This window comes from Colias croceus, chromosome 3 (assembly GCF_905220415.1).
Source record: "Colias croceus chromosome 3, ilColCroc2.1".
Lineage (NCBI taxonomy): Eukaryota > Metazoa > Arthropoda > Insecta > Lepidoptera > Pieridae > Colias > Colias croceus.
Window position 1 is genome coordinate 5637423 of NC_059539.1, and position 288358 is coordinate 5925780.

The 288358-nt window shown below is 33.0% G+C and overlaps 27 protein-coding genes and 1 long non-coding RNA gene across 51 annotated transcripts in view; 14 read left to right on the top strand and 14 right to left on the bottom strand.

Moving 5' to 3' along the window:
• Nucleotides 1–3730: 3730 nt before the first annotated feature.
• On the top strand, nucleotides 3731–17951 carry LOC123706384 (sodium/hydrogen exchanger 9B2-like). Of its 2 annotated transcripts, none has more exons than XM_045655636.1 (11): nucleotides 3731–4058; nucleotides 4688–4751; nucleotides 4837–4940; nucleotides 6291–6528; nucleotides 7011–7180; nucleotides 8067–8281; nucleotides 8966–9137; nucleotides 11976–12130; nucleotides 13668–13832; nucleotides 17173–17362; nucleotides 17822–17951. In XM_045655636.1, exons 1-11 carry the CDS (start codon nucleotides 4007–4009, stop codon nucleotides 17914–17916), a joined length of 1620 nt encoding a protein of 539 aa, XP_045511592.1. In that variant the 5' UTR covers nucleotides 3731–4006; the 3' UTR covers nucleotides 17917–17951. The 2 variants fall into 2 exon arrangements, with proteins under 2 accessions (XP_045511592.1, XP_045511593.1); XM_045655637.1 differs by having other exon boundaries at nucleotides 3732–4058; nucleotides 4688–4755.
• Nucleotides 17952–18760: 809 nt separating this feature from the next.
• On the top strand, nucleotides 18761–32975 carry LOC123706277 (sodium/hydrogen exchanger 9B1-like). 2 transcript variants are annotated; one of them, XM_045655464.1, is made up of 11 exons: nucleotides 18761–18912; nucleotides 21882–21945; nucleotides 22205–22332; nucleotides 22855–23083; nucleotides 23265–23434; nucleotides 26447–26661; nucleotides 28558–28729; nucleotides 29886–30040; nucleotides 30846–31004; nucleotides 32270–32462; nucleotides 32841–32975. In XM_045655464.1, the coding sequence occupies exons 1-11, from the start codon at nucleotides 18903–18905 to the stop codon at nucleotides 32891–32893; spliced, it is 1548 nt and encodes a 515-aa protein (XP_045511420.1). In that variant the 5' UTR covers nucleotides 18761–18902; the 3' UTR covers nucleotides 32894–32975. The 2 variants fall into 2 exon arrangements, with proteins under 2 accessions (XP_045511420.1, XP_045511421.1); XM_045655465.1 differs by lacking the exons at nucleotides 18761–18912; nucleotides 21882–21945 and adding an exon at nucleotides 22038–22126.
• A 3375-nt stretch (nucleotides 32976–36350) lies between these two features.
• Nucleotides 36351–69018, top strand: LOC123706022 (sodium/hydrogen exchanger 9B2-like). 6 transcript variants are annotated; one of them, XM_045655142.1, is made up of 13 exons: nucleotides 36351–36770; nucleotides 53258–53493; nucleotides 60730–60824; nucleotides 61071–61170; nucleotides 61267–61415; nucleotides 62647–62878; nucleotides 62972–63141; nucleotides 63224–63438; nucleotides 64401–64572; nucleotides 64978–65132; nucleotides 65361–65525; nucleotides 65769–65973; nucleotides 67920–69018. In XM_045655142.1, exons 1-13 carry the CDS (start codon nucleotides 36567–36569, stop codon nucleotides 68111–68113), a joined length of 2292 nt encoding a protein of 763 aa, XP_045511098.1. In that variant the 5' UTR covers nucleotides 36351–36566; the 3' UTR covers nucleotides 68114–69018. The 6 variants fall into 6 exon arrangements, with proteins under 6 accessions (XP_045511098.1, XP_045511099.1, XP_045511101.1 ...); XM_045655143.1 differs by having other exon boundaries at nucleotides 36375–36770; nucleotides 60733–60824; XM_045655145.1 differs by lacking the exon at nucleotides 36351–36770 and adding an exon at nucleotides 42836–42936.
• Nucleotides 69019–70589: 1571 nt separating this feature from the next.
• Nucleotides 70590–84573, bottom strand: LOC123706288 (probable G-protein coupled receptor Mth-like 6). Of its 2 annotated transcripts, XM_045655482.1 has the most exons (9): nucleotides 83318–84573; nucleotides 80874–81127; nucleotides 79036–79219; nucleotides 78266–78344; nucleotides 75229–75413; nucleotides 74413–74605; nucleotides 73408–73598; nucleotides 73061–73087; nucleotides 70590–72541 (listed from the first exon to the last, which is right to left on the bottom strand). In XM_045655482.1, exons 1-9 carry the CDS (start codon nucleotides 84273–84275, stop codon nucleotides 72408–72410), a joined length of 2205 nt encoding a protein of 734 aa, XP_045511438.1. In that variant the 5' UTR covers nucleotides 84276–84573; the 3' UTR covers nucleotides 70590–72407. The 2 variants fall into 2 exon arrangements, with proteins under 2 accessions (XP_045511438.1, XP_045511439.1); XM_045655483.1 differs by lacking the exon at nucleotides 73061–73087 and having other exon boundaries at nucleotides 83318–84572.
• Nucleotides 84574–85283: 710 nt separating this feature from the next.
• On the bottom strand, nucleotides 85284–95277 carry LOC123706290 (protein 60A-like). The gene is made up of 7 exons (XM_045655485.1): nucleotides 94769–95277; nucleotides 92191–92380; nucleotides 89128–89282; nucleotides 87727–87927; nucleotides 86612–86685; nucleotides 86203–86337; nucleotides 85284–85898 (listed from the first exon to the last, which is right to left on the bottom strand). The coding sequence occupies exons 1-7, from the start codon at nucleotides 95232–95234 to the stop codon at nucleotides 85773–85775; spliced, it is 1347 nt and encodes a 448-aa protein (XP_045511441.1). The 5' UTR covers nucleotides 95235–95277; the 3' UTR covers nucleotides 85284–85772.
• A 1741-nt stretch (nucleotides 95278–97018) lies between these two features.
• LOC123706382 (protein CWC15 homolog) lies at nucleotides 97019–101621 on the bottom strand. The gene is made up of 4 exons (XM_045655633.1): nucleotides 101211–101621; nucleotides 100829–101105; nucleotides 99846–99950; nucleotides 97019–97216 (listed from the first exon to the last, which is right to left on the bottom strand). Exons 1-4 carry the CDS (start codon nucleotides 101339–101341, stop codon nucleotides 97079–97081), a joined length of 651 nt encoding a protein of 216 aa, XP_045511589.1. The 5' UTR covers nucleotides 101342–101621; the 3' UTR covers nucleotides 97019–97078.
• Nucleotides 101622–102825: 1204 nt separating this feature from the next.
• LOC123706333 (RNA-binding protein 39) lies at nucleotides 102826–118915 on the top strand. Of its 4 annotated transcripts, none has more exons than XM_045655538.1 (9): nucleotides 102826–102945; nucleotides 103668–103722; nucleotides 104770–104846; nucleotides 104922–105483; nucleotides 105573–105839; nucleotides 106193–106408; nucleotides 117723–117746; nucleotides 118183–118304; nucleotides 118535–118915. In XM_045655538.1, the coding sequence occupies exons 2-9, from the start codon at nucleotides 103669–103671 to the stop codon at nucleotides 118821–118823; spliced, it is 1611 nt and encodes a 536-aa protein (XP_045511494.1). In that variant the 5' UTR covers nucleotides 102826–102945; nucleotide 103668; the 3' UTR covers nucleotides 118824–118915. The 4 variants fall into 4 exon arrangements, with proteins under 4 accessions (XP_045511494.1, XP_045511496.1, XP_045511497.1 ...); XM_045655539.1 differs by lacking the exon at nucleotides 102826–102945 and adding an exon at nucleotides 103073–103254; XM_045655540.1 differs by lacking the exon at nucleotides 117723–117746.
• Nucleotides 118916–119348: 433 nt separating this feature from the next.
• LOC123706336 lies at nucleotides 119349–127758 on the bottom strand. Its single transcript, XM_045655546.1, has 4 exons — nucleotides 127747–127758; nucleotides 127542–127620; nucleotides 123371–123725; nucleotides 119349–119574 (listed from the first exon to the last, which is right to left on the bottom strand). Exons 2-4 carry the CDS (start codon nucleotides 127601–127603, stop codon nucleotides 119371–119373), a joined length of 621 nt encoding a protein of 206 aa, XP_045511502.1. The 5' UTR covers nucleotides 127604–127620; nucleotides 127747–127758; the 3' UTR covers nucleotides 119349–119370.
• Nucleotides 127759–128604: 846 nt separating this feature from the next.
• LOC123706335 lies at nucleotides 128605–130406 on the bottom strand. Of its 3 annotated transcripts, none has more exons than XM_045655543.1 (5): nucleotides 130310–130406; nucleotides 129903–129991; nucleotides 129394–129819; nucleotides 129130–129289; nucleotides 128605–129047 (listed from the first exon to the last, which is right to left on the bottom strand). In XM_045655543.1, exons 2-5 carry the CDS (start codon nucleotides 129967–129969, stop codon nucleotides 128822–128824), a joined length of 879 nt encoding a protein of 292 aa, XP_045511499.1. In that variant the 5' UTR covers nucleotides 129970–129991; nucleotides 130310–130406; the 3' UTR covers nucleotides 128605–128821. The 3 variants fall into 3 exon arrangements, with proteins under 3 accessions (XP_045511499.1, XP_045511498.1, XP_045511500.1); XM_045655542.1 differs by lacking the exon at nucleotides 130310–130406 and adding an exon at nucleotides 130074–130292; XM_045655544.1 differs by lacking the exon at nucleotides 130310–130406 and adding an exon at nucleotides 130070–130292.
• A 4189-nt stretch (nucleotides 130407–134595) lies between these two features.
• Nucleotides 134596–138632, bottom strand: LOC123706320 (2',5'-phosphodiesterase 12). The gene is made up of 8 exons (XM_045655525.1): nucleotides 137864–138632; nucleotides 137302–137425; nucleotides 136953–137092; nucleotides 136510–136672; nucleotides 136151–136439; nucleotides 135239–135359; nucleotides 135006–135157; nucleotides 134596–134767 (listed from the first exon to the last, which is right to left on the bottom strand). Exons 1-8 carry the CDS (start codon nucleotides 138522–138524, stop codon nucleotides 134654–134656), a joined length of 1764 nt encoding a protein of 587 aa, XP_045511481.1. The 5' UTR covers nucleotides 138525–138632; the 3' UTR covers nucleotides 134596–134653.
• Nucleotides 138633–139102: 470 nt separating this feature from the next.
• On the top strand, nucleotides 139103–139893 carry LOC123706124 (protein transport protein Sec61 subunit beta). Its single transcript, XM_045655287.1, has 3 exons — nucleotides 139103–139259; nucleotides 139340–139542; nucleotides 139623–139893. The coding sequence occupies exons 1-3, from the start codon at nucleotides 139257–139259 to the stop codon at nucleotides 139708–139710; spliced, it is 294 nt and encodes a 97-aa protein (XP_045511243.1). The 5' UTR covers nucleotides 139103–139256; the 3' UTR covers nucleotides 139711–139893.
• A 688-nt stretch (nucleotides 139894–140581) lies between these two features.
• Nucleotides 140582–143153, bottom strand: LOC123706241 (frizzled-7-B). Its single transcript, XM_045655422.1, has 2 exons — nucleotides 141817–143153; nucleotides 140582–141632 (listed from the first exon to the last, which is right to left on the bottom strand). The coding sequence occupies exons 1-2, from the start codon at nucleotides 143000–143002 to the stop codon at nucleotides 141115–141117; spliced, it is 1704 nt and encodes a 567-aa protein (XP_045511378.1). The 5' UTR covers nucleotides 143003–143153; the 3' UTR covers nucleotides 140582–141114.
• A 1575-nt stretch (nucleotides 143154–144728) lies between these two features.
• On the top strand, nucleotides 144729–151485 carry LOC123706294 (anaphase-promoting complex subunit 5). Its single transcript, XM_045655491.1, has 14 exons — nucleotides 144729–144797; nucleotides 144960–145142; nucleotides 145221–145297; nucleotides 145376–145604; nucleotides 145945–146078; nucleotides 146164–146276; nucleotides 146431–146590; nucleotides 146674–146858; nucleotides 147297–147525; nucleotides 147828–147978; nucleotides 148578–148766; nucleotides 149663–150097; nucleotides 150197–150357; nucleotides 150514–151485. Exons 2-14 carry the CDS (start codon nucleotides 145013–145015, stop codon nucleotides 150631–150633), a joined length of 2313 nt encoding a protein of 770 aa, XP_045511447.1. The 5' UTR covers nucleotides 144729–144797; nucleotides 144960–145012; the 3' UTR covers nucleotides 150634–151485.
• Nucleotides 151486–151635: 150 nt separating this feature from the next.
• Nucleotides 151636–156088, bottom strand: LOC123705886 (integrator complex subunit 2). 2 transcript variants are annotated; one of them, XM_045654966.1, is made up of 8 exons: nucleotides 155927–156088; nucleotides 155444–155798; nucleotides 154982–155355; nucleotides 154663–154847; nucleotides 154221–154569; nucleotides 154077–154149; nucleotides 153674–153857; nucleotides 151636–153592 (listed from the first exon to the last, which is right to left on the bottom strand). In XM_045654966.1, exons 2-8 carry the CDS (start codon nucleotides 155731–155733, stop codon nucleotides 151676–151678), a joined length of 3372 nt encoding a protein of 1123 aa, XP_045510922.1. In that variant the 5' UTR covers nucleotides 155734–155798; nucleotides 155927–156088; the 3' UTR covers nucleotides 151636–151675. The 2 variants fall into 2 exon arrangements, with proteins under 2 accessions (XP_045510922.1, XP_045510921.1); XM_045654965.1 differs by having other exon boundaries at nucleotides 155908–156088.
• Nucleotides 154764–181942, top strand: LOC123705887 (adenylate cyclase type 3). 2 transcript variants are annotated; one of them, XM_045654968.1, is made up of 21 exons: nucleotides 154764–154877; nucleotides 161636–162305; nucleotides 162394–162543; nucleotides 163031–163146; nucleotides 163227–163338; nucleotides 163415–163542; nucleotides 163661–163819; nucleotides 166333–166459; nucleotides 166926–167021; nucleotides 167241–167332; nucleotides 167500–167755; nucleotides 167843–167926; nucleotides 169044–169151; nucleotides 170585–170790; nucleotides 171238–171313; nucleotides 173552–173774; nucleotides 175089–175171; nucleotides 176284–176385; nucleotides 177357–177605; nucleotides 178113–178262; nucleotides 180049–181942. In XM_045654968.1, exons 2-21 carry the CDS (start codon nucleotides 161769–161771, stop codon nucleotides 180160–180162), a joined length of 3168 nt encoding a protein of 1055 aa, XP_045510924.1. In that variant the 5' UTR covers nucleotides 154764–154877; nucleotides 161636–161768; the 3' UTR covers nucleotides 180163–181942. The 2 variants fall into 2 exon arrangements, with proteins under 2 accessions (XP_045510924.1, XP_045510923.1); XM_045654967.1 differs by lacking the exon at nucleotides 154764–154877 and adding an exon at nucleotides 160003–160255.
• A 9331-nt stretch (nucleotides 181943–191273) lies between these two features.
• LOC123706068 (chitin deacetylase 1) lies at nucleotides 191274–199564 on the top strand. The gene is made up of 5 exons (XM_045655204.1): nucleotides 191274–191402; nucleotides 196097–196260; nucleotides 196665–196914; nucleotides 197819–198140; nucleotides 198414–199564. The coding sequence occupies exons 1-5, from the start codon at nucleotides 191348–191350 to the stop codon at nucleotides 199240–199242; spliced, it is 1620 nt and encodes a 539-aa protein (XP_045511160.1). The 5' UTR covers nucleotides 191274–191347; the 3' UTR covers nucleotides 199243–199564.
• Nucleotides 199565–206416: 6852 nt separating this feature from the next.
• LOC123706016 (chitin deacetylase 1) lies at nucleotides 206417–211697 on the top strand. Of its 2 annotated transcripts, none has more exons than XM_045655136.1 (5): nucleotides 206417–206554; nucleotides 207338–207473; nucleotides 208262–208392; nucleotides 209700–209849; nucleotides 210230–211697. In XM_045655136.1, the coding sequence occupies exons 1-5, from the start codon at nucleotides 206503–206505 to the stop codon at nucleotides 211387–211389; spliced, it is 1629 nt and encodes a 542-aa protein (XP_045511092.1). In that variant the 5' UTR covers nucleotides 206417–206502; the 3' UTR covers nucleotides 211390–211697. The 2 variants fall into 2 exon arrangements, with proteins under 2 accessions (XP_045511092.1, XP_045511093.1); XM_045655137.1 differs by lacking the exon at nucleotides 208262–208392 and adding an exon at nucleotides 208554–208666.
• Nucleotides 211698–216241: 4544 nt separating this feature from the next.
• On the bottom strand, nucleotides 216242–233009 carry LOC123706107 (kinesin-associated protein 3). Of its 2 annotated transcripts, XM_045655261.1 has the most exons (13): nucleotides 232949–233009; nucleotides 232737–232861; nucleotides 231895–232062; nucleotides 231527–231765; nucleotides 223131–223695; nucleotides 222951–223051; nucleotides 222615–222857; nucleotides 222325–222499; nucleotides 221880–222107; nucleotides 221375–221493; nucleotides 220275–220419; nucleotides 216575–216644; nucleotides 216242–216357 (listed from the first exon to the last, which is right to left on the bottom strand). In XM_045655261.1, the coding sequence occupies exons 3-13, from the start codon at nucleotides 232049–232051 to the stop codon at nucleotides 216249–216251; spliced, it is 2151 nt and encodes a 716-aa protein (XP_045511217.1). In that variant the 5' UTR covers nucleotides 232052–232062; nucleotides 232737–232861; nucleotides 232949–233009; the 3' UTR covers nucleotides 216242–216248. The 2 variants fall into 2 exon arrangements, with proteins under 2 accessions (XP_045511217.1, XP_045511218.1); XM_045655262.1 differs by lacking the exon at nucleotides 232949–233009 and having other exon boundaries at nucleotides 232754–232946.
• Nucleotides 233010–236141: 3132 nt separating this feature from the next.
• LOC123706189 (E3 ubiquitin-protein ligase Su(dx)-like) lies at nucleotides 236142–252601 on the top strand. The gene is given in 15 exon segments (XM_045655356.1): nucleotides 236142–236395; nucleotides 236801–236931; nucleotides 237253–237540; nucleotides 237759–238000; nucleotides 238413–238627; nucleotides 240382–240668; nucleotides 242820–243037; nucleotides 243039–243176; nucleotides 244123–244236; nucleotides 245279–245458; nucleotides 245999–246499; nucleotides 246693–246788; nucleotides 247015–247167; nucleotides 250093–250224; nucleotides 252192–252601. Coding segments are annotated over 14 exon segments (2772 nt in total). The 5' UTR covers nucleotides 236142–236395; nucleotides 236801–236861; the 3' UTR covers nucleotides 252330–252601.
• A 372-nt stretch (nucleotides 252602–252973) lies between these two features.
• On the bottom strand, nucleotides 252974–257110 carry LOC123706187 (alanine--tRNA ligase, cytoplasmic). Of its 2 annotated transcripts, none has more exons than XM_045655355.1 (2): nucleotides 257006–257110; nucleotides 252974–256013 (listed from the first exon to the last, which is right to left on the bottom strand). In XM_045655355.1, exon 2 carries the CDS (start codon nucleotides 255998–256000, stop codon nucleotides 253091–253093), a length of 2910 nt encoding a protein of 969 aa, XP_045511311.1. In that variant the 5' UTR covers nucleotides 256001–256013; nucleotides 257006–257110; the 3' UTR covers nucleotides 252974–253090. The 2 variants fall into 2 exon arrangements, with proteins under 2 accessions (XP_045511311.1, XP_045511310.1); XM_045655354.1 differs by having other exon boundaries at nucleotides 256887–257052.
• Nucleotides 257111–260375: 3265 nt separating this feature from the next.
• Nucleotides 260376–261675, bottom strand: LOC123706193. 2 transcript variants are annotated; one of them, XR_006753380.1, is made up of 3 exons: nucleotides 261636–261675; nucleotides 260984–261178; nucleotides 260376–260536 (listed from the first exon to the last, which is right to left on the bottom strand). It is a non-coding gene; the product is annotated as an uncharacterized LOC123706193 (long non-coding RNA). The 2 variants fall into 2 exon arrangements; XR_006753379.1 differs by lacking the exon at nucleotides 261636–261675 and adding an exon at nucleotides 261280–261295.
• Nucleotides 261676–262130: 455 nt separating this feature from the next.
• On the top strand, nucleotides 262131–264070 carry LOC123706191 (transcription termination factor 3, mitochondrial). The gene is made up of 3 exons (XM_045655359.1): nucleotides 262131–262746; nucleotides 263291–263505; nucleotides 263594–264070. Exons 1-3 carry the CDS (start codon nucleotides 262241–262243, stop codon nucleotides 263869–263871), a joined length of 999 nt encoding a protein of 332 aa, XP_045511315.1. The 5' UTR covers nucleotides 262131–262240; the 3' UTR covers nucleotides 263872–264070.
• LOC123706190 (endoplasmic reticulum-Golgi intermediate compartment protein 3) lies at nucleotides 263832–271347 on the bottom strand. Its single transcript, XM_045655357.1, has 8 exons — nucleotides 270948–271347; nucleotides 270592–270750; nucleotides 270194–270333; nucleotides 269944–270017; nucleotides 269701–269866; nucleotides 269136–269325; nucleotides 264089–264290; nucleotides 263832–264008 (listed from the first exon to the last, which is right to left on the bottom strand). Exons 1-8 carry the CDS (start codon nucleotides 271039–271041, stop codon nucleotides 263873–263875), a joined length of 1161 nt encoding a protein of 386 aa, XP_045511313.1. The 5' UTR covers nucleotides 271042–271347; the 3' UTR covers nucleotides 263832–263872.
• LOC123706192 (reactive oxygen species modulator 1) lies at nucleotides 268450–269089 on the top strand. Its single transcript, XM_045655360.1, has 2 exons — nucleotides 268450–268672; nucleotides 268760–269089. Exons 1-2 carry the CDS (start codon nucleotides 268539–268541, stop codon nucleotides 268866–268868), a joined length of 243 nt encoding a protein of 80 aa, XP_045511316.1. The 5' UTR covers nucleotides 268450–268538; the 3' UTR covers nucleotides 268869–269089.
• A 462-nt stretch (nucleotides 271348–271809) lies between the features above and the next one.
• Nucleotides 271810–279852, top strand: LOC123705858 (carnitine O-acetyltransferase-like). Of its 4 annotated transcripts, none has more exons than XM_045654913.1 (14): nucleotides 271810–271932; nucleotides 271980–272332; nucleotides 272533–272562; nucleotides 272858–273097; nucleotides 273194–273405; nucleotides 273489–273639; nucleotides 274180–274354; nucleotides 275490–275677; nucleotides 276040–276140; nucleotides 276826–276945; nucleotides 277188–277310; nucleotides 277544–277742; nucleotides 278091–278228; nucleotides 278610–279852. In XM_045654913.1, exons 2-14 carry the CDS (start codon nucleotides 272297–272299, stop codon nucleotides 278823–278825), a joined length of 1929 nt encoding a protein of 642 aa, XP_045510869.1. In that variant the 5' UTR covers nucleotides 271810–271932; nucleotides 271980–272296; the 3' UTR covers nucleotides 278826–279852. The 4 variants fall into 4 exon arrangements, with proteins under 4 accessions (XP_045510869.1, XP_045510872.1, XP_045510873.1 ...); XM_045654916.1 differs by having other exon boundaries at nucleotides 271980–272212; XM_045654917.1 differs by having other exon boundaries at nucleotides 271980–272192.
• Nucleotides 279853–280246: 394 nt separating this feature from the next.
• On the bottom strand, nucleotides 280247–284383 carry LOC123705859 (ras-related protein Rab-14). Its single transcript, XM_045654918.1, has 5 exons — nucleotides 284206–284383; nucleotides 283578–283687; nucleotides 283177–283357; nucleotides 282558–282740; nucleotides 280247–282364 (listed from the first exon to the last, which is right to left on the bottom strand). Exons 2-5 carry the CDS (start codon nucleotides 283681–283683, stop codon nucleotides 282193–282195), a joined length of 642 nt encoding a protein of 213 aa, XP_045510874.1. The 5' UTR covers nucleotides 283684–283687; nucleotides 284206–284383; the 3' UTR covers nucleotides 280247–282192.
• A 1560-nt stretch (nucleotides 284384–285943) lies between these two features.
• LOC123706369 (UPF0184 protein AAEL002161) lies at nucleotides 285944–287503 on the top strand. 2 transcript variants are annotated; one of them, XM_045655618.1, is made up of 3 exons: nucleotides 285944–286077; nucleotides 286484–286588; nucleotides 286882–287503. In XM_045655618.1, exons 2-3 carry the CDS (start codon nucleotides 286492–286494, stop codon nucleotides 287037–287039), a joined length of 255 nt encoding a protein of 84 aa, XP_045511574.1. In that variant the 5' UTR covers nucleotides 285944–286077; nucleotides 286484–286491; the 3' UTR covers nucleotides 287040–287503. The 2 variants fall into 2 exon arrangements, with proteins under 2 accessions (XP_045511574.1, XP_045511573.1); XM_045655617.1 differs by lacking the exon at nucleotides 285944–286077 and having other exon boundaries at nucleotides 286450–286588.
• A 45-nt stretch (nucleotides 287504–287548) lies between these two features.
• LOC123706368 (NADH dehydrogenase [ubiquinone] iron-sulfur protein 6, mitochondrial) overlaps nucleotides 287549–288358 on the bottom strand; it is a 968-nt gene continuing 158 nt past the window's right edge. The window contains exons 1-3 of the mRNA XM_045655616.1: nucleotides 288273–288358; nucleotides 288021–288197; nucleotides 287549–287697 (exon numbers count right to left, since the gene is read on the bottom strand). The exon at nucleotides 288273–288358 is cut by the window's right edge and continues 158 nt beyond it. Of these exons, the coding sequence (XP_045511572.1) occupies nucleotides 287632–287697; nucleotides 288021–288197; nucleotides 288273–288358 (329 nt within the window). The 3' untranslated portion in view covers nucleotides 287549–287631. The remainder of the gene's footprint in view (nucleotides 287698–288020; nucleotides 288198–288272) is intronic.

Sequence of the window (288358 nt, forward strand, 5' to 3'; positions counted from 1 at the left end):
TTAAATTAACAAAGATTGAGTAACAAGTTAAACTCCTCTTTGTATTGCATATCAAAGTGCACAAACAATTCTGTATGCCTGCATAATATTATGTTATAGTTAGTAAGAACCAGATTATATTTAAAACCTATTATGTAATATATTTGTCATATTTATATTATGTACTTAAGATGCTTTGTTCATAAAATTTCGTTATAATTTCATACCTAATGGGCGCCAGGTGGATCAACACAAAATCTGAATAACAATAATTATGCCTTTTCAACATTTGGTAACTCTGACGAAAAGGGAAAAGGAAGAATCCTTGTTTTATGCTTAATTTGAACAACTCGGACCATTTCAGTAATTTTATTTAGGCCGCGAGGAATTTCCTTAAAATAATGCTAAAATATTCAAATAAGCAACTTTTCTTCTCTTTTTTTTCTTTAGTTAGAGTTAAAAAGTATAATGACAATAAAGAAAAATTTTAAATATAGCAAAGTGTAAGTAAGCATGTTATAATATTATGGTTCTGAGTCCTGAGGATATGAATTACAATGAAGGAGTAGTTTCTTAGTATACTTATAACAAAGTCTCATTGATTAAAATTAAACAAAGCTTTATTGTAGAGTTCGACTTCTACGTTATGACACTTTCTCACTTCTACATTTTTTCTTTCATAAGTGAAAATATTTAAGTATTAACTTGTCATATATATATATATATATATATATACAGGGTTACTTGTAAAACACCAGCAACCTCGCAGGACAAGATAGCTAACATCATAAGTAACAACATTTGTTCTACGACTTTTGATAATTTGTTAGATTTTATTTTCATACAAAAATAAATATTCATTTAATTTTCCGTTTGAATATTATAAACTCTACGCGCATTCCAAAAATTACGTAAACAAGAAGCGAACGGGAGGGGAAAGGGGGCGTCGCGTCGTCCTTTCGATATTGAATAGAACATAGACTTACAAATGTTAGGAGAGTACAATAAAATCTTAAAAAATCATTTAAAAATAATTTATTGCGTTATGCCAAAAGTCGTAGATCAAATGTTGTTACTTATGATGTTAGCTATCTTGTCCTGCGAGGTTGCCGGTGTTTTACATATAACCCTGTATATAATATTATTAGTTATTACTGTTTATTCCTACTTACTATCTATATATTGTGGAACAGCCTCATCGTTGTATTGACGTAATGTAACCCATGCATTCTATTTCGTATAAACAAAACACGGCTAACAATCTGTCAATGTAGAAGAGGGTCAGTTATTGACATCAATTACTGACTCAATGTAAGTTCACGAATATACATTATAAATGAAATGAAACCTTGAAATTATATAAGAATAGATTATAAGATTATAAGATAGAAGCAAAAATTAGTCAGAATTACTTTTATAACTTATTTGGTACATAATAATACAAAAGTACAACATTCGTGTAACAAGAAGCGACATAATGTTATAAAATATTTTCATAACTTGAAAGAAAGCAAATAATAGAGACACGTGATTTAAATGAAAAGCAATAAAGAAACAATTTCTTGGTGGAATAGGAAAATAAAATAAAATGATCAAGTTCTTGCGGGTGTGGGCTGGCGGCGGCTGACGGCGGCTTCAGGTCGGAAACAAGGCACCGCCACCGGATGCACCTATAATTGGAGGCTTCCAATTCCGTATCGACCTTTCAACGTATTTGCGCTACAAATTGCTTTACCTCGTGCGATAAAACCGAATAAACGGAATGCAAAATTGCATAAAATTTTTATAATCTTATCTCGTTTTCCATTGCAAATATTTGTGAGATAAAAAAGAGCTTAAAGTTTCAGCTCTTTCTTCAAGAGTGGAATAAAGCCGTTTTGTTTTTATTTATTCTCTATGAGATATAGAGCATTTTGACTTCTTTGGTCGTGTTGAGAGTAAAATTTCAAGTCCGCGTTATGGCAATACCGTCGATCCGATACCGATACCTTCGAATCGAAGAAATTTCACTTCTGACACGTGTGCTCGGCATACACCTTAGAGCATTTTACCATATTGCATTACTTTACACAAAGTAATATATTTAATTAAAATCATGCTTGCACGAATTTTACTTCGTTACTATAGATACACAGTTCCATAAAATAACTAAGAAGCCAACGCCTCCTAATCTTTAATCACAATCCCGCTAGCTCCCAAATCCCATTTTAGACAAGCAACATGTCAACAAACAATTGTTTGTACCTATTGATTCATTTTGTTCGACATTGAAAAGGGTGTAAACTGCTTTATATTATGTACAAACAAGGGACCAATAAAAAATAATTTATTAACTTGTTACTACTTATTAAATTATTAAGCTGGCTATTAATAAGTTACATAACATTGCAAACAAAAATAATAGTTCGTTACGATCCGAATAAACACAAGATACAAAATTTATTATGAAATGAATCAAGTAAACTTGAACGGTCTCTCTTGTGTGCACAAGTAACCAATTTATTGTATAGAGCTTTTGTTTCTTGCGAAGTATCATTTTGCAAGCTTACATAAGAGCAATATTATTTTTAATGATTAAATCAAACGCAGTAACTTGAATACATTTTTCTAATTCTTCTTTTGTTTTTACTCTTTTATTGTAGTTCGTAAAACCTTACTCATTGTTGATATACCCTTTATAAAATGCCAGCTTTAAATCCTAAATAAAGCTTCCTAAGTAACTTGGAAAACATCTAGTTTTAAAAATCTTTCAATTCATGGACCGTTTTATATTTACGTAGAAAATAGGAATTGCTAGGTAAAGAAACATTTTTCCAACAATAATGTTCTAGCTGAGTAAAAGTGCATCTTTTTATGCCCTTTCAAAGTCCCTGTGGATTTTAAAGTGGGATGCCTATAGCTTTCCTTTCAAAAGTTTAACTGCGACTTTCTTTTTATATCTCCGCTTCAATTTCGCAGCGCAATTTATATGCACTTTGTAGCGGTGGCTCTTCAAAAGCGCCCTACCAGGGCCGTTTATTCTTGAAGAGTGCTGCTCTTAAATGTCGTTTTTCTACCAGAGATGTGTCTTGATGACGGCGTTCATACTTAATGAGCATCCAGTATCCGGCGGGCGGTACAACACAAATTGCCAACTCTTTAAGAGGCCTGCCGTTTGCCAACAACGTGGCAGCCCAACTTGCATGAAAGAAGCTTCCGACCACGCGATATTGTTTGCTGCTGGAATGACTTCCTTTAACTTCTTGCAGTGTAAAGTTTCATACTAAAACAAACATGCAATCTACGTGTACTGATATTCAATGGGAACCTAAACCACCGCCTTAGAAAAGCTTTAGCTAAAACAACTATGTGTATAAATAGCTAGGAGGAAGGGCTGCCTCGGAAACAAAAACTGTCTATCGTCAAAAGTCATTTGGCGTGTTATAATTAATATGCATTGTGATGTAACGGTTTCCTCCTCAAGAAGAACGATAGAAACTATAACAAACCCAAGGTTTTGAAAACTAATTTTATGACTTGTATTGAATCAGAGCCAAATCTAAACATGGAAATAATATTTTTAATCGGTCAAATACATTTTAAACTGCACATAAAAATTGGAAGCAGACGTTAATGAATTAATAAATTATTATTATTCTGAGAATAAAATTCTACGACTCTCGGTGTAGCAATTAATGATACAAGGAACATGATTGACTTCAATAATCTTGGCACAATATCTCAGTCACAACATACGTTGGTGTAGTCAATGGCACGCATGTTCGTCGCCAAACGGCATTTGTTGAATAACTCACAATTGATTATTTTCAAACTGTTGTACGTATTGTACGCTGAACACTACGTCGTTAACTCTTGAACGTCGGTGATTAATATATTTTCTATTATGGCAATTGAAGTCAGCCAGTGCACAGGCTACGAAATGTATTAATAAAAAAAGACAACCGGTATAAACAAATTCGTATTGTTTCTGATAAGGAAATATTTCTCATGCATATAATATTTTAAAATTAAGTGATAATTTAACTTAATGTGCAATCCTTACTACTGTAAAAGTATGGAAACCAGACACCAACCCACAGGTAAGTTTGAAAAAAAAATTGTTTCTACTAACTAATATTACCAACTTTTAAAATAAGTTCATTACTTAATATCCTTGTTTAAAGCTTTGCATATTATTGATCCGTGCAACCTGCATCTTATATTCAAGATATTTAATTCAATAAAACGTAAATTTAATAATTTCTCTAAGTATTTTTGAGCAACTTTGTAGTATATAGACAAAGAGGTAAACATATTTTTTTCAAGTTGATAATTTGTATATTACTCTGATCGACACCATTTTCAGTTTTCATATAAGCATGTTTTTTTGCATTATTTCTTGCAATCGGTATCAACAATAGCAGGAAGTTACTTTTTTCAGATTTAAATTCAACATTATCAGTTCATTAACAGTTGAGCAATGAATACCATAGTATATTATGTCTCATTCTAGAATATAATAACTACCTAGAATCTAGATAGAGATATCATAGAATAGGTACATTTTTTGTATTGTTTTTTAATAATAAATAATATTGAGTAAATATTGAACACCACTGACGTTACATAATATAGAAATTGTTTCTAGATAAATCTAAAGTAGGTTTAAGAATCCTCCGAATTGTGTAAAAAATTATTACTTATAAAGTGTTCCAATTCTTTTTTCCAGACAATTGTCAAGTGAACCTTTCACCGCGAAAATCAATAAGATTTGATATTGGATGTCCCAAAACGTGAGTAAGTATAGAATAAAGAGTTATATAACCATATATTTAGTAAAAATACCAAAAATACTAAAAATATCCTATCATATTTCAGCATCCAGAGTGACGAAACGAAAGAGAAATGTAAACTAAGAGAATATTGCCCCACTTTACCTACAGCTTCAGAATTAAAACAATACCTCGCTATTGTCATTTGCGGTAAGCAATTAAATATTAATTATTAGTGTTATTTCAAACCAAATATTAATTAATTATTAGTGTTACTTTAAGACATTGAGTAGCTCTTAAATTTTATTAAACTCTTAACTCAAACCTTAATTTCAATTACATCGGTAGGCGAGAAACTTTGACAGGTTGGCCAATTGTAGAGGCTCTACTCGCTTGTAAGCCTACTTCGCCATATTTAAGGTACGAATCTTTAAGAAAAGAAAGTTTCTGTCTGTAAATATTCTCGTACAAAATTTAATTAGCTTATTTCAATGAAACTTATAACATTGAATATAAACGTTTTAGTTAATTAATCTGATAGGCACTATTACACAAATATTTTATTTGAATCATTTAGTGTTTTAAAGCCACAACACAACAAAGATCGTTATTGATTTTCATTTAGTAAAAAATGTAAAGCTTGAACAACAGCGAATATTAAAGACGCAAACGCAAACAAAGTCTTTAAATTAATAAACGTAGTCACGCCTTATGATTGATTACATTGGTACACATTCAATAATTTTTCAAGTCACACGAAACTAAAATAAGAAAAGAAGAATCGAAGTCCCGTCATATGTCCAGGATGAAAAAAATCACAATAAAGGCGTATACACGTGTAGAGAATGGCTTTGTAAGGTGTATAATTTTAGAATACTGCGAAGAAGGGCTGAAAACATGAGCCTCATTTGTAATGTATCTGACTTATTGGTATAAGGCAGGAAAACATTATCAAACCTTTATCTATATATATTCAAACTCGAAGAAAAATGTCACTTTTCGATACAAAATTTCATCATGTAAAACCAGTCCAATAAATAATTAATAATTAAGTTTGTAAAGATAAAATAACTGCCTTTTATTTACTTTTAAAATCATCGACAACGCAATGAAATCGTGGATTTCAACTTGCTATAAATAAAAATGTGTGAAATATGAAATGGCGAATCTGAGAATGAACAGTGAACACCACTATGTAGCCGCAGCTCTCGTTTCCGTTGTCGCCTCCAACAAATTTTGTTTCCTTATTTTATTGCACAGTTGATATGAGTGCATTTACCCATGTCCCTGTGAAAGATATGTTGAAAATTTAAAATTTTATTTGCATTTGCGTATGATCAAGTGTGATCAATCGTGACATATTGGCCTTATTGTTAGCAGTAAAAGTTTATTTAGCGTCGTTTAAGTTTTCTCAAACAGTACTCGTACAGCTACAAGATTTCTAATATTCATACAAAAAAAATAAGTGATATCCTTATCCACAAACCGAACTTACAAAATATTTTAAAATAGCTTCTATTTCCTGTGTATTTATTAATAGGTGAATATTTTGAATTTCAGGTCTATCGCTTTGGGCAACATCATGGTTTATTTTTGGCAAAGTGGTATTACCGGGAGGTTACATTTTCAACATGGCTGCATTAGTGCTTACGGGGTACATATTCGGCCACACTTTAGAGAGATATACAAAAGTGAACGCAGTTGTCGGTATGGTCCTTGTTGGGACACTGAGCAAGATTTTTCTACCCATCAATATTCTTGGAAATGATTCTGCAAATATTCTTGACTATCATTTAAGGTAGAGTAATAATGTATTAATTCAAAAAGGAATTAATATGGACATAAAAAGGAATTTACTGCCATTCTCACTTAAAATATTCAGACGCATTATGTCGAGTTGCTTTTCCGAATAATTATTATTATTAAAAGCGATACCGTTCTTGTAATCAGGAACATTGGCACATTTTAATTAATGTAATCTTTCACGTAGATACTGAGCACCGAAACCCAAGAAATTAACTTATTTTAAAAAATATTTCGTATGTATACTCTTGGATTAACTTCTTAATTTTTCTTCGATTTAACTAAACGGAAAGATACATTTAAGAGAGAGTACATTTGCGTGCCTATAACTTCAAACAATTTAATGCTCTTAACAATTTTATTACAACCTTAAACAAAGCAAGTAAAAGAAAAGAAAAATTCAGTTAATAATGTTACCGAACTTTACAGGAATGTAACTCACCTATAATCAAGTTAAAGTTTTGGAACATGTTTTAGGAGAATTTATCCAGTAATTATTTTAACCAAGGGCCCGTTGACGTGGAACTGGGACTACATAAAACACAATTCAGTGAAAGTTTTTACATTGGCCACGCTTCCTTGGATCATCGAGTGTTTGTCGACGGCCTTCTTTACTTTTATTTTTCTCGAGTTCCCTTGGTACTGGGGTAAGTGAAAATCGTTAACAAAATAACCTCGTTACTACTAAGCGGCCACTCGCCATCAGATTCATTAAGACTATGAACTTAAGTAAATTGAACGCCGTAAAATGTTAATTTCTTATACCAAAGAATATTAAAAAGATTAGCTAAGTTACAAAGTAGGGGAATATATTCTGAAGAAAGCGTCAATTTTGAGCAAGCACTATATTTCGATATAATTTTCACTGCAGCACTACAAATATAGATATAATCGCAAAAACCATTTCACACAAACTAACAATTAAAACTGAGTTAGATATATTTATATTGTACATATTATAATAAATCTGTAGAAGGGTCAATTCTGTACATTAAAATATTGAAAAAATAAATAGCAGGGGGTGTTACCGGATCGATACCAAACCCAAATATGTGATTGAACAAATTTTTGTCTGTCTGTCTGTCTGTATGTGAAGACATCCCATGAAAACTAACGGTTCGATTTCGATGAAACTTAGTATAATTATACCTTATTATCCTGGGCGTAAAATAGGATATTTTTTATCCTGAAAAAATACGCAGAAAGAAAATTAATCTTAATTTTTGAGTTTTATCCATACACGTTGTTCTGTAGAACCGCGAACACACCTTGCGTATTATTATAGGCCTAGCCGTATTTGGGTTCAATAGATTTTTATAAGATGTCATTGTCAGAGTTACTCAAAATGGGGAAATAAACCATCCACGCGAAGACCGACATCCGCGCGGACGGAGTCGCGGGCGGAAGCTAGTCTGAAATATAAATTAATACAGTTGAAATAAATACGAACCCAGCTCAACACTATCAGATTTCCTTTGTTTAAGTTGAATAGCATACAATATTATTTATACTGATATTTATCAATAAATTCAGGTTTACATCTCGGGGCGATATTAGCATCGGTGTCACCAGCAGTAGTGGTCCCAACTCTAATATCATTTGACGCCAGAGGCCTCGGAACAAAGAGTAACATAGCTTTATTAGTTGGCAATGCTGGCGGTCTCGATACAGCATTCACTGAAGGAATGTTTGGAGTAATCAACAGCGCTATATTTTACGAATCCGCCCCCGAATACAGGGTAGTGAAGGTAAAATTCAATAAAGCACTTACTTCTAATACGTTGAGCGTTTCAGATGGCGACCTTTCTGACATTTATGAGGAAAGTAGTTAATAGCACTTATCATTGATTTAGAGACAACGTGCCTATGTTACCGCTCGGTTTTTAGCACTAATAAGAGTAAGTATAGTGAGTAAAGACACTAATTTTTTTTACGCTTGTATGAAAAATATCTAATTAGGAACTATTTAACAATTTATTAAGTCACGCAAAATTGTTTTGATTAAGCAGCTATTTAAATTATATCAAATAAAATTCAGAAAGAAAAAGTTAATTACGTTTTGTGACATCTGACATTTTTAACATCGCCTATACATTAAAAAAATAATGAACGCTGTAAAAGCCCTCAAATTCATGTTTACGATATCCAACATTCAGCAAAATAAACATGCTTTTGTATTATAAAATATAAGGAGACGGATGAAAAAAGAGGATCAATTATAGAACAAGTATTTCTGTCAAGTCGCTTAGAAATATTAAAGAGCTTTTATATTGAATAGCTTTAAGTGATTATAAAAATTGCTTTATGAAATTATTGGTTCTTTTCCTATACATTGCTTGTTGAGTACGATTTTGAATTGTATATAAATAATTACATAAAAATATCAATGACAAAATTATTTTCTGTTGCACATTGTTTTAAAATATTATCAGGCTTTTCTAGCTATATTCGTCGGCATCGTTTTGGGCATAGTGTGGGGCGTGCTGGCAGATGTTTTGCCAGACCACGATGATGTATATGCAGCGACAATCCGCAGTTTACATATTTTCGCAGGAGGGCTCCTCATCTCATACGCTTGTGGATATTTTGGATGGGGTGGAACATGTAAGTATGACGAATGAATCGGTAATGCTCCAATTTAATCTGACCTGCTTTCTACTATATTTTTGGCAAAGGCATGGCGTTTAGTTCAATGATAACCAACGATAGATACGTGATCTCAATAACTAACTCAGGTAGACTGTTTGAATAGAAAAATTAAAGAGAAAGCATAGAATATGCACCATGTTATTATAAATCATTTTATAAGGCACATTACCTACATTTTAACTTAGTACATCAAGTACTTGTTACTTACAGCAATACACAGGCTGGGCCTACCAGAGAATCTTGTTCAGAGAAAACATTTCGGGTTCGCTATTAAATTTCCTTACAAAATTTATTGTGATAAAACTTAGGTAAAACCAAGTAAGTAAATAAAATTTTCTTAACTTTTATTACATGATACTATTTATTATTAATTAAATACATTGATTAATTTAAGAAATTTGATAAATCAATTGAATTATATTTTTATTGAAATTTCCTATAGAATATTTCCATCTAACCTTACTAGGTCGTTTACGAAGGTACATTGAGCCTTTCCTCGCATTATACATATATAAAAATGATAATCAGAGTTAGCAGACTATATCAAAAAGGCATCTGATAATTTCATAAGCTGAATATTAAAACTTAAATTTTTAACAACGAAGCTCATAAACAAAAAGAAACTCGTATAAACTTACTCTCCAGTATGAGGCAACTTTATCAATTTAATGTTTCATTATAAAGCGATGTCGATAGTTGCCGGGGGAAAAACTAATTTAGCCACAATGTAGCTCTGGAATGTCCAGGTGACGGTAAAAGGCATACCGTACGTGTTCAGCCTTTTAACTTGCGCTCCGACACATTGACACAGCTGCACTCAGTTAAACTTCATTGCGTTACCTTTATGCTTTTTGATTTCAACTCACTTCCAAAAGGAAGAGATTCTCAATTGAATTGTTTTTCGTGTTAGGGTTTCACCGATTTTGGATTCATTGACAAGTTCTTTTGCATTTCACAAAGATTTTTCAGATCTCTTTTATGTTTTACGGGTCTTTGTGTTTAGGTTATATCACTGGTTTTGATCTTCATTGTTTTTATTGGAGGTTGTATCGACTTTTATAATATTGCTGGCTTTCAATTTCGATTTCATTTTGCAGTTGAAATAAGGATTATTTCATTTTGTAATATTTGACTAGGTGTATAAAAAAATAATAGAATAAAAATTCTTTATTGACAAAAGATTTTACATTTTGAAATATTGAAGTCTCTGACTCCCATACTAGGTAAAAACCTGTATGTCAGAAGTCAATATCCGATTAGTTTAAATATTTATTCGGTTTTTATAGATAAAAAAATTCGATACGAGAGCTTTTTATTTCTCATATACCTAAAACCTTAAAGCTTTATTTGCAGTATTTACAGATTATTTCACCATTTATTTCACACAAGCTTAGACATCATATATTACATTTTTCTGTAATATGCTAAGTTTAGACATCATAAATTACATTTTTCTATCATATTCAAGAATAGTTCCAGTAGAGTAGATTCCACAGAAAGCTGACGTTAGACCGAGGTAGAGCTGACATGCAGCATCTACACTCTTGTAATGTTATGACGAAACTGACTCGAATTTTTACTATTTTTAAGTTTATTTTGACATTGCTTCGAAGCTTATATTATGTAGAAGATAATAACTATCTACTACTTTCTAGATAATAGAATATACAGATAGAGTTAATGTAGGTGGGGAATGGGTATATCGATAATTTTCTGTATATGAACCAATACATTATTTTGGTGTTTTGAATTCATTTTTTATTACTAATTACACTTTCTTAAAGTGAAGTCCCATGTCCCCTAGTGGGGTAAGGGGCAGATGCATTATACATCTGTTTCACTGATCGATTTTCTTTAGGGACAAGTAGGTGATTAGCCTTTTATGTCCTACCAGACCAAGACCACGTCAACCACTGTACCAAGGAGGCGGTCTTTTTATTACACTTTCTTAATTTTTAACAATTTAATCCATTAAAACGAGTAAAACGATTAACAATCTAAAAATATATCTATATTTATAGATTTAATCAAAGAACATAATTAATATAATATGTAATTTATCGCAAATTCAGATCGACTTCACTATTTGTTCTTTAATTTAATGAATACCCATGTTTAATATTTATCTTAATTCAATCTGCGTTCTTTATATATACCGTACCTATAAGTTTGCCTTAATTATTTATATATATTATTTGTAAATAAATGTATGTCAATAACAATCATGTATAAAATACGCATATTATTGAAGCCTGCATATTATATTCATTTAACAAACTGTTCTGAGTCCAACATGCGATTGTTTTAATGAGCTCAAGTGTTGAGAGCATTACATTTGTCTCTAATTGTCGAGGACATTAATTAACCTTCACTTCAATTACATTCAATCGACAAATTTATTATAAGTGAAACAGCATTATTGCTCTCTGTGTGGAGATGTCTTACGTGGTTTCATGTAATATAAGCTGAAAGTAGAATTAGTGCTTCAATTTGTGTTACTTTTAATGTATGATGTAATAATAAGCGATATTGCCCATAATGTTTTAAAATAAAATGATTTATGTTATTACTGTGAAGCATATATTTTTAGTTTTAAATTTTTGCATTTAATTCCACTGAACGTTATTCAAGGAATGGCAAATGGAAAACCGATATATTTTGTGTAATGAATGGCTTTGCTTCCGATTTCAGTATGAATGTGACATTTATGTACGTAGGCGTTAAATAATAAGGTCAGAGGTAGAGCATTTAGGTAAATAATGAGTCCATGTCATATTACGTAATTTGTTTCAGCTGGAGTAGCAATAATGGTATGTGCGGCGGCGGCCGCAACTCGTTGGGCCCGCCGCGGTTGGCCCCTAAACAATAACCCCGTCTCTGAAGTCTATAAATTACTGTGGAGGATATTTGAAGCTATGCTTTTCACGCTGAGCGGCTCTTTTTTTGAGGTAATTATAATGGTATAAATAATTCAAAGAAATATAAGGAATCACACAAATGTTATTCATATTATGTTTGAAACAGTGTAACAGGATTAACGTCAAATAAAGTATCAACTATACTAACACTCTGTCTGGAAAAGTGACATTATTCAACAAATTACGCGACGGAAAAGTCTCACTATTCCTTCTTCACGTTTAGGGTGTATAATATATATCAGTATGCAATGTAATTTTAAATTCTAACCTTACATTACATTTTACAAAAGTTTAATTTCCCTAAATAGGTACCTCTCTATACAACCAAATTTATATGTAGCTCACGTACGGTTGATATAAAGGTTCAGTTATCTTTCCTCAAATTTAGTTCCATTCAATACACATTGTATAAATAATTACGTACCTATACAATATCTACTAACAAGATAATTTGTGATTATTTGAGATAAATTATATATTTATATATTGTTGCGATAACATTTGTTAAATAAATATTCCTATTATAGTATATTCTATTAAAGATTTTTTGTTAATTTGTTAAAATAACAATTGTAGCATGTCTCAAATATAATAATATACCTATATCTTAGTAAGTTGGCATCAAATATACGAAACACTTTTAAAAGATCTAAGATAAAATACGTAAGACGATATTTTCAGGTAAAAAATACCAGTGTTTTGATTAAATTATGAGGCGTGTACATTGTACAATCTACATGTACATGAGACATACAAATAGCGCCCGGTACGAAACATCTGTCAGATACCTTCTCCAGCTTTGCAGGAGCACTTTTGCTTCAATATTTTCAATCATAGCAATTTTGCTCGTCGCTTCGAACCCTACCGATTTTGTGGGACACTTTTAAAATGTGTGAATCTGTACGATATTTTAATATTTTTGCGGAGATTTAATGTATGCTTTGTTTTATTTATGTTAGCAATTTCATTACGATAACATTTCCCGATTATACCTATACAGTATATAACAGTTCTGGATTAAGCCCATAATTGTAATTTGATATGGAGATCTTATGTTATTCTCTATGTACCTACGAATATATGAAAAAAATAACTCTACACGGAGTTATACAGTCCATAAATAAATAGTTGCCACAGGCTCGATCTCCTGCGGAAACTAAAAAGTTATACCTGACAGGACAAAGAAGGACGACTCACCAGCTAGTAATGAAAATCGATCAGTGAATCGGACGTGAAATATTTCTGCCCCATACCCCAAAATAAATCTTCATTTTATAAGTGCAGGGTCTCAATAAATTATATTTATTCAATATTATTAACAAAAAACTACTAGGTACCCCTTCTTCGTGTGCTTATTGTAACTGCAAGTGAAACTTCCTTGGGCGCGTTGAGAGTAAAATTCTGGTCATGGTCCTGTCATGGCAATATCGTTACGTCATGCAGTAAGGCGACGATTTTGGTACATATTTGAATCTTGTCAAAGAAGTTTCACTTCTGACACGTATGCTCGGCATACATGCTCTTTTTATTTTTATTAATCTTCTTGTAATGTTTCATCTTTGTTTAGATATCCGACTTAGATGCGCGGGAATTTGGTCTGATGGTGGTCTGCATTTTCTTGGCGTTAATTCTTCGATTGTTAACTGCATTTTTAATAGCTCTATCAAATGAATTGCCAGTGAAAGAGTGCATATTTATAGCTATTACTTGGATTCCAAAGGCTATAGTTGAGGTGAGAACATAATCTAATTATCATTTATTTGAATTGTGAAAATTTGCAGAATCCAGCGATAAAGTCTTTTTATCATAAGCTTCGACGCATAACTACACGATTCAACATTGTTTTCTATACATTCTTATTTATTATTTGCGAATTGTAGGCGAAAATATAAACAGAGATATTATTTATGTACCTAAAGACGCATTGTATTTCACGTTCATTGCATGTAATGTATAGAACACAATATCAAGACAATGCTACCTTATATCAATTTGCACTGAATTCCTGTCAATTTGTTCCATTGAAGAAGTTCACGTCGGCGTCACCAGCACTAATATTACTTTCAAGTGATTCTCCTTTATTAACGAGTAAGACCTAATAATATTGTCGGTTCGCCGGCGGTCTCTAGTTTAATTCACTTTGCGTCCACACGCTCGCTCTAGTAATCTGGCTAGGCATGCTCCAAAGCTCTAACAAATGTTATGTAATGTACACGTTAAGAGCTCCAGTTAACTGAACTTCGTTTAGTGGAATAATTTAATTATTATTGTTGAGCGTCGCCCACATTTACCTATAGCTAAAGTAAAAATACCTATGATTTTCTTAGTAAGTATGTATAACACCATAGAAAGTTACTCAATATTTAATGGAGAAATGGAAAATGTCAGTTAAAGTCACTTCCGAATTTGTAGGTCATTAATAATTCGATGCCTTCGCAAACTTTAGTGAACCTGGATTATGGCACCTACGCGTTGTGTTGGTCCGAAGAGGATGTAGATAGTGAAAATGATATTTAGTGGAAATATACAGTTCAGCATTTATCATAAAATTCAAATATTCAATATTTCAGCATTTATCATAAATTTCCATTTGTCACATCAACCTCGAACGAATTTTCAACTATAGAAAAATATGATCCAAACATAAAAAACATTTTAATAAAATAAATTCATTCGCAAATGGATTATATCAAAAGTTAAAAACGGAAGCAATATTTTGTGGTTAGTTATCCTCTGCTCAAATAGTTAAAAATTAAACAACTGAATTTAAAGCACGTTTTAGTCAGTCATAGTAGTTTGTTATATTGCGTCTATTTCTATATCACACATTTGAATATTTTATGATTCTTAAAGTATTTAAATCTATGTTATGCGTGCACAGAGAAGTATGGAACACTCATGGTTTATGTTTTATAAAAAAACAGTCATAACATTTGTATTTGTAAAAAAAATCATTAAAAAAACCAAACACTTCCCAAATGTATTGTAATATTACACAAAATAACACAACATTTGTGTTATGTTGTGTAATACCAAACACAAATATTACAACAACCGAAGGCATTAAATTGTAGCAAAAGTAATTTACTTAAATTTGCTAAGTTTAAGCAAATTTTTAATTTGCTAAAACAAATATTTGTGTAATGTTTGTTTTATTTATGTAATAACTACCATGCATTTGATCCACACACACATAATACGTAGGTACCTACAATGTTTATGGTTACCTATGGTTGAATTTCGACCACTGAGCGACTATAACAAGAATTTGTACTTTATGGCACTAATTACACTTGTAAATTAAGTAAAAGAGCTACAATGAAAGTGTATAAAGTTGACGAACTCTGTTACAAATGGAACGTATTAAACAGTGCTTTCAGTGCATTAGGGTTAGTGAGCGGTGCATCAACTTGTAAGAGATTGAGATTAGACTTAATGACGCGCCACTGCGGCGGCGAAGGATGGTGCTACTCAAGTAATTTGCTAAATTGCATACCCTTTATTTTACATTGTAATAGCGGGAACTCTTTGTAATATTTAAAACGTATTCGTAAGGAATATTGCTTTTGTAAAATATTTATGTACAGGAGACAAAGATGCGTGAATTGGGTCATACTTGCTTCTCGGTCCTTATTGCAATGTTGCTGTTGATCAACACCTTCAAAGAAGCATTTCTCTGGTCTTTAAATTATATGTTTGCTATTTTTTTTAAGCTATTGCATAGCTTCTGTCGCGGGCCTTGAGCGCGGGGACCGAATCGAGAAATTCCGTAGCCACATATTTTGACTAAGGTGTAGAGTTTGTGAAGTTAGGCCTTGTAGAGTTGGGGCGTGTAGTGTTAGAAGCTTGGCTCTACATGAGATCTGATAACTTTTTGACAGTGCGAGTCATATGGGCTCGTCTTGGCAACATTTTACATGAAAATGTTTTTGGTGGGATTATTTTATTCCGATTATATTGCGACATATTATGCAAAAGAAAATTTTGACGGACTTACCCAAATATATTGTGAAACTTGATAAAATAATAAAACATACTACTACAAACATCTCGATGCGTTTATCACTATCAATTAATTATCAACTATGCAAACACTGCGACACTACCTACATTAGCCAGATTTTAATCATGAGCACACCTTGACGTGGCCTTAAATAAACAGTACATTATGAACACGAGCGTATTTCTTTGTAAATAATGAATATTGAAGTTTGGCTTAAAAGCCATAAAGTAATTTCTCTCGCTACACATAAAACTATCTAGAAATTTAACAAGCACGGTAGCTGCGGAATTAAGATTATTTACATTGTTTTAAAAATTGTTGTGGTGCAAAGGTGTAAGGCGTAAGCGCTTTAAATGTTATATCGCTTTATTTAACTAAAGATATTATCCACATATATTTTATAGAGATATTTTCCTTTATATGTAATACTACTTATAAATTTAATTTATTTAAATTTTCATAAATAAATAAAATGTATACAATATATAATAAAATACAAATATTTGAAACGATGTTGACTGATAAAAATAAAACAGCAGATATAAATATTAAAGTTAATATTTTTAATATTTTAAGTGATTTCAACAATTTCATGAATCATGAAAATATATTAGAAACTAGTTTAAGGAATTATTAGGACACCTTTGCGATTAAAGAGATGATTGAAAAATTATCGGCTTGTTCCTATTATAAACTTTCCGTGTATTATAAGCATATAATGATAAGACAAACCTCTATCATGAAAATATAATGACCACAATAAAATACATCACATATATTTCAGTGAGATATATTTCCAATTTTATTCTTTGTGCATCGGTTGTCGATAATAATAATCTTATATTGAACTAATAAATGACTTAAATTGTGTGAAAAGATTATTTTTGACATTAATTTAATAAATACATCTCTGATAAAATTGATATCCTGTATGAATATTGTAAAATTTAATCTTGCATATTATTTATTGGATTTAATAACATTTGATATTAGTTGCCACAGCTGATTTGTATTTTATGTTATTGTTAAATAATTATTTGTGACAAATCTTTTAATGTTACATTTTCAGGCTGTATTAGTGCGCGTCGCTTCTGATTCTTTGTGGAAAGAGGGCACCACAGATCATGACAGAAAAATAGCAACACAACACTCAAATATGATTATTATAGCAATATTATTAACGACCACAATAGGATCAATTTTAACCACAGTTATGGGACCAATTTTATTATCACCCTATAGCGGAGTTGCTCCGGAAGGTACTGGACATCTAAAGATAAAAATAAGGCGTTTTGTTTGACTACAATAAATGTTTAATACTTAATCTACTGTTTAATAAAAAAAATACTGGTGTAGGTATACATTCTACTAAGTTAGATTTTTGTTGAAATAATGCATATTTTATGTACTGGCCAAAATTTATTTTCCAAAGTTTATCGACTTTTATATTTATTATTTACAAACATTTAAAATGTAAAAGTAATAGAATAGAAATGATAGAATAGATATTAGATAAAAATACCTAATAGAATAGATATTCATTGAGTGTTGTTTTTGTACAAGCATATCGACTGTCTCATAAAGTAACTGGTGGAAATAAAATGGCAACAGCAAAATTATAATGATCTGTTGTATTCTTAATGGAGAAATGTATCGTTGAATAATTAATATTATTTATGATTAATGATTATATCCATTAATTTATTTATCTTTTCCAGAACTCGTCAGTCGGCCTAGATCGCCGTCAACGGAGTCAACGCCTTCGAAGAGATCTCAACAATTAGATTCATTTCAATATATAGATATGCAATAAAATGTTGATATTATTAATAAACAATTTTATTATCTGTGACTTTTTTCTTTAATAATTGTCTTCGGTCATTTCGGTCAATGAACTTTTCTCTCAGACCCTAATTCAACCTAAGAATTCAACCATTACATACAGAATTTTATATAATAGTAAATATTATTTACTGTAGCTATCTACATTATCAGCAATTGAAGCCTTAATATACATATTGCTTTTATCTTTCAAATATTGATGAATAGCAATAAAACAATCATATATTATTTATGTTAATAGCAAATCTATTTATAGATATGACGTTGACAAATAATCATATTTGATTTTAAAGAGATTATTCCGTTTATCTAAATTAATACAGAAAATTGTTGTTCATCTGTTTGTTCAAACGAAAATATATTTATACGAATAATAATCCATATTTTATATTTGTTCTAGTATTTGTTTGAGTAATATACCAAACAGCAAGATTGAAGCTGGATTGCTAGAAGGCATGTAGAGTTGCATGTTTTATTTTATTACATTGTGTTTAATTTACATTTAGTATCTACTTACAGTTGAAGAAATTGACAATACAATTCTTCTTTTGTTCTTATACTTTAACAAGAAATTATTCCTGAACACAAAATAATAAAAAATGATTGAGTCAATAAACCAAAGTAAGTCATAAAAGTATTTCAATAGGTACAGTAACTGGGTCAGAACGTATTTGATCTATAGCTGCCTCCGAGAGGCTTAGATTTCGGGTACAAAAACTGGCTTAGTCAAGCGTCAACTGCTTAATCTTTCTTCAAGGCAGTTAATAACCTTAGCGGCGAAATGAAAATTACTTATTTATTGATTCGGCCTGTGACGTCGCCGTCGACACCATACGCCGGCCGATGTAAACGTAGTTGCGCGGGCGCAGGCTTTGGTCAGTCTGTCAATATATTATCAAAAAGTGATAGTGTCTATGCAAATAAAAATTCAGTTACTAAAACAATTTTAACGTGGGAATGAAGGAAAGTAAGTAAAATTGTTAATTACATTTTTTTAATTAGTCGTATGTTAATTTAAATACTCTATAATTATTGTGAATGAGAAATTCATTTTTCCAAGATTCTAGAACTTTTTCCATGCACATCCAAGCAATGTTCTTTTCCAATCATTCCAATATTGCATTTACTAAATTTTTCATTTATGTTTAACTAGCTGTTCTTCACGACTCCGCCCAGGTAGAGATTTTTTCTGATTTTTGTTAGCCCGCTATGGATTGATTATTTTAGAACATTTACTTTATATCCAACTTTATATTAATTAAAACATATTCAATGAAACAATTGCTTATAACTTTATAATATTAATAGGTCATAGGTATATTCAATTTAAAATATAATAAATATCAATACGTGAGAACTTAATATATTAGGTTAAGAATTTTGGGACCTTAAATGAATGCTAGAATTTTAATCTATATACATTCCTATTCTATTAATATCATTTCAAAATACGGCAAAAACTTAAATGTGTTAATTTATGTGGAGGATAATGCAACTAACGGCATTTGCTCGATTTCCAGTGCAGACACCGGAGTTGAGGCCTAGTTACCTTTAACCGGTTCTTAAGGTAATATGTAAACACGTATAAATTGATAAGTGTATTTTGGTGTAATTACAATTTTCTCGTAAATTCCCTCTAGGTCATTGTTAGTTGATTATCATTGTATTTTAATTTATTGAAGACAAGAGTTCTGTTAAAATTACATTTGACTGTTGCCAACCGCGTAACGGTCCAATGTTAATTTTGAAAAGGAAGAGAATTATGTATTAACCATAAGGTGAAGAACATGTAATATTATTATCAGAAAACATAGTTCTTTGATGTTGTATAACACTATGAATAGTATGTAATATTTTACATACCTACAATTGTGTCTGACTAATTTTAAAAAATTGAGATAGGAAGATTATTTATTATTTATTCATGTCACAAATGAATTAAATATTGTTCTTGTCGTAAATAAGGCTTACTCTTAAATCACAAGAGAATTTCAGCTTCACATGATCGCATTTTATATTCAAATATGTTTGTTTATTTTATACTAAAATTTGTATTCCTCGTAATAAGTCAGCTGACGAATAATGCGGATGTAATGACAATGTTTTAAAAATGGTTTTAGAGGTAATATTGAATAATTTATTACTATATTCCACTTGACCTATTTAACTTCACCTTGTTTTGCCAAATCTTTTTGTAAATAATGTTTGAGATTGAGAAGTATTTTTAACATTTAATTTTAAATTAAATAAACCTTAAGTTATGTTTGGAATTCTGAACTGAGATAGATTTTAATTAAACATAGTCACTGTATGAAGCTGATAATCTTATTTAAATATTTAAAAATACAAATGTTTTCATAAAACATGAAAAAATTTACTTTCCCAGAGAGCTAACGACATTTTTTATAAAGATAAGGTACCTCTACAATATTGTAGGTATTATACAGTTGATAATAATAGCTTTCACTTATTTTCGAATCACATGAGTTTCTTCGCATGCATTTGTTGTTCATGAATGCAGTGTACTAAAGATTGTACACTGCATTCATGAACAACAAATGCATGCGAAGAAACTTTTTTTTGTTCATTATTATATTATTTATCACCAATTCTATAAATATTCGTTTAGCAGAAACTATGGAACCGATAATACAGATTTTTTGTAAAGCGATAGTGAATGGTTTGTATTTAAAGTTGCACAGTATTATGTAGAGCACATAATATTATTATGCATCGAATTTTGAAAATGCTTCGAAAATTAGAATTAGAAATCTGCGTGCTAGTTAGTAAAAGCTAGTAAAAGATAAAAGATGACCCTCTCAAATGATTAGTACATTATCATTACACTTACTAGTAAAGAATGCGAATTGAATTGCAAATGCTCTGGTAACTATTATTATTATATGTAACTATATATACATATATATATATATATATATATAGACGGATTAAGAATACTGATTCAAATTTCGGCTAAATAATTAGGTAGAGTTTTGATAGAGTTTATAAATTAATAGTCCTTTTTTAATCCTATATCATGTTATGTGTCATAATTAATTTGATTGTATTAGATATAAAAGATATGTACTTAATTTCTTAACCAGGATTTTTATTAAATGTGCTCCATTTTACATGTAAATAATTTTGTATTAAAACATTTAAATTTATCCCAAAACTGGCAAAAAGATATATTTTTTAAATTAAACTTTATGCTTTGCCTTAAATGGAATGTAATTGACACACAAACGTATTTTATAGTCGCCGTAAGAAATAAAATTTTATACCTACAGTAAAATCTGTGCAATGTGAATCTTGTCAGACATACGGTTTTTGACCTATAAGGATAATAAATACATAAACTTATAAACATAATATGCAATATGTGCCTCGACATGCAATGAAATTTCAAAATTACGAAGTAGTAATTCAACTTCGTTGGTGCGTGACCATCCTGGATAGTCAAGGAGTCACTTCTATAAGGCAATAGACGTTCTTGTTCCACTTTACGACCATTTTTATGTTATTAGGTAAATTAAGGATAAATTTAATCCAAACATTTAAGTTTAAATTTTTATGAAACAAATATTTCAAAAATTTCTTCCTCCTTCTTTGCAATAGGTTACAGAAATTGCGAACAGCCGCAATATTTTCGATCTTATCGAAAATTGCTGATGCCCAGTTTTATTGCCATCATTTAATTATTATTATTATTAAAACATTCTTCAAATAAGTTCAATCTGCGTGCACGCAAGAGCACTTAACATTTAAACATTATTTTTAAATGAACAGATTGATTGTGCATTCGCTACGATCATGCAATATCTGTTCTCTTATCTACACATCAATAAACCGTTCTTTGTAACAAAATAGAATACATATTATTTGTGCATAAAATATCGCCTTGATAAATTAAGCAGTGAGGCTTACCTATTACAGATAGGCAGATGTTTACAGTCATCGACAGTGATGTATACTTTATAAGAGAGGAGGAAGTGAAAACGTGAGTAAGTACATCACTGTTTACCAACTAAATTTAGAATGATTCTACTCATATCTTTATAAGACCGTTAATTGTTGAAGTTTGTCTTATAATAATAAATCAAACTCATGAACGAACACGACAATCTATTAGCCAGAAACGCTAGTAGCGTTCAGGACGATAATATGATACGTGACACTCCGTGAGATATTAGTTTTCCTGCTGAATATAATAAATATTTGTAATTGAATAGTGTTATAATATTATAATAATATTGCAGGCCTTCGAACGTGATTCCTACGATCAATATCGACAATATTGATAAAGAGGAAGAACGTGTCAAGAAAAAAACATGGTTAAAAAGCGCGACGCCGGCTATTGTACATTATATTACTTTGTTCATAATAGGTAAGCTAAAAGGTTTCACAATACGTTTCCAATTCAAAACCTGACTCTCACTTTTTATTTTTATTAATTGTACTGTTTATAAACACGTACCATCAAATAACTTTTTTAAATTCAATTAATTTCCAACAATGTTAACGTCATATTATAGTTTAAATTGGACCCTGATAATAATATTTTATAACTATGAGGTAGCATAAAATGCAGAAATTACATTGAGACAATTCACTAAAATTAATCTAAAAATTGTCGCTAAAAAAACAAATCAAAAGTCCCCATTGCAATTGATGTAAAGCGCATCAATGGTCGATGAGTACACTTATAAAATATATCTAACCTTCAAGACTGCCAAAGTCGTATATATCCTATAGTTTGTATTAAGTATCTCAAACATTTGTGCAAAGTAAATTGAAGCAGAGATTCAAATTAATTTATAATTAACCACAACAAGATATCGAAGACGTAATGCTGTCACCTACGAATAGGTAATGTCACTCATGTTATAATGAATTTGATTGTTGTTAGGATTGTGTGCCTGGGGTACATTATGGTGCGTTTGGGGCGATGGTTGGGGTGTGAACGGCAACTGGTTTCGGATTGCTGTCGTTGGCGTCGTGGCCTGGGCTAGTGGTCAAGTGTTTCAAGAGATCACAACCTTACCTCCACTGCTTGCTGCTCTCTTTACGGGTATAATCGCGAGGCAGTTTGGTTTCCTGGACATGCGACACCATGCAGAAATCGATGTTTTCCTGAGGTAGTCAGAACCATTGAGTTTCGTGAAGAATTTAATTTTTTACTTAAACATTAGTTTAGCTTAATCGTTTATCGTTAGGTCATTTATTGCATATTAAAAAAGGGGAGAGGGGTACCATAGAGCCTTTATGATATCTTAAATTATCCTTAATAATATATGTTTTATTTTTTCTCTATACCAGGAAAATATATCCAGTAATAATATTAGGCAAAGGATCTCTAGCTTGGAATGTAAATTACATGAAAAGAAATTGGCGTCAAATTATACTTTTGGGAACTGTGCCTTGGACTACGGAGGTGGTGGTTCTTACTGTTTGTGTACATTACTTTCTTGGCTTCCCTTGGTTGTGGGGTTCGTATTATGTTGTACTATATAATATTATTACTCTCAAACAATACATGCATGCATGCAATTTTCCAAAATGTTCTATTAATATGTAAATGTTGTATGAAAATAACGCTTATCAGAGCTGAACTGAATAATAATTTCATATTCGAAATGAACTTTTCATTCAAAGACGGAACACAAAGCTTTATCACAGACCGATACGGATGCATATAATGACAATATACAATCGGCATTGTGCAGCTACGAGTATGTAACTAATATTTAGTAGATGTACAATTGCAAACAAAACTCATTTGAAACACAATCTATCGCAATGTTTTATACGCTTTATTGCGTGCACTCAAAGATAAATGTAGTGTGCTAACATTTTACAGATTTTCAATTATTTAGCGCACGTTAACACGTTAACTGCGAAACAGGGCTTGAAACACCCTGTCCGTGTCTCGTCGTTATAGCGGTAGGAAAAAACTTAAACTTCTCTGTCGTGCGGGAGGCATAACTTCCATCTGGTTCAGTGTAGGAAAATGATATCTATATATCTGAGATGTGCTATTGATTCCTAGTTCAATGGTATACCGACCTTAATACCGGGTTTCTTAGACCTCGTGCCGCACTGAACAAATAAAAATTCTAACACAGTGCGGAACAAGGTTGCGAACACCTCGTACCACCGCGCACCTCGTACCGCACCCTAAGCTAGCTTCACGCGGTTAGTGTTGTGCAACGCATTCGAGACTATTTGTGGAACAACTTATTGAAGCTTTTACAAAGAAGGACTTTAATGTGGATACAGGTAATTTTCAAACATCCTAACTACTCGTTATAATAAATATCGTTAATAGAAACGTGAATGTGACATGTTGAGTAACTTTCTTCAAATAGGTTGATAATCATGATTACTATTAGTGTGTTTGTTCATTGAATCAACTAGCGGCAAATCCAAAACACCCGGCAATCGGTGTATGGCTCATCAAAATTTAACTCTTGCCCAAGTCAACAAGCCAACAAACAAGGCACATCATCTCTTAAAGGAAACAAAGAAGAGTAGATGTGTAGGATGTTACGAAAAGCTCCGCACCTTCTTAACAAGTCGTGAGGCCGAAAAAGGTAAAGAAAATTCTCACAGAATGCACTGGTTGCAAACAATATTATTGTTTGGCCTGTTTTAATGAAAAACATCCATAAGTTTGATAAATAAATACAATTAAATAAAATCGATATTTCTTTTCCCATCACTAAATTATATGAAAAACTGCTATTGTTCAGTGCGGTATGGGGTACATCAGACCCCACATTTTATTTTACCCCTAGAATCTAAACTAACTAATCTAACCACGGGCGACGGTAGATTTAGGTTAATGAACTCATTGTTAATAATAATCACGACACAAGCCGCACACTTTGGCTTATTTGGCGCCAAAAAAACGATTTTGGTCGCCTACGGGCGGTGGGGTTTAATATGCCTCGTGCCGCCACAATCTCTGGTATAGGACAAGGTTTAAAACGACCCGTAACGCAGTAATGGAAAGTACAGATATATCTGTGCCGCAGTGAACGTGTTAAGGACCATTGCAGTCCACAATGAAATGTTCAAAATAAATAAAAAATTAAAAACGATTTGATCTACGGCCACTTGCTAGATTATTTTATTTAAATTTTGACACGCGGCGGTGCATAGCATCAAATCGGTTTTAACCTAGCTTCATCACTAAGTTTATTGTTTACATCTACTGATAGTTGTTTAACAATGTTTGTACACTGTACCTAACTACTTACTATATATTTTAGGTTTAACTTTTAAGTTAATCATTTACAAACACATTGTGACCCAGATCGGTTTTAAATTAAGACTTAACGAAAAATAATATGCTTTTAGCACATTTAACCAATATTTAAAAAAGAGTAAGTACCTACGTAATATGATTCGCTGAGAATTTAAAAAATTCTCAGCTCCAATTATAAGATCAAACGTTTTCATTAAAGTTATACGGAATAAAAACGAAATTCAAAAGCAAGCAAATTCGCGCCAAACTCGTAACTATGAATCGTAAATCCAAGAGTTTTCAAAATCACTTTATTCACACGTCGATATTGCGGGAAACGAATAATAAAAATTCTCACGCCTCTCTACAATAGAGTGTGATATACCTATGGTATCGGCCAATTCAATAAGCTGCGCTGTAGAATTTGTATTGCAAGCTCGTTGAATGCATTTTTATCGCATGAGGTAGTTTTACTAAAGCACGACGAAGTAGAGCGACGCGGACTCTTTCGTATTCACCTGAAATTCGCGGCTTGACGCATCCACGCTAAAGACCGCCTGCAAGCTGGCTCACCTTCGTCGAAGAATTCCAATAATCACATGCCGTGTATAAATTCAGCATCCACTTCACGTAAATGTGTCACAAACCCGTTATAATACTTATGATGCTTATTTAGTACAAAATTATGTATTATAAGATCATGTGATCACAAAATATATATAATTTTTGCATCAAATTCGTAAAATGGGATAGATAAAAAAACAAAAGGAAATTAAAAACCACACAAATTAGTGCAAAAGAATTTAGCATGGTTTTGGTATGTTAAAATATTCACAAATTACTTTTCGAAGAGGATAGTTAATATGGTTTAATTTTATATCCACTGTAAATTAAGAAAAAACAGAATATCTCAATTTTATATTAAATATCTCGGCATAACTTCGGAAAGGTTATTGAACTGTAATTATTAAGAGAAACAATTTAATTTCAAAGAGATTCCTGAATACTTCATGATTAATTCAAATTTAGTACCGAAGCAGTCTATTTAATAAGTTTGATTAATTTCTAATGAGATGTCATACTTTTATTGTGAAGGTCATGTAAAACATTGATTGAAGATCTTTAAAATTAGAGGTTTTTGTACTTAAACGTTGAAAAGGTACAATTTTATTTATTCCCTATATAATAATATAATATCACGCAAAAGCCGGACTGTATTTGTTCTTATAAACACGTAGCTTACTATTTTCAGGTATACTTCTAGGGTCAATGTATGCATCTGTGTCGTGTCCAGTGACAATGCCGTCTGTAATCAAACACGGGAAGCTCGCAAAAGGTGCTGTGGAATGGCCACAACTCATTTGTACCGCCGGAGGGCTCGATACCGCCCTCAGTGTTGGAGTGTATGGTATCACATATACGTATATGTTCACTAACGAGGAGAGTGACGTGTATAGATTAGTTAAGGTAAGTATTTTCAGCGCTTTTCTTAGTTTGCTTGATTAATTATAACAATATATAGGTAATGTAGAGGTACGACATGATTTTAAGATAGTGTTTAGATAGTTTATTATTTAAAAATGTCCTTACAGTATTGATCTTTCTATTCTTCTAAAATTTTTCGTTCATTCGATAGAGACTAACTAATAAAAAAGAAAAACATTTCGACTGTGCGATCCCAATATTTTTTTGACTGCACTGTTGCCTATTTATTAAATAAAATCCTTTTATTTTACGACACCATTTTTTTGTCAATGTTTGTCAGTGGATTTTTATTTTCACATCTCCGAAATAAAATAAATATGATAGTGCGATTATAAAAAAGGAGCACTAGAATGTTGTCTTTGTAAGACATCCGCTTTACTTTGAAAGCGTGTTTAAATCCTAAAAGGTTCTGACAATCCAACTTCGATTCATTTTACTTCAAGAAGAAGCTAAGAATACGTCAAGATGTTCTCGTAGAAAGTGCAACCTGCAAAGTTTGAATTTTTATCTAAAGCACTATAGATAAAAGCAATATATAACTAATGATAATAATTAGGAGTCAGGCAAAAGAGACTGTTAATAATAGTTATCTACATTTTAAATAATTGCAATAATATAAGATCTATAGGAATAAAATATTAACAAGCTGGCCGAGAATTTCATGTTCTGTAGTACTAATGAGTTTGTTGCGGAGTGATGAATTGGTATAATGTATATGCATTCCCGATGGCCGACCTTTTAAATTTTTTTTTTTTTATGCTATAGGATAGCAACCGAGCAGACGCGTCGCCTGGTGTTAAGCGATACACGCCGCCCATAAGCATCCACTCCACTAGGAAGTGGATGTGTTGCTATCCTCAAAGGAATTTGGAAGGATTTAGGGAGAAGGGGGCGAGGATGGGAGGGAATGAGGATAGGAAAGGAGAGGATGGGTAGGGATGGGAAGGGATGTGGGCCTCCGGACCCCTCACTCACCGTACGGAACGCGACAGTAAACTGTCACTATGGCGCCGATATTCTGTGAGGGTGTGGTACCTTCCCCGGTGCGAGCGTGGCCCAATTCGTGCCGAAGCATGCTCGACTCCCACTTTCAAAAAATAATTGAGAGTCAAATAAATTGCGTGCAATTCTTTAGAGAGAGTGAGCTAATTCTTTCAATAAGTAGAGATCCGATCTAAATACCATAAACCCTCCTATTTACATTCAGAATGCTATAGTTTAACAATTATAAGTTTCGGGATCTGATTTACATTGTAAACAAGCGATACATGTAAATCGGTGACCTCAATAACTTTAAATAAATTCAGTGAATCAATTAGTTTACCTAATTATGTAGGTACTGTACTGTACTGCTGAATCGGGTGCTGGCCTCTGATGCCACAATTGATATTTTTGCTGGCGGTGCAAGTTCTGTCCTGCACCTCTTTAGCAGGTGCTTGGATGTATTTAGCCGTTCATAGTGTGTTCGTTTTTATTTTAATTTTTGTTAACGTATTATAATTTATAACTATGTATATAATCATTCAATGTATGCTTTGATTTTTTAACTGTTAGTACAATGAATGTCTCAATAAATGAATAAATAAATAAATAAATAAATAAATAAGGTACGCCGTTATCCACATTTAACGAGGGAAAACACTTTTTAAAAGTAATACCACTAAATTATAACTAAATCCACGTAAAGAACTCAGTCCGAGTAGGTAATTAGGTTAGGTCGTGCTTTGCTCGATTTCATTTTATTAATAACAAAGTTTAACCCTTTTAGTAAATTCATTGCAGATGAAGTTCCTTGTTCGACGGGATTTAATTTCAATTTCACATTCGGAGGTGAAATTAAGAAAGTTTGTGAAGTAACGGCATGTTTTGTTCTTGCAGGCGGGTCTGACTTTGTTCGTCGGGGCAGCGCTGGGCATCGTGTGGGGCACGCTCGCCAAATTGGTGCCCGATTCCCGGGATTATTATGTTACCGAACTACGTGTTCTGTTCGTACTAATCGGGGGCTTTTTCGGGAACTATTTCACGGGGGCCATAGGATGGGGCGGCACTGGTAAATCCCTAATTAATAAACATGTTTTGTTCTATACTATACAGAAATTGGACATACACTGAGGGTTATAATAATAATTTATTGATGGCTTAATTGAATCGCGGCTGTGTAACAACGTAAACTAATTAACCAGTGTATCCATTCTTTGAATGAGTTGTGGTCGTTGGTTATAGTAATTGGCACCTGTCGCTGACCATTTAGTATTTTATATCAATATATTTAATTACATTTTAATTATTTTTGTGCAACAACATAAAAATAAATTAAGTTCATAGCTCATAAAAAGAACATTTTAATTTTTATTCTCACGTGCAATGTGAATAGTTAAATCTACTATTTCAAATTAAATATAAAAAATATATAAAAGAATTGTCATCGTTTGTATGGTATCTTAAATTTCATTTATTTCAACTCAATATAAAAATTTAAATAATGTAGTGCAGTGTAAAATCACAAAGGTCTTTATTATTTACCTCTTTTTTATGACATGGAGCCATTTTTCTGCGTATCAATTTCAGTCCCTACAAACTTTAATCCATGATTTTTGTATATTCCTGTGAAATTTAACTTAACAGTAACTATAAGAAACAATGCATTTATAACTAATAATTGATTATCTATCATTACCCATCGTTATTTGCGTTCAATAAATTCAAATAATATGGCAATGCAGTCTCGAATTAATTACTACAATAATAAAGTTAAATAAACATTCAGACACCCAAACCAAATAAATTGTGATATTTTATTGCCTACTCACATTTCAGATAATTTGAGATAAAAATTTATTGATTTTAAAGTGATATTTATCATTTATACATCAAACTTTATAGCAGTGAAATAATATTTTTTTTACTTATAGGTCCCTTAATAAATAATAAAGATTAAAAAGATATTTAGTATTTACTATTTAAGATATTTGTTTCTTTGGAATTAAAAGATATTTCAATTATTTGTATAAATCACAACTTGCACACAAATTTAATATCCAACAAAGTAATATTTAATCATGTAGGTAAGGCAAATCTAAGGTATTTATATAGAAATAGCAGTCCAATTTCCGAATGTCAAAAGAGTGTCCTAAGAAAAACGTATATTATAAAATGTTTGATTTACCATTTTCTCATATATCGTTCTTTTCCTTTCTTATAATAAGGTGGGGTAGCAGTGTTGGCGTGTAACGCTACGGCGGCTTCGCATTGGGTAAAAAAAGGATGGAAACTTAATCAAAACCCAGCTGCGACCGTCTATAGAATCTTGTGGTCAGGTTTGGAGCCTCTCGTCTTTGCGTATACAGGGACATTTTTCGTGGTAAGCAAAGTTATTTACAAATAGCTTTCCACCCGCGGCATCGCCCACGCAGTCAAAGAAAAACCCGCATAGGTTCCGTTCCCGTGAGATTTCCGGGATAAAACCTATCCTATGTCCTTTCTTGGTTATCAAAATATCTCTATACCAAATTTCATGCAAATTGGTTCAGTGGTTAAGGCGTGATTGAGTAACAGACAGACAGACAGAGTTACTTTCGCATTTATATAATATTAGTATGGATAGTATGGATAACACTATAAATAGAATATCCTTAGAAGTCGATACAATCCATATTACGGGCAAAAATGTAGAATATAGATTTCCGAATGTGTATTGAACCCTACACAGTAAAGGGTTCGCTAGTTTGGATTAATTCTAACCATTCAAATTGGGTGGTCAATGATTTAACCTTAAAGGACACGTTCATATAATATGTACTTAACCGATAAGCTTTTTATACTTAAAAATATCATCATTTTGATGTGTTAAGATCGAATAAAGCTGAATTTTATATATATGTTCTATATATTTAATATTCTCTATTTTTGAAAAACATAGTATCGCAGAGATGTTCATTGATCAGACGTTTTGCTGCGGTAGCCTCAAACGAAACCACCATTAACAATGATATAGCATGGAACAGAATGAAAAATTGCTGGTTACAATCTCATATAGAGCCTAGCCTTAAATTCTATTGTATAAATGTAATCCACTCTCTGAAAAATAGCATCGACGTCTTAAAAAGTTATTTTTATAATATAATATTGCTCTTAAGTTATATAAATATGTATATTTTTACTTTCAGATTCATCATAGTATTTCAAAAACGATGCTAGTGGGATTAGGAATCTTATTCTTATGTCTGACGATAAGACTGCTAATTGCTTACCTTATGTGTTGGAATTTAAAGTTAAAAGAAAAATTGTATGTTTGTTGCACCTGGATACCCAAATCTGTTGTTGAGGTAATTGTTTATTCTAATTTTTCGAGTTTATATCGATAGATTGGCTATATATGCATAATATAAGTTAACATTTTAAATTATTTACGAGCCGTACATTATCACTTTTCAAAATACATGTTTATTTTACAATACTAGAAAAAACTAAGTATTAATAAAAAAAATCTTAACGAAAATATTATTCTCTATCTATTTAAAAAATAGAATTATTATTACAATTCATATAACTAATATTATGTCTGAAATTCTAGATATTGTAGTCACGCATTTTCGTCAGGTAACGATTAAGCTATTTCCCTTCTTATAAATATTCAAACGTTTTCCGTGATCGCTTACCTTTAGACACATTGAACGACAGAGACACAGAAACTCATTATAATTATTAATGTAGGTTTACTTTGTAATTTGAATCTCTCAATTCTGTAGGTATCTAATTAGGAAAATGAATATAAAATAACTTGTATTAATTAGGCCTCAATTTAGAGACAATGTTGAAAAAACAATTCTTTATAACTTTAATTAATAAATCTCGCTATAAAAAGTGTCGTATAAAGTTTTACAATTAGAAGCACCTCGCCTAGCGACATCAAAATGAACACCAACTGCTTCCAGCCTTTTATAAGCCTCGAAACACTTATAAGATTTCTCTTTCATACATAAGTTATGATACTTTAATAATAGAAATATTTTCAGAATAGCCAGCAAATTAATTTGAAAACTTTTTTCTAAATGCAACAATATTAATATACTTATGTCGTATGTACTTAAACTTAAGCCTAATCCACCCTATTCTCTTACCACCTCTTACCAAAGATTGTATAAACTTGGTATAAACGAATAGAGGATTATCTATCAATGTCACTGGCAGTAGCTACTGAGAAAATACTTATGCATCGCTTCTTTTTTAATACTCTTCATTTCTCGCAATTCGCCTATGTCATATTTTACGGTAGCTGAGCAAGAGTTACAGAAGTTTAAATACAGATGTTATTATTGCTGGAAGAGTTGGCACAGAAATTAAAAATTTAAAACGTTCTGAAACTTGAGTAGGATTATATTGTACGTAAACATTTCTACGAAATCAAATTTACTTGATTGGTTTTGTAAGGTATCTTTATTTAGATTCGCATATTTTTGCGATTGTTCAAATAATAACAGGGAAACAGTCACAATTGGGCATAAATGGAAGCGTGCGCGTTAGAAAGCGTGTTTTAGTGATCTATTCCGTTGTAGTCCTTGTTCCTTTATAAATGTATTGTTATTTACAGGCTGTACTTTGCCCTCTCACGATAAGCACAATAAATATGTCTCAAGGATCTCATACTGATGAGCTGGTGTATGCTGAAGATCTCATGCGGCTTGTGGTACAGGCTATTATCATAACAACTCCAATTGGTTTTCTGTTGACTGATAAATTAGGACCCTTATTATTGACAGAGAGTGCAAAAAATGTTGAGCATGGCAAGTAATTGTAATTTCCTATCGGTTCATACATTCTTTCGTTGTGTTTTAAAAATTTGGTCAAATATATTTTGCAATTAAAGATACAATGCCTAATTAGGCAGGAGACATTATAAATTATTATAGCTATCAATTAGAATAATTATCCTTTATTCTTTTCGAGCAATTCTTATGCTAATTTTCATCCCACCTGTTTTGTCAAAAATTATTTCAGTAGCTAACAGAACATTTATTTAAAAATAGTGTTTCATTATATGATATTTTCTTATCAAAAAATAAACTTGTATTTTTTTTAATCGTTAAAATAAAGATAGGTCGTTAAAATGTTCTTCATATTATAAAATATACATGTGACATTTCTTTTTTCTTTTCTTTCAGATCCAAAGCACTACAGAAGAAAATCGAACCCGGAACCTGTGAAGGAAATATAGCTAAATATAGCGTGATCATGTAATATAGCTTTAATAGTGATAAAATATTATAAGTTAACTTGTAATAAAATTAATATAAAACTTCAACCGCGTTTCATTGGAATTTTCACAATTCCTTGAACCAAATTATGAATAAAGTAGGCATCTACTATTACTATTTCACAGGAATTCATTCCAAATATTTTTGTTTTAAAGAAAAGAAAATTTTTAACCAAAAAATATATGAATAATTTGTCAGTTTTTGTTATTGTAAAATAGATATCTCAAATAATACAATCAAAATAGTCAAAGTATTTTGATATTATATTGTATAAATTGAAGTACAAAAAACATATATTGTTTATCAGAAATACTATATTTCCGCCCGCTGCTTCCCCCGCGTTTTCAAAGGAAAACCCGCATAGTTCCCGTTCTCGAGGGATTTCCGGGATATAACCTATCCTATGTGTTAATCCAAGTTATCCTCTATATGTGTGCTAAATTTCATTGTAATCGGTTCAGTAGTATTTGCGTGAAGGAGTAACAAACACACACACACACATCCTCACAAACTTTCGCATTTATAATATTAGTAGGATTAAAGGACTGGTAGGATAATCTCTATAAAAAAATGTAGGCATGTGTAAAATATTCGCTTCTTCAGATAAGAGCTGACCAGGAGCCACATTATCATCACAACCTTTCATATCATTATGGTAACGATGGTGCTTTACTACACTTCCTAAATAGGTATATGCAAAAAATATTGTACTCAAATTTAGATTTTTTACACAAGGAAAACTGGTTTACAAATCTATCGCATATCGAGTATTGTAATTATTGTTTGTTCAGAATTTAATGTAAAATAGTGTTATCTTAACAAAATGGAAACTGTATTATATCTATTAATATAATAATAAGAATTACTATTCATTCATAAAAACCCGAATGCTGATCAATTGAGAAATAATCACGTAATTAAAAGTGCCTTCCTTGTGTATCTGCAGAATATTGGTATCTACATTTGATTGGTTTTATTAGCAATGGTAATACGGGCAATATCAATATGTACCAAATATGTACCTATGTGTGGGTTACTTTTAACACAGTTCAAATGTATAAAAATGCAAACGTTGTGTAATATATCTGGATGAACATTCTCGAAAAAGATCAAAAATTTGCTTGGCTCTACGTGGATTCTACGATGAAAATGATATGTCAGAAAAATACGTCACCTGTCTTAATTTTTATATTTCTTATTTACGAGCGATCCACCCCGGCTTTGCCTGTGGTACATGCCAACGTTTTTTATCCATAATAAATATTAAAAAGTACTCGTACTTCAAGGAATATTATTAAAAAAGAATTATCGAAATCGGTCCAGCCGTTAACACATGATTCCGTAACCAAAGGAAAGGGGTTCATTTTATTTATCGAGATAAAGTATCCGCTATTTTGTATACCAAGCACAATGTAATCGAGTGAGCAGGCGATTAATCCGTAACTATTAGAGATATAATAAAACTTTAAACTGATATCGATAGTACTAAAAGGAAAATAATTCGAATTCTAGAGAATTCATTAAACACTCCTTCCTCCATCAAACGCAGAACCGTAACATTCCACCTAAACTATAAGACATATCAAAATTGTGAGATAACATAAAATGTTCTATGCGAGGAGCATTTTCTTCTGAGACTATAAAATATTTCAAAATCTGGAACACCTGATGTGGAATTCTTAGAGCCCAGCGAGACAATGGCATAACATATAGAAATGACGATTTAGCTAAAGTTTTTCAGTCTGATGGGCATTTTCTGTTCGCTTACAAAAAAATAAGATCTGAAACATCTGATGTGTAACTCTAAGAGCCCAGCTACACTATATGTATAGAACAGACGTGTTTATAATTTTTATTCAATCTGATGTGCATTTTCTGTTGATTTATCCGAAACAAAAATCTATGTGTTGATACTTAGATTTTTGTTTCTATAAAAATTACACCTAATTTTATTGAAATTCTCCAGTTGTTCACGTCTAAAGTTCTAATAAAACTATTCTATCGATCCTACCTCACCAGTAGAGTCGTGATTCTAATATAGTCGAAATTTAGAATAAATCTTACTAAGTACATAGTAGAAAATGGCATTTGATAATTTGGTAATACAGGATCCTGTTTCATACAATTTGAATGTTCTTTTGTTTAAAGAAACAAATTTTTAAAACCAATACGAGTCAAAATATCGACAATATAGTGATGTAAGAGAAAATAGTAGAGTCTAAAAAGTAGGCGCAAAAATAACAAGAGTGAAATACTCAATTTAATACATTTTATACAAGAGACATCTACACCTATTTGCCAGTAATGAACATTTACAATTGGACCATTTACATCTTTTGTTACTTATCTAGGAACGTGCTCTATGTATTGGAGACATGTCTACTAAGCAGTGTTGTAACATAATTGTAGATGGCGCTGTTATAAATCCCACGAAAAATCCATACTATTATCACAGACTAATAATAATATACTACGTATACAACTATTATTAATTATTAATTTATTAATTATTAATTATTAATTATTAATAATATTATAAATGCGAAAGTAACTCTGTCTGTCTGTCTGTCTGTTACTCAATCACGCCTTAACTACTGAACCAATTTGCATGAAATTTGGTATAGAGATATTTTGATACCCGAGAAAGGACATAGGATAGGTTTTATCCCGGAAATCCCACGGGAACGGGAACTATGCGGGTTTTTCTTTGACTGCGCGGGCGATTCCGCGGGTGGAAAGCTAGTATTAAAATAAATATTATACTCATGTCCTGTTTTTACCAAATAAATTATACCAATTTTTTTAATACTTTTCATACATTAGAGGTATATTATCAAAGGTAGTATCAAAAATGCTAGAACCATTTTTCATTGATTAATATCACAATTATTATCTATATAAATATTTACTACTTGTGTATATTTTATATTATTTTTAAATTCAAGACATTTTCAGGACTATAATTTGTAAGAAAATACTAAGTCATGATACACGTCCCTTTATTAAAACAATAATACCTACACCAGAAACATCAATGAGCACGAAATTTTAAAATCATTTAAAAATTGAGTCATTAATGTGCATGATATTATGTATTCGTTTTATCTTTTCTGACACAAGATCCCTTTTAATTAATTAATAGTTATGTGGTGACATCGGCGGCAGCGTGTTCTTACAGAGTGCACGCGCGCGCCAGTTTTACCGTACTGTTGTCGCAAGCTTACATGTTGTCTACACAAATTAACACGGAAACAACTATACATCACATCATAATATAATAGTGTAAATTCAGTAATAAACAAAAACGGCAGACCGGGGTCCGCGTCACCTCCGCCTTTGCCGTGGTTCAAGGCTTTACGTGATCACAACTGTGCACATTATCTAATGACAAAGAGAAACTCAGTCGTCACGTATTTTAGGCACCTGAAACTCTAATTTTTTTTATCAGTGCTCTTTCCAACTCGACTTCAATAAATATCTTATCAATCCTTCGATGAAAGACAGCCCGATATATTTCCGTTTTGTTTTCGTCGATTCTTCCACTAAATTTAACCTGCCGAACGAGCCATGCTAGAAATGCATTTTGGCTTTATATAAGTATAATTCGTTAAGAAAAAAATTATTCACGTGAAAATGAAAAATCGAGATCGTAAAGCTAAGTCGAGTAATGTAAAGCCTGAGAAGAAAGGAAGTAAACAAGAGAAACAAGTAGGAAAACGTTCACCGGTATTGGGATCATCGGCCCGGCAGAAATCCAAGAGATCAGGAGTGGAGGCTGTCAAACTACACCTGGTTACCACCGGCGGAACCGGCAGGACTTCACGATCAGCCACTGCGGTAAGTACCTCCCAACTAGCACAACCTGTGTATTCTACTTACAATTATATACGTACCTACCAATATTACCTCAAGACATAAATTAACTACTCATTGTCTGTGTGATTAAGTGTAACAATTTTTCTAGATAATTTCTATAAATGCAATTATGACTTATACACCGATATTTAATTAACCCAAATACCCAATTAAAACAATAAGTATTAAAAAAAAGTAGAATACATTAATATGTGTTAATACGTTGTAATTAGCATACCAAAAGAATTGCTATAATATAAATACAAAAAATATAATGCTCTAAAATTAACAACGATTTTAAGTTATTTACACAGGTGTGACGAATTTTAAAAATGTTAAAAACCATGTGATTTGCTTCATAAGGCAATTTCTGCCCATGTAAGGAAGCCAAAATTTACGAGGTATGTTATATCCTTAAAACATGCTTAAAGTATTACAGAAACGAGTGTAGAAATCGGGTACGATCTTGAATATTAAATGACACCAACTCGTATACAAAATGCCTCCACTTTGACCGTGAGGCGACGCTGAAACCATGTGATCTGTTTATCACATTTACGAAGATTGTGACAAGTAAAGATTATGGACCAGTAAGAAATCTTATCACCTTGAACGACCTAATAAGCAAATCAATAACTCTAATGATAGATTAGATTTAGACTATCCAATAATGCGATAGATATTAACAAAAGATAGTCAATTATTAAGGAGAGGCATCCTAATAATAGCAGCCTATTAAGGTTAAATGCAGCAGTCTATTATTATAGTTCTGAGATGTCAATAATTGAATGAATAATATTTGCAAAGCATGCAAAATCCGTGTAAAATTTTGAAGTACTGTAGTACTTACAAAAACAATACCTATGTTATCATAGCTTAGCAGTATAAATACCAGCATTACATCTGTACCATAAATGGCTATAAAATTATTTATAGTAGATAAATATGTAAAATATCTACATTTGTATGTAAACATCACAAATATGAGTATTGAATATAGATGATATGAAGAAAATTATAGCGAGCTATTTATCTAGAAACAATGTAATTAAAAACGAAATAAGGGAAATATTCGCATATACTGTTTGAATGATACAAAGTACAACGATTTAGTATATAAATTGATTTAATTTTTTTTTTTTTGACTTTGTTAATAATAATTGTAGACTTTGAAATGTACCTAATGATAATGTAATAATTGAAATTTTGATTTAAAATTAAGTGACATAATTTGCACGCTGTTAATAACGGCTGAACATGCTGGAACTCAATTGTTACCTGACATCTATGTATACCATGTTCTTTGGCAAATAAATTAATTTGAATTTGAATTTGAATTTGAAATTTAATTAATAAATATATTCACTATTACAAACTAATTTAAATCTGTCGAGTCAGAAAATTCTTAAAAATAAGTTTTTAAAAAATAGTTATTAAAATAAAGTAAAAATTCATAATTAATAATTAATTTATATAATACTAGCTTTCCACCCGCAGCTTCGCCCGCGCAGTCAAAGAAAAACCCGCGTAGGTTCCATTCCCGTGGGATTTCCAGGATAAAACCTATCCTATTTCCCGGGGTAAAAAGTAGCCTATGTCCTTTCTCGGGTATCAAAATGTCTCTAAACCAAATTTCATGCAAATTGGTTCAGTAGTTAAGGCGTGATTGCGCGTGCGCGTTCACGTGAAATCTATTAAATTATTAGTAATAATACTACTTAAATATTTGTCTCGCACTTAGTTTAAAAGAGTAATAATTATTACAGCTTATTGATCAAAAATTGTAATGAAAATGCAACAAGCAACACACACATACACTTGATGTACCTTGTAATTGGCGTACTTATATAAAATGCTCTATTATTTTAATGTATGATTAGCTGTAAAGTCCTTGGTACAAAAAAAACGAATTATAAATAAATAAATAAGTACTAAAGCCATGTATCGTTAAGTACTTATAATATACCCTTACATAAATCCTCGTAAACTATTTCACACTTAGCACAGTAATTATCCAAATTGAAAGGCAAGCATTTATTGTTTTAAATAATTCCATTATATGAGATAACTTACAATAATTACAAATTATTGTCTAGAAATTATTTCAGTACTGTTTTATTTTCATTGTTATAAACCAATAGGTACGCTAACGTTAAATATGGTTAAAGTATTAGTTTACATACTGACTGGTTGTAGGTACATACATTTTTTTCAGATCACAGATGAGAATTTAAAGATGCACACCATTTAAAATGAAGTCTTTATTGGGTCTGATTATTATTGTAAGTAAGTTTGGTGTAGTGTAAATTGATACTGGAAAAATCACTTTCTAATATTTATTATAGTTATAACACCCCGTGGGTAAATCTTACATAGATACCTCGTATGTCCTCCGAGGATAGAGTCGCGGGTGGCCGAATTTTTACCGATTAAAACGCCATTGTGTTCCGCAGCACTGCTCTAGGCAGAACTGCAGGAAAGCTGTGTACTCTACCGAGTGTCCTGCCCAGCAGATACCCATTTACAGGCCATATTTGAGACCCAATAATAACAATATATTAAATAGATGCAAATCTATGATGAAAATCAGTATTTAGGTTTTTCTCCTCGTCGTGTTCCTTTCAAGTTTCATATTTTTATATCCGGAATACATAACCTAAGGCAATAAATTCACTGAATTACAAACATGTGCAACCTAACTAATGAAAAACATTTATATAAAATATTCTGTCCTATAATTTATCCATTCAGACATTTTAAATAAACAATTTATTAAGACAAAATTGATTTTGGTCATAATAATCACAGAAATGGCTTTATATTATATTTTCCAGGCAGCGCTTGGTCTTGACGTTGTATTATTGGGTTATGAAAATTTTAGGGATCATAAAAACTAGGTATTACATATTTTATGAGTTAACAAACGTACGATTCATTACATAATAAAATATTACTAAGTACGCATCATTTAAAATTTAATTGTTGCTATTTACAAAGGTAAAATATTATGAAATCTTTCCATTTAAATTATCAGTGTTTACGTTGAGAATTTTAATATTGAAGGCACAAAGCCACAATCATGTGACAGGCACTTCAATTTGTCTCGTACCTACCTACTTTATTTACAATTTTTGTGTCAGATAAATACTGTGAAATTCCGTATTATCACTTGAAAGAAGCATGCGGTAGTTTATCGTGGACAATAGCCGCTATGATCAGGTCTTTGTTTCATATGAAGATAACGCCTGAAGTGTCCCAACTAATCCATATATTAACTTAACAACGCATACCATATTGCGATTTCATTCAAGCATTTCCCGGTTTATAGGTAACCAAACATGATTGCATCAAGGCTGTTTTAAATGTTTACTTCTCATACACTTGATTTAGAATTACTTTTTTTTATTGCTTTTTTATTGTTCCATTCAAGGATTATTTACTGATGGCTGCAGTAGCCCATGAGCGCTTTGCCAAACATTAACTTTAACTTTTCTACTTTACAACCAAGTTTTAGAGTTTTTAATACTTTAATTATATTATATTGTAATACTATATTGTGTCTTTTATTCTCAGAATATAAGGAATTCTGAATAAATAATCCGGAGTCCGTGATTACTACTTAATATATCAAGCTTAGGTAAAATGCAAAACAAGCAAGCATAATATTAACGAATTACTACTCCATTGTTAGTTTGGGAAGTTATTTGAAAAATCTTTGTTTTTTCATTGAAAGTTCTTAGTAGTACGATATCGATTCTTCTGATAACAAGGCCTTGATCCCTTACGAGATAGCTCATCTAAATAAGATAAGAATAAAGATATATCCTACTTGTTAGGGACAATATTAACACATTTTGATTCATTTTACCTAAATTATTTATGATTCAGTGTCTAATGTCTATAAAAGAACTAGCATTTTTTTTTCATGACAATTTTTCACACACGAAACGATCTGCTCCCATACTAAGCTTTCGCTTGTGTTATGGAAACCAGATGGCTGATAAACATACATATATAATTTTAAATAAATACTTATATATATAGATATTCAACACCCAGACACAGAGCATCTATGTTCATCACACAAATATTTGCCCCGGGTGAGAATCGAACCCACGACCTCTGGCTTGAAAGGCAGGGCCACTATACCATCCAAGCCAATCGGTCACTAATTCACTATACAATAATTATTAATATATGTATATTTATTTACAATTGTTCAACAAACACATAGTATACTAGCTTCCGCCCACGACTTTGTACGTGCATCCCCGTTTTTGCCCGTTCCCGCAAGAATTTCGGGAAATCCTTTCTTAGCGGATGCCTACGTCCTAACATCTACCTGCATGCCAAATTTCAACCCGATACGTCCAGTGGTTTGGGCTGTGCGTTGATAGATCACTATATCAGTCACCTTTGAGTTTTATATATATAGATTTTGTTAATTTCTTTGTCATCTTTCATTCATAGATTCGTGTCTCTAACAGGTAAAATATTGTTTTCTATTATGTCCGAGATAATTACTTTAAAATAAGGAAAACTTTTAACTCCTTTCATCATTAATTGTTATAATTATACAAAATAATAAACGAGTAAAATAATAAAAGAAAAACATTGATATCTAGATGTACCAGATTTATGTGTTTTATTGTCACGAGTGCTCTCGAAATGATACCACCCTGATTGACAATTGATGATATTATTTCTCAGTATTGTATTGAGATTATGTCTAAATAAAAATAATAATTTGGTATTATAAACAGGTGTTCATTGTACGTAGATAGTAAATACTTTATTAATAATACACGATCATATTTAAATATTGTACCGATATATTAGGTTTGGTACTTATATATTAAACTAGTGGTCCGTCCCGGCTTCGCCCGTGGTACATATTTCGCAATAAAAGGTAGCCTATGTCCTTTCTCGGGGATCAAAATATCTCCATACCAAATTTCATGCAAATTGGTTCAGTAGTTTAGGCGTGATTGAGTAACAGACAGACAGACAGACAGAGTTACTTTCGCATTTATAATATTAGTATGTATTTTTTCCATACGCCATTGAAGTATAACTTTTAACGCGTGTACATAAGTACACCCACTTTTTTTTTTAAGCTTTGTGCTAAGCCAGATCATAATCTATCTAAGTGCCAAATCTCATCCAGATGCGATAAATTGTTTTTGCCTACAAAGACAACAAACATAAATCCTTTCCTCTTTAGAAATTTTCGCGATAGTTATGGTTAACTAGCTGTTCCCCGCGGTTTTAGTTTTCAATGGGTTATCTAACACTGAAATAATTTTTCAAGTAGTTCCTGAGAATAGCGCGTTCAAACAAACAAGCAAACAAACTCTTGAGCTTTACGTATAGAATATAATACATAGTTCTTTTATGTTATCTAGATATAAATAATTATTTACAATTTTTTTATTAAAAAAATTTGAAGTAGGCACCTTATTTATGACAAGGCTAAAAACATACAATTTACATAAAAAAATAATTTTCTCCAGGGAAATCATGAAAAGCAAAGCTCATTTCTAACTTGTAATATATTTAAGGTATATAGGTGAGTCTTGATTTCACAACCAGCTCCGAGCAGTTAATGTATTTTATTGTTTACACGTGACTTGTATTAAATCATACACATAATACATACATAATTGCGGACGTTTTGTATCTTCTAAGAATTACAAAGTGTCCATTGTTTTCACCTTCGTAATTAAATAGAGAAATGTAAAAAAGCAAAACAAAATACGTAATTGAATATTAACATAGAGCGAAGGACTTTCTAGATCTCGTTTTAAAACATTCGTGTTATAAAAACTGTGCAAACATAAGGTATTGTGTTTTGTCCGATGTCTGTGACTGGTCGGTCACGTAAACAGTGAATGGTAAGCGTCAATTCTCCGGCGACCACTGCCGCGTCACATTCTCATCTCGCCCTTATCCCTTATCAAGTTATCACCCACTCACACCTCGTGACTCGCATCTTGTGAATTGCCGATTCGATATAGGCGGCTTAGAACGGTAGTACTTGCACTGTAGTCGGATACTGCACCCTGTATCGGATGTGATATTAATATCTGTGTTCACGAATTCATTGGAATACATTAAGCCTTAAAGGCGTCATTTCACTGTCTGACAGGTGAGTTCTACGCCATACATTCTAAATAATATAAAACAAAAATAAAGTTTTACATAAATTGCTTTTTTAGTTTCTGACTGAACAGAAACAAACAAATAAGCATTCATTATAATATTTGTCATTACTTTTAATGTTCTGAAATTAAAGATATTATTAGATAACTTAATAAGAAAATAAATACGTAGTACAATAGCGAATTGTATATAATTTTATTCTGAATAATAATAACAATTAAATTTTAAAGCTCTACAACGGTTTTCTTCGGTCTCTATCTATCCGAAGACGTTATAATATTAATATATTTATCTATCATTATATTTCCTCGACGTATATTTATTACACATATAACCAAGTCTTTATTTTTATTCTTTTAATACATGTATACAATATGATAATAATTTATAACAGATCCCTCTACAATAAACTATTGTTTCAAGCGTGAATTATCAATTATGGCGAAAAAGATGCCGGTTTTCTAAGCCAAAACTTAATGTCTGATTATTATTATTAATTGTATATTATGGTCTACACTCTACATATACATTTAAAAATTTTTAGAATTTTATTGAGCCATAAAAATATTTATTTATGTTAAAATGTACACACAAGAGGAATAGGAACTACTAAATAATATTTCTCAAGAACTTTTCCTTGAGAAGACTGGGTCACGCAACAAATATAGGTGGATAACAATGAAAGAATATTAATTTTAAGGAAAATTGTATACAGAGTAACTGAGATTATTTATAAAAATATATTTAAATGATTTTGATTTATATTATATTTATTGTTATTGTTATTACTATATTGATGAACAGAACGCTAAAACTAATAGAAACATTTTGAATATTTTGGCTCTTATATTACGATACGAGATGATGATATTTTATATGAATAAACATTTTCTCTCTCTTCTTTATTTACTTTTTTTAAGTATCGAAAAAATATCTAAAAAAAACCACACGATTACTACCTATGTTGTAATTTTTTCGAGGACTAGGTCTACGTTTCGTGCGTGAGTATATATTATCCAAACACAATGAGATTTTTCAATGATTTTCAATAGAAAGATTTTTGTAATGTTTATGTTAACACTACACATGTGCCCAGTCATAATCGATTAGCTATTTAACACTATTAACGTGGCAATGTATCCCAATTGACACGACTGAAATTGTATAAGGCCACCACCTTACATTGAATCAGTTAGTGTGCAGGATATTGTGATAACTAATGCATGGATGTCCAACGAACCGGACTGACCGTTAAAAAAACTTATTTAAAATAATCCCCATAATCCCCATCTATTATATTTAAGAAACTGTGTTCAGTGATTGTGTTACAACGTCATAATGGTGAGTCTCTATATCAATATTTTTTTTACGTTATAGTTAAATGCTATTGACTTCTATTAACGCGACTAAAGTGGTAATTACTATTTATTCCTTGATTATATCCTAACAGACGTTAATATTACGAGCGTGACTTTAATGTTATCTGGCAACAACGTTAACTTTAGTACAAACACATTAAATTCATAACCTTTATTGACGTTTTCATGCCGTCTGTAAGATATTAACGTCCCCATGTTTAGTGTATGACAATTGAATACAGTCATTATTTATTAGCGGTATAAAATTTTCCTAATCCTTTTTTTATGTTTTATTAACATTTACATTTTGAACGTATTACACAATTAAATTCTTTGTTGAATTTCCTAAGCCACTGATATTAAAATTGTTTAATTTGACATAAAATTATTAACATAAAATTCATATCGTAAATTCATAACATAATAATAATATGCGAAAAAGATAACAATTTATTTTATTTACAAAATATGCTGCGAACTTTACAGGAAAATTAAGAAAATGCACGTAGGCACATTTTTTATCTTTTCCTTTTCGAAAAAAATAAAAAAACATATTCTCACAATTGAGTTAGGTATGCTAATTTGCACGCCTTCTTACATAAAATTAACTTTCATAAACAGTTTGGTATTTTAATTGTTCATAGCCTATTGAAGTGCGACAGTTTCATAAACTAGGACTAGAAATGATAAAAACACAGTGTTCATAATGTTTATATTAAATCTGAATACATACATACCAGGCTTAATACCGGAAAAATACCAGACTCTAATAACACCTTGTCTTCATATTGTTATCCTACTAATATTATTACTTTATTACTTTAACTATTTTACTTTTTACTAATATTATAAATGTTAGGATGTGTATGTGTTTGTTACTCTTTCACGCAAATACATTACAATGAAATTTAGCACACACATAGAGGGTAGCTTGGATTAACACATAGGATAGTTTTTATCCCGGAAATCCCACGGGAACGGGAACTATGCTGGTTTTCCTTTGAAAACGCGTTCGAAGCCGCGGGCGGAAATCTAGTTCATTCATAGGTTGTTTATAAATACAAATATTTGAAAGATACTAAAATTAAATATTTGTTAAAATGATTAGAAATATTGTTTAAATTAATTGTATTGATATTAATAATCTACACTGATATTATAAAGAGGAAAACTTTGTTTTTTTGTTTGATTGTAATGAATAGGCTCATAAACTACTGGACCGATTTTGATGAAATTTGGCACAGACAATCTTTAGACCCTGAGAAAGAATAGGTAAGGTAGCCTACCTTTTATTGCGAAATATGTACCTAAGGCGAAGCCGGGGCGGACCGCTAGTTAATAATACAAAGAAAAATATGTGAATTATATTCAATTGTTTCAGTAGTAGATAAGATAAGATCGGATTACATACAGGGTAGGTTAGATTCAAGATTATCGCTTATTTACTCAAACGAGACGAGTGGACCAACTTCGTCAAGTGCACCAATGTCAAATATTATTATAGTTCTCACAACCTACCACTACTACATGTAGCATGCTTAAAATCTTAAATACCTACATATTATATTCTTCTGTACTATACTTTTATTAAACTAAGTATAATATTAATATTATTAAATGAACAAATATCTTGCCAAGAAGTGGCAATTGTCTCATTATCGTGCAAGATCTAAAATATTTTAAAAGGTAATACATAATATGTTATTGTGACAGATACAAATAACAAAACTTACGAAAATATACAACCATCGTTGTGTTTATGTACATAGGTAACATGCGATGGCGTAGTGGTTAGTGACCTCGTCTGTTACGTCACAAATTGTGTAGGTATTTTGGCTGAAAATGGTATTTAAAATTTATCTAATCTATTCATCCTCTCCATTCATTTAAATAAGTTCATACTTTTACTATTTACTACTATTTCAACAGTCGAATTGCGTTTACGGGAATCATATCTAAGAATGATATTGTTTTTTATAAAAGTTACCCACTCGTTTCTGGGATTTTAGTTATCACCTTCAGAGATTAGTGCAAAGGGAAAAATGAAGATTGTATCTTTCTTACGTTGTTAAGATTCAAGTGCTAGCTTAAGATATGTTATCATCAAGAATGTAAGAAAGGATAATAATAAGAATACCAATGATATTGAAATATTAAGAATATTTTATTAGTCTGTATATAAATACAAGCAAAATGTTATGTTTATATGTTCGTTATGTTTATATTGTTTATCATAGTAAAATTTAAGATTAAAATAAACATTATATAGGTATACTAGCTTACCACCCGCGGCTTCGCCCGCTTTGTCTTAAACCTAATAAATTATATACTAAAACCTTCCTCTTGAATCACTCTATCTATTAAAAAAACCGCATCAAAATCCGTTGCGTAGTTTGAAAGATTTAAGCATACAAAGGTACAGAGAAAGCAAGCGACTTTGTTTTAATACTATGTAGTGATTTAAAACTAATATGAAATTGGTAGATCATTAGATAGCCTGCATTGCTTTCTATCAATAAATCAAATAAGTAACAGTAATATGATTACAATCACTGAAATAAGTCAAAGAAGTTGCAAAATATATACATTTATATTTATTATATATTTATAATATCTAGCAACATCTTAGGACTTGTCATTTAGCACCTACGGAAGAGACTACTTACTTAAACAACTTTGTCAATTGTTCCATATAATTTCACTAACCGCGATATTGAGAATAAGAGTGCTTTTCCACCGGAGATCTGCTATGCAGGCTGATGCTACGAAAATGTGATAGCTATGCTATAAAATTTTGTGACCATTTCCTCCAATGCTAAGTTTCGTAGCGGAGCGAGTAAAATGTGCTATGAAGATGCGCCACCGCAAAGTAGTTGTGCGAGGATGTTCGCAGCTCGAGCTTTGCGATGTAACGATAGTAAGCGCTATACCTAATATAAGAAACATATCTTAGCTGAGACCATCTCCACCAGTGCTACGCTATGTGCAACAATGAATATGATTGGTGGATATCAGACGCATTCACAGCAACGTAGCATAGCACATCTCTGGTGAAAAAGCACCCTGAAAGCTTCGTACGTAAACATTTGATAACATAGTAAAACGCATGCTATATTATAACGTAATTAAGACTTGTAGTATGATTATTATTATATATGATATTGAAGTATTAAGGTACAAGTCCGAGACGGGCCGCAGACCGCAAACTGCAACAGCAAACTGCAAGCGACGCCACTTGTTTCTATGAACATCTATGAATCGCTGCGCGTTGCGTCTGCAGGCAGCAGTGTCGCCGCGCTTAGAATCAATTTCATAGATGTTCATAGAAACAAGTGGTGTCGCTTGCAGTTTGCTGTTGCAGTTTGCGGACTGCGGCCCGTCTCGGACTTGTACCTTTAATTTCACTTTGAAAGGTTTGAGAGCTGTGATCGTTTTTTACCTTAGTTTTATTAGTTATAACTGCAGTAGATGTGCCAAGCCAGATCCAAGTTCTTCTGATATTTAACAGATATATATGCTATTTTAGAATTATACATACTAATACACAATTAATATCACGTATTTGGTTAAAACAAAACTCCCTGAATATGTATTGAACTTAAATGATGTCATTGAAAACACTCGCGAAAAATTAGCTCTCAATAGGATAAAGATGTGAATCAGTCTTTCACGATATAACTAAAGATGTGCTTGATATTATCTGTTTATTTAATTTTATGCGTAATTTTTGCATAAATGGTAAAACTATGTTATGACGAATCAGAGCTTCTGGAAGAATACTAATTGATTAAAATGAGTTTGAGCTCCCGGCTCATTGTCCTTTAAAATACAAGTATCCAAATTATTGTCTAATTATTATTTCCATTATAAAAAAAAAAATATTAGATTATGACGTTTTGGTTTAAATTTCGTGACAATGAAAACAATTATCATTTGCATTCTTTTATAATATGTTAACAATAATGGAAATTGAACGAAGGGAGCTGAAGGGAGTAGATATGTAAAAAAGTTCTATAAAGTATTTAATTAAAGTATTGCTCATGAATAAACGAAATGATTTCGACTAATAATTACTACTGATGCTTTATTTAAAAATTAAATTGAAAATTACATTACAATGGACACGAAATCCTTAATGGTGATAAACAAAAGGTACCTATGGAATTAAAAATAAAAACTGGCCTAGTGCGAGTAGATCTCACGTACGAAGGGTTCCGTACTATTGGGATCCCCCTAAATATTTTCCTTTTTTTAATTTTTAGTATTTATTGTTATAGCGGCAACGGAAATACATAATTTGTGAAATTTTCAGTTTTCTAGCTATCACGGTTTATGAGATACAGCCTGGAGACAGACAGACAGACAGTAATAGGGTCCCAATTTACCCTTTGGGTACGGACCCCTAAAACTGGCCAAGTGCGAATCAGACTAGCTCACAGGGGGCTCCGAAAAAACCTATTTTTTAGTTATATAAGACATTGCTTTACCAATTTTCAAAATAATGTCTACATTGGAAGTACCTTGTAGGTTTTGATTCCCTTGCGAATGTCAAAATTTGTGAAAAATTGCATCATAAACGGCTGTATCTTTTGATTACGTTGGTTTATAAGTTTGATTTTTTTCAGCATAAATTTCAGCCTTATACCTCCACGCGTTGCTGAGATAAAGGTTCTTAACAGACAGCCCGACAACAAAGTGATCCTATAAGAGTTCCGTTTTTGGCTTTTGAGGTTCGGAAACCTGAAAACAATAAGAAAACTCACTAATAATTTTATTTATGACCTGGATAAATATTCAAGATCGGTGTATTTCTACCATCTTACAGTCTTTTAAATGCCGCGCCGTAACGTAACTAAACACGTCAAAGACTGATTTCGAAACGATGCAATTAGTTCAGTTACTAAAATCAACAAAGGCCAATGTTCCATATGAGGCGGACACATTCACAACTAGCATGCATGAGCAATCCAATTAAAGAATTGTTGGGGGGCTAAGAGTGCGACAGTGTGACGACGAGAAGCGTAAACTACAAATAAACGTGTCATTATGATTGAAAACTCGTGGCCGGTTCCTCGTGAGAGATCATGTGATTGTGATGAGACCACTTAAGCAAATAAATACCGGCCCGGTACCCGCAAACCATTTCTGTCAACATTTGGCGTATCTACCTATTTAATATTGATTAACGTGTTGCATTGAACATGATAAACCAAATGATACAGCTATAACCGGCTATAAAAGCCATTGTTATATTTTATGTATGTGTTGATGGAACCAATAAAAGTAAAATATTATTGCAATCAATCTTCGTATAGAAGAGCACTTCGTACAAGTATTTAATATTTGCGAATGTATTTTGATCACTTGCATATATTTCTGTTACTGATTGAAGTGAAACTTTTTTATCGGGGTTGGAAAAAAATTTAGTGTAACATTTGTCGTTACGCGTGAAATTTTTCCGTTACGCGCCATCTTTTTCTTATCCCTACCACGCGTGATTGGACGTATTTCTGTAAAGTTGCACATATTAAATTATTTTTTGAAAAATAAAGAAGTTTCACTTCTTACGTGTGTACACAAGTACACGCACACATTTTTTCTATAAGAGATTAATAAAAAAGCATTAAAAATGTTATGTATGAAACAATAAAATAAGAAGGTAATTGAAACAAATGAAAAACAATAATAAACAAACTAGGATTGAAATATGTGAATCAAATCCATGTTTATATGCTCTATACTAAACAAAGATACATGAAAACAAACAACGGATTTGACAAAGATTACAGCACGCAAGCAAATTAGATTTTGTTCTTCGAATCTTAAATTGTGCAAATTGAATTTGCATCGCAACAATGTATCTTGAAAAAAAAAAGATTCACATTTATAAATTATACAACCACACCAAAAGTTGGTATTCCAAATGTTTATAGACCGGGAGATGGCGACAGAAATTATTAGGTCATTTATACTAGTACGGCGGTTCTTCAGAGGTCTTAGTACGCAATAACAAAATGAAAAATGATGGAGTCATAGCGCTGGTACCGGTGGCCCAATCGCGCGAGCATTAGTCAAACTCTTCGAATAAATTACGCGAATGCGTTAATTGAAAAACAATAACAATTCAATTAACGTATTCGCGTTGGTATGGTGGGCTGTAACACAGACTGGATAAGTATGGCATGACACTACCACCAACTTCTTTTTTATGGGCTATCAAAAAATCCTAAAATTTTTGTGAAACAAATCAGATGATACTCGTTATTTTTAGCCGCCAGTACCAACGCACTAACCATAATTTCCTTTTTGTCATCGCGTACTTAGACCTCTGAAAAATCTTCATACTGGTACAAAATATGACCTAATAATTCTTGTCCCTATCTCCCGGTCTATAACATATGAAAGCAGGTATTTTGATGCTGAGTGACAAAATATCCAAAAGTATTATATAAGGATAAGAAAGGTCCTCAAGCAATTATGCCTATATCATCCCGACGGAGTTTAATAATTTTTTTCCACTTTTTCACATGTATGTACATTATCCTGTAATTTTTTAAATAATAATATGGTGTTTCTGTAATTCAGTATATTATGGAAAATTAACTGCTAGACTAAATCTATGCAAATGTTCTTAGCGGATGGTCATCGCTTACCATCAGGCCAACCAGCTCGGATTTCCACTGTAACATAAAATAATAATTAATAAAAGAATAAATTAAAATTTAACTTCTCCCTTTTTTGTAACAGTATCTCTACAGCTCTATATAGATAATTATGAAAATAATAGAAGTAGGTAGTGAGGTATAACGTTATATCGCCGTCCCCGGAGAATAAAATTATAACTGCCATTACGATAGTTTATTGCTATGCCATATTTGAAACCTACGTAGGTAGTATTAGTATTCATCTATACAATTTTTTGTTGAATCAGTAGCTGTACATCGTCAAAAACATCCACACAAGGTAGGAAGGAAAAGGAATTTGCCCCCTTGTAGTTCCTAAAGTATTGACCGTACAAAAAAAATAGAGAAAATAATTGAAAGAAAATGTTAAGGGCCATTAGTAAGTGAAAACTTATTGATTTACGGATTGGACTGATTTTTATGAGCTATAATTGAAAATATTGATGTTGTTTCGCACTGAAATTTCTAATATGTATGTGTGATGGGATGACTGTTTCCAAAACACGATTAGAAAAATTTTGCTCGATAAAAATATCCTGTTGATTATGAAAATGAAGCCTCTAAAATATCATATAAATGTCATACAACCGTATTTTACGATAATAATTCATATAAAATCACAAATACATAGGTACCATACCTTCTCGATTTCGTGACTGTTTTAGATTTAGTAAATACTAAATAATTATTTTCATTCACTTTTTGATAAAAATGTGAATGGCGCTTACGATTTTTAAACACCCCACGCCTGAGAACTTTCGATATAATCATCTGGACATATCAAGGAATAACTGTAGCGATTTTCATAACTATTTCATTTTCGGCTTAATTTTCGTGGGTTATCAATGTGGCGTATTACCCGTGGTCCCCCCGCTATGACCTTACTGGTGGGTCTACAGGAAATATTTTTTCATCGTGGACCCACTGCTATAGAATGATATGACACAGTGGGTCTACGGGTACTTAAATTTAAAATAATTTTACCCGTGGTCCCCCACTACCTATCTATCTATTTTTATACTATCTGCACTTCCCAGTTTATGTCCTGCGTAATTATTTCGAATTAACACTTAGTTTCGAATAGTTCGAATAATCCTGCCTCGATAGTAGTAAAGCATGGCAATTGGCAGCGGGGGACCACGGGTAAAAATTACTTTAAATTCAAGTGCCCGTAGACCCACTGCCATATCATTCTATAGCAGTGGGTCCACGGGGAAAAAATATTACCCGCATATGACCAGTGGGTCATAGCGGGGGGACCACGGGTAAATACGTCATCAATGTAAGCACATCAACAAAGTCAAGCTAGGGATATTTTATATTGTACGAATATATAAAAATTTATGAAGAATTGTGACATATTGTTAATGGAACTTGGAAGAATTACAGATCATTTTCGGGTCAGATTTTTTTGGTAACTTGGATGATAAGGATCTTCATTTCTCGATAGAAAATTATAAATTTTGACTAGAATTTGGATTTTTTTTTCAAAAATTCACTTTTGCCACCTTTCATATTAATTTACTTTTTATGGGTTCAAAAAACTTACAATTGTTTGTTTATCGTGAATTGCTTTAAAATTTTCTGTAGGCGCCTTTAATTAATTAATAAAACATAGTAACTAATGAACAAATAAATAGATGTATTAAATCAGTAAATAGAAATAAACATACGTCTTAACCCTATCTGTTAAATGGAATGGGTGCACTATAAATAAAAAAAGAATTATTACAAAAATATTTTGTAATTTTCCGCATTTTTACTTGCCTGCTGGTTTTAATGCGTTACATAATTGTGTTAATAGAGAAAACATGAAATATAATATACTATAATCATGAGGACATTATTTACAAAATATATTATCTGAAATGGTATTGTAATCTGTCCGCCGTTGAGGATTTTCAGTTCCTTGTCAAACGTTGCGAGTTGCGCTTGAGTCGCCTCATGTTTATAACGAGCAAATACGAATTTGTGCATATTTAAAAAATATTGTTATTTAAAATATATTATAATGACATCAAATAAATAGGTATTTCATTTTTTAAAGTTAATGTATGATTTATATAACAAAGGTAATATATTGTATTAGGTACTGCAGTTTAAACCTGTGGTTTAAACTTTGTGTTGTTCTTAAAGTTAATCTTATTATTAATACTTTAATACAGCTTTTATAATTATTCATAAAATTAATCCGATAACGACCAATAGTATACGGTAATATAAAGTACTTAAATTTTTTTAATATATATACATTTTTTTTTTTCAGGTTCGAAAAACGAGCGTCCGAATGACAGCGATAAAGGAATATCCATTCGACCTGAGTGATTTGCAAAATCAACAAAAGGCGGAAAACTTGCCACCGCCTCAATATAGCGAAAAGCCTCTGACCACGAACATAGCACCGCAGACTACAGCAACTGCAGCAACTACAGACGGCAAAAGAAAAGTCTCTATAATGGCTGATGAAAATAGCAAGGACAGAGAGAAAATGCCATCTGAAAGGTGGGTGATATTTAAATTTAAAAAGTTGTTATGAAGTTAAACTATGTGTTAGACATAGGTTACACGCTCAGTCTGGCGTCAGTTCAGTCCATCAGTCTACTCAGAATGACGAGAGAATTATCGTCTAACCGGTTGACTGACGGACTGATGGTTCAGAATACCCGTGTAGCCGGCCAGACTGAGCGTGTAACCTATGAATTAAACTTTTAAATAATGAAAAGATGATTAAAGAGTTCAGTATCATGCGAGTGTTGGTAAACCAAGTAGATATGGAGAATTTTGTTTATTCGTTTTTCAAAAATTTTATGTGTTTTTCGGAGTTATATTTTATTTTATTATTCCAGTGATCATTAGTCATATTCAAAATCATCAGAAATTTATATTATATTATATTATAGTTGGTAATCTCATGAAATACATTATAATTTAACGGTTTTACAGTGACAGATACATAGTTTATAGTCACATAACAATTTTTCAATGTTCTAGAATCTAGAGCATTTATTGTTGAAATCCAGCAGGTGACTCTAATATAACAATATCCATACGATGATAATAATAAATCTATACTAATACTAGCTTACCGTCCGCGGCTTCGCCCGCTTTATCTAAAACCTAATAAATTTTATACTAAAATCTTCCTCTTGAATCACTCTTTCTATTTAAAAAACCGCATCAAAATCCGTTGCGTAGTTTTAAATATAAAAAGGGACATAGGGAGAGAGAAAGCGACTTTGTTTTATACTATGTACCTAGTGATTATAAAGAGGAAAGTCTACTGAACCGATTTCAAAAATTCTTTCACTATTAGAAAGCTGCATTTTCACTGAGCAACAATGGTTTTATCCCGGAAATCCCATGGCAACGGAAACTATGCGGGTTTTTCTTTGAAAACGCGGGCGAAGCCGCGGGTGGAAATCTAGTAATAATAATAAAAGCAAAGCACCACGCCTACAACTTTATATGAGCAATAACGGAGTCTAAACATAAAATTAGCGATTAATTATGCATTGCGTGCTAATGATAACATAAAACCTGTAAATTTCTCACTGAAAAAGTGGGTAATTAAATTGATTGAACAATTAATGTTCCTGAGAAATGCCGTTTAGTAGTTAATAAAAAATGATAGAGAAAATACAAAAAAAAATCTAAAATAACAACTTATAACAAAAGGTTTTAATTGTATTTTTAACAGTAGATAATTAATATTTAAACGTTATAAAAATGTATAACGATTCAACTCTCCAAAATATTTTATATTTTTATAGTTAACTAGTTTTCCACTAACAGCATAGCCCGCGCAGTCAAAGAAAAAACCTATCCTATGTCCTTTCTCGGGTATCAAAATATCTCTATACCAAATTTCATGCAAATTGGTTCAGTAGTTAAGGCGTGATTGAGTAACAGACAGACAGACAGAGTTACTTTCGCATTTATAATATTAATATAGTATGAATTTACTTTAATATACGTTATTAATTGTTATCCGCTATTTATATATCATAACTAGCTTACGGCCCGCGGCTTCGCCCGCTTTCTCTAAAACGATTTGAGATTTAAACTATCCTATCTCTCAAGTTGGATCGAACTGCACATGGTGTGCGAATTTTATTATAATCGGTTAAGTGGTTTAGGAGTCCATTGAGGACAAACATTGTGACACGAGATTTATATATATTAAAGAAAAGAATATCATGATCGAAATATATCTCTTCGCACGATTAATTTTTATTTAATTACATAAGGTGAGATCTTTTCATTTACCTATGCGCTTAGAAGAATTATACTTTTACTACTACCAAATTGTATATTTTCGTAATTCCAAATCGAGTTATTGAATATATTGAAGAGCATCTATACATATGAATAATAGTTAAAAAAAATTACTTTCATAAGGTAAGTAAATACATAAGTACATTATACATACATATTCGGTTTTCATTACAAATAATACATCCTACTCTACTGATATTACAAATGCGAAAGTTTGTATGGATGTATGGATGTATGGATGTTTGTTACTCTTTCACGTAAAAACTACTGAACCGATTACAATGAAATTTAGCACACATATAGAGGGTAACTTGGATTAACACATAGGATAGTTTTTATCCCGGAAATCCCACGGGAACGGGAACTATGCGGATTTTCCTTTGCAAACGCGGGCGAAGCCGCGGGCGGAAACCTAGTATTATATGAAGCGTTTAATTTTGAAGACACTTTAAATAATCATAATTTTAAGAACGTTAGTAATTAAAAGTAGAGGTACATCATTTAATAATAAGTGATATAACTTCCTAGATTTTACTCCAAAAGCCTTCTAAAGGCTGATCTGAACGATAATTTCCAAAGAATGTCGCTTTGTTCGACTTGCATATTTTCCAATGTCTGCCTTTACATTCAATTAATAATGTACCGTAATTAATGTTTGATAAACAAGAAAAAAATTTCTTCGTATTGATTATTTATATCCTTAAATCACCCTTTTAAATATAAAGACAATCTATGTGAAAGGCTACATAATAAATTAACAAATACTTCCACATGCACAGATTGCTGATGATGTTTTTTTATTCAAATACATACTCTTAAACTAGTACTACTAATCTTTATGCATAATAAAAATTTCCTCTAAAATGTGTTAATGTCCATACAGTTTTATTAACGGCTAGCAATTGGAGACCAGGCGGATATGGCTTGTGTAGTCGTACCTTTCACTTGTACACCGACAATTATTATTACAAATCTACATAACATAGAGCATTAACAACATTCATCTTTAGCGACCGTCACGTGACTATATTTTGTGAAAGGTACAGCGGTGGCTGATGAAGTAAGAGCTATGATGATGTATGCGCTACTGCCTGTCCGTAGCTCAACTTATTTGGCCATCCCAATATGCGTACTCGTATACTAACAACTTAAACGCTTCACCGGCCCAACTTGGCCCGATGAATCACTTGACAGTCACGTGCCTTTAGTATTGAAACCTACATTGTAATCGTTACGAATTTTATGTATGATTTAGGTACGCCCACATGACTACAATAGATGATCGTAAAATTTTAAAACAAAATATATTACTTATAATCATTCCTCACATTGACGTATACAAATATGAAATAACTTAAAACAAAATCAACGTTAGTCGTTAAATGACATGTGAGGAATCACATTTGAGTTGATGATGATTCTGTTTTTTTTTTTTATAAACTCTAGTTAACAAAATTTAAATTAGCAACAAAACTATTCGGTTCTAAATCCCGAAATTATTTAGTATTTTCACATACCTAGGTATTAAATTTCAAAAATGGAATATGACACTGAAGCTTATCTCCCCTTTATATAAACAGTTCGGTAGGTGCACACAAATATATCCAGCACATCAAAATTAAATCTGATCAGTAGTGTATTTTTTTTAGTTTTACATAGGTAAGTATATTTTTTTTGATCGGATAAATACAATGCCCTATTGGCTATTACCCACATCGGACCCATAATTCGACCCAAGAATATTGTTTCTATACATAGATAATAATCATAGATTTGATATTTGGACGGGAAGTAGCTGTATACACAAAAATCAATATAATTTTATAAATAGAAGTCAATATATCTTGGCAATAATAATTTGTCTTGAAAAAGTCGTTCATCACAATCATGGGTTTAATGCCTCATAGCTTATGCACGTCAAATTTACCTCTATACAAGCTTTGTTTCTGAATGACGTAGTCACAGTTTTTGAAACATTTGTTTAATTATTATTAAGTATTGTAGTGAGCATTGACTCGTCATTCAGTTGCTTGACACTTGCGCGCCGGCGCAGCCGCTACCCTTTTCGCGAATTTGCATGCTTGCGATCGGCAAAGCATTTATCGTCAGCCAATAAGAATTTAGCCGGCCGGCGAAACCCAGCATTGTTAGGCAGTCACGTGCCAGGGGTGAGAGGAAGCGGGCGGCTCGACTTGGCTGTACCGTCTCCTATAAGATGCACACACGGTATCGCATAGGTATGGAGTGTGCTGAATCGAACGGCATGCCCTCGCGCACATTTGAAACCCGCGCACCTTAACGTTCGATTGCGAGTGTACAAGACTCTTTGAGTGCCATGTAGGATGTCTCACAGTAGCCTCAGTCACTATGACACCTATCTCCCATCAGACTCGTCACTTGAGACCGACGCACTCAACAGACATTGGTAAGTCTAATTATATTGTACAATTAAATCAACCGTCAAACAACGGAATAAAAACCTTACACATGGTTTCTATCAACGTTAATTAGGCATTTTTACACAGTCTTTTTTCTTTAAAAATGTTAGTACCCTACTACATATATTAAAAAAAAAATTACAGATAATAGGTAATAGTTAATTTATAAATCAAATATAAATATTGTTAAAGAAGATTCAATTAATCATTAATTAATATTACTAGTTAAATACATCAATAAACATTATAGATGTTTATTCTAATGGTAATAACCTACCTATGTACGAAAGCTCACTCAACTCCGTTTCATCCGTTCATCATAATTCATAGCTTATGTTATTAAATAATAGTTTAATTCAAATTAAGTCGAACAACTGCAACGCCAACCTGATAATAATCAAACAAAATCATGAATTTACCTCTTCTGATTTACTTACATGCATTTCACCTTCTTTGTGCAAGTAATTAAAAAAATAATTTCGCAACGTTTAAATAACGGTCTGAAATTTTATCTGAAGCCGTATCTCTATGTGAAAGCTTAGACGTTTTTGATATATAAGTGCTTGTAATTTAATCAGTTCCGAATAGCTGGAATCATTAGTGTGGATGAAATTTAAGACACGAAGTTAATAATCTAGCACCCATAAGACTTAGAAACTATTAGTTTCATTAGGACATTACATTAGCTCTCATTACCATGAGAAAGTAATAATACAGATTTTCCTTAAATTCAATTTAAATTTTAATTGATTATTTAAAAATTTAATACAAAATGTAGGTGTTCATTAATTTATAAGAATTCCACTCGTCGCGTTTTTAAATGAAACTAGGTCATTATACCCAAGTATAAAAATATCCGTGGTAAACCGGTAAATATTAAATTGCAATCATCAAACTTGCTAAAGTAGGTACCTACCTATGATTCGTTCCAATAATAAGAAAAAAATATCGTTCACCATGGCCGATATGGCGAGGCTAGCCATGCGTCGCGGTACAATGACCATGCAACGCATTATGCATATTACGATATTTTATTAGCTCAGTTTTATTTACTTTTATATACTATAGTAAAAACAAATAACAAAAATCCGTCACTCAAAAATAACATAGCGTGTTATCTAATAAAGAAAACTTTTATCAATTGAACTTAATTGAAATGTCACTTTACTGCACCTTGCATTCACAAAAACCTTGGCAGTCACATGATTTACACTTTTATGGGCAAAGCAATTCAACCTTTTGCAAGTGCATGGCCCAAGCAATGCCAATATAAGTAGAACATTTCATGCCCTTGACAGTTTAACGGAATATTTAGGTTTAAAATTAATTAATTTTTTTAGTGACTAAGTACACCTCAAATTAATTGTATGAAAATATATTCATGATAAGTAAGTATCAATCTATAGCGATATTTGTAACAATACCTAGTATCTATACTATAATATTATAAAGCTGAAGAGTTTGTTTGTTTGTTTCTTTGAACGCGCTAATCTCGGGAACTAGCTGGTCCGATCAGTGCCGGATTAGCCACGTAGCAAGAGTAGCAAATGCTACGGGCCCCGCGACTCGGGGGGCCCCGCGGTCTAATACCTCTGACCGTAAAAAAATATTAATTTATAATACACGTACCGTAAAAAAAATACACGTACCTACCACGAGAAACGTTGGTATCAAAATCTACAACAATAATTTAAAATTTTACCACGTTTCTACAATTATTGAGCGCTGGCTACACCAAAAGTTGTGTTGTACTGCTTGCACTGCGCTACACGCAAGTTGGTAGCACGGCAAAACTAACAGGGGAATCCCCTGATATTGTCATCGAACGAGCTAGTCGTAACAACCCGATCAAATAAAATAGGATTCTATCGACTATCAAACCTTAGATTACAAAATAAAAGGCAGATGGAGCATGACAATCATCCATCGCCCTTGTCAAAGAAAATACGAAATCAAAAACGAATACGAACCTTTTTTTTTTTTATAGTGGGGAAATCTTCCAAAGATACCCACGGCCCCCGGGGAAGGAGCCGTGGGTTATGTCGGATTCTTACCGACTAAAACCCCACTGTGTTCCGTCGAACCGCTTTAATGAGGGGGCCGCGGGTATTTGTTAGAATTCTTCCACAACCCCCTCGGCGGAACGAATACGAACCTCCGCCAGTGCTATAGCGATTATAGTGTCATGCAATACGTCAAAAGGGGTTTGCTATTTTAGTAAAAAAATGCTGTCTTGTGATATTAAAACGCTGTAAAATTTGTTCCCGAAAACAAACAAAAAGATAAAACATCGTTTTACAGGTTCTCTGTAGATTATTTGGCTTATTTAATTTTGTATACAAATAATAATTTTACATATACGAATAACGAAGGAATACAAAAAAAACTTCAAAGTTCAACGTATGCTGCCAGTATTTTGAAAATGAATTTGCCATTTTTATGGGTAAAACGGTAAAATTAGATTGCAATGTCACCTCATAAATCAAAATCGGTTCATACTGCAGGGCGTGCCAAAGAAATATTATACATAGATACACTCGAAAAACAACCCTCTTTCTTCCGTCGTCGGGGAAAAATTTGGGAAAATTTTCAATATCTGGTAACATAACAGTTAACACCCACACAGAAGCACCGTGTACGTACAGTTTTATTTAATACCCTTTAACTTGAGAAACTATAGCAAACGAAGGGCCTCTTGACAGAATTTGCTACAGGCCCCGCGCTGGCTTAATCCGGCACTGGGTCCGATTTGAAAAATTTTTTCGGTGTTAGATAGCCCATTTATCGAGGAAGCTGGAAGGTTATAATAGGCTATATATCATCACGCTACGACCAACAGGAGTGGAGCCACGGGGAGCAGCTAGTTATTAATATAGAGAATTGAGAAATATTTATCTATTTGAATAAACAAAATTTCGATTTAAAGAAGAATGCAAAATGACTATTGTTGAATATTTACTTTCTGGTATTTATAGATATAAGGAGCACTATTATTTTTTTATTATATAAAATAAATTTTAATCAGCAGGAATGGCCGAGTATCTGGACAAGCGGAGGGGCCATCGCGCCGAAAAAGCAACCTGCACAATGCCATGGCGGCTGAAATGGATTCATCTTGGGGTATGCATTAAATAATTATTATATAGTATAAAGTAAATAATATAGTAAGGTACTATTACGTTTTACAACGCAAACAGTTTATTTTTATATAATTATTGGAGACATGCCTTATTCGTATATAGCCCTCAAGCAATAATTATGTTCACCTGTCCTTTCTCATCTTCAATAATAATTATATCGATTAACGAAAAACCTTCAGTAACACATCACCTTCTGTGGCGGTAATACAAGTTGTTTTATTTGCAGATCGGCCGGCGCATATAGAAGGTAGATATAAAAAATACTCAACGACATCATCAATTTATTCCAAGAAGGCTTTATCACATCACAGTGAACACATCGAGAGGTATGTGGATTTGTTTTGTTTCGAATGGAATTCTAAACTGGTTTTGTTTCGAATGTGCTTAAGCGATTTAACTGTATCTTAATCTGTTTTGTGTAGATCGTGGTGGTACGCTTGTTGCCAGAAGTGTCACAGCGAAGAGTCCGGAACTCCGTCGTGGGAGCCTCCGCACTGGCAAAAAATTTGCCCGTACCCGCTATGTCCTTCATACAGACACTTTGCTCAAAACGTTTCAGTATTATTAATTGGTGAGTAACTCTATGAATCTTATATAATGGTATTCAACCTTATAATAAATAATTATTATTTCATTCTAATAAATGAATAAATGATAAATGGAGCATGTGCATAACTAGATGTTTTTAATGAGCTAGAATATTTTATCCTTATTAAGTTCTACGTTCCGATATATCAAATTATTTGCACTAAAAATTACAACCTTAATTCATGCTAAAATGTTTACTATAAAATAGTTTTCTATTACAAATAATCTACTTGCTTAGCATTGACATCATCGGTGCGCAGTACTTTATGTAACTAATCGAATCAAAACCGTGACTATGTCACAAAAAATTTCCGATAATGGAACCACCAATTTGCTCTTTTTTAAATATCTATACAAAATACCTTACCTATCACCAAAGTGCCTCCATTTTTTGGTTTAAAAGTAGAAGTTTTAATAAAGTTTTATTTCAACGTAATTGTGATTCGATATTGCTTCACTAGGTATGTACATAGTATAAAACAAAGTCGCTTTCTATGTCCCTATATCCCTTTGTAGGCTTAAATCTTTAAAACTACGCAACGGATTTTGATGCGGTTTTTTTATATAGATAGAGTGATTTAAGAGGAAGGTATTTATTATATTAGGTTTTAGACCAAGCGGGCGAAGCCTATGTTGCGGTAAGCTAGTCGCCTATAAAACGCTATTTTCTGCTTGCGATACAAGCGTCATAGACGAATATAAAAAAAAATCGTACGTAATTTTCTTATAATGGGTTCCTTGTAGTTCCTAGTCATTCAATATTTTATGGAGTTTTAACTTCTGATGGATAAAGGCGTTTCATGTCTGAAAATTTGAAAAATATTAACCACCGTTTTCAGGAAACATATTCTAAGAATTCCTCGTCTGTCATTCCATGGTCATTCCACTGTTCACAAAATCTTGTCTATGCAGGAAATGTGTGCAGTGTGGACGTCTATTTCATGAACAAGAATAACGGCATATTATATTTTTATTCTATAAATTAATGTGATTAAACTCAGGGTCCTATCCTGTTCCATTCCAAATGTTTTAATAATGGAATAATGTTCGTCTTTTTATTCTAAATCTTATCCTACTATATTGTATAGTTATCTAATACAAAAGTTATCTTTAGCAAATCGCTCTTTGACAAATTGGAATGGATAAGTAGGATTAGTTTTATTCAGTTTTGAGTTTCATTAGATACACTTATCCATTCTTGTTTTATTTTACAGGTATTTTAGTTTGGGTGACAATATGGATAATATTAGGGGAAACAGCAGCACCCGGTGGGCAGCTGTTTACGCTCGCCGTGATGACTATAGCGGCGTACTTCGGCGGATGGCTTATGGTGAAACTTACCACACTGCCGGCGCTAATCGGGATGTTAATTGTGGGAATAATCCTAAAAAACATTGGTTTTGTTAATTTCAATTCCGATTACCAACACGTATGCTCTTATATAAGGTGAGCGCAAAACAAATTTGAAATTATAATTTGTGTTTGCGTGCAATATCTGAGTATATTATAATCTAACCCATACAATATTTTCTATTTCAGAAAAATAGCTTTAACGATTATTTTAACTAGGGCAGGATTAGACCTAGACCCAGTTGCAATGAAAAAGTATTTCTTTACTGTTATAAAACTAGCTCTAGTGCCATGGACATTCGAATGCTGTCTATGTGCTGTTATGGCCAACCTTTTGCTCGGATTACCGTGGGATTGGGGTAAGTTTGGAATTATGTCAAAATACGGCTAAATTATTCATAAAATTAAAATAAATTATAATTAAATATTTTCTCTTTATAGCATTTCTACTTGGCTCAATAATAGCAGCTGTGTCACCAGCTGTAATCGTGCCTTGTCTATTCCGCCTTAGAGGTAAAGGGTATGGAGTGTCCAAAGGGATCCCCACACTTGTGTTGGCTGTATCCGGCGTAGACGATGCTGCCAGCGTTGCCGTATTTGGAATTGTATCATCTATTATGTTTTCAAGTTCATCAATAACCATGAATATAATACAGGTAAAAAAACGAACTCATAAAATTTAATGTTATCTTTATAGCGCTTAGAAAATTTATAATTCAAATACACGATTTAACATGTCCACTGTGCACCGGATGTTCATAAGTTATTCACACGTATAAGGTTTAGTTGGATAAAATTTTCCAATAAATTTATAATGTGACCATGATCACGACCGCGACGGCGAACTCGAAAGCGTCTAAGGCATGGTCAAATACTGTGAACTAGATTTTATGCTATAATTTGCTTTTTTACAGCAATTATAAAAATTGGTATGAGCTATAATTATAATATCATAATAATTTATACATGAGTAATCACATTCAGCTCGTCGACTTTGTTTATATAAAGAAGATAAAACATTTTATTTGGATATTCTCGGAATTGAATGACAAGTAATTATTATAAAATCTATATATAATATAAAAATCAAAGGTGACTGATATAGTGATCTATCAACGCACAGCCCAAACCCCTGGACGTACCTAACGGGCTGAAATTTGGCATGCAGGTAGATGTTAGGACGTAGACATCCGCTAAGAAAGAATTTCCCGAAATTCTTGTGGGAACGGGGAAAAACGGGGATGCACGTACAAAGTCGTGGGCGGAAGCTAGTTACAAATAAACAACGTATATCTATATACTTAGTTACTTGCAGTTTTCCTATTTATTAAATTGATTTGTATTTAAATTAAATGTTCTTGTTAAAAATTATCTCATAATTATAGATCCGTCTTTTTTCAAGACCTCTTCGTATAAGTTGACAATTTTTTATTACTGTTTTCATTTGGATCTTTTAGTATGAAAATTATAATACGAAGACTCTTTACTAAGATAAAAATTATATAAATTTGTTTTCTAACAAAATTAACTTATTTAAACTCAGTCCAGAGAATTATGCAAATTTATTTTATTTTATGATTATGATGGTGTCTACTAAAGGGAACATTACAATTTACAGGGTCCGCTCAGTGTTATTGGGGGAATAGCTTTTGGTGTATTTTGTGGCTACCTCGTGAAGTATTTCCCGGAACGAAATGATGCCTTTTTAGTACCTCTAAGAGTACTCCTTTTACTTACTGGTGGTCTTATGTCAGTCTTGGGGTCAGAAGAAATCGGCTGGGGAGGCGGTGGTACGTAAATTTATTTTAATAATTGATAATTATAAATTTCCACATCTTTTTTAAATACAGTATTTATAATAAACACGTGATATTTCTTCACACAAAAGTATTGAAATCAGTTTCCTCTTTGCTTACTAAGTAGTCGTAAAAATTGTTTGGACTCAATACATACGCTGCGCTGATTGTTTTCCACGCTAAGCAGATTGGCTTTCACTCAAACAATACCTTGTTATAAGAATAGTAACAGAGCTGCAATAAAACAGAGAGAAAACAAGCGAAATAAAATAATCACATTATATATATTGAATGAATAAACAATGTTACTAAAATTTACTAAAATTATTTATTACGTAGAATTACCTAATAAATAAGTAGTACGCGTGAAAAAGCTAATTTGTCCATGTTTGTTTTCAGGACCTTTGGCTGTGATAGCGTTTGCCTATGTTGCTGGTAAAAATTGGGTAGAACAGGGCTGGGAACTAGAAGATAATCCTGTTGCTACCGCTTTTGAAATCTTCTGGATGTTCTTCGAACCCATGTTGTTCTCTGTGACTGGTGCACAGATTGTGGTAAGAGCATAAATGTATAAGATGTTACGTTAGGTACATATTAAAGGTGCATTTATTTCAATGAAATTTATTTCAAAGTACACAATTTCTATATTTATTTAAATTTAATATTTATAATAAAAATAATTATCAAATATCGATATCTAATTACCTATTCTATTTTTAAATTTCATTTCTTTTGCAAAAAATACCTTTCTTCCCATATTGAACATATTATTTCTTTTTCAGATTTCCGAATTGCCGCCACACCTGGTTATGGTGGGATGCGGAATTCTCATGACTTGTGTAGTTCTAAGAGCTATTGTCACTAGCGTCAGTGCGGTGAGGAGCAACCTCAACATGAAGGAGAAAATATTTGTCGGTTTGGCTTGGATGGCGAAGGCTACAGTTCAGGTAAGGATTAACATTAATTATCTATAACTCGTAACGAATTAAATAAGTTGTATCAAATTGTTGTATATGTATATGTGAAAATATAAAAAAAGGTTTATATAATCAATTATATAAAAAGTTACAAAAACATTAATTAATGATAACGTTTGTGTACGTTATATTTTTGTGGTTGACTTAATTTTAAGTCAAATGAAATATTTCCATATTCATACATTAATTAAAATGTTGTTAATTGTATTCCAGGCTGCTCTAGCGCCTGTAGCCTTAGATGAAGTTCGAAAAATGGCAGGAGAAGACGGACCTTCAGCAGAATTAATTAATTACGCTGAAACAGTGATCACGGTTTGCATCATGTCCATCGTTATAACAGCCCCACTCGGAGCTATTGTCATCACAATAACGGGACCGCGGCTCCTCTCTAAAACCACGAAGCCACCAGTTTTGGAAGGTAAGAAATATTTTCATAATTACTCAAATGATTCATATACATAAATGGCTAAAAAGCACGAGGATACCAAAATAAAACATTGTTTTATTGTTATGATACATTTATTTCAAATAGGTACATAAGTTTATCTAGTGTGAATAGGAAAACTGTGACGGAAGATTTTTTCTTGGATCATAGTATGAGGATGTATTATGCCTTGCATATTGATTAGCTGGGCCCGAACCAGTAGCAGTGTAAGATGGATACTGGTTATTATTATAAGAAGAAGGGTTAAGATACTGATTGTGATTATAATTGTTATTGTTAGTGTTAGTTTGGGGCGGATGATAACCATTTAGCACCAGACCTTCGATTGGATTATAATTCAGATTGGATGATTGAGGATACATGTTATTTCCATTTTGTTGTCCCGATGGATAGTTTTGATTATTGTTGTAATTATATCCATGTGGTGGGTTAGGATAGGTAGGTTGGAAATTTTGATTATTTTGGTTTGGGGGAATATTATTTATGCCATGCTGATACGAAGTATTAGAAACGTTGTTTAAGCGATACGTGGAGTTGGTAAATACATTGTTCCTATTTGTATTCGGTTGAACACCATTGAAATTTGATAATCCTTGATATGAATTATTACGCTGATTATTATTAAATGGATAACTTCTATAAGTAGTATTTTGTGGTGGTCTTATAGAATTATAATTATTATTGAACTGTGTACTCGGAGTTACAGTAGCAAAGCTGGAATAGTTTAAACTTGGGTTATATTGCGGTCTGTTTGTATTAAAATTATAACCAGAATTGAATGTAGAATTAGTTGTATGGATATTTGAGTAAGGATTGTTCACCTTAACTGGACCACCAGGACCAGGAGCATGAGGATGGTTATTACTGTAATTATATGGTACCTGATTATTAATAGGAGGAATTTGATACGGTGGTCTCGAGCTAACTGGGTTATATCCCGGATATGCGGGAGTTGGATTCCATTGCTGACTGTGAGCATTATTATAAGGCATATTATTTGACGATAAATTTGGATACAAGGGTTGGTACACACCATTTCTTGATGTATTATTAATGCCTAAATTGTATGAGGGCTGCGAATAATTTTGTTGGGCATAAAACGAACTGCTGTATCCATTGTACGGTGATCTGGTGTTCGATGCGTTCGTCGAAATATATGGATTAGACGAATAAGCCGTGTTGATTTGCCTCTTGCTTCTTGTTAAGTTTTCGTCGCCCGTCTCGATTCCAACTGTATATCCATTATTTATCCTTTTCTTATCTTTAGGTACAATATTAAAACTTGCATCATTGGCTAAAATAGTTTTAACTAACAATGAGGGGTGCTCATTTTCGTTCTCCAGGCCATTCTCCGTGAAACTCACTATACTTTTACTGTAAACATATTCTATACTCAGAAAAATGATTAAACAAATAGGAGTATAAAAATAATTCACTGATCTTATTGGTCGCATTTTGAAGACTGACTGTTTTTTGTAGTGCGATAATAGTAGGAATTCTTATCAAATACTCTTTGACCTTCAAGTATCTGGAAACATAATGAGAATGTATTTATTATTAATATGTTAACTTTGTTATTTTACCATATTACGAGTTATAAGAAAGGCACAGTAAACAGTCTATAAAAAAATGTCTAGGTTCGAATATTTTATTTTTCAGAAACTGTTGTCTCATTGTTACATTCCAGTAGATAGATATATTATGTAGTTCTATTTTTCACTTCAACAGCTAGACTAGATATCTACATAAAAGTATATACAGGACAGTACGAACTACTAGGTAATCATTTAAAATACCCTTTTGTAAATAAGCCAATATTCCAAATAGATCCCACTACTCATTTTCCGAAGCTGATCAAACAAAAATATTTTGCTTTTAAACTTCTTTGAACATCAATTTAAATAAATATTTGTTTACAGGCTGGCGGCGCTCACACAGGCCATCTATTCGCGATATATCGATCATCGATGAAGAGGAGATAGCGGAACGAGACGCAGAATTGAGTGCAGAAATACATAATTCACCTCCCAGTAGTCCAGACCCCACGACCAAGGCTCCCAACGCCTACAGCACGCCGAACCCCATTACTGTTCAACCCAACCACCGAACGTAATTCTAACATTCCTTGATATCCTTTTACCGTCCACCACTATATGTTTCAAAAAGCTCTTGGCATGTTCTTGAAATAATGCCCTGGTTGAGATTTTATTATATTTGCACAAGTAGTCTTAAGTATGTGTAAGATATTTTATTAACCAGACAATAAATCGAAGAAATCTTAAAGATTACACGTCCAACGAACGAAATTTAAACAATATACATATTCTTAAAGTAATTATGGAAAGGTACCTAAATATCACATTGAAATTTTATACTGTAAGAAATTGTTTCATGAATTTCCATTACACATAATATATATTCAATTATGTTATTACTATGGTTAATTAAATTAAATTTTTCGTAATATACAATATTAAACATTGTGATAAAATTTACTATAAGTGAATGGGAATGTCGCTTCGAAAAACTGTTATAAATATTTGTTCGCCTACAAGTTTAAGTTTAAGTAGCAGGAGGGAGGTTCTTGTTTAATAAATTATTTATACTTTTGTAGATATGTTTAGTGCTTAGTTTAAAATCAGTATTTTATGACCATTTACTCTTAAGTGAAACAAATTGTGTTATATTTAAACTTAAACTTACTTTGTTTTTAATTGTTGTCTAATATCTACTTAATTTAAAATTCCGCTCTTAAATTTATTTTCTCGAAAGTATTATAATATGTGGCGAAGGAAATGAATAATATGTTTTTTTCCTATCTACATAAAAATACTTCCTGTATGTTTTATATTATGTATAACTATAATGAACCTACAATTTCAAAATTAATATTTAATATCACGAGATGTGATTTTCAATATGTGACTTAATGAATTATGAAATATTATTTTACCTATATTGTTTTAAGTCAAATTCTTTTAATGATGAAAAAAATATAAAAGATTGAAACCTAAACTATTTTGGTTGTTTTATTTATGTACATAGTAGGATATAAATTAGCAATAAAACTGTAATAAATATTTTCATGGCATGCTATTAAAACATAGTGATTATTATATTTAAAAGACTTTCCAAGACTTTTTTTAATACTTTTTCATTCAAATATTCATTCGATCACCGAACATTGAGCACCATCAGCTTGCGATTTTCTCCACGTATATATAACTTTTATATTTATTGTATTCTGTTAATCCTCAATAAATAATAAAACTGGGCAAGTGAGAGTTGGCAGTAGGACTCGCTAGTAGGACTAGGACTCCAAATTCCGAACAAATGGCTGTTTTTTTATGATGTGAACTTTAAAATTATCAAGCTTACCTATCTGTGTTATAATATGACGTTGCTTTTTACAAAACTCTTTAATCCTTTATTATTATAATCCATTTAATTTAATTTTATTACTATCAATACGAATTCAATTCAGATAAGAGTAGAAGAAAAAAAATTCAATGGTTCACTATTCTCAGATCGCAGAAAAAAGGTCTAAATGGTCGAGACTTGGCCAGCGCAGTGCAAAATTTTCTTAAATTTATCTAGGTACTGTGATAATTATTGGAACTCTGAAAATTTCCTTCATAACATTTTTAACCGACTTCAAAAAAAGAAGGAGGTACACCGATTACTCTGAGGTTTCTGAACTGATTTACGTGATTCTTTTTTTGTTCGATGCGGGATGGTGTCGAATTGGTCCCATAAAAATTTTATTCGGATAGGCCCAGTAGTTATTATTTTATGAGCATTTTTGTCTGTATTTGTAATTGTTGCAAGTAACTTTGATTCACTTCCCGGTAACCGTTTGAGTTTTGGTCTAAATAATATGTACTAATTAATAATATCAAATCTATTTTATTTTTTACTTCTGCGTTTTTTGAAGTCGGTTGTTTTTAACGCAGTTATTTTTATCATTCTAATTTCTAACTATCACTGGTGCTAACTACCATATCTAATATTTTTTCCGTAGTGATATTATGTATAATAATTTTCGGAGCCCAGAGTGTTATGAACAACGTTAGTATAAGGTACCTACTATAAACTACATTGATTGAAAAACAATAGGTACAATAACTTTAATTCTACTCACAGAGTTAGTTTGTGTTCCTGAAAAATCAATCATGCAAACATTTATTCTTATTACTTTGATAGGCAACTTAATATTAATTAAGAGGTCTTGTAAATTATAAAGATATATTTTGTCGGTTTCAAACAGTCAATGACAGTAAATATAAACCTACCTCAAGCAAATGGTTCGTTTAATTGATCTCTCTTCGAATTGCCATGTTTTTACGAGTAATATAAAGCATTATGCCCTCAATCTTCGCCCATCATATTTTATATAAATTATTCTTTAAGAATATTACCAATGTTTACGTAATCCACTTAAAACAGACGGGAACTCGGCCCATATTGTAAACACATGCAATGTAAACAATTCTTGAATATTTGATTGTAGCAAAACTGATTACAATAATGAAACATAAAATAGATAATGCAAATATATACGTTATATAAAAAATTAAAAAACGAAAGAATTCCATTGATAATAAATTTATTTTAATGTTTATATCATAGTTTTACACTTTATATATAGGTAGCATATAGATACGCTTTACAATGTATTTAGAAAATTACATTTCATACACCGTAAATAGGTACTCTTCAATAATGGTGATTTGTTCCTGATATTTTGTATAGTTTAAATACTTCGGGAAAATAAAAAAATAGTACATTATTATCTGTTGAGCTTATCCTGAAAATGTGCAAATGACCAAGAACTATTTTGCGTACCTATTCATAAATTTTGTAGGTATGCCGCGTTGAATAGATACAGTACCGTAAATAATATTTATCTACAATCACAGTCAAATATCCTAATAGATAAAAAAACAAGCTCCAAATTAAGCTGCGCTAAAAAAGTAGTAAATACAACAGGCTAATTTTATCTACACATTTTTTTTTTTGCGAAATTTGTTAATTCGTCAACTCTTGATGTTTTTATAACATTATCTGAAAATGTACATACTAAAATGGAAATATTGTGCAAATCTTTAAATTTGCAACTTGTTAAGTTCTTTTCATAACCTATTTCTAGGGTTTTATAGCAAAAGAACACTTCTAAAACTATAGGTTCTCTTATGTAACTTAACTCTATGTGTCATTTTTTAAATATTTGACTTAAAATAAGTACGTATAAACGTTTAATATTTAGTTGATATTATATTAAACAAAATCATTTCATTAATATAAGGAGCGACAAAATAAAAACTACACATAACAACATATTCAAATCAAAGTACATCAAACTTATTTAATCCATCAAAAAATACAGTAAATTATTGATATCATACACACGATGTCGCAGTAAAATTATATCAATTACAAACATCTATCGTACGTGGAACTACATAACTAAAAATGACTAGAACCATAACCTAAATTGTATGGAACAACGCTTTATCCACAGTAAAATTGGTTATTAATTACATATGTTACTTGATCCGATTGAGATTAACAAATCGGATTTTTCTATATTTAAAGAGTCATTAGGCACTTTTTGTACACTTTTGTCTCGCTGAGTCATTGCCTGATCAAATAATAACATTACAAACATAAAGAATTCGGCATCATGGAGTCCGATCTATTCGTTAATTAACGAAACATAAATTGCAATTTCCTGCACATGAATTAAAATACCTGCTATATTTATAATAAATTCTATATTTGGATGGAGATTCATTTCAGAACCACAAGTATTATTCTAATCGGAAACTAACAAGTACTTTATTTTTATTTTTATGTGTCTTAATAACAAGGCTTTTATTTTTAAGCGAAAAATCCTCTCCATTTATAGATGACAAATGTCGGTCATAAAAATCTTATATAATGTGAAGCAAGATTTTAACGGTCAATGGTCATAATGCTAATAAAAATTTAATGAATGTGTTATATTATACTCAAGTATTTTTAGACATTTAAAACTTATTAAAAAAAGATTTTAAACGTGATTTATAAAATATATTATTAATCATGGCAAGCTGTCCCTTTGACCTCGCTACCTATAAGTGTCGAACACACAACGTCGGATTAAATACCGAAAATATTAAAAGCTTTTAATTTCTGAATTTGAATGGACTTTAATAACGTCATGAAAACGGTGGTAGATACAAAACTGACTAGTTTTTGGTTACACATGAGTTGTTATAAGCAATTACAAAAACTAAGTAAACTGTAACAATAATACCTAAGTAATAGCTTAATATGATGCGATTTTAATTTTAATTATTAAACATTCGTACATCTCATATTGTACATAAAATTTAATCGGTCCATAGCATAATATTTACTTTATTCTATTTAATACTCTGCGGTGCACTTATCCTAAGGTTAGCACGTTCGTCGGAACTTATTGTCCTTGAGAGGAAGGTGGATGATGTTCGTCCCGAAGATGAAGTGGCATTTTTCTGAGCGTCTGGTTTCTCCAATCCTGTTCATATTAGTTCAAGTTAGTCAACATTCAATAAAACCAATCGATGCCATTATGATAGTAAAATTTAATTTTATAAAAACTATTAATCACTCTGATATTTAGTATCTAGTATAATATGATTATTACGCACAAATGTACCTCTTATTGGTATAATCTATTGCGAAAGACCCTTTTCACACGGACGTTATTAGTAATTTGTTAAAATATAAATATATAAGCCATCAATCACACCGATAACGTTAGTATATAGATTAGCGCATTATCACAAAACATTGTTATGAAAAAATTGTAACCAATTATTGCTATCTTGAGTGCTTTAAGTGCTAATGGGCGTATAAAATTCGTTATATCTTGCAAATGCGTAGAGGAAAAGATCTAAAAATATCTAATAACATCAAAAGTCAGCAAATTAAAAACAAAGCTACGCCAAATGTAGCGTTAACAAAATGACTACGACAAATGTAGTGTTAAGGGTTAACTGAATTAAATACAACATCTAAAAACATCAACATGTACTTGTATTTATCGGAGTCCGTGAAAAACCTGTAAAAGATGAGGTAACACACTTTTATTGTGAAAAATTCGATTTGTTTGCAAACCAGTTAAAAATACTTTTGGTTTAAAAATATCAGTTTTAATTTATTTTTACGTATCAGCTTCAAGGACTAATGCACCGCTTGTTTTATTTGTAGATAGATGTCTAAATATTTACCTAGCACAAACAGATTTTTTTTTAAGATTTCCTTGTGAATACAAGGAAAATATAAAATAATTTTTTCTTTTACAGTTACATAATTCTTTAATTAATAGCGTTTTAATGTCTTAATGGTAACTCAATAATGAAAAAACGAAAAAGCTCTTACCTAATCGTTTTCTTATGACGTAGTACAGCTTCGGTTTAACCACAAGTATTAAGAAAATAAACACTCCTTGCAATTGGTTTATGAGATCTACGATGTTCCAAAGCCACTGGGGATCAGACACAATCGTGGAGAGCAACTCGGACACCCACCCCGCTCCCATTACAACCCACAGCTTTCCGGTCAAAATGTACCTAAAATTGTAACACATTTTTATTTCACTGGAACTCACTGAAAGTCATTCTTTATAACTGTAATGAATTTAAGGAGGAAGCATTTAATTAACTTTTCACAATTGAATTGACCTCGAATGCAATTTAATGCAATAATTATTGCACGACCTCTGTAAGCCACAACCTAATGTTTTAGTCCCATAAAGCTACATAATCTATAACAAACTATAAGTAATGCAGTTTATTTGATACTAGGTTTCCGCCCGCGGCTTCGCCCACGCAGTCAAAGAAAAACCCGCATAGTTCCCGTTCTCGTGGGATTTCCGGGATTGCGTCATTTTCCCGGGATAAAAAGTAGCCTATGTCCTTTCTCGGGTATCAAAATATATGTAAGTATACCAAATTTCATGAAAATTGGTTCAGTAGTTTAGGCGTGATTGAGTAACAGACAGACAGACAGGCAGATTTACTTTCGCATTTATAATATTAGTATGGATTAAGCATACCGAAATATGTGATTGATTTTCCATTAAAGCCAACGAAGGAGTAGTACTCTACATAAACAAATAAACGCCGTTTCCGAACCCGGAACTGGCATATATATAAAGTACTACATTGTATACAAAAGTGCGAAGATGCTCCACATTCATGTCGCAAAACACAAATACACACCAATACTTTAAGTACGCTCTAGTAAACAAACGCCCCAATACGAGGAAAACTCAAATCGTTACATGCTTCACTCCCACGACTGATGGGTATATTTAAAGACTCGCTGATAAATCTCTACGAAAAATAATCGCTGTTATAGTAGGCATGTGTGATGTGTACGTACTTAGCTCTGTCTATACGGAATCGTTTCTTTGCTCGTTCCCCAACTGATCCTGCTTGTAGGCGATGAACTTCCGACTTCACTTTGGCGCAGTATCGAGCCGTCAGCATCCAGAGGATGAAGTTTGTACATGTCACAATGCCCATAGGTACGACGAAGAAGATATAGTGAGGCCAGTCCGTCTCCGTATTTTGAACTATAAGAATTAATTCAATTTTTCATTGAAATAGGTACTCAATATTAAAATAGTACAGCAGTAGCACCCACATAACAAACATAACATAATTTACACAACTCTTCCTGAAAACGGGTAAGCTTTTCCGACCGGATGATTCACAATTCATTCAAAAAATTTAATCTCGTACATTGAAGATTCCGCGAGGAATGATTTACTGAACACTGAACAGTTTATTACTTTTACAGTTACTTTATTAATAGCCGACAAGAAAGCCGACAACTATATTTCAATTGTATTACCAATTTGCATAAACGATGGTATAACTTATTTTAATCAAAACCATTACGATACAATGATAACAAAGCTGAAAAAATAATAGATTAAATCAAAAATAATAAAGTTAAATGTAATATTAATGTATAATGAAAGCTTTTCTTTCATGAGTCTTGCTCAAAAGTTTTTCTATGAAATTTGTTGAGGTTTTATTGTTTTTTTTTATGAATTTGAAGAAATTTTTATTCTTTATATACTAGCTAGATAGATATAAAAGCGAATCATTATATCCTGCAAATGTATTGTTATTGTAATACATAGACATAGATATTACCTACGCAAGAAAAGTTGAGAGCTCAACTACTTACCAGCGCCAAACCAACAGGCCCCACTCCCAATATTAGCGTCCAGATAGATCGACACAGGATATCTGTCCAGCAGAAACATGGTCAATGTAAGAAGAACTGTGATTCCCCATGCATACAAAGAGTACCAGATAAACCGGCGTCGCTCTGACGCTGATTTGCGCAACGGTTTCACTGTTCGGACACTCCTGCAACAAACAAACGTTATATTTACTTACGCCTACGTAGTTTTCCTCATAAGCACATATTTCAAACTTTTGAAGCAATTGAATACAGCACTTATTAAGATATCAAGTTACGAGTATGTATTATCAAAATAGCCTGTATTTACAATGCTAAGTTACAGTTCATATATACACGATAATTTATTTAAAAAAAGAACTGCCAGTCACGCTTATAATTAACTTCACACCTATAATTATTGGTATTCTGCCGTCATTAGAATAGTTAGGTAAAATATTGTAATAGGTATTGTATGATAAACTCGGTACCTTTTCCAAAAAAAATAATTAATTCTCTGTATTTAAATTGTAATGTCACTGTGTTACGTACATGTTACGTATAGATATGTAGAGTCAAATACAATTTGCTTAAAGCACCTTAAAGCTTGTTCATATAGTAATATGGGTATATTATGTTTTGCTATAACGAATTCGCAGTAGGCGTACACTTCAATCTAATGTTACAAAGTTGAAATAATACCTACAGTAGTACCTTATAAGTTATACGATAATATGAAAAATTACCAGTAAATTCACTTACTACTAGTGTAAAATCTCGATCGATTCGATCTAAAAGCTCCTTCATTTTTTCAATGTCAGTTGATAAATTGCAAATATCCTGTTATGTTTATAAATTAGCGATTATCTTAGAATTTGTTAGAGATTCTTGAAATCATAACATTGTGTTATTAATGAATCATAATATCTATTTTGACAGCGCGTATGGTTCTCGCCTCACGTAGACTGTTTAACTTTGGTTTTGTTCTTTTTAGTTATAATAACTATTAACGATCTTTTTACACAAAAATCCTAGTCATTCGTTTATACAGACTTCCTGAAAATAGCAATATTTAGGTAAACAATAACAAAAGATCAGTTCACCTAAGAAAAGCTATAGATCATATAGAAATTCGTGTTCCCGGGTTTGTATCAAACGCGACCCCTTTACGCTGATGCTAATGGTGCAGCTGTTTCTAATTCGATAGACAATAAAGTATACTATTTGGATTTGCTGATTTACAATGTGTTCAGATGTAAATAAACTACATATATGCTCGTATATGAACACTCCGCGAAATGCGAATGTTGTTATATGCAACTTAATATGAATCACTCTACATTAAATACATTAGGTTAGGTTAGGTTAGGTTAGGTTAGGTTAGGTTGTCCGATTTGAAAAATTCTTTCGGTGTTAGATAGCTTATTTATCGAGGAAGGCTATAGGGTAAATATCATCACGCTACGACCAACAGGAGTGGAGCCACGGGGGTGAAACCGCGCGGAGCAACTAGTTAAGTATAAAATTATTTACGCTATTATATTCACATGTTTTAGGTTATATTAGTTTAATTAAAATAAAGACTTTGGTGCATGAATTAATTAATACTGATAGGATCGAAATATATTGGCATGAGTTGGCATGTCATGTATTTAATGCCACACAGCGGGCGATTAAACGCTAATAAACTTTTACTTAGCTGGCTGCGGTCACACTGATTGAGTCACCGATAACAAAAGCCCTAATAATATAATAGCAAATATAAGATACTAAATATCAGTATCTATAATTTTTGGTTTTAGGTAAACAATGTGCATTCTACTTGATTTAGGTCAACGTACATGTAATAATAATAATGGCCGGTCCTTATTAATAAAGCCCGGTTAATCAAGTTGACCGTTACATATACAATATACATACATGGAATATAAAACTAAAATTAATCGTATCAATTTATAGTGTGTTAATAAGTAATACAGGAATTATGATACTATTACAGAGTTTTATATATCCGATTCGTCGACTTTTCAGCCTACACAAAGTACCCACTATTAAGCTCCCCACAGACATTGAAGCTAGTTAATTACGGCCCCGCCTTTCATGACGCGTAATAAAAGAACATTTTGTGTCCTGTTAAATGTTATTAACATCAATCATGTATTGGGCTGTATTAAGTTATTGGCAGATCCTGTAACGATGGATAATAATTATTAATTATAGCTGCTTCTGATTGTTTGTAGTACCTAATAGACTTATATTTTAGGGTTTAAAACCTTTAAAAAATTATGTTCTAAGGTATGTATTTCCACTAACCCAAAATCTCCCTTATAGTTCGTGCACTTCATTTAGGATTTAAAAAGTCAAAACACAAATGCTTTCAAATCTATTTTTAATACCCAATATCCTTACAGTCTGTATATTCTTAAATTACATAAGTAGTACTCTCTATTCATAAATAAAATAACTCTAATACCTAAGGCAATAATAGGAGTACCTACCCTACGGCTTACATAATTAACATGTGTCATCCACACCCCTCAATATGGAAAATAAATGTTTATTAAATGGAACTGATTAGTTGGCATAGCCTAATTCTATCATAATTATTTTTGGTCACACAAATTAAATTTTAAATAGGATCATTATCTTAAGGATCGTTAATACAATTTTGATTACTTGAACACCACTTGTAAGTTAAAGTTAAACAATCATAAAATTCTTACCTATATTGATTTTTTTATTTTTCCGTTTGACATTATTCCTTCAAAATTAAGGTTGAATTTGAAATAATACCGAGCCTTATACTGAACGGTGTTTGATCTAAAAGTTTAACATTTTCTGCATTTGTGAAGAATCATACATAATTAGCAAAAGAAATGGTATGAAGAAAATAAGTAAATCGGATTTTCCGTTATCTCTAACGTTATATTAAGATATGTTTTGTATTTAAACAGTAGTTGATGTTAATTTTTAGATTCAATAAATCATCATTTATTGAATTTAAATCAGTATACCAGTTAGTTATCAGTTTTGATCTTACCCAAATGTCCACCAGATGTCGAAGCACATGACGTTAAGCCAAGCAAACGCTGCCACAAAGCCGAAGTAAATTCCATACCCTGAACAAACAATAAATATACTTTGACATACATCTTTTCTCATATTTTAACTCGCACTGATCGACACACGGTCAAACAATATACATTTGCTCTTAAATAATAATCTTTGTACCAAGTTAACATTGTTATCTTTTCCCATTTGCTCATAGCCATTTATATTCTTAAATAAATAAATATCTATCCGTTTTAATATGTTGATATATTTGAGCACATGCAAATCTTGAGGTATTACTCATATACCAAATACGTTTTTTGGAACATGTTTTTCCTATTTAATTTATTTACTGATAGTTATAGCATGTACACGTTACATGACGCAAGAGGATCAATTCTTCTTCTTCCTCATTTAAAATATTTCGAAGCGTAAATATTTGCTACGTATTTAAATTGTCTGGGAACGCTATTTAAAGATTAATTTTGAGCTTACTACAATTTATAAGAGTTGAAATGAAATCTCTAAACTTCGTAACTAAAGAAAATCCTGGGCCTTATTAATCGACTTGTCTTTATCAGATTACATTCTTAATACTTCTCTTCAATCTTCATGAACCAACAACAAATAGTTTCAATACTTAAGTATACAAAATAACAGGATACAAATTTTATAATCCTTCTATTTAACCTTCTATTTAATCCTTTTATTTAATGGTAAAAAATAAGCATTTTTCGGGAATGTTAAAAGTATACTCACCAAGGAAAGTGCAAAGGTGGAAGTTCGCAACCGCGCTGTGTTGTACCCGAGCGAGGCAAGAGAACGCTAACAGCATCATGCTAACATGGCAGATCAGGTTTCGGCCATTGAGGTTCCTCAGCTCGGGCAAAGCACAGTACACTATGAGAGTCAGTCCCAGGCACACGCTCGATATCGTAATAATCTGCACAATACATATTCTGTTGTATAAATTTAATACATGGTGTACACTATTTGAATAACCACTAATCGCCCCGGTCGCGGTGTGTCGCCATAGTGTAGAATACATTTCTAAATTACCATTTAATAGAAGCAAAAGTTTTTATGATGTCATAAAATAAGAATAAAATAAATAGATAACTCTTATCATACACGATTAAGTGTATTGAACAATGCAAAATAAATAGTCTGAGCGTGAAAGTATTAAGTTTATTATTAGACTAATCTTGTATTATTTTTATATAAATGTCATTGAATCCATAAAAGATTAAAAATATATTAATTTGATAAGTATCATATAAGTATCCATTCAAGTATGTAAAAATGTGAATTGAACAAAGAATTTAGTACTTGTGTATATCTACTTAGACACACAATGTCCACAGCCCGTCAGAAGGATTCTTTGACTGACTTATCATATTCTGTAAAACTAACTATTTATCATAATGCATCGGATTAAGAACATGACGGACAGTCTTCACTTCAGCTGATAACGTTTGACATTTTCGTTGCGAAACACGCTATCTTACGAACGCTGAACCTTGCTGAAAAACTTGGCTCTTGTTTTAGGAGCGTATAGTTATACTTTAAGAGACTTATCCATGTTGCCGGTGTTTTTATTTTCCCAAAAAAATATGACTCTCCATTAATAGCTAAATCCCTATCTCACATTCACTGTTGTCGGATGAAGGAAACATTGTGTTCTGCTGACTTATTGAAAAGCTCTTAGCATAAAAGCACAGTTGACAGTTGTGATAAAAGCTTTGAGCTGTGAGCATAAACCCAGGTCATACGGCTATGTACCATAACTTGAACTAATATAAAGTGCATCTATTTGTCTCCTATTTAATGTAATGCTGTCACAAGCTACAGCAATACATTATAGTTATAGTACCTGTTATAGAAGAATGACTGATTATAAATTCAATTGTAATATTTTTTTTTATTGTACTTAACCGAATTGTAACGGCACTAATGGCCAGACTAAATATATTATAATATTTATTGACACAAGAACATAGATTATTATCTGTGTATATCACTGACGTCAACAATAATTAATTGGTGAATATAAACAGATTTGCAATATTATTTACCTTATGCATTGACTGCAAAGTGCAAACCTATTCCTAAGTATATTTTGTATAAAATATAAATACTTAGATATCATTATTTTATACCCAATCATTATTTTCATTGAGTAATAAAATACCCGATACCGAGTCATCTTTTCTACGATAACAAAACTATGACACATAATTATTCTATCTAAAATCTTTAGAGGAATTAAATAAACGTTGTAATACAGATGTTATCGATGATCATATTTCTTTAAATTTATTTGCAATCCGGATCTAACGAAACTCTCTTAAGATTGGTAGTAAGATTACAACAGACCTATCGAATGATACATTGGTAGTAGATAGTACCTACATAGATACCCTTCGTCTGATCCATCGCAATAAGAAGATGAACTAACGAAATGTATTATTATTATTTGCACAAGATGTTAGGGGAAAAACCAATTACCTAAATCAAATTCGTTTTTATGGCATCATATTCTTATCCGATTTGTTTGTAATCACTTTTGTATGTAAATAAAAGATAAAAAATCTTACCACAGAGGAAATGCGATAATCTTTTCTTTGACTTTGGTCAGGCGCTGGTTGAAAACAAAGAACGGCAGTGATGGTGACGTCATTTGTCGGGCAATCCCGACGATCGAACATTTCAAGGCAATAAGTATTTGTTAGAATCCATCCAGATTCCAGGTGTGCGTCCGGCCGGAGTCGATGTTGATCTTGAGGTATAGACGTGTCCAGACCGAACCTTCCAGTAGGGCAAGTCAGGCCAATGCGGATACCCATGACATCTAAATCGTACATTAACAGTTGATACAAACTTTTATATAGAAGCATGCATTGTGTTATTATTATCTTATCTAAGCAAGTAGCCCACCTGAGTAACTATAAATTTACTCCTAGAGCTCTATTTTCAAAACTCGAAAATATTAAATACGTATAAAGTAAATATAAAATTGAGTAGGTACTCAGAGTGTTTATTTCATATGCACCATAACACTTGCAGTTAGCTGATCCGGCAATCATTATTCTGCCGTACACTTATCACTTAGGGATATAATAAACTGTTAAACATATCATATTTCATAAAAATCGGTCAAGTCATTTCCGAGGAGTGTCCTCATTTTCTTGATATAAAATCTTGTATCGTTATGTAGTATGTTAAGATATTATAAATACTAATAAAAATACAAATGATATATAGTTAAATCAGTAGAGACGTTGTTTGTCCGCTGTGGACTCCTAAACTAATGAGTCGATTTTAATAAAATTTAACACATTGTGCATAATTTTATCTAACTTGAAAGATGGGGTACCTAGTCTTATAGAAGGGTTATATTGTTGTGTCTGTATATGATCATTGTACCTATTCAAAAACATTGTTTTTATTTAAATTTCATTTAATATCAAGCGGAAGTATGTTATTATAATATCATAAATTTTAAATACATATAACATAAATAGGTAATGAATAAACGCATCAGGCCAGTGAAAAAAAAGACGGATAAAACACTTGTCGTTTTTAGATAGGAATTGACGGATTAATCTATACTAATACATATTATAAATGCGAAAGTAACTCTGTCTGTCTGTCTGTCTGTTACTCAATCACGCCTAAACTACTGAACCAATTTGCATGAAATTTGGTATAGAGATATTTTGATACCCGAGAAAGGACATAGGCTACTTTTTATTGCGAAATATGTACCACGGGCGAAGCCGGGGCGAACCGCTAGTATTTTATATATATAGTTTTATATAAATTATATACTTTTAGCGAAATTTCTCAGTTTAAATATATAGAAGAATGGTATTTCTTATGAAGACATTAGTAAGTACCTACCTATATTATTATAAATCTCCTAAATGAAACACAGATACATATACAAATGTGATCAAAACTGGTTTAAATTTTGAATGTAGTGATATTTGAAACACGGGAAATACCCATATGAAAATGCAGCACAATATTTAGATTGTTGATCAAATTCATGTGTATGCAATATTACGCAAATCTTTATTCATACATTCAAAAGCATAGAAACTCATCGCACCGAACTTATGTAGGAAAATACAGGACACTCGAAAAGAAGATGTTGTCCTGAACGGGATTTGAAAAATCTAAATCATAATCCTTAACATGGTAATCTTAATTTTGTTTCGCGAAAAATGTTACCCTTCCTTCTTAATCTATACAAATATTATAAAGAGGAAAGGTTTGATTTTTTGTTTGTTTGTTTGTATGAATTGAATAGGCTCCGAAACTACTTGGCAGATTTGAAAAATTCTTTCACTGTTGGAAAGCTACATCATTTCTGAGTGACATAGGCTATATTTCATTTTCAAAAAAAATAGGCATCCTTACTAAAATTACGATAACGTAATCCAAGGTGTGAAAAAAATATCAAAAAACTACCTTACATCGCGTGCGCTGCGAAAACTGTTGATGATAGAACAAAATGATATACTACATTTTTTTAGAACACACCATTGTCTACAAAAAATCAGCGGCAGCATATCTCTAACTATTACAGTCATGTCACAATAAGCGTTTTTTTATTGAAAAAAAGAAATTAAAATACCACCGCTACAAAAAGCTCTTTATTTGTACCTTGGTATTAACCCTTATCAAAATAAATGATGTATTATTTAATATTATATTTTATTTTAATAGCCATAAATATTACACTGTTTTTAGCTTTGTTGATTCTACACGTTGGGAAATGTAATACTTATAATAAATGCGAAAGTTTGTGAGGATGGATGTACCTACTCACTCTTTCACGCAAATACTACTGAAGATTACATTGAAATTTAGTATACATATATAGAGGGTAACTTGGATAAACATATATGTATATCCCGGAAATCCCACAGGAACGGGAACTATGCGGGTTTTTTTAAACGCGGGCGAAGCCGCGGGCGGAATGCTAGTTGTGTTATAAAATATTTTATGAACAAATAAAAAGTAAGCTACTTACCAAATAAATCATGATAATTACTTCGTAGAGGATCCGTGTAAGTAGAAATATTAAATAGGGTACTATCATCCTGATCTGGAACACATTCGCTTATGAAACTTCCACATCTGAGAACTCTGAAATGATGTCCTTGTGGACAGCATTTTCTTAAACAATAGGCTCCAAAGTCTTTACAATCTTGAGAACACGTTTGAGCTACCAACCCCTTGCCATTATATTGTCGATCCACGCACCATTCTCCTGACAAGAATGTTCTTTCTTCTTTGTCACTCTTATTAACTACTAATAGGCTACTATTCATAACGGTCATTGAAAATAAGTTTTCTGTTAGCTCCAAAGCATATTCATCGAATTTGCAACGTATTCCATATCCTACTTCATAAATATAATTCACTTCACTTATATTTAAATCTTTAAAAAGCGAGTCGTCCTCATAATTTTCGAAACTCTCCCTACATACGTGATATTCTGTATCGAACTGTTGTCCAATAGGGCAGCACTTTCTCAGTTGATTCAGTTTTAATGTAGATCGAGTAATATTAGCATCTTCGCTTTTATTACAACTTAATTCTATTGTCTTAGGAATGTTTTCTACAAAACTACCATTTACTATCTCAATAACGAGTCTATCATAACATGTATTCTCTGAGGAATAAAGCTCCGTTTCAGGATTACTTATTGTCCTAGCTGCAAAACTTTCGCAATCACTAGGCATACCATACTGCACCTCGACACCATTATTCATGAAAAGCGGAGAAATAGAGACGTTATATTTTTCTTTTGCGTAGGCCAGTTCCACACACTCATAATATTCGAGCATTGTTAAATTTTGCTCCGTAATTTTTTTAAGAATTTGATTTCTGTCACAACATTTTCGGAAATGATCACTGTTATCACTATCGCTATTTATCCAAACTGTTGCACTGATATCCACACACATAAAAATGAGGAGCCACATTTTGATAAGTTTCTTTCGAGAGCTTTATCGTCAATATAATAATATGTAAAAAATTATAACAGGTGTTGGACGTCGATCGTCATGGAATGCATTGTTTATTGTATAAGCCGCGTGAAGTGGTCTGCCGGCAGTGACTGAGTGCTGCCAATTGCCCACGCCGCGGCGGCTTCGCTCACTGCTATTCGCCTTAGCGTTTCGCAGCTCACTGGAGGCTGTTATGCCCTTGAAACTGTTAACGCGATTTTCCGCGATCTCACTGTGTTACTGAAATGTGGGTTTCGTTCACACTAATGTTCCGTTTTCACAATACATGTGTCTAAAAAATCCATCGCGTAGCGCACGTAGGTGAGTAAAATTCCCGCGTCACTGGTATCATGTAAATAAAGTAGTGAACTAAATAACAAATAATACGATAGTGATAGAGAATAACTGATAGCGCTACAACGACGCTGATTGAAATCTATATATCAAGAATTATTATTATTGATAAGGGAGATATGAATCATTCCTGATCCAATTCAAGGAATAAAATCTTTGCGATTATACATATTAACAAAAATACCTACAGTTGGTACAGAGTATATTATAACGATCTTCATCTACGGATATTTCAAAATATCATGAAAAAATAAATTACTACAAGTCAGACAAAACGTGTACGGTACATGTCTACCGTAGGCTCTACATACGTTTCTTACTGATTTACAACTAGTGATTGTAAAGTATTTTGAATATAGCTAGGTAAAGAATATAAAAAAGAATACACTAGAATTAGTAAAAATATACTACATAAGTTATCTCGTATACTACTCGAAATTGAAATTGAATAAAGGTACTTCTTGTAAATTGATCATGAAATTGTCCTTATTTTTCGTATATTTAAACTTTTACACGAGAAATATTGTAAAATACAGTTATATAGGACTCATAATGCTTGTATGATATAACTTAATACATATTCATATTGTGTAACATTTTAATACAATCCCGGGAAAATGAAACAAATAATTAAAAAATGATGTATATTTCACAAAAATTAATCTCTTCTAAATTATACTCATAAAAATTAAAGCTAAAATTGTTTGACTCAATTAATTGGCACATAAATTATTAATTAAATTCGACGCTTAACTATCCTATAATTACATTAAAATAATAATGATAATAACACTTGTATTTATATTCAGCGTATACAGAACAACAAATTAAGGCGCCAATTGTTTTTGCAATTAATTTGAAAAAAGGTTGACACATTTTACACCAACATTAATTTATTTTCATTTGTCATATTTAAAACAACATTTATCATAGACTTATTGAGATTCAATTTCATTCCTTAACATTCCATATTATCTTAAGCATAAGAAGAGTTTGATTGAATGCAATAAATTATTTGTCATTCGGATAAATACCCTGTAACAGTTTACCACAAAATGTTACAAAAGTAATATTACTGGATGGATTACAGACTAGTGTTTCATATAAGTGTAACTTATATTAATGGCAACCGCAGCTTTTGACAACCATGTTTTTGTATTTACGCAATATTACATTAGAATCGTCTGTGTAATACAATACGGATATTGGAGACAATTTGATCGGAGCACAGGATGGTTTCGGTACCTAAAACAAAACAATTTAACGATAAACACCACATCATTTTAAATTAATATTTGACATAAGGACTCTGTTAATAAAGGCACATGTATGCGAAAAATATTCATAAAAATAAAGTTAGGTACAAGGTAGATATTTAGTTTGTCTTTTTATTCGCAGTATGCGAAAGTTAATTATGCTTTTTTAATTTTTTATATTAACTCAAACCGCAAGATTAGATAGGTAATTGGACTCCGTATTACTCACTATACGAATAATATAGTAATCTTTAAAACGATTACATTTGCTATGATATAAAATATTTTCATACCTGAGTTGGATTAAGTAAGTGCACCAATGTCTGCACGATGGCATGATTCGTCGCGTTTTTATGTGCATTTAAGGGAAAATTACATTCCCCGCTACAGTAAAACGCACCATATCCCTCAGGTGCTATGATCCAATCCTAAAAAAATGCTTTTAGTTAGTAACCTATACGGAGAATAAAACTGTAGAATAACTATTGAACTCTGTACATTTTTTTTTATTTGTGTCTGTCTGTTCCGCACGTTTCGTCTGCCACGCAAAAAATAATTGACGCATTTTGATGAAACTTTTTTGTTATATAACATATAGACATTTAATTCAAATTTGAATCTACGCACGAGCGTGGGCACAGCTTCTCTAATATAAACACTGCACTGCAAGCAAAATAAATTAATAAATATTAATAAACATACCTGCCATTCCAAATCTTTGAAACTAACATACAAAGTTTGTATTTCACAGCTTCGTGTCGTCCAATGTGATGTATCTAAAACAATGTGAAACGAATAAAACACAGGAATAAAACATTATTAAAAATATCAAGTAAAGTTCCGTTCTTCTGAACGCGGATACGCTACTGTAGGAAGAAGTCAGACAATATTTGTTGTTTAGGCTAATTTAAATTAATTATCTCCAATATAAATTTATAAAGAATAGATGGCGCGCGGTGTGTCCCTTAGACACATAAAACTGAAAGAATAGAATAAATTCGATTGCTCTGGGGGTCACGAGTGGCCGAGGTGGTTAGGCATCCGCCCCGGAATGGCGCGAAAGGATGCGGGTTCGAGTCCCGCCTCGTGATCGAATTTTTTCTATTATTTATAAATTTATATTTATAAACCATTTGAATGCCATAAAACCAAAAATATAAATTCAATTATCTCAATTTTTTCGAAATAACCTAAAACAGTCGGATTAACATAACTTGCGAGAAAGCACATATAAAATACTCAGGAGATTTTACTGTCAACTTCGTATTTAAAAATATTCGTTAAATGAGGAATAAAAATATCCACGATAAATGGATTGCTACAACCACAGACTAATAATAAAATACTACGCCCGGAAAGATAACGTAAATATTTTACGACAAATAAATATAAATAATTACAATAGGTATCAAGTTATGCACTGGGTCTTTTCCATAAAACACAAATCAGAATATATTCGTATGGCGTAGTATATGCGTCGAAATGCCATTAATTATTCAATTACCGTCTAGACTTCTTGACCGTGTTAGTCATACCGCACGCACAGTGTGAACGAATCAAAAGAAACTGTAGATTACCTATATTACTTGCTCTGTGTAGATTACGATTCTGATAATTATATAAGATCGTTCTATTTCTTTTTTTGAAGTTTTATACCTAATAATTATTCAAATCTCTAGATCAAATTTAATTATTTATGAAATTTAATACGAGCATAAAATCATTAGGTATGTACGATCGATCTATTTAATAATATAGGACATATTGTAGATGCAATCAAAATTAAATACTATTGATACAAAAACTAGAAATGTTACCTGTTAAAGGGTTCTTCAAATAATTTTCGGAGTAGCCATGTGTTCGCCACCGCCTCGCTTCTCGCTTTCGCCTCGCTCCGGCATCCGCGCTGCCAAGTTTGGGACCGTTTTTGAAAAACGCTACCAAAAATGGTTGCTTTCCTTCCGAGTTCGATGCGTGATTTTCTTCTAAACCTATCTCTTCAGGTTTCACATGTCGTTCTGTAATCAAGGTATTTATGTGACTATGACCATTATAATATTATAAGTATTAAAAACTAGCTGCTCATCCCGGCTCCACCCGCCTAGATGCTTTTCTAATTTTGACAGTTATTATATCAGCCGTTCTTGACTAATTATAGTAATAAATGGTGTAACTAACAAGACTTTCTTTTATATATTTGGGCATCTTATTTTAACATACATCTGAATCACGTTGGCAAAACATAAAGGTACGAAATGTATTGTAGATCCATTATTGATTTGCCATAAAGAGCTATAAATACATTTTACCGTGTATACTTTACTTAGTTGGTTCCTCATTCATATTTAATGATCGTTTATTTTGTATAGCTGTTACAGGATGTGTACACAGCGTTATATTATTAATTATAATATACCCTTCTCAACAACAAAGCTTTTCCATTTTTCGACATATTTTTATTCATAACTAGCTGCTCCGCGCGGTTTCACCCCCGTGGCCCCATTCCTGTTGGTCGTAGCGTGATGATATATAGCCTATAGCCTTCCACGATAAATGGGCTATCTAACACCGAAAGAATTTTTCAAATCGGACCAGTAGTTCCCGAGATTAGCGCGTTCAAACAAACAAACTCTTCAGCTTTATAATATTAGTATAGATAGAAGAATAAATATAATTTGTTTGACAGTAATTACAAAGAAAAGCTCTGAAAAGAACAATGAAATAAAACGATGAAAGGAAATTAAAGAAAATATACAAAACATTGATGTTGTATGTATAGGTAGTCAGATCAGGTAGGTGACATTGTTTCTCGGTGCCTGGTCACGGTTATTTGCTATATCTATATACAGTTACTTTGTATTCACTGTCTTATGTAAGAATCACAAATACGATTTATAAACTTCTAACATTATAAAGAGGAACAAATTGTTTACGATTTTAAGAAACTTTTATCCCGGGCTTTTATTATGGGACAATAGCCTAGTTAGATATTATATTATATACCTACGACATTCCTTATATACTACATTATGTCTTACGAAAACAGCATTTTAATATATGGATTTATTGAATTTATAATAACGACCAAGTTCAAGACATGTTATGAACTTGTCATAACATGTCTTGAACTTGGTCGTATCAAACCAAACTGTTCAAATCAAATCCTGAAAATTGCAGGCAGCACTTATAAGACCCCTATATATTCATGTTCCATTTACCAGGTTGTGTATGAGGATGTAAAGTGATGAAAAACCCCCGGTTGTCCGCTGGTGCTCCGAGCCAGGTCGCCAAAGCTCCCGTCACGTTGAGTTCTAACCAGCCCTCTGCACCAGCGCTAGTGTTAACGGCGGCTACTTGCTCCATTTGCATGCTTCTGTAAACAATACGAATAGTGATTCAGTTATACAGGGTGTCCCACTATTGGTATACTAAGCTCAAAGGAGGTTATAGTTTTGCATACGCTGAGTACGAAAAAAAATACTTATAAAATTCCAGACGCATTTTTTTCAAATAGATGAATTCTTAAAACTCTATGTTGTACACCCATAACAAGCAACCCGCCCAAATTGCAACTAGCACGTGAGCTATCGTTTAAGATTGTTTTCATATGCCGGCTGCGCGAAGCTAGAGAAGAAAACATAGATTTTCAGGAAAAATTTAGCAAAAAAATTTTGACGTAATTTGTTGTTTAATTATATTTTTTACGTGATCAGTGTATGCAAAACTACAAGGCCCTTCGCGCTTTGTATACCAATAGTGGTACAGGTTTATTACAACAGCTGACAATCACAATAATTAAACATAGAAAAAATACAAATAAAAAACACGAAACACATATTATGACAATTTTATACATAATAAATAAATAAATAAATAGGTTGCTAATAAGTGTTATGGCTGTGAAAGGGTCCTGGCTCAGCATATGTCATGAGTCGACTGACTCATGACGCTGTTGATTCTGCCAGAACCCAGAAGGCAGATGGAACCAAAAAAAGGAAAAAAAAAAGAAAAAACTAACCAGAAATAAATAAAAAATAGTTTGGAAAATCCAAAAGTGCACGCCTCATAATCTCATCCTTTACAATAAAATTGATTATTTATAAAGAGTACGTGACTATAAATATAAAAAAGAAATAAAATAAAACATTTGGAAAAGTAAAGAAAGCGGTACCGTAATAATTGAGCTATTTTTCTTGTGGCCCCACCTAGATGTGAAACTGCGCAGGTTTAAGGGACTGACTACCTACCAACTTATTTTTTTAAACCTTGGCTTATAGTATAAAGAATCGAGTTTATAATGGTGAATTTTGAGTACACTATAAAAAAAAAAGTCGATATTTTTTTTGTTTATTTAATAACAATTAAACCACATCGAATCAGACCCTGAAAAATGAAAGGGTTCTATTCCTGAGCATACTCAAGCGTAAGAGAAAAAAAAAGACTCGATTAGTAAAGTATTTCGGTCGCTATCGTGTTAACAAGAAAATCCTCCGCACATACAGACACACGGACGTCCAAGACAGAACTTTTTTAAACTGTTTTTTAACTAGTTTAAATAACAAAAATGACATCTAAAATATCATGAATGTTAAAAATAGTGTTTTTTCTTAATATGTGTGTGTATGTATTATCTTACAAGTGCAATGTATGATACATATAGACATTTTAAGTTTGAAAAATCAGATGTTTTGCGCGAAGTGACAGTAGTACCCACCTCAACGCTTCGCTTATGAGGCGTGCAAAAGTAATTTAATAGGCAATATAAATAGATATAATATAATATAATATTATAAATTAATATAGTATTATTTACAAAGATAAAATGCAGGGATGAAAGAAAGTTGGTATATACATACACACACATACATACGTGTGAAGAACAGGTCACAAGAAAAACACAAGAAGATCAGGACAGAAGAGTAAATAAAATAATAATGTTTATACAAGTACAATATGGAATGAATAATAAGAGGGATACAAAGAAAGATACAGTGTGGCTTACGGGGGAAGAAGCTGAAGCGACATGAGATACATTTTGTATGCACGTCGGAAGCTAAATTTAGTCTGCAGACATTTTCATCCTGTGTTTTCATCAATTTAAAAAAGTAGCAGAAAATTTTAGCTAGGTACATGTTGACGAAGGTATAATTACGACGAAAAGGCCATGGGCTCAGCATGTGGCCACCAATTATGCTAATATTAATTGGCGAAAAATTATTGGGTACAAAGATCAATAGTTATCAAGTTTTGGACAGTTCAAAATTGAAAATATACCTACGAAATTGGAGGAAAATATAGAATACAAAAGTCTAAATGGTCTAAATCTGCTATTTTCCTTCACTAACTGCAATTTTAAACACTGAAACGTATTTAAAAGTGCCTTGTCGATCTGTTTTTTTTTTTTTTTGGGAAGGATGGATCAAGTATGGAATATAAAAAATAAAATGGATCAATTTCTTATTTAAGTGTTAATTGAGTGTTAATTAATTAAGTGTTAATTAATAGAATCCGACGACGAAAGACTCAAAGATAGATGAAGACGAAAAAAGATAGACATTCAATTGACATCAAAATTATACACCGTGACTTGGAAGTACAAGGTACAGTATAGTCGCTACAATTACTATATTTTTACCGATAAACTATTTAATAGTTATACTAAGAAAAGTAATATATATAATACCTAAACCTAGTGTACATAATCCTGCAAATCAGTATGTAAAATAGTAAAATACCTTGCTGATTTCATATACATATATTTATTTGATAACATACATATACAAGAAATCTACGGCATTATATTTTATCACTACATAGTATAAACTTAGAGTATAAAACAAAGTCGCTTTCTCTGTCCCTATATCCCTTTGTATGCTTAAATCTTTAAAACTACGCAAATGATTTTGATGCGGTTTTTTTTAATAGATAGAGTGATTCAAGAGGAAGGTTTCAGTATATAATTTATTAGGTTTTAGACAAAGCGGGCGAAGCCGCGGGCGGTAAGCTAGTAATATCAATAAAAGGAATGCCGAAGATTATATCACAAATAAAAAAATATTATTAATCGTCCTCATCAACATGAGTGGTCAAAAAGTTCCATCTTGTTTTTCATTTGATTTTGCTAATTATATCAAAACAAACCGACCGCTCCTATTATGGCAACATATTATTTTATTGGACACTCACGTCACAGAGCTTGTAAATAACGAAACAATAGGGGCCTGTCTATAAACAATTTATTAACGTAAGTACTTAAAATCCAAAATTTACGAAATACTGACCCCAAGTTATCGACGCTGATGACTCGATGGGCTACAACAGTATACAGTGCTGTTGGGTCTACTGTGTGGGATGCAGCCTGATGTAGTCTTAGTTCAGCGGTTAGAAGGGACGACGCATCACCTGGTGCTCCTGTGACTTCGAACCATATGTGCCTTCCGTGACCGTGGCGCAAAACTCCTAAATGATGCTCTGAAATTATTATTTATGAAATTATCATTCACCTAAATAAAAAAACATAGCCAACATAATCTAAATTCTTCTAAATTCTTCAACAAAATCTAAATTGTAGAAAAATTGTGAAACAAACCATTTCTTGAATGATCGCTATTTTTATGAGCCCTTGGAAACAAATAGAAACAGAAACGACGAACAAAATGATTTGATAAAATAAACGCATAGATTACTAGTAAGAACTAGGGAGTAATATAATACCTTAATTAATTAAAATATAAAAAATAGAATGAATGATGGAACAGATAGATAGCCTATTCGATATAGGTATAACTGTGGAAGTACTTCATTCTGTAAGGGCCGCCATGCCACTTTGGTTAACGCGAGCGCTTAAAACCGAGGAGTCCTGGATCTGGATTTGAGAACAGAACAGAAAAATGTCAGAAAGGAAAATCGATCAATGAAAAAGAAGTAATATGGATCTACCGGCTGCTCCTGCCTAATTCCAGGAGTGTAAAAAAAATCGGTTAAGTCTCAGTTATAGGGTCGCATTTTACTCTTTCGGTACGGAACCCTAATATGCTCGATGGAAAGAAATCCCAATAAAGTTAACGTCCTTTTAATGTTAACCAACTTATCGACAATACGAAGAATTTATAAGTGAAATAAATAGATATCCTAACATTATTAGTATGCAAATTGATTGTGTCATCTTAACAGATGACAACAGGTGTTGAGGATATTATCAAAACTTGATGTAACTTAACACGCACTGCACGTGTGTATTAATTAAACGAAGTAAATGCTAAGAATACCATATAGAAAAAATGTCTAATGAACTCTGAAATACTTTGTTCCAGGGTTCAAGTACATTGTTCTTAAGTTTGCGCCACAATGCTTATCATCCTACTAATATTATAAAAGCGAATGTTTGTCACTTCTTCACGCAAAAACTGTTCAACCGATTTAGTTTAAATTTGGTACAGAGATAGCTTGAGGCCTTTGAAAAACATAGGATAAGTTTTACCTCGGAAATCCCACGGGAATGGGAACTTTGCGGATTTTGCTTTGAATACCGACAATTTTATTTTCTTTAATTAAAATGAAAGGTCCATTTAGTCAATCCATATTAATATTATAAATGCGAAAGTAACTCTGTCTGTCTGTCTGTTACTCAATCACGCCTAAACTACTGAACCAATTTTTATCAAACTTGGTATGGAGATGTTTTGATACCCGAGAATGGACATAGACTTCTTTTTATCCCGGGAAAATGATGCAATCCCGGAAATCCTACAGAAACTGGAACTATGCGGGTTTTTCTTTGACTGCGCGGGCGAGGCCGCGGGCGGAAACCTAGTAACTTATAAGTAATTATAAACAACAATAACCGGACGGATCCATGGCAGATAGCAGTGTATTAACTAAACTCAAAGTCACAATTAATTTTAATCCTTCGAGGAATTAAACTCGAAGGATTAAAATTAATAAAAAAAAATTAATGTAGCGAAAACTTGAATAATACAGGGGAAATACATTTATATGAAGATAAAATATTTTAAGTGGACGAGAGCGAAACCGCGGCAGACGGTAACTAATAAATTCTAGATTCCAAATTAACCAGTGTAACATTTGCAGATAAAATTTGAATTTAAAGGTAAGAGATAAGAATTCGATTTGAGTCATGAAGACAAACTTTCTTTAACATTTATTTTGTTTTTGAAGTATTCCTAGGTACCTAATAGGTATACCTACTTATTTAAAAAATGTCTGGTGGATAAAGAGAAAGAAAGTAGAATAGAATAGGTAGAGATACTCTTCCTATACTAGGAAAAAGGGTAAGTATTATTTTATTATATACCTATTTGACTGCATATTTGAGGCGCCACTGTAAACAAGACAAATAAAACAAAAGCTTTAGATGGACGTCAATGAATCATTGCTACCTGAGAATTGATAAGTTTTCTCCGAAACCCGGCCTCTGTCTGAGGGGACCGGTAATTTGGCAATCAAAAGGTAGAGAACTTTTTACCTGTTTAGTGAATTATTATTTATCACCAATAAAAGCACTTCCCACGATTTAGTGTAAGTAATTTAACTAGGTAGGTATAGCTACCTATGTACATTGTACAAATTCTAAAACGATCCAATACTCTCAACTGATGAATGACTACTAGGAATAATAACTATCGCATTATGTATACATTGTGGATAAAATGTTTTATTATAAATGAACTTACATTAACTAAAAATAGGTAACGTATTTGTTTACTGATAGCAATGCATGTATATTGTATTTATTTATACTACTAGGAAAATAAGGAATTCAGAGAAATAGCATGCATGCCTAACGATAACAGAGAAATTGCTATTGATTTCATATCAAAATATGTACGGTCTACTTACTTTTGCTTTGAAAGGTCATAATAAGATCGCTTTCGTCTATAGCTTGCTGTTCCTCGCCGCTAAGAGCCATCTCAGAACTCCGTGTAGGACGGGCTTGTTCATGTTCTTCAGCTAGCTGTTTATACACATCTAGCAAAAAACTTGGCGCTGACCGATCCAGAGGCGGTGATTGAGAACGCCGCGGTCTTTCGCCGAGTCCCAAAAGCTCTAGAATTTCATGTTCAACAACTTGTCTTTCGTGACGTGTCATAGAATGATGTATGATCGTTTGATCTATTCCATTATCGATGTAGAGTCCAGAGAGCGCAGCTTCAGTTATAACAGTAAACAAAAACAAACAAGCGCACTGCCACACTGTTTTCGATCCAGCCATTTTACGGTGCCTCATTGTGCACGCTATCATAGCGCTCACACGACTGGCGAATGTCGAGTAGCAACTGGCAACTCCGACGCACGATAGGAACATCGAACGCAGACGCTGATGACTGAACCTGCCTACTCAAGGTGGGCCGCTACGCCGCGCCGCGGCCGACCGCGCTCGCCACAACTTCCCTTCCCCCGACCGCATCTCATTGTAATCATGTAAACATTATACACCGCACTCCGCAGTCCTCTCAGTTATACATCCTTCCTCTATGCGCAGTCCTAACAGCATTCCTCGGCGCATACACATTACGTTATTCAATCAACGAGAATATCGACTGTTTAAAATTTACGGCTATATTTCCTAATTTTAAAAAAATTATCTGTTTGTAAGTACATATAAAATATTATGTTAGGAAAAGGTAGGTAGGCATATTATCACATACCTAATCCAAATTGAATACCTTGTATATAAATCACACACGAGACGGTGCAAATGAAATATTTGGAGTTGGTTATTTTGTAATCTAAGGTTATACCTATTTGTTGATTTGCTGATTACCCACATGATACGTTACATAAAGAAAATCGATTCGATCGAGTCGCACTAGTTAAAGCACTGCTTTCTAACGACTATTACTTATCTGAAAAATTACCGAATCGAATCCAGATTCACAACGACACTTTTCTGAATTAGGTAATAAATATTTGTTGACCATGAATATTTTGCACTTCTCTGTCGGAGTCGGAACAGAAATATTTAAGGACATTTGTGATCATCAGTTCGGATAGGTAATATCCTCCTGCAACTGCAAGCTATGTTTTAGGCCTAACTAAACCCATTAACGGAAAATATATCAATGCCTAACGGATATATATTTTCTTTCAAGAACCAAAGTAGTTATTAGTTTCAATCAGAGGTGTTATGGATGGTACGGTTCTGCATACAAATATGGATATTGTAAAACAAAAAAAAAACAGCCAAGTGTGAGTCGCACTTGCACACCGAGGGTTCGGTACAGACCTGTTATTTATATGTTGTACTGTAAGAAAGAATTATTCTTTCCACAGTTTTTCCTTTATCTGTTCTATACAACGCTGAAACGTACCAAATTTGAAAATTCTGTCTTCATGGGAAGTACCCTGTAGATTTTGATGCCCTTGCGAATATCGAAATTTGCGAAAATTTGCAGCATAAACGGCTGTATCTTTTGATTGCGTTGGCTTATTGCGTTGATTGCACAGCTTAAAGGGACCGTAGATCCGTAGATCCATCACTGGATCAGTTTATTTTTCTTAAGTATCACTTTCATCCCAGGCACATGTATTTTTAAAGAGTTTTATTGACAAATGTTTTCGAGTTTCGACACTCCTACAAAGTTGTATCGACCATGGGCCATGGCACGCATGTTGTAAAAATCGAGATACACATCGATATCATACAATTTTTGTCTCTATTGCGTGATATCAAGAGATAAATCTCAAAAATATGAAACATTATAGTATTTTCTAGTGTTTGATTTTACGCGAGTATTACATAAATAATATAAAAATGAATAAATCGCGTTTAAAATCCGTTACAATTAATTTAATTTCTGAATGAAACATTATTTCAAATAACACAATATTGTATCGATGGAACGCAGACTTTGTTGAATTTTAGGATAAATCCGAAAGAGTAGAAAAAACTCGATTGCTCAGCAGCAGGCGGTAGGCCGAGAGAATACACTACGGTTTGGCAAAAAGACGCGGTTCGATTCCCGCCTCGTGATCGATTTTTTTCTCCTTTTTAAAATTGTTTGTCACTGCGAAATTTAAGCAATAACAAAATGGATGATCATTTCTAAATGTCGAGAATGACAATTAGTATCAAATAAAACGTTAATATTGTGGATACAAAACAAATCTTTATTAGCCTTTTACATTAATTTAGATACACTATTCAAATTACTTAACATATTTTTCCATAAACTTTTTATGAAACTCTGATCTGAGGGAATCATTTATAAAGGTGTTACCCTTCTTGTCAGGTTCGGATCGAGCACAGTTTTTGAATACCACATCGTCATCCCAACGCCGTTTTACCTGAAACAAATAATTTACAATAGTATCATACAAAATTATTAATGAAGACAAATATCTATGAATTGAGTGATAATAGTTATTAATAGTTATTAATATATTTATATGTATGTATAAGAAAAGTATTAACCATATATTTTAACATACAGTGGTGGACGTTTAATTAGAAACAGTAACACAATGAAGTAGTCATCAAGTTTATTTAACACTAGCTTCCGCCCGCGACTCCGTCCGCGCGGATGTCGGTCTTTGCGTGGATAGTTTATTTCTCCATTTTGAGTAACTCGGATAATAGTTATTAATATATTTATATGTATGTATAAGAAAAGTATTAACCATATATTTTAACATACAGTGGTGGACGTTTAATTAGAAACAGTAACACAATGAAGTAGTCATCAAGTTTATTTAACACTAGCTTCCGCCCGCGACTCCGTCCGCGCGGATGTCGGTCTTTGCGTGGATAGTTTATTTCTCCATTTTGAGTAACTCGGACAATGACATCTTATAAATATCTATTGGACCCAAATACGGCTAGGTCTATAATAATACGCAACGTGTGTTCGCGGTACCTACTACAGAACAACGTCTATGGATAACTGAAAAATTGAGATTAATTTTTTTTCTACGTATTTTTCCAGGATAAAAAGTATCCTATTTTACGCCCAGGATAATAAGGTATAATTATACCAAGTTTCATCGAAATCGAACCGTTAGTTTTCACGTGATGCCTTCACATACAGACAGACAGACAGACAGACAGACAGACAAAAAATTTTTTAATCACATATTTGGGTTTGGTATCGATCCAGTATTCCCCCCTGGTATTTATTTTTTCAATATTTTCAGTGTACAGAATTGACCCTTCTACAGATTTATTATATGTATAGATTTGTGTATTAACGTATTAGAGATTAAGCACTATTTCATATGTAATAGAACACCCGTTTATCTAGTTTTATAAGAAATTGCTTAATTGCTTAATTTTTATCAAACGTTAGCTTAAATTAATAAAATGAAACAACTTTAAGTGCAGTCTGATTTCCGAGTATTTTCAGTCTGGACAACAAATTAGAAACAGCATGTTTCGAGTGTTCTAAAGTCAAAACCTATTAAAATGTCGTTAATATTTTTTTCTTCTACAAATATTTGTGCCATTTTTAACCATTCTATCTAAAAGTTTCTGAAAATTAATTAACTTTGCAGCAAAAATGGATAAAAGTAAGATTTGTGACCCATCAACAAGAAAAATAATTTTATGTTTACATTTTGACAAAAACTGGAGTTACACGAAAATTGCAAATCATTTAGAGTGTTTGATAAAAAGATATTCAATGCTATAGTTTATTTCAAAGAGCATGGTACCCGTACTTCTGATTAAGTGCCTAGAAAAGCTCGACCATGAAAAACTACTGCTCGCGAGGATAGGCAAATTATTCTTCTTGCAAAGATGGATCCATTTAAGGGTTCCAATTCTATTAGGAAATATGTTTTTGCAAACGTGTGACAATCTCATACAATCTAAGCCACGACGTTGTAAAGCCGTTGTTGTCTATAAAGATTATATTGTTATAAAAATAACCCCATACTATAATGTTTCCTCCGCCATGCTTAGCTGTTGATTTATTATCTAAGGTATGGTTAACTGGACGACGCGCGAATCCTTTGCCATCAGAATTGATTAAATTAATTTGTTTCCTCCCAAAATAAAACTTTTTCACTGGCGGACTGTCCACAAGCAATATTTCTTAGTAAATGCAAATCGTCGTTCCCTGTACTGCCTAATAAGAAGCTGTACTTTCCTGGGGTCTCACAAACAATTTTACCTCGACTTACCACCTGCAAATCGATCTCATCGACACATGGCGTGGTTCATCTTCGGAAAAAAATAATTTTATAACAGAATTTGAGCTTTTAAATAGATCCATCTTTGCCAAAAGAATCATTTGCCTATCCTCGTGAGCAGTGATTTTTCATGGTCGAGCTTTTCTAGGCACTTGATCAGAAGTACCATGCTTTTTGACATAGACTATAACATTGAATATCTTTTTATTGAACACTCTAAATGATTTGCAATTTTCCTGTAACTCCAGCTTTTGTCAAAATGTAAACTTAAGAGTATTTTTCTTGTTGATGGGTCACAAATCTTACTTTTACTCATTTTTATTGCAATATAATTAATTTTCAGAAAATTTTAAATAGAATGTTTAAAAAACGGTGCAAATATTTGTATAAGAAAAAAAATATTGGCGGCATTGCAACAGGTTTTGACTTTGGAACACTCGAAGCATGCTGTTTCTAATTTGTTGTCCAGACTGAATATACTCGGAAATTAGACTTCACTTAAAGTTGTTTAATTTTATTAATTTAAGCTAACGTTTGATTAAAATTAAGCAATTTCTTATAAAGCTAGATAAACGGGTGTTCTATTACATATGAAATAGTGCTTAATCTCTTATACGTTATCATACACAAATGTCAAATGAATTTGATGACTACTTCATTGTGTTACGTGTTTCTAATTAAACGTCCACCACTGTATATACTTAACATGTACATACAGTCAGAGAATTAAAAAAACATTTAATATCATTAATTTTTAATTTATTGTCAAAACATATTCAGGGCTCACCTTCAGATCATTTTTTTGACCTGCCGCAGAATAATTTAACAATGGATTTCCTGATAAAATATTTTCCATTCTGATTCTCTCTTCTTCTTGTTTCTTTTCAGCGTCCTAAAATAAATGATTGAATGTTTATTAACAGGTTAAATTAGGTTAAAGTATTGATAAAAAAAAATCATAATTAGTTTAAGAATCCAAACATGATCATATATTTTCATATATATAAGTAAATTTTTGTTACCAAAATGCTCACCAATATAGCTACAATTTAAATTTTAATGCTTATTCAATATAAAACAATTCTCTTGTCTTTCCTTTCATATAATTACAATATCTTCTTGCATTTCATTGCATATTATGGTGATTGGTGCTATTAAAATGTAGTACCCATAAAATGGAAATGTGTTTTAAGAATTTCAATAATTTAATTTTTTTTATATGTGTATATTCAATATACAGATTTGGGTTTTGAGGTGCCATAGTCAAGTGCTTTCTTTTATATAGTGCAAGTTCTACCAAAAATTAAAAAAAAACTTTGAGAAATAAATCGTCAAAATAATTAAGTTAATTCTAACAATAGCAATTTTTTTTTTGCACTTGTACACATTGTCCCTTGTGAGAAATGGATCAGATGCACTTTCCTTATATACCTACTTACTAAAATCACACTTCATTTAACAAATTTTTAAGATTTAGTATACATGGTGCCATCTTTCATTAGTCCTAAACAACTCTCTCAACAGCTTTCAAAAGGTAAAAAAGATATATTTTCAAAATTAAGTATTGAACCAGCTACTAAGTCAGAAATGAAGTGATTTCTTGCCTTATAATCCTATGTTGTTGCTGTGAGTTCAAGTTGTGTGGTACCACAGACCTTGTACATCCAAATGTAACATTATTTTCAATGTGCAATATATAAATCAAGTTTTAGTTCTTCGTGAAAATCATGATAAATTAGAAATTACATTTTATAAACAGCAATGAACTACCTTCTTAGCTTGCTCAATAGCTCGCTCTTTCTTTATTTTGTTCAATTCAGCCAATAAGGCTGCAGTGTCATCGTCCGAGTCATCTGAATCAGATGAGTCTCCTTCTAGAGGGTCATCAGCATCTAAACTTGCAGCAGGAACCTGATCTGCTTTTGTCTTCTTTGCGGGAGGTTCATTTTGGCGTCTAGCTGGAGCCTTAACCTCCTTTTCTCTCTCATCTAATTCTTTACGGAAATCTCTTGAACGAAGTTCATCTGTTGTGCTTTGTCCCTGCTCTCTATAATATAAAAATTAGTTAATTGTTAATAAAACATACGTCTTATCGTCGTATACGTCTTATACTAGTAAATCATAATCGTCACAAGTTAAAAACACTCCTTACCTGTACTTAAGTTTCGTATGTCCTGGTAAATCTCGACTAGAGTACTGTCGTGATATAGCGCTTAAATCTTTCTCACCGCGGCCTTGGCCACCTCTAGCAGGATCAAACGTTGGCCTTGCGGCCGTAGTCATTGTTAATTCGTGTTGGTAGTTGGTGCAGACTTAAATTACTCAACTGTTTATGTACGGACAAAATATACAAAATAGGGTAGACAATGAACATAAATACGAGGATTTTACCGTAGATACTACACTAAATTACGATTGTATCAAACAGGAATAGCTGTAGATAGTCCACTTTTGAAAATGTTTCTGTTTTTTGAGGTCGTATTGAAAAATGAAAACATGGAATATGGATACCTACAGGATACTTTGAAGCACTCAAGCACCTTTTATTTTGAAGTTTCTATAATAGATCCATAGACTAAATAAAACAGACTTGTGCACAAAGATAATTTAACGATTCTGAAAAATTGTGAAAAATCTGAATATTTAAATGAAAAATTGAATAATAATTATTTTATAGGTGTATAAATTAATCTGAATTAATGTTATGCATATTCAAGGAGCTTTTCTTTTCAGAATTTAAAATTTTTTTATCATAAGAATAATTTTCACCAATGCAAACTTACTACTTAGCACCCCATCAATGGAATTTTGGGTCGAAAATGACCTTGATCGATAGGTCTGCGTTAGGTCCTTTAAGGTCCTACAAATTTTTTGGTAGGTCCCCTTTAGTTATTTTTTAAATATTTTTTTTTTTTAATTTTAGGTATAAAAAAATACACTTTAGCACCCCATCCATAGAATTTTGGGTCAAAAATGACCTTAATCGATAGGTCTCCGTTAGGTCCTTTAAGGTCCCACAATTTTTTCATAAGGTCCCCTTTAGTTTTTTTTATAAAAAAAGCACTCTCAGAACAATTGATTTCTTCTTCTTCTAATATATAAAAATCAATGCCACTTTTCGTTGTAATTCCATAACTCGAGAACGGCTGAACCGATTTCGATAATTCTTTTTTTATTATATTCCTTGAAGTACGAGGATGGTTCTTATGTAGAGAAAACGTTAATATGTACCACGGGCGAAGCCGGGGCGGACCGCTAGTATAATATAAAAATGAATCCCAAAATGTGTTGGTAAGCGCATAACTTGAGAACGGCTTAACCGATTTCGTTAATTCTTTTTTTATAATATTCCTTGAAGTTCGAGGATGGTTCTTATGTAGAGAAATGTGAATATGTACCACGGGCGAAGACGGGGCGGACCGCTAGTATTTAATAAATGAAACGATACCAATTTAAATTTCGCGCTGTTTATGTATGATGTGCGCAATAAATAATTTTATAATTTTAATAAAATAAATAATTTAACAAATTCAATGATGGACCTATACGGACCTAACGATAAAAAATACGATAATACCCATCAATGGAATTTTGGGTCGAAAATGACCTTGATCCATGTAAGCTACCGATTGGCAACACTGACCATAATAAATCCAAATTCACATTTCGATTTTACGATTCCGGAAACAGAAAGAGTGACATCATATTACTTGCTCTGTGGTAACATCAACTATCAAGATTCAAGTGACATAGTTTCTCTGTCTACGAGTGACATCAAGAAGGTAGCTGAAGCTTACAAAATATTATAGTGGTGAAAAAAAGGTTCAACGCTTACAAGCTAAAAATATCATCATTGTTCATTGTTATTTGCAAACTCCCGTTAAAAGGTAAATATTTTTGTAAGTCAACATATCTACATATCCCACTTGTAACCAAAGAGTATAGTAACTATGCTTGTAACGACAGAAAAATCTAGTGTTCGCCATTTTGTTACAGTATTTGAGAAATGCATGCTATCGCTGTTATGTACTTCTATAGGTATTAATTGTCTGCGGAGTACCTACTCTCGTGTTATTTATTTTTCTTCATGTTATTCACCAATATTTTTGTTATAACCTTTATACCTAGTCTGATATAAAAGTTTAATAATGTCATAATTGAAGCGCCCATTTAAGTCATAAATACTTGAGTAATAGGTAGGTTGATTTTGGTCACGCTTATATACCCATCGCGTTTAAACAGTACAATATAAGAGTATTTATGGCGTACTTAATATAATAAGTATGCTGTATCCCTAGCTGTATGATAAGTTGTTGTTATAACCTAAGACATACAAGCTAGGTCACTTACAAATTTTTTGAAGTGGTACCCGTATTTAGTGCATTACAAATTACTGGGTTTACGCCTGAGGCTTCCAATTCATTTTTATATACAGACAGATATCTATGTAAAATTGTCTGCTAAATTTTCTTTTGGTTTAGCATTCTGTTGTTTGTATGGGAAAATTAATACATATAGGTAGCTACTTACTAATAATTTTATCTTTTTTAGAATTCGAAAAAATATTTTATGCCAATAGCTTTATAACTTGACTTTTTACTTTGTTCAGAATGGCAGAAGATTTAGATGTTGAAGCTTTGCTTGAAGCCCCTTACATAAAATCGGTAAGTTATAGTATATTATATTGTTTTTCATTTGTTATTGTGATATAGTTAAAATCATGCTCACTGACTATAATTTTTTTATAAATCAAGTCATATAATTCTATAATCTTATGGCTTTAAATGCCTAACGCTCCTATGGTTAAAATCTTAGAAAACCATTTGAATGCTTTGCATTGTAGAAAAATACATAATTTTATAGTACAAACTAAATTAATAGAGAATATCGCTTATAATTTAATTATAGAGTAAATATATTTATATTCACTTTATCATTCATAATATTGTATTGTTACAATAGAAAAAAAATCAAATACTCCCTCCAAGAACTGAAATTGTATTTGTATATAATGAAGATGTTAATGTGGTCCTCATATATGAGAATACTGTTTAAAGATGTGTTAACATTTTTCTATTAAATTAATTAAAGTTAAAAATACATGTAATATTCGTTTTTGAATTCTGATTTATAAGCACATCTTTGGACAGTACAACAAGACATGGAACAAAATTACATTTGAGAATCATTTCTTGTATTTATAGAACTTTGTGGTAATTGTCGAGCATACTTCACCGACCTGAACGCTATGAGGTATCCACTACTATACTTAATTATTTTTCTTTTACGCATCCTGTTAATAAATGGTGTCAATTTGTTTTTTAAAAATATTTTAAAGTTTACATATTTAGAAACATTTTCAACAAGACCATGAGTTTATGGGTCATAAATCTTTTGCAGAAGTATCCGTGTGTGATGTTAGCGCTGTGTACAACTTTAGTCAGTGGTTATCGCAACGGTAAGTGTAGAACTGGAGAAAGCTCAACCACCAGCATTGGACAAAATGGTCCTGAAACAGACTGCTGTAGTATAGGAATTTGCGAAAACCAATAACTTGTGCATTTCCTTGGTACTGTATCGAAATTCGTTGTATCAATGGAATGTCACAAATTGTGTCAAATAATCAATTCTCTTTAACTAATGCATATCTTATTTATTCACTCGGCGTGTGTTGCTGTGGCGCTGCTTCTACCTTGTGCTTTGTGTGACAGGATAACACGTCTTCGAAGCATCGGTCGGACAAGCATAACGATAAGCACAGAGACAGAGAAAAGGAAAGCAGTAGAAGGTGGGTTGCATTTGAGAATTAAAAAAATTATATGCTTTTGTTATAAAAATATATGCTATTATATTTTTTCTATAGACGCAGCAGATCAAGAGAAAAGAGAAAATCACGCGATAGGGATGTTCGACGGTCTAAGGACAAGGATGACAAAAGGGACAGAGATCGAGATAAGGATCGTAGGGAGCGGGACCGGGACCGAGATCGGGATAAGGAACGTGGTGGGCACAGGGAAAAGGATCGAGAGAGGGAACGCGACAGAGATAAGGAACGCGATAGAGATAGAGGACGTGAAAGGGATAAAGAAAAAAGGCGTAGCAAGGAAAGGGAAAGGAGTCGCGATAGAGAAAGAAGTGCACACCCTGATAAGAGGGAGAAAAGTCGGGATAAGGAACCCAGAACTGAATATCGTTCCAAATCAAGAGGAATAGAACCGAAACTCGAAGATTTGCCGCCTGAAGAACGCGATTTGCGAACTGTATTTTGTATGCAATTATCACAACGTATTAGGGCTAAAGATTTAGAAGAGTTTTTCTCATCTGTGGGAAAAGTTAGAGATGTTAGATTAATAACATGCAATAAAACAAGACGATTTAAAGGAATTGCATACATAGAATTTAAAGATGCTGAATCAGTACCACTGGTAAGTAATTTGATATAAAATATTTGATAAATAATAGTTCATGCTTGAACAATTTTTTAATTCCATTAACATCAATTTTATTTTTTTAGGCATTAGGATTGACAGGACAAAAATTACTAGGTGTTCCCATTATTGTACAACACACACAAGCAGAAAAGAATAGAGTTGGAAATACACTGCCCAATTTAGCACCAAAGACATGCAATGGACCTACAAGATTATATGTGGGTTCATTACATTTTAATATAACTGAAGATATGTTACGGGGGATATTTGAACCATTTGGAAAAATTGATCACATACAACTTATGACCGATCCAGATACCGGAAAAAGTAAAGGATATGGATTCCTTACAGTAAGTATTATTAGTCATTTGATTCAAATTGTTTTTCCTTAATACCGTACTAGAATTTGTCAAAATGATTGACTATACATTTTAAGTACTCCCTTGTTTAGTATTAGACTCGAAAGGTACATATTGTGGTCGGAATTTTTCCGATGTAGCGAAAAAGATACAAAAATCGATAAAATCACTCATTTTGAAAACCAGATTACTGCACTATAGCTTTAATCTCTTATTCATTATCGCTATACGACTTCCAGTCTTCTTCAATGTTATTTACTTTCTGCGCTTACTCGTAACTAATTCCCGCTGACTTCCAGTTCCTTTTTGACGGCGGGTTATAACAAAAAATGTAAACTTTGCAGTTCCACCACGCGACGGACGCGAAGAAGGCGATGGAGCAGCTGAACGGGTTCGAGCTGGCGGGGCGGCCGATGAAGGTGGGCAACGTGACGGAGCGCGCGGACGGCGGCTCCAACACGCGCTTCGACGCGGACGAGCTGGACCGCGCGGGCGTCGACCTCGGCGCCACCGGCCGCCTACAGCTCATGTTCAAGCTCGCTGAGGGCACCGGCTTGCAGGTACATATTTATATAGTGCTAGGTGACCCGACGGTTAAATATTTGAAACAATGTCCCCGAATTTTATTGTTTAGAGTTGTAAAATAGGTAGAGGGTAGTGACTTTTCATAACAAACTGCTTTTCTTTTCCAACTAAAATGCGTAGTTTTTGTGAAAATCGAAAATGAAAATAATTTTTTTAAGGTTATTTTTGTATTAAAAACGACACTTTTATACCATTGTATATGTATATTGGCAATATTTTTAAATAGATTTCCGGATTATTAATTTATATATATATATATATATATATATATATATATATATATATATATATATATATATAGATATCTCCATGGGCACTATGTTGATCAAACGTGCCATATAGTTAGTAATTATTTGATCCGTTTTCACTTGTTGATCCGGTTGGTATTTGTGGATCCATTGCCACACCACCGTCCGTATGTGGATCCGAACGGAGCCACAAGTGTAACCATCAGTAATAATAATAATTACGTGCTTTTTATACAAATCCACCTTTTTTGCGTTTAAGCTCTTGTTGATCCGATTCAAATGAGCCAATCAGAGCCCACCGAGCTCAGCCATTGGTCGCTTGCGGCCTTAGCCATTTGAAGGTTTAAAGACATTTATTTCCGTTATAGAAACGTATGTTGCCGTTCGCCTTCCATTATTTGTTCGGATCTTCGGGAGGGCAAGATAGCTAGCTCGTCTATTAGGATAGTGGCGATTTGATGTTGAGATTATAATATTTGTATTTATGTTTTTATGTAGCGCTTTGCGGATGAACATACACGTATTATAAAAGTATAATTGTTTTAAATTCATTATTTTAGTGTCGTCGTAGATTTTATTTGTAGAAGTTAAAAAAGGATAGTAAAAGATAGTTTTAATGATTTTATTTTGTAAAATTTGGAGTGGCGCTAATTTATTTTTGTAAGCACTCCCCCAGACTTCTATTAAATACATTAGGTGCGGCTTTACTAACGTGTTGTAGATGGTGTGGCGTAATTTATGAGGTATGCAAGAAGTAATATGTATTACGCAGAGATCTAAGAAGTGCTGATAATTTCTTTTTTAGATGGTCGATGTGATAATTCCATTTCAGGGAGCTGCCGATTCGCAAATCTAGGTTATTTCTCGTGGGTTTTATGTTCTAATACAACACCGTTAATTTTAAATGGAGCGTATGGTGGAATAATTTTGTTATGAGCTTTGAATTTAGATATATTTATTTTTAGGAGATTGCATTGAAACCATTTATTTAATCTGTCATCCGTCATCCGCTTAAAGTGTTAGGTGACCATTTAGCTTTAAATCTTGTAAATTATTAATATAAATTAAAAAAAGCAATGGGCCTAGAATCGAACCATGTATGCCACATGTAATTGGTAAGGGAATGCTATCGTGGTTATCTATTTTAACTATTTGTGAAATATTTCGATTTTTTAAATATGATTTCAGCATATCAAGTGCTTTACCATTAATGTTAATTTCTTTATTAAAAGTTCGTGAGAAACGGTATCGACGGCCTTTTGTAGGTCAATAAACACTCCCAAAACTATATTGTTTGCGTCAATGTTCTGTTTTATTTTAATAGTTAGGTCCATAGTCGCTGACAGAGTGTTACTTTTTGGCTTAAATCCGTATTGACGCACTGAAATAAAATTAAATGAGTCTAAATATTTTTCTAATCTCGTGTGTAAAATCTTCTCCAATATTTTTGACAATACTGGCAAAACCGAAATTGGCCTATAGTTACCAGGTTCAAATTTTGAGCCACTCTTATAGATAGGAGTTACCTTCGCTATTTTTAACGAGTCCGGAAAACGTCTTTAAATTATGACTTGGTTAAAACAGTCGCTTTAGGTATGATTTAATTTTTCTTTGATGCATTTAATTGCTATTGTAGTAATACCATCAAGACCTGTACTACAGTTTGAAGTAAGTTTTTAAGCTTATTTATAATTATATATTTTTACTGGCTTCGGTAGGTCTGAACTTATTAGTGAGGTAATTTTTAAAATTTCGTAGTTGTCTTTAGATTTCCTCTCCTCTGAGTTATAAGATGTCAATTCTGGAAAACCAGCAAAAATTACATTTTTTTCGCGGCTCTTTCTGTCCCGTAGTCCCTTGATTTTTTTTTTCTTTATTATACAAGAGGAGGCAACAGAGCAGACGCGTCACCTGATGTTAAGTGCACTGCGTCGCCCATAGGCACCAGCAATGTCGGGGACATTATTAGTGCGTTGCCGGCGTTGTGCGTTGATTAAGTTTTAATTTATATGAAGTTGATTTTTAGACGTAAAACCCGATGTGTTGGCTCATGGCTGACTGATTTATTGATTGAAGATTTAATTTCAGTAATTTTATTTTACTCTCACCCTGGTTTATCTGGGATTCTAATTGAGAAATAGTACTGTTCAATATGTTTTGTTCAGTAATTATCATACATGGTGATGACTTAATTTCATTGATTTGATTCGTATTTTGGCGAATTAAATTCAAAGATTGTTCGTTGGACGATTTAATTTCGGTAATTTGTGTTTTTACCTCAGAAATGTTTTCATGAATTTTGTTTACTATTTTGTTCATTTGAGCATACATATTTTTCAAGTAATGTACTAATACGGCTCAACTCCGACCGAATATCCTTCATATCATCACTAAATCTGCAATCTTGTTCTAGCGGTTGTTTCCGTTTTCTGTAAGTAATTTGAGTATCAGTTGGCGTAGAACTCGTAGAAAACGAACTTAGCTTCGATAGATACGGATGCGATCCACCGGTAGTACCCACTGCACCACTGCTGGTTAAACGTGTTGGCGATCTGCGTACTCTCATATTTACTCCGCAATGGATAATTTGTGCAGGAATATGAGTCGTCATTTGTTTGACCTAAATCTAACATTTTAATTATTTTATCAGATTGATATCAGAATCAGGGCAAAGGCGAACGCTACACGTCAATAAATATTATGATAATTATCTTGATATTTACTGATGATTCAAGAGGTAGGTTGTTATTTGTAGGATGCATACTACTTGAGAATTATCACCGTCACTGTATGACGAAAGGTTCGTCCAAATATCTATCTTTTTAGGATTCCGTATTTTTAGTTTCACAACGTTTTCTATAAGTTTCAATTGAATTACGGTCGACTTCTTCAACTTCCATAAAACTCAGGAGATTTTTGCTAGCCCTAATTTCATATCTCCATGTCAATGTCATGCAAGTGCATATAAATGGAACAGATCAACATACGACTTATGATTTGGTATATAAAACGGAGTCAAGAAGTGTTTGAGCATTTCAAAATTTGAACCGTTACGGAGTCGAGTTCGTCTAGTCTAGGCGGATTTAGCAATGTATGGAACATTATACCTAACTATAATATGTTTGTGTACGGAGCCAACAAATACTGTACTGTTTACGAAAAATTAATCTACGTTACTTAATATACAGTTTCGTTATGTCGGATCAAATAAAGCTGTAATTTTGATAATATAAATGGATCTGATCAACATACGACTTTGGATTTGGTATATAAAACGGAGCCAACAAGTGTTTATGGGTTTCTGAAATTCGGCCGTTACGGAGTTAATTCAGTTCGAGATCTTAGCAATAAAAATGTTGAGTATATCGACTTCTCCATGAATACGTTTGGCAACGTCGCCCAAAACTTTGCGCCGTTGCCACTCCGGGCAAGATCTATGCAACCGGAGTCGAGTAATAAGGGGGAAAAGGTGGAGTCAGGAATGCACGGCAGTCGGGCTGGATCAACTTAGTGCCCAAGTTGGTATTTATATATATATATATATATATATATATGTCAGAGAATTTAAATAACTCTCCATAATTAATTATAGTTAGGTAGATATGTGAAATAATATTAAATAATGACTCAGTGCGCACACCTTGCGCGGTCGATGGTAGTACCGAGACTATATCATCGAGCTACTGACTCAAGGAATATAAACCATCGCATGGCCCGTAACTCCATGCATTTCATATCAATTCAATATCGCCATTATGTTGTACACCATAGAGTACTTTATAATAGGAAGGTATAGCCACATAACAACTACTCTGTTATAATTCTCTCACACGGCCATTCTGACAACGAGCGCGTTCTCGCGCGAACATTCGACTAGTAATTTTGCGCAGATTACTTACTGCGTTGCTATTTCATTTGCTGTATTCAAACTCTTTTCCCTTCACGGTTTGTAACTTTTCACACCGACTCACAAATTATTACTCATCATCGTCATCATCGGTGATATCAACAACGGCTACTGTCGCCTAAAGACGAAGCTTTGAATGTATTGTGTGTGTGTGTATTATATTGTAAGTGTAGAGCTCTGAACAAATACTGGAACTACATGCAGCGCGGAGCCTGACATGTACTGTAGTCACATGAAGCGCAATGCTTCGCACAAAATCTGGAACTACATACAGCGCGGAGCCTGTCATGTACTGTGACTACAAGGAGCTTAAAGCTACCCACAACAACTGGAACTACACGAAGCGCGAAGCTTCCAATGTACTGTGATCACAAGGAGCGCAATGCTACCCACAACATCTGGAACTACATGCAGCGCGGAGCCTGCCATGTACTGTGATCACAAGGAGCGCAATGCTACCCACAACATCTGGAACTACATGCAGCGCGGAGCCTGCCATGTACTGTGATCACAAGGAGCGCAATGCTACCCATAACATCTGGAACTACATGCAGCGCGGAGCTTGCCATGTACTGGTGTGTGTGTGTGTATTATATATTGTAAATGTAGAGCTCTGAACAAATACTGGAACTACATGCAGCGCGGAGCCTGACATGTACTGTAGTCACATGAAGCGCAATGCTTCGCACAAAATCTGGAACTACATACAGCGCGGAGCCTGTCATGTACTGTGACTACAAGGAGCTTAAAGCTACCCACAACAACTGGAACTACACGAAGCGCGAAGCTTCCAATGTACTGTGATCACAAGGAGCGCAATGCTACCCACAACATCTGGAACTACATGCAGCGCGGAGCCTGCCATGTACTGTGATCACAAGGAGCGCAAGCGCTACCCACAACTACACGAAGCGCGGAGCTTCCAATGTACAATATGACATACACGCCTTGCTATGTCAAACACAGAGCTATTATTGAGCTATTAAAGTGTGGTGTGCATGTGTGTTATGAAACTTTTGTGTAATACTTAGATTAACTATACGGAATTATGTAACAACCGAGGAAATGAATAGGTAAAAATAATAAAATAAAACAAAAATAAAAATATACGGAGTATTTATTTTTTTTACAATACTTTATTGTACAAAACAATGTAAGAAAATCTAGTACAAACTTATAAGGTAAAAATATTTTGCACAATATGCGGCCTTATTGCTACACAGCAATCTCTGCCAGGCAACTTGCAAATTACTGGAAGTAAGGAGTAACATTTGTGGAATACATTTTTATTCATTGGCTCACTTTCCAACTGCTTAGATGAATTTGTAAGTTCTTGACACAAATATGTACTGAGCATGACCTCCAGTTTGAGGCTCGATTCGATACCTCTCGTTATCGCAAAGTTGAGATTATTTTGTATGGACTGGAGAACTTTTCTCCTAACTTAGTAATTTACATCGTATGACACGCCATCAAATCGTCGTCCAGTGTCATATCTAGTGTATTTACAGGAATACACAAAACCACCTTGCACTTATACCTTGATGTATACTAGGTATAATAAGAACACTTTACGGGGCAGATTAACAGCTAATAATTAATTTACGAGGACTGAACCTAAAGTCTAAGGTTCTAAAGTCACACCGACTTTCATATCATTTACCACTATCGACGATATCACATTTTCATAGTCTACCTTGAGACAATTCAATAATCATAAATGACCGCCAAAACAAGTAAAATAATATTGATGTTACAATCGGCTTTTCTTTCTTACTAACACAATATCAACATTAAACAGAATGCTTTTTTTTTTTTTTTTCAATACGAGTCTTATAGACGTTCAAATGCTCGTCCATCCTGACTTTTGCGTTATTTCTAATTTTCAAACAGGTTAACTTTTAAACTGTTGACACTCGTACTAAATCATTATAGCGTAGTGGTCTTGCAGCCTATAGACAATTGCATTGGGCTGTCGCCTGTGTTAAACTTTTTGATAAAATACAATTCAAAGTAAGTTGAATTTCGCCAATTGTAGAATACCAATATCTACGTTCATGACTACGCGGAGGACTTGCAGCCTATAGACAATTGCAATGGGCTGTCGCCTGTGCTGTGCGTTTCTTTCATACAATACAATTCAAAGTAAGTTGAATTTTGCCAATAACTGTAGAATACCATTATCTACGTTCATGATTTTCAGCGATAATGAAACAATGAACTTAAGAACAGACATAAACCTTTTAAAATAACCCGTTAGCGCAATAATTCATCCCGCTTGTAATTTTATGAAACTCAAAAGAACACTGCCAACTCAAGTCTATGAGTTCGCTACCTGCGAATGACGTAGCTTGATCGGCTACTATTCCTTTCAGCGCACAACAAAAACAAAGCGCTTAACATGCTCTTTTTTTTTTTTTTTTTTGAAGACACATTTTTAACAGGAGCTAGGTGACAATATTAACCAGTAAATGCGTCAACAATTATAAGTAAGTGCCATTCGTATTTATGGTTATGTATGAAGTGGTTCTGATACATTTTCTATCGGATGTCAAGTCAACTGTATAGCTCTAGAGGGCCTTTAATTAACTTTGCAATCTAAAAATGTTCAATGTACGTTCTAACAAACTAAGTACACTAAGTTTTTGCAGGTTTTTCCTAACTAAAATGTTTCAAATAAGTAATCATGAAATGATTGTATCAATAAATGAATGATAACACTTCGTTTGCACCAAACAAAAGAAAATGTTTATACAGCAAGCATTTTTTTTAATCATATGTGACACCTTAAATTTAAATCAATAATATCATTTTATCGGCTTCAATTACTTTACTTATGTTCGGATCTAAGTTGTTCGGCTTGTAGTCGTCGCGAATCTTTACTATTTTTTCCCAAATTGAACATTATGTTAAGACAACTAGTTTCTACTAATAAAATCTACACGCGGTATTCTTGGACCCTTGCGTAGGTACCGACTTCGAAATCAAAAGCTTGAATGTAAGCCGATCATCTATGAACACGAGGAGAAAATATTTTTCTTATGACATGATGCTTTGAGACTATTTCAGTCTGTTAATATTCTAAAATGTTAACGCTTAATAGATTATGCTTGAGGTCTTCTTAAATCTTATAACTCTATTTAATAACTATGATAACAACTTTCTGTGTCAGTGATTCTTTGATAATATTCGATTTTTAAGTTGATCATTACTTTCTTGTAGGAAAACTGAACCACTATTAATCTATTGAACAGGAATCTGTTTGTACTTCAACAACGAGATTTGTCCGAAAATCGTTAATAAAGAAGCAGAAATCTTTTTTTTTTATCATTTTAAAATATTTCGCGAACTTAAACGTTCTTTTGACAATAATGCTTCAGCAAGAGCCTTTTTTTTATCTGACAAGTCTACCATTCGATGTTATGAAACCTTGTGGTGAATACCTATTCAATGTTGCAACAGCAACTTGCATTTATTCCAATTAAATGAAAACTCTGCGCAAGCGAGACTTTCAATATTATTTTTAAACAAAAGAATGTAACCTCTTATGATTTTGAAACTCGAGAACATCGTTGAATTTAAAAAAAGTAGCTATGAAGTCACGCAATTTATCTAGTCCTTGGCTAACAACAAGGGCATTACAAAACCTTATCAATGTTGAAAGAACTGTAGATTGTGCTAGGGTTGTATTCACAAGTCTTATTCCCATTTCACAAAATTTGTGCTTTACTTTCAATAATGGATCTCACACGATGAACATCATTAAAATCATTTAAATCCGTGTCTATAGATTCAAAATTATTGTCCGCAATAACAAATATTGTTTATTTTAAATTCACGAATAATTTGATCTCATTGTTATCCATAATCAAACTACGTCCGGCTCTAGTAAAAACATCTCGACCTGTTACTCCATCCCAGGAAGTACTCGAGAGTCTACAATAACCAAAGCTCATATTTACATCATTAACAGTTATGGGTAATGTTGTACGGGCGAATGAATAGGTTGATACAGTGCCAGTTCTTGTTACGCGAGTGTATACAAATTCTAGAGGCCCGGTCATGCTATCGGCTATCCTTTTACAAAGGAAAAAAAAAAAAACAATCGGACCTGCTGTCAATAAGGCACTTGAACTTTACGCCGGCAACGTCTGTGACTGTAGGTAAGCGGGGTATCGTGCTGTAAACACACATTAATAAGGGTATTGTTTCTTTAAGAGCGTGCCGCCCGTTGCTTTGGAAAAACAAACCTCTTCTATGTGACCAAATTTATGACAATAAATGCGTTGTTGTTTCTTAAATATTGAGCGGACCTTTGTTATTCTTATCGATTAAACTAACTGATTTTGTTTCATGGGCGAGATTTACAGTCACGTTTGTAATGACATGTGAACACACAGTTATAGCAAACAATTTGCAACATGCGACGCTTTAAATGATTTATGCCAAAATGTCTATCAAGACCCACAAAATCAATCGGCGTGTATCATAATAAATCAGATCATACCTGGTCATCTGCAATACCTTCTACCACGAATTTACTATATTCGCATAGTTCCAGCCCGTTCTCAGCCGGTCGATTAGCGCCAACTTTGTAGTGGAGCACTCGATGTATGTTGAAACTCGATCACTTTTTTACCATACCATATCTCGAAAAGGTATTTCCTCTCGCTTCTTAGCTTCTTTTCACGTTAAAAATAATGTCCACACAGGTAGATGAAGGCTGGCCTCGTAGTGGGTCTACCTTACTTATGCGTTAGACCCGGAAACAAAATGTTTCGTTTTAGGAAAGTGTATCTGCCATTTCTTTTAACAGAGATGCGCACGACATGGTGCTTTACAACCCACACACAACACATGATGTTGTTGTTGTTGTGTTAACATTCTCACGATTTATTGGTGGAAACTCTGGTTCTTCTCGAACCTCATTAACACTATCTATTTCTTCTTGAACTTCACTAACACTATCACTCGTTTCACTCACTTGCAGATTTGCATCGTTTAACGTAGTCTTACTCTTATTGGAATCGGGGGTAATAAGTGCCGATCCCACCGCTGCTGTCAGAGAATTTAAATAACTCTCCATAATTAATTATAGTTAGGTAGATATGTGAAATAATATTAAATAATGACTCAGTGCGCACACCTTGCGCGGTCGATGGTAGTACCGAGACTATATCATCGAGCTACTGACTCAAGGAATATAAACCATCGCATGGCCCGTAACTCCATGCATTTCATATCAATTCAATATCGCCATTATGTTGTACACCATAGAGTACTTTATAATAGGAAGGTATAGCCACATAACAACTACTCTGTTATAATTCTCTCACATATATATATATATATAACAATTTCTAAAATTATATTAACTACCTGAAAAGGTATATAGCCAAAAATTTAAGTTTGTATTTACCACGTATTTACGACTGACGACATGCCATAGATAATAAATGTTATATGACGCGTTCACGATTGTAAATATTAAACATAATTAGAAATTGATTTTTAAAATGAATTTGTCAAAAATAATTTTAACTTAGAAAGCATTTGATAATAAAAATAATTTTACGATACATAAATAAAATACAAACAAGTTGTTTAAACCTAAGTAGTTTTTTTTTTTTGAGTGGGAATCGCCCTAAGGTCGCTTCTGGCACTCGCCGGCCGCTGCCGCGGCACGCTCGCTTCGCTCGCTCGGCTCGTGCGGCAGTTCAAGAGTTAACCTAACACGCTCGTCGCTTCGCTCCTCGCTACCTATTTGAATACTAAAAAAAGTAAAAGTTAATCGTTTTTAAAAACTGAAGCAAAGTGAGATATAAAAATAACATTAAAATGTATCATTTATACTCTATGATAAGCTAGTATATTTGTATTGCTAATCTGTGATCTGCGTCATATTAACTTATCTGTGGCTTGTTGTATTGTTGTAAATACAAATTATTGGAACGATTTTTGGCTATAATAAATTGTTAAAATAATATTTTAACAAAAAAAATTGTAATATGTAAATAAAGTAATAGGTACATGAATATATTTAAAAATAATGCGTGTGAGTGGGATATTTAGACATTTTGATACTATAATGGCTTAAGATTTTACTTAAAGTTGCGTTTTTAGTACAAAAATAACCTTGAAAAATATCATTTTCAATTTCGATTTTCACAAAAACTACGCATTTTAGTTGGAAAAGAAAAGCAGTTTGTTAAGAAAATCCACTACCAGCTATCGACTAAACAGCAAAAAATAATGAAATTCGGGGACATCGAATCAAATATGCAGCCGACCCGACAGACGTTGCCTTGTCATCGCGAAAGTTTATAGCCGTTATGTTTTCACATTTTCTTAATTTTTGGTGCAAATTTCTTGAATTTTTTTTTTTTACATAAGATCTCCTCCTGACAATAACAAACACATCAAAGTAAGAATTATGTGATGCTGTGACCAAGGGAAACAGGGATTCATTTTTTAAATAGAGATATAAAATACTCCTGTCGCGGTGGTTTGTACTCAAACTCCTCCGAAACAACTTGACCGATTCTTATGAATTTTTTTAACATCTATTTTTCATATCCCTAAGTGATAAGAGTAAGGCAGAATAATGCTTGTCAGGACAAATTGTTTTATGTATAGTTACCATAATGCAAGTTGAGAAGATATTGACAGAGGAGCGACAACATTTTTAAAAAAATCTGTTGTAGATATATCAACTTTTGCTCTACAAATGATTATTCATTATTATGAATACGACTGTCAAATGTATTTTAGATCCTTTCTGTAGAGAAAATTATGAAGCTAGTTTCTCGCACAGCTTGAATTGCGACCAATATAAAAATGACACTTTTTTCACTCAGAAATAATTCAACTTTCTGATGTTGGGATTTCCAAATTAATTTAAAGTATTTGTTAGATTAAAATCTATTTTTTAATTTTTACTTTTCATACTGTGTAGACTAGCTGTGCCGCGTGATTTAACCCGAGAAGGATCAAAATACTGTATTATTCCCATAAATCACTTATTTACCCAACATTATCAAAATTAATTTATTGGTTAAAAAAATTACATTGGTAATAAAAGTAGGAATTTATTGTACACCTTATTTCACAGTACTTATTAATAGTATTTTTCAGTCTTGGCTGACTCCAAATAATGAGGTAATTATTGAAACAGACATGCTTTGATCGAATTTACATCTAAGATCTATGCCCCCTGGGCTTATGCATTAAAAATTATGATGAATTAATGGGAACTCATATTCATTTAAAAAATATTCAAGTATGTAAGTTCATATTCAGACACATAAAAGAGAGTTAGTTATTGATTTTTCTGAAAACTTTAATAACTAGTGGTTTGCCTCAGCTTTGCTAGTGGTACAAAGCACTCAGGGATCACGTACATATCCTATGTTGAAATAATTTTTAGAAATCGGTCCAGAAGTTTCTTAGATATGCGTGTGAAACACACTCTTCAGTTTTGTATTATGTATTAAGTTTAGAAATATAGGGCAGTTACGAAACAATATAATATTTCATGAATTGAATAAAAACATTATCCAATTGATTGAGACACTCGAGTAAAAAATATTTTCAGATTCCTCCGGCGGCAGCATCGGTTCTAATGGGAGCTGGATCAACGTTAACGGCTCAACCCCAAGTTGCACCACCGATCGCAACGCAATGCTTTATGCTAAATAACATGTTCGACCCAGCCACGTAAGTTTATCGAAATATTTTATCTTATGTTTCATATTATGTTTTAGTATCTCTCAACTTTTATTATTTAATGTGCAATAAAAATATCTCTTAAATTCATTTACACAATTTTTTTTTGCTTGTCTTTATTTATTAAATAAAATAAAGCCTCGCTCCGATAAACTAAGTAGGTGACAAGAGTAATAACGTCAATATTTGCCTCTCATAATCACCGCTCTTATCTGTTACAGAGAAACGAATCCGAGCTGGGACATTGAGATTCGCGATGACGTTATCGGCGAATGCAACAAACACGGCGGCGTTTTGCACGTCTACGTCGATAAAGCTTCACCCCAAGGGAACGTGTACTGCAAGTGCCCCACGATAGCCACGGCGGTGGCGTCAGTGAACTCGCTGCACGGCCGCTGGTTCGCGGGGCGCGTGATCACGGCGGCCTACGTGCCCCTCGTCAATTATCATTCCTTGTTCCCCGACGCCATGACGGCACTCACGCTGCTCCTGCCCACGCGCCAGAGATAGAACGCAAAAATGATTACTCGATCTAATGTGCCCCGATTTAAATATAAATATAGTGTGTTGGCTTCATTATTTAGAATAAAATATTAATTTTATCATTTTTGTTTTACTGGTTTTACAACACCTATAACAGTTTATACTGCTATCAATTTTTTTACATTATTTTTAAGGTCAATAGTTAATCGTGATAAGTCACCTCTGGGATAACGATTTTCTGACTAATAAATTAAATCTAGATCGATTTTTACACAAATAAAAGTTTATAATTACGATAGGATAACTATGACAAATGAAGCAATAATTAAATTTGGCCTCAGTTAATAAAAATATTAGTACAACAATAAATCATAATCAAAAAGATGTTCCAATTTTATGTTATGATTACAAAGGGATATGAGAAACATATCCTAATACCATATTCAGAAAAAGTATTTCTAGATGTACCAAAAAAAAAAAGAAAACATTTCAAGTATGTACTAAAAGTCTGTAAAATGAAGAGGTGCTGTCAGGGTGAATAAAATAACGTCATTGACCCCATAATATTTTTTTATTAAACAGCTCTTATCCAATCCACTTCTAAAGTAGCCGGACCTTTTTGTTTGACCGGTTGGTAAACACCTCCATACATTTGAATGCCAATACTTGTTATTTGTGACACATCGAGGGTCTCGTTGTTGTTCACTCTTTTACCTCTGTAATATGCTTTGAATTCTGAAAACGGTAGACTGCGCACAGCAAATTCATCTTTGGGCGCCTGAAATTAATTGTTGTCATATTTTTAGAAAATATTAGGTTTAGATACGATTTTAAAATAATTAACATATTTTAGTAGCATCATAAACAAAAAGAAGTCTTGGTTAAAAGTTTAAATTCTGAACTTAAGCAATTCGCATTATATTATTGTCCAGTTGAACGATTTTAATTATGAAAAATATCGATTCGAGTTGATTGTGCTAAGTAGGTAATTTAAAACATCAAAAAAATTATATGTATTAAATCAATGGTGCTTCTAAACGGGCTATATTTTCCTGCAATATGTGGCTGCAACACAGTGGCCGGAAACATTGCGAGCAATGTCCCGGACACATGTTTGATATTGCAGGCATTGCAGCGAATGGCCGATGTTGTTTTGATAGGTTGCTGGACGATCGCTGAGCTGTCGATTTATCTGCAATGTTGCCCAGCCAGTTTTATTGTTGTTTCAGTCGCTCTCTATTGTTATGACATAGTGCATCATTTTCTACACGACGTGAAGTTATCTGTGAGTGCGGCTGTGCCGTGCCGTGACTAATTGCTATATTCTGTGCAGTTATCACGTTGTTTTGGACTGTTGATATTTTTTATATTATCGGATTTTCGATATATCGATATTTTAAAATATATCAATATCGGAGTTCGATATATCGAAAAAAAATCGATATTTCGATACTTCGGCTTTATTTAAAAAAAAATCGTCACAAAAAAATCGTCAAAAAAAATCACGCCTATTGAAGTAAGGTCGAATCCACATTCTCTGCTTTTTCCTTTTTGATTTTTCTCGTAAAACAATATAGGCTGCTGCGACGAGTGTGATTTCGTCAGCCATTGTTGCCGGTTTGTGTGGCCCGTTTAGGAGCCTGCATCATGCGCCATACTATTGCAGACATATTGCAACACATGGCTCGGCCATAGATTGCTCGGCCATCGTGGCAATAAAATATTTTTGTGATGGCCGGGCAATAAGTTGCCAATAGTGCAGCTACAAATTGCAGAAAAATGGTGTCCCTTCGTCCAGCATACTCACCATGGAATCCTGATATTTCATGAATGTCAAAAAACTGTTCTGAAATAGTGCTAAATAGTGCCCAAAGGAAAAAAATAGTGCTCTTGTACTTGCGAAGTTATAGCCATAGTTCGATGAGTATGCTGGACGAAGGTTTCGCCCAGCATACTCACCTCCGTCCGGAGAATCTGTATACGCTTCAAACATAATTCATACTTCAAAAAATAGTTCCCAAATAGTGCCAAACGGTGCCCAAAAAGAAAAAACAGTGCTCGAATAACTTCGGAGTTACAGGCTTCGTTCAGTGAGTATGCTGGGCGTAGGTTCTACGCCCAGCATACTCACCTCAGTGCGCGAATATCGAACGAGCTATAGGTACAATTTACGTCTCAAAAAATTGTGCTTGAAATAGTGCCCAATATCAGTCCAATTTTTGCTTGACTTTTGACCTAGAAAACCATTAAATTTGATTGTAAACTTCTACATACATCACATTGAGTACAGTCGAATACAATATTATTAACTTTCTTTCTAACAATTTTTGTCTTGTGTAAATTATTAATTGTCTATGTAAGGGAGTATTTACTTTAGAATCGCAATATTATTAATTACACATTATTTTAATAATACTTTATAATAATATGATTAAGCCTTCGCGCGTCGCATGGGACCCCGGTAGCTAGGAACAATGATTTTATATATTTTGTCTAGATCACGGCGCTTGAAGGATTAAGATATCAAATGAAGTAAATCATGCATGAAAAATAAAGTTGCTGTTATTAATGCTTACATTACAACTGACAAAATTATTCAAAATAATCATTTTCCGGATCAAGGACGGTACCACAACGTTTACGGAATTGACCTGTATTCCTCATGTGATAAAGTTCAATATAGTGTGGCAGTAATGGATGCACGTACGGTCAATAGGTATGGGGCTTACGACGCGCGGCGCCCGCGACGCAAATGAATATGTTTATGTTTAAATACTAGATGGCGCTGCCCTAACATCTTACGATTATTAGACAAGACTGATCTGTATTTTGAAGGTGATAAGGGTCCATTTTGTGTCACAAATCAATCGAAACGAACAAGCGCTTCTCAGTTTCTTTGTTTGTTTACTTCGTCGCACATCATTATAATAACGCCGGCTTTTGAGTTTGACTACATAGTGGGTTGCAAAACCAAACAATGTGTTGGTGATGTCATTATTTACCTATATAAAATTGTGTATCTAGTACGTAATCAATATAGGAGCTGCACCCAAATCAGTAAGTATATTTCAATTTATAATAGTGGCATTTAACTAAATTGATTTTACACTCATTCATTAATTGCACTGTAAAACTAGGTAGCAAGCGAGTTGTTTTTTACAAAAACACGTTCATTTTTTCGTTGAATATGACACTGTACACTTAAAATTAAGGACATGCTTAAGAAGTTTTAAAAATGGGTACCTACTTAGTTACTTTTTTAAAGGTTTGATGTAGGTAGGTACACACATAATAACGTAATGTAACTTGTTTGTTTATCTAATTGGATCTCAAATACCTATTTATATACCTACTTCTGCGGAGGCCTGGTTTTATCCTCCAATTCTACTGGAAATGAAACACTGTCTTATTTGCTAGGATATAATTTACTTTTCTTCAATTTTTTTATTACAAGCTTGTCCTCGTTACCCGTCAGGATCTGTTCTCGTCTTAAGTTCACGTTAGTTACATTTCAATATCGAAATAGGTAGAATCAGTCAGCGCGAGCGTCGGTAGTAAGTATAAACGTAACTATAGAATTAACACAGATGTATTTTTTAGATAATATGACGTGAAGTGAAGACTATTACCGATTGTCATCCGGATTTTTCAAGATATTAATTTTATTGGCTGCAAATGACTGTTTTTATTCAGACAAACACACAATGCAATGAAGTAATAGACTTCATTTACGCTTAAAGTTTCATTCATTTATTATTATTTATAAAATATATAATAATGCATTTAATCGAAAGTTTTTGACATGTGAGAAAATACCATAATTATTTCCAATAACATGAAGTCTACAATTAGAAAGTTTAATATTTTTGTCCAAAAACATGTGTCGACGACTGTACCCCATTTTACGTTAGTATGTAGAAGTTTACATTAAAATTTAATGGTTTTCTAAGTCAAAAGTCAAGCAAAAATTGGACTGATATTGGGCACTATTTCAAGCACAATTTTTTGAGACGTAAATTATACCTATAGCTCGTTCGATATTCGCGCACTGAGGTGAGTATGCTGGGCGTAGAACCTACGCCCAGCATACTCACTGAACGAAGCTTATAACTCCGAAGTTATTCGAGCACTGTTTTTTCTTTTTGGGCACCGTTTGGCACTATTTGGGAACTATTTTTTGAAGTATGAATTATGTTTGAAGCGTATACAGATTCTCCGGACGGAGGTGAGTATGCTGGGCGAAACCTTCGTCCAGCATACCTACTCATCGAACTATGGCTATAACTTCGCAAGTACAAGAGCACTATTTTTTTCCTTTGGGCACTATTTAGCACTATTTCAGAACAGTTTTTTGACATTCATGAAATATCAGGATTCCATGGTGAGTATGCTGGACGAAGGGACACGAAAAATGTTGCCCGTTTAGAAGCACCACAACACATAGCTCGGCCATAGATTGCTCGGCCATCGTGGCAATAAAATATTTTTGTGATGGCCGGGCAATAAGTTGCCAATAGTGCAGCTACAAATTGCAGAAAAATGTTGCCCGTTTAGAAGCACCAGTATGTACCTACCTGGAAATATTGTTCAAATGAATAATTAGGCTCATCGTTTAAATCTTTATGCCTCAGGACTATTTTAAATCCATTAAACTGTCCTTGACCCCGACACATGATTTGAAGTTTAGTATGGCCAGAAAGATCATAAAATCCAAGGGCACGTATTCCAGCAAATCCAGCTCCATTTAATTGAGGATTCAACAGTGCGAAAAATATAGCTCTTCTAAACTGAGTATTCTGGTGTAATACAAAAACAGCCTTAGACATCCCCACACTTCGAACTGTGTCCGATTGTTCTTGCCAGTCGTATACATCGTCATGTTTTGTGAAGTCGAATAAATATTGTCCTTCATTTGGTGACGTGATATTGCTGGAAATAAAAGTGGAGTTATGAATTTAAAATGAAATGAGTTATGTTTCGTATGATAAATGGATTCCAAAGAGAAAACAAATTACTACGTAAATGGATTCATTAACACGTTAACTGTCCAGTGTGCCGAATTGGATACCTAGTAGAAAATGTACACAATATTTTGCTTAATACCTAATTCAAGTTATAGAACAACGATCGATTGTTGACACAGTCTCGAATTCTCGAATAGTGAAACTTTTTCTCTTTAGAGAAAAAGTTTATAGGTACTTACTTAATATAAAAGTTTATAAAGAATCTACCTATATTATATTATCAATATGAGTTTTTGAAATATAGGTACGGTCTAGCCTAGATACCTAATAAGTTTTTTTTTTCTTGTACATACTTTCTTTCACCATACAGTATCACTCGCCTTAATACCTACCTACTTACGTTATCGACACGTCGAAATAGTTATGTAGAGATTGATTTATACAAAACATACCTACCATATGTAGGTACATAACGCGAAAAACATCAAAAAATTTAAGGTCATCAAGACACAAATATACCTACATATGGAAATGTTTACTTTCAAGTTTCAATTAATTACACAACGAGAAGTCATGTATAGGAAATAGGTGGGAACAGGTATTGAGCTAACCAATTAACCATTTTGTTAGGTAGTAGGTACTTAAGTACCCATTTATTCTCTCTATGGCATCAATGTGTAGATTTATATAAAAATGTATAACGACATAGGTATTTCAAATATCCAATAGCTATTGATTAGTCTGTGGCTATTGCTAGGCCAGTAAACAGCAATTGATACTTTGCCTTATTGATGAAACACAGGATGATAGTAAGTATAGGTACTGTAACAAGTAATAACCGATACTAATAGTCCTAATTTTAACGCGCCTGTGCTCAATTTATTTGAGAATAAAGACTGAAATTTTCAGAATAAATAATTTTGTTACTACAGGTTACCTAAGTACCTATTACATCAATAGTTAGGTAGGTAGTTGTAGTTATTAAATATATTTTGACATCTGTGCCTACATTAATAATTAATGCTGGTTCTATGACCTACAATCTATATCTATTATATGATTCTTTGTCTCACAAATAGAGCCATTTCTCGTTTGTCGTATTATTTTAGGCCCACTGTAGTTACTATTTTATCACTTATCTACTAGCTTTCGGCCAACGACTGCGCCCGCGTAGTCAAAGAAAATCCCGCAGAGTTCCCGTTCCCGTGGAATTTCCGGGATAAAACATACCCATGTCCTTCATCAGGTCTCCAGCTATCTCTGTACGTTTGAAGTAAATCCATGCAGTACTTTTTGAGTTAGCCCGGACATACATACAGACCAACAGACAAAAATTCTAAAAACTATATTTTTGGTTTCGATATCGAGTTTAGTGAATTCTTCAAAAATATTCAATGTAACTACAGTTTTGACTTTCTTACGATTTTATAATATGTACCGACCTAGTTACTTATATGTATAAATATAGTTACATAGATATGTATTAAAATAAAAAAATAATAAAACAAAATAACATACCTCGTGTCACACAAAACCTTAAAAACACTCACACCATTATGAAAAACCAGAGCATATAATATGTAGACAATATATTTAGACATGATTTAAAAGTTAACTGACAACTATCACATTAATAATACGCAACTGCACTGAACCGATGAAATAATAATCTGTTTATCTACACAAAACACATGAGATGAAAGACATTTACTTTACAAATATTTTGTTACTCAAGTTGTATTTCTTATCTATAATTATTATTGTGTTGACGTCTTACGATATCACATACTAACTTGGCACCGCACATGAATATCAAATTTATTTAAATAAGTAACTACGTTAGCGCACATAATATAGAGTACTCCACATGTGGGTTACAAAGATACGCAACTAGCAGCCAGTGACCCGGCAATCGGCGAACAAAGGATCGAACTTAGATTATTTGATGTTGTTATGTTATTACGCAATTAATTATAAATCTTTGTTTCTATCGCTTTATATATGTTTTACTGGTGGTCAAGTAATTATACCGTAAATGTAAAAAAATATGTATGATGTAAGTAACTACCTAGTTGTTAAAAAACAGAAATTGTTCGCTATCATATAAATAAATTATGTATATGGATTTATATCTTAACTCATAATATACCTAATACCTTCAACCTAGCTGTTGTCAAAGAATTATAACTAGTAGTTAGCTACTGTTGCCCGCAGTTTCACCCACTTGGGCAAAATAAATCTTAATATATATAAATCTCGTGTCACAATGTTTGTCCTCAATGGACTCCTACACCACTTAACAAATTTCGCACACCATGTGCAGTTCGATCCAATTTGAGAGATAGGATAGTTTAAACATGTTGGTACCACGGGCGAAGCCGGGGCGGACCACTAGTTTCCATATAAATTTTTAAGGAATAGAAAAAAATCGATCACGAGGCGGGATTCGAAACCGCGTCCTCCATCCAAATCCGGGCGACTTTGGACCAATTTGCAGGAACCCGAGATCTCGCCAGAGCGATCTAATTGGTTCTATACTTTAGTTTTATGTTCCTTAGGGACACAGCGATAACAAGGTTTTTCTAATATTTATAAATTATATTTATAAAGCATTTCATTGCCATAAAACCAATAATAAAAAATTCATTTAATTTTCATGATAAAAAATTTTCGTCTCTATTTTATCCCCTTGGGGTTGAATTTATCAAAATTCTGAGTTTGAATTGCTGAGTGAATGCCTACATCATAGTGACTCATCTCCAGCTATGTACTATAATAATAAAAATCATCAATATCGGTTCACCCTGTCTAGAATTATTTAGTGACAAACATAGGTAGGTACCTAGTTTCTTCTTGTGTTTTTGTATTATTATATTATACTAGCTTTTGTTTACGCGAAATACGAATATTATATTATGCTAGCAGAGCTAGCTGCGCCCTGCGGTTTCACCCGCGTGGCTACGCTCCTATTGGTCTTAGTGTGATGATAAATTAAAATTATAAATAGCCCCCCTTCCTCGATGAATGGGCTATCTAAACACCGAAATAATTTTTCAAATTGGACCTGAGATTAGCGCGTTCAAACAAAGTAACAAACTCATCAGCTTTATAATATTATTCACGGGCTGGTCAAGTGGTCAGTGGTCACCCTGTGGCGACGCTCAATGTAAAGTGATCGAAACGCCTGCGTCGGGATTAGGTATATTATGGTGAATAAATCGTATTTAAAATTCTTAAAAAGTATAAATGGTGAAAAACATACAAAAATATAGAGATGAGTTGAGAAGTTGCTCCTTTATTTGAAGTCTTTTAAAAATATGCTAGTAACACACCGAGTAGGTAGGTAGTTTGTGGTATAAAAATTGCATTGGAGTCCGTCAGTTTATTGAACTATTGTAAAAGATCTTTGCCTACTTTAAATCATTTGAGGAACTGACTGAACTAGGTACACCTCACTAATGTTTACATAGTATAATATGTAGAGTATAATATAGCCTTCCTGTTCAGCCGGATTGGTACTCCGTACTAGGCACTGGTATTTAATACATACCTACTTATCTCACAGTTCATAGGTACCTATAATACAATGTAAAGTAGGTAGGTATTTAACCATTCGACTAGAAATATTAATACGCGTTTGTTATTTATGTCTATGAACTTTAACATTATAAACTATAGTATTTATTTACAATGCTACGTACCTACCTAGATATAAGAACTTAGGTAAGTAGTAATACTTTCTATAGCATTGGGCCTAGTGGAATATGATGAGTCAACTTACCAGTCGTTTAAACAGGAAGACAGTACTTGCTGATCTTGATCAACGTTTGTTAATGCTGCCATACTTATTTTATGAATATCTATAACAATAATTTACATTGTGCATTACAAAATACGTAGATCGTAGAGATAATTACCTACTAGTAGAAGCCTAGTCATATTATACCTAACAACCAAGGCTACCTATATTATTCAAATGGACATACTTATGCTCGCGTTTTTTTTTTATCATCCTTCTTTATCTTTTATTCTTTAATAAAATAATTATTGATAGGTAATCTAAGATGTACCTACATCACAAATTAAGTTAAATCAATGTTATTTTCATGTAGGTATATTTTCTTCATACAATTCGTGAGTTAAAAATAGAAAAGTAATTCTATATTATTTCGTTTTCGAAGCTTCATGGGAATGACCTTTAGACTCTAACCAAATAGAAGGCAGACCTGTTTTTTAGTTGTTTACCTACTATCCAATGTCCAGTTATAAAATACATCAAATATATGCAAATTAACTAGATGACGAATTTAAAGATACAGTTACAGTTATTTGGCCCAAAAATAATATTTTGCAGCTATACACTTAAGAATAAGAATAAGTACCTATCTACTTAATCTGAGGTTAAAGCTCTGTTTTTTTACTAAACAAGATGTTAAAAAAAATACTATGAAGGCACTTGATACTAGAAGTTTATAAAATAGGCTCTAAATTTCACTGCTGTGATAGGTACTTCTATAAGAAAGTATTTTTTGTTTCTTCGGAAAGCTTATCATATGTAATGTTCCTTTACCAATACTAAACTATTTTTAATTTTTATCCAGTATCAAGTCGGTGCGTGCGGCAATAGTCGCATAATTAAGCGATTGCCGAGAGTAAATTAATTAAAATAATTCAATTTGCACTAAAGAAACAGTCAATCTCATAGAAATAGGTATGAAACTTTATGATATTTTCGATTAGGTACTATGAATTAAATTGTATTAAAAATTTAAAACATAAGTAAATAAAAATATTTGTAGGTTTGAAATAGAAATGGGCAATTATGGTTTGAATAGAAAGGCAAGTTAAGTTAAATATTTTTATTCAATATTAAAAATGAAAAATATGTAAGTATGTATACAAAAAATATATCCTAAGATTAAGCTACATCTATACATAGAAATAAAGAATATCTTGTACACTGTTTACAGTAATAACATGTGTATGATCATACATTTAAGTTATAAAGTAACCCATAACTTTCCCCTCTATAATCTAAAATATTAAAACATAAAATCACAATTAATTTCCACCACCTGAATTGATATTATGTTTCAAAATGCCTTTGTTCCTTAAGTATCTCACTATGAATGGGGTTGCAGTTAGTGTGATTCCTATTCGAGCTGGTGCTAAAACTTTATGAATAGCATATGCTATCACAAAAGTCCCAGCATTCGATGTGATCATGTTAGATAGTTTCCCCTCGCCAACATTAAAATATTTCAGAACTGCTACAAGATCTACCCCACTGAAAAAAAGTTATTATAGTTATAGTTTGTTATATATGCATGAATGATATCAATTAACTTACACAATTTATTTTTTCATACCTTGATACAAGTACATAACATATTCCCAGAGACATAATTGAGATGGAAACATGAAATACAATGACTGTTGCACCATAATCTTTGACAGCTTTTTTTAATTTTTCTTTTGCACTCATGGGATTATTAGCAGTATCTGTACTCATGTTTCTTGTTCCAATGGCTATGCTTTGTAAAAATAATGATTAAATATGAATAAAGATAATATTAAAATTACTTTCATAAAATAACATAAATTGTAATAAATAACCATTTATTTTTTCATACCTCCTGTAAATAACCTATCACGGTATTCGTTTCTTAGCGTAAGATAATGAGCTCCTTGAAGATGGTCAGATAAGTACTTGTATCCTTGGCCCCACTGTGAGCCTGGCATATTCAAATGTGTGTGATTTCCACTGAAGGGGCTGGGCACATTGCTCTGCATAGATGAAGACAAACTTACAGCACCACGACAATCATATTTATGAGCATATGGATCTGATTGAACGGTTATATCTATTTTCATAACATTCTTATCATGATAAGCATTGATAACTGGTCCAGATATGTCTCTTTCTCTCATAGGCGAAAATCTTCCCATTTCAGTTGCATAAATATTAACAACATTAGTTGGTAACTTCAGAGCAGTGGCTTGAGGAAACTTTAGTATCGGCGAATTATGAAGAGATATACCAAATTTATCTCTACCGCCTATATAATAAAATGAATGATGTTATTTTTAATACTTCAATTATTAATTATATTGAAATCTATCTATTTACAAATATACTTACCGAAATGAACATTTGTCAATTGCTTTTGACAACAAAAATTATTGAATCTGGAGTAAACTTTATGCATTTTTGTAGAAAATAATTGTGACCTTTAAAAAAAATAAACTCAAATAAAAAAACATTCATGGCATCATAGTAACACACTTAATATTGTTAAGCAAACAAACCTACGTTCTTTTTATTCACTACGTTGTAAGTTAGTCACTTGCCGAAGTCTCTGATAGAGCTCTATCAGAATCTAATACACTTACAGTTAGTAGGATCATAAGAATACCTTACTTATTCGATATTCACTTTCATAACTGGTTCGTAGTCACAAAAATACGATTGGTATATAATAAGAAACAATAGATGGGTATTAGTAATAGATGTAATGACAATAGATTAGTAAATACAATAATACATACCTTTACAATAACAATGTAATAAATTGACTTCAATATATTATATTACTCTATGATTGACTTCCTAGATCACTGACATGTCACTGACCACTGACTGGTTACATCAATGACAATTGACAATGACATGACAAACTTATGATATGACAGTGATCACTGATTTTTTTTTTTTTTTTTTGTATGGTGTTTCTCAATGTTAGCCAGAAGGGCTACTACATTTTAACGCGGACGCGGGGGTGAACTGAAGGTTCACCCTGGTAGCGACATGCACAAGGGCGTCCCCCCTTGACGGGGACCACGATCACTGATCAACAATCAAACATGTTGAACCAATGCTTAACCAATGATGAACGTCTTTTCGACAAACGAAAATGACAACCATAGACTATGTCTTAACGTAGGCAAATTGTATAATTTCGCCGTTTATAAACGCTCAGCATTTTGTAATAAAATGCCGAGCGTTTATAAACGGGCCGACGGAGTACTGCTTTGAAGGGCTCCTATTTCTGTTTAGTAAAAAAAACACGAACCTAACCTAACCCATCCCCTAATATCCCAACCAAAAACTTCTCATTACGAATTTTCGACAATATTACAACATGCCGAGCGCTAAACAGCGAAATAATACAATTTGCCTGCGTTAAGATACATAAATACCATAATACTAACTATTTAGCAATCTGTGGTTATCCTACTAACTCACTTCTTGAGGTCACTAAACTATACTTGCTTTCCACCCGCGGCTTCGCCCGCGTTTTCAAAGGAAAACCCGCATAGTTTCCGTTTTCGTGGGATTTCCGGAATAAAACCTTACCCTCTATATATTGTTACCCTCTATATGTGCGCTAAATTTCATTGTAATCGGTTCAGTAGAATTTGTGTGAAAGAGTTACAAACACACACACATCCTCACAAACTTTCGCATTTATAATATTAATAGGATAGGATAGGATAGGACAGTGTGGAAATTTTAGTCGGGAGGGAAAGTACTTGAAATACTGGAGATAGCGAATTTAGCTGAAAGGAAACATTCCTTTATTTTTAAAAAGAAATATAACTGTATTTAAATATACTAGAACTTTTAGAAATAGAAATATCATGGAATTCATCATTTTTATTGTACATATCATCAACATATTGTCATTTTAGAACGTTATAATTTTAACTCTATCTAAGAAATAAATTGTTCAAAATGAAACCTGGAATTCTGGATACATTAAATAATTTTCTTCTGAAATTACAGATAATAATTAAAAGTGAAACGAAAGTTGGCTCAACAAAAAAAGACGGGTTGCACTCCGGGAGTGCCGGCAGAAGTGAAAACTTGATTATTAACGTTGAGTTCTCTCCATCCGTCTTTACGCTTTTTCGATCAGGTCACGTGTCCTGACGCGAGTTTAGATTTTATACCCATCCCATTACAGAAAAAGTGCTCAACGCCGCTAAAGAAGTTTTCACTTCAACAAGAGACAAATTCCTTGAATATTACGTATAACATAGGGCGTATTCAGAAAGAAAGCTTGAAACTTATAAGCGCTTATCGGCGTTTATCGGCGCTTGTCAATGCTGGTTCGTTCTACACAAAGGAAGCAGGTTGAAGCAGACCAAAACAAATTTTATATGGTAGCGCTCAGCGCCGACCAGCGCTTGTTAAAGCTTGTCGGAACTTGTCGGCGCCGATCAGCGCTTATCGGCGCATGTTCATATATTTTCCTGCGCGGGTTACCAGCGCTGACAAGCGCCGATAAGCGCTTATAAGTTTCAAGCTTTCTTTCTGAATACGCCCTTACGGTGTTTGCACTTTTACAGTACATTATACGTACAATATGTTTCAGTTTATTTTTAATACATTAAATTAGGTAGTGTTGATACACTACCTAATTTAATGTAGGTATAAGTAATATAATATGTACAGGACATATACTCGCTCGCTTTTCAAGCAATTTGTCCCTTATTTTGTTGAGCCATGGTCACCTAATTAGAAAGAGACAAGTTGGTGACAAGAACGCTCTCACTCTGACCGTTTTTTGCGCCATGGGTCAAAGTCTAGCTAGTTGTATAACGTACTTGGTAGCTGTGCACTAAACTATATTCACACTGGATTAAACTATATAATACTTGCTCAGGGTACAGTAAATGGTACCTAATGGCGCAAAAACCGGTCCGAGTGAGAGCGATCCCGTTGGGAAATTGTCTATTAATAATGAGGTAACCACGGCGAAACAAAATAAGGGACAAATTGTTTGAAAAAAAATCGCATGAATGTCTGAATTGTTATGATATTGATAATACGCCACTTAATATAATGTATGTTACATTAAAATAAAACAAGGCGTAGGTATTGTTACCGTACAATTGTAAACACCGTTAGATTACTTATTGCTTAAAAATAGACACATTGTTAACCCCTTATTGCATGAATTATTAAGGAGATGAAATAAAAATTATTTTTTTGCAAAAAAGTGTTTATTAGACCTTACATTATGAGATCAAATTGAGAAAAAAAATTATTTACTTATATTATAGAAAATATGAAACGGCGCCATATATGGACTCGTATGCAGTGTTTGTTGTATTTTTTCTGTCATATATGGCTTCATATGCAATTAGAAAAAAGTAACTAATTAATAAAATTAAAATATATTCCGGACTAATTTCACACACTCGGTTGCTAAGCCCCAAAACAAAAGGCTTGTATCCTGAATGCTAAGTCAACTGATATACTACATATACTTTACATAAATCCTATCCTACTAATATTAAAAATGCGAAAGTTTGTGAGGGTGGATGTATACGTGTATGTGTTTGTTTGTTACTCTTTCACGCAAATACTACTGAACCGAACAATGAAATTTAGCACACATAATATAGAGGGTAACTTGGCCTAACACATAGGATAGGTTTTATCCCGGGAATCCCACAGGAACGGGAACTATGCGGGGTTTTCTTTGAAAATGCGGGCGAGGCCGCGGGCGAAATGTTAGTACTTTATATGGATATCTAAATAAAACCCAGAATCATAGCCAACTTATACTTCGTGAAATAGCTTAAAACAATTACATTTGTCATTATAACATAAAAACACGTTATATTTTTCACATAACGTGAAGGAACGAAATTGGAACAATATAGGCATAGGGGCATAGCTGACGGACGTTCTTCTTCCAAATTGGGTAATGACTAATCCCATCAGATCGTGCAGAATCAAAGTGAAAATCTAGATGTCTTGCAGGAGATTTTCGTAGCTTTTTTGCGGCAATTGGCGAGTCAGGAATACAAAGGAGACTCCAGAGATGCCGATGTTTCTAAGTTCTTGAGAGACGACCACGTCTTTTGGTAATAAGAGCTTTCCCTGACTTTCGCATTTGCTCTGAAACGGCTAATTAAAAATCATACAGTGGCAAATACTTACTTGAGTCTGTATTTATTGATGATGATATGATATTTACATTAGCATTGAGATAAAAGTGTCCAGAATCGATACTGGAACAATCAGTGAAAGTATCCTTGAATGCATACCAAGCCACATATGACATAATATATTTTGGACGGAATGCATACGAAGCCAAATATGACAGATTTGGAAAAGTACAAAAAATCATGATTAAAGCAAAAAAACAACCAAACCAAATGTTTTACCTTATTTTAGAAAGACTAAAGAAAGAAGTAATATTTTTTTTCATGGCTTTACTCACCTTTTTGATATTGAAATCTTAATTTGAAAATCACGGTTTTTTCCGCGCACCCAAACCGTCGCACGCGCTACACTAAATCTATAATATATCTGATGGATAATAATTACACTGTATAAATTAATTACATTCCAATTCTCGATGATATGCTGTTTAAGATGTAAGGTAGTTTTTTTAGATATTTTTTATAGTTAGCCTATAAAAAATTCATGAACTTCGTCGTCCATACATGGCTTTGTATGCGGTAAGGGGTTAAGATTTCGATTATAATAATCTTAATATATATAAATCTCGTGTCACAATGTTTGTCCTCAATGGACTCCTAAACCACTAAACCGATTATAATAAAATTCGCACACCATGTGCAGTTCGATCCAACTTGAGAGATAGGATAGGTTTTATCCCGGAAATCCCACGGGAAAAGGAACTATGCGGGGTTTTCTCTGAAAACGCGGGCGAAGCCGCGGGCGGAAAGCTAGTAGGTATGTAAGGTACACATGGTTATTTGTCGGGACCTTTGTATTTACTCCGTGGTCGGGACCATGCTTGTCAGTGGATGCCAACCTTTTAGGATAATAAATTAAGTGTAAAATAGAAAAGTTGAAGATTTACATCTACTTTATTTCTCATCTACAATATTTTTAATATCTTATAAATTTTATAGTGGTTTAAATTTTATATCAGATACGACAGCTATATGATCTGATGGGAACACTATGCTAGGTAAGGCTGTATGTGCTTTCAATTCTTCCACACTTGGAAAAGGCACTACCTGCAAATAAAATAAATCATTTTAATAATACAGACACAAATTTGTTTGACTCACGAACATATTGCAATATTCCAGAAAGAGCAATTATAATGTAACAAAATGATTGAACAACACATTTTTAGTTTCGAGCACGTTGATACCATACTAAACACGGACCCCCTCACCGCTTACCTCAGGCCCGAATAGCTGAATTTTCGCTGACCGCCTAACCCCCCTTAAGTACATGAACATTACTGACCTGTACAACTTCAAGATTACTTGTATCGTAATAAATGTAATCTAGGCAATCTGCAAATCCCTCTGTAAAATTTGTATACTGAGGTGTTCCGCAAGCACTACCTAGCTGAATATCTTGTGAGAGACTTAAATCACTAACAGCTTCCTCAGGATCTGTAAATTATTAACAGTACATAAAATATTTATTAAAATGTGATAAGTAAAATATCAGGATAAGTGCAAAAAACTTCTTACTAGATTTCCAGTCTTGTAAAGTACTAGGAGCTTTGCCAGTTGTATATAACTTGTAAATGCCAGAAGATGGGTCACTGTTAAAGTCGCCACATAGAATGATGGATATTCGTTTGTCTGTATGCTGAAAATGTATGAAATATTTTTTATCAACATCTTCATCACCTTTACTTATGTTACCTCTACACTACTATAATATGTTACCTCACCAGGACTATAAAAAAAAAAAAAAATCTTATTAAAACAGGACAGAACTATGTGTGGTTACCACCTATGTTTCTTTGTATAACTAGGAAGAACTAGACTTCGATATAAGCATTTTGCTTCTGAATTAATGACATCACAAAATTTAATAATAATTATAACAATCTAGCATTAATTTGTTAATAATTTCTACACACATTGGTTCTAAAACACTCAAACTTCATCATCAGATGTGTGATCAGAAGCTTCTAATTTTTGACGTGATAACGTCTTTAAAATCGTTTTAGTCGGGTGACATGTTCAGAAACTTGTGTCACACCAAAACCTAACGAGCGCGATCGTAGGTATAACGAGAGAGAGGACCGATCTCCCGTCTCATCTCGAGCGCTGCCACTGCATTATGTTATCACGTAAATATCTCGATCGTAAACCTACTTTACAAACAACCAATTTTTTTGAATGACTTTCTAAATTAGTGACTAAATTTAGGAAGGTGTAAAAAGTGCACAATCCCTTTTTCTCACTTCTTTTATTTATTGTAACTAAAAAAATAATAATTTTCATTAATTTTTTAATTGTAACTATAACCATAAAATTATAATTTTATGGTTATAGTATTTTTTAATTGTATAACCATAAAATTATAATTTTAAGGTTATACAATTAAAAAATACTGTTTTCATTTCAAAAGCAATACATATAAATATTTACCTCTGTTTGTAATAATTTAAGAATAGTTTGCAGCCAATGTATAACAATCCCTCCTTGAATGAGTCGAATGTGATCTGCATCAGGATGAAAGTATAAATGTGTGTTACCGACAATAAGAATTTCCTTTTCATTGTCCAAAGAATGTAAAATTGTTGCACTTGCAACTGAAGATCTATCTAACAATCTTGCCTTTAATCTTTCACATTTTTCTATAGCATCCCAAATAGGTTTTAAATATGATTCAGTTTTAATTGCATCTGCTAATAATATTTTCTCATCCCCAATGCACCTGCAAATAAAAATGATTACTTACGTATTTTTTTACAAAAAGTATTCACCTGTGAATGTTTTTATTATACCTAAATCTGTTTTCTCTGTAGAAACATGACAAGCCCTCTGCTACTGTTTTTCCTTTCTTGTAAAATAATCCTTTTAAGCCTTCATTTTCTAACAAGCAGCTTAGTGAGTAATCAAATACTTTTTTGTCAACCTCTTGTAAACAGATTATATCAGCATTGTATCCTAAAATTAAAATAAAGATTTTTTTTTAATTTTCATTCTATACTATGGAAATAAAAAGCTTAACAAGTATCTTACGAAACTTAAAGAAACAAGTTCTTAAACAAGTCAAAAATTTTATTAACAAGAAAATTTATATTTTAGTATGACTATTATTCAGAGCATCAATTAAACAGCACGGATTTATAAAAATTGAACACAATATACTTTTAATTTAACAGCTGATTTTGCTAGTTAGCTGTAACATATATACATGAATTATAATATAATATAGCATACTAACCCAATAACTCTTTCAGAATAAGCTGCTTTCTGTAGTCTATTTCTAAGGCATAAGGAGGACAATATGGATGCAGAACTGTCCTTGTATAATCTGAATCACAATATAAATCTGCCAATATGTTGTATGTCACACATCGAAAACTGAAATACTTTTTAAATTTTAGCAATTATTTTATAAAAATAATACATAAGCTAAATTAATATATTTCATCTCTATTACAGTCAAATATTAGAATATCATTATTAGGAATATTAGGACAATTTCACTATTTTTCAAATTGGTATTTCAATATAATGTTCCTTAAATTCCTGTTGTTTTCAAATCAACTAGGTACAATATAAATACAAACCTTTCATTTTTCAACTTATTTTTAGTAAACAGATGTCTAGTTTCAAATGGGCAAGGGCCTGGACCTGCTTCAACACAACTTTTTGATATCACTTCAACACTAGGTCCTGTGGTGTTAATATTTTCTAAAAAAATAAGAACAAAATTAATAGGGGGATTCCTATAAGCACACGAAACTAAGAGATTAGAAATAAATTGATAGGGAAGGTGACAAAATGACAAAAAAAAATGTTTTTTCTATAAAGCATAGAATAAAAATTACAATTATTTATTTAATTATGTAAACAACTTTTACATTACCTATGTAAACATATCATAACAAACATAACAGTACTGTATAGTAAAAAACACTGTCACTTTTAGCTGTTGTCTGTACATAATATGTATGCCTTAAGATCTTTAAACGTATGCATTGGATTTTGATGCATTTTTGTAAAGATTCCTGAGGAAAGTTTTAGTATATAATTTACAAGACAAAGTGGCCAGAGCCACGGGCGGACAGCTATTTTAATAATAAAATATAGAAATCAAATATTTGTTTATTGTAAAAAAAGAATACTTACTTGGAATGCATTCTAGTTTCAGTTTCATTCCTATATCTTTTAGGGTAGGGGTATAGTAAAATGTGTTTGCAACAAACTCCCAGTTAATATGATTTTCCATTATAGGATTCCCATTTTCATTGACATCTTTGGCTCGATACCAATTGAATATACTTATAGACTTATCTGCATATTTTGTTTCTAAATTCTCAGGATAAACGGGAAATCCGACCAAAATACACTTGGGTAAATTGAAATTTATAACCCAAGGCGCATTAAATACTAAATCATAGAATTGGTCTGAAATTTTTATTTTTAATGGACCTAACTGGAATAGTTGAATGCAAGTATACATATCAGGAACAGCATTTTGCTTTTCATCTAAAATTTGTACAGGTATATTCGATTCTTCGCTTTGAGCTTTCTTTTTAACCTTCTTGTTAACCACTTTTTGTACATTCGTTCCAATACGCGTACATAAACTTTGAACACCTTCACTTGATTTTCTGCTTAAGTTGAATTGTCTAAGTGTATTTTTAACATTGAATAGAAATGCAATATCAACTTTGTCTTCATGTTCAATGTGTCTAAAATAACATTTATTAATATTCATAGTTTTTGTTTTGGATAAACTTAATAAAGAATGGACGAAACGAATGCACTGATTAAATCCATATATCATAGCGATATCACATTAATAAAATATACCATGTGATTAACTCAAACAATAGGGAAAATTAATAATTCTTGTAAATAAAATTTAAAAAATAGGTTAGGAGTGCTAAACGATAATAATCTCTTAGATAATAATCACAGATAATAATATTTTGCCAATAATTGCCAAATGTCAATTCATTATTCAATTGCCAATGTCATGTCCGTCTTATCTCACATCTCACATATTATGTAGATACAAGGTAAATAATACAAAATTTCCTAATTTTATAAGAAATCTCATTTTTTAGAAAAATAAATATTTCTATAGTTAAAAAAGGGACAATGTTAGCTTAAGAAATTTTATTGTTTTGTCACCGATCCTTGATAACTGATAAGTGTACATAAATGTTCAAAGCGAGACAAAATCTTTTAAGTATACTTTTTTTACGTCTGAACTCTGAGCAGGTTTGGAAGCGTGAAATTTGCTGATCTATATGATAACAGATGAAGCTAGTAAAAGTGTCATACAAAATAATTACTGTATAAATTATTATTTTTTAGTGTTCTCTTGTTAAAAGTGAATTCTGGCAACAATATTGACAACGCAATGACAACGTGTCAAGTTTTGTGTACGTGTAGCACAATTCCCGTTCACCCAGTTGACGTTTATTGGAAGTCCAAGATATTTCATTGCAGATATCTCTGTACAATATACCGTGTAACGTGTTAAAAGTGAATTAAAACTAATTTATCTAAAATGGTAAATATCACACACATAAAATTGTGATACTTATGAGTTAAATAAATTGTATAAATAATTATAAAACCTATTTATTTCAGCCAGCTGCTCCGAGTTCTACATCGGTGGGATCAGGGAGTCGGTCCCCAAGTAAAGCATCGATTGCTCCTAGAGCATCTAGCGGCGGTACTGTAAGGCAACGTAAATCAACAACCACGACAACAGCTGCAAGAAGCCGTACTACTGGCGCTGGCTCTGGTGGCATGTGGCGTTTCTACACCGATGACTCCCCTGGTGTTAAAGTGTGAGTAACTGAAATAGTTCTCCATTCAAAACATATTAAATGTTGATAAATTATTTTTTAAATATTGTTTTATTTTTCAGAGGCCCTGTACCAGTGTTAGTGATGTCTCTTCTCTTCATTGCCTCTGTTTTTATGCTGCACATCTGGGGAAAATACACTAGGGCTTAGAGATCCTAATGAGACTGTTTAAGGAACTTTCAATTAATGGGGAGAGAGTGAATATTTAAGTTATGAGTGATTAAATATTTGGTGAATTTACTATAAATATTTTTATGTTGTATGTTACTTTGATCTTAACTTTTATTCTAGATTTAAGATTATGTCATAAATGAATAAATACATTTTAAATAATAAGTCTTTTTCAATTTTTGCATGAATAATTTAAACTCAATGTCAACAGCAATTATTTGGGACTATAATAATTATTAATTATAGTCATTAAATAATGGAAAGTAATTAGAAAAATTTTCTTTTAATTATTATAAAGCACCAAGGTTTACAAAACTATGATACAAAAAGGTCCTCACATCTATAAATTTTGTATACGAAATTAGTGCAGTTTTAATTTTAGAATTATTGTGAAAATGTCTAATACTTTCCCAGTTTTTTCATAATTTAGTATTAACAATATGATCATATTTAGTTATCATATTGCTATGGTTTTTCAACTTGGTTGGGGTACCCCTAAAGTAAAGCTGCATAAATGGTGATTATTTGTATATTTCATACTCGCTGTGCTCCGCCCCTGTTTGTCCTAGTGTGATGATATAATATAGCCTATAGCCTTCCTCAATAAATGGGCTTTCTAACACGAAAGAATTTTTCAAATCGGACAAGTAGTTTCTGAGATTAGCGCGTTCATACAAACAAACTCTTCAGCTTTACAATATTAGTATAGATTAATTATGTAATTAGGTGTATATTTAATAACTCAGCCCCCGGAATCACAGACACAATAGAAAATCTATTGTGTCATGGTCAGTTTGGGCCGCTCAGGGCTCAATGGGTTAAAACATGTATAAAAATAAAATAAAATACATTTGAAAAAATATTTTTCTTTATTTAGAGGTAAGTACATTTAGCACTGGTTCATAAGTTTAAAAGTCCATGTAAAAATAATAGAAAATAATATTTACATACACTAAACATCAGCCTTATATTTAATCTCAACTTATTCTATGTAGTTGCCTGTTATGAACATATCCATACTTAAATTAATAAGCTTAAAAATATTAATTAAAAATAATACTTCATATTACTAAATACTTTCATCAAAAATAGCAGTCATGAAAATAGAGAGCTAAGATCTTTTTTATTTTAAGATTCTGTATGTAAATTAACAGAATAATACAACAAAATATAGAGGTGAACACCATGTTTGTGTCTCTTGCTAAAAGCTGTGTAATGAATACCTCATTTATTATTTCTTTACTTTAGTTTGACCATTACATAATTATTATTAAAAAAGAATTGCTACATTCCTTTCCTAAAATATCTTATATGTTTAACTTAAAAGTAATTTGTAAAACAGGTAAAAAGATATGATTCAGTTAGTAAGGTACAGAAAATTAATCAAACATATGCTTCGACATGTCTTCCTCTTATTCTATCAAAAAATTGGTGCCATGACACTAATGTTTTACTGGACCAAATCCAAAAACTTGAAGTAATGCCAACAATCATAGTCATGAGGTACTTAATAATGAACATTTCAAACTTGGGTCTATCTGTTTCTTGACTTGAGAAAGGACATGGAATTGAGTATTGTGGTGAGGAACACATATCACGATGCCAAGTAAGCATCCAAGAATCAAAATGTGCCTGTTCATAAAACAAACAAGCAATAACAATTAGGGCTGGAACTGTATAAAGTACTCCGAAAATACCAATACGAATCATTAGCTTTTCCAATTTGTCCGTTTTAGTCCCATCATGCTTCATTACAGTCCTTATTCTGAATAAAGACACAAATCCTGCTAGCAGAAATATTGTGCCAAGAACTAAATATGCACACAGTGGCACCAGCACAAAACCTCGTAGAGCTTCGGCATCCCATAAACCAACATAACATACTCCTGATAAAACATCACCTGTAAATAAATAATTTAAATGTTAATTTATCACACAGTCACATACAAATAAAAAATTATACAGGCCGATTAAATATTAACCCATTGACCACCGAGCGGCCCAATGAGACCGAGACAATAGATTTTCTATTGTGTCTGTGATTCCGGGGGCTGATGGGTTAATAAGATATGAAAAGATACTAACCATCAACATTTCCCATGGCTAAAATTGATATAGTTTTAACTGCTGGCACTGCCCAAGCAGCCAAATGAAAGTACTGGGAATTTGCTTCAATAGCCTCATGTCCCCATTTAAGTCCAGCTGCTAAGAACCATGTCAAAGTAAGTATTACCCACCAAATACTGGAAGCCATACTGAAGAAATATACAATCATAAACAATATGGTGCATGGTTCATGTTTTGTGCCTTGTGTAATAACTGTGATGTTAGGTAATCTTGTACCACTCACAGTCATAGGGAATGGACCTTGACAACTCACACTATCTCCCGCACCCCAACCCATGATGTATGCTGCTGCAACCATTAGATAACATACTGACAAAAATATTATTGGTCTTTCTGGGTATCGGAAACGATCAGTATCAATTAAGAATGTGAGCACAGTAAAGAGACAACTTGTAGCACAGAATGTCGCCCATATGCCGATCCACAATCTGGCAAAATCTTTCTCATCCTTACTAAAAAACATACCATTACATGGTGCACCACAGTCATATTCAACTTTGTCTCCTACTTTGAGAGAGTATTCTAAATCTAAATTTTTAGGAATTTTAAATTGAACTGGGCATACAAATCCATAATTCTTAGCACCACGAAGCTTAGACGGATCCCTATCAATGTTTGATTTGTATTCCACTTTAGGAAGCCTTGGTTCTGATTTTTTCCGAGATACTTGCGTTACATTGTGGTCGCCAAAGCATATAAAATTGTCATCTGTAACTACAGGAAATCTAGAACAATTGAGATGTTCCGGCCATAGAAATCCATATCGTGTCATGGATACATTGCAATCCATTTGAACTGTTTCACACAAATGACGACATGGTGGTATCGGAGTATCTAGTATAGTACATACGGGAGCATACACTGAACATAAAAAGGATTTCAAATCAGGTGAACAGTTGCTTTTTAAGAAAGGCGTAAATAGACTATATACTTCAGAGCCCGCATCTTCTTGTTTCGTGTGGTCTAGTAAATTCGGGAAGATTGTTTGATTGTATCGTATTTGCTGACAGAAAGAAATTGTTATTGGTTCACAACGTCCATGATGAGGCAGAGTATCTCCTTGATAAACTGTAACACGTGAACTTTCAGAAATAACAAACAAAAGAAATAATGCATGTATAAACAACATCCATATTCTGCCCATATTCAATGAATTTTTTAACCGTAGCGTGTATTACTTTTGCACATTAACTTATATTTTTTCACTCATTTTTACTCAATCTTTTATTTTTTGTTAAAGACAGTAACATTTTTTATAAAAAAACCGTGTATAGATATAATTTTAATTCAATACAATCATCATGTAACATGTTATCACAAATTGACGCCCTTTGCAATGTTTTTTTTACTGAACCAGAACCATAGATTTGGCATAGACTGTGGTCTATGCTATAGATTAAAATATATAGTCTTAGAGTATATATACTATCTATAGAGTGCGAACAACCAAGTGGGAACAGTAGGCACAGGTGGGAACAACACGACGCTCCCGCCGCAGCCCGCAAGCGCTCGCAGTCGTGGTTGAGTGCTCACGAAGTGCGTTGCTCTGGATTTTTTTCATATTTACGAATAAAAGTGGTGAAATGTGCAGTTCTATCTTGCAAAAACGATACTAGAAAATACACAAAATTGAAATCCACTATCACATTTCATCAGTAAGTCGATTGTTATACATAATTTTATGAAAATAAATCTAGCATCGCGGGGGTGAAGAGTAGGTGGGAGGCGGACACGCGCAGGCTTGCTCGCGCGCCTCACTGCCGCCACGTGATCGTAGTGATGTGACCTGACCAACGCTGTACTCGATATAAAGTTTACTAGAAGAACTATATTTTAACAAATTATTTATTTAACTTTAAAATTAAAACTCTTTTAAAAATGTATTATAAATAAATTTGTGGTGTGTTTTGTACGATACACTTTCTAAATTATGAATGCGAATGTATTATAGTGTAAATGTAAAGTATGTAATGTTACGATATATTTTCTGAACCGCTAAATTGATTTTGAAGATTTTGATAGTAAAATGGATAAAATTAAATAAAGAAATTATTAATATTATTTATTATATTATCATTTTAAATTATTAATTATTCCTTAATATTTTTTACCATTTTTCAAACATTATTATTATTGTTTGATTTATTATTAATAAATAGCACTAAACCCGATCCTTTATTTTATTAACTTTATTATTTAAAAAGTACTCACGTTTTTCTTATATTCCAATCAAACATATTTTTTAAAGTACTTATAATTAATACAAGAAAATTTCTTATATAATATTTAATATTCAAATGGAATAAACAAACTTTATTCAGTTGGTAAACAAATTTAAAATTACACATTTATACTTTATTCACATATTTTTCCTTTAATAACTTATTGAACATAAAATTTACTTATGATACATATTTATTTACATAACTTATCGATAGTTTAACACGCAATTGATATCTACCCATCCCTATTTGTCACACACACATCTATATAGTATCTATAGCTCATCTGCCTACGATGCGCACTATGCAATTTGTGCAATACACTCGCTCTATACTATTGTAATATATACTCTAAGTATATAGTCAAAGAGCCGTGGCCCGTGGCTCCATACACTTGAGTGAACGGTGAGTTCTTTATTTGATTTCTATAGTGTTTCTATACCTATTAATTTAATTTTTTATTTACGAGTAATTGGAACTAAATTAAATAGGCGGCACGTACCTAATACTTTATTTTTGACTTCTAGTACGCTAGGACCAGCGCTAAAGAATCTTGATGAAAATATTGTAAGTTTGTAGAAGTAGGTATTTTAGAATATAGATACCTAAATGATTATTATGTTGCCATGTATGACTACAGAGTTGTCAAATGACAAATTTAAAAAAACAACAAGTCAAACTTTTAAATAATTTCAAAAACATCAATATTTTCAACAGGTGTGTATTTAATTTTACATTTTATAAATTTATCATGCATAAGATTTGATAAATAATACACGAATATATGCAACAATTATTAGACAAGTTTAAATAATTCAAATTTACTATACCTACGTTTTTTCATGAGTGTTCTGTAATTAAATTTCTTATTAATTTCAGTATTTAAATCGAAATAAATTCTCTTAAACCTACAACAAGATTGCCAGACAATTATGGATTCAGATAATGAAAATCTGGATTTTATTAAGCTAATTAATATCAAAGGAAATGTTGATAATATTACACCTCATAAAATAGCAGTTGTTGCGTTTATCCGAGAGTATGGATTGTTAAAGATAGAAGGTAAGTAATAATAATTAAGAAAAAATAATTTTTGTTTTAACTTGTAATACATTTTACAGTGTTTCATTAAATTTTCAGCGAAAGAGATGACCGAGCGGACTATGGCTCCTAAATATAGAAAAGATTTCTGTATTCTAGCTTTAAAATTAATACAGGTGAGAATGACTAATAAGTTTATGTAAAACTAAACAATATTGAATTTTGATTTTAAAAACATATTATATTGATTGTAGTGTCCTGATATGGAGTTTAAGGAGTTGGAGGCTTTACTAACAAATGGAAAATATAATTTGTTGAGTGTACATTTACAAAACTTTTGTGTTCGATTGCAAAATATTTATGTCAATGGAGTTAATGCATTAATGGACTGTGTCACTTCAACTATAGATAAACTTATGGTTTCACCGTTGGTTGACCAGCCTGAGTTGCCCACATGTACAATAACAAGATGTAGTGTATTAGGTAAATGATAAATGATTTCACCCTACATATTTTATGTATCACTAGAGACCTTTAACTCATTGAACCCCCAGCGGCCCGATCGGTCCACGACACAATCGATTTTCTATTGTCTGTGATTCCGGGGGCTGAGTTATTACACCTCAGTCAAATAATGAGTAGGAATGTATATTATTATATTTTTGAAATTGCTCCTTGAATATAACTGAGGCAAAATATCATTAATATAAAATTGTAAATTGTCCACATTCAGTCCAGTATATAATTATAATTTATTGTATATATCAAATTATGCTTATAAATACTAAGATTCTTTCTGCAAAATTAAATTCTTCTTTTACAGGATTTTATTTGAGAAGAATAATGCTTCATTTCGATAAATTAACATTTGTGCAACTGGGTGCATTATACAAATCTTTTTGCCAATATTATCAAAAAGGACGACCTGGACTCATGATGAGATCTTTGAGCAAAGAGGTTTTAATTTTGATATAAAAAATATGATATCAACCATACTTAATGTTTTCTTTTAAAAATAGTTAGATAAATATTTTTTTTACAGAAACTCAACAATACTGAATCACAGAATTTGTCCGCATCTGTTGTAGTAGATGAATCTAGACCTCAAGAGATAATATCCAGAATTAATATAATAGATAGAGATAAAATTGATAAGTAAGTAACTTTAAATTTTAAGGCATAAAGGTAGTTAAATGATTGGAGCGTAAATTTTGTAATGTTAGTTTCAAACATTTGCTTAAATATTATTCAATAGACTAGATTATAAATGTAATTTATATTTTAATTTTCACTTTTGTTATATTTTTAGTGGTTTTGAAGAATGTCAATGGTCACGTAAACAAGCAGAGCTTTTCACAGCTCAACAAGCAAATCTGTTACAAATCAACCCAAAGATGGCTTTACCACCAAAGCAACTACAGAAGATGATAATGCAAATCATAAATGATATACCAGAGTATCCAGATATTGTAAGTGCACAATTGTTAAACTGTTCTTTAATTAAATAAAACAAATATTACAATAAATTTTCTAATGATCTTAACATTTTCAGCATTTTCTGAGTTTCTTGAATTGCATAAGGATGAAAGAATTTTGTGGTGCCCAAGAGTCGATGTACAATTGTTTTGATCGAGCTGTATTTAGTGTTTGTAGCAGTAACACAAATAACGACAGAAACAAAAATTTTCGCTATGCAGCGCTCAATAGAGCTGCAATGCACACACAATTTGGACACAAGTAAGACTGCTTTTTAATACAGAAATTTCATTTAAAGATGTTTTTTACTGTTTATTTTATTTTTACTGTAACTGGACCACAAAGAGGATTGAATGAACATTATTTTATTTGCTACCTAATAATCTTAAGAATAAGTCGGTCAAGTGCGAGTCGGACTCGCGACATTAAGAGTTTCATACAAATAAGCGAAAATGCGGAAAAACAGTTCATCTAACCTATTATTGACTGTCTCATCTGTTGCATAAAAACGATTTTTTAATGTTATTACTTATTATAACGGCAATAAAAATTAAAAATACATAAAATCTACAAATTTATAGTCTGGTGACAGACAGACAGTGAAATCTCAATAATAGGGTCCTGCTTTATCCTTTGGATATGGAACCTTAAAAATGAATTGGAAAGGATTCACTAAGCAACTCTGAACGGCATCCGCAGGTCGCTAGCCATGGAAGCGGTGCGTGAAGCCCTAGCGACCGCACAAGAAGCGGGCGACACAGCGTGCCTGGCGCACGCGGCGGCGTGGGGCGCGCTGGCGGGCGGGCGGGCTCGGCGCGCGGCGCTGCTGGCCCGCGTGCCGCGCGCGCCCCGCTCCGCCGCCGCCGCCGCGCAGCTCATGGCGCAGCACGCGGCGCTCAACGCTGCCACGCCGCGGGAAGTTTTTCAGGTTATAACACTAATATTTGCAGTCTTTTATCTCTAGAAAGAAGTAACTGTAGGCGGTATTAACTATAGCGCTGCTTGAAGCAATAAATTACTAACAGGCAACAACATTATTGGGCAATATTTCTTGGTTGCGCTGGCTTTGCCCTTTCAAAAAATATAGCTACTTATGATATCTTTTATTGGGCTTCTATGTTATACTTTGAGAAGTGCTTAATATTTTTATAATAGGTTGTAATTAATTAAAACAATTCTATTTAAATTCTGTTTCACAAGTGATAATATTTCTTTTTTTATAAATTTCAGATCATATTCAAAGGAGAATCAATAAATTACCTGCATTCAATGACAGATTTGACTATGGCAGGCCTAGCAAATACAGCAGCATTGTGGGGTCTCTATGGAAAAACTGAAATGGCTTCTATGAACTGTCAACTTTTACTTAATTTAAATACAAGTAAGAACCCATGCTTTAATTAAATCACAATCATGCAAATGCCAAATGTAAACATTAACGCTTGTAGTGTTCGTTTCGAAATGTGTTTTCAAATAACATTAAATTATGTGGGTAATATATTGCTATATATTACCCACATAATATGATGTTATTTGAAAGTTACAAGTTAGTTACTTTGATGTCAGACCACTGGAACATATTTTAAAGTTTGTTATTTTATCACTAGAACTTTATTCTACTGTATAATAGTGTAAAAAAAAATGATAATAAACAACACTTTATGAAAAGACCTGAAGGGAAATTTTAAATTTATGTTAATGGAATTAAGGGAAATGTTTAATTTAATTATTATTAGATGTGTGTGCATTTAGATGTAACAAGTAGTTATTTAATTTTATATGACACTATTACCCCTTTTTCGTGACTTTCTCCATAAAAATCTTTCTTATAATTTAACAAAACGTTAAAAAAATTTGGTCAAATTGGTGGAGTTGAACGCTTAGCAACACATTTGGCGATTCATTTTTATTATTATAAAAAATATAATATATTTATAACTTGAATGTTATAAAAACAAAAATATATCAAATGTGTCGCAGAGTGCAAGGTGGGCGTGGGCAGCGCGTGGCAGTGGGGCGAGACGAGCGCGACGGCGGGCGCGGGCGCGGTGTGCGCGGCGGCGTGGCGCGGCCGCGTGCCGCTCGCCGCCGCGCTCGCCAGCCACTTCGTGTCGCCGCCCGCGCGCGCGCTCTCGCTGCGCCATCACGCGTCCTTTGCGCTCAGGGCCGGTATGATATGCTTTTGATATAATTATTTAAGTCACGATATTTTTTTAACCCATTGAGCCCCGAGCGGCCCGATCGGTCCACGACACAATAGATTTTCTATTGTGTCTGTGATTCCGGGGGCTGAGTTATACTACTGAAATAATTATTGAAGTGAAACTTCTTTAGGCGCGTTGAGAGTAAAATTTCAAGATCATGGCAATACCGCCACGTCATTGAGTAAGGTGCCGATTTGGTATCTTTGAATCTTGCCAAAGAAGTTTCACTTCTGACACGCGTGCTTGGCGCACACGCTCTCTTTTATTTATTTAAAATTGTGCTGCCAACAAAAATACATAAAGAAGTCTTATGTTAAAATTAGACAGCACAAATGGTGTCCATTATAATAATTTAAATAGTGGTTGGGAACGTTCTAAGATTACCATACAGATTCCATTAAGTTTGTCTTTTTACTTTTTCATAGTTACTACTATTATTACTTTTCTTTTTTCTGTGGGTTCGTTCTCCGTTAGTTTTTTATAAAGATTAATTGTTGCTTGCAATGCAATTATAATATGGTTTAATAACTAAACTATATAAGTTTTTTTCCAAATGCGATTGAAGAAGGCAAATTAATGTAAAAAATAGGATTTTTACAGTAAGAAGTAGTCACATATTTTAGCATCGTAAGCAATTACATAAGGCAAGTCCATCATTTTTAATGTAATTACTATTTGTAGTTAATATTACTTGAATAGTGATTTATACCGTAATTATTTATTTATTATTTATGTTATCCATAATTTATAGTATATTCTCAAATTTCTTCAAAGATTTCTTAAATCTGTCTCGACGGACCAATTGGACAATTTTATTTAGCGAAATAAAAAAAATTGTTCATACTTAATATTATTGTACAGGTAAATGGGAAGAGGCAGAGCAAAGTATCGGGGAATTGGCATCTTTTGACAGATGGGAGAGCCAGCTGTTGAAAGCTGAAATGTACTTCTTAAAAGGAGATCCCACAAATGCTCTGGAAACACTTCACGATATATTAGATAATTGTAAAACAGAAGATGACAGTGTCCACTATATATCCCTTCGACTGAAAGCAATGATATTGACCTCAGAAGTGCAGCACGCCTACAGCAGGATTCAGTCAACGAATATAATGTTGCTAAATGAGGCTTTGTGTCTAGCGAAAAAATATCATATGCATTTCTTAGCGGCTACAATAGAAATGCATATAGCGAATGTACAACTACACATGGGCTGTTCTAAAAATGCATTGATTCTCGTCCGAAAAGTATTGCCCTCAATAATGGAGCATGGCAGTGCGTATGATGTAGCAAGAGGTCGGTATTGTTTTAACGTTTCATGCTTCAGTTCTTGTGTCTTAAATATGATTTTCACACAATGACTTGTAATTTCTTTACGATTATTTTATTTTATAGGTATGTTGCTATATACAAAATGTCGAGTAGCTACAGTGTCACCTTCCGGAGAAGCAAGGGTACAAGTATTGCAATCATGTTGTGAATCTCTAGATATTGCGAAGGATAATTTTGCAAAAGTTGGCGCTCAAGGTCGTCTTTTACTCACGTGGTATTTGCAGGTAAATTATTATTATAAATACTTTTAAATAAAAATAATAAATGTTTTCAAATATTTACAAAATGTGAATGAGAATAATTATTAAAGAAAATGTTAATATAAACAAAATAGTATATTAAAAATATAATTTTGTATTGTTGTAATTATTTTGTTTCAGGCGCAGCTCTATCATGATATAGGCAATATAGTAATGCGCAATCAGTGTGCTTGGATGTTTAGACAACTGGAAAAGAATCTCCCATTAGAGCCTATGCAGATATCTCATATAATATATTAATAAGCAATAAACGCGTTTTTAAGGTCTTGCGAAAATATCCACCTTGTGATTTTAACCATAACAGCTACAAACAGAGCAAATAAAAACGTTTGAAAGGAATTATTTCGAGATTTGTATTATACTGTTAAACTCCGTTACAAGCAAAAGAACACATGCGTACGTTTATTACGTACGCAAAGAAACTACACACACAGATCGCGAGCTAGCTATTGATCGTCACAGTTACACACACATGCTAATGTGCACTAACACACCTACCAAAGCCGAGAGAAAGAATGGATAGACGCATTTGCGTCTGCGTCTGGAAAGTCGCGGCTCAGCTCTCGCAATGAACGCAATACTATACGCGATCGCGTAGTTCCATTACCTTTTATCTGTTCTGTGACTAAAAACCTTGTAATTACGTATAAGTATGTTACCTTTACATATGTATGACATGACCTTCTGTATGATATTTCATACGAATAATCATTTTTAACTTTTAACAGAATATTCTGACCGTCATTTTTAAAAGGGTTAAAGGGCGCCACATGCCTAATTTTTTTTGGTGGATTGATCATTAAATTGTTCATATCTTCTAATAAGAAATACTGTCTAATGTCTTCCCCTCCAAGTATTTTAGTTTCTCAGTAAATTTTTCTAGAAAATGCATCGACTGTGGTATAGTATAGTATTGATAGATGTATTGTATTGTGTATTTTTAGTTTTATTTCGAAGTAGCTATATCTATAACCTTATCAAGGTGTAGATCTTCTATCGGTCTGGGATTCAACGGAATTAGATTCAATTTCAACGGAATAATCACGGAATCTACAATATTTCCTTCAAATATAATATTACAATACAACAAAATTCAAGTGGTTTTATTTTTATAACCGCGACAAATTATTTCCTATAACTTAACTAAATCCAAATAAACTTTTTTATAATAATTAAAATTTATTTTATAATATTTTATTTATGCTACTTTATAGGTTAAGGTCTCATGTAATGAAAGACAAATTTTCTTACGGTTTAATGAATTATTTATTTTCATAAAAAACTAATACAGCTTATCATTCAATAATGCTTTTTGTACAATTTCAGACATTGTTGTTTTAATATCCCTGCAGAGCACTTCAGCAACTAATACTTTAGTATCACTTTGAACATCAGATTGCACGTATGCACCTTCGCCCAAAATGTATGTGTCATTCCAACAATGACCAAGTGATGCTTGAGATTCGCATATTCGACCTAATTGTAATAACAATGATGTGATATCTTCTAAAAGTGATGGAAAAGCGGTACAAATTCTGACAAGGGATTTAAGCACCGGTTGGAACAGTTCCAAACGCAAGTCACTGGGCAATACGGATAGTAACGTAGAAAGGGTATTTACGCACAATCTTGCAATGGACATTGCTTTGGGCAGAGCATACTGTATGGACAAATGTGAAACTAAATCGACTGCGAAAATTTGCTTTTCGAGAGATGCTTGGCTCAAGAGTTCTGGGATAAAATCTAGACAAATATGCATTGAAGGTATACCTTGTACGGTAATAGGCAACAATTCTTTTGGATAACCTTGAAAATGTACGAGTTTCGCTAATGATGGTTCTGAAATAAATATTTGGTGAAGGAAAGAACAAATTATACTTCTGACCTCCCTTAACGACCACATTAATTCAGGCTTTGACTGATCTTCAGATGTCTCTAGACACGCTTCTAATAAAATTTGAAGAGCCGCACTTTCTTGTGCTGCTACTAAAGCGTTTTTTAGTTCCTCTCTTTCTGAATCAGATGTAAGTTGTCCACTTTTCTCTAGAAGTGGTTTATCCAGCAAATGCCGACTAAGTTGACATCTAGATGCCGCCAAACTGGCTTCTAATATTCTTAAAATGATTTTTAAAATCGGACCACATCTGAATACTCTGATATCGCATCGTAACACTTGAAGTGGATCAACTAATACATTCTCTTGTGTAACAGTGACTGTCTTAGCATTGCTATTTATGTCCAAGAGAGCGTTTATTGTCATTATCCAAAGACATCTAGGTAAAACGGTATTAAGGCGGAGCCACACTTCCCTGTAGAGTTCTTGAATATGACGCGGTACTTCTTCGCCTAACACACTTTTAACGTGTTTAACAAATATTTCTGCATAAGGCCAAATCTCAGTCGGATTTTTACTAAGCATAGCTTTTAAAATTTTACCAGTTTTATATGGATTTACCTCAATGCTTTCAAATGCTTCGTTTATGAATGTTTCAGACAGATTAACGTTAATTTGATGGCGACATGCGTCCCCAAATACCTGGTCATCCATCCAATCATCTACAAGTGAAAGCTGAGGGAAATGAGTTGCTAATAAACGTAAAAGAGGACTGAAAAGACCGCCATAGCTTAATTGATCCTTTTGGGCTTGATGTAATAAATATTTAATAGGCAACTCGGAAAGAAATGCAGTAGTGTAGCTTTTAATTTTTCGTCCATTAGCAATTAGCATAGCTGCATTAGCTAGCCTAACATCTTCATAAAGTAAAAGATAGTAGATAAGAAGTAATTGCGAAGCTAAAGTTGGCTTTTCAATGTTTATTTCTACCGATGTCTCGCCGTCAATCTCCATAGAACTAAAGGATTTATTTTGTGCATCAAAGTTGACTCCGAAAATAGAGTTTCTAAACACTTTTTTTATCTCTTCTTCAGTTATGGGTTGGTTGAAGTACTCATTTGATCCCTTGTTATTTACAACTAATATTGAATTCACATAAACTTCCACAAGAGCAGGCATAACTGGATGTAAAGGTGCGGAGCAGTTGCAAATTTGTCGATATATCCAATTTTTGATAGGCACCTTATGTTTGGAAAATGCTCTCGATTTCAATAACTGATGAATGCAATGAACTGGTAAATAACCCACGATATTGCTGTTGAGATTAGCCGTCACTGGAACTTTAACAGCATGGGCAGTTACAACCTAGAAAGAAAATATTTATATTTTAAGAAATATGGATTACAAGTCAATGAATAGTTTAATTGATAGTGGTTTTAACATTACCTGTTCTGTAAATATTTCCTGAGTAAAGGCTTGTTTAATGCGCGTTAAACCATTAGGACGCACGGGAACTCGCATTCCTAAGGTAGCACAAACGAGTTCACCCACAGCAGTTAATTGGCCAGAATGAAAGTGGATGGCAATTAAGAGAAGCATTTCACCAAATGATGCAGTAAAACCAGAGTTGCTGAAATTTTACAAACAGTTTTATACTATTATGGGTTTGGATTTTATTTATTAACTCAAGCAAAGCAGTTTGTGGATAAAATATATGTCAAATATATACCTATGTATAAAATTCTAACTTCAGGATTCAGGAGTAAGTATATACTCCTGAATTCTAATTAAATCAAGTTTTAAACAATTTCTGCTATTCAATAAATAAGTAATATAAAATCTTATGTACCTTTCAAAGTATGCTTCTTCCTTAACTAACCATTGGACCCATTCTATAGCTTTCTTTTCATGTTCCGGTGCAGCTGTAACATTTATGTTCATAAAATATAGAATAACAAATAACAATTCTTATTAAAAAAATTAAAATAATTACCCATAAGAGATGGACAAGCCAGTATCATGCACAGACTTAATGATACGAATCTGACTCCAGCTGCTGTGGGGGGTGGCTTTTGTGTAACAAGTCTCAATAGTCCTGAAACTTCATCATCCTGAAATTTTATTCCAGCAATACCACGCAGAGCACAATACAGACGTAGTAAAGCAGAGGCATCTACACCTGCTGATGCCTCTTTCAGTCTATTCAGTAATTCCTGGCGAAGTTTTATAAGAGCAGCGTGGCCATCCCCTTTTCCTCTCTTATGGGAATTCCGCAAAAATGGTGCAAACCATGATCTTGTACTTTGATCTGATCCCAATAAAAGGCTTGACATGAATGATACCTAAAAATATAGGTTTAAGTAAGTGCCTGAGTTTTTATTTATTAAAATTATATTATATACAATATTTTTGATATTTCAAAAACATAAATTTACCAGGTCATCTTGATGATGGGTCAGAGTGAGATTGATAAGGAGTGATGGTAAACGGGATGCAGATGCTGCTTTAGACCGAATAGATGCTGCCATGTATGGGCACATTGCACACAAAGTTGAAAGAGCTTTTGCTCTGATGCCACCCTCTTCACCCCTTTCAGCGTTCATTACAAGAGATTCAGCAACTGCAAAAATACAGGAAATAAATTATTATGGTATGGTAATTATTTGCAATTTATCAATTAACATTTTAGTAAATTTGTTTTCCTTGACTAATTCAAAATATCTTCATATTATTTATTGAGGTATATATACATACCATCTTGTAATGTATCTGGCATATTTGCAACCACCCAAGATATAATTGTTGGACCTTTGTTAACATAGAGTAGAACTTCAACAATATCACAAATATTCAATAAATTTGGTAACTCCGCAAGACTTATACAAATTACATCAGTAATTTCTTCAAGGTATACATCATTATCAAATAGCTCTGATGGTTTAACAGAACATTCTGTATTAGAACTGCGGTTTTGGTTGTATTCTGTTAGCTGAGCTTGCATTTGTAGTAATTCTGATAAAACAAGCCTGACTCTCCTTGCTGAATCTGACTGTTCAAAATCATTTGCAATTCCATTCACAATATTTTGAATTAAAAATGATTCTGTATTTTGTGAACCATTTTTTTGTCTGAAAAATATTAAAACCATAATTACATAGAAAAGGTTGAGAAAGGGATTCTAAACTTGTAAATTATAAAATTTTAAGTCAGCTTTACCTCATTTGTTGTTCTTTTTTAAGATCCACTTCTAAAGCATGAAATTCAATAGAAAGCAATGAAACAATAAAGTTCACTAAGTCAATCCCAGACAATAATGTTAGTATATCTTTTTTAGCTTCGGCACAATATCTTGTTACATCCAATGGTGATATTAGGGCCATTCTTACAAGACATGGTATGATGGGTCTTATTTCTTCTGATGAACATTTTGTTAGTGTTTCCACATCTACATCTTTTAAAGCTTTGAATACGTGCGGCTGCACGGGCTTCATAAACATGCTCTCCATTTCTTATTGTTCAAAACATACTATTACTTGGCATTGAATAATTCATGAAAGCATTAACCTAATTCCTGAAAATATGAATAATGCAAAAATAGGTTAGGTACCATTATTCATAAAAAACACGTAAATTTTGAAATGATATGACTTTTTTGGAAAAGTGAAATAAGAAAAAATAACCTTAAAGAGCAAAAATTACAATTTTGTTTTATTATCCTGCATTACTTTCAATGCTATGTAGAGCTCAATCCTTAAAAGTTTATTAAAAGTTGAGAAGATTATTTCCAAAATATTTTTTATTTATTTTTTACCGCTTTGATCAACAAAATCAAAATGGGACGTCAGATTTCTGAGCTTGCTTTGGCATTTGACATTAGAATGACATTTGTTATTTTTAATACAGCTATCTATCATTTGGCAATGTCATTTGGGTAGGTATTTTTGTTACTTTGCAAATATATAATAAATTATATTCTTTTATGATTATTTAATTATGTGTATATCTACAAGTGTGTATACTTTAAGTATGCATATTATAATAGTAGTGTTATGCACCACCAACATCAACGTCCACGAAAAACTTAATTCTCATAATCCTCGACCTAAGTTTGCCTGGAAGAAATCGCTGTTCGGGCGATAAGGCCGCCTTTTTGTGCTTAAATGTACCTACTAAGTGTTTGTGTCTTTTAACGTTGTTTCCTTTGTATTGGTGGTAAATAAACACATTATACCCAAAAATATGACCTGTCCAAGTTCCAACTACCACCACGGTTCATGCGATACAGTATGGTGACAAAACCGAAAGAGTAAAGTCTCAATAATAGGGTCCCATTTTACCGTTTCGGTACGGAACTAGAAAAAATATAACATTTCAACGAACTATCGTATCTTATTAGAATTGTTTTTCTATTACCTACTAAATATGTTACACGCGACTTCACCCGCCCGGCGAAAGGAAATTTCCATTAAAATGTGATGCTTTACTTTAAACTCCTGAGTAAATCTACACAAAAATCATACCATAAAATCGCTCAGTCTAACGACAAAAATTATAAAAACTTTGAGCCTTAGTATTCACAAATGACTTTTGACCAGAAAGGCTACCTTCCAACCTACCTACTGATAATAATATTTCAGTAACAAAACATCATTTTTAAATTGATTTTTTGAAGTGAAACTTCTTTTTTTTTCGGGGTTGGAAAAAAAATTTAGTATTTTTTTGTTACGCTTGACATTTTTCCGTTACGCGCTATCTTTTTCTTATCCCTACCACGCGTGATTCGATGTATTTCTGTAAAGTTGCATATTATAGTAAATTTTGAAACATAAAGAATATATTCCATAAAGAAGTTTCACTTCTTACGTGTGTACACGCACACATTTTTTTTAGTATAGATATTGAGATATTGATAGAATTTAATTAATCTTTCCACTAAGAAAATCGTTTGTGAATTACCTACGTGAGGAAATAGAATTAAAATATATATTCAAGGTAATGTGACTAACTAAAAGTAACTAGTAATAATTCATTTGATTTCACCTTCAATTGATATTATGGTATAGTGACAATATGTATTTCCTATATAAATAGTCTATAGATGATAAATATTTTTGTTTGTTTTATTGTGTAGAAATAAATAATTAAAAAAATTTATGTAGATAGTTAAATTTGCATAAAAATAAAAACCAATGACATCTTAGAATTTCAATATTATAAACATTTACATACAATCCTAAAACCAACCTGAACATGATAAAACAACCATTATTATTTCAGAATATAGTCTACCTTCATCAAAAAATTAAAAAAAAAATTAATTCAATTAGTTCCAAATTCCCTCATTATTAGGTACATATTATAATAACCGCGCTAGTCATTTAATCAAATAGCAAATTCAATCAGATGACGGCGACGGGCGACATATAATATATTTGTATACGGATGCCATACCATATTCTATAGAAAATAGACGTTCCAGTGAAAGCACAGTTGTATACTACGTAGGTATAACTACGGATCCTCATTACAGTTGCGGCGTAGGTGAGCAGGGTAATTGCTGAATAACAAGGTGCTAGCCTTGGGTCCCAACGTACATTTATGTTTTTTCAGCTTATAACTGACATATTTTATTTATATGTTATTTTACACTTTTATGGAAGCATTCGAAACAAATACCTATATCTAATATGTTATGTACCTATTTATGTTGCAGCATGTGTTTGTATCTTTAAAACAAAAAGATTTTAAACCAGCACTCAAAGATATAATGTAATGTCTGTGTGTTTGTTTTCGTCACCGAAAATGCTGAATTTTTACTTCCTAACGTAAAAAAGTTGAACAGAGATATTACCTTGAACGGGGAGGTATTGCATCCTACTGAGTCTACTGTATTTCTAGGGTTAACATTGGACGAGAAACTACAGTGGGGAACCCATGTCAACACCGCTGCAGGTAAGCTCAGTTCAGCTGCATATGCAGTCCGAAAAATAAGGCATCTCACCGATGAAGATACGGCTAGATTGGTTTATTTCAGCTACTTTCATAGCATTATGTCCTATAGAATTCTACTGTGGGGCAGGGCTGCAGATATAGAAACTATATTTATCTTACAGAAAAGAGCCATTCGCTCTATATATAATTTACGTGCTCGGGACTCACTAAGAGATCATTTTAAGAATACTGGTATCCTTACTGTACCATCACAGTATATATTTAATAATATTTTGCATGTACACAAAAGCTCCGACTTACACACAAGAGTAGGAGATAGACACAATTATGGCACAAGGAACAGGAATAGAATTGAAATGCCATTTTTCCGATTAGCTAAAGTTAAAAATTCATTTATGGGTCAAGGTATACGCTTTTACAATAGAATTCCTCACAATATTAAAGAGTTTAGTAGTTCTAAATTTAAAACTTATATAAAAAATGTATTAGTTCAGAGAGCGTACTCAGTATTCAGGAATATATGGACGATAAAAACCCATGGAGGGTTGTCGCGTAAAAACCACAAGACAGTTCATTGGCATATTATGATATATTATGTAGTTAGATATAAGTTTCATATATTGTAATATTTACATGATGTTAAAAGAGCAACTATGGAGTTTCTTGCCGATTCTTCTCCATAGATACTGCTTTCCGAATCGGTGGTAAATGTTAAAAATACTTACCTATGTAATGACGATTCGAAAGTGCTACTAAATAGTAGTCTAATTGAATAAATGAATGTTTGAGTTTGAGTTTGAGTTTGAGTTTGAACGTGTTTTGAATTTTCACTGGGCTTTCATAGACAAATTTATACGGTCACCAGCTGTGAATTATAGTGTACAAAATCCGGATAAAGTCATGTCCCGATTCGATCATGGTCCGACGAAACGGAAAATTCAATGCGATCGGAGAGAGTAGGTACCTGTTCAAGACAGCTTTACATGCACTCCACGGGGGATGCTCCTGGTTGGTTATGTATCACTCCGGTCTATCAATGAAATTCGAAAATATCTATTTTTTTGGTTTCCCTGGTTTGAGAAGATTTCAATTACCTAGTAGTTAGGTAATTTTAAAATGTGAACCACCTTAAAATCAAAACATATTTTTTGCAAAATACCTATGCAAAATATAATATAGGTTCCTCCAGTTTTCCTATCAGTTCCGCTTAGTACAACGTATTATTGGAGTGCCTTCTCGGTAAGTCCTGGATTTGATTATATCTGTGGAGACTACAATTATTCCGACCGGACAAGGCATAGAACTTGTCTGATTACTCGTCTATAAAACAGATGTAGGTAGGTATAATGTTTTATTCCTTATCCCAGAAAGGGTCACGGAGAACTATTTATGTAGGTATACCTATTCATAAATAGTTTTAATTCCTAATGGATCGATAATGTCTGATGTATAAATAGATGCAAAAACTACAAATAAGTATATAAAATATGCATAAAATATGAAATTACGGTATCTATATATTCAAATCTATCTTTGATAAAATCATCGTTTTCAAAACATCTTTAACATATTAATAGTAGATAATTACATTTAATTAGAAAATTTATCATTAACGATGATCGTGTACCGCTTTAAATAATGCTTTCGTTGGAGTGGCGTAGTTCTACTAACGTTTACGGAATAGAATCGATGTAATGAATCGGGGCGAAGAGGTGGCTGGGGCGGGTGAAGGCAGGGCGAGCCGCGCACCCGGCGGTCAGGCTCGGGGCGCGTTGGCTGCGGAGGGCGGCGGCTGGCGCGGCAGTCGCGCGCGAGCACGTGCGCGCACCGCTTTGCGCCGTCTCTACCTAATATTCGCGCCCTCTCAACCCTTGTCGCTCAATATTCTTTAACATAATAAAACACCAACCCGTCACCCCCTTCATTAATCATTTAAAATATAGACCATGCGGCCGACGACAAAACAAATACATGTTATGTGAAATCAAAGTCAGTGGGTCAATGGCAAAATCTTTGCAGAGATTGCTTACATCATTGTTACAATAAATTCGGCGGGAAACATACATAAGACATAAAGTACGTGAATTATATTGTATTATAATATTATCTTTAATAGATATAAATATTTCAAATGTCTCTATCACATATTCATATTATTAAAGTTAAACCTAACAGAACACCTAAATTAATTACCAATAACCAAAATAAGTTTTGATTTAATTGTAAGAATCACTTTAAATGATCCGTATTGTCACATCATCGTAAGTTAAAAGTTTTAAAGATTATTTATGAATAAAGAAGTTTACAATGAATGGAGTCCGCATTATGCTGTAAATAAAGTCTTTAGTCCATCTAAATATAAGTATGGTGTGGTAGTGTTGAAGTAAAATTATATTATAGTAAATTTAGGTCAAGATTTAGGTACAAAGCACAGATAACACATTGAATAATTAATGTACATGCTACATACCAATATGTTTATAGTAAACATTACATTAGCGTAACATTTTTATTATTCCTTTGTAGCTAAGTATTTAATTCTACTGTAATACTGTTGCTCTTCATAAATCTATATCTGTTGCATACATTTGTAAAATAACGAGATAATTTGGGTCCCATTAAAATTTTATAATATACAACTGCTATAATATTAAATATTTTGATGGTTAACAAAATTATTACTTTAAAAATAGAGTACTTAAGGTAAATTGGGATTCTAAATTAGGTAATGATAGTGATATAGGTATTAGAGATCTCTTATACTCTATAAATACAATAAAATATTATATATAACTATACGTATTATGTGGATATTATATACATTTGTCTAAACCATTAAAGATTATTGGAACCCAATAACAAATATTTTTCGCGTCTTTGATGCTTTTATTGACTTTACAAATTTAAATATAACAACTAGCTACCTATTATAAAATCATGACGTCCGGTGGGCAAATATAATTTTACTTTTATAAATGGTTCAGACCTGAAATAATTTGAAAATATGATGCTTGTACACCTGAACAATGTTCAACAATTTAACTTGAAAATATGTAAATATTTAAAAATAAATCATGAATAACTATTTCTTAGAGTGACGATTTCCATGGTCACTCGCTTTAGCCGCGTCGGTCACAACGATTGTCAATATTGAAATTAGAATAGTATATTACAAAACGTTAGTACCTACGAGTCATGTGTGGTTGGACATCGAAGCTAATGAACGGATATCAGAACAATGTTTCAGCGTGTAATTTATTCATTATACGGCCGTCCTCCGCCGGCTGATGCTTATGTCGGATCCTCTCCTGACATTGTATTTTTTAGTTCATTCGCAATAGCTACCTACTGTAAACACAAACTACGCGTGTAACAGTTTTTAATGTATAAATGCCGCTAAATTATGTAAAAGGTTCTTGCGACATTGATTTTAAATTTGTAATTTTTTTGTTTTAGATTAATGAAAACAAAGATGGTAATGAAAAGGTTTTAATTTGTCCTTTATGTATAAAATGCGAAGACCTTTTTTAAAATGAGTGATGTGAATGAAATGCTTTTGGACATAATATCATGAAAACTGACTGAAAAAATGGATAAAACACAGCGAGGGCGTTTGGCAAAAATTTGTATATGTTTAGTCCCACCATGGCGATTTTTGGATTTATCAGACGAAAAATTGTACCTGGCGTACACTCAGAGACAGAGGCAAGGAGCAGTTTTACGTTGGATTGCGCTGGGTTTACTGCTGCAAATATTTATTGCGCTGGTGCCGGGAGAATCTAATTTAGAATTTGCTTATGCATCCGTGGTTATTGCAATATTAATAAACGTAAGCCTGGCTATTGTGTATGCTCTCATTCGTAGAGCGCGACCGGCTCTCAATCACATTGCATGGTTTGTGCTTTGGGTGCAATTGTTAATAAGTGCCTCGCGAAGGGTTGGTGATTCTTACAACGAGTTACTAGGATGGGCTATCGTGTTACAGTATTTCACCCTAACAACCCTCCCATTCCATCACTTGTTGCTCACCGTTTATAGTACAATTTCTTTCTCAGCTTACTTATTGATACAGTACTACAATGCGTCTATTTGGGATGATAGAGTCGAAGGCAATTTACTGTCACAGGTACGGGATAGAATATTTAATTGAGAAGAAATCTAAAATATTTACCTACTCACTATAAACATTTAATACATTTTTAATTTTTCTAAAGCAATTAGCGAATGGATGTTTATTATTTGGAGCTACGCTACTTGGCGGAACAGCCTATGTTATAAATGAGCGAAAACAGCGTCAATCTTTTCAAGAAACGAAAAGGAGCTTAGGTGATAAACTGACTATTGAGCAACAGAGTAAAGAACAGGTACAAACGTTATGTAAGATCGCATACAATATGGAACTATGACAATGTATATAATATTACAATACTTTTATTGTACTTGTAATTTTTGATTTTAAAAGGAGGCCATTTATTGTATTCTAAAACGGATAGTACTAATAAATACAAGATTTTCTCTTTACATCTTCTCTACAAACATTGATTTGATATAGAGTCATAAATAAAATTGCGAATAAATCCTGCATCCTATTCTAATTATTTCTTAAAATTACATCACAGTTTTATATTATATTACCTGCTCCGTGCTCGTGAATGGTTATACGTATGTGAACATTTACGAGTATTACGGTGTATAAAAAAACAGTTACAGTTTTTGTACATTTACGAAATTCATATAAATTGTGTCCAATTTCAATTAACCTATCTATCTGTAAACTGGTAAATTATAATTCACATACGCCATAATTTTTAATGTAGTAAATTATAATTTTATGATATTATGCGTTTTTAGGAAAGATTGCTACTATCAGTGCTACCGGAACACGTAGCTGTGAAAATGAGAGCCGATTTGGGCCTCATTGATACACAATTTAAAAAAATTTACATGTCAAGGCATGAAAATGTAAGGTAGGAAAGAAATTATGTACAAAAACAATGTTTACAGAATTTAAATGTACTTATCTCCTAACACTTATTTCCGTTTACAGCATTTTATATGCAGACATTGTAGGATTTACGGCTATCTCTTCCACATACTCAGCTCAAGATCTTGTGGCAATACTTAATGAGTTATTTGCTCGATTTGATCGGCTAGCAGAGGTAAACAGACAATAACAATAAAAAAATATATATTTTCATAAAATTTTTAAGTATTTATTACATTTCTTTTGTTTAGAAATATCAACAGTTGCGTATAAAGATTCTCGGTGATTGCTACTATTGTATCAGCGGTGCTCCCGTGGAAAGACCGGACCATGCAGTGCTATGTGTGCACATGGGTTTATCTATGGTTAAAGCTATTAAGTGAGTTCTCCTACATTAGTTTTAATATAAATTATTAAAAGCTTTGTAGGCAATGGTTTTTAGTTCAAAAAAATGGTACCTAACTATACTTGCATTGTATAATGTATTTATTAAAAAGGTACGTACAACGAATAACGAATTCCCCCGTGGATATGCGAGTCGGCATTCATACTGGTGCAGTGCTTGCCGGAGTACTGGGTCAGCGACAATGGCAGTTCGATGTGTATTCCCGGGATGTGGAATTGGCAAATAAAATGGAAAGCAGCGGCATGGCCGGGTAAGTTTAGTATTACAATTACCTAGTTACTATTTAGTAATCTGTAGTATTACGTTATGTTGTCAATTAGGTCAACGTTGCGGGTTTTGTTTTCGTTACAAAAAGTGATAGATTATCATGTAATTAATCTTGCTTCATAAGTAAAACACTCATAACTAGACATCGGATTATATGCACGAACAAAATGCCAAAATATGCATGCAAATATGCACTAAAAAAGGCCGAAATATGCACTAAAACGACTGATATGCCTAAAATATGCACAATACAAAATCAAAAAACCTTTATTATTACCAGCGAAATTTTGTGGCAATATACAATTAAGCATTTTTACCAAATTTTCATTTTTTTTTTAAATTTCGGGCTAAATCTAGCCCTTTCTTGGAATTTAAGCCGTGTTTTAAGTTTTAGGCCCCAAAAGGGTAATCTAGCCATTCAAAAGAATGGCTCAAAATTAACTTAAAATGGAGCCCATTTTGTAATTTTTTGCCATTTTACCATGCCAAAATAGGGTTTGTTTACTCGCTGAGCGTTCTGATTGGCTAATAAAGGTTAGTCAACCAATCAAAACTCCTGCTATTTAACGAAATATGCACGATTGGGGAAAAAGGCTAAAATATGCACTAACGCCGTAAATAGAGAGTTTTATGCATTTGCATATGCAAATATGCAAATGCATATAATCCGATGTCTACTCATAACATAACACAATTTAACGAAGACCTGCCTTTGTTATATGAAACAGGCGAGAAATAAATTAATAGTCATTCCTGCATGAAATTTAAACGCGTGAAACTGTAGAATAATGGGGATAATTACGTCTTGATGAGTATTCATTCAAATTTAAAAATCGGAATGCCAATCTAATTAAAGAGATTTTATATACATATAAATCAAAGTAATGGTAACTATTATTTTTTCATCCTCAACCACATTTCACATTATTATCTACTATTACCATATATATTGGTCCATGCTATTACATAGCACAATACATAAAACATGGAATAAAATAAATCTGGTTTTAATACTTTCAAAACCACAGTTCGAAATAAATTATCATACAATATCATGTGCATTCTATCAGATAATCAATTTCACTATTTCGTGAAAGCTGACCTCCCTTTATTCATTAGTGGAAGATTGTTAGATATACGTATGTCAGCTGATATTTTCAACAGATAGCTTAAGCTTTCTCTGTGAAAACGTGAGCTGTTATTGATTGAAAAGTAAATTTAAATGCTGCAGTTGATTTAAAATTTACAAAAGTGTTTTTTTGCGGTAATTGCATTTAGTAAGTTCAAAGTAAGATAATTTATTATGGATACTATATTAAGTGCAATAAGAAATGTATTATGCTATGTAACATCATTATCTAGTCCAATACAATTCTAAGTACATCGTTAAGCAGAGATAGTACATTCTTCCGTGTTCTCTTATGCGGAAGAGTTTAATGAAATTCTATGGAGATAATTTGGTATCTCCATTATGTACCCGGAATGAGGGCGTATGAAAAGATGGCTCTCATATTGGCAAATTGACCGCGGCTGTACATCGACCTTGACCTCATCTTGCGGGACTCTCCGCTATAAGTAGCGTAAGCTGTCAATAACAGATGTATTGAAGGGAAGTAGGTACATCAACGCTCGGAAATTATCTATCAGGCGCATACCTGTAGCGTTCATTTCCATTTGCAATTTTAACCGGTGGCAGAGCAGTAACGTTCAATGTGCTCGGTACTATAAAATATTTATTCGACAAAGATGATAATACATTGAGTATTTCTAGCATACTTTTACTCGAGTCTTCATATGTGAAGCATTAATTTTGGTCGTTTTATTGCAAAATAAAACAAACTTACGCCATTTACATTCACAATTTTTACTTGACGATAGGTATAGTAATCTTGAATAGTTTTAGGATAAAGCGAGATCAAAAGGAGAAAGGGACCTTTTGTGCAATGAAATAGAGAGTACTCTATCTGATTCATTGCAAAAAAAAAAGAAAAAACATTTTGAATAAGCGTTGAGGTGTGGAAAGTTCCCGGTTGCACATGTTAATAAACAATCTTGCTTTATGTTGATGTATCTTCAAATAAAATATCTATTTCATTTTTCTTTATTTATATTTTGAATAAATTAAGCATTCTTGTTTATCTCTAAAAAATTGAATTTTCTAGATTGCTATTAATTTGACCATAATATCAATCCAATTTTCAAGCGTCCTCATCTCCACTTCTAATTAGATATTTATTTTTATAACGATTTTTATCTGTTTCAACAAGTCAGAAATGCACTTGTCCCTCTTTGTTATGTAAGTGGCCTTTATAATGAACTAATTGAAACCGCGAGACGACACTTTTGTAAAATAAATTATTACACAAATAGATACAATGGCTACAACAAAGTTTATGTCTCTCACAAATTGAATGTGCTTGTTTGAATTCATCTCTAACAATGTAGTTACATTTGGAAGTTCTAATCCAGATGGTATTAAAAGTGAAAGTTTCGTAGACGCGTGCACGTGTCGGAAGTGACGCTCAGTTTCCTGAACGACGAGTTCGAAGTAGAGCCCGCACATGGCGAGCGCCGCGAGGAGATGCTGCGGCAAGCGGGGATCAAGACTTACTTCATTGTTCGGGTACTTCTTACTTAATCCTATCAGCTATTATTGACTCGTTATAGAGCACAGATATATTAAATTAATTTTATATACTACTATTAAAGTGTTCATTTGTGAACGCCTACAAATTTATCAAGATTGAACTTCCTTGTAAACAGGATAAGCACTTTTAATATTAATTAGCTAATCACTAGACACTAATTAGTATAAGTAGGTTGCTACATTTCAAGGGTACTCCGTACTGCCCTACCTACTTTTCAATAGGTGAACTCGACAACAAAATATTGCCAGATGCATTACGTTACATATTATTGTGAAAATACAATTATTAATATCATCATATTAATATTACACATGGTTCTACTTGATCATTTTTATAAAACACATAAAAAATGACCGTCCGGAGCGATTGAAAATTGCTTTCACAGTAACGATCCTGATACTACTTGACAAACAGACGCTAATGATGGTAAAACATTTACAGTTCAAGGGGAGCGAAGAAAAATGTATCGAAGGCGAGGCGGGTGGAGGCGACTGGCCCGACGTTCTCTCCGACCTCAAAGACGACGATGAGGACTCGGTAAGTGCACTCGTACCGTCCCCGCCCCTCTCCAGATCGGCTATATGGGACACTGGGGCACTAGGCTCCGGCCCTTATTAGCCTACTTAGTGCTAGTTTACTTGCTGTAATCGAAATATCATTTTTCACTAATATAGCTAGCAGGCTCCTATCTATTAGTGAGATCATTCGACCGACGCTTGTAAAACGTTATGTAGATGCTTCGTTCATTATTCGTAGGTTCTTTCCCCGCAAGATGAAACACAGGTCAGCGAAGAGATGAAAATCCACGCTATGTTGCAAGAGGAACTGGTTAACCGCGATGATGACAAGTACGTAAAATGTTATTTGATATCACTTTCCTGTATAACTATGTATTTGTTTTCATTTTTAACAATTTGGCAAAAATAAGTATTAAGTTATAGACTTAAAATAAAATCAACACTCTTAAATCTACTGATGATTACACATTAATCGAACTCAATTATTATTACCACAGGGAGCTCGCGGACGGGACGACCCTCTGTTTAACTTTCAAAGACAACGAGGTCGAAAGTGGTTACGCGCAGCGCGGCAACTCGTACCCGCAGGCGATCGGAGCCCCGCCGATGATAATCCTGCCCGCTTTAACGCCTATTATCACATTCGCTGTTCCCAGCACTTTGACATTCCAAGCCTTTTACATCGCCCTTATTGTAGAAGCCTGCGCTCTCAATATATTGTACCTCGTCGTCTTCCGATGCGCCCAGTATAAGGTTTCGTTGAATTTTATTACTGTTTCATAATATTTTTGTTAATTTTGGATAATTAATTATGTATCACATTAATTTATTATTTTTTAGAATAAGAAGATTCCTACTTATTGGAAGTTGGCATGCGGATTGCTAAATATCGCCGTATTCGTTTCTCTAAACATTATTCCTTTGGTAAGTTTTGAGCCCTATATCTATTATATACTAATATTATAAAGCAGAAGAGTTTGTTTGTTCGTTTGAACGCGCTAATCTCGGGAACTACTGGTCCGATTTGAAAAATTCTTTCGGTGTTAGATAGCCCATTTATCTAGGAAGGTTATAGGCTATTATATCATCACGCTACGACCAACGGGGGTGGAGCCACGGGGGTGAAACCGCGCGGAGCAGCTAGTTAAAGATATATAAATTCGTACTAATTCACGAAAACTGATAATTGAATGAAATAAAATATTGTCAGTTATCTGTACCGCTATAGGCTCTATTGCGCCTGATAGTGCAGTAAACCTTTCTAATGTTGTAGTCTGAAGCTGTTATAAAAGCACCAATTGTAGGTAATAATCAAAATCATCATCTATCTCTGTGTCAAATATTATTCATTCATCGACTTTTAAGTTTAATATTATTAGGTAGGTAATATGAATTACGTGATAACGTTCTATTTGCATTTGGTTTAAGCGTTACCTACATTGAAATTATTCGTGTTTTACATACTTTTCTAGTTCAAGGAAATAAATCGTTTAAATTATAGGTGTTGAGGGCTTTAAATAAGCAAGTAAAGCATTTATAAACCAATGCATTTTATCGTAATTACTACTCAATTTACATATAATGAGCTGCCGAATGGATTTCTGGCAAGTCTACGTTAACTTTAAATAATGAAATATAGTTAGGAGGTTTTGTATGTTGCGGATAAAAATCGTAAGAAAGTCGTTATCAAACCCCAACATATAGTTTAAGGTCCACAACACAATTTAACATTATTAAATTAGTTCCACACATGACTTTCAATTTTTTATAACTTGAAATGCTTTATTAAGTATCTATAAAAAATCAATCATTAACTTGGGAGAATATAATTTATAATCAAATATGTAATTTCTTGCTTTCGCTTTTAACTTTTACATGTCTTATCAAAAGTCATATTCATTATTAAATCGGGATTCTATTATTAATTTAAGAATATGTTAATTATTTCTAATTAAATATTTAACAACATATATATCACTTATTTAAATTAACTTCTTATCAACGTTGTCAGACAGCTGTGCAATATTATTTATCTATGCAGATTCTTTGCGGCCATATCGAGAGCAACTTAGAAGACGAACAATTGAGCCCCAAAAATGTGGAAATGGTGAAAAATCAACGTTGCTTACACTCCTCCTATTATTATCACGTAAGTATTTAATTTTATTATTAAACCTAATAAATAATGGAAATTAATATATTATTCGGTATACACAACAACTGACTTCTTTTAGTTCAAAGCAAATTCTGAAATAAAATATAAAATGATACACATTTTTCAATGTTACGTGGCATGTTAGCATTCAAAAAGCATTGTCGTAGTAGTTATTGTCTACGACGTATTAATATTTTCAACTTGTGTTCGTTATAAATATGGCACTGGCAATTTTTATACCGGGATAGAAATGTGTGAGTTTTATTTATACGTATATAATATGACATTATGAATGAATAACACCTCCCCTCGACTTCAGAATGATACTAGTTTCTACCGGTGGTTTCTCTCATAATAAATACACATTTCATGCTAAATCTACTATTTGTCTACCAAATCATAGCCAATTCGGCTCAGCAGTTTTATAAATGTCAACTCATAGGTTATCAACATAATATATCGACTTAACAATACTCGAATGAGTATAATTTTCACATAAGGCTCTTATTTAAAAGCTTCATAAATCAGTGTTCGTTAATTTGACGCAAACTTATCACCAAAACTATGTATGTATTTATCATGTACTGTATTAGCAGGTAGCTAACTTTCTTCACGGGTCATTCATTAGCACTCTTTCACTTTAACTTCAATGTGAATACCGTATGAATACCTATAAAATTTTATTTTTTAATTACAAAATCTTTTAACCAACTATATACAATGTTGTATTGAATATTTGGCCTTTTTAACCGACGACGCTGACGTTCCCAAAACCACGAAAGATTCTCATTTGAATATTGTTTTTTTTCTATTTATTTCAATGCCATGATTGTCAAGGCTTGTGGCGAGGCAAATTGTTCCATTCGTTAAAATGACAAACATACCATACTTTCTTAAAACTTTCCCATTTATAATACTCTACACGTGCGGCAAATCCGCAAAACAAAGATTTTCTATAGCTTACCTATGTGTACTTCTGGCACAGAAGCTTCATCACAGCTAAGTATCATCAACATCCGTTAAGTGGATACATATGTAGTTCTTTTTTCGTATCAGAGTAACAGATATACATCTTTCCTCACAAACTTGCGCGTTTACAATAGTAGGATTGCACTTGACTCTATAAAACAACCATGTAAATATAATTCACTGCCCTGGGTTGACTGGCCGTGGTTGGTAACTTATAGTAGTGCTCTACCTTCCAAGCGTGGTCGTGGGTTCGATTCCCACCCGGGGCAAATATTTGTGTGATGAACATATGTTTGATCTTAGTCTGGGTCTTAATTATCTATTTAAGTATTTATTTAAAATTATATATATGTATGTTTATCAGCCATCTGGTTTCCATAACACAAGCGAAAACTAAGTACGGGATCAGATCGTGCCGTTTGTGAAAATTGTCCCGAAATATTTATTTATTTATTCAGATGGGTGTCGGGGTAGCGTGCAGCGTGCTATGGGTGCGTCCACTGCGCGAGGGCTACCGCGTGTTCATGCTGCTTTGTGTGGCGGTCGCGTACGCGCTCCCTGCGGTGTTGTACCCGGCGCTGCTCACCCGATACCACCTGCCTTATGATCCCTTTGAACATATTAATGTGACGGCCTTCAATGATACTATGGTGCTGGATTTCATGTTAGTGAGATTTTTTTGAAGTTATACTTCTTTTGGCGCGATGAAGTAAAATGATGAGAGTGAATTTTTTCGATGCGCGCGCACACCGACACCTAAATTTAACAGCATGAAGTTAGTTCTAGGTGGTATGAAAATTGATAGCTATGTTCCAGTTGTATATTCTAGTATTTTTTCCATACGCCAAAGAAGTATAACTTCTAACGCGTGTACATAAGTAGGTACACACACTCTTTTTTTATTTATTTAATCGGGTACCTGTTTAATGTTACTTTACGTAACATTACATTTGCTATAACACATTGTGAGGTTTGAAACCTAAATGTCTCGTAAGTTGGTTAGAATCTGAAGTCTAAATAATTGGATACATATAGTGAAAATCTTTACCTGACAGAAATGTGTTTTTCGTAAATTTAATAGAATTTACGTGGAATATTTAATTTATTTCAGGTCCCAGGTTCACGCTACACGACACATAATAATGCTGTTTATTGTTATCATCGGGTTGATTATTTATCACAGATATGTAAGTATTACTTATTTAATATTATTTAACTTTATTTAACTTTCCGCCCAAACCCAATGAACTCATTTTCTTTCCAAAAATTTTCAATTGTTTCCTAATTGTTACAATTAGTATATTGAACTGCGGCGAACGAATTAATTAGAGTGTTTCAGTCTTATAGGTTTTTTATACGAAAGGAATGGACAGATTCAATACATAATTGGATTGCAATCATATATAATTTACGCTTGTACCTAAGGTACCTACGAGCTTCCTACGAGATATTTCCCTTATTGATACAACTATTAATATTGTTCAGTGAAAATTATAATTCAATGTATTTGCATAAATCATATCTATGCAGCCACCGAAATATTACCCAATTATAGTATTATATTATCTGTGCCTTAATATTGACGCTTTACGTTAATAAGCTCTTCCACATAGTTCGTAGAATGTGCTATAATTGATGTAGACGTGAACCACTTCAGGGAATAAACTTGTAATAATGACGTACTTGGCGATGTGGCTTGTGGGTAGTTATCTAATAGGATTTATGACTTTTGTATTATCCAGTTAATAATACGAGCTTTATTGATCTTGATAATTTAGTTTTTTTATTTATATCTTCTGTTGGAATTAAATTTTCGGTCCATAACTCCAATTCACATCTCCAGCAGAGATTAATCCACATGCCAATATATAACATAAGATTTGAATAATCATTAAACATCCAAAGAAACAAATGACCAACCATCGAAATATTTAAGCTTCCGGAGACCGTCATGACCGGTACCAATTCACAAACAAAGACCAAACAATCCATTATATTGATTAACCATAACCATAGTATAATAGTACTCCATAACCATCAAATATCAATTATCTATCTGTAATATTGAATAACATCAATCTTTATATTTTTTATGTTTATTGTTTTCACTTCTTACTTTACCATCTGCCTTCTGGGTTTCGGGCAGTATCGACGGCGTCATCCTGAGCTATTTCACAGCCATAGCACAAAATAACAACTTCACCGAGAATTATCACATCTCTTTTTATTGTTTTCTTATATATTTCTTGATATTTCTTTCTTTGTAATGTTCTGTGTTTGTATTGAATGGCCGGTTGGCTTGGTTGGAAGTGACGCTGCCTTCCAAGCCACTGATCGCGGGTTCGATTCCAACCCGGGGCAAATAATTGTGTGATGATGTTTGCTCTATGTCTGGGTGTTAATCCATACTAATATTACAAATGCGAAAGTAAGTGCTGATTTACACAGGGTCAGTAGACAAGTCAGTCGCAGCGCCAATTTCGGCGCCGCGACAGACTTTAACTGTTTACATGAAGTAAGTAGTACTGGTGCGTTTCTCACGGTGACCACACGTTTGTGAAGTCAGTGGGAAAAATGAATTCGCGAAAACAACTGAAACGACGATTTAATTATTTGTTGAAAAATTTATCAATTTTGCTGTTGAATGAGTTAATAGAAATTGTAGAAAATGAGATATAACTAAAAATAAACGACAATGGGTAAGAAAATGGATTAAGGTATTTAATATCCCAAAGACACTCGTTTTTGCCATATAATTGCAACAATTTGAAGGTTTCGTCTTCGCTTACGGGTCATTTTTATCGCCAGCGAAAAAAACGTGGTCACTCTACAACGCAGCAGCAATGACTAACCACGCACTTACTTGTCTGTTTACACGGGGTTTATTTGGCTGACTTGGGGGTGCGCGGGTAGCGGGGGGCGCCAACTGACTCTAAAATATTCGTGTCCGAATATTCAACTCAGCGCTGAGTTCAAGCCTCTGTACTGACTTCAAATCTGTTTACACAGGGTTTTTTTCGGGTCAGCACTGATTTGCCTCGAATTTGTAGTCAGTTACTGACCCTGTGTAAATCAGCACTAACTCTGTCTGTCTGTCTGTTACTCAATCACGCCTAAACTACTGAACCAATTTTCATGAAATTTGGTATGGAGATATTTAGATACCCGAGAAAGGACATAGGCTACTTTTTATCCCGGGAAAATGACGCAACCCCGGAAATCCCACAGGAACGGGACCTATGCGGGTTTTTCTTTGACTGCGCGGGCGAAGCCGCGGGCGTAAAACTAGTTATCTATATAAGTATTTATTTAAATTTATACAGCCATCTGGTTTCCCTAACACAAGCGAAAGCTTAGTATGGGAACATATGGTGCCGTGTGTGAAAATTGTCGCGAAATATTTATTTATTGACATGCACGGTCAGTGCGAGTCACTGGAACGCGCGCGGTATTCCCGCGGCGCTCGCATGCGCGGGCAGGCGGAGCAGGCGCGCGAGCTGCGGCGCCGCAACGAGGCGCTCGTGCACAACGTGCTGCCGCCGCACGTCGCCACGCACTTCATGGGCGCGCGGCATCACCACCGCGACCTGTACAGCCAGAGCTACGCGGAGGTCGGCGTGCTGTTCGCGTCTATGCCCAATTTTACAGGTATTGTAATTTGTAAATGATATTAAGCTATTGCATAGCTTCTATCGCGGGCCTTGAGCGCGGGGACCGAATCGAGAAATTCCGTAACGAAAAAACCTCACGCTCCCCACTCCGACGGGCGGAGGTGTGGCTTGAAGGCATAGCATGCAATAGCTTTACCGCGGCAGTCCCCGAGTGCCACAAGTCGTTTTTTTTTTAATTTTGTAGCATTCAAATGCTTTAATTATAAATTTTTAAAGAATAGAAAAAATGGTGAAATGTTATTACGGTTTATTAATCATACAGCTCTGCCTCACTGATGCCATGGTATCCAAGTAGGAAAATGTCTGAATTGGCGACGTTGCCAAACTAAGTCGCCAAATGAGTTGATTATAAACTACTTGAATTTGTAGGCAGTTAAGTTGCCATTGCGTCTTAATGAGCCCTAAGAGACAGAATTTATAAAAATTTATATGTTACTTTGTATACTACTTTTGTTATCTTGATAATATACACAAGCACTACAGTAAGTGCCTGAAAAATTATAGCGCATAAACAACGTAGGTTTTTATTTACCTTTAATTTACATATTATATATTATTATATGCATTGTCTTCGTGAGGCTAGAATTAAATTATGAATCATAATTGACGACAGATTGATATCTCGTGTTCGTGTTTTATATCACGCGTGAGCTTTTGAGTTCCTTGTTGAAAGAATGCGCACAGATTTACAAATGGACTACTTATGTCATTTTAGTAATTTTCAATCTGTTGTGATCCTTTGCATTAAATTGCATACCAAAACCAATATGTATATTAAATAAATTAAAGGAAATTAGATGTTTACTGATTATTATTTTTATAAATGACAATTTTTTTTAAATCATCACGAGGTGTGATTCGAACTTTTTGTTATTTCTATAGCTTTCAAAAATAATCTACAAAACCAGTTGAATTGTTTATTTGATTTTCTAATAAAATAGTTAAATAAAAATAATATTTACCTACAATATATCCGTATTGAATAATTATACGAGATACCTTCCCTATCTGACTACATAATTTATTCGAGCTGGAACTATATAGTTCTTTTATGTAAACCTGGAAGTGAACAGAAAACATATTACAATGAGCTTACGCACCAAATTTTACATAGTTATATGCTATTTAAAAATATATAAGGAAACTACACCATTATACACATTTTTCAATACACAATAATATAGCCCAAAATAATTTAAAAAACAAGTAAATTTAACCCTGATGTTTTCCGAAAAGAAAGCTCAAAATTATTCACTATTATTTAACTCCGGAACGTTTTACCTGTTTACAGAGTTTTACTCAGAGGAAACGGTCAACAATCAAGGCCTAGAATGTTTACGGTTTCTCAACGAAGTTATATCGGATTTTGATCTCGTAAGTATCTGTTTTTAATAAACACATCTAAAAATACTTCAATAGTCTCACTTTAGAGACGTACGTAAGCCGTATAAAATGCTGTTCATGTTGACTAAATATAGATACTAAGATGTATGTATCACAATGAACTTACTGGGCTGTTTTAATGAATGACGTTCCTGAGGTAATCTATATTTGCACAGAATGCGTATTAAATATAGAAACTATTAGTTTGTAGGTTTACTTCTTGTTGTTAACATACACAAACTAGGTACCTGCTTAAATTATTTTGCAAATTGTTTTACCAGTAGAAGCTGTATGAGACTTATGTGGTAAATACGTACCATTGATACGGTATACTAAAATCTATGTATATCTTATCCATCTATATCTTTAACCCTTTGAGCCCCGAGCGGCCCGATCGGTCCACGACACAATAGATTTTCTATTGTGTCTGTGATTCCGGGGCCTTTTTTTTTTTAAAGAGGGGAAATCTTGCATAGATACCCACGGCCTCCGGGGAAAGGGCCGCGGGTTATGTCGGATTCCTACCGACCAAAACCCCACTGTGTTCCGTCAAGCCACATAAACGACGGGGCCACGGGTATAGGTAGAATTCATCCGTGACCGTGATTCCGGGGCCTGAATTATTACTAAATTAAAAAAAAGATTAACTATAAAAATATAATATGCATGGGCATCTTCACCCTGACTTTTAATATGCAATAACTAATAAGTTAACTAATGTGGAATGTCAAAAGCTTAAACACGTATGTAAATGTGAGAATGGAAGTTGTTTATGTGTAATTATTATGCGTTATCGACGACAGTAGTTGTGCGCTACATGAATCAATTAAATGAGAAATAAATTCCACGAAAGTTTCCAATGCCTGTCCAATGTACGTGAGCAATATAGTTTTCTTATGACCTCATTAATATTATATTAAAAAATATTTATTTATTGTACACATAATATATCAGAAATTTTATTAAAAAAAATAACATGCAGGCACAAACGTATTAAAAAGCTGCCTTATTGGTCAAAAGCGATCTCTTCTAGGCGGCAATGTCTTCCGATATGATTAAGAAATTATTGTAAAATCATACAAATAATGTATATTTAATTTCAGCTACTCGAAGATTCAAAATTCAGCAAGGACATAATAAAAATAAAAACGATTAGTTCCACATACATGGCGGCATCCGGCCTAAACCCTTCGCGACAAATGCAGGTTTGATTTTTGCTTTATAATTAATCGAATATTTCCACTCTGAATTTTGTGAAGTTATCGCAAATAATTTTCTTTAAGAAAGAATGCGTATGTTTGTTCTGTTCATCAGACTTAAAATAAAAAGGATTAGGATAGGATTGATACTTTCAATGAAAATAATAACAAAAAGTAGAAAACAATAATCATATTTCACAAATCTTTGTTTAGGTCAACGTCCGAATTTCGTTTCAGTAATTTTGTATAATTCGTTTTGCCATTTTAGTCAACTTTCAACAATCTTTTGTTTTATATAAAGTGCTGTAATTATTTTTGCATTAGTGACGAGCTAAACTAAGAATAAATCGTTCCATGTGTTCACTAGAACGCGTCGATAGACAACACATTTTGCTTTTATTTAATGGGCCGATCGAGTTTGTTTGTGCCAAAATTGGCACAATAACGCATGATTAGGTATTCAATTTTGATAATTCTTTTTGTTCTATATAATATTAATTTTAGTTTATGTTAGTTATTTGGGAATACAATTACTTATAGCCACGCCCAAAATAGTTAGGAAATGAGTTCATATCTGTGAATATCACTACTGTGAATAGCTTCCGCCTTATACCATTTTAATTCCGTCTTCCCCCTTATCCTATTCTGGTAGGCAACAACTACAACCTCTGCTTGGGTCTATGGGCGACGCAACCTACTTACCACCAGGCAGTGCGTCCGCTCGTTTGCCTCCCTATAACATTAAAAAAATCACATTATATGAATTTGTGCTTTTTTAATAGGTAGGTATGTCGTAAATTACAAATTTAAAATTTAACCTATTCCAACAAATATTTGAACAAGGATATTTTTTATTGAAACGATCTTTCTGCATGAATATTAATTTATTTTAATGCCACAAAATAAATATTTCTACCAGCTAATTTCTGTTTTGTAAAATACATTTGCCACATACGAAAATATGTTTTTGTTTAAAGCCATCTGACGGTATTCTGGTACGTTGGGCGCACTTGGCTTGCCTGGTGGAGTTTGCGTTAGAGCTGCAGCGTGTACTGGCTGCTATTAATGAGCAATCGTTCAACCATTTCGTGCTTCGTATGGGAGTGAACCACGGGCCCATCACGGCTGGGGTCATTGGCGCTAGGAAACCACATTACGATATATGGGGCAATACCGTTAATGTCGCATCTCGGATGGAAAGCACCGGCAAGGCTGGCTGCATACAGGTATTATTTTCATCGAACTCTATATATTACTCTGTATTTTATTATATTGTCTTGAAGCAAATTTTATTTTAGGAATGTACCTAAACGTTGTTTTTTGCATTTATTATAATGGATCACGTGATAATTACTAAACATACCTAACGGTTTCATTATGAATTAAACTAAAAGGTCACTTGAAAGTGATAATAATAAAAAGGAAGAGTACAGTATAGTACAATAACAATATTATGTATATTAGGATCGTCCGGTCGAAATTCGACCTTCTAACGACTCTCACCTGCGTTCCATTGCACATATCACAATTAAATTTCATTCGACAAAACAGTGTAATACGAAAACAACGACATGTGTATCATCGCTGTATTATATACATAATGGAGTGTAAATGTTAATTCATACAATATTTTATCTACTCTATCATTTTAACTGTTATTTTATTATGATTAAGTATGTATATGCGTATACATGGTATAATTAGTGTGAAGTAAAATATTACGACAATCGTAGGTGACCGAAGAAACATGTGAGATTCTTCAAAAGTTTGGTTACTATTTCGAACAACGTGGTCTGGTGGCTGTAAAGGGCAAAGGGCAGCTGATGACTTACTACTTACAAGGCAAACATGACGCACCCCCGCCGCAAACTGAATGCCCAACGGTAAAGTATTCTATTATTACGAACCACTATAATTATAATGCATGTCTTTTTAATTACGTTCTCTTCAATTTTATATCAAGAAAATGTAAATTTATTTCAGATATTTGTATTTATTTGAGCTAACCAACTTCTGAATATCAATAGATCGTAAATTAACTATACGGGATGTTAATTATTATAATTTTATGGAATTACCTTACTGATTATAATCTATACTGTTGTTTTAATATGTATCTCTTCTAATCTAATCTTTTATATTTTGTGTTCCATATTTTTTAAATTTTAGTTCAAAATATCGATAGTTTGATATGTAATTGCATATCGCAGTCGATCAAATTACAACATTTTACTTGCAAAACGAAATCAGCGGCATAATTTATATTGTCACGCGCTCTTTAGCAAAGCAACAAGCGTTATAACTATTATGTTCATTATAATTTTCTTTACAACACCATCAAATTCCGGTAGACAGCTATCCACATGTTAAGAACAAATTTCACACTTGCGTCAACTCCAATTTATTTCACCAAAGCGTTTAATAATTATCGCGTTCAACATTTGATAAATGTTGCTAGCTTGGCCACACTAAGCGTGTTGGAGCATCCCTTTATTACTTCCAGATCAACACACAAACAAATCAAATCAAAATGATTATTTGCATGAATTGCGGTGAATCATGAATGAACACGTTATTAATATAGCTGATACTTTTAAATAATATTTGCAATTCTATTTCAATTTGACCCTCACATTGGAAAGCATTGAGCTCGTTTGCCTTCTTGATATTTAAAAAATATATATTAAAGAATATGTGTTATTGAAGTGTCATCCTTTAGTAGGCAATAATATGATATTAGAAACGTATTAAATGAAAAGGATACATAAGCAATCAAGTGAAGTATTACTGTATTAGATGTTATTGAAGGTATCCTCAGTAATTGAATATCTAGACTCCAGTTGTGTCATGGCCGTAAGACCTTGTCTGATGCGCTTAATCTATGAAATTGTTTTTCAGACATCAATATTAGATACCTATTGAACGAAAAAGTGAAAACATTTAATTTTATCTGAACAACCAATCAAAAATTTATTCCAATTTAACTAACATAAAGACATCCTATGATCCTAGCAAATTTAATAAACGCAATGGTAGATAATAATAATCTAAAACGTATCGTGGATGATTAAAAATGTCTTTGAACCAAAAATATATACTTAACTATTTTATTTCACGGCCTTAAGAACCAGTATACGATTACAAACAAACAATTGCGCAAGTTTTAGTTATGAAGTTAATTGAGTTTGATTCGCAGTGATTTCACGGACGACAGAAGAATACACGAAGATTGCACGTTGGATTCGATCTCGACAGTCTACCCGGACAGGCCGACCTGTTATGTCGCCCTGTCTGGATAGATAGTCGTGATCGATTTCCATATTCTTCCAGCCAGACTCCTTCTGAAGACTTATAACTTTATAAGATATATGCTCTAGATTAAAACAAAACATTTCATAATCTGTATATGACATGCACGTGAGCAGTGTTTTTATTTTTTATTCATACTTAAGTTGTATGTATGTATGTAATGTATTAACAACTTCAGCTACTGATAAGTGTGTCCCATAAAAAAACACATGGCCTCGTTCATTTCTTTACAATAAGCATGTTATGTTGAATTTATTTTTATATAGGTATCCAACAACAAACATTTATATATTTTATATTTTCAGTACTAATTTTACCCTTTATATTATTATTTATTTATAAATATTTGTATTGGTATAGATCGATGAAACACCAGAAGCTAACGCCAGCGATGCGCTGTTAGCAAACGGAAGCGCTTCCGCGGCGCCGCAGACGCTCGAAGAGGGAGATGCCCAAAGACCGTTACTGCCTTAAACCTTATTTGTATGAACCGAATATTCAAACAATACTTAATTTTTAACACTTTTATTATCAAACACGTCACAATAATACATTATATTAGTGTTGTCCTGTATTAAAATACTGCAATATTGAGTATTTGGAAGTAACCACTTCATCACAGTCTAATTATTATCTCTTTATTTGTTAATTTGTGAATTTCGTATTGGTATAATATTAGATATGTTTTAGCAAGTTTTGAAATGACTAGTAACGTTTGAGTATTCGGAGTCGCACTGGATAATCACTTTGTCGCAAATCTAGATATAATTTAATCTATGACTTAACGAAACCCTGTTGTGAGTGAACTAAATACGAAACTATCTTCGTCACATACTTTGGAATAAAATATTAAAACTTGTTTAAATGTCATCTAAGCAGCATGTGAATCAAAAAAATTACAGTGAAGAGACCATAGTAACATGACGCATAATATTATGCACGCAAATGATACGCAATGTAAAATCTGTGTGAGAACATTTTATTTATTATTTTTAGGAAGTAGACATAAGAAAAGAGTGTAATATTGAAAATATAAATGGAATCGATACGTATGTCAAAGTAAAAAAAAATATATAAATTTCAACTTTGGGGTAGGTACATTGGCACTGTACTTCCATCTGACTGTAAGCAAATACAATATGTAAACGTAAACTTAAATAGTGTAGGCACTTAGTAAAATATTTTCGCATAGTTCTTCAGAATATTGAATAAACAATTGGTGTAATAATTTATTCAGTTAACGCATAATTATTGTACTTATAGATTATTAGAAAACGAAACATTGAACAACATATAGACTCATTATACACGAAAAAATATCACGATAATTTAAGAGTTAAACGATACTATTTATATCTTAAAAATTTATTTATTTTTAATATCTTATTAATACAAATATGACTGAAATTATGAGCTAAATGATATTTCTCACTATAGAAGGAATATTTTAGATTATTTTACGGGTAATTTACATCTTACATTTGTTTGTGTGTATTATTATTAAAATATTTCAAACATACTGTAAGAAAAGATACTTAAATCGGTGTCATCGTTGTTTATAAGTTAGTTATGGATGCTGTCGAGTATTACTTCATAAGATGCGACGAAATATTATTATGCAGTCATGCGTGCGCCCGGATATGCGAATCGCTCTTATGTAACTTTCATTTTGCGGATAAATCTGTAATCGGTGTTGCCTCATCTTCATCATACAAATAGGTAGCTATATTGTGATATTCATACTAGGAATTAGCTTATTATTAAATCACCTCTAGTTGGTATTAATTTTAACGCGTATTTAAAGTAGAAGATCTTACTTATAAGATAAATGTCATCGCATTAGTGCTTATAGATTGTTTTAGAGACGTGCTTTTCATAATGATTCGCCTAGACATTCTAGCCTAAGTGTATGTAGAAAGTAGTTTTTAGTTAAAAAGTGCCGTAACAGACATTAATTATGTTTTATAAATAGATATATTGAAACTTATCTAAACGCTTGAATTTTATATTATTATCTGATATAAGTGTACAAAAGGTTTTTGATGGTGATACTGTAGCAATAGTTGCTGTACTAATCTTAGTACTGTTTAGATAATTTTATTTATTCTGTAGTAATTATACACTATCCTGTGATTTGTGATTACTTATTAACATATAATTTTTTACATATTTTAGCTCAAAAGTTTAAAGGTTTAACCTTGATAGCTAAATCTGTACTGAAATTCTTATCAGTAAATAAAGCAATATCTATCTACAAAAACTTTTATTTGATCACCCCAAAATTCGTGAACTGAACATCTACAATATCTATTTTTATACGTTATTACGTATTGCGTCCATGGCAACCCAGCTGGAGGGTCACCTTATTGTAAGCGTCTAGTTACCACCATGAACATTGTTGGAGCGCTAAAAACAGTTTTTCGTTATTTAGGATTTTAAGAATACTAAAAGTAAAATGATTGGTCCTATTTTGAGCTAAAGGTTTGAATGTGAATATATCTCAAGAAGGTATCTAATTATAGAACAATATTTTGATATTCTCATTCTCATTCATCAGAACCTATACTTACTACTTCCCGTTGACCTAGAATCATACATTTTGGCGTAAACAAGGTTCCCAGTAATACTTGCAAGTTAAGGTAAATATCCGATTATAGGTAATTAGCTTGTAACCGACCATGCGGAACAATGCAATTCCAACTAAAACACAACGCAGGAGGAATAAGAATGTTCAATTAATGTTTGAACTTCGTATCAATGCATTATTTTATATGTTGGAGTTTTCATTTTTTTATATCGACGTATAAACAACAGCGTGATAAAAGTTTGTAGTGTCTGTATGTGTGTAATGTCATAAGGTGTATGGCATAGGAGCGCTCGAATAGATGAACTGATCTTATTTTTTTTTTCTTTAATAGGTGAATTAATGGGAAGTGTTTGAAGCTGTTTGTTGAACATACTTAGTTCGGCCTCCAAAAATTTATTAAATATTTTTGTAAAACTTACTCAAGGTTGGTATTAACTGAAAGGGGTTGAATATGATACCTAATGCACTTTGATAAATTTCAAATCCAATATGTCCTCAACCAATAAAATAAGAAGGCGGGGATTATTAATTTTTATTTCAATTTAAGCATAGTGCAAACAAAACATTAAGGCATAGCAATCAATTAAACGAGTGCTAATGTAGGTAGCATAGAAATCTAAATAACAAGACACATGTTATTTAGATTTCTATGGTAGGTAGGTATGTCACAATATAGTCGTACTGTTATGGTACAATCACATACAAGCATACTTAAACAAACACAATAAGGTAAAAAGTAAATTAATTTACAGGAAATATTTTCTATTCTTAAACCTATATAAAATTAAACTCAAACATTAACATTAAAAAAAATTATAAATTAAGAGTTTTGCTTTGATCTTTCATCATCTTATTTTTGTAGATGGCCCCATCATTGAAGCGGCTAGACCTAGACGGTGGGGTTTTGGTCGGTAGGAATCCGACATAATCCACGACCCCTTCTCCGGAGTCCGTGGTTATCTATGCAAGATATCCCCACTTAAAAATAGGTTAGAATATGAATGCAAGGGTTTTCAAATAATATACATGGACGGGAAGTTACTACTGTACAGGACCGGATATATTATAAAGATATAGGTCCTGTACAATAAAAAATAATAATGTCGATCAGCTGTTGACTGTGGAACTATCGTTTTGCGCGATGTGCTACGAATTGAGAAACTTCCGCCGTTCTTGGTAACGTTCGCGTTGGTTCAAAACAACAAAAAATAAGTACCTACCTAGTTATATTGTAATTAATAAAGTGAAAATTACCACAACCATTTTTTTAATTATAACTTCTTAAAACAATGTATGGTATGTCCTTTGTAGATATAGGAAATTGCAAGTAGTTAATGTTGTTGTTTTTTTAAGTTTTGGCATTTTTAAAGGAGCGTGAAATTAACTACAGAGATTGATAGTGCAATCTTGACATCTTGACCGTTATTTTATTCAATCTACCTACCTCTTACGTGCAATAAAAGTGTGTATTTTTAACGTTATTGGTAATTATTTGAATCTAATGCCTAATCTCTTTTTATATATTAAAAAGTAAAAATTTAAATACGTCATATTTCAAAATGTATTTACTTACGTGTCTACTTTTATACTTTTACCATTTTTATTTCTGAACTTTTAATCCAAGAAAGAAAATACATTTGTTTATAAATATCAGTAAAATATACCTATATTTAAAGAAATATTTTATTATGAGGAATACTTAAAATTAAGTATAAAATGAACCAGTAATATGAGAGCATTCTCCACTGACTTTCACGGGACACAACTGATTTAGCTGTCATGAAACTACCTAATCTGGTTAACGATAACATGGAATTCAGGAAATTTTCCATATCTAAACTGAAAATGGGTGAAAACATATCTTATGCCCGTAACCCCTATGGGGCGTTTTGGGAATATCATAAAAATATTTAGCTACTAGCTTTCCGCCTGCGGCTTCGCCCGCGTTTTCAAAGAAAAACCCGCATAGTTCCCGTTCCCGTGGCATTTACGGGATAAAAACTAGCCTATATTACTCGTGGATAATGTAGCTTTCGAATGGTGAAAGAATTTTTAAAATCGGTCTAGTAGTTTATGAGCCTATTCATTACAATCAAACAAACAAACAAAGTTTTCCTCCTTATAATATTAGTAAAAGAGTTTTAAAACCCACCGCAACAGCGGTAAGTAGTGTCGCTGACGGTCGCGATTGCGAAATTAAATATTTTAGTAGTCTTTACATAATATAGTACCATAAAACTTAAAATAGTAATCTTAGTATCCGAAATCTATATTTTTTTTACACTTTCAAATGCCTTGATAATAGTTAGTGCTACTGAAAAAAAATCATAGCTCATGGATTCTGCAACAAAAACTGCATTAATGTAATTTTTTATCCATATGCTTTATCGCTTAAAGACCGCACATAGCAAGGTGAAGCCTGAAAATAATGTTTAAGTTTTAAATTCAAATTAATAGGATATCGGATAATTTTCAATTCAAAATCGAGCACGTTTCCTTGGAGAAAATACGAAAGTTAAAATATACCTACATATGTACTAAGTTGTTTACCTTAATGCTGTTGAATATCTTTTATGATTTTTTACAAAATGTACGAAGTACCGCAGATAATATTATAATACCATATTAGTATTTATTTAGTGTGGTACGTAATACGTTGTATTTGTTACTAGGTTTCCGCCCGCGGCTTCGCCCTCGCAGTCAAAGAAAAACCCGCTTAGTTCCCGTTCCCGTGGGATTTCCGGGATTGCGTCATTTTACCGGGATGAAAAGTAGCCCATGTCCTTTCTCGGGTATCAAAATATCTCAATACCAAATTTCATGAAAATTGGTTCAGTAGTTTAGGCGTGATTGAGTAACAGACAGACAGACAGAGTTACTTTCGCATTTATAATATTAGTATGGATTTGTCATGGAATCGCTCAAAAATAATTACTTTATGTACTCTAAGTAAGGATCCTGAAATTCAGAAATAGATTTTTCATGTCATGTCTATTTGTAGTAGATATTTTCCTTAGTTATACTTTCGGATGTGTGAAGTTTTTCATTTTTGGCAACAACAAACAAAAAGACTCACTTGATGCGAGTGATATAGGGTTGAAAAATTAAAAGCTTCTTCGCAATTTTAATTGAAACAACAGGCGATCAATACATTTTATAAAAATGCAGAAGTGTTCAATCTATACATTAAAATAAAATAAAAACCGGCCAAGTACGAGTCGGACTCGCGCACCGAGGGCTCCAAATAAACAATTACAACATGATAAACAATTTTACTATGTTGTAGGTAGCTTAAAATTTATGCTTTTAGCTATATTTCCGTTGTTTTTTACCAAATATCAAGACTGTTTTCACGGAAAGTACCCTGTAGGTTTTAATTCCCTTGCGAATGTCGAAATAAACGAAAATTTACAGCATAAACGACTGTATACTTTGATTGCGTTGGTATATAAGTTTGATTTTTTCACAGCTTCAAGGAAAGGTAGACCTTAGAGTATTCAATATAAATTCAGACAGACAGGTGGACAACAAAGTGATGATGATTTGTAAGCAAAATGTTACAAAAGCCTACTCCAAGATAAACTCAAACATTTATTTATTCAATTAGACTTCTTTTAGAAGCACTTTTGAAACGTCATTACATATTTTAACATTTACCACCGATTCGGAAAGCAGTATCTACGGAGAAGAATCGGCAAGAAACTCCATAGTTGCTCTTTTTAATCATGTCAGTTTTACAATTTAATTTTACAAAATACTTTATATGTGTTATATGTACCTACATTATAATCATAATATGCCAAAGAACTGTCCTGTGGTTTTTACGCGACAACCCTCCATGGGTTTTTATCGTCCATATATTCCTTAATACTGTAATAGATAGGCTCTTTGAATTAGTACATTTTTTATATAAGTTTTAAATTTAGAACTACTGAACTCTTTAATATTATGAGGAATTCTGTTTTAAAAGCGTATACCTTGACCCATAAATGAATTTTTAACTTTAGCTAGCCGGAAAAATGGAATTTCAATTTTATTTCTGTTTCTTGTGTCATAACAATGTCTATCTCCTACTTTTGTGTGTAAATAAGCGTTATTGTGTACATATAAAATATTATTAAATATATACTGCGACGGTACAGTAAGGACAGGTACCAGTATTCTTAAAGAGATCTCTTAGTGAGTCTCGAGCACGCAAATTATATATAGAGCGTATGGCTCTTTTCTGTAGTATAAATATAGTTTCTATATCTGCATCCCTGCCCCATAGTAGAATTCCATAGGACATAATGCTATGAAAGTAGCTAAAGTAAACCAATCTAGCCGTCTCTTCATCGGTGAGATGCCTTATTCTTCTCACTGCATATGCAGCTGAGCTGAGCTTAGCAGCGGTGGTGGTAATATGGGCCCCCCATTGTAGCTTCTCATCTAGTGTCAAACCAAGAAAAACAGTAGATTCCACAGGGTATATATAATACCTTCCCGTTTAAAATAATATTCCTTTTCACCTTTTTTACATTTGGGAGGATAAATTCTACACAATTTGTTTTTTTTTTTGCATTTAGTAGTAAATTATTAGCATTAAACCAATCGGATATGCGTAAAAGAGCAGAGTTTACTTCGTCAACATTTGTGTCATGTCTATCCACATTAAATATTAATGAGGTGTCATCTGCAAACAGTACTATTTCACACATATCCTGCAAATAATAAGGTAGGTCATTAATATACACTAAGAACAAAAATGGTCCTAAGATAGATCCCTGCGGAACACCTATGTTAATCGGCGCACCGCAAGATTTCTCTCCATTAACGACAACGGTTTGTACCCTGTTCTGAAGATATGAAGCTATGAGATCCTGAGCTAAACCTTTGATACCATAAAAATTTAGTTTCCGTAATAGAGTGGAATGTTCTACACAGTCGAAAGCCTTAGAAAGGTCGCAGAATATCCCCAAAGCATTCTTTGAATTTTCCCATGCTTTGTATATATGTGACAAAAGAACTACTCCGGCATCAGTGGTAGAGCGCCCCTTTGTGAAACCATACTGTTTGGCGTGCAGTAAACCATTTGATGCAAAATGACTACTTAATTGGTTTAAGATTAATTTCTCGAAGACTTTGCTCAAAGTTGGTAATATGGAAATTGGCCTATAGTTATTACAGTCTTCTTGGTCACCACTTTTAAATAAAGGAATAACTTTGCTAAACTTTAGTAAATCAGGGAATATACCACAGTCGCAACACTGATTAAATAATTATAAACGCTAGATGTTTGGCAATATTTTCTATGATATTATTTACTAAATTAACAGACATACCCCAGAGATCACATGTTTTTTTTTAAATTTAATGTTTTAAACGTTTTAACAATTTCATCAGCAGTCACGTGGCGCAATTCAAATAATTTGTTACACTCAGCAACGTGGTCCCTCAAAAAGGACTCTGCAAGCGCTGAGGACGAATTTAATTTCTTAGTAATACTAGCAGGGACACTACTAAAGAAATCTTCAAAAGCAAGCGCAACATCAGCACTTTTGTCAATGACCCTACCAGCATTGACAAGTTTTATGGTACTATCATTTGATTGGCTTTTGCCCATTTCACCATTAATAATTGTCTAAACCGTTTTAACTTTATTGTCAGAGTTGCGTATTTTATCTCTGACATACAAACTCTTGGCAGTGGAACAAACTTTTTTAAACGTTTTTGAATAATTTCTAACGTAACTAAGAAATGATAAGTCTTTGTTATATTGTTTCATACCATATAACTCGTAAAGAACGTTCCTGCATCTGAGTATACTAGGAGTTGTAAAGAAAAGGTAACAATAATTAAATAATTAATAATAACCTTATTTATTTAGTCGATCATTACACATATTTTGTTAACGCATCTTTACCTACCTATTGATTAATTACAAGTATTAAGTAATTGATAGTTTGACGAAGCCCGTTAAGAGCCTGTCTGTAGGTATAGCGTGAGATGGAGAATGGCACAACATGGGCACAACTGATAGAACCCTAGATGGCAGCTTTTTTATAAAGCTCAAATCTTCGAATTGTCAAGTTAACAGAGCTCAGGGGAATGACCTTAACAAACCCAGGTGTCCTGTATTTCACAAACAATTTGCATTCCATGATGACGTGGCTTACCGTTTTCTAAGTTTGGTAAAATAAATGCTATTCTGCTGTATCACGAACACAAAATGAGGGTGCATTCTGTTGTTCGAGTAAGTACCTAGTTTAGAGTAGGAAAAGGAATGATGACTGCACTTTTTCTGATCCAACGGCTACCTTTTAATTTTTATTTATAAAAAAACTAGATTTCCGCCTGCGGCTTCTCCCGCGTTTTCAAAGAAAAACCCGCATAGTTCCCGTTACCGTGGGATTTCCGGGATAAAACCTAGCCTATATTACTCGTGGATAATGTAGGTTTCGAATAGTGAAAGAATTTTAAAAATCGGTCTAGTAGTTTATGAGCCTATTCATTACAATCAAACAAACAAACAAAATTTTCCTCTTTATAATATTAGTGTAGATATAGCAATAAATAATTAATGTATATACAACACGTAATGTTGTCCTTTCATTTATTTAGCAAGATAAACGCTTCTCGTTTTGTGTTAGGTAGCTATTATAGTTACACCTATCAATCATCATCAATCTTATGATCCATCATCATTTTTCCTTACAAGCTAACTAACTTGGTCTGTTAACTAGTTCCTATTGGTACAATTTTCACATGCGACCAGTTTTATTAATTATAAAAACACTATTAGTTAGAAAACTGTTTAGTATCTTTTTAATTAATTATCCTCTCATTTAAATTAATGGCATACCTATCAAGTAACGATGGGATTACTGGTGTTAGAGGTTAATCTAAAAAAAAATCATTTGTACCTATCACTCAACGACGTTATAAGTATCACTTAACTAATAATTCCTTGAATATTGCATAAAGCAAAAATTTTGTTTAATTAAAAGCTTTAATTAAATCGTAAAATATTTCGTTTCAATAGTTTAAGAATGGAAATTATTGAAAGAAAATTCTCCATTCTGAATTCTGAATTCAAAGAGGCATTCCCGTTATGTAAGGCCGGCCTTTCAGTTCAAATTTTCTCTGAAATTAATTTTCAATTTTTCATTATCGTTCCATAAACCGAGCATATAATTTAAGGATATTTGAATAACAAACATTTTTTGTCTTCCTCACAATAAAAGCATTATTAACTACACCTATCTATATTTAGCTGTTTCATAGAATTAAACACACATACAAACTTTTAAAATCTTAGCCCTCGCCTGACATAGGTAGTTGGATGGCATGTCTAAACTGTATCTATGATGAATACTACAAAAACTTAAAAATTTATTTTAGAAAAGGTATTCGCAAAGGACTTGAATCATATTATAATTTATATTAACACATTTGATAACTTTCTTTTATTATAAAGTTTATTAATTATTACTGTATTTATCTCGGGATGCTTAGAGTGATCACTGGAATAAGTATACACTTAGTAAATATATTTTATTTTAAGAACAAACGTAATGCAATAAAACATTAATTATACCCAATAAGTTCACTGACGTTCCTGTGGTTGGTACCGCTGTATGTTCTAATTTCTAAAATGAGATCAAAAGACAATAAAGTAAGGATGAAGATCTACGGTAGCGTTTAGCTACTATTATGTATTCTGTGTGTGTCTACGGTATCAAACACAAAAAGAAACACTCTAATCGTTGGAAACACCATGGAATTATTATCAAGAAACATTCTTGTCAAATAAAATAATGATTATACTGTTTCGTCTTTACCTTTTACATTTCATTGTATAATTATAATACTTACATAGTTTTAAGGTATACCAACAACTATATGGATGAAAATCTGATTTAAATTAAATTAATAAAAAAGCCCAAAATTTTAGGCAGGCCCATTTAAAATATGAGGAGGTCTTAAAGAAACGAGCTGCTTAGGAATTTGTTTTAGTTATGTAATATTTTACTTACAGAGCGCATCACGACCTTGATCTTATAAGTCGTGTTAATCTTAACTATACTTAATAACCCTTTCTATGTAATTAAGTGCAGATTACATATTATATGCCACTCCACCTCGGTATTTAAAAAGCTTTAGTAAAAGTTTAATGGTTTTTTACTTCCATGCTTTATGGATGGTTCCTAATATTACGAAATCGAATGAAGATCATAAAAATGAATTACTTTTTACTTTCGCGCCTATTCTGTCTATTTTCCAAGCCAATATCTGCTGATATAACTATAGTGTATATTTATGATGCTCAAATAAATCAAAATGTGTATTTATTTATTTATTTAAATTCTTGATTGTACCCAATGGTTACAAAAGGCGTTTTTAACTATTTTGATTTCAATAATAAGAATGAATCCATCTAATCTTGCAGTCCCCTTTAGTATAAAGTTCGGTTCTAAAGCGAAATTGTAAGCGTTATGGTATTTTTCGTGGGGTTCGAGACCTTGTTTCTATTTGAAATCTATTGAAAATATAATAAAAATTTTCAAAATACTTATTTCGACGATATTATTCATTTTCTAGAGAAAGAAAAGAAGAAATAGAAACAGACTAAAGAAAACCTACAAAAATATTCGAAGAGGAAAAAGAAATACATAATAGATAATTTCGATGCTTTGTTACGATTAAATTTAAGCTTTAGGCTTATATTTTATTTAATGAATGATGGTATTCATGTCCATTAGCCTAAACATTATACATGAAATTTTTGATCTTTTACATCATTTTGACGCTTTAAGATGTGATATTATTATATTAATGATGGTTTAAGCATACAATTTTTTTCATGCGAGTTTTGTCTGTGCATGCCTGCAGATTAGCTGCATGCAAAGATAAGAACGCGTAATAGGTAGTATAAACAGCGTGCCATCCTGGAGATGCAGGTGATTCACAGCTGATGAGTGCAGGGTGTTGGCAGAAGTGTAAATGCTGTGGGCGAGAGGGGCGGGCGGGGCGCAGATTGAGGCCACTATTTAACGGCCCGGCGGCCGCGCAGCGACCTGTTGTGATCCCGTCATGGCGCGCTACGCCCGTGTCGCTACTTTGGCCGCGTGTCTCTTGTTCGTCTGCGGTGAGTCCTAACCTTTATATTACGCATCCAGATCCCGTCTATTTCGCGACGTCACAGGTGGCGCTACGTCATAACCCAACAACCGAAAGTAAATAGTGATTACGTCAACATCCAGTGCGGCACTTGAGTGAACAGTGAAGTTCTAAGTTATAACGTCGCGAGATAGACCCTGCCTTTATCGAGTTTTCATAAATTGCACTTAAACGTGATCTCCTTGCATCGAATAAGTTAAGAATGTAATCAACGTGCTGCAAGCCATTCAAGGACAACCTCAAGCGATACCATACTGACAACTATCGAACCTTATTATGCATGAGTGCCGGTATAAGTTGAACTTTTAAAATGGATTTGATAGCATACAAGAAGGCAATCATATGTGTTATAATAATATGCAAATACATGTAATGATCGTTATTCAACACTCGGCACACTCTAATGTAATAAGGTCATGATAGGCTGTCATATAATACGATTTATAACTTTTATTCAAATGAGGGTAGTAGAGCATAAAAAAGGCGGTAGCGTCGATTGCATACTTATATAATTCTTTAAGATACTATTAAGGTTTTATTACTAAAATAAAAATGTTTGGCATTCGTTTTAGCTGCGTATTGTAGGTACGAGAACTTTCACATTCGATGTATTGCGTTGCGGTTGCGCCGCTGACGTCACATTGTATAGTTCGTAGCTTGAAGGAGTAGGTATTGCATTGCCGAAGTAATCTTGCGCAGCACATAATATATTATCGTGAATACCGTTCATCTCACGATATGATATTTATATGGTGAAAACAAGAAATAATGTTCTTTCGTTTCGTTGTCAAATTACCATAACCGGTAATTATTTACCATGTCCATAAATATGAAATCATCATCAATCATCTTCATAGCAATGTTTACTCGAAGCATATACCTATTATATGTACATTTATGTTTTTCCATTTTTTATGTACGAATGAGTCCAATGAGTACTTAGAAGTACCTAAGTATAATTTTATTTAAACAAAACACTTAAAATCGCAAAAGACCAAGGGGTCAAGGTTATCACCGTCGCTAAACAGTATTAAAAAAGTTAAAACGTGCCTTGCATCAATATAACATCGTATAATGACAAACTTGAATCGATTATTTTAAAAGTAGGTATATATTAACAGCGTTTTTATTAATATTTAGTAGACTGACAGTACTAAATAGGCTTTAATGTCTGAACAACTCTTTTCTGAAGTTCAAAAGCCATATGTATAAGCAAAAACATACAGAGCTATGTATTTTAAGTTTATGAAAACTAAAAAAACATTAATTTGGTTTCTAAAAACAAAATCATGAAATATATTTTATAATCCAATTATATCAGGCACAAAATAATGTTCAAATACATACATATTTTTTAAATTACATTCCAAATACTAAATCATAAACATAGGAACAAAGATGTTCAACGCATGAAATGTTAACTGAACCTTTAAGCCTGGCTAAGTCAAAGGTTATTTATTGCATGTATATTTATAGGGTGTATAAATTAAACAAATATTTACGTGTTATATAAATATGAAACTGATAACCTCATTGTGGTATTTATCGTGAGAAGGTGTCGATTGCGCTCACGTCAGGTAGCCAACTTGCTATCATGTAATCGGTCATCGATACTTGCAGGCATGAACCTCTAGCATTTGTTGTGTATTGTTATTGTATTATGTCCATTAACTTACTTTAACTAGATGTGATACGATATCATATTATGTAGAAATTATTACTAGCAAATGTAAACTTTTGTCGTGGATATAAAAGCTTTGTCATTAAATGCTAATTATAATATTAAACATATTAATTAAATAGCAAATTAATGTAAATTTAACTATTACTCATACAAATTTTTTATTCATAAACATGTTTAAACTTCTGCTACTTTATACCTATTAACCCAATAAATATAATTTAGCAATTAATTATTATTTAACAAATTGATATATTATTGTAAATGTCAACGTAGTCTGACCCCAAAATCCTGTATCATTAAACTATACTGCCAAATGGTGTAATCGCTGTCTAATTAAGTTTCTGAAGAATTATGAAAAATTAGTTAATTTCTAATTAGGTACATTTAATAGAGTGATATTTTTGCAGCTATCCATGACAACATTTTAATTGTAAATATTATATTTATGTATAGATAAGAAATACATATACATATATCTAAATTATCAAATTACTTTAATGTTTTACTGAGTCAATAATCGGGTCGGTAGTCGGTATACCTATTCAAGACAATGGTGAAAGCCCCAACAAAAAGTGTAACTGCACTTTTGCAATAAGTCTTGTTTTCTACTGACAGATTTAACAATAGTTTTTATTATTTCGTTCGCTATTACTATTCGACTAAACTTTCAATAACTATCCATCTATTTACTGTGTCAAACGTCGTTTAATTCTTTTTATAAATTTAAAGTAAATAAAAAAATGGTTAAATTAAATCGGATGAGATGCTAGGTGGTATAAAATATTGAAGTTGTATTTACACATATCTGTGAATATTGTATCATGAATATTTAATTGTTTTACAATCCTCAAAATGCATTCTATTTATAACTGTTAATGAAATGGTAAGGAATTTGGTGTTTGAACTTTCTTAGAACAATCGGGCTTACGCATAAATAACAAATTCCCGTTATCAATATAGGAATAGCATTTATACAAGGCAAGCATGGGTGGTACATATTGATGAGATTGATCGGTATGCAGGCGGCGCGCGGCCGACCCTCGCGCATTTCTATATGTTCAACTACCTCGCCACTCACCAGCCTAGACAATTATTATTTATTTACTTATACATTATTTGTCCAACGATATTCATCGTGATTTATTTACCAGAGGTCAATGATCATTTGAGTTCTCTGGTTATACTATATTTATATTTAATAAATATTTTCAGTACTGTATACTTTACTATCGTCCATAAAATTAAAATATATGTGACGAGTATTCATAATTATATCTATTATTTTTAGAGAAAAACAAAAATTTTTGCGGTAGTTAGTCGTTAATATTCCTCTGCATATAAAAGACATCAACTCGCTGCGTTGACTTAAACTAATGATGATTAATACCAAATAGATAACGACCTATGAAAGTTACGTACTTTGTACATAATATAAATGAATACATTTAGGGTTAAATGTGTCGTGAGATCAAGTCCATGTAACATATTGCCACCCAAACACGTGGTAGATCCGGGTCAAAGAGGACAAGTTTCTTATTTATCGTTCCGGTGACAACTATTTTTTATTGCGGCATGTTTTATTCATCGCGATGCCTAAACTGACTAATTAACCTTCCAAAGTATTCTATGTAATGCGTTATTTTGATAAAAGATCAAAATCATACACTTCAATCTGATAAACAACATTATTATTTTATAAGGACAAGTTATGTATTCAATTTCGAGACCTAAATAACCAATGTTATGAAATTCCTAAGAACTCGTTTTATCTGTTTTAGGTATTGTATTAATGTAGTTAATTTGAATTCGCTAAGAGATAAACATTAATATTAATTATATTAAACAAGTCTTATTAAAAACATATTATGGAGGATTATATTGCATGCGGAAATACTAGGTATATGTACTTAACATTGTAAAACGGTCCACATTACGGACACAACAAAAACATTTCCTGCTTTTCTTTCTTTTATTACAGTCACTATAACCTACCTTCAATAAACAGGAAATAAAATTAAAAATCCTAGTCATATGCTTCAGAATGTACTGAATTTTAAAATAGTACTTCTTCTCTGCTACGTGAATATAAGAACACTTAAAAAGGTCAATTATTTAATAATAATTAGAAATCGTATGTATGAGCAATGTTTTGCAATAGGATTTCCGAAAGTCGGGCAGTAACAATATATCGATAAGAGGACAATGATATAAGATTGCGCGTGAGGCGGTGTGGCGCGGGCGGTGTGGCCCCGCAGGCCGCGGGCCCGCGCTCCGGCCGCGGCCAACAAGGCTGCCTCTCACAACTCGACCATTAGATTAGATAATATCGCGATGCCTTCGTTTCCTCATGTTACGTTGTTTGCGTTCACGCATAAATTTCGCATCAATTTCTGATAACTATTTCATAAGTGTGTCGCACTCTTAATAAATGTTACTGACAAACATCTCATCGTCTATCAATATCGATATCGATAAAACTAGAGATATTAGGTATTTTTGAAACCCATAATAAAAACAATTTTTAAATTATAATATATTGCTATCATTATTTTTATTTCTTGATCTTAACCAATTCGTAACACTTTTAGCAAATAAACCGATTTATATTAAGATTTCCTGAATTCATTATTATAATAATCGGCGGTCAAGGAAATCCACTATTCCGTGACCTTTCCGAATTATAATAATTTCGACAACCTCTACAAAGCATCAAATACCATGCATAATTTGATATAGACAGAACTTAGAAAGAGTCGTCCTTGTCGCTTGCTTAAGCGCTGACATTTCAAACAGTCAAATGTCACGTGCGCTCACCCCACCTTTGACATTTATATATCCAAGTGACATTTTACATCTAATGATAAAAAACCCGTAACCCAAGAACAACAATTTGTCGACATGAGGAGGTATAGGTTTCCGTAGTAACTAGTAGTAGTATTTCGAGTTACAATGTTTTCATAATTGATTTCTTTCTATAGAGGGTGTCTATGGACACCGTTGGCGGCGACAAGCAGATGACGGAGCCAAGAAAGAGGAAAGCCTGGAGCAAGAACTATGCAAGGACAAGGACGCTGGCGAATGGTTCCGCCTGGTCACCGGCGAGGGCGACAACTGTCGCGACGTCATCCAGTGCACTGCCTCGGTCAGTGCAATAGGCAATTACTACTTTTACACACGCACTTTTCATGATTATAATATGAGTATATCGGAATCAATGTCAGATTTACTTTGTCCATAAACGTATTTGGTCTCGACGGAAGCTTTTTAATCTTAATAATTACACAATTAATGATATTAATATTTATATAATATACTAGCGGTTCGCCCCGGCTTCGCCCGTGGTACATGTTTACGTTTTCTCTACATAAGATCTATCCTCGTACTTCAAGAAATATAATAAAAAAAGAATTATCAAAATCGGTTCAGTCGTTTTCGAGTTATGCGCTTACCAACACATTTTGCGATTCATTTTTATATAATTACATACAATAAATCTCACTAAATATTGCAAATAAAACAAATATTCATACTTTATCACTTTAACAGGGTATACAAGCAATCCGTTGTCCAGCCGGTCTATTCTTCGACATCGAAAAGCAAACATGTGACTGGAAGGACGCTGTTAAGAACTGTAAACTAAAGAACAAAGAAAGAAAAGTCAAACCTCTGCTCTATACTGAGGAGCCACTTTGCCAAGACGGGTTCCTAGCCTGCGGAGACTCTAACTGTATTGAACGTGGTCTCTTCTGTAACGGAGAGAAAGATTGTGCCGATGGCTCTGATGAAAATTCATGCGGTAAGTTACAGCAAAAATATTGTAAAATATATTTTTTCCATTTATAGAACAAAAATGTGACCATAACATGAATTATAAAATATTCTTGCCTGCAAGGCGCGACGAGCGACGACTCTGAAATGCCAATCACTTGGCCTAAAAAAACATCTCAATGCTATGTTGTAATATACTGTAAGCAAATAGTGATTTGTCTTTTCAATATTTTATTTTTTATATAATTAAAAAATGTATTTTATCTTAGATTTCCTAAAGTTTTAGTTTTCAGTAGTTTCAATTATTCGTGTTTATCGTAATTGTAAATACCATACCATTATCTGATCGTCGTGTTATTCGAAATCAGTTTGAAGTGACTCTATGAATAACAATGAAGTTATCAGCATGAAATAAATTAAATTTGCTACGTGCAGCTTGAAATAGAATGTTGTTAAATAAAGTTCATGTACAGTGTACACTACTAGATTTTTTATTTTGTTTTTCATAGCAAAGCAAAATTTTTCTCTTGGTTGCGAAAATCCAGTGAACTTTACAGTTAAGTAGGTATGCAACCAAGTAAACCGGTAATATTGTGCAATCAAATGAATTATAATTGAATGTGCCAACGTGTTACCTATATTGTATACAAACATATTATATTTATTTTAGCGCTGGAAATTTGGAAATTATGCTTAATTCTATATCTATTTACATACTCTACGGTATAAAGTGAAATCCAACTAACCGTCGGTTAAGTTGAGCCGAAAGAATTGATCGGGCGAAAGTACCCATACAGGTTTCAATACTTGTGTCAAGACATGTACTTCGAAGGAGTGGCTCGAGAATCATATAGGCAGATATTTTAACAATAAATTATTCAACCTATCGATTTGGTCTTTAGCTTTACATTTAAGATTGTATTTTGTTGTAGATAACGACAACGACCCCAACAGGGCGCCTCCATGTGACACGTCCCAGTGTGTGTTGCCAGACTGCTTCTGTTCTGAAGATGGAACAGTGATTCCTGGCGATTTGCCAGCCAGAGATGTCCCACAGATGATCACTATCACTTTTGATGATGCTATTAATAACAACAATATCGAACTGTACAAAGAAATATTTAACGGAAAACGCAAGAATCCAAATGGTTGCGATATCAAGGCTACATTCTTTGTCTCACACAAGTACACAAACTACTCGGGCGTGCAAGAAACCCACAGAAAGGGACACGAAATTGCAGTTCACTCAATTACGTAAGTTTCAATAATTCTTTATAATTTCTACTTTAAAATCTTGGGTATTTTAATATGACAGAAGTTTTCATAAGTATTATTTTCTGCTCATTTTCATCATTAGTATTAGTTAAAATTAACGCAATTTAAAAAATTCATAATACTAAAAGTAAAAAGTTTTTATAATTTAGTTTAAAACCATTAAAATGCCTTAAGTCTCTGTTGCCTCCTCTGATATAAAAAAGTATTTCTAATGTCTCGACAATATGTATTAAATATGGTAAATTTCTACAGTCACAACGATGATGAACAATTCTGGAGCAACGCTACTGTAGACGACTGGGGCAGAGAAATGGCTGGCATGAGAGTCATCATCGAGAAGTTCGCCAATATCACAGATAACAGCGTGGTCGGAGTCCGTGCTCCATACCTCCGTGTCGGTGGAAACAACCAGTTCACTATGATGGAAGAGCAAGCCTTTTTGTATGACAGCACAATTACCGCTCCTCTCTCCAACCCACCCCTATGGCCTTACACAATGTACTTCCGTATGCCTCATCGCTGCCACGGTAACCTTCAAAGTTGCCCAACAAGAAGTCATGCTGTCTGGGAAATGGTTATGAACGAACTCGACAGACGTGAAGATCCTTCAAACGACGAATACTTGCCTGGTTGCGCTATGGTTGACTCTTGCTCAAATATTTTGTCTGGAGATCAATTCTACAACTTCCTTAACCACAATTTCGATCGACACTACGATCAAAACAGGGCTCCTCTCGGTCTTTACTTCCACGCCGCTTGGTTGAGAAACAATCCTGAATACTTAGAAGCTTTCCTATACTGGATTGACGAAATTCTTTCAACGCATAACGATGTATACTTCGTAACCATGACACAAGTTATTCAATGGGTCCAAAATCCACGTACCATTTCTGAAGCTAAGAACTTCGAACCTTGGAGGGAAAAGTGCTCAGTCGAAGGACCTCCAGCCTGTTGGGTTCCACACTCTTGCAAACTTACATCTAAGGAGGTTCCCGGGGAAACGATCAACCTTCAAACTTGCTTGAGGTGTCCCGTCAATTACCCATGGTTGAACGACCCATCGGGTGATGGTCGTTACTGAAAGAGATCTCGCGCCATAGGAGGTGCAAATTAGTCGATATATTAAATTACAATTGACGAATTGCACGGACATCATATTTGAGGTCTTACGTTCGAAATGTCAATTTTGTTATCAGGGTCGAATTGAACTTTAGAAACTTTGAATATGTGTCCTTGTAATAAAAATGTACCGGGTCAAAATCCCGCTTGTAGTCTAAGTACCTACCTAAATGTATGTAATATAGATTCACATGGATATTTAATAGGTCTGTTTAATACTTTATGTGATTTTTCTACTTTAAGTCTGTTGGATAAAATTTAAAATACAAAATACTATAAAAATACACTGCATTTTATTTAAAAATCTAATCCATCCTATCAAGATAAGAAATATGCCCCAATTTATGCAACACGTTTGTTATGCACTATGTAACAAGCAGATAAAACAATACTCTCACGACTCGTGGGTATATTGTGCAAGAAATAAAAAGTGCTTAAGATGCGCTGAGAATGTTTGCACACGTAACAACTACACCTAATTAATTAAAGCACATTTTTACAAATCTCCCCTTCTATTGACTATACGTCATATAACAATATATGTATAACTACATAATTGAAAGAAAGTATATATAAAATAATAATAATCGAACTAGGGAACATCGGTAGAAAAGAGAAGGTTTAAAACGCTATTATGAGTAATAATATTTGTTACCTTAACATATTATAAGCACCTATTAACTTTAAATCGACAATATGGGCAACGATAAAGATAATTAGGTATAACATTTTACATTAGATTAAAAAAATACATAATAATATAATTTGAATTAATAATACTATTTGAATTATTTCTTTCATCGCATGATCAATGAAAATACATCCTGATTTTAATTAAAAACAACTATTTTAATGCTATCTAGTTATTCGACACAAACATTTGTAACCGAATGACTGAATGAAATTTCTAATAGGGCGACATATACAATAACTGGCCTTCAAGAGTGAAAAAAAATATTCTAGTAACACTTCCCGTATTGCTATTACTCTTTGAAGTACGAACAGTCATCGAATGATCGAAAGAAACACAGTTTCGCGGTTATAATTGTATGTATTAATGCCTGGGAATAAGTAGCACTCAAAATTACGTTATATTTTTTGTTCTTAAAGTATTGTGCGACACTAGGCTAGCTAATTAAAAGATTTCATTACACTATGTCTTTCGTTGTTTTGTTCTACAATTGCAATACGAACATTCATCGAATTCTTAAAAATATAAGCATACAGGAAAGGAAATACGACCTTTCAAAGGATTTACTGTTGTTGGAGTTTTTGCTGGTTTCTTGAACAAAACATTAATTATGTCTAGGTAGTTGAGGTTAATGTGTCAAGGTTTTTATTTTGCGAACTTTAACAGCTAATTTTATACATACGTAGTATATTTATTACACTAATATTCAAGCATAACTATAGTCACTTTTATTGCATATAATTTATATGTTTTTTCTATTGTCGCCGCAATATTTTATTACAGGTTACATTTTTTTATATTGTATTTTTTATTTTATATGTAAAATACTATATTTAGACTATTTTTCTATAAATCGACACTGGCCACCAGGGCCGCATTCAATTAGTATTTTACAGCCAAAGCTCATTTATTTCTTAAGTGGAATCAGTATAGAATATAGAAAAAACGGAAATTATCCGATTATTTATCTAAAACAAAATATCTATTGCTTCTAATTTCTAGGACGTCCCTTTTGTGTATTAAACAACATAGGTTAGGTATAGATAATTTGCTTAATAATTCAGTTTCGTGATGATTGAAATTTGAACATTGTATTTTTAATGAATATGTCAAGAAGAATGATGAAGGCAAAAAACTTTTCAAGCGGAGGTTATTGCCCATTACATACAATGAATACCTAATGTTTTGGGGATAAGCCTGCTTAAATTTATTAAAAGAAAAAAAACATTAAATATGTTTTATTAAGAAATGATCACATGCTTATAAAGAAAAATATTGCAAAAGTGTTTCAACACACTCCTATCAGTTAATTTATCCCTGAGAATAAGTCATTCAAAAAGTATAGCATTGACACATCATAGTGGTATGATATACGCAACGATGACAAGACAATAGGCGCGGGGCGCCAACACGACCCTCCCTCATCTCACGCTGTAGTAGGTGGCAAGTTGCACATCATCGATTTTAGTTTGGTCGTATATCGTCACCGCAGTACAATAAAACTTTCCATTTCATTTTGCAATAGTCTGTGTAAATTGAAGCCAAAAAAAGGATAATGTAAATCAGCTGTATTGTTAGCGACATGCATCAAAACAAATAGAGAGTTGGTATTTTTCTATCATTGATAAGTACTGAATATAATAGCTTGGAGAAGCGCAATTCAGTCTGCGTTAGTGAAAGCAGTGAAAGTCAACCAGTATGTACACAACCGCAATGTTATTTATTTCTATCAAGCATTGCAAATAAAAATAACATCCTTTTGCATAATCACAAATATAATGTCAGTGTTAAGTGAAACTGTACTTAAATATAATAGAATGCAGTTTTGAATCAACTGAAATATTACTCATAATTCCTTGTAGTCTCTGCATGATTCACATTGTAATAATAGGTTAAACCTTCAGTTAAACTGGAAATAAACCGGCATTAGTAATGTATCTAGCGAAATTTAAAAGTAAAGGTTGAATATTGAAATAATCTGAGATACCAACTCTCATAGGAGGCTGATGATTATCACTTGACATATTGATTACTTTATAATAAAAACAAAACATTATTTGTTATTCTTTCTCCCATCATACTAAAAAAGTCGATAAAATTCGTGATGAGAATTTTGAATGGAATTGTAATAATATCATAATTTTGATCCCAGTTTGGCCGGTGAAGGTATAAGCTGAAATAATGTAAATATGTAAGTACTAAGTACCAAAATAACAAAATACTTTTATATTAATAGAAAACTTAATTCGTATTAATGAAGATGGATCAATATATTTAAAATTAAAATTTTCCTTGTCGAAACTAAATTCGTGGAAACGTGTTCACTTAGCTTTAAAAATGATTCCAGCACCTCTTGTAACTTTTCGCAATACCTCTTCGAAACAAGGCCGTAAAATTATAAAATGGCATAAATTATCATGTAAATATACACTAGTATATAAAGATTATTAAAACTTAATAATCAATTAATATACTGTTGTTATTCTCATATTGATTTAAGCAGTAGAATAATCACCCAATTTTAATTTTGCCAATATTTGTCTTTGCCTCTTTATTATAAATTATCATATGGAACATATAGTTTTAGGCACTTAAAACATTTTTTATGGAATATTTAATAGTTATTTATGTATTTTATTATTGTTGCTCACATCCATACTGGTTGGCCTCATTAATATAATACAGCTACTTGGAATTAGCTAAGGTACCCAAGCTCGGCTATACCTACAGTGAGGTAGACATAGGTATGCATGCATTGTCGCAAGTGAAAGGAAATATCTTGAAGGATCCTTGACTCTTGCGCGCCTACTCGCCGCCGCCCGTGTCGTCGTCACAAGCTTAGCTGTGATGTTGTGGTACTGTGCGCATCTTAATTATTTCATTATTCTCTTATGCTCATGCGCAATATATATTTTATTTTATATGTCTACATATGAATTTTGTTTCCTATAGATTCCATAATAATACGTAGTGACTCACTATACCTATACACGACTCAATAACAACTCCAGAATCACTGTTTGAACTTGAACATATTTTTCCGTTGCATTAATTAAAAAATAATATTTGTTGTGTCTAGTTTTTCTTGTCTTAGCACTGTTCATACAAATCATAATCTAAATATAATTTGAACAGTGTAAAGATTAACAAAAGATCTCTCTTCCGGATAGATACCTACCTATTAATATTAGCAATTAGCATACACTAATGATAGTCTAGTTTTGCTTTAATTTCCGCCTTAGGATATGTGCAATTCCTGATCTATCCACATCTGTTACCGTATTAAGAATATTTGATTTCCTGTACACTTGAGCATTCAATTAATTTTTTCAAAACAATGTATCCTTACAGCGTGTTCGATCAAATTAGTTGTTTCTTTTTGTAATCGAATGGTTAACACTTTCACGCGATGTGCCATTTTGTTACGTAACATTTCCGAATACTTAACATTTAAACTATTGGTTGCTAGATTCTTATGCAGTTGTTACGTGCATACATATGACCTGGATAGCTGACCTACATCTAACATGAGACTAAAATAATATTTTTCAAGTGGGTGTTGTTTAATCTCACTTTTAAAAATATACCAAACAAGCGACTTATCTATTAATCTATTCATCATTTAACATATTCGCGTGACCTTTGACGACACAGTAGGGGACTGATTAATTAAATATTTTATAACAAGGTGCTACTTAAGTCATTTTAGTAAAGCCCACATATTTTAATACTGATTTCTCATTAGTAAAATCTATTTGAAAAATAGATCTAACTTGTTTTAAATACCAGTGATTCTATTACCTATAACATGAATTATGGAATATAATTAAAATACATTATGTTAAAAAATATCTACTAATATCTGTATTGTTAGTGCATACAAATTTATAATAAGTACTAACTATTATAAATTTGCCCAATAGTAAAATTTCATTGCGAGTTTAATTGGTCTATTTATAAAATACTTAATGATAGCAAAATTAATGTATGCATACGGAATATGATGTATTGATGACATAATAATAGTATTGATGACATAATAACATAATAATATATCATTTCTAGATTTAATTTTATTGCGTATTTTAATTTTAATTGTTATTTCTATTTAATTTTGGGTCTTTGTTACTCTGAAATAAAGAATTTATTATTATATTATTATAATTTATATAAATATCCCTGTTGGTATTTTATTATATTTATATTATTTTTTTAAAATCACTTGCAGGCCTTGCAGCCAATTCTGATACAACATTAGGGTTAAAATTTTACATACTTGAATTTAATTTTTTATTTATATTTTCGACTATCATATAAATATGTTTAGATATTTAAAACATAAAGCGCAAAATATTATTATTTAAAATTATTATTATTTAAAATTAACTCGAATTGAAAATGTTATTAAACTTACACATACCTACCTTACACATTACACATAGGTACCTTAAACGCGTTGATGTCTAATACAGGTGCCGACTATCGATCGATACGTCAATACTAGCTATCTATTGAAAATGTTGTTATTTTGTATGCATTTGTTATTGTATTTAAATATACCTTTTAAATTCATGCAATTCTTGTGTATTTACATGTTATATATTGTTTTACATGTCCTCTAAAAGTGCATACATATACTTAAATCTAACGTTCAGTGCAACACAAAATCAACTCATTTTATCAACTTTCTGCGAGTGCCAAAAAGCAAATAGTAGATTTAACATATTCGTGTTAAGTGCCACTCTAGACATTTGTCTGTTTTCACTGCTTAACTACAGAGTATTATTGAACCTTTCTCTAGTGATGTGCACAGTTTAACAATAACACCAACATATTAAGATTTAAAGGTTCATCAGAAGAGTTGCAAGTAGCGTTAATTTTGGTTTTTGATTAAAATATCATAGGGTCAAACATCGGGTCGTGTCGGCGGCGCGCGGCGGTGCCACGCAGAGAGCGCACCGGCCCCGACCCGCTCGTCTCGTGCCGTGGGCCTCGGTACTCACGTTACATAACTTGATCCACCCGGATATTGCCGCAAGGCCACATATCTCGCTAAACTTTGATGCATTCGACCCGATAAACATGCAATTAAAATTAAAGTATTCATTTAACATGAAGCCCGTGTGTACTTCGAACGGGTATCTAATCTACCTGCTCGTAACCGCAATAATGAAGGATAAAGACTTTGATCGATTGTGGTCATAACAAGCAATCGGAGATTGTTAAAGCTATACATGCCTATTCGATAATACCTTTATACATGGTACAAACATTTTCTTCATATTCTTATGTTTAGATTTACACATTTATTTAGTACACGATGAATTTATTTACTTTTATCCATTTAAAGAACTTGGGTTAGACGGAGGTATTGTGAATTGTAAATAAAGCATTAATTTTTTACTACAGAAAAACACTTTTACTACAAATCAGAATTTGTTAGAGTCCTTCGCTCTAAAATTAAGACATCATTATGTAAATTCTTTTTTTTTTTTCGAATCTTCTCTCCACCTTTACGTGACATTGACATAAATTTTAAAAACTGGTTCGTATTATAATCGAAAGTGAGGATTTATCAATAAAATTACAATAATGAGGCTTCTTCACAAATGTTTACGATGTTAGGTTTAGCTTATTGCATATTATTGTGTAATCATTATTAAAGGATTTTTATTAGGTCGTTCGGGTTGAGTATAATGAATTAATAGATTTAAACGATAATATTTTATATTTTACCTAATGTAGAAATCTATTGTGAGTTGCATATAGTGTATAGTAAAAAATAAGTTTAATTTAAGTGTAAAAAATCAAGATACGGAAGTGCATATGTGGTCATGATTGATATTGACTTCCAGCAATTTCCTACCTTCCTTTACCTTTTGACCTTCATTCAATAAAACTGCGCAAATTTCAAATTACTAGTTAAAATATTTATCCGTATGAAATATAAAGATATGATGATATATGTAAAAAATCTTTCAATTAGATCAATTTCGTAGCACATCAATAATTTGATAGATTTTTACTTAGTAGGTAGACAGTAAAGGAAAACTACTTAGTCGTAAGAAATCTAAAATAGTGATTGATTGAAGCCTTGAAGTAAGAATTTATGACAATAGTGTAAAATTGCACACATTATACATTTCAAATACTTGGGGTGACATCTACGAACCAAGTGGCTACGATCGCGTTACGCGATGCCCGATATATATTCCATCAACAATATTTATTATGACAATGAATTGTTAGATTTGATGTGAATATGATAATTAAAAACTAAACAAATAATAATTGTATGCTTTAGCTGTTTACTATCACTGTTAATAATGTCACCGTGTGCTTATTAAAAGCTTCGACAGAGAAGTGATGATTTATACTGGCGGGAGGTATAGTGCGTAGAGGACGGGTGGAGTGTCTCGGCTGGTGTCGAACGCGAGGTGCCTGGTTATATAAATAGGTGAAGAGGGGCAGCAAGCACCTCTTGCACTTTCTTGCGGAGCGCGACGGAACGGCCAGTCTTTGCCGAGCGCTATGGCTCGACACGCGTACCTGTGTCTTGGTGTGCTGTTACTCGCCTACTCCGGTTAGTACTCGTAACTTTTCCATAGGTTTATTTTTTAATTATTCGTGTCTAATTTCACAATTTTGTTATCGTCCTATTGTAATATCTATAATTCTTCGACATAACATATTTTATAAAATGTAAAGTTTTAAAAAAGTAACGACAATGATGGTAGGGCTAAAAAATGGCGGCTTTCAAATCAACGTATCATTTTAAATTTTTATATTTTAGTTATTCATTTAAATGATTTTTAATTTTCGTTTTTGTTATTTGTACTATGCATCAACATAATATAAAATATATTTACGCTGGTCAAATGGCAAATGAGATATAGCACCGGTTATCTACGTGGCCGGTGTGACCTCGATTTCTTTTTAAAGTTTTACCTTTCAATGCCGTCATCGACTTGCTTTCGGAATACGCAACTGACAACTGAAATACGTGTGAATACGATATCTTGTGTAATTTTATTCGTTTTACATGCAAGTTAATATTACAAGCCGATTAAGCAGTGAACCCTGACAATTTACCCAACTAGTAACTACTTGCCTTTGAATCACGCGCACTACGGCACTCGACTCCAAAATGAAACGGTACTACATTCCTACCCGCGTGTGGTAATCGTAGCTTACGTTGAAGTGTTACTCAATAGCAGTTCCAAGCTTGTATAATAAATATTACTAACAAACAGTTTGTTTCAATCATGACGGCAAAAAAATATTCTCATGCTCTCGTTCTTAAATGTATCGCAATTCCAAGTGGAAAAAAATGCATTCATTGTATTAAATGTAAATATTTTTATAGTGGTAGGTGAGTCGAGAGTTAAACGTCAGGATGATGATGGCGGAGATGAAATAAACCCGGAAGAGCTTTGCGATGGACGGCCGGCGGACGAATACTTCCGGCTCTCCACAGAGGGCGACTGCCGTGACGTCGTCAGGTCAGTTTACTATAACTACGTATTATTCATAAAATTTTCAGCCACGTGAAATCATCCATGCGTAGCATAAAACGAGCAAGTTTTATAAAGCTTAAACAAGGTCATCTAAATTGTTGATTTATTTATATGCTTCGTTAGATATTCAATTCAAAAACTTGATATTCCAGCCAGTGAACGGAATGGTCGTTAACGTGCCTTGAATAATATACCTAACTTGATTGTACTGAAACTAAACAATGCAATGTCCACTCTGTAAACTGCGTGACATTTATTTTTTTAGAGTACCAATTGATATTGAATTTATTATGCACTCAAAAAAAACTAACGTGTATTTTAACATACAATCATTTTTTTCAAATGATTTACCAAAATAATTTTAGGATCAAACTATTTTTTATAAGATTTAATTATAGGATTTTTTTTTACATTTATAAATATTATTTAAATAGGTATTTTTACTAAATTAGAAGCTATCTACCTACCAACTAGAGTTATCTTGCTTATCAAATACAATAATTAAGAATAGAAGATATATAAATAGATACAATATTTTTACTTTTGCTTATTACTTTTTCAGCGTATTATTTTAAGCAGCGATTATTGTGTATTAATATTTTATTTAAATAGCTGATACTTCAGCAAGCAAGCGAAGATTAACATGGAATGCTGAGAAAATACGACTTATTTGGAGGTTTCATAAGTCGTCCAAATATATTATGTTTTACGAATGGTTTAATGCCTATTTATATGAATCTGGTTCAATAAGTTGAAGGCTTGGCTGTGTACAGGTGCGACAAAGGTGCTGAGAATGGCGTCACCAGGCTCGCATCGGTGAAGTGCCCCGGCGGTCTGGCTTTCGATATCGACCGACAAACCTGTGACTGGAAAACCCATGTTAAGAATTGCGATAAACTAGAAAGTAAGTTTCGATGAATGTGGGAAGTGGTCGAACGAAGGGCTGGCTTCCGTCTTAATTCATATTGGATTTTCTTAACAAACGTCCAATACCAGTTAGCCTTTTGTGCGTCCGCTTCCGGCCTATTTTTACTTGAAATAATTGTGTATTTCTTATTAATACAGGTGCACTAGGTCAGGTCTTAAACAGATCACTTGCCCATCCGGACTGTCTTTCGATCTCGATAAACAGACCTGCGACTGGAAGGGTAAAGTGAACAACTGTGACAAACTTGAGAGTAAGTGGCGACAAGTTATACGCGTGTAGCGAGCTTGGGTGAAGGGGCCGCGTCGCACAGTAGATTTGTTTTGCATGAGGCCCCGGACAAAGGGAACGGCCTTCAAAAGGACCGACCTTAACTACACAATGGAAACGATTGTTTTGGCATACTTATACACTAATCCTGCTGATATATTTTGTCTTAAACAATTTTTTTTTATTTACAAAGCAACCGTACTAGAGATACGTAAAAAGAAACTTACAATAATCTTCGTCTCGATCACTGATGATCAATCACGCACCAACAATTGTTGAAGTATTGAGCGACAAACACAACGCAATCATAATTCACTCATTTCACGTTTCTTCCAATGCTTATGCTTTAATTGACATTATCATTAATAATGCTCTTTCGGACTTTTACTAACATTTTTCTTTTTGGGGTGATATAATATTATGTAAATAGGAAATTACAACTTTGTTTGCAACAAATGTATCATACACAACCGCTTTACTTTAACAAAATAAATTATATGGAAGGCTTAACTTCTTATTTTTGGATGGTGTTTGGTTTATGTAAATAAATAAAAACAAAAAAAATAAGCCTTCTTTAACTTTAAGGTGTTATTTATATAAAATTAGAAAAATATAATATGTCTTTCACCACTTCTCTTCCTTCTGATATTGATTTCAACTGGTTCATAGTGATAATTCATTTCATATCATACAATATTTACATTAATATTCAAGGTCAAAAATAACGATTGACCCATTTCCTTCTCTGAACTATCTTCTACATTACAACAATGCTTTGACCCAGTGACTAATATTTCATAAACTCTTTCTCGTCTCTTCTTGACCACCACTCAAAAGATAATACTTATCCTTATTAATTTTTCTGATGTTAACTCGTCACCTCTCATGCTTATCCGAAACCTTTTCACTTTATTACTGACGACACACTTAAAATACACAAAGAAATACGTCCACCCTACGTCCTCCCTAAAGACACACGAATTATTTCTAGATTTAAAGATTATTTACGTTTTCAGAGCCAAGGAAAATTCTGCCTATTCTGAAGACCGACGAACCAATTTGCCCCGACGGAAAATTGGCCTGCGGCAACAGGGAATGCGTTGACAAAGAACTGTTTTGTAACGGCAAACCAGACTGCAAAGACGAATCTGATGAAAACGCCTGCAGTAAGTATCTTTTAGCTCCTTAAAATAATGAGAATAATCTAATTAAAAGAACTTTGTATATTTTGCAACAAATAAAATAATTAAACCAAAATATAATAATCGTAAAAAAATCACTTCAAACATTAATTATATCTTATATAAAGTGTAAAGTTATTGTTGTAGCCAGATCATATAGATAATATTTAATTTAATTACACACCGTGACGTAAATAAAGTTCACCATTCACTTTATACATAAATGAGAAATCGGTTACATAAATGAGAAAGATCTTGTGGTTAGGTTACCTCATAAAATACCTAACTTATAATATTATGAGTACTTACGTTATATTTACCAAGAAATACCAAGATATAAGTTCTAAATAATCTTCCTCTTGCAGCCGTCGATGTCGACCCCAACAGAGCTCCCGACTGCGACCCTAACCAGTGCGTCCTGCCCGACTGTTTCTGTTCAGCTGATGGTACCCGTATTCCTGGTGGAATTGAGCCAAACCAAGTCCCACAGATGATCACAATCACTTTCAACGGCGCCGTCAACGTAGACAATATCGATTTATACGATCAGATATTCAATGGCAACCGACACAATCCTAACGGATGTCAAATTCGTGGTACATTCTTTGTATCTCACAAATATACCAACTATGCTGCGGTACAAGAATTACACCGTAAGGGACACGAAATTGCAGTATTCTCGCTCACTCACAAGGATGATCCACTCTACTGGACCAGTGGAACCTATGACGACTGGCTGGCTGAGATGGCCGGTGCCCGTCTTATTGTAGAACGTTTCGCTAATATTACAGATGCGTCCATCATCGGTGTGCGCGCCCCATACTTACGTGTAGGTGGTAACAAGCAATTTGAAATGATGGCTGACCAATATTTCGTCTACGACGCTTCAATCACAGCTCCTCTTGGTCGTGTCCCAATCTGGCCATACACTCTATACTTCCGTATGCCACACAAATGTAACGGTAACGCTCACAACTGTCCTTCCCGAAGCCATCCAGTCTGGGAAATGGTAATGAATGAATTAGATAGACGTGATGACCCTACTTTTGATGAATCACTTCCTGGTTGTCACGTTGTTGACTCTTGTTCTAACATTCAAACTGGTGATCAATTCGCCCGTCTTCTTCGTCACAACTTCAACCGTCACTACACGACTAACCGTGCTCCTCTTGGTCTACATTTCCATGCTTCTTGGCTCAAATCCAAAAAAGAATTCAGAGATGAACTCATCAAATTCATCGAAGAGATGCTTGAAAAGAACGATGTCTACTTCACTTCCCTTATCCAAGTTATCCAATGGATGCAAAATCCCACAGAACTGTCATCACTCCGCGACTTCCAGGAATGGAAACAAGACAAGTGCGATGTTAAGGGTCAACCTTTCTGTTCTCTACCAAACGCTTGTCCTTTAACAACACGAGAGTTACCAGGAGAGACCTTACGTCTGTTTACATGTATGGAATGCCCGAACAACTACCCCTGGATCTTAGATCCTACGGGCGAAGGTTTTAACGTTAAGAAGTGATCTCTTAAGTAAAAGTGAAGAAAAGACTGTACACATGTAAATAATACTCAGTAATATTATTGAATACAATTAATCGTGACTTGTATGACATGACGAAAACACCAACTCTGGTTATATTAATTATTATTGTTGTCAATGAATTTATTGCCTATTTATATGTATGAATACTTAGAGTTGGTGTTTGACGTAAAAGGTATTGAATAATGTCCTGTCACTCCGCTGTATACTGCAAGGATAGATAATCTTATGTATGTTTCATTATAATTTAGGATGTTACAATTTTTATGGACAATAAAAATTAAATTGGATTTCGCTATTTTATTTCTCCTATTTTAACTTGAAAATTTAAATTTTGCAATTTTTTAAGAAAAGAGTTGAACATTATAATTATAAAATAATAAACTGAAATAATTTAATTTTTAAAGAAACTATCATTGCAATGTTATTACAATAACATTTAAATAACTTCTCGTTTTAAAATTCTTATCAATTTTAAATTAAATATTTTATTTGGTCAATTTACACAGCTCAAGGTCGAAGCTACGTTGCAAATTAGAAGTACAAATATAGAAAGCAAAATGCTTGCTCTACTCTACTTAACAAATCGTTCTACGCCAAAAAATACATAAAACAATAATAAAATTGTTTGATATGACTCCCTTCATTAAATAAGGTAAATTTACTTTTTTACTTGTATTCCCTGAAGGCAGAAACTATGCAAAAGACTTGCAGATGATGACATACGTCCAGTTTTATCGAACAAACAATTAACATTTAAATTGCACTGACATCGATCGTAAAAGATTTAAAACTTAAGTGGCGTAACAATGATGACTTAAAGGTTGCAAAATTAGCTTATAAATAAATTCGGACTACCATATTCGTGAAATATGTAGTTTTATGCATTTGTTACGCAATATGATATTTAATAAAGTATTCGATTCTGAAATATACAAACTTAGGAAAAATACTTTAGGTACTGTTATAAAAAATTGCTTAAGAAATTTTGAAGGTCTAGTACCTAATAAAGTTATTTGCATTTTTACAATGCGCTTAATATACTAACTGGCTGATGCTGCTGCTTATTAGAATAAACATGGAGCAAAAAAATCACATCATTCATATATATACGCTAACTATGACAATTGTCAATTACTATAATATTGTATCACAATTAATGTTTATTCTATAAGCTTAGAACACATTATAAAAAAGTGCGAATCGGACTCGCGACTTTAGGATTCTGTACAAATAAACTAAAAGCAAACGTAAAAAAATGGCTACACACCCAATATATGACCGTGCCAACCGTTGCCTTACCACAACTTATTATTTATTTTCATAGCGGCAAAAGAAATACATCATCTCTGAATATGTCAACTGTCTTTCTGTCACGGTTTATTAAATACAGCCTGGTGACCGGCGGAGCCATTATAGTCTCAGGCTATTCAGTATTCACAGCAACGTAGTGTAGCACATCTCTGGTGGAAAAGCACCCTCTCGTTTCTGTGTTTGTATTCACATTTCACATAAAAATGTGTGCGTGTATCAGCGTACACACGTAAGAAGTGAAACTTCTTTTTGACCTTATTTAAAAAAAAAATTACTTTATGCAACTATATCTTACAGAAATACATCGAATCACGCGTGGTAGGGATAAGAAAAAGGTGGCGCGTAACGGAAAAATGTACCGCGTAACGAAAAAATGTTACACCAAATTTTTTTCCAACCCCGATAAAGAAGTTTCACTTCAATAATATTATTACTGATATTGCATACTGCAACTTATATTTATAAAACTTTACATAACTGTAGTTTTTGTGATCCTTAATAATAAAAAAGATTTAAAAACTCAAGCTTATGTTTTTATTGATGAACTCTATTTGTTCTTAACAACTAGTCAACTTGAATTATGATCATTGAAGCAACCACAAGATTTTTCCACATATACGAGCAAGCGAGGACGTCTACATCTTGTCTATCTAGTTCGAACGTATACTACTAAATACTAATTCGAATTAATTAACATAGATAAATTTAAATTTATTGGTACAAACCAGGAAATGTCAGTTTTACATACATAATAAGTTATTATATATTTTGATAAATTTATGTGAGCATTAGTTTTTTTTTAATCCTGTTATAGGTCAATTGGTCAAAAAAAATTATAATTATTATAATGCGGATTATATTAATTTTCTGAACTTGAATTTTAAATGGGATACACGTTACCATCGCTGAGAAGCTATTATATGTGTACAAGCAGAATAATATCACAATAATTTGTAGTTGACCAGTGAAATGTCACACTGTTAATACACTGTTAAATGCAAAATATGTAGTTCTTTAATGAATATAATTTAAATACTTCTCTGGAATTTAAGGTGCTTTATTTCTTGGCGAAATACTAATATCATGTATTTTACGAGTATTCCTATTCCTCTTGTAATCAGTGGCGTTCAAAGAAAACAACTTTTTATAGTTAAATTATTTAATTAAGCTTTTGTAAATAAAAACAAAACAATGTTATTATAATATCTATATAATATTTTATATAAAACTATTGGGACTAGTTTTAATGACCTAACATAAATTAACAACATAAGTAAATAATAAAGTTTTTGGTTAAAACAATTAATACATTTGAAAATATCACATTACTTGGAATAAAATTCATTGTGTGAGTGTTTTTATGCTAAATAATACCGTAACAATAATTTAAAGAAAGTGATTAAGTGCAAATACATTGCAAAGCAGTGACTACATATTGATAGCAAATAAGCTTCGGTAGTTTCATTTATACAGGGTGGCCCGTTTACAGTGGTCCAAAAATTTTTTTCAGCTTGAGAGCATCATGAGTAATCATTTAAAACAAACTTTAGTTAAGCGAAAACTTATGGTTTAGAAATTATGAATTTTTTTTTAAATAATCCGAAGTTTCAATGTTTTTGACACAAAACTACTCTGTTATGAAAACTACTGGACCGAATTGAATGAAATTTGGTGTAGGTATAGCGCAATAACCTACCTATCGCGCTATAGGCTCATCTTGTGTAAATAATTACACTGAATTTTTTTAATTTAACTTTTTCTGTAGTTTTTTGAATTTCTCGGCAAAATGTCGATTTTTCGAAAAAATCCTGTGAAAAAAAAATGTACCACCAAGATTTTGCTGGTACTGCTAAAAACTTCCTTAACATAAGGTTATTCTTTACACAAAAAATCATAGTTGTCCTTCGATTGTAACATCTTCAAAAACAATATCATGTGCATTCAACACATGAAAATCGAAAAATTACGAAATTTACCAAAATTCAATTTTAATCATTTGGAACGGCCAATTTTTGGTTAAAGAACCATTTATTGCCATAAAAGTCGTTACAAATCAGTATTCACATGGCTATAAAAGTTAAAATGAATGAAATAAATTTTTTACCTACTAGCCAAGATAACTTTACTTTATTCTAATGTCAATTTATAGAGTTTTTTTTTGTTATTTAGTTATTAGGTTTAAATCTTAATAAAAGGTTTGGAGAATCAATAAAACAACATAAATATTAATTAACATATTGTTTATTTTTTACAAAAGGTTTTCGAAATGCCGTCCGCCTTTCGCTAAACATAATCTGCATCTGCGTAAGAAAATTTATTCGCAGCCTATTAAATGGCTGCCGGCTTTCTTTAATGGCTGTTATAGCCACTTGAATTTTCCTCCAATTCTTGCTCCGATGTGCTCTCCCGTGCGTACACAATCTCCTTAATGTATCCCCAAATGAAAAAATCAACGGGGTTCAAGTCGGGTGAACAGGCTGGCCAGTGGATGGTGCCACCGCGACCGATCCTCCTCTCCGGATAGGTATGAACCTAAGGTATTAAATGGTATAATACCATAAACTGGTATACAAATGTACCTATGTATAATGAATTTATGGTTATTTATAGGCATAAATTCAAATGGCTATAACAGCCATTAAAGAAAGCCGGCAGCCATTTAATAGGCTGCGAAGAAATTTCTTACGCAGATGCAGATTATGTTTAGCGAAAGGCGGACGGCATTTCGAAAACCTTTTGTAAAAAATAAACAATATGTTAATTAATATTTATGTTGTTTTATTGATTCTCCAAACCTTTTATTAAGATTTAAACCTAAAAACTAAATAACAAAAAATAACTCTATAAATTGACATTAGAATAAAGTAAAGTTATCTTGGCTAGTAGATAAAAAATTTATTTCATTCATTTTAACTTTTATAGCCATGTGAATACTGATGGCAATTACTTTTATGGCAATAAATGGTTCTTTAACCAAAAATTGGCCGTTCCAAATGATTAAAATTGAATTATGGTAAATTTCGTAATTTTTCGATTTTCATGTGTTAATGCACATGATATTGTTTTTGAAGATGTTACAATCGAAGGACAACTATGATTTTTTGTGTAAAGAATAACCTTATGTTAAGGAAGTTTTTAGCAGTACCAGCAAAACCTTGGTGGTACATTTTTTTTTCACAGGATTTTTTCGAAAAATCGACATTTTGCCGAGAAATTCAAAAAACTACAGAAAAAGTTAAATTAAAAAAATTCAGTGTAATTATTTACACAAGATGAGCCTATAGCGCGATAGGTAGGTTATTGTGCTATACCTATACCAAATTTCATTCAATTCGGTCCAGTAGTTTTCATAACAGAGTAGTTTTGTGTCAAAAACATTGAAACTTCGGATTATTTAAAAAAAAATTCATAATTTCTAAACCATAAGTTTTCGCTTAACTAAAGTTTGTTTTAAATGATTACTCATGATGCTCTCAAGCTGAAAAAAATTTTTGGACCACTGAAAACGGGCCACCCTGTATGAACATTTAAGCGAAAACGTTAAGATTTTTTGAAAATTGTGCATCATCGTCTAGCGTCTTTCCAGAGAGCGAGTCCGATAGCCCCAGATCGTCCGAATGGCCGTCCTGCGTGTTCCTGTTTATAGAATACAATAAAAAATATATTATTTTACATTATCCAAGAATTACCAGTTGATTATTAAATCATTTTAATCCTGGTCCGTGCGAAAGGGTTTCGTTCATCAAATGTGTACCTATATTTATTTGGCACGTCCATTAATGCGAATGATTTAATGAATTTTAGTTTGGGATGAGTTAAATAATCAAATTTTTAATACAATTTCTTTACTTACCGACTATTTGCTCTATTATAATCGTCTCCTGAAAAGCTGTCTGTATCATCATTAAGTGATGTTTGGGAATCTGTGAACAAGTCGATTTAAAATCTTTAATTGTAAACTAACGTGATCAACGAGTGTTTCTTTGTTTTAAATAAAAATAACATAACAATGATAATTTACCTATATTGATAAATAATAAAAAAAAAACACTATACATTGATTGTTGGTACGAAAAATACTACAAATTCAAAATAACGCAGAAAAAAGGTTAACATTTCTAAAAAATACCGTCAGAAGTTTAAATTTTTCTCCTGAAATCGATTTAGTATACAGGGTGTAAATAAACGGATAATATGGTAACTGTGGGTAGACATATGGTAACTTGCATGTCTCATTGCACTTATTTTTGGGACAACACAATATGCTGCCGTAACTGGTCTCGTCTTTTTTAGTAAGACCTCGCCGTCTAACGATAGGGACAACTTAAAATAACCCTTTATACACGTTAAAAATCATTAAATAAAAAATGTTTGAAAATAAAACGATACGTGTTTATTTTTTTTCAAGGATGATCATTATTTTTTTGAAAGCCCCTAATCATCAATTATTATTTTGAGTGAAGAGGTGACAGATGGTCGTTTTTAAGACATCCATTATCCACATTTCAAACCCAATTATATAAAGACTGACCGGTTGGCTTGGTTGGTAGTGGCCCTGCCTTCCAAGCGTGGGTTCCGATCCCCACCCGGGGCAAATATTTGTGTGATGAACATAGATGTTTGCTTTGTGTCTTGGTGTTAATTATCTGGTTTCCATAACACAAGCGAAAGCTTAGTATGGGATCAGATCGTGCCGTGTGTGAAAATTGTCCCGAAATATTTATTTATTTATATAAAGAAGTAATATGTGTGTGGCAATGATCTTAGTTTTGTTGGATATAACTTCATTTCGAGCGTGTCCTTAATATTTAGATACGACCTCAGAATACAGAACAAACCAGAAGGAGCCAACGGCCCATAATGTTCGCCGCCCGCTGTGTCCAGAAACAATACGTTACCCCCCGCATTCCTCATACTTCCCACCCGTACAGAGTTGCTAGCTTATAAAGAGTTCGCCTCTTTTAGGGAGAATTAAAAATCATGTTTCAAAATAATGCAATGTTTTCTTGTGGACAACAATACACTTACAGTTATACTATTAAATAAATATTAAGATACCTACTCTTATTTAAATTTTATTCGCTTTTCTAGTAAAATAAAACATTATTTGTTTAAAACTCAAACTCAAACTCAAACATTTATTTATTCAATTAGACTTCTTCCAGAAGCACTTTTGAATCGTCATCACATTCTTTAAATTTACCACCGATTCGGAAAGCAGTATCTATGGAGAAGAACCGGCAAGAAACTCCAACTCCATTTCATCAGCGGGGAACCTGAAATGCCACTTTTAATAATTAGAATAATTTTAACACAATAATAATAAAAAACCAACCATTTTATAAAATTTAACATCTGTCATATAACAAGTAATAATAATTATTTATTTGCCACTATGTTTACGTTAAAATATCTCAAACAATGTACCGAAACGGAAAACATACTTTGCACTTAATTAATGCAGTATGTATTTATATACTTATTATATATTAAAATTACTTTAAATTATTTTAATTGTACTTGTTAATTAGTTTATCAATGTCAACTTTCTAAAAAATAAACCAGCAAAGGGGGAAAAGAAACCACCAAAACTGGCAACATTATCAAAATGGACTCGCTCAAATTGTTTACGTTAGGAACAAGAAAAAGAAATTCATTATTTAATTAAAATTAGATGTAATTGAGCTACTTACACATGAAACGTAATCCCATCTTGTTTTTTTATTCTTCCAACTGCATTCCTGCAAGTAGGAACTGCACAAGACGGCATTATTAAATAAAATTAAACGGATTTGTTTACGCGTACGTCACACGGCGGCCACAGATAGACTAGTAAACCAAACGTTAAACTACACTCTTTGAGAGGAGTTTGTATAGCTTCGGTATTGGGTGCGTACGCGGTTTCTGGTTTGTTCTGTATTCTGAGGATACGACATGACCCAATCGTCACCAGTTCAACTGAACTGTGAATAGAGATGTATGGTATCATAGATTATTAGATACATAACTAGCGACGTCGTCATGGACTGCTAATGAGTTATAGCTCTTAGCTTCTATTACAAAAACCTATAAGTACAATCTCTAATACTGGTTTCAACATGAACTAAAAATCGGAGACCAATAAAGGACTAGTTATTATTTTACATGAAATAACGTTCTAAATATTAAAACATACATTTTGTAAGACCGAAGCCTGTTAGAGGAGTGAATTGTAGAAACGTTATTACACAGCATGCGTAATGTGATCTTTTGGGAACATAAAGAAAGCTGAATAACAGAGACACTGATCTATCTATGTATTATGATTTTTCAAAACCGATGCGAAAAAGTAGACAAATGATTCTATATTCGAGTTAGAGATAAAATAGATATACATTGCAATATTGAGATAAGGTAAGAATTAGAGTTAGAGACAGTGAAATTAGAGTTAGTAACAGAAACAGTAAGACTTAGAGATAAAGTTAGTTTAATTTTTTAAGATTTTAAGTCAGAGATACAGTATGAGTTAGAGCTTAAAAATATATTAGGCATAGTAGAAATATTTAGAGTTAAAGATAGAAATATAGTTAAACTAGCATTCCGCCCGCGGCTTCGCCCGCTTTTTGAAATAAAAATCCGCATAGTTCCCTTTCCCGTGGGATTTCCAGGATAAAATCTATCCTATCACTCAAGTTGGATCGAACTGCACATGGTGTGCGAATTTTATTATAATCGGTTAAGTGGTTTAGGAGTCCATTGAGGACAAACATTGTGACACGAGATTTATATATATTAAGATAAGATATAGTTAGAGATACATATTTAAAGTTAAAGATAGCGTTAGAGTTAGACCTAGTCAGATTTTTTTTTTTAATATTAAACAGGTAGACGTTTGACCGCTATCCTGCCTGATGCGAACTATTTATCAGCACGTCCACCCAGAAGAAGTCTATTCACTCTATACGACACACATTATTTACACTCTATTCATTATATATATGTATATGTCGTGGCCATATCGTAGATTTGCTCATTTCATGAAATGGCCAACATAGTTTGATCAGATCGTTAGGCCCCGTTTCCACCTGCAAGTAAACTTCTGCAAGAACTGTCCGACAGTCTGTCTGACAGCAACTTGCATGTGTAAACTGGGCGTTTCCACCTGCAAGTAGACTTGCAAGTTGCTGTCAGACAGACTGTCGGACACTTCTCGCGGAAGTTTTCTTGCAGGTGGAAACGCGGCCTAAAATCGTCAACGTTTCACGATTTGGTCATCGACATTTGGCCAGATCGTATAAAATATAGGTTAGGTTAGACTTTAATAAACAATGCCAGAAGCGAATCGCTTTTTAAAAAAGAAACAAAAATGGTCGCATTTCGTGAAATGGCCATCCACGTTTGGCCAGATCGACGATCTGGCCAAGTGTGGATGACCAAATCGTGAAACGTTGACGATTTAACGATCTGGCCAAACTAAATTGGCCATTTCATGAAATGAGCAAATCTACGATATGGCCACGACATATATAGGGTTATTTTACAATCAATAAGTCAAGTGTAGCGTGTCAACTCACCCGAAGTAGTAAGGCGGTGTGTAGTGAGGTACTCCGCGGAGAGGTAGGGCGGCAGGTCGTCCGCCGCGTCCCCCGCGCCGCCCTCCGCGCCCAGCGTCTCCACCACCGACAGCCACTGCCCGTTGTGGCAGCGGAACCGCTCCAGCTGGACACGATAACATTAGATACATAAACATAGTGCGCTACACTGATTTTTTAATAAATAATAAAATAAAATAAAATTGTTTTATTTCAGGAAATATTGGGTTCCCATATGCAAGTTATATAAAAAAAAATTAAAGACAAAAAAATTTAAAGACAATTAGAGCATCATTTATAGTTTTTTCTTGGCTTTATAGGTTTATCCCTAGCATAATATTATGATGAATGAACTTTGCACCAGTACAGAAGTAAAGGATTGTCATAATAGTTAGAGACAGCCACCAGAATACTATTACTGAAGCGTCTCATTCTCTCCCAAAAATTTGCGATTCGAGATCGCATTATGGCCCTGAAATTTTTATGTCAGAGCAAGCAAATTAGCAGGTGGGCCACCTGATGTTAAGTGGTCACCATCGCCCTTAAACAATAGTAACACTAGAAGTGTTACAGGTGCTTTGCCGACCTTTTAGGCTGGTTGCAGAGCTTGACCGACCATCAGTGCGTACGTCAGTCGCGCTTGTCATATGTATGGAAATTCATAAAACCGTTCATAGCTAGACCGACCAAACGCACGCGTATTGTCATAAGCATTAATGTCATAGTCATACAATTGTTGATGCGTATCGTCAGGACCGACGGTACGCACTGACGGTCGGTCAAGCTCTGCAACCAGCCTTATGGACAAATAAGCTCTTTTCTTGAAGGCCCCAATGTCGTAGTTGTTCGGGAATACCGCAGGTGGCAAAACGTGCGAACTGATATCCATTAATCGTCACGAATAGAGCTTCAGAATATTGTAATAATGTATTTTTTTTTATTGAAATTGTTATGGATGGATATTTATAGGTTTTTATTATCCCGAAAATTGCTCGGGAATGGGAACTAAGTGGACTTTTCTTTAGACACAGGTGAAATCGAGATATTTACATTCAAAGACAGCGTTAAATTAATAAACATACCTTGATTCTATTAGCCCATTCATTTTGCATTTGGGATATTATATCGAGACAAGAATCGCACATCTTCCTGATTTCAACGTTTTTGTCTTGCATGAGATCGATTAAATAGGCCGGTGCTTCTGTAAGGCAACAATTATAAAAATTAGTTTCGTTGTAACAAAAAAATCAAGCATCACCAAATAGCTTTAGAACTATATACAAATGTAACAGTAGCAAATTGAAAATTAAATCTAGTTTGAAATTGCCTTAAAAAGGGTAAGAACTGATGGAGGACACCATTCATCAATTCAATTCCATCCTGATTATTCCGAAACAAAAAACCTAACATTCGTTTTTGGTTTGTTTGTTCAAAAAAACGGAACATAAGTTAGACAAGAAATTCAGAATCTGCGTCCTGATCAGGAAACCGATCGTATGTGGCGGGCTAAAAAGTGTAATGTCATTAGTGTCATTAGTATCATATGCCCGCCACCATGCCCGCACACACTGTACTACACACACGCACCAGTCGCCGCCACGAGGTGGTCCGCGGCGGTCGCGTGCGACAGCATCTGGCGGAACGCGAACACGGTCTGCAGCACGTGCTCGTCGTCCGCCTGCCGCTGGCGCAGCGCCGCCACCAGCGCGTGCCCGCCGCCCGCCGCCGCCAGCGCGCCCGCACCGCGCTCCTCCGCGCACACCGCGCCCGCGCACACCACTGCCTCTAGTACCAGCTCGGGAGAGCACTTCTCCTCTGAAATGTTCAATAGATGAATTGTCTTTTTGTCTAGATATTCCTTTATTTATTTATTTCAGCCGAAATATAATTTATATAAAGAGTGTTTTATTTGTGGATCTCAAAATGTAAAACGTAAGCCACCATCTTTATACACGATAATTATTACCAAATATACAACAGTATATTTGGTTTTATGAGATAATTTATAAAGTTGTTTAAATAGAAAAATTACCTGGGTTGAGAACCTTCATTATGTATGGAATCAAATTATATCTTTCGACAACAGCATACACATCTATGTTGTTTAATGGGTTTAGAATATTGCTCAAAGTCCCGAGGCATTCAATTACGAATTCTTCAGGAGCTTCACCGCTCGTTACCGCTCCTGCCACGTCACCAACAAATTCCTGCAAATAGAAAAAAAACTTTTTCATTTTTTTTTTAAATCACGTAAAGGTAAAATTCTAATCAAATAAAAAATACATAAAGTTAAATATCCAAGTTAAATAACAATCAACATACAACAAAAAGTGGTTTATTAGCTGCATGGTGAGACAGATTCCTCACTAGCTTCATGAGCATAGCATTGCGATGTCGAAACGCTCGCGCAAGTAACTCGCGCAAGCGGCCCTCTGACGTCATCTGTTGTGCTGCTCGCTCGTTCCACGCGAGGTTCACGCATAAAGCGAGTAATACATCAGTGGTTCCTGGCCCGTTTTCGCAGTTTATATCGCTGTTTACGTTGAGGAGTAACATATCTGTTAGCTAGAAAATAAATATTATATATTAAGATGAGTGTTAGGGATAGCTTTAAACTCAAACATAGAGCATCATTAACTACAGAACTATAAAACTTACCAATTTCACACAATCGGACTGTGTAAACATAACTTTGACGCGATCATCCATGCTGAGGTGGTATAAAATTTTCATTGCCAGTGTAATGTGTTTATCATCACCTGAAATAAATAAAACAATATTAAATATTTTTTTTTGTTAAAAGTAAGTTTGTTGAAATAATTTGATGGATAAACTTACTTGTGAATTGAATAAGCTTCGGCAACATGTTCAATTTAATCATTTTGTTGCGTAATTTAGAGTCGAAAGTTAAGTTAAATAAAAGTTTTAAGGTGACATTCACTAAATCGGCATTTGGCGAATCTAATAGCGGTGCTAATTTATCAATAATGCCCTTTGAAGCCATAGAGTTTTTATTCTCAATGAAAATGGAAAGTTTTTGCAGAAATGATACAATTAAAATCAGAAGATCAATATTTGAATGTCTTTCCATAGCTCCAATGAGCAAGCCCACAATATCTTTCTTGTGCATCTTCTCTTCCACCTTAACATTATCCGCTATATTTAATAGCATATAAAATGCTACACGCAATAGCTGTTCTTGTCGTTTCGATAAGGCCTTCAGCTTCCTTTTCATCTGTTCTTCATCATTTTTGGATAAAATTTCATCAGACGCGTTACATAAATCCTCATGGTAACTAGATACAAGGGATCTAGTCTTTTGAAGATTAACATCAGCAACTGCCCATGTACCTGATTTGGGACGGCGTTTGGGTTCCGGAATTCGGCTCTTTGGTAATTCATTCTAGAAAGAAATAGTATAGAAGTAGTATAGATAATAAGTAGTATAAATAATAGATTAAAATCCAGAAGAAACATTTGTTTAAGTTATTGGTTATTTATTGATTGACATATCATTATAATATTCTTAATCTAAACGTATTAAAAAAACCTTAACAAAAGCAAACTTTATATATCGCCGTCCCCGGAGAATAAAATGATAACTGCAAAAACACAACTGTTCAGGAGAAATAAAAAACCGATAATTGACTATAACTTGCCAAGCTATAGACGTAGAGAGATAAAAAAAGGCTCATAGGTCGTGTCGTTCGTGTTTGATGTTCGTGTTCGTGTTCGTGTTTGATGTTCGTGTTCGTGTTCGTTTTCGTGTTCGTGTTCGTGTTCGTGTTCGTGTTCGTGTTCGATGTTCGTGTTTGATGTTCGTGTTTGATGTTCGTGTTTGATGTTCGTGTTTGATGTTCGTGTTCGTGTTCGTAATCGTGTTTGATAATCATGTTTGATGTTCGTGTTTGATGTTCGTGTTTGATGTTCGTGTTTGATGTTCGTGTTTGATGTTCGTGTTTGATGTTCGTGTTTGATGTTCGTGTTTGATGTTCGTGTTTGATGTTCGTGTTTGATGTTCGTGTTTGATGTTCGTGTTTGATGTTCGTGTTTGATGTTCGTGTTTGATGTTCGTGTTTGATGTTGTGTTCGTGTTCGTGTTCGTGTTCGTGTTCGTGTTCGTGTTCGTGTTCGTGTTCGTGTTCGTGTTCGTGTTCGTGTTCGTGTTCGTGTTCGTGTTCGTGTTCGTGTTCGTGTTCGTGTTCGTGTTCGTGTTCGTGTTCGTGTTCGTGTTCGTGTTCGTGTTCGTGTTCGTGTTCGTGTTCGTGTTCGTGTTCGTGTTCGTGTTCGTGTTCGTGTTCGTGTTCGTGTTCGTGTTCGTGTTCGTGTTCGTGTTCGTGTTCGTGTTCGTGTTCGTGTTCGTGTTCGTGTTTGATGTTCGTGTTTGATGTTCGTGTTTGATGTTCTTGTTTGATGTTCGTGTCCGTGTTTGATGTTCGTGTTCGTGTTTGATGTTCGTGTTTGATGTTCGTGTTTGATGTTCGTGTTTGATGTTCATGTTTGATGTTCGTGTTTGTTGTTCGTGTTTGATGTTCGTGTTTGATGTTCGTGTTTGATGTTCGAGTTTGATGTTCGTGTTTGATGTTCGTGTTTGATGTTCGTGTTCGTGTTTGATGTTCGTGTTCGTGTTTGATGTTTGTGTTCGTGTTCGTGTTGGTGTTCGTGTTGATGTTCGTGTTCGTGTTCGTGTTCGTGTTCGTGTTCGTGTTCGTGTTCGTGTGCGTGTTCGTGTTCGTGTTCGTGTTCGTGTTCGTGTTCGTGTTCGTGTTCGTGTTCGTGTTCGTGTTCGTGTTCGTGTTCGTGTTCGTGTTCGTGTTCGTGTTCGTGTTCGTGTTCGTGTTCGTGTTCGTGTTTGTGTTTGTGTTCGTGTTCGTGATTGATGTTCGTGTTTGATGTTCGTATTCGTATTCGTGTTCGTGTTCGTGTTTGATGTTCGTGTTCGTGTTTGATGTTCGTGTTCGTGTTCGTGTTCGTGTTCGTGTTCGTGTTCGTGTTCGTGTTTGATGTTCGTGTTCGTGTTCGTATTCGTGTTCGTGTTTGATGTTCGTGCTTGATGTTCGTGTTTGATGTTCGTGTTTGATATTCGTGTTCGTGTTCGTGTTTGATGTTCGTGTTTGATGTTCGTGTTTGACGTGTTCGTGTTCGTGTTCGTGTTCGTGTTCGTGTTTGATGTTCGTGTTTGATGTTCGTGTTTGATGTTCGTGTTCGTGTTCGTGTTCGTGTTCGTGTTCTTGTGCGTGTTCGTATTCGTGTTCGTGTTCGTGTTTGATGTTCGTGTTTGATGTTCGTATTCGTGTTCGTGTTCGTGTTTGATGTTCGTGTTCGTGTTCGTATTCGTGTTCGTGTTCGTGTTTGATGTTCGTGCTTGATGTTCGTGTTTGATGTTCGTGTTTGATATTCGTGTTCGTGTTCGTGTTCGTGTTTGATGTTCGTGTTTGATGTTCGTGTTCGTGTTCGTGTTCGTGTTCGTGTTCGTGTTCGTGTTCGTGTTCGTGTTTGTGTTCGTGTTCGTGATTGATGTTCGTGTTTGATGTTCGTATTCGTATTCGTGTTCGTGTTCGTGTTTGATGTTCGTGTTCGTGTTTGATGTTCGTGTTCGTGTTCGTGTTCGTGTTCGTGTTCGTGTTTGATGTTCGTGCTTGATGTTCGTGTTTGATGTTCGTGTTTGATATTCGTGTTCGTGTTCGTGTTTGATGTTCGTGTTTGATGTTCGTGTTTGACGTGTTCGTGTTCGTGTTCGTGTTCGTGTTTGATGTTCGTGTTTGATGTTCGTGTTTGATGTTCGTGTTCGTGTTCGTGTTCGTGTTCTTGTGCGTGTTCGTATTCGTGTTCGTGTTCGTGTTTGATGTTCGTGTTTGATGTTCGTATTCGTGTTCGTATTCGTGTTCGTGTTCGTGTTTGATGTTCGTGTTCGTGTTCGTATTCGTGTTTGATGTTCGTGCTTGATGTTCGTGTTTGATGTTCGTGTTCGTGTTCGTGTTCGTGTTTGATGTTCGTGTTTGATGTTCGTGTTCGTGTTCGTGTTCGTGTTCGTGTTCGTGTTCGTGTTCGTGTTCGTGTTCGTGTTCGTGTTCGTGTTCGTGTTCGTGTTCGTGTTCGTGTTCGTGTTCGTGTTCGTGTTCGTGTTCGTGTTCGTGTTCGTGTTCGTGTTCGTGTTCGTGTTCGTGTTCGTGTTCGTGTTCGTGTTCGTGTTCGTGTTCGTGTTCGTGTTCGTGTTCGTGTTCGTGTTCGTGTTCGTGTTCGTGTTCGTGTTCGTGTTCGTGTTCGTGTTCGTGTTCGTGTTCGTGTTCGTGTTCGTGTTCGTGTTCGTGTTCGTGTTCGTGTTCGTGTTCGTGTTCGTGTTCGTGTTCGTGTTCGTGTTCGTGTTCGTGTTCGTGTTCGTGTTCGTGTTCGTGTTCGTGTTCGTGTTCGTGTTCGTGTTCGTGTTCGTGTTCGTGTTCGTGTTCGTGTTCGTGTTTGATGTTCGTGTTTGATGTTCGTGTTTGATGTTCGTGTTCGTGTTCGTGTTCGTGTTCTTGTGCGTGTTCGTATTCGTGTTCGTGTTCGTGTTTGATGTTCGTGTTTGATGTTCGTATTCGTGTTCGTATTCGTGTTCGTGTTCGTGTTTGATGTTCGTGTTCGTGTTCGTATTCATGTTTGATGTTCGTGCTTGATGTTCGTGTTTGATGTTCGTGTTTGATATTCGTGTTCGTGTTCGTGTTCGTGTTCGTGTTCGTGTTCGTGTTCGTGTTCGTGTTCGTGTTCGTGTTCGTGTTCGTGTTCGTGTTCGTGTTCGTGTTCGTGTTCGTGTTCGTGTTCGTGTTCGTGTTCTTGTGCGTGTTCGTATTCGTGTTCGTGTTCGTGTTTGATGTTCGTGTTTGATGTTCGTATTCGTGTTCGTGTTCGTGTTTGATGTTCGTGTTCGTGTTCGTATTCGTGTTCGTGTTCGTGTTTGATGTTCGTGCTTGATGTTCGTGTTTGATGTTCGTGTTTGATATTCGTGTTCGTGTTCGTGTTCGTGTTTGATGTTCGTGTTCGTGTTCGTGTTCGTGTTCGTGTTCGTGTTCGTGTTCGTGTTCGTGTTCGTGTTCGTGTTCGTGTTCGTGTTCGTGTTTGTGTTCGTGTTCGTGATTGATGTTCGTGTTTGATGTTCGTATTCGTATTCGTGTTCGTGTTCGTGTTTGATGTTCGTGTTCGTGTTTGATGTTCGTGTTCGTGTTCGTGTTCGTGTTCGTGTTCGTGTTCGTGTTCGTGTTCGTGTTCGTGTTCGTGTTCGTGTTCGTGTTCGTGTTCGTGTTCGTGTTCGTGTTCGTGTTCGTGTTCGTGTTCGTGTTCGTGTTCGTGTTCGTGTTCGTGTTCGTGTTCGTGTTCGTGTTCGTGTTCGTGTTCGTGTTCGTGTTCGTGTTCGTGTTCGTGTTCGTGTTCGTGTTCGTGTTCGTGTTTAATGTTCGTGTTCGTGTTCGTGTTCGTGTTCGTGTTCGTGTTCGTGTTCGTGTCTCTAGGGTGTCGTTAGGGTGCTTTACCATCAATAATGTGCGGGGATTTGTAGCGAGGAATGGGTTGATATACCACAGACCAACCGTAATTTATTTTTCATCTTATTTTGTCTTATAGGGAATGTATGATGGACATTTTATTTTACGCTAATAATGAATAATCATCATCGTGATCATAATGTACAGGGTCATACGAATGGCGCCAAAACATATTTTTACGAGAATTAAATGATAATAGGCGTTCGTCATTATTTCGCCGATTCGTTTTTCCGAGAATATTATTGTAATAACTTTGTGGATTACAGGAGAAAAATTACAAAAAAAATTGTATAGATGTATTAGGCTACGTAGGCTTCAAATATCACATAACAATAAAACTATGATAATGGCGATTATGAAAATGAAAATGAAAAATTTCTTTATTAATTACAAGAAATGTTACATAATATAGTTACATGTGCTGCATTGAACCCCACACTAGGATCCCCTGTGTTGTGGGGCTCAATCTCTTTCGCCGTATTAGGTACATAAAAATATTTCAAAGTTTAATTGCCATTTAAATATTAAGTGTGCATATGTGCGTGTGTGTATGCGTGCGTATGAGTGTGTGTGTATGTGTATGTGTAGATGTTGTATGAGGGATTATTTTAATAGTCGGTAAATGTTTAAATTTATATTTTAATCAAGATATTATTGTAACGAGATTTTCAGTTTCTAAGTAGTCTAGATTTAATAGCCAATTTGTAACATATTTTTTACAGCGGAACTTGGTCATAGGAAAGATATTTAGTTTTTTGTTAATTATGGAGTATAAGTGAGATCCCATGAATATAAACGCCTTGCTACCGAAAGACATATTACAGCTATGTTTCCTCCATGCAGGATTTCTTCGAGTGCGTTCGTTCGATATAATTGTGTTTGGAGCTATTTTATGGAATTTTAGAATTACTGCTAGTATGTATAGCTGACGCACCGTTAGTATACCAGCCTCTTGATACAATTCTTTGGTTGGATATCTTAAATTCTTTTTAAATATGGTTTTAAGAATTGCTCTTTGCGCGCGCTCAACTTTTATAAGATGACATTTTTTTGCGGAACCCCAAGAGACGAGACAGTAGTTTAAAATAGATTGGCAAAGTGCAAAATAAGTCATTTTGATCATTTTGATATCTGCAATTAGTCTTAGTTTTCTAAAAATGTAGGTTAATTTTCTCACACGTGTCTTTACTAAATCAGTTTGTAAATTCCAGGTAAGGTGTTTGTCAATAATCACACCTAGATACCTTATATAGGTGACATTTTCCAGAGCAGTACATTTGCAGTTGGAAGTGTCATTTTGACATCTATGTATTGTTAGGGATAATTCTTTCGGGGCATTGGTCCTATTGCTTATATTAAAATTCATAAGTTTGGTTTTACCTATATTGAGGCTAAGCAAGTTGTGGTGGAGCCAGTTGGCGACAGTTTGCATTCCGGTTTCTGCAGCGCTATACGCTTCCCTCCAAGACCTGCCGTGGAAAATCACAGCGGTATCGTCTGCGTGAGCAAAAATCTTAGCCTGGTTGAGTTTGAGTGAACAGAGTCCATTTACGTAGAGAAGAAAGAGCGTAGGACTTAAGACACTGCCCTGGGGAACTCCGTATCTTATTGCAGCGGGAGAACTTAGGTATTCACCCAGGCAAACGCTTTGTTCTCGGTTGGATAGGTATGACGTGAACCAGTCGAGTGCAGTACCCCTAATGCCAAACAACTCCAACTTTCGCAGCAGGATGGGTCTGGACACCGTGTCAAAAGCTTTGGCAAGATCAAGGAAGACGCCCACACATTTCTCCCCGCCGTCGAGTCTCATAGTTATGAAATCCACCAGATTTGTGACGGCGTCCTCCGTTGACTTGCCATTACGAAATCCGTACTGATTTACTGAAAGCATTTTATTTTGTTCCAGGTATTTAAGCAATCTTTTGTTTATTAGCTTTTCCATTATTTTTGAAACTATTGTTAAAAGTGATATAGGTCGGAAATTCGCTAAACTAGAAGTATCTCCACCTTTGTGTATTGGGCAAACATTTGCTAGTTTCATATGAGAGGGGACTATACCAGTGGAAATGCTAAGATTGCATATGTGTGTGATTGGTGCAGAAAGATCGGATTTAGCAAGTTTGATAACACGGCAATTTATTCCGTCCCATCCGGGAGCGGAGTCATTCTTCAAATTTGAAATTATGTCACTCACTTCTAACTCATTAGTAGGGTTTATAACAAATGACTTATCAGGATTTGTGTGTGATTCATCTAAATTTGCAGCTAATTGAACTAATTCAGTCTCCGTTTTATTGATTTGCTTCATCGTTTCTTTAGCTAGTTGTTCACCAATATTTGCGAAATAATCATTAACTTTGTTCAGGGTCCGAGTAGAATTCTGGTCAGGGCTGAAAATGTCAAAATAAGACGATGTTTTATTGTTTAACTTACAGATATATTTAATTGCATCCCAAGTCTTTTTAATGCTACCTTCAGATTTTTCCAAAAGTCCCTTCTCATATGCGTTCTTTAGGTTTTGTATAGTATTATTGCAATAGTTTCGGTAGTCTTTATAGCGTTTTTGAATAATAGGATTTTCTCTGTTTTCTTTTTTCCTTGCTTCTATGTGCAGTCTATCTCTTTTGCGAATGCATTTTAAGAGGTTAGAGGACATCCAGGGTTTTTTAATGCTTTTAGAATTTTTAATAGGTACTTTAAGGGAGTGGTTTTGAATGATTTTACTTACTTTTCCTGTAAATTCTTCCAAGGCTTTTGAGGGGTCATTGCAATTAAAGAGTCTGGTCCAATCTATAGTTTTTACATCACTTGTTACACTGCTATAGTCAATTTTTAATTTGTATTTGGTTCCTTTGGCTTTTACCGCTGAGTCGTTGGGAAAATTTTTACTAATATGTACCAACTAAAACTGTATCGTGATCAGTCAAACCAGATATTCGCAGACGATCACTCTTGTCATATGGTTTGTCTTAATGAGAGCGTGATCAAGACATGTACGGTCATGGGTAGGCAGCTGATGACCAGGATAAAATCCATGATGTTGAGATACATCAAGATAATCACTGGCACGACTGTCTTGAGTGTGAGTGCCGATATCGATATTCATATCTCCTATTATTATACCCGTAGGCGTGGTGCACCTTTGCAATATATTATCTAAAGAGTGACAAAATTTTGTAATATTGCGATAAGAGGGAGACCTATAAATAGCGCATATAGTAATATCAAGGTTAACTCGAATAAGCAGACAATTTGATTCTTCAAACGGTGGTTCTTCGATCGTTACTTTGAGTTCTTCTTTATAGAGGATTGCTAGACCATCATTTTGATTTAAATGGTTATAGGAATACCGACACTTATAACCGTTCAGATGTACTACAGGAACAGTTTCATTAAGCCTACATTCAGTCAACACGATAATATCCGGTAAAAATTTAAGTCTCGTTAAAAATATAGTAAGATTATCAAAGTTTTTTTGAATACTTCTGATATTCTGAGTTAGGATAGTAAATTGAGATTGTAAACTGCCTAGCAGTTTTACACAATGTTCGGGAATATCCGTTTTAAAACTGGAGTAAATCTCAGTATTATCAATGTCATTGAATAAAACATCTTGATTAGCCATTTGAAATTACATTATCATTTTATTCTCCGGGGACGGCGATATGTGTTCAACAAATACAGTAAAACAAGAGTAAAATAAAAGTTGAGAATGCTCACCTTATCAGGAGTGAGTACTTGCTTCTTCCCCTCAACCTTTTCTTTCCATTGATCATACCTTTTCAGTTCATAGTCAATTACATCCATACAGAGTGAACCAATTTTGTACTGAATAATCACTGAATGAAATTCAATATATGTTGAGAAACAGAAAAATGTGTATACAATATTTGTACTCAACTCAATGCTCCTCTTCCATTCTTCCCTGAGAACTCTAGACAGAGCACTCAGCAAGGCCTCTAAAATATAAAATAACAATTAAAACTACAAATTCTATTAAAAATTTAATAATAATGTATAAACATAAATTTAAACTACTAGTTTATGCACTTTTTATTTCCATACTTAAATTCAAATTTTGTATTTACCATTTCTAGCCAGCTCTACTAAATTGTCTGGATTTCTTGCAAGTTGCAAGATTAATGCTGAGCCTTTAATTTTTTCTGGTATGTCATCATACAATAATTCAACATAATCATCAACATGGTTGAGGACTGCAACTGGTACACTCTCCACTGGACTCATGGTTGTAAAATCTTAAACAAAATATATAAATTCTTATACATTCTTCAACTTCATTCATCATTTCATTTTATACTTAATACTTACTATATGGTGTTATGATTTATTGTATTATTATAGAGCATATTATATACAATGCACATATAAACAATTAATGACTTATAAAATAGATAGAAGTTTATGTATCTTACCTTACATACAAATATTTTAAGGACATCATTTATGTCTCTAATCTATATTCATATCTATGAAGAGTTTGATTGTTTCTATGTTTGTTTGAATGTGCTCAGGAACTACTGGTCCGTTTTGAAAAATTATTTCGGTGTTAGATAGCCCATTCATCGAGAAAGGCTATAAGCTCCTGTTGTTATATAATATATTATAACAACAGGAGCGGAGCCACGCGGGTGAAACTGCGGAGCGCAGCTAGTATTGTTATAAATTTAATATTGATGATAATCGATGGGGCAAAATACAGTAAATATGAACAAAGTAATTATTTTTTATTGTGCTTCTACATTAAGTTCATAAACACATTCCAAGGCAAGATTAAAAAATTAATGATTGTCGTAAAAACATCTTTATTTATGTATTTTATGTTTTTTAAAGTTAATTAAATAGACGCTAAAATTTAACTCATCTGTTAACTCACAAAGTATTTACATGAAAACCATATGTTTTTATTTACCTTTCTCTGAGCCTCACCTTGAGAAGCAATCAATAATCGAAGTTATCAAAAAAGACTTCTCGTAATCATCCAGTCTCCCCCAATATTTTTTGTTATTGTTAAGCCCCAATTTTCATACCACAAATCTAAAATAAATTATCATTTATATCGTAAATAATCACTTTTCAAGGTTTGTATTGGTATTTTACATATTATATAGGAAATTTATGTACCTACAAATACATTAATTATTTATTTATTGTCAAACGTCAAGTTTCATCTGTCACCTCAGAGCAATAAACCCAAAATAAACCTCAGAACCTCAGAACGTAGACAGAGAAGTTTCTCTGTCTACGCCTCAGAATCAATAAACCTAGGTTTATTGCTCAGTCTGTCACTTGTCCACTTAGAGTATATTAGGCATGGGCGTTGAATCAACGGACTAGTTAAATTAACCGTCTATGTACATTCAACGATTCGACTAGTCCATCGCTCACCAACGCACTAGTTGAATTCAACGACTAAACAAAAGAGTCGAAACGCTCGTCAACGCGTCCGCGACGGTTAACTCTTCGACGTGGCCGTATAATAGTCCACCGTAGACGGTTAAACGACTCGTCGTAGACGGCTCGTCAGTCGACACGTTTGTATTAACTATCAACTTGCGTTAATTCCGTTTGACTTTTAATGAGATTACTATGATCAATGCTCAAAATATTGAAAAAAAAGGAGATTAATTTGTATTAATTTGATATTATTGAATTAAATAATAATTTAATATAAATTTATATTAATAAATTTATATTATTGAATTGTCTTAAAAATCTAAGATATTTTTTTTATTCAGTTAATTTATTACATATCATAAGGATTACCTACCTATAATAATATATTGAATAATGTTAATATATCGACTATAACTAACGACTTAAAACGACAAGTTAAATCATAAACAAAAACTTGATAATAGATAGGTGATATAATTATATATAATTGTTAAAAAATAGCTTTGACTTTTAAAGTGAAACTTTTATTACATCGTCTCAAACTTATTGGTCTGTGTAGCGCATGTTGCGTGACGCACGATACGTACGATAATTATCGTACAAATACGATAATTTTTAGTTAAATGTCTATAGTGTGAAAAAAAGTTTCACTTTTACCGTGGTTTCATAAAACCACACAACTTTTTTCTTTACTAGAGACAACCCTGACATTGAATTCTTTGAAAATCTATAATTCGTAATAACTTCGTGGTAAGAATGTGGAATTTTACATGTAGAGTGTAGACCTCAGTTCAAGGTAACGAACGTTCGATTACAAATACCGTCGCGCGTCGGTCGACCGTCAATCGTTGTCAATTCGTTTCAGTTTACACATCGACTAGTCGAAGATTTTAACTAGTTGATCGACTAGTTGATGAACGACATTTAACGGTCTAGTCTCGTTGATGAAAAATGCGTCGACGACCCATTCCTAGAGTATATATTACAATAGTATAGAGCGAGTGTATTGCACAAATTGCATAGTGCGCATCGTAGGCAGATGAGCTATAGATACTATATAGATGTGTGTGTGACAAATAGGGATGGGTAGATATCAATTGCGTGTTAAACTATCGATAAGTTATGTAAATAAATATGTATCATAAGTAAATTTTATGTTCAATAAGTTATTAAAGGAAAAATATGTGAATAAAGTATAAATATGTAATTTTAAATTTGTTTACCAACTGAATAAAGTTTGTTTATTCCATTTGAATATTAAATATTATAAAAGAAATTTTCTTGTATTAATTATAAGTACTTTAAAAAAATATGTTTGATTGGAATATAAGAAAAACGTGAGTACTTTTTAAATAATAAAGTTAATAAAATAAAGGATCGGGTTTAGTGCTATTTATTAATAATAAATCAAACAATAATAATAATGTTTGAAAAATGGTAAAAAATATTAAGGAATAATTAATAATTTAAAATGATAATATAATAAATAATATTAATAATTTCTTTATTTAATTTTATCCATTTTACTATCAAAATCTTCAAAATCAATTTAGCGGTTCAGAAAATATATCGTAACATTACATACTTTACATTTACACTATAATACATTCGCATTCATAATTTAGAAAGTGTATCGTACAAAACACACCACAAATTTATTTATAATACATTTTTAAAAGAGTTTTAATTTTAAAGTTAAATAAATAATTTGTTAAAATATAGTTCTTCTAGTAAACTTTATATCGAGTACAGCGTTGGTCAGGTCACATCACTACGATCACGTGGCGGCAGTGAGGCGCGCGAGCGAGCCTGCGCGTGTCCGCCTCCCACCTACTCTTCACCCCCGCGATGCTAGATTTATTTTCATAAAATTATGTATAACAATCGACTTACTGATGAAATGTGATAGTGGATTTCAATTTTGTGTATTTTCTAGTATCGTTTTTGCAAGATAGAACTGCACATTTCACCCCTTTTATTCGTAAATATGAAAAAAATCCAGAGCAACGCACTTCGTGAGCACTCAACCACGACTGCGAGCGCTCGCGGCGGGAGCGTCGTGTTGTTCCCACCTGTGCCTACTGTTCCCACTTGGTTGTTCGCACTCTATAGATAGTATATATACTCTAAGCTTGTCCACCACAGAGTAAGCAATGAGAGTAAGTAATTTCCACTTGGCAACTGCAATCTCATCGCTCAGCATGATGGAGGGTGGAGAACCGTTTGTCCGTTTCGCAAGGTTTCACATCTGAGATCATAATTGAAAGTGTCGTTTAAGCAGTAAATAATAATCCCCAAAACCCTTAAACAATAGTAGAAACGACAGGAACCTTATGATGCATTTACACATACGATCGATTTCATGAGGCTATTATTGATGTAATTTACTTCACAGATTGACTTCTATTCTTCACATGGCAATCTACCGATCAAGCTTGCCGAGTCTATAGTTGTCTATAGTTGTATATTCCATTGTGAAAAAAATTTATATTTAGTATGGGCAAAACATTTATTATATAATTAAGTTTATTTCAAAGAGTACGTGTATATGTGCCGTATTATTTTTGTTACAAGAATTCGAAAAATATTCTTGGATTCATTATATGAACACAATATAAGATCATGATTGAAAGTTTTACACAATTGAGTGTTACAGAATATAACAGATATGATATGAATTATTAGGCTGAAAATTTCGATAATTGTATAACATTGCTTATTTAATCAGGTGTTTTTTATTGCAAATCATGATGAGCAAGAAAATCATTTTCGGAAAATGTCAAATAACGAAAAGACTTGCATCTAAAATAATTATTTAGTGAAAAGTAAATAAAAACATCTGTAGTACGTCTGTGTCGTCTGTGTCGTATGAAATGAAAATTGAAATATGAAATTGTACCTGTCTCTGTCTGTGGTAATAATCAGCTTGTGACTAATTATTTTAGAAATATTTTTGTTTACTTTATCCTGTTTTTATTGAAAATGTACTGTGATAATAACTAAGGAGTACACGTGTTTAGAAATAGAGTAGATTTTCGGACAATTTATTGTAAATTTTACGTGACCATTGTGTTCGTGATAAATTTTTGTCCATTTCCTTTCAGACAGTGTGATAAGAGGGAATGATAATGACCTAATCTAAAAGATTTTCTTTAATCGTCACAATCATTCTTGGTAAGTAGCAAAATACTTATTTTATACTTGAAAAACAAGTTATCTCACTCCCCTAAGATGCAACTCGATATAGCAAATCTTACGATGTCTCTATGTTTCTTTCAATTATCAACAGCTAATTGATCTTCCAATCGATTTAACATTCATGTTTATTAAATTCCATCTTTCTAACCTTTTTGCACATAGTGTATTTGTGTCTTCTCGTACCTATTATTTATCGTCATTTGTACTAATTTCAGTTCTCAATTAATTAAATTTGCCAGCATATCGTTTCCATCTGTATCACACTACTAAATTTGTGTTTATCTGATTGATGTATCTACTGGGAATTCATGTTTGTATAATGATGTTTATAAATTTAAGATTTGTATGGTGATTAATATCTTATGTTTGAATTATTTGTAGGTATTTCCTCACAATAAAATGAAGAATAATATATAGGAAAGCATGAAAAAATAACGCCACTATGTCAGAGAGCATTCAACCACTTACAGCCCCTATTTCTCTGTCTACATATCACCAACTAAGTTTGACAGGTATGTTTAAAATTTAATTTTTTGTTAATCTTTTGTATAGCAATTTATTAATATAAAACAATCCCTGATATTTATACTTTAAACTCCAAACCATAGGCATTGTAAAAAGTCATTTGTCTTTATACCTACTTCATGTAAAAACTGCTGGATGCTCAGATTAATATTAACAAACAATATTTTTAAAAATTTCATTTAAATAGAATATGATTAAATAAACAGTCTTTAAGAGTTCTTATCATGTAGTTAGCTTGATTATTATTCTATTTGTCTTGGTTTGTTGTACATACTAAAGTTAAAGTAAATATTCTGATATTGTTTCAGTTGAATCTGCTAACATTAGAAGTTCTGGACTCTTTAAACCAAATCCCTACCTGCAAGTGATCATTGATGATAATATATCAAGGAGGACTGAAGTTATAAAGAACACTTTACATCCAAAATGGAAAGAAGAGTTCACGGTCCTAGTCACTCCTCTATCAAAAATTGTTTTTCGTTTGGCCGACCACCATAGTTTTAGGAAAGACAACATTCTTGGGGAGAAGAGAATAAACTTTCTAAAAGTTCTCTTGTATTTTAATGGAAAAATTGAAAATGTTGAAATGACACTAGGTAAGGATATTTTTTTTATCTATCAAAATTATTTAAGTTACCAAAAATTGAGTTTGATTGATATCACAAATTATACTGCTCTCATTCCTGGCAAATTTGAACAATATATTTGTTATTTATTTTTGTAAATAATAATCACTAAGGTTTTCTCATATATTTTTAGATTTTCAATTATATTCTTACAACATAATAGTATCTTATAATTATATTTATTTTAGATTTAATGAAGGCTGTATCCCAGGATAATTCTTCTAATTCAAATACTGAAGTAAAATCAGCAGAATTAGTGCTACTGTTAGATGGGTTACGAATCGATCCAACAATTTTAGGTCAATCGCATGAACTGTATGGAGAGCCTATGAATGCAAGAAGTCCACTTAATGATGGTGTTCGTGCAAGAATCAGATTGCGAAATAATTCTGAAACATTCCGGTCTATGGCAAGACAACAGAATTTAAGAGTAAGTATTAAATAACTTGGGAATGTTTTTATCATTACAATATTGTACATTAGGTGCAGCATATAAAATTTAAGCTGGATTAGAAAATAGAAAATGCATAATAACTATAGTTTTTAAGTTTAAGTAAGAAACATCTTCATGACCTTAAATGCTTGTGTTAAGATAACAATTGAGTTTATTGTACTCTTATAATAATATGAAATATGACCAATAAATTATAATAAGACAACCTTTGCTTTTGTCAAAATAAAAGAAATGCCCACAAATTTGAATAGTGGTTTAACATCTGTTGATATTGATACTGTTTAAACCTGTCAGTCAACTCTATTTATATATAGTCTTTTTCATGTCACATCTATTCACGAATCCAATGATGATTCTCGTTTTCGTCTACAATTTGCAATAATTCCAGCCGCCGCCCGGTCCGCCGCCGCACAGCAACGGCGCGGTCCCCGCGGCCGTGGCGGCGGACGGCGCGGGCCCGTCGCACGCGGACACGGACGCGCACGCCCCGCTCGCGCACGCACAGCACGGGCCCACCCCGCCGCCGCCGCCGGCTAATAACGCGACCCCCGAGGAACCGCTGCCGCCTGGATGGGAGATGCGATACGATGTTTATGGACGGAGGTGATTATGGCATGATTTATGTTAATTTGATTTAAGTTTTAAGCTATTGCATAGCTTCTATCGCGGGCCTTGAGCGCGGGGACCGAATCGAGAAATTCCGTAACGAAAAAACCTCACGCTCCCCACTCCGACGGGCGGAGGTGTGGGTTGAAGGCATAGCATGCAATAGCTTTACCGCGGCAGTCCCCGAGTGCCACGGGTCGTTTTTTTATTAGATCGACGCCTTTTTAACTGAGCTGAGAACATGATTTGTTCATGATTTTATTTGTTTAACGTTAAACTTTTGCTGATGAAAAGAGAGCGTGCGTGCCGAGCACACATATCAGCAGTGAAACTTCTCAGCAAGATTCGAAGATAGACCAAAATCGTCGGCTTAGTCCATGACGTGACGGTATTGTCAAGGCTCGACCATGAAATTTTACTCTCAACGCGCCTAAAGAAGTTTCAGTCAAAACATAAACAAATATGCTAGGATAGACATTGTAGTGTATTCCTTATTTATCTTTATTAATAATTTTTAAAAATGATGAGAAAATAAACTGATTTTTTTTATGAAAATACCTTTTATCACATTAAACATAATGCAGTTGTACACTCCAATGATATTACGTATTTTATATTATGTTTTATTTGATAATAGATAAGATACTCTATTACAATAAAGATTGATTGGCAAAGCAGCTGCTAATTTGCATGAAATATCGTTAATTGTTATATAGCGTGCAAATCTTTAAACAAAAAATATATTGGATACAATAAATCATGAACAAAAAATAAATATTAATATTAAATATCAAAGTTGGTGTAAGCTTGATAATCATTTATGTTTGATGGAAATTCGCCTGATTTAAAATAGCGAAAAACTACGTATGTTATCCGGAAATGTTAACATTAATTAAAATATTGCATCGTTTTGGTTTGAGAAAATTGAACATAATTACGGACATTCACTAAATTGACCTTGAGGGCGAGTCAACTGTTAAGACTTGTGTCAATATCATGTTTCAGTTTTATACTGTATTTCCTTTTTTTAGTTTCAAGCAAAGGAAAAGGAATTATCTATAATAATAGTACCTATTTTAAGTAAATGTAATCTAATTTAAAACTGCAATTAGACTCTGGAAGCACTAGTTATTAAAATGCGTAAATAATTTCGCAACAAAAAATTGTTACAACAAATTAAGGTCACTTCAATTTTGTTTTCCAAGTTACTGCTTGCATACAAATTAATCGAAACTGGATTATAAAATAGTTAAAACGCGTTGAATAATCGGGTTTTTCTCGTAGAGTAATCCATTTGTACTTTAATAAATTGTATTTAATATTAACTCGAGGAAATCTTATACATGTTAAGAGAATATTTATTTTTAATATTATAGTAATATTCCATTGTTGATCCTACCATAATAATAATCTTGTAAGCAGTAGATTGTGGTGAAATTGTTGAGTCGGCATAATATGGTTTTTTCAAACTTTCGAAGGGGATGAATGTTATTTATTATATCGTGCAAAATTCTTGAACCTTTATGATTCAGAGATAATTATTTATCTGCATGTTACGTTTCTCAATATTCGAATGTTTTGACTGACTTATCAAAGGGATAGACAAGACCATTTTTCATTCTCACGCATACAACAGATTCCTTCTCACACGCTAGCATAGCTAGGCATTTACCTGACTTGTACCTGACCATTCTGAAGCGTGTACAACGTATGCATAATTTTCTGAACATGTAAGTTCCGGGTTAATTCAGATATTACGTGGACCACAACACGCGTTCCACGTCATGGGAGCGCCCGCAGCCGCTGCCGCCCGGCTGGGAGGTGCGGCGCGACGGGCGCGGGCGCGTGTACTACGTGGACCACAACACGCGCACCACGACCTGGCAGCGGCCGGACACGGAGCGGCTGGCGCGCTTCCAGCACTGGCGCGGCGAGCGGCGGCACGTGGTCGCGCAGGGCAACCAGCGGTTCCTCTACCCGCAGCCGCAGCCGCCCCACCCGCCGAACAACCAAGACCACGACCAGGAACCGCCCGCTGGTGAGTTATGTTCGCCTGGTACTAGAATGTCGCGAGTGATACCAACTCTTCTAAATAGCTGAAGATGTTTTGACGTGACAACGTCTTATAATTCGATAGAGCCACGCACGCACGCAAAAACATGACTCATGCGGCGTTACCTCGCTCTGAGGCGTTCCATGTAAGGCTTGAAGTGCGAGCGAGAGCGCGGATCGAGCGACAAAGAAGCACAATCGGCCTTAAGACGTTGTCACGTTCAACTATCGTCAGTAAACCGACTTTACAGACAACCAATTTTTTTTTTTATCGATTAAGCTTCAAAATTCAAGCTTTTTAAATTTGCTATTCTAGTAGACATCAGATTAAATCTCTAGTTCTCCTTTTTTTAAATAGAAATTATTGACTCAAAATTTTTCTATTATTTTGCTTGATGTCTTATGTTTATGCTGTAATGTTGTCGCGTCGAGCGAATTATGTGGGCGGAATGTATAAACATTAAATTGCATAAAAATATCAATTTCGATATTTATCAACAGACGGTTCAATATTTATCAACAGAGAGATTATTCAATTCCTGAATCACATTTTACTGGATTTAGAAAGCAATAAATACTAAAATGAAAACTAATAACCCATAATAGAATCATTCATGTTTTTGTTAACATTATATCCGTGTATCCGCTTGCTTGTTAGGGCTTCCTAATCAGTACTACAGACCAACCGCAGTTGGCTAAGTTTACATCAAGGAAAACGAATCTTATATTTTATAATGTCAAGTAGGAATTATACACACTGAACAAAGGCAGAAGCTTGTGAACAATAAAGAGAAATATTATTTTATCAGATTCTATTAATAGCATTATCATTCTCATACGGATTGCTTTAAAAGGAACACGCATATTGTGTACTTTATAATGATGAGACAACAAAATTCTGGATTATCAAGAATTTAAGATTAGGTGCGTCTGATATAAATATGTATTTACAGAATTCTCAGCTCCCGCTAATGAATCATTAGGTCCGGTTTGATAGCTAAAAATAATAATAAAGGATTATAATTAAGATACTTGTCGTATTTAAATTTTAACGTAATCATTATTGATTGTCTTTGTTATCACCTGCATAAATTCACAAATTACTATTTACCAATTAAATTCACGAGAAAAGGGTTGACGTACGTAAACCTACATAATTATCTTTCCGCGATTATATTCATGTGAACGATATTATTTATGTCGATGTTATCAATTGTAATTCATCTAATATATAAAAATCAATGCCACTTTTCGTTGTAATTCCATAACTCGAGAACGGCTGAACCGATTTCGATAATTCTTTTTTTATTATATTCCTTGAAGTACGAGGATGGTTCTTATGTAGAGAAAACGTTAATATGTACCACGGGCGAAGCCGGGGCGGACCGCTAGTCTAATATATAAAAATCAATGCCACTTTTCGTTGTAATTCCATAACTCGAGAACGGCTGAACCGATTTCGATAATTCTTTTTTTATTATATTCCTTGAAGTACGAGGATGGTTCTTATGTAGAGAAAACGTTAATATGTACCACGGGCGAAGCCGGGGCGGACCGCTAGTATAAATATATACATTATGTACACACATGCAAGTTTAAGCTACATGTAAGCATACAATATATTATGAGTTGAATTCGAACACGGTACAAAAACAACAGCTAATTTTTATGTACGTTAAATGCATATAGTACGTACTTATATGTATTATTGTTAAGATTAGTACTCCTATCTGAATCCATACAACTGTAATTCTACAAATCATTGCCAAGGATGCTGTTTATCTATAGGTACTTAATAATGATATTTTAATTTTTTTTCTTTCAAGATATAGTTTTGATGTTTATGTTTAGTATTGATTTGTGTAATTTTGAGATGCACTTGTGATTTTCTAAATAAACATAATTTGGGAGGGATTTCTATTGTTTATAGAATAAGTCTTTTAATAATGGCAAGTATATGTAGGCTCCTTCAATTTTATGTTGAATGGATAAGACCTTTTGATCACAAACACGATCACATCCATGTTCATTTAAAATTTAACCACACACAATTAAAATCCATCAAAAAATGTTGACTCCAGGCGTAATACAATCATTCTCCGTCTATTCTATTCACATGTGCCAAACATTCCTACAGCAGGCAGCACAGTGAGCGTAGCTAGCAGCTCCACAGCGAGCACTAGCGCGCCCCCCAGCGCGGCGAGCACAGCGGGCACGACTAGTGCTGTGAGCGCGGAGGATGCGCTGGGCGCGCTGCCGGCGGGCTGGGAGCGCCGCGTGCAGCCCGACGGGCGCGTGTACTACGTGAACCACAAGAACCGCACTACGCAGTGGGAGGACCCCAGGACTCAGGTACACAACTAGCGCAGTGAGCGCGGAGGATGCGCTGGGCGCGCTGCCGGCGGGCTGGGAGCGCCGCGTGCAGCCCGACGGGCGCGTGTACTACGTGAACCACAAGAACCGCACTACGCAGTGGGAGGACCCCAGGACTCAGGTACGGAAAGTGCTGATGCTTGATTATATTGTAGTGGGAGGAACTGAGGGCTCAGGTACGGGACAGGCTGAGATGTCTTGTTTATATTGTAGTGGGAGGAACTGAGGGCTCAGGTACGGGACGGGCTAAGATGCTTTGTTTATATTGTAGTGGGAGGAACTGAGGGCTCAGGTACGGGACGGGCTAAGATGCTTTGTTTATATTGTAGTGGGAGGAACTGAGGGCTCAGGTACGGGACGGGCTAAGATGCTTTGTTTATATTGTAGTGGGAGGAACTAAGGGCTCAGGTACGGGACGGGCTAAGATGCTTTGTTTATATTGTAGTGGGAGGAACTGAGGGCTCAGGTACGGGACAGGCTAAGATGCTTTGTTTATATTGTAGTGGGAGGAACTGAGGGCTCAGGTACGGGACGGGCTAAGATGCTTTGTTTATATTGTAGTGGGAGGAACTAAGGGCTCAGGTACGGGACGGGCTAAGATGCTTTGTTTATATTGTAGTGGGAGGAACTGAGGGCTCAGGTACGGGACAGGCTAAGATGCTTTGTTTATATTGTAGTGGGAGGAACTGAGGGCTCAGGTACGGGATTTGCTAAGATGCTTGTAAAGAACTATATGATGCCATGAAGAATGGCAATGGTAGTGACCTGTATGGGTCAAATGACATTTGAAATACGATTTACTCGGAAACGTTTGCGTTAACGTGAATAGGTTTTTCCATATAACAGATAGTCTCCGACTCTAAGATTAAATTACAATACAAAAGTTATTGTTTGACTTATACTATTATTGATTGGTTTGAATTAACAGGTAACACCTTTGATACTAAGTCGATCGCACTTTTGGTGCAAAATCTATATTTTGTTAGTACGATGCATTCTATGATTATTTTTTTTATGTTTGCCCATAGCATAGAATTCTCTGTTAAAAATATAAAATTAATTTTCAGGGTCAAGAAATCAGTGCATTAGAGGAGGCTTTACCCCCCGGCTGGGAGATTCGTTTCACAGAAGAGGGCACGCGATACTTTGTAGATCACAATACGAGAACTACCACCTTCCAGGTATGAATATTTTTATGTTATATTTGGTGACTATATCTCCTACGTACTAGCGATGGGCTAGAAAATAAAATAGCTAATTTTTACGGCAGTGAAACATCACATTTCCATTGTAATTTCCTTTTACCATATGGGTCCAATTCCGCACAACAGCATTATATAATTAGGCGTGGACAGTCGCATTCACAAGATTTGCTATTCGCCTGCACAATCCGATACTTCATGTTATCACTAACCACTTGCCCTGACTTCGTCTGGTTACACCTAGAGAAAAAATAGCCTATATTACTCCATTAGTGAGCTTAGGTTACGTTGCTTTCTAATAAGGATTTTATTTTCAATCGACCACGTTTTGTGACTTAAGTTGTAAAAACCAAATAAACTGTATCCTTATAATAATATGTACACTACTCCAAAATTAATAATGCGCATGCAGATCTTCGCTAATTATCGTATTCCCAGAAACACCCAAATCATTGAATCGTAAGTGCCCTAAACAATGCACTTGCATCTTGCACCTTATTCGAAAGAAATAGGAGTCAATTCAGAGTCAAACATACTCGAAAACAATTCGGGCGATAGGTGACGGTAGCCAATAAGTCAAAAAATTCAATTATTTATATATTGGTGGTGACCGCACGTTTTATCTCTGTATGGAGCTGCTGTTACATACCCTTCTTAGTTTTGTTACAAAGTTGAATTTTCCAGTAAAATGATTATTTACACAGCTAGCAGATAGCAATGGGGAAAGTGAAAATTAATATGAGCATAATGAAAGTTCCGATCATTCTACGATATCAGAAATAGAGATAATCCCTGATTCTGAGGTATTTACCGATGAAAGTTATTCCTTTGCACTTTTCCGTATTATTTGTATCATTTGTGCAATATCGTAACACACACGAAGGCATATTTGATGCGTTTCACTTTAAAACAAATAAAAAATGAGCTTGCAGTTACGCCATATGGCGTATGTTGAGCGGAACATAAGCGATGTAGGCGGTGTCGTCTCCATATGTATATCTCAATGATAACAAATGTGCAGGACCCGCGGCCGGGCGCGCCGAAGGGGGTGCAGGGCGCGTACGGCGTGCCGCGCGCGTACGAGCGCTCGTTCCGCTGGAAGCTCAGCCAGTTCCGCTACCTGTGCCAGAGCAACGCGCTGCCCAGCCACATCAAGATCACGCTCGCCAGGCAGACGCTCTTCGAGGACTCCTACCACCAGGTAAATACAATTATTTGCTGATAATTGTGTTCGAAATTGCTCGGTTTTGTGGAAATAATATATTTTTACGAAATTAAATTAAATAATTATAACAAAAGACTGGTCAAGGATGGATCTATTCTGAAAGGCATACGAGAAGTTGGGCTCATCTTCTTGTAAAATTATATAATTTCAGAATTCATCTGTTTATATTCATACGATTGATTGCAGATCGTACATAAAAATAATCGACTCAAATTGTTTATTTTCTCAGTAAATCTAATATCTAATATCTAATATATATTATAAAGGCGAAAGTTTGTATGGATGTATGGATGTTTGTTACTCTTTCACGTAAAAACTACTGAACCGATTACAATGAAATTTAGCACACATATAGAGGGTAACTTGGATTAACACATAGGATAGTTTTTATCCCGGAAATCCCACGGGAACGGGAACTCTTCGGGATTTCCTTTGCAAACGCGGGCGAAGCCGCGGGCGGAAATCTAGTATTGATATATAAAAACAAAATAATAAAAGACACTTTTCTTCTTTCAGATAATGAGGCTACCCGCATACGAGTTAAGAAGACGTTTGTATATAATATTCCGTGGTGAGGAGGGTCTGGACTATGGAGGCGTCAGCCGAGAATGGTTTTTCCTATTATCTCATGAAGTTTTAAACCCCATGTATTGTTTGTTCGAATACGCGAACAAAAACAACTACAGCCTTCAAATAAATCCTGCCAGTTACGTGAATCCTGATCATCTGTTATATTTCAAATTCATCGGAAGGTTCATAGCGATGGCCTTGTATCATGGTCGATTTATTTATTCCGGTTTCACGATGCCCTTCTACAAGAGAATGCTGAACAAGAAACTCACTATGAAAGACATTGAATCCATCGACCCCGAGTTCTACAACTCTTTGGTGTGGATAAAAGACAACAATATAGATGAGTGTGGCCTTGAAATGTGGTTCAGTGTGGACTTCGAAGTGTTGGGCCAAGTGATACACCACGAACTGAAACCGGCCGGTGATAAAGAACGTGTTACAGAAGTGAGTTATATTTTAAATATTACATATTTTAGGTATAAATTGTTTTGTAATTATCATTTATTTTGTCATTTAAAATGTTTTTTTAATTTATGTAACTACTTGTACTTTTTTGTGTACTAATTTGTAATTGTAATGTACATTACAATATTAAAAAAAAAAATAATTAAAGTGCAACCAATTTCGTTTATTTTAGACAAACAAAGAACAATACCTGCAATTAGTAACACAATGGCGAATGACGAGAGGTATTGAAGAACAAACATCTGCTTTCCTTGATGGTTTCAATGAGGTGAGTTTAAAATGTTTCAAAATAAATAAATAGATTAGATATATAGATAGATAGATAGCTTCTAGATAATTTTACATGTAAGACTAACTAGTTCTCACGTTATAAAATTAAATGAAAAACAAAAATATAGCTTTATTTACGAAAGAACAGTTTAAAATATAATGCAGAGGGTAAAATAAACAAACTTATATGTACACAATATAACATATCTAATTCCGCATGTCAGGTGGTCCCGCTCGAGTGGCTCAAGTACTTCGACGAGCGCGAGCTGGAGCTGATGCTGTGCGGCATGCAGGAGGTGGACGTGGACGACTGGCAGCGGAACACCATCTACCGGCACTACACGCGCACCAGCAAACAGGTCGTCTGGTTCTGGCAGGTACGTGACGTAGCATTTTTTTTAATTGCTTTTTGAATTTAGAATGAATCTTTTTTTTGCGCCAATGTGTTTCTTTTTTTATATTTCTTCTTCTTCTTCTTTATTTAGATCATAGATTTTAGGCCCTCTGCACTATATAGACCGGGAGATATTGACACAAAATGTCGAGTCATTTGTAACAGGATGGCGGTTCTACAGGGTTCTTAGTACGCAATGACAAAAAGAAAAATGATGGTGTGAACGCTGGTACCGGCGGCTTAGTCGCGTGGGCGTTAGTCGAACTCGTCGGAAAATAGCGAAAGTCAAACGATTTGTAACAGTATGGCACTTATTTTTCCTGTAAGTTTGAGGATCAACGTCTGCACGACGATGGTTACCTGTGCAAAAGTTAGCCTGATACAAACAGTGGCGTGCCTAGGGTGTAAGGACTGGGCAAGCCCAAATTTTTCGAAGTGTTTGCTGGGTACCCTTTTCTTGAATTAGGTATACACTGTGTTACTAAGTAGGTACCTATGTTCGTTATAAAACTTATAAAAAATGTGAACATACCGAATCAAATCTTCTAAATCTTCACGCGCGCCCGCAAACAGTTGAGTCAAACGTTTACCATTACAATCATATTAAAATCTATATCAATAAATTATATAAAACTGTATGACATTATATTATAAAATTGTACAGATCATTTATATTCTAATTCAAAACGCCGATCTTTCTGAAGGAAATATTTTATAACATCAGAATAGAAGTAGGTACTTACCTACTTAGGTGATTGTTTTAATTCAATTAACAGCTCTTTCTCAATGACAGTCATTGTTAATTCAGAAAGGCGTTCTTGGCCTTCTGTATTTCTTAAATACGTACCTACCTACCTACCTATGAATTCGATTTAACGCTGAGAAAGCACGCTCCGTGGAAGAACAACTAGCAAGAATCGTAAATACCAAAATATGTGCAAGTTTCATCAGAAGGCTTCTTCTAACCAATTCTCATTCATGAAATCGATTAATTCGTAAACAATACAATTAAAATTTGGTTTATGTTACCTACTTACTGCACAAATCGGGAGTTGGTTTTGATGAAGAAATTAATCGTTGTTTTACAGTAAAGTTTAATGATTTTACCTTCCCCGCTGAGCACAAAGCAAACCATCACAATTTACAATACAATCTGTGTCGCGACACTTATTTTATCACAAAATTCGAAAAACTTAACCTAAATTACATCGGTATAATCACGCGCTAAACCATACTAACAATAATATTCACGACGTTCGTTCGCGCGACGCGCAATCGTAACTATCTTCACACTGTTAAAGCCCGGCTTTGTTGGCCATATAAATTGCTATAGAATTCTATAGATAGGTATGTAGCTACTTCAACGAAATTTCATACGTTAGAAGAGATAAGCGCAAAGCCCGGTAAAAGCCCACGAGTGCAAGCGAGAGAACTATATGTCACTCAAGAAGGACACCGCACTGTTTATACAAAGTACGACTTTATTTAGATAGCAAGAAGGATGAAATTAAAAAGTTTGACTCGAATTCGACATTGTTTGTTGGTGAGTTTTCATTGAATTTCGGAGCAAATTTTGAATTGCTCGTTGCGCGCGAATATTCAAAAGTGAATTTGGGTATTTTCCTGTCTCGTAGCGAATTCCTTAGGCAAGCCGGGCTTTTCGGCTTGTATGAACGTACCGCCACTGGATACAAATGGTTGAATAATTGTTTTATTTAAATCAACACATTCGCGTCGGTATGGCGGGCTGTAAGTCACACCGGAAAAGTATGGCATGACACTACCGTCTACTTCTTTTTTATGGGCTATCGGTAAATTCTAAAATTTTTATGTTACAAATCGTTTGACTTTCGCTATTTTTCCGACGAGGGGCCTTAGCCAAACGGCAAAACGCCAAGGAATAGAATACGCTATCGATAGAAATTGACCTAAGCGTATGATGTTTTGCATAAGGATTCGGTCACCCTACCAACGACAACGACGACCACGAACAAAATTTTCATCCAGTCGCAATTAAATAAAATTGTGCAAAACACAATTAAAAATGAAATTTAAGAATTTCCTGTCGTATTGGTGTTTGGAAAAAAAAATTTTGAGATCAATGGATAAACAAACAGGTTTTTCATAGAAACGGTGGCTCCTAGAAAAAAATGTATTTAACCTTTTTTATAGATAATTAGATTATATACAATTTTGGTTCAGGTGATTGTATGATAAACTTAAAATCGCAAAAAACCCTATTTCTTTTTATTAATTGACCTCGAATTTTTTTATTCCTGAGTACCAGAATGACGGGAGATTTTAATATTGATTTTGAACAAATTTCGGCAAGATTGGAACTTTGGTCGTGGTCGTCTGCATCGTTGGTAGTGTGATCGAACCATTACCAAAATGTCATGAGCTTATGTCAATAATTAGCGTTAGCAGTTTCTATTCCATGGCGTTACGTACGTTTGTCTAAGGCCCGAGTTCGACTAACGCCCACGCGACTAAGCATCCGGTACCAGCGTTCACACCATCATTTTTCTTTTTGTCATTGCGTACTAAGACCCCTGTAGAACCGCCATCCTGTTACAAATGACTCGAAATTTTGTGTCAATATCTCCCGGTCTAATAGTGATTGCCTCTACTCACTCGCTCACTTTTCATGAGTCATTTTTCACGCTCGCTTGTTTTTGAATTTATGGAAATTTTCAACTGTATGATTTTCAACTAGATGGAAAATGTTATTGTAATGAGATAGAGAAAGTAAATAAGCGACAAATTATTCAATATGATAGTTTTAACACCTACTTTCACTGTTATTTCAAATATATAAAATTTCCCTACAACAATTATAAAATATTTAAATATGTGTATAAAATGGGTTCCAATGGTAGTTTTTCAAATGACACTGTTATATTTGCAGTTTGTTCGACAAATGGATAACGAGAAACGCGCAAGGCTGCTCCAATTCGTAACAGGAACGTGCCGAGTGCCGGTCGGCGGTTTTGCGGAGCTCATGGGATCCAATGGACCTCAACGCTTTTGTATAGAAAAGGTTCGTTTGTTATTTTGAGATATGTTTTAATACTTATGAACAACTTCAATGAATCTTAAATGATAGTTAGGTATTTTCTTAACAATCAACAATTTATTATTATCGAAATTGAAACTTTTTAAGTTTGTTGGTGGCGTGGTTACAACGAGGGCGTGTTTTAGGCTTTGCCCCGTGGTTTTATATATAGCCAATTCTCGATAAATTGACTATATAACACTAAAAGAATCGAAGTCCTAGTTCCTGATACTAACACGTTCAACCAACTAAATCCTTCAACTTTATATTTTAATAGTTTTTATTTTGTTCGCATTTAATTAATGCCTCCTTAATTAATGGTGTTTGAAAAAAGAACTTTGGTGCTGCAGTGAGTGAAGTAAACTCCACAGTGTGGCTGCACTTTCATGCAAATATCGAGGTGAATAACTGTATGGGCTGCTGAGTTGATATGATATGATATCCCATACACTCCTTTATTTGAAAGTTGATAGATTGATAGTTTGATAGGATGATGTAAAACCAGATATAGCTTTTGATCACTACTTTATTGTTGATTGATACTCTAAACTAATGATGATATAAATGATTAATGATATTTGATAGTTGATGATATTAATTGATAGTTGATAATGATATGAAATAGGATCGTGTAAAGCGCTGAGTCAGGATGTACGGCTAGCCCGTACAATAACAAACATGGTTGTTAACGCGGTCAAATGCGGCAAAATATGCGTGTTCGTTACTTCCCTCGCTAGTTTTATTAGTGCTGATCGGGCGAATGACTACTAGACCTAATTATACCTCTTGACTACATAGTATGAAGCCGCGTCTGTCTGTATATACAGTACTCTAAAAGTGATAATGCGCATAGAAATCTTCTTCACAGTTCGGTAACTGTCATATTCCCGGAGCGTCCAAAGACGATATGTATATAGAGTGGTTAAATGCATTTTTAACCGACTTCAAAAAAAAGGAGGAGGTTATCAATTCGGCCGGTATATTTTTTTTTTTTTTTTTATGTATGTACACCGATTACTCCGAGGTTTCTGAACCGATTTACGTGATTCTTTTTTTGTTCGATGCGGGATGGTGTCGAATTGGTCCCATAAAAATTTTATTCGGATAGGCCCAGTAGTTTTTATTTTATGAGCATTTTTGTCTGTAGGTATTTGTAATCTTCATGCATAATTTTGTTTGGTCAAATGAAATACATTTTGGAAATACGACAATTAGCGAAGATTTGCATGCGCATTATTAATTTTGGAGTACTGTACATACAGATTTTTAAAATTAAACAACGGATTTTGGTGCAGATTCTTTTAATAGATAGTGAATCAATAGGACATTTTTAGAATATAATTTATTAGATAGTAGACAAAGCGGGCGTAGCCCAGGGAAGAAATCGAGTTTGTAATATTTAGTTAAAACAATTAAAAAATAAATAAATAAAAAAAATCTTTATTTTGCCAAAAACATAATCTTTACAAAAATGTGTGCGCTGACTCTTGAACTAGAGTAACTCTGTGTCTCAAGAGCCAGCGTTCCTCCTTATAAATACAACTACATAAGTACATTTTTAAAGCAAAACAAAAATTTCGGTTTGATTACAAAAAGTTTAAATTAAAGAAAAATATATAATATGCATAATATGTATGTGAGAGCGTGAGCGTGAGTGTGTGTGTGTGTGTGTGTGTGTGGGCGTGTGTGTGTGTGTGTGTGTGTGTGTGTGTGTGTGTGTGTGTGTGTGAAAGCGTGAGTGGATGTGTGTTAGCGTGTGTGTGTGTGTTCTAATTGTATGTTCGATGCTCGTACCATATTAGCAAGCGTATCTTTAGCAAGTATTAACTAAAACTAAATTATTGATCTTAAGACTTTGTTTATTCACATTCCTTCAAATAAATCGAATAAATTATTATCTCAATTTTAATGTAAGTTTAAAGATTTAATCAAAATTTGCATTTCTTTTAAAGGTTGGAAAAGATACTTGGTTGCCGCGATCACACACCTGCTTCAATAGACTCGACTTACCTCCTTACAAAAGTTATGAGCAATTATGTGAAAAGCTTAATTTCGCTATTGAGGAAACTGAAGGCTTCGGGCAGGAATAACATTATTTGTTTGCTCTTAGTATTAGTAAATGTAATATAAATTAAAATCACAATAAATTAATTGCACCATACCTCGAAATGAGGCATTTATACCAATGAACTTGGTGCCGTCGAAAAAAAGACCAACCAAATACTTGTACGAAATATTTTGTTTTAACAATTATTTTATAATTATGTAGATATCACTAGTGTATTGTCAGTTATATAAGATATATTTTGTTTGAACTATATTTAAAAGTTCTTCTATAAAGTTCAATAAAATTCCAAAACAACCTATGTAGTTTTATTTTATACGAAGCTCCTGTAGATGTAGTAGTTAGGTACTCTTAACTCTTATTGACACTGCGCTGTGTTACGTCATGACACTGCGGCGGCTGCCACACAGGTTAGTCAATGAATTATTATATTATATAAATGCTTATGTATTTTGTTTCCATTTTTGTACGAATCAATTTGTATGAAAATATATAATTTTCCTATTTTAATAATTGTAATTATATTTTTTTATAGTTTTAAAGTACTATACTATTAGTAGTATAGTAGTAGTTTTAGTACTATGCTAGTATTGAAGCTGTTTTCATTCATTGCGGTTTTGTCGTCTGCACCTAATATAATATAATATTTTGTAATGTATGTATAGAATATAGATAATAAAAGATTTTGTATTCATTGTTAAGCATTTATTGAACATCAATGTGTTACAGAATAATTTAATAAATGTTATGTGCCCTTACATATTTATTATAAATTCATGAATCAATTTAAGAACTCGATATTTTAGAAATAGCAAATTCGCGAGCAATTTTAATTGCTTCATTAAGACACGAAGAATTATTTCCTGAGGCTTGAGCTGATTCTGCTTTGCCTCCACCTTTGCCATTCATAATTCCTACAACAGATTGTACCCATTCCGAAGCAAGTAATCCCTTTTCCACTAAGCCTTTAGGCACTGCTGCTAAGCAATATATTTTATTACACTCGTCATCTACTGAAAAGAATATTGCTGCGGAGTTTGGAAGCAATTGTTTTACTTGTTTTAAAGCACCATCTAGAGCCTTGGTATTTCCATAAGCTTTTAATTCTTCTACAATCACTTCAGACGACTTTTCGTTTAAACATATTTCTTTCGCTTTTTCAATTACAAGATTAATTGTAGCGGCTTTTGCAAGACGTTCTTTATCATCGAGTTGCTTTTTCAAATTTTTAAGCATCGTTCTTAACTCTTCTTTTTTCCAATATGCTATCTGTGCTTGTGAAATTTCATTTGTAAGCTCTACTATTTTTTTCACGGTTTCCTTCTGGTTGAGATTGTCACCCTGATCCTTAATGTAATTAGTTATATTATTAACTTCATTTTCCAAAATACTCATTTTGTTAATAGCTTTTACTGCTTCTGGTCCTGTCAAAGCTACAATACGACGGATACCTTTCGCTATACCTTCTTCGCTTACGATAACATAATCTCCGATATGTCCTGTTTGGTGTAAATGGGATCCACCACAAAACTCCACAGAGGTTTCGAACCCATTGGGACCTTCGGGATTATTTTCCAATTCTTCAACAGGTATTCCCACGGACACTACGCGAACTGGATCTGGGTATTGTTCATCAAACATTGCTCTTAGACCATTAATTTTTTTGGCCTCACTTAAACTAGTGTACTTAGCATACACACGTTTATTATCGTTAATGATGTTTTTAATTTGATCTTCGGTGTCTTTTATTTGTTTTGTAGTCATAGGACCTTTATTCGTGAAATCAAATCTAAGGCGATCAGGCATTACTAAAGATCCGCGTTGATCAGCATCGTTTCCGAGAACTTTTCTTAGAACATTGTTTAAAATATGAGTTCCAGTGTGATTGTTCATAACCAGTCTTCGTCTTTCGGTATCAATGTTAAGAGACAAAGTGTCACCAACTTTGAGTAATCCTTCTACTTTTCCAATATGCAAAACATAGCCACCTTTAACCTGAACATTTTTAACAGTAAATTCCACACTCTCGTCGTCTACTTTGACCATAAACCCTTCATCAAAGATCTGGCCTCCCTGCTCTGCATAGAAACTTGTGCGATCCAAAATGATTCCACATTCATCACCAGAAACAACTTGATCAACAAATTGTTTATTCTTTCTTAAAGCTAAAACTGTACCTTTGCAGGTTTTAAATTCATACTTCGCATCTTTATCAGCAGCTGATGGAATATAGTCGTATTTTGGGGAATCATCTGTAGTTGGAACACCAGTGTCTTTTAAATGACTTATAGCATGTATATCCAAAGCCAACAAATCTTCTTGGCCCGCGGCTTTTCCTTGTGATGATAATTGCGACTCTTTTTTTGCCTTTTCATATGCTTCCATATCAATTGTTAAACCTCTCTCTTCACACATTAAATACGTTAAATCGATTGGAAATCCATATGTATCATACATCCGCCAAGCCACATCACCAGGGATGACCTTTGAATCATTCAATTTTTCTATTGTTCTATTAAGTAAATTTCGCCCACGCGTAAGTGTTTTCAAAAATTGCAATTCTTCCTCATTTATTATTTGAATAATTGACTCGGGGTCTTTTCGTATTTCCGGGAATACATCCCCTAATATCTCTACTACAGTATTTACCAATGTTGCAAAGAAACCTGGTTTTGCATTTAATTTCTCAGAAGCATAACGAACTGCTCGTCTTAAAATTCTTCGTAAAACATAACCTCTGCCAGTATTATCTGGACATCCGCCATCTGACAAAGCAATAGTCAGAGTCCTAGCATGATCAGCTAACACTCTGTATGCCATGTCTATTCCATCTGTATCATCAGCTCCCACTTTTCCTGAATAGGGTCTTACTTTTGTCCCAATTTCAATAGCTTTGAATAAAGGCACAAATAAATCAGTGTCATAATTTGCACTTTTATTTTGGATAACAGAAACTAAACGTTCAAGGCCAAGACCACAGTCAATATGTTTTTTGGGTAATAATTTTAATGATCCATCAGTTTCTCTATTAAATTGAATAAACACTAAATTCCAAATTTCAAGTACATCTGGATCATCCATATTAACCAGGTGAGCTGCTTCTCGTCCACCAATTCTATCATAATGTAGTTCTGAACAGGGACCACATGGTCCAGTTTCCCCCATCTCCCAAAAGTTATCCTTCATACTTCCTGGGATTACATGAGATTCAGGAAGACCTAAATTCAACCAAAGATTTTTACACTCCAAATCTGGTTCTAACCCTGAAGCTTTATCACCACCGAAATATGTGACATACAACCTGTCTGCTGGTATCTTATAAACTTGAGTAAGAAGTTCCCATGCCCAGGCACATACTTCTTTCTTAAAGTAATCACCAAATGACCAATTCCCCATCATTTCAAAAAATGTGTGATGGTAAACATCCTTTCCAACATCATCTAAGTCATTATGTTTACCACCAGCTCTAATACATTTTTGTGTATTAACAACTCTCACATATTGAGCCATGTCAGAGTTTGGATCAATTGAACCCAAAAATATTGGCTTAAATTGATTCATTCCCGCGTTTGCAAAGAGCAAAGTGGGATCATCAAGTGGAATTGTGGATGATGAATGGACATATTTATGACTTTTGCTAATGAAGAAATCAATGTATGTTTGACGAATTTCCTTGCCTGTCATAGAAGTATCCATGGCTGTGGTTTACCTGCAAAAAATAACATAGTATTCACAAGTAGTATTTTAAGTCAAAATGGGAGTTAAAATACTATAAAGTAAATATTATATCTTATGTAAAATAAATCCATTGTGAAATAGTCAATTGTTAGACAGAATGATATGACTCATCATTAAGAAGTTTATTCATATGAGTTGCTACTTTTATTACATAATGTGCATATGAGAATCTTATACTTTCATTTTATTTTCCTTTTGAACATAAGTAATGTAGGTAAGGGTAGAAGACCAAGTTAAAAATTCCTATCACAATTTGTATTGTTGTTTTTTTATTTGTCATCGAAAATATCTAGTTAATTTTTTAAATGTTGATGAATTGGCTTTGATTGAATTTGTAGCTGAGGCCAGTTTCATTATGTTCTGAATATTACCACAAAATCGGCCTCTGTTTGTGCTTCTTAAAAGTAGACATATGGGATCTTTCATTTGGAAGATGTATAATGCAAATATGTATACCTACATATAATAAATAAGTATGTGTACAAATACTATGAATAAGTTTATAAAATAATATAAAATGTAAAACATTATATGTATTACTATTTTTTAATACATATGATCAACTTCTATGTAATAAACATTAGAATGTATAAGAAAGGTTGACCCTAATATACAATCATAAGATTAATGAATAAGTAGGTATGAACTTTAAAACTAAGATATTACATCAGTTATTGATAAATACACTAATTATAATATTTACTAAATGTTATTATGACATACATTCATAAATAAAATCTTTTGTTATAGTATGCAATTCAAATAGGAAAATACCATATGTTTTGAATAAATGTACAAGTAGATTTATATTAAAAGTTAAGAATAAAATTATCTTGTAGGTTACCTTATTTTATAAAAAGATTATTTGTACAGTTTAGATATTTTGAACAAAATTGGCTCCACGTATATGTACACGACAACACAATAATCACGTACAGCTACAGAGAAAGAACAACGAAGTACCTGAATGTGGTGAGCGGTAACTGGTACTTGGTATAAAGTAAATGAAAGTACCTACAGCGGCCTGCGGCAATGCAACAACGTCTACACCGCTGATCAAAACTGACGTCTGACAGTGACAAATGACAATTGAAGCATTGGGTGCAACAAGGGCGTATATTGTAAAATAGAGTTTCGAGAAAAATTATAATGAAAGTTGTAATGCCTTACATTATTTTAATACTTATAATTTGACTTAAATTTACTGTATAATTTCTTAGTCCCATGATTTAGCAAAAAGATTAAGGTATTATGACTATTTTAAAACAATCAGAAATATCATAAAATCAATTTTTTTTAACTTGTGTTATCCGCCCTTGTTGCACCCAACTGGTAAAACAGATAGGACGTTAATTTTGCTATTGATTTTTAAAGAAAATAAAATAAGAAATGTAAGTTAATGTGTATTTATTACAATCACCGTTCAAATATTCAACTTAATCATTTTTTTCTGACTTTCGTGTTTTTAATCAGATTCATCAAAATGGACTTTGGACTATTCTTAACCGTTTTTCCGAGATTTTTAGTAGCGACAGTAATAACTTTCTGCAAATGTTTATCTTTAATCCGTCTACTGTTAAAAAGTATTTCCATTATCTCGTTTCAACTTATCAGGCCCAACATTTTCTCTCAACTTCAACACTTTTTCTAAACACGACATTATGAGGGTATCTTGCTGCGCTTTGTCACCTATGTTCCAAAAGTTACAAAAAAATCTTCTCTGTTCATTTTTTTGGAACAACACGTGGTAATATGTTTAAAAACTTTTTTAGGTATCTTCTTTCCTTGAGCTGATATATATTCTTCACATAAACTTCTCTAACTTTCGCACGTTTTTTTTCCACATGTTTTCATTCTTCACCTTCTTTCTTCCCCTTTTTTTGAGGGGCTCATGTCATCATCTGATCTTAAGTCACTTGAATCACTCGTTTCAATCATTTTTTACACAATAAGTTTTTACAAACTGCAGACAGGTCGTAAAGTGTTCGAATTTAAACGCACTTTTGATATCTATGCAACAAGGGCGTGGTGCCACCTTTGACATTATTGATTCTCACGCCATCAAAAAGCGGCTGATCTAAACTAGTTTTTGGGATACAAAACTAGATGGCTCTGTGCATGTTTTGATGTAATAACATCAAAACGGACTTTGGGTACCTACCGAACGCCCTTGTTGCTCCCAATGCTTCAATTGACGTATTCATAGATGTATTGACGTATTCATAGATATAATTATCCATACTTCCGTATTTAATTATTAATATTATAACACTGACCTCTTTAACTATACGCTGGACAGGCTACTGCTGTCATTTTTTGTGCCTATTTGAAAATCGCCATTTTGGCGCTGACGGCAACGGTGAGGCCTGTGGGTGAGGCCAGTGAGGGGGAATGGAACTAATACTTGTGATGTAAAATCAATGTAAAACAAATGGTTTATTATCGATAAAAACTTTTCTGATATCAACTACAATGATAGAAATATTACCGACACTATTTTTGATTCAGACTCAGATTATCCAGAGGTTAAACCTGTGTAAACAAAACGAAGCGACGAAATTTGTAATCTTATTAGTTCTCAGAACTTTCACCGGGGGCGCTTTGAATCGGCACAGCAAATAGCTGTCATTTTGTATGGGATAGCCAGTCCAGCGTATAGTTATAGAGGTCAGTGTATTATAATTATTAATACTACATATTATAAATGCGAAAGTAACTCTGTCTGTCTGTCTGTTACTCAATCACGCCTAAACTATTGAACCAATTTTCATGAAATTTGGTATGGAGATATTTTGATACCCGAGAAAGGACGTAGGCTACTTTTTACCCCGGGAAAATGACGCATTCCCGGAAATCCCACAGGAACGGAAACTATGCTGGTTTTTCTTTGACTGCGCGGGCGAAGCCACGGGCAGAAACCTAGTATTATATAAATTGTCCAATATACGGATGACAGTCCTCAACAAAAAGTAGGTACGAATCTTCTATGTTCTTATAGACGAAAATAATCTCCAATAATGGACGGGGCGCGCGCTTTGATTATATATTTAGAGGGAAACAAGTAATTCGAATTTTTTCCTGGATTCGATTATTTCCTGATACATTTAATTGGTTTCTTTCAAGTTACGAAAATTCTTGATAAGAAGTTAAACACCAATATGAATAAATTTTAAAGATTTTTGCCTTGTTAAAGTTTTGACTTGGATCAAAAACTGGCAAACAAGCCAGAGAAACTAGTTTAAAATAAATATAATCTAGTCTAGTATATATAAATCTCGTGTCACAATGTTTGTCTTCAATGGACTCCTAAACCACATAACCGATTATAATAAAATTCGCACACCATGTGCAGTTCGATCCAACTTGAGAGATAGGATAGGTTTTATCCCGGAAATCCTACGGGAAAGGGAACTATGCGGGGTTTTCTATGAAAACGCGGGCGAAGCCGCGGGCGGAAAGCTAGTATTAAATATATTATAAATCTCGTGTCACAATGTTTGTCCTCAATGGACTCCTAAACCACTTAAACCGATTATAATGAAATTCACACACAATGTGCAGTTCGATCCAACTTGAGACTGATAGGAAATTTTAAATCTCAAATCGTCAAGAGAAAGCGGGCGAAGCCGCGGGCGGTAAGCTAGTAATATTATAATTATATGTTACACATACCTACCTAAACTATAGATCTAATTTTATGCATGTAACTTGGCACTAGCAAGTGGCAACATATCACTATAAAACGTCAAAACTCAAAGTCATTGTCATCAGCTGTAGATGACCAATGAATAAGGAATCACATGGAAGTGACATACCTACAAAAAAAGTGTGGCCGGCGCCATATTGCTTGTAACAAAACATGGCGGTGTTTAGTGCCGAGAATATATCGATAAACATTATTATGTTTATCGATATAAAAATAATATTAATATATTTTTTTTGAAGTTATACTTCTTTTGGCGCGTAACTTGTAACGCGTGTACATAAACACACACTCTTTTTTATTTATTTTAACTTTATTGTACAAAACATAGAAGTAAAATTACAAATGGAAAAAATGACAATGCCAATTAATAAAATTAAGTATGACGATGGCTGCTCGTGACGGTAACACCTATACAGGGTTACTTGTAAAACACCAGCAACCTCGCCGGACAAGATAGCTAACCCTGTATAATTTGATAAATCCAGTTCAATTTTGACTTCGATATAAGGATTACGGTAGACTTACAATTTGGTAATTTCAGTTTTGAGGAATGTAATATAATGAAACAACATAATATATACTAATATAGGTATATAATAGTATTTTATTACGATGAACAACACAATATACAGTAATTGTATTTATTTATTTATAAATAATAGACAAAAAAAAACAATAATATATAATAATAGAGAAAATTATAGAGCTAAACTATTTTGTGTAGCCTGGAATGCACTCAGATACACTCTGTTCATTTTTGAGTTCGGGATTTGAGGCTCAACTGGTACCTGGAAATGAAATGTCACAGTTTACATTAACTAGCATTGTTCACTTTACATTTAAACTAAAATGCAATACATTTTAATTAAAAGGGCAATGCTGATGGTTTGAAATTAATATCAACATTAGGGCTTACAATAGCGGAACTTGAATTTATATTTTTGGTTTTATGGCATTGAAATGCTTTATAAATATAAATTTATAAAGAATAGAAAAATAACTTAAAACACCCCATGTATTTAAAGTAAATTGCACTTTCCCTCAGTCAATAACATTTCAACAACCAAATATCACCCAAGTTTGTACTCAAAAAATCATATAAAACCATCTCAGTTTGTTCACAGGCCTCCTTCAAAATAGGAGAAACGTTAGATTATAAATGACAGCCCTAAATCTAAATAAAAAGACCAAAAGTAAATTGGAAGACATCACGTGTCTACAGATAAAAACCTCACCCTGTGTGAATGCAGCGGCAGACATACTGGTATAGCATCATCGTGCAGACTAATCACATCCATTGTTCTATTGAAAGCACTTTCGGGGAAATGTAGGGAACATACTATGATATTATATCCTTTACATTTGGCTTGATATTTTCATTTTCAATTGCTTCTAACCATTCTCCTTTTCTATTTTCACTTCTTGGTAACCTTCAAAAAATGAATTTTTAGGTTATTATAATTTTAGTCCTGACCTGACTTATTTATAAATACATTTTTAAAGTACCTACTATAAAAGCGATTAATCTTACTTAAGTTAAAATTCATAATAGGTAAATTTAAGTGTTTTATTTTTCCTTCTGCTGCTCTTGGCAAAATTAATTTGTTATTTTGGAAGTGTATTCACCAAAGCAACTATTCTTAAGATTAATGACACAGCCTTGGGAGACGCACGTCTTCATCGAACATTTTGCTGATGTCGATATTATAAGTCATCACTAGCACCCAAATTCATTATTTTACTAGAACGAAAATATACAAAATAAAGCTATATTTGGTAACAATTTTACACTGAACATAGTCTGTGAATACTCCTCAATTCAATATACATGAAAATAAGTAAATCAGCAAAGTAATAACTAATATTTCAGTCAAAACGTATACATACCGGTGCAAAGACAAACTTTTCTAGTTTTTATTCTTTCCGGAGCCACATCCCACAATACTGCGCTTTGGTATTATGCCACTATTTGTCCTTGACCACTCTATATGTTTTAGACACAAATGTTTGTCACAATCACAAAAATATTCAATATTTTTCAATGTTTACTACGGAGCAATGACAGAGCATGTACATCATATTAACGAGAACATAAAATGGCGCCCGGCCACAGTAGGTATTTGAGCTAACTTCAAATGTCAAACGGTATAGAATTAGCACTGACTGACGTATAGTCATATATTTTCACTTAGCAGAATATTCATTAGTTAGAAAGAGACAGTATTCGTTTTATTATTTCGGTATCGAAATGCATGATATTTGTATAATCAGTTGTTTGTATAGAACATTATGCCCTGTCCATAGGATTCCTTAGTCATTGTAGATGACGGATGTCAGCAAAGAGTCTGACAGTCCAATATACATAGTAGTCTTTGTGACAGTCTAGCTGAAACTTGAGATGTACTCCTAAGTTTTTTTAACTAAAACAATTTATGTATATACTTTGATAAATAATTGTCACATTTATCGTTTCAAGTGTGCAGAATCTTAAAATGAATTTGTCTTTCTTTGTAAGAGTATTTAAAAATAACCTTAAAGTAACTTTAAAACAGAAAAGTTACTACTGTAGTGGTGTATCGAAAATTACTGATTTAAGTATTCAAAATAATTCTGTATTGAATACCTGCTCCGATGATTTATCCGAACTTGCACCGAATCATCCGGTATCATTTAATTTGGCTGCGTATGTGAATAATTCCGAGTTATTGCAGAACCTCGTTCATTTGAATGTAAATTTAGCCAAAATTGAGAAGAAACCATTTATTGTGAAAAAAATATTGAAATTAAACTTTGACAGAGATGTTAAAAAACATATATTTTTCTTGAAAGATTATGTGAATGCAGAATGTATTGGTGAATTTATAACCAAAAATCCATTAATTCTCTGTGAATCCATAGAAGACTTAGAAGTGCGAATTAACTACTTGCAATCTAAATATTTTAATTTACAGCAGATTAAACATATTATTAGCAAAAATCCTTTCTGGTTAATGTATAGGTAAGTTTATTGGTGAACATACATGTAAATTTATAATAGCTGTACCCTGTGGTTTTACCTGCATTGCTCCGCTCCTATTAGTGTAATTATATATAGCCTTCTTCGATAAATGGACTATCCAACAGTAATTTTTTTTCAAATTGGACCTGTGATTTCTGCAATTTGAGCTTTCAGCCAAACAACAAACTCTTTAACTAATGCTTCACAGTATTATGATACTACTAAAAATTGAAACAATTTATGGTATTTTAATGATATTAATAGGATTAATTACAACATATAAATATGTTTTTCAGTATTTTGAATAATATTTATATATATGGAGTTTAGCCCGGCAATACATACAGACAAAAATTCTAAAAATTATATTTTTGGCTTTAAGAAGTATTGATGTTGAAGTATTATTAAAAAAAAATATTCAATGTATATACAGTAGAACATGTAGAATTTGTATGTTTTTGTAATTGTAGTCATCTTAAATATATTTGAGTTTCTGTTATCCCTTGAACACCTAAATAATTGATATATTCTCTTAATTTTTCAGCACAATTAGAATAGATAAAAGATTAGGTTTCTTTCAAAGTAGCTTTGGTTTGACTGGGAGAGAAGTAAGAGAACTAGCCACAAAACAACCCAGATTGATAACATATAATTTACATCACATCAGAACAAATACTTTTGTCATAAAAGAGGAAATGGGCTTTACTGAAGAGGAGACAAAAACAATTATTTTGAATAAACCAAAACTGTTTATGTTGAGTAAGTGATGATTACTTTTATAGATTTTTACTCATTTTCCATTCCATATTTTTGTAAAAAAAATAATGAATTCATATTTTTTTTTCAGATCAGAGATCATTACTAGAAAGGTTTAATTATATACACAATACAATAGAAATTCCACATGAAATCATCATAAAAAATCTTAATGTATTAGAATATAGGAACTTTATTGTCAAACAGCGACATTTATTTTTAAAGAAATTAGGAAGAGCACAATATAATCCAACACAAGAAAATTATATACCAATTACAGCTCTGTGTGTCGATACAGATGTAGAATTTTGTAAAAAATATGCAAAAAGTAATGTAGATGATTTTAATACATTCTTAAAAACATTATAATTTATCCAGCCTTGCCTAACATAATTTTATTTTGGAAAGCATTAAGAGAGTGGTATAGAAGTGAATCAAAAATACCAGCCAGTGTGAATACTCCTCCAACAATTGCACATACATTAGTTGCAAAGTGTCCAAGTGATCTGTGAAAAAAATATATAATATTATGAATATAATATAATAAAGGCAAACTTAAAAAATATAATTTGAATAATTTATTTACCTTTCCTTTTCTGTATACTTCACCATTAAGGGCGATAGTTCATAACTGAAAAATGCTCCTGGCATACCAGAGTCTGAATTTACATTAGAGACAGATTTTTGGTGCCTAGTAACTGAGAACTGATTTGTATGCAAGACTTGGTTGTCAAGTGAAACATACATTGTTGGTACTATTTTAATGTAATATTGAAACATAACAGCACCTGAAATAAACCAAAAATGTAACATGTTACCAGAAATGTGTTATAATTAGTATTTGTATACAACTCCTAGGAAATGTATACATTTCAAGTGTTGTACGAAAAAATGTATTTTTTATCTATGTAAAATAAATAAATAACATTGTTTACGTGTTTGTTTCTGAATCTCAAAATAATCATCAAAATTCATAAAGTTTACTTTTGGAAGAACCCAATAACAATTATTTTTATTTATTATTGCATATCATGTGAGAGTGTGTATATCCCTTAATTGGATTCTGGCACTTGTCGGCCGCTACCGCGGTACACTCGCTCAGCTCTTTAGAAAATACTTGGCAATTTATTGATTGCCTTGGATATGTGTCCAATATATTTATTTCCCACACCTCCGAGCGATTTTAGAAATTAAATACGGATTCAATCCGGAAACATAATATTATACACACTTTGTTTTTTTTATTCGCAATATTTTTTTTAAGGTTTAAGGTTTAAAGACATTTATTCCCATTAAGACATAAAGTCACTTACATGAGAAACTTAAATTTTAAACATAGGTATTTATAAAAAATATCATTCGTTAGATAAAAATTTAGAGTAAGTTACATACTATAAACATAAGTTTAGGTTAGGTACTCATTCATTGCATTCAAAGTTTGAGCGTGTGGTCTTCCAGGATGTGTTTCGCTAATTGTTTTTTGAATACAATGAATGAGTTTACACTTTTTAATTTGCTTGGCAATCCGTTATAGAAACGTGCTCCTTCGTATGTTGCCGTTCGCCTTCCATAATTCGTTCGGATCTTCGGGAGGGCAAGATAGCTAGCTCGTCTATTAGGATAGTGGCGATTTGATGTTGAGAATATTATATTTGTATTTATGTTTTTATGTAGCGCTTTGTGGATGAACATACACGTATTATAAAAGTATAATTGTTTTAAATTCATTATTTTAGTATCGTCGTAGATTTTATTTGTAGAAGTTAAAAAAGGATATTTAAAAATGGTTTTAATAATTTTATTTTGTAAAATTTGTAGTGGCGCTAATTTATTTTTGTAAGCGCTACCCCATACTTCTATTAAATACATTAGGTGAGGTTTGACTAACGTGTTGTAGATGGTGTGGCGTAATTTATGAGGAATGCAAGAAGTGATATTACGCAGAGATCTAAGAAGTGCTGATAATTTATTTTTTAGGTGGTCGATGTGATAATTCCATTTTAGAGAGCTGTCGATTCGCAAACCTAGGTATTTCTCGTGGGTTTTATGTTCTAATACAACACCATTAATTTTAAGTGGAGCGTGTGGTGGAATAATTTTGTTCTGAGCTTTGAATTTAATATAACACGTTTTAGATATATTTATTGTTAGTAGATTGTATTGAAACCATTTATTTAATTTATTTAAATCATTTTGTGCTTGCTTTATCATGTCATGTATAGAGGGACCAAAATAAAACAGACAGGTGTCATCCGCATAAAGTGTTAGATGACCATTTAGTTTTAAATCTTGTAAATTATTAATATAAATTAAAAAAAGCAATGGGCCTAAAATCGAACCTTGTGGTATGCCACACGTAATTGGTAAGGGAATGCTATTGTAGTTATCTATTTTAACGATTTGTGATCGATTTTTTAAATATGATTTCAGCATGTCTAGTGCTTTACCAGTAATGTTAATGGATGCTAATTTCTTTATTAAAAGTTCGTGAGAAACGGTATCGAAGGCCTTTTGTAGGTCAATAAATACTCCCAAAACTAAATTTTTTGCGTCAATGTTCTGTTTTATTTTAGTAGTCAGGTCTATAGTCGCTGACAGAGTGTTACTTTTTGGCTTAAAACCGTATTGACGCACTGAAATAAAATTAAATGAGTCTAAATATTTTTCTAATCTCGTGTGTAAAATTTTCTCTAATATTTTTGACAACACTGGCAACACCGAAATTGGCCTATAGTTACCAGGTTCAAATTTTGAACCACTCTTATAGATAGGAGTTACCTTCGCTATTTTCAACGAATCCGGAAAACGTCCTTGACTTATAGCTTGGTTGAAACAATCGCTTAAGGTATGATTTAATTTTTCTTTAATGCATTTAATTGCTTTTGTGGTAATACCATCAAGACCTGTACTACAGTTTGAATTAAGGTTATTTATAATTTTTAAAATTTCATTAGGTGTACAGGGATCAAAAGTGGATAATTCGTACTTTTTTGATGGTGATTTAGGTAAGGTTGAGGAAGAGTTGGTTTGATATTGTAGGGGTATTAAATTTGCTAGACGAGATCCTATTGTAGAAAAATATTGATTAAATATCTGGCATATTTCATTTGGCTCGGTAATATATTCAGAATTTATAAGTAATTTAGTAGGTAAAGTACATTTTACAGTTTTGTTATTAGCTAATTTATTTACTAAAGTCCATAATTTCTTGGGTTTTTTTATATTCCTTGTAAATTCTTGGTAATAGTAAGAATCTTTTGTGTCTTGAATAAATTTTTTTACCTTTATTTTTTGAGTGTTAAATTTTATTTGAAGGTTTTTATTTTTAGGGTTGTTTTTTAGTTGAGACCATAATAAATTTCTTTCGTTAATTTCTGTTAAAATTGCTTTGTTTATCCAGTCTTTTCGGGGCAGATTTAGAAATTTAGTTTTAGTAATCTTACTTTTATCTATAATAGATTTAATTTTATTTTCTAATATTGTATAATCTTTGTTTATTTCAGTATCAACTATGGAGTCAGACAGGGATGATAATCTTTCGTAATTAATTGCTTTATATTGAGTTTTAACACTTTTTGGGGGTAAATATTTTTTTAATTCTACGTATATGTGCTTATGGTCGGAAATACATGAGTTTATTATTGCGAAATGAAAATTATCATTTTGAAGGTTCGTACTTACATGGTCAATGATAGATTTTTTTGAGGAGTCTCTTGTGCTGTATTTTTTAGTTAGTTTATTGAGTAATATATGTCCATTACACTTAAGAGTATATTTGTATAGTTTGGTATTTTTATCTTTTGTTAACAAGTCGATATTAAAATCTCCAAAAATAATAGCTCTGTGCCTTTGTTGTAATTGCGATTCATACACTTCAAGGAATTTTTGACAGTTAGTATAGCCCGGTTTATAGATAACGCCTACATCAATTTTACATCGTTCTAAACTTATCCATAAGTAATTGTTCCCTTCCTCGTATCGTGATTCAATAAGATTGTGTTTTAAATCGTTGTGGATGTATGCTGAGACTCCACCTCCTCTTGCGTCAGTCCGGTAGTTAAAATAATGTGTGTAATTATCAATATTTAATTCTGAAGCTTGCGCATCAGAATTTATCCAAGTTTCAGTAATTAGAATTACGTGGATAGGTTTTATTAATGAGCTCAGGATACATTTTACTTCATCTAGTTTACCTTTTTTTCTTATGCTTCGCGCATTGAAGTATATAAATCTAAGCCTGGATCGGGAGAGTTGCAAATTTTCATAGCTGTCTAGTATTTCGTAGGAGTTGATATTTTGGTTGTTTGTCTTTAAATTTATTTCTAGTTTTTTGACATAATTTTCTTTATAGTAGGCATTCCGTTAACGTATTTTATTGTGAGATCTGTTTCTCCTTCACCAATGCGACGGTTTAGTTCATCCTGTAAACTTTTAAGATATTTTTCCTGAGCTGGCGTTTGATCACTAAAAGCTTTAATATTGTTGGGTAGTTTATTTTTGTTACGTAGGATTATTTTAGCAGATTCAATTGTGTCATAGCAAACCTTTATTCTACGATTTTTCCCCGGTGAATACTTGCCAATTCTATATATCTTTACTGGCTTCGGTAGGTCTGAACTTATTAGCGAGGTAATTTTTAAAATTTCGTAGTTGTCTTTAGATATCCTCTCCTCTGAGTTATGATGAGATGTCGATTCTGGGAAACCAGCAAAAATTACATTTTTTTCGCGGCTTTTTCTGTCTCGTAGTTCCTTGATTAAGTGTTCATTTATATGTAGTTGATTTTTAGACGTAAAACCCTTTCCGGATTTTTTTTCTTACAAAATATATGCAATGCCCTACAAATAGACACATCTTCGTGCGGCCATATGCAAAAAAAACATAGACCTCGCCTTCAAATGTTTAGCTGTCAATTGTGAATTGTCATTTGTCACTCATCACTGACAGTTGGTGTACTATCAAGTATCATTATTCGTAATCGCGAAGTTTACTCAACTTTTGTCGATTTTTGCATTTATAATTAAATTTTAAGCAAGATGCCAGCCGTACCTGGTGGTATGTATCAAAACCAAGGCCCATCATGTTTTGACAAAATGAAAATGGGCTTCATGATTGGGTTCTGCGTTGGAATGGCAAGTGGTGGATTATTCGGAGGATTTACCGCATTAAGGTTAAGAACTTTCATTTTACATTTCATTTTGCAAAGTAAGTATTACTTTCATGCAAAAGTTTATTAAATATATTTTTACAATTTCAGGTATGGCGCTAGGGGAAGGGAATTGGTTCATTCTGTGGGTAAAGTGATGCTGCAAGGAGGGGGAACATTTGGTACATTTATGGCAATCGGAACAGGAATACGTTGCTGATATGCAAATTTTGTGATTGTACATAAACTAATTTCCTATTATCATTTATTGATTCATAAAGAAAAGCTCACGGAGAATAATTATTATAAGTGATGGTATATTGATTTGAAAATGAAACCCTTTGTGTTTTGAATACTAAGTGTTAACTTTTTTAGTCATTCTCGTTTAGGTAGTTATAGACTTACATAATAAATAGATATTATATAAGATGTGTTCATTTATATTTACTTTTTTTATTAATCATCTTAAGAACATCATAAGAATTACCTTCCTTTGCTAAGCCAGTTACTCCGTCTAAGGGTGCAGTATTGCCACTCTTAATATCTGAACCAAAGCTTAATCGTTTTATTATATGTGTAGTGTTAAACACTGATGATGAATAAGGTTGTACATCATGAACATGAATATGATTTATAGTGAAACTTTTTCCTGGTGCTATGTGGAAACTTCCTCCAACCTGCAATAAAATTGTTTATTCAATACATTAGAAGTTTTATCTGTTACTATTTACTACAGTCATGATATTTAAAACATATTACATGATTATTAAATTCTCATAGCTCCTAATTCAATTTGGCAAGCTTTTTTTTAATATTCAATCAGGTATTGGGTGAAAAATAAACAATCACGTTCATACAATCTTTAACATTTTTGTTTTACCTTGTTGTTATCAAGGCATGCAATTTATGGTGGCATATTAATAAAACTTTAAACTATAACACTAGATATCTCTGTTATAGATCATAATATTACTCAAGTATATTTTGGGATAACAGGCAATAAACTTAAATTACTTAAAAAACCCAATGTTGTTGACATTTGTTATAATTACCCGGTTAACTTCCATGTAGCCATATAATTGGCATCCCTCCTTCAAAGCCAGATTGACTTTTTCTATAGATTCATCATTCTTACATTGCTCAATTGTGGCCAAGTCAGGTAAAGCCCATCGTCTTATTTTATATGCTTCTTTAACTTCTTCACATGTATTACAACACCTTAAAGTGAGGAAACATTTAATTTAATTTGAAAAGTTAACATACTGAAAAATGCAAAATATATTATCTAAACTTACTGAGATTCATTGAAGGCGGCTCCATAACAACTACCACAAGTTACTTGAGCTATTTCTGAGGAGTTACTTTTAACCTAAAATGGAGTCTTCATTTTATTTTCAAATTAATTTTCTTTAGTAACAGATTATAAAGTTATATTATTTTATACTATTATTTTTTTTATATAGATTAATACATAATTATATATAAGGTTTCAAAATGATAACAATAAAACTGTAGAATACATAATACTTGAAAAAATGTACATACATAGGATGTTGAAATCACAATTTCTTCCTTTTTGGGTTCCTCTATTGGATTACCATTTAAATCTAATCTTCTTTTGTATATATTATGGTCCATTTGTAGATGTTGTTCACCAGATGAGTCCATTGCATCTAAGACTAGATCTTTATAAAAATATAATAATTAAGTTACCATGTATTGTGTATTTTTGAAACAGACATCACTAGCTTCAGTAACTTGAAAATATTATTTCATTGTTTATTAATAAAGAATAGAGTATATATTTTATACATTTACAGTAGATACATTAAGTACAGTTAGATACAATAAAATAATTGATTCATTGTTTTTATCCAGGATTGTACATCTACCCAACAGTCACAATAATAAAACATTTATAAAAATTAAAACTAAGTACTTACAATCACATGATATTCTAGGAACAATAATATCAAAATTAATTTTCATTTTGTGTCCTCTGGATGTGTCAACAAACAGTTCTTCAGATATATTTGGTGACATGTATGTATGTAACTCAGATAATATGAGCAGAAACATTACAGATCCGCCAATAAGTGATACTGGAAAGGGAAATTGTATTTTTAAATTATTATTTGTAATAGTAGAGATATTGAGAAATAAACATTGTTTGTTTTCAAAATTGCTACAATATATAAATTTTACTCCAATGGATCAAAATTAATAGAAACGACAACTAAACAAGAAATTGAGTAGTCTGTATTATTTCAAATTGAAGAAAAATACGCAAAATACGTACTTGTTGCACCTGTCGCTGTTTTTACTCTAAAGTCTTCTAGAGTTTTTGCATATGCATCAAACTGCTTAAACTTATTAATTAATTGTGAAGACATATTTTTAGCTAATATGAGATGAAATAATAGGTATATAGACGTCTATTTCACAGAGATATCGCTTAAGAATTAATGTTAAATCGATTTTTTCCTTAATTAAACTATTAAAAACACAATGCACTAGATTTTTACTGTCTGACGTTATTTTCACCTAAGCAAAGTTTCCCAGTCAATTATTTATAACTGGTTATATTGTTTAATGTTTTGCTATAAAATATATAATTTAGATTTATGTGAGAATTGAGATTTATACACAAAATTTATTTCTACCGAATTATATACCGGCCATGGAACTATAGATACCGGCTGACGTTAGCAGGAATTGATAAGTTAGCAATGTCAGATGTCACAGTCACTTTTTAACCGACTTCAAAAAAAAGGAGGAGGTTATCAATTCGGCCGGTATATTTTTTTTTTTTTTTTTTATGTATGTACACCGATTACTCCGAGGTTTCTGAACCGATTTACGTGATTATTTTTTTGTTCGATGCGGGATGGTGTCGAATTGGTCCCATAAAAATTTTATTCGGATAGGCCCAGTAGTTTTTATTTTATGAGCATTTTTGTCTGTAGGTATTTGTAAATTTTGCAAGTGCAAGTTTGAAGTCGGTTGTTTTTAACGCAGTTATCACTTGTTTATTTGTGACCAATTTGTGACACAGTGAAACCACAGAGCAAGTAATATATTAAAGTGTGGTAAAATGTGTACGGAACCGGAACCGTGGTACCACCACAGAATACATAATAGTAGCTAAACGCTAGTACCACTATACTATCTTGCTCTGTGTACCACGCACCAGGAACAGTAAAAACAAATAAGGCGTGGTATCAAAGATCAGCTGCACGTCATTTTGGAATTTTGAAGTTTGAACTTTCAAATTTAAAACATAGGTACTTCCCCCTCACAGTTCCCCCTATATTACTTTACTCTTTGATAGGTACCTATCGACTGAAACTTTCAATGATAATAAATAGTAACTATTTTCCTAGAGATATTTTTTTTGGGTACCTATTAAAAGTTGATTGTGTGCACAGTGCAGCTGATAATAGCATAGATTATTGTTTAACTAACAAAACTTTTAGCGAAGGAACCTTGCAAACCGGTATTTTAGTAGTGTATTCGTTAAGAACTCAACATAAACTTGTTTGAGGTGAATGGTGTTGTGTGCACGTAATACATTATTTCAATACCCCTTCCTTTCACTTACTGTGTGTCTTTACTTGAATGTTTGTACATATGTTCTAGACAAATTTAATGCCTAATATACAATTAAAAAACTTTGAATCTAAAGTAAGTATATTTTTTCATTGATAAGAAAAGAAAATCATCATAGTTTTGTCTTTTGACACCATAATTTGATATTTCTGTGATTTTTTTAACTTTAACATCTTGTTCCTTGTAATTAATTTGCATTACCTTTGACTTCATTTATCCCAGTTTGTTTTTATTATCAATATTATTTATTTGAAGTTAATAATTTTCTGTTCCAGGATTCAACAATGTTGCGGGGCATAAAGCTTGTGAGTAGATATTCACTTTATTTTGCATAAGTTTTCCTTTTGTTCCCTTTAAGTAGAGGAAAACAAACATGTTATTGACCAGCTAGTCGCTAGATGTTCATTTCATTTAGCAGTTTATTTATTTAATACATGTTTTTCCTTATTAATGACCAGCTTACGCCATTATATTAATCCTTTTAGTAAAATTATAGTAGACAAAGTAATCTCTTGTAACATTATTTAACTGCAATTCATAGTTGTTTCAAAACTGTTAGGTTTGGGGATTCATTATAAAAATATAGTTTGTTTTTTACAGTGGAGTTCAAAAGGGTTTACCTTAGAACCATATGTCACTTCTCTACAATTAGTAAGCAACTATACATCTGCAAAAACAGCTTCTACCACCCAAAATCTACCAAGACTCCCTGTACCAAAACTTAATGCTACATTAACAAAATATTTAAAAACAGTGAGACCATTCCTTAATGATGAGGAATTTGCGAATACTTCAAATCTTGTTAAGAAATTCGCATCAGGTGATGGCCAGAAATTGCAGGTAATGAAAACATATTATGTATGTTTTTAATGTTTAAACATAAATTAATAACATTGGAATATAATAAAATAACTACTTGGTTTTTAATTTTTGCAGACTCTATTGGAAAATAGAGCAACTAAACACCAAAACTGGCTTGAAGAATGGTGGATAAACACTGCCTACCTTGAGTACCGTGACCCAGTAGTTGTTTTCTCCAGTCCAGGTTTAGTCTTCCCATTCAGAAAGTTCAATAATCAAAATGAACAATTGGATTATGCTGCTAAAACTTTACTTGCTGCATTGGATTACAAATCATTAATAGATAAGTATGTCTTCATCTTTTACATAATAATTACCAAATCTTAAAAATATTTAATAATAATTATGTATCTGAACAATTTATTTTCAGTGATAAAATACCTGTAGAAATGATGGGGAAAAATCCTCTAGACATGTCCCAATACAAGAAAGTATTTGGTACTTGTCGGATACCACAAGCTAAAAGGGACAAGCTGTCATTCAATGATACCAAATATGTTACTGTTATACACAATAACCATGTAAGTTTAAACAAATATTGGAACAGCCTACTATTTTATTGATTAGCTATATTTAATACAAATTATATGGTACTAGCTTTCCGCCCGCGGCTTCGCCCGTGTTTTGAAAGAAAAACCCGCATAATTTCCGTTCTCGTGGGATTTCCGGGATGAAACCTAACCTATGTGTTAATCTAAGTTACCCTCTATATGTGTGCTAAATTTCTTTGTAATTGGTTCAGTAGTAGTAGTAGTATTAGTATTTGCGTGAAAGAGTAATAAACACACACACACACTCACAATTCACAAACTTTCGCATTTATAATATTAGTAGTGTGTACACATATCACAGTTAGCACATACAATTTTTTTTTATCTATTGTATTTTGCATGTTTATTTGACTAGAAAAAAAATATTAAAGTTCATCAAAATGTATTTATTTTTGTTGTAAAAAAAAAAAAAAAAAAAATATACCGGCCGAATTGATAACCTCCTCCTTTTTTTTGAAGTAAGTTAATAATATAGACATATTTAATACATTTTATATTACTTAATTGCAGATATTCCATCTTGATCTGTGGGGAAGTGACAACAAAAGGTTAAATAGGGAGCAAATTGTGAAAGGTCTAAAGAAAATCATAGATTCTTCACAGTCACGCACAGACGATGCTATTGGTGTTCTCACTTCGGAAAATAGAGACACATGGGCAAAGGCTTACGAACTATTAAGTAAAGGTGAGCAAGAAATAATTTATACTTTATTTGTTTACTTTAAGATGTAGTTTACACTTGATTAAATAAATATGTGACTCTAAAAGTGCATAGGATTAGATAAGAACGAAATGATTGAATAATAAAGTTGTACTTGCATATGAATTTACACCATTATTAACTATTTATAAAAAGGGCAAGTCTCAGCTTGTTTTCTGGAACTAATCTCATTGTAGAGTCAACAAAATCTTATGCTGTATAATTTAATAATAATTAAATCGTGTTTAAAATCGATTAAATTTCAAACTACATAATATATTTTTTTAAATAGGTGTATCAGTATTATCAGTTATCACATGCAAAATAATGTGTTTTATTTTAAGTGTATCATATACAATTATCTTTTATCTAAATATCTTTTATTCTCTGATTATTCATGACATGCCTATCTTTATTATTATCATATGGAAAATAGTCTTTAAAAAAGGAAAATGGGCATGCCTAATGAAGCCTTTTCTTGTCACTCTCACAAATCTATACTAATATTATAAAGCTGAAGAGTTTGTTTGTTTGTTTGAACGCGCTAATCTCGGGAACTACTGGTCCGATTTGAAAAATTCTTTCGGTATTAGATAGCTCATTTATCGAGGAAGGCTATAGGGTATATATCATCAACGGATTCAAAAGGTTAAATAAATATACAAAAGCAAAAGCTTAGTACGGGCACAGAATACATGATAGTAGCTAAACGCTACAGAACGGACACTCTCCGCCTCCCGCCAAAATTAAACACTTACCTCACCCCGCACGATCAGCCTTTAAATGGTCCGCATTTTTCTGTAAGGACGATACGCAACGAAGATTGACAACATTAATCAAATTGACTTAAAGTAATTTTATTATTTTGGATTTGTGATTATCGTTTTTCGTAGAAAATGGTTAGATATTGTGCTGTTTACGGATGTATTTCATCAGAAAAACGCGAATTTTTTTTACGCTAGTCACAAATGTGCCAACCATAAAGCGTTAACACACACATTTGCAGTGTGACTGTCAAAACAATAATTTTGTATGGAGTGTCCGGGGTGTGGTACGGGATCAGATCGTGCCGTGTGTGAAAATTGTCTTGAAATATGAAATACGCATTTCTCGTGCGCAGACGAAACGAACCGCAACTCGCTAGCGGACGTGGAGCGCAGTATAGCGGTGTTGTGTTTGGACGGCGCGGCGGGGCTGTGGCAGTGCGCGGGCGGGGACGAGCGCCGCACGCTCGCCGCCAAGCACACGATACACGGGGACGGGGCCAATGCGAACGGCGGTAATCGCTGGTTCGATAAAACTGTGCAGGTTAGTGTGCATGTTTGGTGTGTATAATGAAATATAGTCATTGTGAAAATGTGGGAAAATGAAAAAGAAAGAAATAGGTACAATGCTTACAGAAATGAATAATACTTAGATATTTTTTTGAGAATTTTATAAAACTAGGCAACTAACATACTGTGTATATATGTTACTTCTGTGAAAACTGAAAAGCATGTTCATAAAATTTTACATATCATTTTTTAGTGTCATGATTACTTATTATTTCAATCAGAGGTTGAAATAATAAGAAATTTCCTGATGTTGAGATGACTACTGTAGAATACTGTAGAATTTGTACTACCTACTAGAACAGTTTTTAATATTTGATTAATACAACATTTTTTCAGTTCATCGTTGGCGCTGATGGTTTAACTGGTTTAACTTATGAGCATTCGCCGGCTGAAGGTCAACCCATTGCCATTTTGACTGATTTTATTATAAATTATATGTAAGTTTTCTTGTTATTCACGGAATCCTGACATTTGCATGTCCACTATGAAACCTGTTCACTGTATGAATAAATAATAAATTATAGCTTACTTCTTTTACACATATTATAAAGTAAATATTTACTATGTAGTACCCACAACTCCATCCACTCTAGCATAGGTCTTTTCTCTAATTTACACCTTGTGACATAAGCTATCATTTACATTGTTTATCTCGCTTCAAAGATAAACTATAATAAAATAAAATATATCTATAATTCTATAGCCTAATTGATTCTGTTTTTAGTCCAGAAAATATTAAAACCTGATCTATACATTCATAACGCCCACAACGTGTTTATCGGTTCTAGTTTTCGAATTTATTAGTCTCTCATAGTCTCAGTCATAGATACTCAAAAAATTTAAACGAGACATAATTTATAACTAAACTAGATTTCCGCCCGCGGCTTCGCCCGCGTTTGCAAAGAAAAACCCGCATAGTTCCCGTTCCCGTGGGATTTCCGGGATAAAAACTATCCTATGTTACCCTCTATATGTGAGCTAAATTTCATTGTAATCGGTTCAGTAGTTTTTACGTGAAAGAGTAACAAACATCCATACATCCATACAAACTTTCGCCTTTATAATATATATTAGATATTAGATATTTGGGAGGTATGTTAACCAAATTTATTATATTTACAGCGATAAAAATACAAGCAGCGAAGAATCGTCTGCGTCTCCGATCGAGCCGGTTCAACTGAAATTCAATGTGAGCGGCGAAGTATCGCAGATGATAAAGAATGCGAAAGCGAACTTGGACAAGTAAGAACTTTATTTTATTCACAATTCTATAATAATAGTAAAAATTACCTGGCACATTCAATTAATTGTATATTACGGATTTTTCACGCTGCTTCTTCAGAGGATGAAATCTTTTTTATTAGTCCCGATATTACGGTAAATTTTAACTTTGTGTTAAAATATTGAAAGGTAAAAATAAAATGTCCTAATTGAAACATGTAAATATTGAATTGAAATATTAAGATCATTACAACCTGTTACAGATTAGCTGCAGACCTCGATCTAAATTGCTTCAAATTCGATCGATATGGCAAGAATTTCATTAAAACCCAGAAAATGAGTCCAGACAGTTATCTGCAAATGGCAATGCAGTATGCCTTCTACAGGTATGCGTGTAACAAATAATTTTAAGTGAAACTCCTTTAGGCGCGTTGAGAATAAAATTTCAAGGTTCCGTCATGGCAATACCGTCATGGAGTAAGGCGACGATTTTGGTATCTTTGAGTCTTGCTAAAGAAGTTTCACTTCTGACACTATGAAATTATAAGTTGCTGAGTAAATTCGCATATCGCGTAACGCGCTTTAGTGTTAAAATAAATAATATTATATTAATAAACAGTTTGCACAACACACCCGGTGCGCACTATGAGTCAGCAGCAACGAGAATGTACACAGGCGGCAGGACTGAAACGATCCGCTCGTGTTCGATCGAATCAATTGAATTTGCGAAAACTATGCTCGAGAAGCAAGCCTCACCCAAGGCGAAGGTAGAAGCTATGAGGAAAGCCATCGCCGCACATAAGGATTATACCGTACAGGTGATTTTCAAATCAATATTATTGTAAAAAACTAGGAAATACTTTTTTTCTGGGGCATATTTAATTAATAAATTTTCAATTTTATGGTATTTTCTTAATTTAGTTTCAGTGTCAGACATAGCAGCAGTAAATATTAACAATTATTTAGTTTAAAAGTTAAAACGCTATGTAATGACGTTTCAAAAGTGCTACTAGATGAAGTCTAATTCAAGTCAAAAAAATGGTTGAGTTTGAGTTTTGAGTTAAAAAAACGGAACTTTTTAGTTTGGAAGGAGAAATAGGGTAGAAATCTTTTTTATGTAAAACATGGCATCAATAATTTTAAATCATTGTTTTATTTTCTTTCAGGCTTTACAAGGTCTCGGTGTAGACAGGCACTTGCTTGGCCTGAAATTGACTGCAATCGAAAACGGAATTGAAATACCGAAATTGTATTCCGACCCTGGATTCACAAGAAGTGCTCATATGAGAATATCTACTAGTCAGGTAAGATCTAGATACTGCTTTACTTGATACTAGTGTTTTAATATAAAAAGGAGTCACCACACAGTCCATTAGTTATAGCTTCTAACTTAAATTTATATAATACTAGCTTTCCGCCCGCGGGTTTGCCCGCTTTGTCTTAAAACCTAATAAATTATATACTAAAATCTTCTCCTTTATACATAGGGACAGAGAAAGCGACTTTGTTTTATACTATGTAGTGATTCCTAGATTGATGAGTACAAAACATCGTAAAAATTAAACTATAATTTTTTTCTCCAGTAGAAAAACAAAAGGGGTTGATGATGACGCATTAATATTTCATATAAAAAAAATAAAAAAAGTTGCCAGTATGGAATAAAGATTAACCACAAACGTGTCCAGGTGGCGTGCAAATGCGACGGGTTCATGTGCTACGGGCCGTTCGTAGCGGACGGCTACGCGACGTGCTACAACCCGCGCGACGCGGACGTCAACTTCGCTACGGCGGCGTTCCGCGCGCACCCCGACACCGCCGCTACGAGATACCGACAGGCGCTCGAACGTGCGCTACAGGATATGCACGATGTGCTACTGCAGAACACACAATCTAAATTATAAACAATTTTATTATTCTATTCTTTCATAATTAGGGTTCCATCCCCAGAGCGTAAGGGGAAACCTCAGTGTCGTGTCCGACACGCACTTGACCAATTTTATAATTCTAATTATAACTCTAGACTCTCTACTAACTCCATAGTGTTGTTCGCGTTATCGCGTGTCGGCTGTGGTACTTATTTCCGTTCCCTTACTTCAATCGCAACAAGTTTTATTTTGAAAAATGCCTACGCCCTATCTATGTCCTTTCACTATATTTAGTATATTGTGCCAAATTTCGGTTCATTGGTTTAAGTGTGAAATTGGTGTTAAAGTACATAAAAGTGGACCATAATATGTTTGGGGCTCAATTATACGATTATATCTATTTATGTATATATCTTGTGATTGAAACTCAATAGATAAAATCTAAAGACCAATAAACCGCGTGTTGTGAACACATTTAGTGGCGGACTTATGTAAATGAACTTAAAACATAAACATATTATGTGACACTATACACGTTGTCTTCAGCATTAAATATAAGCTAAAGAATTTTTTTAAGATGAATTATTCATATTTTTAATATTCGTTGTTGTTTTTGTTATTTATTTTGTTGTAAATCGCACTAATTTTCGCTGTATAATATATTATCATACAAATAAAGTACATAATATTGTATAACAGAGATATTTTTTAAGCACATTCATTATTATATTAAAATAAACAATTGTAGATACACAAATCAATATTAACATTTATATATTTATTAAGAGATAATTCCTACGCGTTATTTCAAAACGCTTAGAAATAGAGGTTAATACATTTTGGCTGATGGTCAGCGACATTAAAACCAGTCTAAAAATTGATATTGCTCAGTTGTGGCCATGGGCTATAATCTCCTATGGCATATGTTCCGTATGCCATGTAGCTCTTTTGTCCTACAACCTTCGAAAAATAACAGAATTTCAAACTGAGTTTCGTAAATATATATAAATAAAAGATAATCATTATTTTTGCCAAAATTTTAAATACATATATATTGTTTGTATACAGGGTTTTATTATGTAAACGCTCACTGAAGACAGAGAATCGCATGCTTTGGTCAGCGCAGATATGTACAAAAATCCAAACTGAGTTTCATCTATACTAATATTATAAAGCTGAAGAGTTTGTTTGTTTGAACGCGCTAATCTCGGGAACTACTGGTCCGATTTGAAAAATTCTTTCGGTGTTGGATAGCCCATTTATCGAGGAAGGTTATAGGCTATATATCATCACGCTACGGCCAAAAGGAGTGGAGCCACGGGGGTGAAACCGCGCGGAGCAGCTAGTAAGTCATAATATGAAAAAAATAATGACTATCTGTCTACATATTATCTTTTGCCGGAATTTAAATATTATTTCTAAACAGGGTTTCATTATATGAAAAATAAAAACAAACATAATAATAAGATCTTTAATGTGATATAATTAAAATTAAAATATTACAATAAATAAATTCTATGTATTAATAAAATCCCTAATAAATGAAAACATACACAACGGGTGCAAAAATAAACTGAATATTATGTGATCAAACAATTTTAAACTTAAACCGTTGTTCTAAACAGTGTTTGTGTTTTAATAAGTAGATCATGATTGTAGGCATGTAAATGTTGCTCCAAAACTAATTTAACGGCAAACTTGTAATAGGCCGCTAAAAATTGAATTTCTTCAATTTATAATAAAATATGGATTGATTTATGATGTTATAAAATCGATACTGTTAGAAGCATCTTGTTACCTTAAATATATGCAATTATAGTCTCAAATGCAATATTTCATAATTTGCTAAATACCTACTTTACATCAGTTGTAGTTCAACGGTGTAAGATGCATTTAAAAGATTACATTGCGCAAGAAAACAAGGACACGCTATTATCTAATTTATATTATTATGTATTACATAGTAGTTACAGACTACACATATTCCTGTTCACGCGTATAAAAAGATATATGAATGATTTTGTTTGTAACAATGCACTTCTTACGGGATAAAAACGGGATTTATTCATTATGTAAATTATTTTCCCGATATACTTAGGAGATTAAGGATTTTAAACGCGATTTATTCATTATATAATAATAATAATATAATGAATATATCGCATTTAAAATCCGTTAAAACGTCTTTAATTTTTAAGATAGTGCAGTTAAATACAAACGTTACATATAATATTATTGCAGCACAAAGTTCTTTTTATTCACCTGGACAGGAAAATTAGCATTACAAAATGTCATTCCCTAGATAGGACTCATAAATTTATTATATTGATCATAATTAAAATGCCATTCTCCTTATCTTGTATTCCTAGTTAATTTAACCACCAACTTCAATACTGCATAAAACAATATAAGAATATGAACCCTTTAACAAGTAATCATACAATATTTAATCATCTTCCTTTAAAATTATATTTAATCATTGAAAATTGTCAAGATCAAGTAAAAAACGAATATAGTTTGGAAACATAGATACATTTACGATTCAAGACAACGCAAAGATATTATTTTTAAACACATTGCCCAAGTAAGTAACACTATAATATGCAAAACAATTTGAGTTAAATTAATTTCAAACGTCTAAACTAACTTTGTATATTTATCACTTTTTTACTGATGGTGGTGCATAATGCATTTTTATCATTAAATTCTAATTACCTTATTAATTTATATCCATAACCCTCGAAATATAACATGGAATGTTGATAGACCGCAACTGCCAAGTTGGTCAATATGAATGCTGCCTCATTGTGATCATTAAATTTTATTTATTTATAAAAATTAAATACTTTTCATCTTATTACTGATATACTTTCGTTACATAAAATGATACAAAAGTATATGTATTAAAATAATCATACTTTACTAAACTTATACACAAATTAACTAAAAGAAATAATTTCACTAAGCATAGTATTGCAAGCATGAATGAAAACTAAAGAGAAATTCGTTTTTGTGAATAGTTGTTCATAAAGAAATAACCAGTCATCAAATAAACATTTGTTTAATTGATATCAAAAATAAATAGCGTAAGATAAGAATGATTCATTAGAGATTGTTAATTTTTCCAGCCAACACAGTACCGTAGTTCTAATACATGTGATGCCGGTTATAAACATCGTTTTTATTACCCTTAGGATTATATTTTTGGTAGCAAAAGTAGAGTAAAAATGAAAGTATGATATGAATTTTTGTTTTTTTTTTATAATTATTTTCTTTTACTTTAACGCCTATAATAATGTATTACCGCTAAGGTTTTACTTTCGTGGTCGGTATCATGTACATCAATTCGTTAACAACTACAACATAGTTTAGAATATGGTAATAGGTTAAAATGTGTTAGTGGTTAGCAAGCGCAGTTGTCGCGCGAGGCGGGCGGCGCGGCCAGCGGGCGGCCCGGCGACGCGGGCTTGTGCTGAACACCTGACTCCGCCGCATTCAAATCCAAACGTCCATCCTGTATGCTCTGATATATCTTTTTCGCTGTCTCCAGGAAAGCTTCTTCAACATTTTGACCACTAAAATAATAATTATTATTAACCAAGCTGATTATGACATTGTTATATTGGTATAAAATAACCTTCTGTATGTTGATTAAATATTATAGGAAGAACAATAGTTCAATTGACAAGAATTTAGTAACATTACTTAAATTATATTAGAAGGTTATATTGAATGTAAATTGATCTCCCTATTATCAAACAAACTTACGTCTTTGCACTAGCTTCAACAAACATTAATCCATTTTCATCAGCAAACTGTTTGGCTTCTTCGTATGTAACATCTCGTTGTCCATCCAAATCAGATTTGTTTCCAATCAAAAATATCACTGTGCTAGGATTAGTCAAATTGCGAGTGTCTGTTAACCAACTACTTAAATGATTGTATGTAGATCTAAAACATAGTAAATACATAAATACATAATAAGCATTAATTGTTAACTATTTGTGAAATGTGGTCATTTATTTTAATAAGCTAGATTATAATAAGCTAGATTTTAATAAGCTAGATAGCTAATATAACTAGATTTCCGCCCGCGGCTTCGCCTGCGTTTGCAAAGGAAAACCCGCATAATTCCTGTTCCCGTGGGATTCCCGGGATAAAAACTATCCTATGTGTTAATCCAAGTTACCCTCTATATGTGTGCTAAATTTCATTGTAATCGGTTCAGTAGTTTTTACGTGAAAGAGTAACAAACATCCATACAAACTTTCGCCTTTATAATATATATTAGATAATAAATTAGTTGTATAGACATTTTAATTTTCAGAATTTTTATTTCTTAATTTATTAATTATTTATTTGATAATAATAATGAATGTTGAAATACCTTCTTGTAATGTCGTAAACCATAAGGGCACCAGCTGCACCTCTATAATAAGACCGAGTAACAGCCCTAAATCTTTCCTGTCCAGCTGTGTCCCATATTTGAAGCTTAATTTTTTGTCCAGCCACTTCTATGATTCTAGTTCCAAATTCCACACCAATAGTATGGGGGCAATCTGCCATAACTAGAACATTAATAAAAAGATTAATTTCCATTTGAATGGCAAGTAATAATTAATTAATAGATGCTCGTAATAACTCAGCCTCCAGAATCACAGACACAATAAAAAAATCTATTGTGTTGTGGTCTGATCGGGCCGCTCGGCGCTCAATGGGTTAAAACAAATTTCATGTTATTGTATATTTTCAATATCTTCAGCATAAGTAAAAATAACAGATACTCACATTTCTTTTCTGTGAACTGATGCAAAAGACATGACTTTCCTACGCCCATATCACCAATAATGATATATTTAAAGATGTAAGAATAGTTATATGGCCCTGAAGTCATTTTGCTGAAAAAATACATGTTTCAATTTCATTTAGTATAAATTCTTTAACCAAAATTATCAAATGCAAACTTAATTGTGTTTGAACATAAAGCTGATTGATGGTATAGATCTATTCACAATGAACACATTTCATAAGAAAATTTGTAAATAAAGCATTTAATTAATCCTTTGTCTACATTAAGATCGTTAGGGAATTTTTATTTGATAAATAATTAAAACATAGTATGTATAAACTTATATTGAAAGTAATGATATTAGTGATAAAATCAACATTCATAGTTGTTAGCGATTTTGACAACTAAAATAAATATATACTCACTGCTTCTTATTTCTACTATGAGTCATAAAACCAATTAAAAATACAAAGGATTTTCAAAGTTTCAAAATCACACTGACTCTAATATTAGAGGTATTGTAAATAGCGACGGATATTAATGGAAGGTCTACAATTTTTTTATATACACTGAAAAGAAGGCGTAGTGTCATACGTAAAAAGGTAATATCGATTGAATGAAACTTACCTTTTCACGACAGAATTGTATTTAGATGCTTAAACCTTAATAATTCAACAACACAATACTATCAATATAAGCAAAATAATCCTTAAATTATTTTATTACAATGCCAACAAAATAGAAATATTAAAATAAAATACTCCTTTCCAACATCATACGCAATTGACATAACTTTGACATTAAGATTTTCAGTAACAGATTATATTTTAAATTTTAACCCAATTTTTATAAATAACAGGTGAAGTAACTATTCATTACATTATATTATATATATAAATTTTACATAGCCTTTACATAGTATTTATTTAAAATTTTACCTATGAACCAAAAGAGAATATTACTTGGTTAGCATTGTTTTAGCTCGAGACTCACGTTTTCAAAGAAAAACCTACATAGTTCCCGATCCTGTGGGATTTCCTGGATAAAAATTAAGCCTATTTAAGTCTTATTCTGGGTCTTACAAATAAAAGTTAAGTCTATTTAAGTCTTTTTCTGGGTCTCTATACCAAATTTAATTGTAATCGGTTTAGTGGTATTTGCGTGAAACAGTTAACAAACATCGGATGGATGTTTGATCTTTCTTTTGAATAATATTAAGGATTTGATTATAAATTCAAATTATTTAAATAGAGTCTGGATAACGAAAGATAAGAGTGGAAAAAGCGGCAAAATCAAAAAATCATCATAATATGGCAACTCGTTTATAGTTGAAAATATATTTTTGATACTTTTATTTATTATTTTCCCTTACGAGCAAAAAAACAAACTCTTCATCTATATAATAATAAAATATTATGTTCTATGTAACATACACAGAACAGTAAGAACATAAAAATAACTACGTTAAAAACAAACGACTTCAAAAACGGAAAAGTAAAAAAATTAAAAAATATTTGATATCATTATTAAAATTACTACATTTTATAAATTAGATGCACAATTTATTAAATAGGTTTGCAGGCGGTGCCAAGCACTAAGCACTTAGTATTAAGAGGTATTAATCCCGTGCACCGACATCAAACCTCTTTAATATTAACGTAGTTATTTTTATTTAATACTTTTTAGTGTATTTATCAATACGAATCAAACGAGCCCAAACTCGATAAAGTTGAGTCAATATCCTATGGACACCTTCCGATTCCATCATCAAATCAGCTCTTTGTCTTACATACGTAGGTATACAAAGTTTCAGCTCAATCGGTTACAATCAAAGTTACTTGCTACATTTCAATAAAATCATCGAGATCAGACAAAGATGATCATAAAATAAAAACTACTGGGCCTGACTGGGCATATCCAAATAAAATTTTTATGGGAACAATTCGACACAATTCCGCATCATAAAAAGAATCACGTAAATCGATTCAGAAACCTCGAGAGTAATCGGTGTACATAGGTACATAAAAAAAACATACCGGCTGAATTGATAACCTCCTCCTTTTTTTGAAGTCGGTTAAAAATAGTACAGATAAGTGATACAGATAGAAAAAAAGAATATCGAATAAAAATACAATTATATTTTGATTAATCAGTAGGTATAATCATAATAAATCTAAAAATTCAGCCGAATGAAGAGATAATGATATTATACACTATCATTATCTCTGACTCTTATCTAAATTATATAACTCTTGTTTATACGTAGAATAAATCTGTGGAATATATTAGCTTCGTGTCAATGGAATTATTCACGAATTTTATAGTCAACTTCGACAACTTCTTGAATTCATTGAATCATTTGACTTTGGTTTATATTATTTATGGTCGTCATTAAAAAATATAGGTACCTAGGTACCCTAATATTGTCACTTGACCAATTGTCAGATCTGTCGCTTTTTGTAAAGTTAAGATTTAAGAAAGAATATTATTTTCATTCAGGTAAGGTAAATTAATGTTTTTGCATTTATGTGTAAAGATTTACATGTACTATTAATTGCAAATCTTCTTTAATAACTGTTTGATGAATGATAGAAACCCAAGAAATGGAGAAAAAATATATAATAATAAAACAATAATAACATGTAATAATATTTGCATGCATCTTGTAAATTTTTCTAATAATTGGTACCTATTTTCATAAAAATGAATCTGCATCCATTTAATAAACTAAAGCTACAATTATTCGAGTAAATATGAAACTAGAGTAGGAAGAAAAAAGTAAAATAACTTTAAATTATAGTGATAGTGTTAGTACCTAAACATTACATGTTTTAACTTTACTAAATTCTATGGCTTAGTGCCATCTCAAGCAAACTTTATTTAGTAAATGATTTATTCATTTTAGATTAAAGTATGGCTGGCAGTGACGATAGCAAGCCTAATGGAATGGATGGGGAAAAAAATGATGATGCTAATGAAACTACGCAAAATGAGGAAATTATCCATGAAGGTAACATTGAAAAAAATTACAGTAAACTTCTATAAATAAACAAAACAATTTTTAATGTTGTAAAATTATCCACCTTTTTAATAAATTCTGATTGTGGTGTAAATTAAGATTCTCATAAGAATTCACAATTTGTCTGCTTCAAATTGGTGTATTTTCTTTTTTAAATTTTCTTTTCGTTTCAAGATGGTTTTTTTTCAGTCAATATATTTTTCTGTATGTATGTATTTTACAATTATACCCAAAATGTTTGTGATGATTAAGGCATAATTATGTAAATGTTTATTGATTTACAGAATATGATCAATTGGATATGAAATTGGATGAACTGAACCAGGCATTGGATTTCTTAGAACAGAAGAATGATGATATACACCAGCGACTAAGGGAGTTGCTGCAGTCTAACAGAGAAATAAGAAAAGAAATGCAACATGAAAACAAGGAAACTCAATGAAATTGATAGAAGTTTTGTTTTTGCTATTGGGTACAATATAATTTGTTGATGGTATTATAAATTTATTATTAGTTTCTTCTAATTACATATAAAGTACAAGTTGTTGATGAGATTCTTTACTGTGTTGCTTTTACATACTTTTAGGGCCGATTTTTCAATGCTTGGATAAAACTTATCTGTCCAATAAAGTATTACACAATAATATTAAATTGTCACGTAAACTGTCAAATACGGGCAATTAGAATACGTTTTTAAAATGGTAGTTTTATACATTATTCGACGAATAAGTTTTATCCAAGCATTGAAAAATCGGCCCTTAGTATAGTATTTTACTACTTTTCAAACAAAACAAGAATGGTAAATGTGTCTCTTACTGATTGTCATCATTGTTATTAAGTTAGATTAACTAATACAACAAATGCATCATAAACCAGTAATAAAAATACTATGTATGAAAATATTTATAATAATGTTTTATTTATTTTTCCTTTAAATAAATACAACAAAAGTTAAACTAACAACATTTATTATTAGATCATATTCTTTACATACATTTCATTTATTGGTACCTACTACAATAAAAAAAATATTATTAATGGTGTTCTTTCTTCACAAAGCGTAATCCACAATAGCCACATGAATGATTCCCAGGTTTGTCCTGAAAAACAAATCCCTCAAATTAAAATAGGTCAAAGATCTTTAAAAAAGAATTCAGAAAATAAATAACAAATAATTTGCAGGTGTACTATTTAAACACAGGAATATTATCCTATGTATTAACTCATTAGACATACATTGATCCAAAAGTCTGCACAAAGGATCAAGTTTTTTTTTATTATGTTATAGCCAATATGCAAAATACATTTCGTCCAAAAATACCTAATACAACATTATTACCTATATAAAATGGCGTAAAAACACAGTGAATAGCAAAATAATAGTGAAAAACAAGTCAAAGATATAATAGTAAAATTCAGTTACCAGATTAATATAAACACGAGGATGCCCTTCAGGACCACTTCCACCGTCGCACCATACAACCCTTTCAGTCACTTCTTTCGGTGGGACTTCTGCAATTAGATTAACTGCCCAATTTGTATTGACTTGTTTGGGAGCATTAGTGAAACGGACGAGACGATAGTCATTAGAATCCCATTTCTGGAAAAGAACCAAGACACTAAGTTCTCAAGGAAACCGTAAAATCCTCATGATTATACTGTATATAAAATTTACTTGGCCTGTGTGAATGGGTATATCTTGAATTTTATTGGTTATGCAACGAATTGCAGTATAATTGATCTTGCCAGGGATACATTTTA

Excerpts from the sequence above, each read along its gene's own strand:
- LOC123706384 (XM_045655636.1), top strand. The coding sequence starts at position 4,007 with ATGTGCAATCCTTACTACTGTAAAAGTATGGAAACCAGACACCAACCC. Across the intron at positions 4,941-6,290 it reads CCTCGCTATTGTCATTTGCG|GTCTATCGCTTTGGGCAACA; the intron begins GTAAGCAATTAA and ends TTTGAATTTCAG. Across the intron at positions 9,138-11,975 it reads TTTTGGATGGGGTGGAACAT|CTGGAGTAGCAATAATGGTA; the intron begins GTAAGTATGACG and ends AATTTGTTTCAG.
- LOC123706277 (XM_045655464.1), top strand. Across the intron at positions 22,333-22,854 it reads TATTACTTTGTTCATAATAG|GATTGTGTGCCTGGGGTACA; the intron begins GTAAGCTAAAAG and ends GATTGTTGTTAG. Across the intron at positions 32,463-32,840 it reads TGCAAAAAATGTTGAGCATG|ATCCAAAGCACTACAGAAGA; the intron begins GCAAGTAATTGT and ends CTTTTCTTTCAG.
- LOC123706022 (XM_045655142.1), top strand. The coding sequence starts at position 36,567 with ATGAAAAATCGAGATCGTAAAGCTAAGTCGAGTAATGTAAAGCCTGAG. Across the intron at positions 53,494-60,729 it reads GAGAAAATGCCATCTGAAAG|CAGGAATGGCCGAGTATCTG; the intron begins GTGGGTGATATT and ends AATTTTAATCAG. Across the intron at positions 65,133-65,360 it reads TGACTGGTGCACAGATTGTG|ATTTCCGAATTGCCGCCACA; the intron begins GTAAGAGCATAA and ends TTTCTTTTTCAG.
- LOC123706288 (XM_045655482.1), bottom strand. The coding sequence starts at position 84,275 with ATGTGGCTCCTCATTTTTATGTGTGTGGATATCAGTGCAACAGTTTGG. Across the intron at positions 75,414-78,265 it reads GACATCTGGTGGACATTTGG|GAGTGTCCGAACAGTGAAAC; the intron begins GTAAGATCAAAA and ends TGTTTGTTGCAG. Across the intron at positions 72,542-73,060 it reads ACGGACTCCGATAAATACAA|GATTGGAGAAACCAGACGCT; the intron begins GTACATGTTGAT and ends TAATATGAACAG.
- LOC123706290 (XM_045655485.1), bottom strand. The coding sequence starts at position 95,234 with ATGTTCCTATCGTGCGTCGGAGTTGCCAGTTGCTACTCGACATTCGCC. Across the intron at positions 92,381-94,768 it reads TATGACCTTTCAAAGCAAAA|AGCATCATTTAGGAGTTTTG; the intron begins GTAAGTAGACCG and ends TAATAATTTCAG. Across the intron at positions 89,283-92,190 it reads ATCAGCGTCGATAACTTGGG|AAGCATGCAAATGGAGCAAG; the intron begins GTCAGTATTTCG and ends TATTGTTTACAG.
- LOC123706382 (XM_045655633.1), bottom strand. The coding sequence starts at position 101,341 with ATGACTACGGCCGCAAGGCCAACGTTTGATCCTGCTAGAGGTGGCCAA. Across the intron at positions 101,106-101,210 it reads CATACGAAACTTAAGTACAG|AGAGCAGGGACAAAGCACAA; the intron begins GTAAGGAGTGTT and ends TTTATATTATAG. Across the intron at positions 97,217-99,845 it reads GTCAAAAAAATGATCTGAAG|GTAAAACGGCGTTGGGATGA; the intron begins GTGAGCCCTGAA and ends TATTTGTTTCAG.
- LOC123706333 (XM_045655538.1), top strand. The coding sequence starts at position 103,669 with ATGGCAGAAGATTTAGATGTTGAAGCTTTGCTTGAAGCCCCTTACATA. Across the intron at positions 103,723-104,769 it reads AAGCCCCTTACATAAAATCG|GATAACACGTCTTCGAAGCA; the intron begins GTAAGTTATAGT and ends TTTGTGTGACAG. Across the intron at positions 117,747-118,182 it reads GGCTGACTCCAAATAATGAG|ATTCCTCCGGCGGCAGCATC; the intron begins GTAATTATTGAA and ends AAATATTTTCAG.
- LOC123706336 (XM_045655546.1), bottom strand. The coding sequence starts at position 127,603 with ATGGCAGCATTAACAAACGTTGATCAAGATCAGCAAGTACTGTCTTCC. Across the intron at positions 123,726-127,541 it reads TCTTCCTGTTTAAACGACTG|CAATATCACGTCACCAAATG; the intron begins GTAAGTTGACTC and ends TTTTATTTCCAG. Across the intron at positions 119,575-123,370 it reads CATTTGAACAATATTTCCAG|GCGCCCAAAGATGAATTTGC; the intron begins GTAGGTACATAC and ends AATTAATTTCAG.
- LOC123706335 (XM_045655543.1), bottom strand. The coding sequence starts at position 129,969 with ATGCATAAAGTTTACTCCAGATTCAATAATTTTTGTTGTCAAAAGCAA. Across the intron at positions 129,290-129,393 it reads TGATAGGTTATTTACAGGAG|CCATTGGAACAAGAAACATG; the intron begins GTATGAAAAAAT and ends TACAAAGCATAG. Across the intron at positions 129,048-129,129 it reads TGTTATGTACTTGTATCAAG|TGGGGTAGATCTTGTAGCAG; the intron begins GTATGAAAAAAT and ends ACTTTTTTTCAG.
- LOC123706320 (XM_045655525.1), bottom strand. The coding sequence starts at position 138,524 with ATGATATATGGATTTAATCAGTGCATTCGTTTCGTCCATTCTTTATTA. Across the intron at positions 137,426-137,863 it reads GAAACTAGAATGCATTCCAA|AAAATATTAACACCACAGGA; the intron begins GTAAGTATTCTT and ends TTATTTTTTTAG. Across the intron at positions 135,360-136,150 it reads TTAAATTATTACAAACAGAG|CATACAGACAAACGAATATC; the intron begins GTAAATATTTAT and ends ATACATTTTCAG.
- LOC123706124 (XM_045655287.1), top strand. Across the intron at positions 139,543-139,622 it reads GACTCCCCTGGTGTTAAAGT|AGGCCCTGTACCAGTGTTAG; the intron begins GTGAGTAACTGA and ends TTTATTTTTCAG.
- LOC123706241 (XM_045655422.1), bottom strand. The coding sequence starts at position 143,002 with ATGGGCAGAATATGGATGTTGTTTATACATGCATTATTTCTTTTGTTT. Across the intron at positions 141,633-141,816 it reads AGCCATGGGAAATGTTGATG|GTGATGTTTTATCAGGAGTA; the intron begins GTTAGTATCTTT and ends ATTTATTTACAG.
- LOC123706294 (XM_045655491.1), top strand. The coding sequence starts at position 145,013 with ATGGATTCAGATAATGAAAATCTGGATTTTATTAAGCTAATTAATATC. Across the intron at positions 146,079-146,163 it reads TGAGATCTTTGAGCAAAGAG|AAACTCAACAATACTGAATC; the intron begins GTTTTAATTTTG and ends TTTTTTTTACAG. Across the intron at positions 150,098-150,196 it reads TGCGTATGATGTAGCAAGAG|GTATGTTGCTATATACAAAA; the intron begins GTCGGTATTGTT and ends TTTATTTTATAG.
- LOC123705886 (XM_045654966.1), bottom strand. The coding sequence starts at position 155,733 with ATGGAGAGCATGTTTATGAAGCCCGTGCAGCCGCACGTATTCAAAGCT. Across the intron at positions 154,150-154,220 it reads GGCTTGTCCATCTCTTATGG|CTGCACCGGAACATGAAAAG; the intron begins GTAATTATTTTA and ends TAAATGTTACAG. Across the intron at positions 153,593-153,673 it reads AGGAAATATTTACAGAACAG|GTTGTAACTGCCCATGCTGT; the intron begins GTAATGTTAAAA and ends TTTTCTTTCTAG.
- LOC123705887 (XM_045654968.1), top strand. The coding sequence starts at position 161,769 with ATGGATAAAACACAGCGAGGGCGTTTGGCAAAAATTTGTATATGTTTA. Across the intron at positions 162,544-163,030 it reads AGCAACAGAGTAAAGAACAG|GAAAGATTGCTACTATCAGT; the intron begins GTACAAACGTTA and ends ATGCGTTTTTAG. Across the intron at positions 167,927-169,043 it reads CTCTAAACATTATTCCTTTG|ATTCTTTGCGGCCATATCGA; the intron begins GTAAGTTTTGAG and ends TTATCTATGCAG.
- LOC123706068 (XM_045655204.1), top strand. The coding sequence starts at position 191,348 with ATGGCGCGCTACGCCCGTGTCGCTACTTTGGCCGCGTGTCTCTTGTTC. Across the intron at positions 191,403-196,096 it reads GTGTCTCTTGTTCGTCTGCG|AGGGTGTCTATGGACACCGT; the intron begins GTGAGTCCTAAC and ends TTCTTTCTATAG. Across the intron at positions 196,915-197,818 it reads CTCTGATGAAAATTCATGCG|ATAACGACAACGACCCCAAC; the intron begins GTAAGTTACAGC and ends ATTTTGTTGTAG.
- LOC123706016 (XM_045655136.1), top strand. The coding sequence starts at position 206,503 with ATGGCTCGACACGCGTACCTGTGTCTTGGTGTGCTGTTACTCGCCTAC. Across the intron at positions 206,555-207,337 it reads GCTGTTACTCGCCTACTCCG|TGGTAGGTGAGTCGAGAGTT; the intron begins GTTAGTACTCGT and ends ATATTTTTATAG. Across the intron at positions 209,850-210,229 it reads ATCTGATGAAAACGCCTGCA|CCGTCGATGTCGACCCCAAC; the intron begins GTAAGTATCTTT and ends TTCCTCTTGCAG.
- LOC123706107 (XM_045655261.1), bottom strand. The coding sequence starts at position 232,051 with ATGAGTCCAGTGGAGAGTGTACCAGTTGCAGTCCTCAACCATGTTGAT. Across the intron at positions 221,494-221,879 it reads CCACCTCGTGGCGGCGACTG|AAGCACCGGCCTATTTAATC; the intron begins GTGCGTGTGTGT and ends GTTGCCTTACAG. Across the intron at positions 220,420-221,374 it reads AATGGGCTAATAGAATCAAG|CTGGAGCGGTTCCGCTGCCA; the intron begins GTATGTTTATTA and ends TATCGTGTCCAG.
- LOC123706187 (XM_045655355.1), bottom strand. The coding sequence starts at position 256,000 with ATGGATACTTCTATGACAGGCAAGGAAATTCGTCAAACATACATTGAT.
- LOC123706191 (XM_045655359.1), top strand. The coding sequence starts at position 262,241 with ATGAATTTGTCTTTCTTTGTAAGAGTATTTAAAAATAACCTTAAAGTA. Across the intron at positions 262,747-263,290 it reads CCTTTCTGGTTAATGTATAG|CACAATTAGAATAGATAAAA; the intron begins GTAAGTTTATTG and ends TTAATTTTTCAG. Across the intron at positions 263,506-263,593 it reads ACCAAAACTGTTTATGTTGA|ATCAGAGATCATTACTAGAA; the intron begins GTAAGTGATGAT and ends TTTTTTTTTCAG.
- LOC123706192 (XM_045655360.1), top strand. The coding sequence starts at position 268,539 with ATGCCAGCCGTACCTGGTGGTATGTATCAAAACCAAGGCCCATCATGT. Across the intron at positions 268,673-268,759 it reads GGAGGATTTACCGCATTAAG|GTATGGCGCTAGGGGAAGGG; the intron begins GTTAAGAACTTT and ends TTACAATTTCAG.
- LOC123706190 (XM_045655357.1), bottom strand. The coding sequence starts at position 271,041 with ATGTCTTCACAATTAATTAATAAGTTTAAGCAGTTTGATGCATATGCA. Across the intron at positions 270,334-270,591 it reads TCCTAGAATATCATGTGATT|ATCTAGTCTTAGATGCAATG; the intron begins GTAAGTACTTAG and ends ATTTTTATAAAG. Across the intron at positions 269,867-269,943 it reads GCCGCCTTCAATGAATCTCA|GTGTTGTAATACATGTGAAG; the intron begins GTAAGTTTAGAT and ends CCTCACTTTAAG.
- LOC123705858 (XM_045654913.1), top strand. The coding sequence starts at position 272,297 with ATGCCTAATATACAATTAAAAAACTTTGAATCTAAA. Across the intron at positions 273,640-274,179 it reads CTGTTATACACAATAACCAT|ATATTCCATCTTGATCTGTG; the intron begins GTAAGTTTAAAC and ends ACTTAATTGCAG. Across the intron at positions 276,141-276,825 it reads GATTTTATTATAAATTATAT|CGATAAAAATACAAGCAGCG; the intron begins GTAAGTTTTCTT and ends TTATATTTACAG.
- LOC123705859 (XM_045654918.1), bottom strand. The coding sequence starts at position 283,683 with ATGACTTCAGGGCCATATAACTATTCTTACATCTTTAAATATATCATT. Across the intron at positions 283,358-283,577 it reads TCAGTTCACAGAAAAGAAAT|TTATGGCAGATTGCCCCCAT; the intron begins GTGAGTATCTGT and ends TTAATGTTCTAG. Across the intron at positions 282,741-283,176 it reads GTTTACGACATTACAAGAAG|ATCTACATACAATCATTTAA; the intron begins GTATTTCAACAT and ends ACTATGTTTTAG.
- LOC123706369 (XM_045655618.1), top strand. The coding sequence starts at position 286,492 with ATGGCTGGCAGTGACGATAGCAAGCCTAATGGAATGGATGGGGAAAAA. Across the intron at positions 286,589-286,881 it reads TGAGGAAATTATCCATGAAG|AATATGATCAATTGGATATG; the intron begins GTAACATTGAAA and ends ATTGATTTACAG.